Source organism: Notamacropus eugenii, chromosome 5 (genome assembly GCF_028372415.1).
Source record: "Notamacropus eugenii isolate mMacEug1 chromosome 5, mMacEug1.pri_v2, whole genome shotgun sequence".
In the NCBI taxonomy this organism is placed as follows: Eukaryota; Metazoa; Chordata; class Mammalia; order Diprotodontia; family Macropodidae; genus Notamacropus; species Notamacropus eugenii.
In genome coordinates, this window is record NC_092876.1 from 78,125,052 (window position 1) to 78,333,361 (window position 208,310).

Consider the following 208,310-nt stretch of genomic DNA (forward strand, 5'->3'; position numbering starts at 1 on the left):
TTTAATGTTGACTACGCAGCGGGTCTGCCCTTGGAGGACTGGAGGATCGCAGTGTCTGAGCTGACAGAGACCTTGGAGGTCATCCAATCCATCCTCTCATTTTGTAGGTGAAGAAACTGTGCCCCAAAGAAAGGAAGTTGTTTGCTGAAAGTTACCCAAATAACAATGACAGAGAAGGGGGTTGAACTCTGACACGCTTTACCACACTAGCCAGCTCTGAGCCGATCTAATTGTGTCTGACCACCACTGGCCTGAGCTTAGCCTATCTCTCACACACACGTACAATGCACATACACACCCACTGTTCATACATACATACATATGTACACACCCACTGATATACCCACATGCACATCCACTGTCCAAACACACATACACACTCACTGTCTAGACCTCTGCTTAATGTCTCCCTCTGACCTTTAAAACATCCCATCCTCCTCTTACCCCCACCTAACCCTCAGACAAACTCTCATTTCCTCATCGGACTCAAATCCCACCTGCTCACTGGCAGACTGGCCAAGACTTGCACACAACACAGGCAAATTAAAATAAATCTGGATAAAAATAATACCCTGTCTCCCCCCAGGAGATGCCTTGGCCTCAGGTCAGATTCCCTGTGACTCGCCTGGAGCAGGCAGGCCTGAGATAAGGCAGTGGGACCCTGCTCAGTGATAACAGGCACAAGTGCCCCAATGCCCCTTACCTCCACTCACTTCTCTGTATATGAGCTTCAGCAGATGAACCCAGAGTTCAACATGAGGTCAGTGGCAGGACAGTGGAGAAGTTCTTCTCTCTGGGCCTTTGATCACATATGCCAGCTACAGCATAGGAAAGGCTTTGGGAGACAAGAGTCCTGGGGGATGGAGGGGCCCCATGGTGACCATCAGTGTGCTGTGTGGTAGGCCTCACTTGGACTTTGCCCCTGGAGAGGCACTGAAAGGGCCTAGTTCTCCCCCACCTCCCTTTGGTCCTAAAGGACCTAGAATCACAAACTGAAAATGTACATTCATACACAATACACACCTTTCCCGAGGGGTATGATGGCAGCTCTGAAAGCCTCCAGATGGAATTGTCAGGTTACAGGACTTTGGCCCCAGGGACCAAAAAGAGGTAAATTGTGAGTGTGGACACCCCCCAGTATGGGGAGGAGCCAGCTCTTCTTCCCAAGGCTTCATTAACTTGCCCTCCAAGGACTTACTGGTGCCCTCGATACTCCCTCCCAACATTATTTCTCTCTCCTCAAACAGCTTCTCCCTCCCCCTTGTAGAGAAGAAAATGAAGAGCCCAGCTTTGCCCCCATGATTCTCCACCCACGCTCCCCTTCTCCCTCGCTGACAAACAGCCACCACAGCTGCCAGCAGAGGCCCCTGGGGACGCTGGGAACACGAAGTGGCTCTCCCAGGGGAAGGACAAGAGTGTCCTCGGGGAGCATTTCCTCCTGCAAAGTTTAAAGGGAGATTGCACGCAGTAGCAATGGTTTCTGGGCCTCCAGAGAAAAGGGGAGCTAATAATAACAGCAATAAGTATCATTTTGGGGAGTGTTTTAACATTTGCAAAACACTTTGTATAGCTATTAGCTCATTTTACCCTCTTGACAACCCCAGGGTGGGGGGAGGGGGAGGTACCGTTATTATCTCCATTTTTTACAGATGAGGAGACTGAGGCAGACAAAAGTGCAGTCACTTGCCCAGGGCTGACTTTGAACTTGGAATTTCCCATGTCTGAGGCCAGTACTTATCTGCTGCACCCCAATTATCCAGCTGCCTCCCTCCCTGGCTCAGGCTCTGTCATGCCTCTTAGATCCATTGCACCGACCTTGGGCTGGCAGTGAGCTGGGGTCATCCCCTAAGCCCAGCTGAGCCCAGGAATGGGGCAGCCGAGGCTGCAGAAGCAAAGGGGGTTTAAACCTCTGACCGAAACTTGGCATTAGTACACTTGACTCCCACCCTTCAATCACTTTTTTTTTGTAATTCTGCCTTCTGTATTCTCCAATAATGATGTATGTATATATGAGGGCAGGGCTTTTTAACCCATCTTGTGTCATGGCCACCTCTGGCAATCTGATGAGACCTTTGGACCCCTTCTCAGAATAATGTCTTAAATGTATAAAACAGAATGGTCAAGGAAACCAACTCTAGTGAAATGCAGTTATTAAATTATTTTTAAAATCGAGTTGCTTGGACCCCAAGTGAAGGACCCCTGTTCTAGGATTTTAAACTGTATGGTGGAAATAAAAGCAAAGGGAGGGGGGTGTCATGGTGAGCTTGGGATGATCTCTGTGATTTTAGAGCTGATATTCCTATCAACTCTCCCTTCTGGGTATCATAGGATACTAGGGTCTGTAAAGAACCTTAGAGATCATAGAATCTTTAGGATTTATAGTTGGAAGGGAACTTGGAGGCCGTTTAGCCTAACCTCCTTACTTTCCAGATAAAGAAACTGAGGCCTTGGAGATTAGTCCCATATAGGAGCACACTACTAGGAACAGTAGTGGCCTTTCTGACTCGAAGTTTTACATTCCATCTACTATACCAGAGTGCTTAACCCACACTTCATTTAACTTTTTCCCCCTTCATCAGGAAGAGTTTGCTAGTTATTAGGTAGTACCATGAGGAGAACATCTTAAAACAAGGCTTCCTGTATAGCTAAGAATGAGCCTGGGATTGGGGAACAAGCTAATGAGTTTGGGTCATGTTCAGTGGACAAATTCCAAATTATGTTCCTTTGGGGTCTCATGGGGAACTCTGAGGAGACAAATGTCACGTCATAGGATTTCTTGGTTGAGACACGATGCTGGGCCAAGCTGGGTCTAAGGAACTTGGGTTTGCTGGACAAAGGCTGTCTACATAAGGATATACACCAGCTAGCTTCGAATGGAGTGGTTTTCTTTTATGTGTATTTCTAATAACCTTCCTGCTATTCATGTACTTTCTCTTTTCCTTTGAAAATAAACCCTAGAAAAGAGCTCTTTTGGTCTGGACCATGTGGGGATAGGGAGGAAAATAGGGAGAAGAAACAAATACCAGACATGGGCACCATAGAGTTAGAGTTGAGAGGGACCCTGGGGCTCACCTAGTCCAATCCTCTCATTTGACAGAATGGGAGAAAACAGGACCAGGGAAGAGATAGGCCCAAGATCACAAAGGTTCTGGCTTTGGCTTCAGATCCAGAGCCCTTGCATTATACTGCAGTGGTGGCAATAGCAGGAAGATTAGTCACAGGAGGCTGAAGGAACCCTGGAAGCCAAGGGGGTTCATGGGCAAGGATCGTCAGAAGACTGAGTGCCTTGAATTAGGGACTGCTGATAAAAGACTCCCATTTTTACAGTAATTTAAGGCTTGCAAAGTTCTTTCCTCACAGCAGCTCTAGGAAGTAAAGTATTATCTCCATTTTACAGATGAGGAAAGGTTAAGTTACCCATGATCACAACAGTGATAAGTATCAGAGCCAGAATTTGAATTGAGATCTTCTGACTTCAAGTCCAATACTCTTTCTCCCGTAGGAAAACTTTAGAAAGTAGTGTAAAGGTTATAGAAGTCCCGGGGCAACAGGCAAAGGCCACTGAATTTATTCTAAGAAGGAGTTGTGGTCAGGGAGGCGTAAGGTACTACCAGGGTCACATCTTTTCCATGAAGCCTTAGGTCAGTGAGGACGGTATGCTTAACCTTGGAAAGGTCTCTATTAAAGTCTTTGCTAATGGACCTTGGTTTCCTTAAAGGACCACCTTGATCATGGATAATCTTAGGCTTTTGTATATGGCACATTCACTATAGGTAGAAAGATACCTTGAGACGGTCTACTTGGACCAGGCCTCATCCTCCAGAGAGAAAGGAATACATATCTATATCTATCTATATCTGCATGTATATGTACATATATACACATGCTCTATCCAATATGTGTACACATATCAACATAGGCCCATATACACATTACCCACACCTATACATGTATATGTGTGTATATATGTATATGTTATGTAAATATGTATATATATTATTTTTATTATTATTTTATTTGTTTTCAGCCTTCTACAATCACTTCCATATAACTTAGACTTTTTCCCCCTCCCTCCCCTTTTTCCCCCCTCCCTTCCCCCTCCCTCCCCAAGTCGTCATAGAATTTTACATAGGTCCTACACATACATTCCTACTGAATACATTTTCACCTTAGTTATGTTGCATAGAAGAATTAAAATGAATGGGAGAAATAAAACAAACCAAAACATAATACAAAAGAAAATGATCTGCTACATTCTGCGATCGAATTCCGTAGTTCTTTCTCTGGATGTGGAAGGTGTTTTGCCTTAAGAGACCTTTGGGAACATTTTAAGTCCTTGCATTGCAATGAAGTTCTAAATCTACCAGAAAAAATTCTCACACACTGTGGTTGTTGCTGTGTATAAAGTTCTCCTGGTTCTGCTTCTTTCGCTCAGCATCAGTTCATATAAGTCTTTCCAGGCCTCTCTGAAGTCTTCCTGTTCATCATTTCTTACAGCATGATAGTATTCCTTTACATTCATATGCCACAATTTATTCCGCCATTCCCAATTGATGGGCATCCCCTTGATTTCCAGTTTTTGGCCACCACAAAGACTGCTGCTATATTTTTGTACATATGGCACCTTTTCCCATTTTTATGATCTCTTGGGGATACAGTCGTAGAGGCAATATCTCTGGTTCAAAGATAGGCACATTTTTGTAGCCCTTTGGTCATAGTTCCAAATTGCTCTCCAGAATGGCTGGATCAGCTCACAGCTCCACCAACAATGAATTAGTGTTCCAACTCTCCCACATCTTCAACATTTATCATCTTCCTGTTTTGTCATGTTAGCCAATCTGATAGGTGTGATGTGGTACCTCAGAGTTGTTTTGATTTGCATCTCTCTAATCAATAGTGATTTAGAGCATTTTTTCATATGACTATAGATAGCTTTAATTTCTTCCTCTGAAAACTGCCTGTTCATATCCTTTGACCATTTATCAACTGGGGAATGTCTTATATTCTTGTACATTTGACTCAGTTCTCCATATATTTTAGAAATGAGGCCTTTATTACAGACACTAGTTGTAAAAATTCTTTCCCAGTTCTCTGCTTCCCTCCTGATCTTGGTTGCATTGGGTTTGTTGTGTGTATATAATATTATACACACATCTGGAATGACTGATGAATCCATGAATGCAGCTTCAAGGAAATAACCCAAACCTCTGGATTTAGTCTCATCTGAACCATGCACAACTGGCATGTACACAGGTACTCCCATCCAAGATGAGCGCATCCAAGAGGTTCAACTTCCTTTGAATCCCTTGGTACAAAACCACACAGCTCCTAACAGTCTCAGGGCTCACTGACCCAGGATATAATCTAGATAGAGCAGATTGTCTGAGTTGCAATTGTGTGTGTGGCTTTATTTCTCAGAACCAGATCAAGATGAGGACCCAGGGATGGCCATGAGGAGGAAATACACACATCTCACTGTGTCATTATTGAGTGTTCCACTAGTGGCTTGTATGCTGTTGATAAGCCCTGGGGGTTACAAGTGACAAGTGGCTGTGTTTGTGGTCATTGAGGTCCAGAATTAGACCAACAACCTTTAGGTCCATCTCCATCTCCTCCCCATTGTACACACACACACACACACACACACACACACACACACACACACACACACACACACACACACACACCCTTCACAGAGCTGGCAAAGGATGATTTAAGGGAGGAACTGAAGGAGGGCTGTTGCTCTAGACTGTAGATGTAGAAGGGGATAGAGAAAGAATGGATTACAAAATTGTGGATTCAAATGATGGATCCAGCATCAAGGAACAGAAGAGGCACGGAGCAGAATCATGGCACACAACAGGCACCGGAGAATCCTTTGGCTTTAGAGGCTCTGCCTGTGAAATCTTTTCACAGTTTTCCTTTCACCAGTCTTGTCATTACTAGAGAGCCAGAAGTGGAGGTGGATAGATCTCTCTATCTTCTATCTCCCCCTACCAAATACACTGGTGTCCACACACGGACGCTGGGGCCAAAGCAATGCTCAGAGCATTCTTTCCACTCTCTAAGTTCCAGTTTTTCCATGTGGAAAATGAGGGTGATATTTGTCATTTGTTATTGTCATCTTTTGTTTTTCCATCACTTTTATTTCTGAATATATCCCTTCTCTTCCTCCCTACTGAGTGAACCATCTCTTGTAACAAAAGGTGAGAGTGAGACTGAGAGAGAAAGGGAAAGAGAGAGAAAGAAAGAGAGGGAGAGAGAGAGAGGGAGAGGGAGCGAGAGAGAGGGGGGAGGGAGAGGGGGAGGGAGAGGGGGAGGGAGAGGGGGAGGGAGAGAGGGAGAGTGGGAGAGGGAGAGAGGGAGAGAGGGAGAGGGAGAGAGGGAGAGAGGGAGAGGGAGAGAGGGAGAGAGGGAGAGGGGGAGAGGGAGAGAGGGAGAGAGGGAGAGGGAGAGAGGGAGAGAGGGAGAGGGGGAGAGGGGGAGAGGGGGAGAGGGGGAGAGGGGGAGAGGGGGAGGGGGGGAGGGGGGGAGGGAATGAGGGGGAGAGGGAGAGAGGGAGAGGGAGGGAGGGAGAGAGGGAGAGGGAGAGAGGGAGAGAGGGAGAGGGGGAGAGGGGGAGAGGGGGAGAGGGGGAGGGGGGGAGAGGGGGAGGGGGGGAGGGAGAGGGAGGGGGAGAGGGAGAGGGAGAGGGAGAGGGAGAGTTATAGCAAAACCAATGGACGCATCAACTCAGTCTGAGAGCTTATGCAATATCCAACACCCATAGCCCCAGCCTCAGTGAAGAAGGGAAGGATGCATATTTTCTCCACTTTTCTCCAGGGCCAAGCTTCTTGGTCATAATTATGCTGTATTCAATGTCATTTCTTTGTTCTTTCCATTTACATTGTTGCAGTTGTTTTGTATGCTGTTTTCCTGGTTCTGTTTACTTGACTCTGCAAAGAAATTTTCCCACGCTTCTCTGAATTCTTCCTGACCATTTCTTATACCACACTGATATTCTGTTCCTGAACCCCATCTTGATCAACCATGCTCCAATGAATGGACATCTACTTTGTTTTGATTTCTTTGCAACTACCAAGAGTACTGCTATGGGTACTGTGCTTTATATAGAACCATCCTCTTTGTATTTAATCTCTTTGGAAGCCTATGCTTGTAGGAGGATCTCTGAATCAAACAGGAGATAATAAACATAGCACTGTCTGTCTCACATGTTTGTGGTGAGGAAATCACTTTGTAAATAGTAAAGGGCTAAAGAAATGGAAATGTGACCATTATTTCCACATCTGTAAAATTAAGAAGAACTTAGATGATGGAAGGAGGAACTTCCCAGCAATTGGAGCTGCCCAAGGCTGCCTTGGGAGAGTGTAAGCTCCATAGCACTGTAACAGTTCACTTGGCCTAAGAGATCAACAGTGCAAGTCACAAGTCATTCACATCTTCTCATCCTCTATGGCTCTCCTCCATGTCCTTGAAGTCCTCCAAAGGGGAGTTCAGCTAACATTCTGGGGGCCTTCTACTTTTCTTGACCTTATCAAGAAACCATTGAAGTGCGTGACTTGTCCATCAGTCATTGTTTGTTCTCACAGAATGTAACATTCCATTTCACACACAGGCCCACCCCAGGAGAAGATATGAACTAGCACATTAACCCCTCAATGACAGAGTTTGGGCTTTCTTTTCTTTCTTTTTTTTTTTTTTTTTTTGATATAATAGTAAAAAAAAGCACTGGTTTTGGATTCACAAAACCTCTTTTCAATTCTTATGAAAGAAAGGAAGAGAGGAAGAGAGAAAGGAAGAAAGGAAAAAGGTAAAGAAAAAAGAAGGGAGGGAAAGAGGAAGGAAGGAAAGATCAATTTCCTACCTGCTTTCTGTGTTATTCAATTGTTCAGTCACTTCCAACTCTCCATGACCCTGGGGACTTTTTGTCCATAGGATTTTCTTGGCAAAGATATTGGAGTGGTTTGCCATTTCCTTCTCTAGTATATCCCCATTTTATAGATGCAGAATTGAGGCAAAATCTTCAATGGATTGAGCAAACAGAGCTTAAATGTATTGCCCAGGGCCACACAGTAAGGGCTGTTTTTGAACTCAGATCTTCCTGACTCCAGGCCTGCTACTCCCTACCACAACCCTGGTCATGTCACTGAGGCCCTCTGACCCCGAGTTTCCAAGGTCTATAAAATGAATTGATCTCAAAATCCTTCCCAACTCTATGTACTATGGTTTTGTGAGCTGTTTCATGAAGAAATATCAGCCAGTTCTAGAAGGATTTAGTTAAATTCCTGATGACAGACCAGTAAGAGGCCATTAAAGGATTTTGGTTGCTTGGGAACATCCCTGAACCATGAGGCTGGGCCATCTCCAGTCATCCTGATGAATATCTGGTCACTGGACCCAGATGGCTCAGGAGAAGAAAGTGAGGTTGGTGACCTTGCACAGCCCTCCCTCACTCAAAACAAAGTCGAGTGCAAGTCATGTCATCATTTCTCTGATGTCATGGTCTTCTTCAAAAACAAAGGATGAGCACAGACTGTGAATAGATCAAGCTTCCTGAGTGGGGACCCAGCTGTCTGGGTAACCCAGTTCATCCTCTCCCTTCTGTCTTTCTCTGCCTTTCTTTTGGGGCTTTGCAGTTTACTGGCTAGATATCCTTCCTTCCAACCTTTCCTCCTTGCTTCTCATTCCCCAAACCTTAAATCCAGTGCACTCTGAAGCCCATGGATTGGACAACAATAGGTCCCTGACCAAGCTCCACTTAATGGCTGGCTTAGAGTGATTATCACTAGTAACGATTTCTGTTGATTTAGTTATTTTTTTCTTTTATCCATTAATAGGGCCATTCCCTGACTACTTCTTAAAGAGGCCTATTGACTCAATGGGCATTACCTCCCTCTAAGTGAGTATCAGGAAAGGCCAGCCTAAAAAGGCCAAGGTCTCCCATTGTATCCTGGGCCATCTCCAGTCATCCTGATGAATATCTGGTCACTAGACCCAGATGGCTCAGGAGGAGAAAATGAGGTTGGTGACCTTGCACATCTCTCCCTCACTCAAAATAAAGTCAAGTGCAAGTCATGCCATCATCTCTCTGATGTCATGGCCTTCTTTGAAAACAAAGAACGAGCACAGACTTTGTTCTCACATGATCAGCCCACACTCCTTGGTTTGTATATCCCTCTCATGACATTCTTCATGCCACTTCTTCCCTGCAACTTTTCATCACTGACATGCTGTAGCTTATTCAAACCCTTTAACTGCCTTTCTGTTACCCTTTTGGTGACCTAAAAAAAAATTTTTTTTTTCCAGAAATGGTAGTATTCCGTGACTTGCATCCAGATAGTATCTCTGGAAGAATATTGTTCTTTGGCCCATGGAGAAGCTATCACTCCTTAACAGTACCACACTACTTCCTAGAGGTTATATTTCTCAGCCTGTTTTCTTTCTATGTAACTCTGAACCCAGCTAGATGTCTAAGCATAGTGTCTGCCCAAAATATATGCACTGATAGAAGAGCTCTATGGGTCATCCATGCAATTTCCCATCAAAATCTAAACAACAGGCATTCTTCATCAACTTGATTTGTCTTTTGTGAATAATTAGACTGAACTTTAAAAAATTAAGCAACAAATGGGATTTGATTATGTGCAAGTCACTGATATTGAGGAGGACACAAAAGAAGAAAATAAACATAATCTCCTTCCTCAGAATACTTACAATCTAGGTGGAATGAAAAGACAAACACAAAAGAAAAGACAAACATATTAAAAGTGAGAGAAAACATGAATAGAAGAACAGGGTAAGACTGTAACATAAAAACTATGGCTGTATATGATAGGTACAGAAGCAGTGATAAAGTCAGTAAGTGCTGTGGTAAGCTGTGCTCTTTTTAGTGACTATGATTCTCATTTAGGAGACTCTACAATAATCCAAGGTTAGAGGCAATCATTACAATGTCACCCACAGCCAGGAGTACCTACCTGGAGGATCTCACCTTCTATATTGAATCCTTCTTCAATCTGGATTGTGCACAAAGGAGTTACTGTGACAGTGACAGACACAATTTTGAGGGAATCAATTTTCAAGGAAACTCAAAGAGAGGAGGGCATTAAAGGCTTAGGAAAAGATTCCAGACCTTATTTTTACCTCCCCAAAGACAAGTGAGAATATATCAATAATTACCAACCCATATGCTCATTTTCCCACATCTACAAAATTTTTATGAGAATAATCTGCACACACACCAAGGGTATCCTTAGGTAAAGATATGGGAAAAGGATAGAGAGGCTTTTGCAAATGATATTCTATAGCAGAGTACATTTTTAGTCACACAATTGGCTAAAAGGCAGTAAAGAGTACAAGGTTAAACTCTTTTGGAAGCTGACAATTTTTTTTAAAAAAAGCATTTGATTTATAGCAAAATCTTGCCTTAAAAGTTCTCCTCCAACAAGGTAACTCCCAGATGCGTATTAAAATAATGAAATATTGTTTAAAAAGTTTAACCACAGAGATGACTTTGTGTGATGACTCTGAGATCACAGATCCAGAACTAGAATGGATCTCAAAGGACAGGTCTCTCATTTTAGAGACAAGGAGGAAACTGAGGTCCAGGAAAGTCAAGGACTTGTCCAAAGTCACACAAGTACTAAATGTCTCAGGTCCTCTGCGGGGCTCTTTCCACTAAACCATTCTCCCTTTGAGTCGTTAATATCAAGTAAAGTATGAATTAGGAGATATGTACTTGTAGCAGTAAGCAACCCATCATGGACAGGAGGACCTGCTGCACAGGTTCTTAGATCTGCTTTTCTAAAAGAAAAATAACTTTTGAGAGGTCAGCAATCTTCTTTAATCACATTCACCAACAGAAAAAATACAAGCAGAGAAATAAGGATCAACAGACAGATCCAACTGGCTGACCATCACATATATACATAGCTACCAGAGAGAGAAGCACCAACATCTGGGTTTTCAAAACCAGGGAGGGGGTTGCTTAATGGCTACCCAGGGTCTCATCAGGCACATGATCCTTCTTCCAAAGAGTAAGAGGCCAAGCAAAACCTCACCTCAGAGTATTTATACACTCTTCAGAGCTGGAAGGCACAACTCAGCTGACTCAGCGCTTCATTAGAAACAAAAGGTGTGAGCCTTCCTACAAAACAAGTCTCCCCTAATCAAGCTTCCCTTAAGGGGCTTCACCTGAGGCCTATTAATGGGTGGGAAGGTCTTTAACTCTTTCCCCCACCCACCATTAGCCTTGCACATTACAGTGCTCCCCACCAAACACCAAAGATAATTTACCACCATCTTAATCACTGGATGACTTCAAATGGAGGCTACATGACTCTTATCCAACATGTTATGGAAGGATTACTTCACAGGAAGGAGTTTGCCTTCTGGGAACCCTTTCAATTCTTTTTTTAAAATATCATTTATTTATTTTTAACATTCTTAAAAAAAATTTTTTTTCAGTTCCGAACTCTCTCCCTCCCAACCTCCCACCCTTCTTGCATCAACTGAGAAGGCAAGCAATATGATATTAATTATACATGTGAAATAATGCAAAACATATTTCCATATTAATCATATCATAAAAAAGCAAGAAAAATAAAAAAGTGAGAATATACTTCAATTTGTGAGTTCATCATTTCTCTTCTCTCTCTGTAGGTGGATAGCATTTTTTTTATCATCAGTCCTTTGGATCATTACAATGATCCAAGACAGTTCAGTTGCTGTCTCTTGGCTCTGCTCACTTCACTTTTTATCAATTCACATAGTTTTTGCCATGTTTTTCTGAAACCACCCCTCGTCATTAGTTATAGTTCAATCGTTATAGCTCAATCAATAGCTCAATCATAATCATATGCTACAACGTGTTCAGCCATTCTCCAGTTTCTGAGGATCTCCCCAATTTCCAATTCTTTGCCACCACAAAAAGAGCTGCCATGCAGCTATTCCTTCTTCGTCACATCTTTCCCCATTGTTTCAATATATTGTGGGTTGGCATAAGAAAGCAAATGGGAATTTTTGCGGGGCAGAGTTTTGCCCAACTCACAGATGACCTGCAAAAGCCAGCAGACAATATAGAAAAGTTTAGAAACTCAGACATGTACAAAATATGTGTATAGTGTTGCATAATATCAACCCAAATTTTGCAATAAGGTACCATAATGCCTCCTCAAAAGAAAAAAATCAGACTTCTTTTCTGGTATGAAGTAGGAGGAGACAAAAAAATTTTATACAGATTTTCTAGGGATATCTGTACCTATATTTGTACATATAGGTCCTTTCGCATTTATTTTGATCTCTTTGAGTTGCTGAGTTAAAGGCTATACAAAATTTTATAGCCTTTTGGGCATCGTTCCAAGTCCTTCTTCTTAATGGTTGGACCAATTCACAACCCCACCAACAATACATTAGTGTCCCAATTTTTCCACATCCCCTCCAACATTTCTCATTTTCCCTTTTTGTCATGTTAGCCAACCTAATCGTTGGTACCTCAGAGTTCTTTGAATTTAAATTTCTCTAATTTATAGTTATTTAGAATTTTTTTCATATGGCATTAGATAGCTTTGATTTCTTCTGAAAACTGCATGAACATATCCTTTGGCCATTTATCTAATTGGGAAATGGCTCTTATATTTGTAAATTTGACTCAGTTCCCAATATATTTGAGAAATGAGGTCTTTGTCAGAGAAACTTGCTATAATTTTTTTATATTACTTCATTGTCTATGTCACCTTTTAGCAAAATGTGGTTTCCCTGATTTTCTCTTTTAATTTAATCTATTTTCCCTGTTGCTTTGTCTGAGATCATGATTGCTACCCCTGCCTTTTTTTTTTACTTCAGCAAAAGCTTAATAGATTTTGCTCCAACCGCTTATTTTAACTTTTTATGTATCTTTCTGTTTCAAGTATGTCTCTTGTAAACAACATATTATTGGATTCTGCTTTCTAATCCATTCTGCTATCTGCTTCCATTTTATGGATGAGCTCATCCCATTCACATTCACAGTGATGATTACCAACTATGTATTTACCTCCATCCCATTTTCTTTTGTTTATCTTTCTCTCTGTTTACCCTGTCCCTCCTCAAAATCTGTTTTGTTTCTGACCATTGGTTCTCTTAATCTGTCCTCCCTTTTATCACTTCCCCACACTTTCTCTTATCCCTTTTGTCTCCTATTTCTCTATTGGGTAAGACAGATTTCTCTACTCAACCAAGTAAGTATATACATATATATATACATATATATACATATATATATATATATGTATATATATGTATATATATAATATATATACACATACATGTGTATATATACATTATGTATACATTATGTGTATATATGTATATATTCTTCCCTCTTTGAACTAATTCAAAGAGTGAGATTCAAACACTGTGCACCACTTTCCCCATTTTCCCTTCTACTGTAAAAGCTCTTCCTTAGACACCTCTTTTCTGTGAGAAAATTTCCCCCATTCTATCTCCCTTTCCCCATTTTTCCCAGTGCATTCCTCTCTCACACCCTTTTAATCTTTTCTTTTTTTGATATTATCCCAACATAATCAACTTGCATTCATACCCTCTTTCTATATATACTCCCTAACTGGGCTAATAATGATAACATTCTTAGGAGTTACATATATCACCTTCCCATATAGGAATGTAAACAATTTAATTGTATTGAATTTCTTATGATTTCTTTTTCATTTCTCTTCCATATGATTACCTTTTGATTCTTCCCTTGAGTCTTGTGTTTAAATGTCAAATTTTCTATTACTTTGATCTTTTCATCAGGAATGCTTGAAAATTCTCTATTTCATTCAATGTCTATTTTTTCCCCCTGAAGGATTATACTCAGTTTTGCTGGATAGGTTGTAGTCCTAGTTTCTTTACCTCCTGGAATATCATATTCCAAGTCCTCTACTCCTTTTACATGGAAAATGCTAAATCTTGTGTATTCTTGACTGTGACTCCACAATATTTGAGTTGTTTCTTTCTGACTGCTTGAAATATCTTCTGCTTGACCTGGGAGCTCTGGCATTTGGTTCTAATATTTCTGGGAATTTTCATTTTGGTATTTCTTTCAGAAGATGATCAGTGGATTCTTTCAATTTCTATTTTACCCTCTGGATCTAAGATATCAGGGCTGTTTTCCTTTATATTTTATTGAAATATGATATGTAGGCTCTTTTTCAATCATGATTTTCAGTAAGTCCAATAATTCTTAAATTATTTCTTCTTGATCTATAATCTTGGTTAGTTGTTTTTCTGATGAGCTATTTCACATTTTCTTTTATTTTTTCATTCTTTTGACTTTGTTTTATTGTATCTTGATGTCTCATAGAATCACTAGCTTTCAGTAGCCCAATTATAATTGTTAAGAAATTATTTTCTTCAGTGAGTTTTTGCACCTCTTTTTTGGGGGGGGGGGAGCAATTGAGGTTAATTGACTTGCTCAGGGTCACAGAGCTAGTAAATATCTGAGGTCAAATTTGAACTCACATCCTCTTGACTCCAGGGCTGATTGCTCTATCCACTGCACCATCTAGCTGCCCCTGTATCTCTTTTTCCATTTGGCCAGTTTTGCTTCTTAAGGAGTTTTTTTCTTCAGTGAATTTTTGTGCCTCTTTTACCATTAGGTCAATTCTGTTTCTAGGGTATCATTTTCTTCAGTATCTTTTTGTGCCTCTCTTTACCAAGCTTCTAATTATCTTTTTACAATTTTCTTGTATCACTCTCATTTCTTTCCCCAAATATTCCTCTACCACTCTTAGCTATTTCTTTAACTCTTCCAGGAATTTTTGTTGGGGTTTTGTTCAAATGGAATTTTTCTTTGAGGCTTTCGTTATAGATGTTTCCACATTGTTGTCTTCTGAGTATGTTTTGGTCTTCATTACCACTGTAGTAGCTTACCATGGTCAAGTTCTTTTTGGTTTGTTTGCTAATTTTCCAGCCTATTTTTTTACTTTTAACTTTATGTGAAAATTGTGCTCTGCTCCTGGGTGAGGCAGTAATGATAGGTTTTTTTGTGTTGTTATTTTCAGAGATACTTGGGGGGGGGGGGCTGTCTGTAAGTTTTCAGTGCTTCCAAGGTGGTATGATCTAAGAAGAGGTGTAGTGACTGCTCTCTTGGTCTGCACTCTGATTTTTACCCAGGAAAGGCCCTTACACCCCTGTAGCTTCAAACTCCTCTTGGCCCTGGAACTGTGACCAGGTATCTGGTCTCCTGTGGCCACTAGTGCTAGTGCTCTTCTCTGCCTTGGAACTGCAACCCAGCCCCAGATCCCTGGTTTCTGAGTGATCTCTTTCAATTCTGAGCCATTCTGTCATTCTGTCTTATCTAAGGTCTTTTCCCATTCTGAGGTTCTCTAGTTCTATGCAATATTAGGTAATTTGAAGAGGATGTTATTGTTTATCATGTGAGTCCTTGAAGAAGGTAGAATGGGGACAGACAGACTGACTGACTGCTCTCATCAATTATGCTGCTAATTCAATCCTTGACTGACACCTCCTTCAGCCCCCTCTCCCCTCTGATTGGAGACCTGGAGGGTGGTTTACAGAACTCTTCCTTCATAGAGGACAGAAACTGGGCTTTGGGGCTCACTCCACTCCATGTCTGCTGCTCTGCCTGGTTTCAAAGCCACAGAACAAGGTGTCCCTGGGCAGATGCCCCCTGGTCTCCACCTCCCACCTCACTCTCCACTTTCCTGTGTCCTTTTATGTGTTATCTATTCCCCACTAGATTGTGAGCTCCTTGAGGACAGGAGTTATCTTTCTTTTTTATTCATTGTATCCCTGACACTTAGCCTGGCATATAGTCAGTGCTTAATAAATGTTTATTGGATTGGATTGGATTGGATTGGATTGTCCCTTCATTCTCATTCTGGCTCCTTTCTCACTTCATTCTCTGGGTGGTACTGAGCCAAGCTGGGTCTGGCAGCTATCCAGGGTGCTGACACAGTCACAGTATCAGACTCAGCCTTTGCCCTACCCTAAGGTAATACATACATATGGGAGACTGAAGCTTGGAGATTCATAATTTGTACCAATCAGTATCTCCTCTATGTCTGTAACTCTGGCAGGATCAGCTGGTAACAGAACCCTTGACCATCTTTACACAAAAATCAGAAGCAAGTATTTGACACTAAAAATAATCTTTTCAATTGTTGTGGAACCCAATTCCTGACCTTGGATCTGATGAGGATATGGTGGAAAGAGCCCTAGAGTCAGACTCCAGCCAGTAGACACATGGCCTTAGCCCCAGCAGCTCCTTAGCATATGCTTGCCTTCGTATCCCCTCCGGCTCCAAGCTGTGGACATGGGAATTGTATCTGAGCCCTGCCCTCGATTCTGGTTCTCCTCTGTCTGGATCTCTGACTTGTGTTGGGCAAGCACCAGGCTTATGAATCCTCCCCCAACCCTCCCAAAAGTTGTGTTTTTAAATTGTGAGTTTATTTTAAATTAACTTGGGATTTATTTAACAGGCAGAACTCAGTGGGACAGCACATTCCAAGCATGTGATAGAGAGTGAAAGTCAGTCAACTAGTATTTATTAAGTACCTGCTATGTGTCAGGCACACTCCTAAGCAATGGGAAGACAAAGAAAGGTAAATAAGAGACCTTGTTCTCAAGAGACTTACAGTCTAATGGGAGATGGTGGACAACATGATGTGTGTGTACATACATACATACATACGTACATACATACGTACATACATACATACATACGTACATACATACGTACATACATTATATATATATAGTTAGTTAGAGATAATCAACAGAGCCCTTGCAGAAGACAGGACTTTAGCTGAGACTTAAAGGAAAGTGAGGAAATTAGGAGGAGAAGAGGAGGGAGAGCATTCTTGGTGTGGGGGACAGCCAGTGAAACTGTTCAGAATCAGAAAATGGAACATCATCTGTGAGGAACAGTAAGAAACTAGTATCCCTGGATTGCAGAGTATGTGGAGGAAGGTAATAAGATGCAAGAAGATTAGAAAGGTAGGAATAGGCCAGTTTGTGTAGGTCTTTAAAAGCCAAACAGAGGATTTCCTATTTGAATCTGGAGGTGATAGGAAATCACTGCATTGGATTGAATTGAATAAGGGTGATAAGGCTTGTAATAAGCATGATCAGACTTGTGTTTTAGGAAGAACAATTTGACAATTTAGTGGACTATGCACTGGGGTGGGGGGAGACTTGAGGCAAGGGGCCCAACCAACAGGTTATTTTGATAGTCCAGGTGTAAGAGCATGAGGTGGTGGAACTATCAGAGGATAGAAGGGGGAGTATATGAGAGAAGTTCCCAAGGTAGAAATGACAGGACTGATATGAGAAATGAGAAACAGTGAGGATAACACCTAGGTTGTGAGTCTAGGGGACTTGGAACTTTGGGAGAAATCCCAAGTTAATGAGTGTACTCTGGATGAAGATTCAATAAAGGAAACAGAGAAGGAGTAGTCAGATAGGTATGCAGAGAACCAGGAGAGACCAGTGCCATGTAAATCTAGAGGTAAGAGACTGTCAAGGAGAACTGTGTAATTGACAACATTAAAGGCTGCAAAGAGGCCAAGAAGGATGATGATGGAGGAAAAGGCATTAGATTTGGTGATTAATATAGGCGTCAGAGCTGTGATTTCTCTGTTATAGGGTACTCCCTGGTGAAGATTAGTTGGTAGGTTGGTAACTTCTCTGCATCTTAGAGTCTTTAAGAATTGCCTAGAGTGCTGAGTTTGATGAGACTTGAAAAACAACTGAAAGAGGTGAATTAACTTTTCCCAGATCCCACAGACAGTGTGTATTGTAATCAAGATTTGAACACAGATATTCTTAGCTTTAAGACTCTCCATCAACCACTTGGTACTGGCTAAGAAACAGACGGGTAGACCAGTGGAATAGGTTAGGTACTCAAGACACAGTAGTCAATGAATACAGCAATCTACTGTTTGATACTCAAGGACCTCAGCTTCTGGGATAAGAACTCACTGTTCAACAAAAATTGCTGAGAAAACTGGATAACAGTGTGGCAGAAACTGGGCATAGACAAATGCCTGACACCTTACACAGGAGTAAACTTCAAATAGATACATGATCTAGGTATAAAGATTGATATGATCAACAAATTAGTGGAGCAAGGAATAGTGTATTTATCAGATTTATGGAGAATGGAGAAATTTTTGACTAAACAAGAGATATGAAGTGCAAAATGGGTAATTCTGATTACATTAAATTGAGAAGATTTTGCACAAACAAACCCAATGCAACCAAGATTAGGAAGGAAGCAGAAAACTGGGAAAACATGTTTGCAGCTAGTGTCTGTAATAAAGGCCTCATTTCTAAAATATATAGAGAACTGAGTCAAATGTACAAGAAAACAAGTCATTCCTCAATTGATAAATGGTCAAAGGATATGAACAGGCAGTTTTCAGAGGAAGAAATTAAAGCTATCTATAGTCATATGAAAAAATGCTCTAAATCACTATTGATTAGAGAGATGCAAATCAAAACAACTCTGAGGTACCACTTCACACCTATCAGATTGGCTAACATGACAAAACAGGAAGATGATAAATGTTGGAGAAGATTTGGGAGAGTTGGAACACTAATTCCTTGTTGGTGGAGCTGTGAGCTGATCTAACCATTCTGGAGAGCAATTTGGAACTATGACCAAAGGGCTACAAAAATGTGCATACCCCTTGACCCAGAGATATTGCTTCTAGGACTGAATCCCCAAGAGATAATAAAAATGGGGAAAGGTCCCATATGTACAAAAATATAGCAGCAGTCTTTGTGGTGGCCAAAAACTGGAAATCAAGGGGATGCCCATCAATTGGAGAATGGCTGAATAAATTGTGGTATATGAAGGTAATGGAATACTATTGTACTGTAAGAAATGATGAACAGGAAGACTTCAAAGAGGCCTGGAAAGACTTACATGAACTGATGCTGAGTGAAAGGAGCAGGAGAATATTGTACACAGCAACAACCACAGTGTGAGAGGAATTTTTCTGGTAGACTTAGTAATTCATTGCAATTCAAGGACTTAAAGAATTCTCATTGGACTCTTGAGGCAAAATGCCTTCCACATCCAGAAAAAGAACTATGGAACTGGAAAGCAGAATGAAGCAGAGCATTTTCTTTTGTATTATGTTTTGTTTTGTTTTATTATTTCTCCCATTCATTTTAATTCTTCTGTGCAACATGACTAAGGTGAAAATGAAAAAAAAAAACTATCTACTACTCCATGATGCCTCATCATGTGATCAAGAACATAGGGCTTATTATTCTGTACTCTTTACTGTAGGGTAAAGAGATTAATTCAATTTGTCTGGAAAGCAGAGTGCTTGAAGATGAAAATTATAATATTTTGTTGTTTGTAGTTTAGTCATCTCTAACCCTCCTCTGTTTGTGACCCCATTTGAGGGTTTCTTGGCAGAGATACTGGAGTGGTTTGCCATTTCCTTCTCAAGCTCATTTTACAGATGAGGAAACTGAGGTAAATAGTGTTAAGTGACTGGCCCAGGGTCACACTGCTAATAAGTGTCTGAGGCCAAATTTGAATTCAAAAAGATGAATTTTCCTGACTGTTGACCCTTCATTCTATCCACTGTACCACCTAGCTGCCTCTTGACAAATTGCTTACCTGCCCCCTCTAAACCTCAGTTTCTTCAACTATAGAAACAAGAGGATCAAACTTAGCCTCTAAGGTCCTGTCTGTCTCTGAATCTATGATCCTACAAGCCTAGGGACCTCCATGTGGGGTAGTTTGTGATCTTACCTACAATGACCTTCTCTTTTCCCTGCTTCCATCTTCTCTGGATTTTATCAGTCATACATAGCTACAAAACTTAGCTTGCTTTTAGCTTAGGGGGCAAACCCTCAGGACCACGCGGTTCCTTTATCTGCTAGTTTATGGTGTTTATATCAGATGAAAAGTTATTAATACAATCACAATAGCTCAGAGATCCTCTCAGCACTGAAATGCCACTCTTCAAAGGTCCAATCCAGCTTACTCCTGTCACCATTTCCCATCCAACCTCTTCTCCTCTTTTCATCTCCTTTTTTCCATCTTTAGAGATGGAGCCAAGTATAAGCACAGGGCCAATGGTTCACCAGATGAGGGCATGGATAGAAACCCAGCTGCATTTTGGCTTAGTTTTCTCTGCCAAGAGGAATAACCTTTGGACTGGAAAATGTGACTAATAGGAAATGGATGTCTGATATAAGTGAGAGAGCACCTAGCTGCCTTTAAGGAGTTCAAGTCTCCAGACCCAGATGAACCATGTCCTTAAGTCCTAAAAGAATTAGCAAATGAGTTTGTTGAACCATTGGCAGTCATGGCTGAAAGCTATTAGAGAACAGGAGACATATCACAAGTGAGAAAAAAACAATTATATCTTTGTTTTTCTTTCTTTCTTTCTTTCCTTCCTTTCTTCCTTCCTTCCTTCCTTCCTTCCTCCCTTCATTTCCTTCCTTTTAGAAGTCAATCAGGGTTAAGTGACTTGCCCAGGGTCACGCAGCTGTAAGCGTCTAAAGCAGCCCTACACAACATATGGCTTAGGGGCTGCTTGCAGTCTGCCAAAGTGGTTTGTATGTTGTGCAAGTCTATATTTATGTCCTCTACATTTTTTGTAGACAACTCAAAATCCTTGGATGGACTGCAAGTGGTGAGCCAGCAAGCCATTTGTTGTGTAAGCCTGGCCTAAGGTGAGATTTGAACTCAGGTCCTGACTCCAGGGCTGGTGCTCTATCCACTGGGCTAACTTGCTGCCTCGTACTTTTGCTTTTCAAGAAAAAGAGAATGAATCCTACAGATTCGAGCTCCGGGAACTTGACTTTGATTCCTAGCAAAATTCTGGATTGTCTTATTTGGCTGATTTTTTAATGGAAGCCTTTTGTTTTTGCAACATACGTTTTTGGTTTTGTTTTTTTTTTTGAGACAGGATGTGCCTGGCACACAGTAGGCACATAATCCTAATAATAGACACAATAAATATTTGTTGCCTTCTCCCTTCTTTATCTTGCCTAGGCTGGAAATGCAGTGGCCACTCACAGGCCTGACCTCCATATTCATCTACATAGAATCTTCGACTCAGTCTGTTTCTGACCTGGTCTGGTTCCCTCCTCCCTTGGCAGCCTGGTGGCCCTCTCCTCCCCAGGGGCTCACTATATTGGTGTCAGACTTAGTACGGGGACACGTGATCAGCCTTAGCTCTACTGCACTTCAAAGCTCATGAGCTCAAACCATCCACTGGCTTCAGCCTCCCCCAGCAGCCAGAATCACTGGTGTATGCCAGCCACTAAGCCCAGACGCACTAATTTCTGAATGAATATACATTGTCTCCCTTTCTTACCCAGTCAGCCTTCCCTGGTGGTGATTAAAAACGAAATAGAAAAAAGCATTTTAGCAAAACCAACAAACATATCAATCAAGACTATGTGATGGGCACCATCCATTGTCTCCCGACTTCTGTAATGAAGGAGAGTGATTTATTTTTTCAACTCCTCTCTGGATTGATGCTTGGTCATCATAATTATGCAGAGTTTTGTTTCATTTTCTTGTTTTGTCTTTTTTATATTGTTACAGTCATTATGTATAGTGATTTTCTGGCTTTCCTCTCCATTGATTTAAGACTTCCTACATTTCTCTGAATTCTTTACATTCATTGATTACTCCTTTACATTCCTAGTACTATGTTTTGCTCAGCTGTTCCTCAAGCAATGGGCACCTGTTTTCGAGTTTTCAGTTAGTGGCTACCACAAAGTGTGCTGTTATAAATATTTTGGCATTTCTGTTTTTGACTTCTTTGGAGTATATGTCTGGTAGTGAGAGATCTGGCTCAAAGGATATGCAAAAGCACTGGATGTACAGTAGTTTGCCTACACTTTAAGAAAGCATTTGACAAAATCTCATTCTGTTTGACAAAATGTAGAGATTTGGGCCAGATAACAGTACAGTACGGTAGATTCAGAAGTGGTCAAATGATCTGAACCAAAAACTAGCATTCATGGTTCAATATCAGCTTGGAAGTATGTCTCAGGAATCTTCACTTGGCCCTGTGCCATTTAATATTTTTAATTATGACTCTGATAGAGGCAGAGATGGCTTGCCTAGTAAATTCGCAGTTGATACAATACTTGGAAGTGTCACTAACACACTGAATGGATAAGAGTCAGGATCGGAAAAGCTCTTGATAGGTTTGGACAGGGGGCTAAATCAAATAAGAGGAAATTTAATAGCAATAAATATAGTCTTACTCTTGGGTTCAAAAAGCCAACATGAGAAGTGAAGATAGGGGAGTGTGGCTACACTGCAGTTTGCCTGAAAATAGACCTGGAGAATTATAGGACTGTAAACTCAAGTCAGCTGTGTGATACAGCAGCCGAAAACAAGTTAAAGTGATTTTTGGCTGCATTAAGAGAGGCACAGCTAGGCACAGTTCTCAGGGCAGCTAGTGCATACAGGTCTGGGCTTGGAGTCAAGAAGACTCATCTTCGTGAGTTCAAATCCAGCAAGACCTCTAAGCAGTGTAAATGGAAGGCATAATCAACAGTGGGGGAAGGGAGGGAATGGGACTAAGAAAACCTTAGGAGACTCAGTGGGAATGTGATAGTTGTCTTCCAGTACTGAAGAATAGTCAGTCAACACCCATTTATTTAGCACCTATTATATATGCCAGGCACTGTTTTAAGCACTGTATGTGACCTAGGAGCTTACATTTTAAGGGAGGGAGATAACACCTAAGAGGTGAGTTGTAAAAGGAGTTGGGGTAGTGGAGAGCTTGGGCTTGGAATCAGGGAGACATCCTCCTGAGTTCGAATCCAGTCTCAGACATTTACTTGCTGTGTGATGCTGGGCAAGTCATTTCACCCTGTTTGCCTCAGTTTCTTCATCTGTAAAATGAGCTGGAGAAGGAAATGATGAACCACTCTAGTATCTCTGCCAAGAAAACCCCCATATGGGGTGACAAAGAGTTGGACATGGCTGAAATGACTGGAAGACAACAACAAGGTGGGTGGGATGGGCTACCCCAGAGGTAGGGGGAAACCATTCCCCAGATAGGGGTATGGATAGAAACCCAGTTGCATTTTGGCTTAGTTTTCTCTGCCAAGGGGAATAACCTCTGGAATGGAAAATGTAGCTAATAGTAAATGGGTATCCTCTGGAGCTCCTCAGACATTGGTTGGGTGGTCACTACCCAGGTATGTCATCAAGAGGATTCTAGTTCAGGTGTGGGTGGGAGCAGGTAGCTCTATAACAAGGGTTTGTAGTGGGTATGTAGGCCCTCTTGCTTGTGGGGCTGATAGGCCCTCATTGGGAAAGAAACTCCATCAGGTGGAAAACCCCAAGCTCAGCAAAGCTTGTGGGTGGGCTCAGGCTCTGGAGATTCTGGGGCGGGGATGGAGAAAGGCCAGGGATTCATCAGGAGGCATCCCCATTTCCTCCCCTGACTCTCCCCCCTCTTCTTCTGCCAGCCGTACAGCCCCTAGGGAGAAGCTGGGTCAAGGCTGCTGTATCTCTGGCAGACACATTAAAACTCAATTGGGGCTTAATTCGCATCTATTAGATGCTGATTAAAAGAAAATTAAGTGTTGTTGTATGGGCATGGAGGGCCAGGCAATTCCCCTTTCTCTACCCCCCCCCTTCCCTCAGTTCCTGAGTGTTCTCTATCCTTCCCTGCAAACCCCCCCCCCCCCCATTCCTCTCTGCAACCTTCTCCCTCCTGGCTCATTGGGATCATAGCAAATGCCTGTTGAGCTCAGGAGGCCTCCCTCCCCCAGGCTCAATTCCTATCTTCTGCCCCTGCCCCAATTCCCCTTCATGAATCCCCCAATCCCCTCATGGTCACCTCATGCTCCCCACATCTGACCCCGAATTATATTTAGAGACAGAAAGCCCCTGAGGTCACATGTTCCAACCTCCCTGTTTGATGGGCAGCTGGTGAAGTGGATAGAGCACCTGACTTGGAATCAGGAAGACTTCTCTTCCTGAATGCAAATCTGACTCGGACACTTACTAGCTGTGTGACCCTGGGCAAGTCACTTCACCCTGTTTGCCTCAGTTTCCTCATCTGTAAAATGAATTGGAGGAGGAAATGGCAAACCACTCCAGTATCTCTGCCAAGAAACCCTAAATGGAGTCATGAAGAATCATCAGATATGACTGAAACACATGAACAACAACTCGTTTTACAGTTGAGGAAACACTCCCAGAAAAATTAAGTTATTTGTCCAAGATCAGAATTTGAATTCAGGTCCTTTGATTCTCAACTCCCCTATGAGTCTTCCTGATTCCAAGCCCAGTGCTCTATCCACTATGCCATCTAGATGCCCCATAATTCCCCCTATATTGCCCCAGGTCCTCCTTTTCTTATTCTCCTTACATTTCCCTATAGTTCCCCAAGATCTTCCTCAGGTTCCATCTCCCAGTGTCCTCTCCTGACCCCCAACTTCCCACCCTCACACACACACACACACACACACATCCTTTGCTGAAGACCTGTCTCCTGCTCCATCCTGGCCCTGGTCCTTCCTCTTTCCCTCCCTCATTAATTCAGAACTTCTCATGAATTGCTAATGATATGGACAAACCCCCCGAGTACAACCTATACCAAGATTTCCAAGACCTGAAGAGGGCTGCTTCCTGGCCCCAGGAACTCATACACTTTCAAAGATTCTAATTCCAGGTGAAAGTGCTGGGACTATATCCTGAAGGGCAATCAATAAGCATTTACTAAAAGCATACTCTGTACCACAAGTGTTGGGGATGCAGCGCGCAAGCCCAGGTAGCCCTTGACCATAAAGAGTTTACATTCTAAGAGGGGAGATGACATAAAGATCAAAACATACAAGAGGAGTACAGAGCAGGGGTGAGTGACCTCAAAGGGGATGGCGTCAGTGCTGGGGGTGAATGGAGGGGAGAACAAGGAAAGGCTTCTGGGAAGAGATGGCTCCTGAGATCCCATAGGAGTCCGCTGAGCTGATTCCTAAAGGACGTAGAGGTTGGAAGGAAGATGATACCAGCAATGGGGTACAATCAATGCAAAGCATGAAGGCAGGAGATGGAGTGTGTGGGCAAGTAGCAGTAAGTATGTCAGCACGGCTAGCTCTTAAGGTGCATGGAGGAGTGTAGAATGTAAGAAGATTGGAAAGGTAGGAAGAGACTGGTTGGTGACAAGCAGGAAGATGATGTCATCAGACTTATACTTAAGGGAAATCACTTTGGCAGGTGAGTGGAGGCTGGGTTGGACTGGAGAGAGTTGAGGCAGGGAGACTGGTCAGAAGGTTAATGCAATAGTCCAGGTAAGAGGTAATGAGGGCCTGAATGAGGCAATGGCTATGGGAAAAAAGAGAATCTAAATATGGTAGACATGTTGTAGGAAAAGAAATGACAAAATGCAGTAATAGATCAGAAATGTGGGGGAGTAAGAGAGGAGTCACGGAGAACACTGAGGTTGAGAAGCCGGGTGCCTGGCTCAAATGAAACAGGGAAGTTCACAGGAGGGGAGGATTTGAGAGTGGAAAAGACAATTGGTTCTATTTTGGATATGTTGAATTTGAGATTCCTATAAGACATCCAGTTAAAAAGTCCAACCAGCAGTTGGGTGACATGAGACTGGAACTCAGGAAAGATACCAGGCCTGGACAAACAGGTCTGAGAATTATCTGTGTAGAGATAATTGAGCAGTGTTGCTATTGATGCTGTTTAGTTGTTTTTTCAGTCCTGTTTGACTTTCCATGACCCTATGGGGTTTTCTTGGTGAAGATTCTGGAGTGGTTTTCCATTGCCTTCTTCAGCTTATTTTACAGATGAGGAAACTGAAGCAGATAGAGTTAGGTGACTTGCCCAGAGTCACATAGTCTAGTAAGTGTCTAAGGTCACATTTGAACTCAGGTCTTCCTGACTCTAGGTCCATCATTCTATCCACTGTGCCACCTAGCTTCCCATTTAAGTCAGTGGGAGTGAAACAAATCACCAAGTAAGTGTAGAGAAATAAAAGAAAAAGAACCCGGACAGAAACTTGGGGAATACCCATCATTAGTGAGCATGACATGGAGGAGATTGAGAAGGAGTGAAAGGAGAAGCAAGAGCGAGCAGAGTATGAAAACAGAGAGTTAAGGATCTTGAAAGCATTTGGGTGGTTGGCAGTAACAAATGTTGCAGAAAGGTCAGGAAGATGAAGATTGAGAAGGGGCCATTAGATTTGATGATGAGGAGATCATTGGCAATTTTGAAGAGGGCAGTTTCAGCTGAATGATGAGGTCATGATGAATGACAAGAAGGCGGACTGCAAAGTTCAGAAGAGAGTGAGGGAAGAGAAAGCGGAAGGACACGTTGCGATGGGAGACTCCATTGTAGGTGACATTTTAAGGAGTTTGGCTGAGAAACAGAAAAGATGTAGGACAATGACTAGCAGGGTTGAGCAGACCAAGAAAATGGTTTAAGGTTGGAGAAGGCATGGGTGTGTTTTTAGGCAGCCAGGAAGAGATAGGGATCAATTGAGGATTTGGGAGAGAGTTGGAGATGGATTGTGGTGGCAATGGGAAGTCATTGAAGGTTTCTGAGAAGGGGAGTGACTCGGTCAGATCCAGACTTTAGGGTTAACAACAGTAACAACTATAATAATTGCTCACATTTTTAGATCTACTTTGCAGCTTAAAAAGTACTTTTCTTCCAGTAGTCTTGGGAGGTAGATGGTAAGTACCTCATATACCTCTAAGTTTCTGAGTTGGTAGTTGTCTTTCCCTCTTGAAATAATGTCTTTGTCTTCATAAATATTGTATTTCCCCAATGGGCAGCTAGGTGGTGCAGTGGATAGAGTATCAGTGCAGGAGTCAGGAGGACCTGAGTTCAAATCTCACCCCAGACAACACTCACTAGCTGTGTGACCTTGGGCAAGTCATTTAACCCCAATTGTCTCATCCTGGGTCATCTCCAGTCATCCTGATGAATATCTGGTCATTGGATTCAGATGACTCTGGAGGAGAAGTGAGGCCGCACAGACCTCTCTCACTCAAAACAAAGTCAAGTGCAAGTCATGTCATTATTTCTCTGATGGCACGGTCTTCTTCAGCAACGAATGACAAACACACACATATTGCCCCAACAGAATTAAGTTCCTTGAGGTCAGCGGTGGCTGTTGTGAATACTTTGTCTTTGAAATCCTAGCACTTGGCACTGTGTTTGGCACATAGAAAGTGCTTAATAATGGAATGTTTGTGGAACTGAACTGTGTGGAGAATGGATTAGAAGAGGAGACACTGGAGACAAGGAGCCCACTTGGACAGCTCTTCTACTAGTCCAGGTGAGGGATGATGAGGGCCCGGCCCACGAAGGAAGGAACTGGAGTGGAGAAGATGCTAAGGAAGTCAAATGAACAGGAACTGGTGACCAACACGGGGTAGGGCTAAAGGAAGGGGAAAGCTTGAGAGTTCTACAGTTCTGAGCCTGGGTGACAGGGAGGTGGGGTGATATCCTCCATAGAAATAGGAAAACTAGGAGACAGAGAGCAGGGGGGAAGATGATAGGTCCCATTTTGGTCATGTTCAATTAAAGGACGTCCAAGTGAAGATGAATAAGTGCATGAAAAAACATTTATTAAGCTCTTACTATATGCCAAGTGCTAGGGTTACAAATTGAAATAAAAGAGAATCTCTGCTCTAAAGATCATACTCTAATTAGTTTCAGTCGCAAGGAAGCTGGCAGGGCCTTGGATTCCTCAGAGTACATTAGAGCATCTGCCTTACCAGAAACCTGAAAGGGATTGGCTACCACCATTAGAAGTAGGGAGTGGGTTAAGGGCCCCTTAGTTACCTGTCAGGATGAGAAAGAGAAATATGGCCCTGGCAGGAAGGCTAGGAAGGAGGCTTCCAGCATTTATAGAACCAGTCTGAAATTTACAAAGCATGGAACATATCTCATCTCTTTGGTTCCTCATAACAATCCTATGGAGAGAGGCACTACTGTCATCTCCATTTTGTAGATGGAGGAACTGAGGCTGAGAGATGTTAAATACAGTATCACACAGTATCTGAATTAGATTTGAACTCAGGTCTTTCTGACTCCAAGCCCAGCACTCTGTCTATTACACTGTCACCTCCAGTTCTGAGAGACTGATTCCATAAGCCTAGAGTGATAAGGAGGAGACAGGAAGGGAACAGTTCCAGAGACCAGCAGTGCTGAGGGAGACTCATGCCCTCTTCTGGCCTCTGTACTCCTTACTCAGGTCAAGGGTCCTAGTCCTGCTCTAGGAATAGGGAAGGAACAGCCCTTAGATAGGGGACGAGGTTTAGTCTGATGTTTAGAGGCTAAAGCTCTAAGGTTTAGAGCCTTGGCAAAGATGTCTTTGGGAGTCAGGCCCTGATTCTCACCCCAGCCCAAGTCTCAACTCTTCCCTTCAGTGGACGAGGAGATAGCTGCTCCTTGAGAGAATTGTTGAACATCACAGTTGAAAAAACCTTAGGAAGCACCTAGTTCTCTCTTCTCTGACATTTTACAGATCAGGGAACAGAATCCAGAGAGGCAAAACAATTTGCCTAGAGTCCCACAGTAGGTTAATATCGAGGCCTGGGCTCCACTCCAGGTCTCTTGCCTTCTAGGCCAAGGAACATTCCTGCAGATACCCCATCACCTCCCTTGAAGGTCTGTCAGTCTGAATGGGCAAGCCACATCTCCCCTTATTCCCCCTCCCTTCCAGTTCCCCCCTGCCCAGTCACACAGACATCCATCATCCATCACAGGCAGTCCCCAGATGCAAAAAATAAGTCAATATTTCATTTGGGCAGCTGGAAAGTGCATCGATTTCCCCCTGCCCAGCTGAGGAGGCTGGGTTCATAGAGGGCCCTGAGGCTTCACCTCAGGAGGAGCCAGGGCTCTAAAGAAAGAATGGTTTGGTTACCAGCCACCATCCCCTTCTTGTAACACCAACTGAAGCAGGTGGACAGACTCTGACTTGCCTTTCTGAGTACTACCTGCTGAGACCAAGACCCATCATCATCCTCCACCCCCAGGTCAAGATACAAAAAAATGGAAGCAAACCAAGAGTCAGAGAGAGAGGCAAAAACCAAGAAACTGAAACAAGGTCATAAAAATCATAGCTCACAAATCACATGATTCATGGTTCATAAAATGCCTTCCCCATAAAGGCTCTATATGACACAGAGGGCTTTATTATCTCCATTTTACAGAAGGGAACACTGAGACTCACAGAGGCAAAATGACTCATCTGTGGTTTCCTATCTCGCAAATAATAATGGTCAGGATTTGAATCTGGGTTTTCCAAAGCCAAGTCCCTAAATCTAATTTAATCTGTTATATAGAGCTACTTCTCAGAGGAGCAGGATGGAGAGGATGGAGCTAAAATGAGATAAGAACACAGGAGAAAGAATCAGAGACAATGAGGCAAGTACAGAGACCAACTTACCAGCTGGGTGATTCTGGCTAAGCCCCTTATAAAGACCTTTCCAAAGTCTTGACATTCTATGGTTAGAGACAATAGAGCTGTTAAAATATAGGAAACACAGCAGCAGAGGCACCCAGAAATTCATATGTGACAAAATCCAAGAAAGGAGCCAATGATAAAAAATCTGTGGTCTCAGATATCTGCACACAGATATGCCAAACATGAGTAACAAGCAAGGTGAACAAGAGAGCTTAAATAAAGGAAGAAAATTTGGTCTTGTGGGTTTCACTAAGACTTGTTGAGCAGGAACCCACACCTGGAATTTGGATCTGGATGAAAATACCTTATTAAAAAGAAACATGTTAAATTTTAAAAGAGAGAGAAGGGGAATAGCATGATATATTAAAAAGATATGTTCACATGAGGAAATGCAGGAACCAGAGATGGAAGAGCATTTGGGTGACAATCCACAGTGGTAGAGAAAGATGCATTGTTGTTGATAGAGTACACAACAGACCGCCTGGACAGAGAGGGACAAGAGATGATGAGTTCAGGAAACAGATCAATTTCATGCCAGCCTCTGAGAGGCAGGATATTGTTAGTTTCATAGACTCACAGAATTTAAACTCTAGAAAGGACCTCAATGTCCATCTAGGACATTATCCTTTCTTCAAAAAGGATTCTCTGTACAACATACTTAAAAGATTATACAGTTTTTGCCCCACACCTCCAGTGAGAGTGAACCTACTTCCTCATGAGACAACTCATTCTACTTTGGGACGGTTTTAAATAGACATCAAATCCAAATTTGCCTCTTGTCAACTTCACCTATTCCTCCTAGTTCTACCCTTTTGGACCCAGCAAAACAGGTCTGATCATTCTTTTACATGACAACCCTCATGATCTCTCATCCCCTTTCTCCATTAAGTCTTCCATGTTCCATGTCAAGCTTTCCAGTTTCCTTTAAATGATTCACATATGTTGGCAAGAACTTAAAACCATTCCACAATTGGCCATCCTGGTTAATCTCCCTTGGTTTATCAGTTTACTCATGTCTTTCCTAAAGCAGTAAAGCTGTGTCTGTAGCAAGAATGTTAAATAAAAATCTGTGATTTTGTTGCTGGGAGGAAAGTACAATAAAGAAAGAAATATGGAATGAAAGATCCAGCAGGGCTGATAGCCTTGAGGACTTCACCTGGCCCTTTTGTTCTTGTTCCCAGGTTAATTTGCACAATGGGAGAGCATTATGGGAGTTGGGAGAAGCTGCAATGCCTTAATACCCCAGTTGCCCCCAGCTGCTATTCAGCTTTGTTGGGTGGAAACTCTAAAATGGTTTGAGGAAAACTAGTCTGATAGTCAGGAATTTGACAAGCGTTAAAAGTAATTTTCTAACCTTAAGTCGAACAGCTGGCTGGAGCCAAGAACTTCATAGGACCATAGATCCTATGACTGGAAGAAAATAAGAACAGCAGAGGGTCAAAAGAATAGATGTATCTAACCTAATTAACTTTCCTAGCTATCTGGGTAGAAGCAGTTGTCATGGCCTTTAGATCTATAACATGAAAAAGCTTTTGCTCTACTTTGCAAGGGAGGGACCTCATTAGCTACTAAAACTCCAGCAAATGGTAACAAGGAGCAGCAATGGCTCCCTTCAGAGGTCAAACCACTGAAGACCACAGGATGATAGTAGAAAACAGCTCAAAGAAGGCCAAAACTAAAGACCAGCAGAGAATTCCAGCAGGGATAATGCAATGCCCAGCAGGACATGGAGATACGGTACCCAGCAATGAGCAGCAGCAGCTTTGCAATATTGTGATTCCTTTGGCCACAAGTGTGTGCTTCACATGTGCATGTCCACTCTGTAAGTGGTCCCTGAGTGTGTACTACACGTGTATTCCCTAAATGTGCCCCCACATACATGTTTCTTAACAATATCATTTCCCACCTAGCAGCAATCCTGAATTTCACAGTCTCTAGAAATTCATCATTCTGCAGGAGGAAATCACTTCTGAAACTCACTCCTTCTCAGCATCTCCCAGTCTTGGGGCTCCTCCCTCCCTGTGTTGGAGAAGGCAGATGACAGACATTGGAAAGCTCTTCTCTGATCCTGCCCCATAAAAGAAGGACTCTCTAGGAGTATACATTACTACTTCTCACTCACCTTTCCTAGACTTCATGATTTTCAGAAACTCATCATTCTGAAGATAAAATCAATTCTGAAATTCCCACCTCCTCAGAATGTCTCCTGGGGAGGAGAACTTCATCTTGTCCCCTGTGCCAGGGAATCTCTCCTCCCTTCCCCTCCCCTCCTGCATGTTTTCTCCTCCATTAGACTATGAGCTTCTTGAGAGTAGGGACTGTCCTTAAGCCTTTCTTTGAATCCCCATTATTTGGCACAGTGCCTGTGCACATAATGGGCACTTAACAAATGCTTGACTGTGATACATATTCTCTATGTGTGTATTCATCTGCAAGATGAATATATCAACATATCATCTGCAAGAAAATATACTCCAATTGTAGGGGAGGGAAGGGATAGGAAATCTTTTCTTGTCAATTAATTTGTCATGCAGTTTGATTAAATGTCTTTTGTTTTGGACTAATATGTTCTTTTTGGTTGGTTTAGTAAAAAACAAACCCATTGTTTGGGACTTTATGAGCTATGATTTGGGTGGATGCTGACTCACCAAGTATCTCCAACGTGGCATAGCTTTGGGGCAGGGTAGGGTCCATGTGTAAGGGAGCCCCAGGTGCTTCACTAACGTTTTTCTCCTAGGACTGGATGTGATATTCCAGGAGTGGTCTGACTAGGATGGAGAACAGCAGAATGAACTCTTCATTCCTGAGGACTGTTCCTCTCTTATGCAGCTGAATATTGAATTAGTTTTCTTGGCTCTATATCATAGTGATGGGGGACTTCAATTATCCAGACATCTGCTCTCGTTCTCTTTCTCTGCCAAAAGTAGGGCAGTTAATAATTTCTTGGCTTGCCTTGATGATAATTGCATTCTTCAAAAGGTGGAAGAACTGATGAGAGGAAAGGCTATGCTAGACCAGATTCTCAGCAGAAGGAACTGAAGGAGAAATGATGCGAAGGAAGTGACCACTCCATATTTGAATGTGTGGTAGGGAAGGAGAGGAAAATGGAACCTAATCTGACAGGCAGCTTAGGTTCTGAGAGAACCAATTTTAAAAGATTCAGAAAAGGGAGAGGTAAGATCCCATGGGCTAAAAATTCTATAGGAGGAGGACAGTTTTCAAGAATGAAGTTTGGAAGACAGAGAAACAATCCCAGGGGAGAAGGAAAGGCGGAGAGTTGCCTAAAGAGACTGATGTGGATTCACAGGGGACTCATCATCCAACTTGGATTTTTAAGAGGCATGTACAGTATTGAAGATGGAAACAAGGGAAGATAATAGAGAAAGAATAGAAAAGTGTGGTTTGGCCTCTTAATAATTGTGTCAGGAGTGATAAATTTTGGCATGCATTAAAGCTAGTGAGAAAAGCTAAGAAAGAAACAAAATATTTTAAAAACTATATTGGGAGAAAGAGAATCCTAGAAGGGCCAGATAGATGCTCAGGATGGATAGGAGGGTGATAATGGATGACAAGGGGAAGGAAGAATTACTCAACTCTTATTTTGCTTCTCTTTTCTCTGCCAAAGAGAAGGATCTCTGAACTAGAAAGGACAGAACAAATATAGATAATGGGAAGCTGATACCCAAGAGCAGACAAGAAGGCTCCTGCTAGACCCCTTGATGAATTCAAGTCGGCTCTCCCAGATGGACTACATCCTTACGGCAGTGACAAAAGCTGGCAGATGTGATTGTTGAACCATTGTCTAAACTCTCTGAGAGATGGATGGGGTAGTAAAAGCCTGGAGAAGGGAAAAATGTCTCAAGTTTTTGAAGTGGGGAGAGGGGAAGATTCTGTAAACTATAGGCCAGCAAGTTTGACTTTAATTCCTTGCCAAATTCTAGAATGTATGTTTTTGTGTGTGTGGCTTAGAATATTTTATTTTATTTTTTATTTTTTTTGAATATTTTAATTAATTTATTTAACTTTTAACATTCATTTTCACAAAATTTTGGGTTCCAAATTTTCTCCTCATTTGTCCCCTCCCCCCACCCCCAGAACACCGAGCATTCTAATTGCCCCTATCACCAATCTGCCCTCTCTTCTATCATCCCTCCCTTCCCTTGTCCCCATCTTCTCTTTTGTCTTGTTGGGCCAGGTAACTTTCTATACCCCATTGCCTGTATTTCTTATTTCCTAGTTGTATGCAAGAACAATACTCAACAGTTGTTTCTAAAACTTTGAGTTCCAACTTCTCTTCATTCCTCCCTCCCCACCCATTCCATTTGGAAGGCAAGCAATTCAATATAGGCCATATCTGTGTAGTTTTGCAAATGACTTCCATAATAGTCATGTTCTGTAAGACTAACTATATTTACCTCCATCCTATCCTGCCCCCCATTGCTTCTATTCTCTCTTTGGATCCTGTCCCTCCTCCCATTGCCCTCCCTTCCATCATCCCCCCCACCCTGCTTGATCCCTTCTCCCCCACTTTCCTGTATTGTAAGATAGGTTTTCGTACCAAAATGAGTGTGCATTTTATTCCTTCCTTTAGTCAAATGTGATGAGAGTAAACTTCATGTTTTTCTCTCACCTCCCCTCTTTTTCCCTCCACTAAAAAGTCTTATGCTTGCTTCTTTTATGAGAGATAATTTGCCCCATTCCATTTCTCCCTTTCTCCTCCCATATATTTCTCTCTCACTGCTTGATTTCATTTTTTTAAGATACGATCCCATCCTATTCAATTCACTCTGTGCTCTCTGTCCCTGTGTGTGTGTGTGTGTGTGTGTGTGTGTGTGTGTGTGTAATCCCACCCACTACCCAGATACTGAAAAGTTTCAAGAGTTACAAATATTGTCTTTCCATGTAGGAATGTAAACAGTTCAACTTTAGTAAGTCCCTTATGACTTCTCTTTGCTGTTTACCTTTTCATGCTTCTCTTCATTCTTGTGTTTGAAAGTCAAATTTTCTTTTCAGCTCTGGTCTTTTCATCAAGAATGCTTGAAAGTCCTCTATTTCATTGAAAGACCATTTTTCCCCCTGAAGTATTATACTCAGCTTTGCTGAGTAGGTGATTCTTGGTTTTAGTCCTAGTTCCTTTGACTTTTGGAATATCGTATTCCATGCCCTTCGATCCCTTAATGTAGAAGCTGCTAGATCTTGTGTTATCCTGATTGTATTTCCACGATACTTGAATTGTTTCTTTCTAGCTGCTTGCAATATTTTCTCCTTGACTTGGGAACTCTGGAATTTGGCCACAATGTTCCTAGGAGTTTCTCTTTTTGGATCTCTTTCAGGAGGTGATTGGTGGATTCCTTGAATACTTATTTTGCCCTCTGGTTCTAGAATCTCAGGGCAGTTTTCCTTGATAATTTCATGAAAGATGATGTCTAGGCTCTTTTTTTGATCATGGCTTTCAGGTAGTCCCATAATTTTTAAATTGTCTCTCCTGGATCTATTTTCCAGGTCAGTTATTTTTCCAATGAGATATTTCACATTATCTTCTATTTTTTCATTCTTTTGGTTTTGTTTTGTGATTTCTTGGTTTCTCATAAAGTCATTAGCCTCCATCGGTTCCATTCTAATTTTAAAAGAACTATTTTCTTCAGTGAGCTTTTGAACCTCCTTTTCCATTTGGCTAATTTTGCTTTTTAAAGCATTCTTCTCCTCATTGGCTTTTTGAACCTCTTTTGCCAATTGAGTTAGCCTGTTTTTCAAGGTGTTATTTTCTTCAGCATTTTTTTGGGTCTCTAGAATGTATTTTTTAAAATTTGTTTTATTTTTAATTTATGGAAGAAAAGCATTTCCATAACATAGTACAATAAAAAAGATGAGTGCACATGAAACTGCAAATCTATTGTATACATAGAATGTATTATCAAAGAGAAGGTTAATGGATAGATAGAAAAGGAAACATGAGTTCTTTTTGAAGTGGCAAAGAATTGGAAATTGAGGGGAATGCCCATCCATTGGGGAATGGATGAACAAGTTGTGGTATATCAAGTTAATGCGATGCTATTGTGCTATGAGAAATATGAGCAGGCAGATTTCAGAAAAACTTGGAAACACTTACATGAACTGATGCTAAGTGAAGTGAGCGGAACTGGGAGAACATTGCAGACAGTAACAGCAACATTGTGTGATGATCGGCTTTGATAGGTTTAGATTTTCTCAGCAAAGCAGCACAGGAGTAGGGAACCTGCAGCCTTGAGACCACATGTGGTCCTCTAGGTCCTCAAGTGTGACCCTTTGAATCCAAACTGCACAGAACAAATACCCTTAATAGCAGAATTTGTTCTATAAAACTTGGACTCAGTCAAAAGGCAGTACCTAAGGACCTAGAAGGCCACATGCAACCTTGAGCCTGAGGCAATTGCAAAAGACTCATGATGGAAAACTATATCCATATCCAGAGAAAGAACTATGGAGTCTGAATGTAGATCAAAGCAAATTATTTTCTCTTTTTTTCTTTCTTTCTTGTGGTTTTCCCCTTTTGTTCTGATTCTTCTTTCACAGCATGACTAATGTGGAAATATGTTTAATATGATCGTATGTGTATAGTTTATATCCGATTGCATGCTGTCTTGTGGAAGGGGAGGGAAGGGGGGGATAAAAATTTGGAACTCAAAACCTTATAAAAGAGAAAGTTGAAAATTAAAAATAAGTAAAGGAAAAGAAAAGAAAAGGAAGCAGGGATCTCCAAGAGATAGCTTGACCTTGTTGAGAATGGGTCATGCTAGACTGAGGTCATTTACCTTTCCAACAGGATTGCTGGAGTAATAGGAGGCAATCTCCACATGGAAGAGTTTGAGAGGGCCTGCTTCCCCAGAAGTATGATGACACATCATAGAAGTGCCCTGCTGCCCAATTTAAAGCATGCACAGACATTCTGAAACTGGTTCTGGTTAACCATGTGATGAAAAAATGAACTGTTGCTAAGCTCTGTAGCTTGAACTGAGGTACACTCAAAAGCAAAGCAGGGGGTGGGAGAGGCCTCATTCCTGGGTATGTTGAAGTTAGAAGACAAAGCCCTTGGTAGGAGAAAGTCATTATAGCCCAGGAGCACCTTTATTTTGTCTATTCTTGTTCTGAGGGAGATTGGAGGTGCCCATGACCTTGGGAGCTTGCAAAGGTCTGGTGAGCAAGCTGCCAGAAGTCCAGAGACAGAGTCTATGCTATGCCAGAAGCCAGTCAGAAAAGAGCAAAGTCCCAGGTAACCTTCCTGGCACAGTCCAACAGTAGCAGAGATGGGGATTCATTCATCCATGACACATTTGGAAGTGAATTTGGTGAGGTGAATGGGGTGAAAATATATTAAGTCCGAGTTCACTTTCCTAGGGCCTGAGGTGTCACAGGAAAGAGTGTATGCCTACGTATTGGGGGAAATGTTTGTAACTTTTATTCTTGCTAAATCTTTATGGTAATGATTCTTTTATAAAAGTGAATTGGTGTTAATTGAAACTGGGGCACTAATTGCTGGTTATTAACAGCAGAAGAAACACACCAGAATGGGGACATTAGAGAAGAGACATTCAAAGCCTTCTGAGGGGAACGTATAGTTGGCCTGGTTCTAGAAGAGCGAGTTCAGAGTCTTACTTTATTAGCTTGGTAGATTAGATGAATGCTGTTGGTCCAGCTACCTCAGTTTTAACAAAGCATTTGGCAGGCTCTCATGCAATTTTGTGAGAAAAGATGGAGAAGTGTGGTCTAAATGGGTAGTCTACAAAGTGGGCCCCATTGCCCCTACGAGCTGTGATGTGACCACCAAAGGGCATGAGATCAACCAACTCCCATTTAATACAATTACATCACCTCCTTAAACACTCCCCTCCTACGTTCTTTCTACCTCTAGCCTTCTGGAGTAGCATGAGGTGAGGGCTACCTCCTCCCAGGCATTCACAGACAAGATTGCTAGTGGTCCCCCCCAACCCTGTGTCCCCATGCCTGTCCTCTATCACCTTGTGCCTACAGTAGGCACCCCTCAGTGGTAGGCTCTGCAGTCTGGGCAATGGCTGATGAGTAAACTATTCCCTCAACCACACACACACATTTAATTTTTCAATGGGAAATTGCAGCTAGCCAAGTATGAACAGGCAGGAATGGGCTGTGACTACATCAACTTTCCCTTCAAACCATCTCTTTTCTAAATTTCTCTCTTTCTATTGAAGGACACCACCATCCTTCCAGTCACCCAGATTCCCAATCTTGGCATCACCCATTTTCATACATTTCATGTATCCAGTTCTCCAGCCTCTTCATTTGTCTTCCCATCTCTCCACTCCCACAGATACCACTGTGACTCGGTCTATTATTACTTCTTGTCCATACCATTACAATAGTTATCTTCCCGCTGGTCTGTGAGCTCTGGGAGACTCCACAGAGACTATTTTATCTAAAGTCTGTAACTTTCCTAGCATTGAGTTCAGTGTTCAGTACCAGGAAGGAACTTAATAAATGTTTAGTTAATTAATAAGTACTTAATAAATGCTTGTTTGCAAAATGCTCTTTGCTGTCTCCCATCTACACAGCTAACTTTGCTCCCACTGTCTAAGAACTAGCTTAGAGAACACTGACCGATCCAGTCGCTTTTATTATCTCCCTGTAAGCAGCCTCAATGTGGAAGAGAAACTGATACCTTCTCAGGGGTATTGGAGGCAGCTGCTGCTTTCTTGTGCTCACAGCTCAGCAGGCCTGACTCTGACTCTAAAAAACTAAGGACACAAATGTGTTGGATTTGCAAGGGGTGAGGAAGACAGGAGAGAATTTGATGGGGTGTGCTAGAGCCTGCTCATACCAGAAAGCTGATTATTAAAATTTCAGTCTGAGCATTTATACCTTGGAAATCAGCAAACGTTACAAATCAGGGCTTGATTTATTGTTTTGTTAATTGTCTGTACTTAAGAAAGTGAGGGAGAAAATGGTAATAATGCAGATTAAACTTAAAAGTGTGTCTAGTCTACATTTTTTCCCCCAGAGAGCTACTTATTAAACATTTACCAACATACCCCTGGAGAGAAGTCCCTTCTCCCTCCCACACCCTGATAGGCTAAAAAGAAAAGAAAAGAAAAGAAAGAAAAGAAAAGAAGAGGGCATATATTGCAGGACCACTGAACACAGCTTGGCATCTTTTCTTAACTGATGATGAAGGCAGGAAACAAATGAATTACTCACACCCAGCCCAGGTCCAACTAGTGGCAGCTGCCCACATATATAAGAATGAGGAATGCCGTGAGGGTATAACTTTGCAAGTTTGTGTAAATCCATACACATGTGGTAGCCTATGTGTGCACATGTGCTCAAAGAAGGGAGGTGGCACCATCAAATCAACAAGAATTTATTAAGTGCTTACTGTGTACCACACACTATGGGAATGCAGATATAAGCAAAAAAAAAAAAAAAGACAGTCCCTGCCTTCTAATGAAGACAACACATAAAAAGGAAGTTTGGAAAGGGGGACATGATGGAGAAATCCAAAGAAGTACAGTCTACTGGGAAATGAAGAGATGGCTGGCCTAGTGCCCTCTTTATTTATTTATTGTTTCCCCCCACTTTTAATATACCTTATTTATTTAACATTGGTTTAAAAATTTTTTTAATTCTAAGTTCTTTCCCTCCCTCTCGCTCCTCCCCCACCCACTGAGAAGCAAGAAATATGATGTCAGGTATATAGATGAAGTCCTGCATACTATACTGTCTAAGGACCCTCTTTCAATGGAGGTTCTGGGAGGACCCTTCCACCCTCTAGTGGGAGGGAAGGGCAGGGAAGTGGCTTGAGTGTGTGAGCTGCAGAGCTGAAATGATCTTCCAGGACAAAGAGCTCTAGATTGGGGGTTAGGGGAGTCCCAGGGATGCCATTGATTTGCTGTGTGACCCTCATCTCCTGTTCTGTAAAACAAGGGGGTTGGCCTAGAAGGCCACTAATGGTCCTTTAGCTTATGCACCTGTACTGGGTGGGTACCTGCCTCTGGGCTGGAGGAGAACTTCCCCTCTCCTTTCCCATAGGAGGGATCAAGGCCTGGGACAACCCTGAGCTGGCCCCAGGCCATCTCTAGAACCCAGCTATGATGCCTCTCCAGACTCCACAGTAAGCAGGCAGAATGAAAGGATAGGAGGGATTCTTTGTTCTCCTCATCCCCTCTCCATGCAGGCAATTCCCAAATTTTCCACTAGATGGAGATGCAATCTTGGGAGCCCCCAGCCCACCCTCCTGAGGCCCACCCCAACTCTGCAGCTTCCCTGTTCCTGTAGAAAAGGGGATAGAAGATTGGAAAAGTGACCTGCAAAGTGGAATGCTTGGATCCCCTCCTGGCCCTACCCCTGGGAGTTTTGGGGAGAAGGGGGATAAGAGGTCTTTATAGCACCTCCCTCCCATCCCAAACCTGCCCTTTGGAATGAACTCTCTCTGTGGCTCCCTCATTCATCCAGCCACTGACCTGTGAGTGAAGGAATGAGTGTGTCGACTTTGACTTGGAACCTTTGAAATCTTATCTTCCAGAACTTGGAATGGCTTGAGGGTAGGGATGGGGTCACTGCCACCCTGAAAGAGAATTTGAGTGTGGGCAGGCTCCACCTGGCCCTTCTCTCAGGGGCATCTTGCTTCTGTATGCCAGACTACCCTCCCTGTACCAGCATGCCATGTCTCCATGCCCTCTTCATGCTAAGTGAGCTCCTTTGTGCCAGTGTTCCCTGGGCCACATCACCTGTGCTTATCCTGAGGCCAGGAAACACCGAACAGAAAAGAGCTGTGCTTAGAGGCAGCTAATGAAGATGCAAATGACCAGCATAACAGTATTCTCAGATTGGTCAGTTCCCAAATGAGGGCCCCAGCTACTGCTTGGGGTCAGTCTACCCAGATTTGGGGGGGATGAGGGGAGTGGCCGGGCCAAGAGTCTCTGCAGAGAGGTCAGGGGAATCACTCATTTATTTCTTTCATTGACAGGATCATAGACTTATAGCTGGAATGGATCTTAAGGCCCAATGAATCCACCCTCTTCATTTTACAAATGAGAAAACTGAAGCTCGGAGACATTGAATGACTTGCCCAAGGTCACAGAGTTAAGTGTCTGAGGAAGGATTTGAACTCATCTTATTGACTCAAAGGCCCTACTCTGGTACCTCACACCTCATCCATCCATCCATCCATCCATCCACCCTTCAATCCATCCATCCACCCATCTGTCCATTCTCGTTCCCACAGTCATTCATACAGTCATCAGCACACTCACAGTCACACTGACAAATACACACTTTCTCTTGGACACGTCACATAGACTCAGTCACACACACTTGATCAGCTCAGTCGTTAGCACTCCTTTCCCCACACATTCAGTCACTCACATACTACCTCACTCATTTACTCACTTGATCACATTCACACACCTACATGAACTCATTCACACACCCTCACATAGACTCCTTCACACACAAACACACATCCTCACACACTCACCAAGAATCATCTATACATTCCCTCACTCCCATCTATACATGACCTCACACTCAGTCATTCATACATTGTGATAAAACCAAACATAGTCATTCATACTCATAACTCATCCATACACTCATCCAAATACACACATACTATTCACACACACACACAGTCACCTGCTCACTCAGTAATTCAGTTATTCACATGCTTGTCCATTTGCTCACTCAGAGACTCACTGTTACAATCAATCACTCTTTCATCTACTGAGTCAGTCACACAAATCATTTGGTCCTTCCCTCTCTTGGGGCACGCTCATTGACAGGAGGCCCCTCCTCCTGTCAAGGAAGGGTCTCTGGAAAGATCTCTAGACATTCCTGGAGCAGGGAAGTCATGAGGTCACTGAGGCAAGAGCCTGTGTCATGGATGCATAGATGGAGTCTGTTCCATTGGGTTGATAGAGGTGTGACCAAGAATATGCCTCCACCTCTGCATCTTCCAATCCTAGCACATGGTTAGCCTCAACATCAGATTTTGGGGAGGCCAAGCAGGGTTGGCCCAGGATAGCTGAGAGAAGCCTAGTCACTGGCACCCAAGAGGGTAGAAAGACCTTTGATTCATCACCTTGACATCACTTCCCCCTCCAGAAGGCTCTTACCTTTCCCTGACTAGAGCTGGTCACTGCTTTTTTCCCAATGTCTCCCAAGATCACTTTGTCCCTCCTTGTACCCCAATAATGAGATCACAGGACACAGACAGACATATCAGGGAATGGTGAGACAGACATTATGTTCTGGGTATCTCTCTGTGTGTTGGGCTTAAATGGGAGTGTATAGGGTGCAGGACTGACCCATGGCACAACTAAGTAAGTAGTGGGGTCCTGGCAGGTTGTGGGGGAGGGAGAAAAAGCATCAGATGCCTCCTTTACATCTATCAGTCCAACTCCAGTGCCAAGTGGGTAGGGGCTACCCCTACTCCAGAGGCTGGAGGAGACATTCAGAGTGACTGCCTGAGTTTAGGCTTCTGTGAATCTCAGTCTGACCCCTTGAGTGGTCCCTAGGTTGAAATCAATCAATCAATAGACCTTTATTAAGCACCTACTGTGTGCCAGCTACTGTGCCAGGAAAAAGGAATACAAAGAAAGAGTAAAAACTGTACCTTCTGCAAATGATGAACAAGCTACAGACAGGATTAATTGGAGATAATCTCAGAGGGAAGATATGAGCATTAAGGAAAATCCAGGAGGGCTTCTTATAGAAAGGGGGATTTTAGCTGGGACTTAGAGGCAGCCAGAGGAGGCAGCAGAGTATTCTGGGCATGGGGGACAACAATCAGAGGATATTTCCTGAACTGAGACTTGTTCCAGGAACAGTCAGGGGGTCAGCATCATTGGATCACAGCGTATGTGTCAAAGAGCAAGGTTTAAGAAGACTGCAGTGGTAAGAGAGGGCTAAGTTAAGAATGGCTGTGAACACCAAACAAGACATTTTGTGCTTAATTCTGGAGGCAAAAGGAAACCACTGGAGTTTATTGAGGGGTGGAAAGGAGGAGGTTGACATGATGACCTTCTCTTTAGAAAAAGCCCTTTGGTGGCTGAATGGAGAATGGATTGAAGTGGGGAGAGACTTGAGGCAAGCTGACCCACCAGTAGGTTATTGCAATAATACAAATGTGAGAGGATGAGGACCTATACTAGAATGCTGGCAGTGTCAGAGGCCAAAAGGGAGCATATCTGAGAGATAGGGGCATATGAGAGATGTTGCAAAGGTGAAATAGACAAGCCTTGGCAACAGATCATATATGGGTAGGATTACCCAACCCCTAGGTTGGGAGCCTGAGGGACTGGGAGAATGGTGGTCAGGATCATGAAAATCTCCATGGAGAAGGTGGTCCTTCAACTGGTCTTGAAGGAAGGAGTTTTGTAAGTTAGCAGTAAGGAGGGAAAGCATTGTAGGCACGTGGGACAGTTAGTGCAAAGAGAAATGGAGTGCAGTCTACGAGGTGCAGAGAGAAGGCTGATCTGGCTGGATCCTAGAGTATGGGAGGGGAAAGAGTGCATCGGAAAAAACACTGTCCTGCTGGCTTTGGACACAAGAATACAACTTTGGACAAGTCCTTTCTCTCTCCCTCTGAGTCTCAGTTTCCTCTTCTGTAAACAGGGCTGTTATGAGGAAAAGCTTTGTAAACCTTCCTTGTGCTCTGAAAATGGATCATTAGCATTCTTATTCAGGGCCCCAGATGGGTGAGCCCTGTCCCAGAGCCTTGTGATTTCTCCATCATGACTGTGATTAGCCACCTCCCTCCTGTTCTAGTCATGGGATGGGTCCTGTAAGGGGGTGGGGGTAGAGTAGAAGACACATGATATGCCCACCCCACCCTTCCCTTTGGGCCCAAGTTGTGATGAAGGGGGCAATGGAAGGGAACCAGGTCCATAAGTGAGTAGTACTTACTGTCCGATGAGGAATTCACACCCTGAGTGCTCTGGCCACTGTAGCATGAGAAGGGTATTCCTAACCCTTTCCTGATCCCAGCCCATTTTTCCTCCCAGATTCCCCTCATCTCACTGGCTCCCAAAGGCACCCCCACCCATCTGCCTTTTCCTATTCCCAGCCGCATGGGGGCCAGATGGGCAGCACTGGCCCCAGCTCAGCGGGATGCTCCATCCGTAGAGCTGTTGTTATGTGTTAGCTGTCCATGGCCTGGCTCTGCTTCACAGAGTACTCTTCTCCCAAGGGAATGCTTGGGGCAGATCCCTCCCTGCCCTGGCTATGGACCTCTGTCCCTTGGAACGTAGAGATGTCTGCCCAGAGCCATGGGGATGGGGGGAGGTGTCAGCTCCTCTATTCTGCTATCCATAATTCTTCCCATGTCTTTCACCCTTCATTCCCATCTTCTCATTCTACCAAACCTCATTCCCCTAAGCCCCTTCCCTCATTCCTCTATCCCTGAAGCCCCATCTCCCTATTCCCCATAGGATAGGGCTCCTAGCCCCTAAGCACTGGATTTGGGGTTGAAGAACCAGGATCAAATCCAAAGCCTGACACTTCCCATGGGCATTCACTTACCCTGCTTTCTATCTCTGGGCCTATTACCTCTTTCTTCTGTAGGGAAGCGATTATACTGTATGGTCTCTAAGATCCACTCTACTTTTTAGTTCTTCCCCAACCCAACTCTAAAGGTTCCCCCCTCTTCCACATCCCAATTTCTTTCACCATATTCATCACCAGGCCATCTATCCTGGGGTGGGGGGTGGGGCTGGAGAAACATCCAGGAAATAAAAGTGTTGTGTTTGGTAGGGTGGACTTGTCATAGAGGAACCTTAAATGAAGGTGGGGGCCAGATCTGGCAGTCCCTGACCTTTTCCTCGACCAGGAAGAATCAGGCCTTATCCCTCTAATCTCCTCCAGGGCCAGAAGCAAGGCTAAAAATAGATGTGAGCTGTTTTATGAATTAGGGAGATGTCTACAGGCCAGAACTCGGGGGGTAAGGAGGGGAATGTGGAAATGGAGTACCCCCTGCCCTGGGGCAGACCTTCTCTCCCCACTGAGAGATGAGGGCTTTAGTCCTCCTTTGTAATCCTAGCCTGAAAAAGTGAGAAGGTTCCCCTCCCTTGGCTTGGAGCTGCCGGCGTGTGGGGGGAGGCAGGCACAGACAGGGGTGGCCGCCGGAGAGAATGAGGAGTTTCCATCTCCAGATTTATTTGGTTGTTTTTGTGCGTCTGACAGGAGCAGGGAGGCCTGTGGGACAAAAACACCAGCACCTGCCCCAATAATCTTGTCCCCCCCCCCACTCCCCTACCCCAACAGCCTCTCCCCATCCCTGTAGGCTGGCGGCTGAGCCTGGGTTCAGGCACAATCGATCCCTTGTTAGACGCTGGCCTAGCCTATCATGTCTGTGCCCAGTAAGTAGCCCCAGACTCCACCCTGGCCTGATCTGGCCAAGCTGGCTCCTCTCCTTCCAGCAGTGGGAGGCTGGCTTTCCACAGACTTACTCTCAGAGTGGGAAGGAAGACTTCAGAGGACACAAAATCCAACCTATACATGAAGAGGAATCTACAGTGTGGATCCATCCAGCCTTTGCCTGATACTGCCTGATGCCAGTTGAGTGACCCAGGCATCTATAAAAAGAAGGGGTTGGACTAGATGGTCTCTAAGATCCTTTCCAGGCAGCAAGGTGGAACAGTGGGTGGAGTGCCAAGCCTGGAGTCAGGAAGATTTGAGTTCAAATCGGGCCTCAGACACTTACTAGCTGTGTGACCCTGGGCAAGTCACTCAACTGTTTGCCTCAGGTTCTTCAACTGTGAAATGAACTGGAGAAGTAAATTGCAAACCGCTGCAGTATCATTGCCAAGAAAACCCCCCAAAGGGGTCATGAGGAGTCGTACAACTGAACAATAAAAAGATCCTTTCCAATTTTAAAGCTCTGATCTCATGAATACCTCCACAGATGAGGAACTCACTCTTACCAAGGGGGCCCATCCCATTATTATACAACTGTCTTTATTAGTAAGTTTTTCTTTACATTGAACTGTTTTCCTGTGACTATGGGCTCAGTTCTGCCCTTTAGACTAAGAACAAATCTGACCCCTCCTTTTCCTGACATCCAATCAATCCATCCATCAATCAACAAGCATTTACTGAATACCTTCCATGGCCTAGGCAGCTCGGTGGTACAGTGGCTATAGTACCAGGCCTCTAGTCAGAAAGACCTGAGTTCAAATCCAGCCTTAGACACTCACTAGCTACGTGACCTTGGGCAAGTCACTTAACCTCAATTTTCTCATCTGTAAAATGGAGATAATAAAATGACCTACCCAACAGGATTGTTATGAAGATCAAATGAGGTGACAATTGTAAAACTATGTACATATATGTATTAAACAAAATAGATACAAATTATCAGAGAGGAAAACATTAGCACCTGGGGGGAATCAGGACAGGTTTTGTGCAGAAGGTATGTGCAGGAGGTAGATAGCATTTAGAGCTAACTCTTAAAGGAAACAAGGTGAGGGGGGTGGCAGTGTTCGAGGCATAGGGGATAATTAGAGACAGAAAACTGAGACAGACACTTACTAGCTGTCTGACCTGAGACAAGTCACTTACCTTTGTCAGCCTCAGTTTCCTCTTCTGTAAAATGGGGATAAAAGTAGCACCTACCTCCCAGAGTTGTTGTAAGTATTGAATTAAATAATATTTGTAAAGCCTTTTAGAACACCTTAAAAGCCAGCTATTATCATCCATATGCCCACACGTGAAGTCAATATGAAATAGCTGAAGAGGGCCGCTAGCTATAGAGAGCACTAGGAAAGGCATCAAGTGAACTGGAAGGCCTGAGTTGAGCTTTACAGGAAATAAGGAATTGTAAGAGGCGAAGGGGAGGAGAAAGCGCATGGGGGGACTGTCCATGCAAAGAGGAATGGAGATGGGAATAGAACTCAGGAGACAGACTAGATATGAAAATCATCGGTGTAGAGACACTCATTGAAAGGATGAGGTTACCAAGTAAGAGGAGGGAGAGAGAGAGAGACAGAGACAGAGAGAGACAGAGACAGAGAGAGAGAGAGAGAGAGAGAGAGAGAGAGAGAGAGAGAGAGAGAGAGAGAGAGAGAGAGAGAGAGAGAAGGAAAGAGAACTCAGGACAGAGCCTTGGGGTACACCCACAGTTAGTAAGCCATGATATGGATAATAACCCAGCAAAAGGATTGACGAGAGATCAGATAAATGGAGGAGAACCAAGAGATCCAGAGGGAGAGAAAATCTAGAAGAAAGTGGCTTCAGGGAGGTCAAGAAGGCTGGGGAGTGAAAAGAAAAGGCCGTCAGATTAAGCAGATGAAGAGAACATTGGTAAGTGAAGAGGGACCTTTCCGTTCAGTGATGGAGTTGGAAAGAAGCCAGGTTGCAAGGAGTTGAGGGAAGAAGAATTAGAAATAAGTGTCAATGCATCTTCTGAGGGTTTGGCTGGGGAAGAGAGGAGAGACCCACGACAGCAGCTGGAGGGACTAGGGTTGAGGGAGGGTTTTTAAGGATGTTTTTAAGGTTGTGCTCTGTATGTGTATGTATGCGTGTGTGTGTATGTGTGTGTGCGTGTGTGTGTGTGAGTGTGTGTATAGAAAGTGGAGAAAGGTAATAGAGAGGGAGAGATTGAAGATTGGGGGGGATGATTATGGGGACAATCTCGGGAGAAGATGGGAGGAGGTGGGACCAAGGGTGTGAATCCTAATTTAAAGCATTCCAAGATAGGGTCAAGGGAGGCTTAAAACAGCAATTAGAGGACTTCCAGCAAAGATGCCTTTTCAAGAGATTCAAGAACAGGGTCAGAAGCTGAACCACATGGCCTCCAGGGTCCTTTTCAACTCTGAGGATCTTATGATCCTAAGTTTTCTAGATTCTAAAGGTTCCAAAGCTCTATCATTCTGGATGGTCGAAGCTTCCAAGTTCTGAAATGTTCTCAGGTTTCTAGGTTCTAAGGTTCAGCAAAGACTTCTGGACTTGTATGCAAGAAATGAGCTTTAGCATTTCGCTGCAGACTTTTCACTTACCGAGTTACTATGGACTGTGATGAGTCCCATAGCCTCTAAGAGCCTCTCTTTTCTCATCTGTAAAGCAGGCATATAAAAAAATATCTGCACTAACTTCCCTAAAGGATTTTTACAAGGAACTTTGCAATCTTTAAAGAATTCTATGAATGTGAGTTCTCAGTGTTCTAAGAAATGTTCTAATATTTTAAATAACTAAGGTTCTGAGATTCTAAGTTTCTGTAATTCTAAGAAGGAACAAAGAAAGTCCTTAGTCCTGATAAGCATCTCTGAGTCATTCAGGCTCTCCCAAACCACTGCAGCTCTACAAATCACCTTTGGAGCAGATCCCAGACCTAGACCTCTCTGGGTCACAGGGATTTGTCTTCCCAGGCACTGGGCTGGAAAGTTTTTTTCCTGTTTCATTTCTTAAGGTCGGGGGAAGGAGATATAGATAAGTCTAACCAGGAACACGCAAGCACCGAATAACCAAACATTCTAAATAAGGGGCAAGAGGTAAGAGGGATCCATTAACACAGCAGGAACCCATGGAGTACTTGTTGATCAATTGAACAGATGGGGAAACAAAGTCTGAGAGGGGTCAAGTGACTGGCCAAATGACACACAACACAAGGGGAAATTAGATTTGCGTTCCTCCTGAAAGATCCTCAGAAAGTGAGATGACCAGTCAAAGAGATTTTCCAGGTTAGGACATACAAATTCAATTCAATTCATAATCATAGATAGCATTCATATATTGCCTACCATATATATAATATGTAAATATATTTATATAGTGCCCAAGCACAGTGCCAAGAACTTAATAAATATTATCTCATTTGCTCCTCACAACAATCCTGGGAGGTAGGTGCTATTTTTTATTAATATATTATTATTATTATCCCCATTTGACAGATGAGGAAACTGAGGTTAAGTGACTTGCTCAAGGTCACAAAGCTATTAAGTGTCTCAGGTTTCCAGATTCTAAGGTTCAGCAAAGAGTGCTAGGCTTGGAGTCAAGAGATGAGGGTTAGAATCCCACTGGATTTGAGGCTGGATTTGAACTCAGGTCTTACCTGACTCTAGGTCCACAACTCTGTCCATTATGCCATCTAACTGCCTCATTCAATTTGATAATCCATTCAACAAGCCTTTATTAAGGGTCTACTATGTGCTAAGACCTGAGAGAGATGCTGGGGATACAAAGATAATTTCTGAACTTCATGAATTTATGTTTTACTGGGCAAATGATTCAAGAGAGGAGGTTTTAGTCACTTACTGAGTGACCATTAATGACCATGGGTCAGCAAATCACCTGGTCTCTAAGAACCTTTCTTTCCTCATCTGTAAAGTGGGCATAAAAATACCTGCACTACCTTTCCTTCTCCAATAGTGGTGAGAACAGACTGGGGGGAACGGTTAGATTTGGGGGAGGTTCCAGAATTTACTAATCCCAGTTCCAGATGCCCCTGAGGAAAGGTGAAAAGGACTATGTGGCAAACTACTGAGGGCTTGATTGGGAGTCAGGGAACCTGGGTTCGAATATCAGCTTTGATCCTTGTTTACCGTCTTCTCTGTAAAATGACAGGGTTGGACCAGTTGATCTCCAAGGTCACTTTTAGTGCCAATCTTCTTCCTCCAGACCTCACAATTCTGTTCATCTACTTGTCCTGGAACACCCCCCTCCCAAATAAACTCTTACCCCAACAACCTTGATTTCTGAGCCTAACACCCAAGGGTCTGCCAAGAGGAAGAAACCCCCAATGGGCAGGATTGGCACTTCCCCATGACTGAGTCTGAGTCTTGGAGAATTTAGGGTACATGGCTATACATATGTATGTATATACACACATATACATCTGTACATACATGCATATACACATATGTATGCATACATGTGTGTATACACACACACTGCCTCCATTCTCTGACATTGTGAACCTGGGCAAATGATTTGACCTCTCTAGACCTCAGTTCCTCAACTATAAAATGAGGCTAATGATATTTGCTTACTTCCCATACAGGGTTTATTTGGAGGAAAGTGCTTTGTAAAACCTTAAAGTACAGCATGATTCTGAATTATTTTTGTCAGTGTCACTAGGACTCTGTATCTCCATGTCACAGTGCCCATGTGTCAGAGTACACATGTGTGTACACATACACACATTATATGTGTGTGTGTACATACACACATGTGTATACGTATATATGTATATACAATTATCCCTTCCACATCATGGTTTCAATATATCATGGGTCAGCATAAGAAATAAAATGAGAATTTGGGGGAAGTTTTGCAGATGCTTCAGATAACAGTCAAAGGTTAGTAGATGACACAGAAAAAGTTAAGAAACTCAGAAATGCATAAGACATATGCATGTTATTGTAAAATAGCAACCTTTTTATCCTTTAATACCATAATAATTCAGACTTCTTCTCTGGTATGAAAGAAGGACCAAAAAAATTTTACGCTGATTTCCAGGTGCTGGGGGTGGTGCTCCTCTAACGCCTGTGATGTGGAAGGGTAACTATACATATATGCACGTGTGTGTGTGTGTGTCCTTTAGGATCCAGAGTTCTATTTGCAACCACTCCACTCTTCCACCCCTAACTCTCCAAGGGGCCCTAACACAGCCTGGGTGCAGATGACCCAGGTACTCTGTTCTCTTTTTACCTGCCTAAAAGTCTCTCTGCCTCCCCCTCCTTTCCCCAATGTCCTCCACGCATAAGATACAGGGAAGAGAGGGGAATCTCGGGGATGTACTGGCCTAGGAATCCTGACATTTTGGCATCACTCTTCCCCCAGCCCCAGGGGACCTTGGAAGCCCCAGCTGTGGGCATTCTTGGGGCAGCTGGTGGTGATTAGCAGCTCTGATCACCTCATGGAGATGCCATCTGGGGTAAGGGCACAGAGCCCAGTGCCAGGAAAAGTTAAGCCTGCAGCTGGCCCCCATCCTGACTGATTCTCCCAGGGATTCCCCAGGGGTACTAGAAACAAGAGACAAGAGGGTAGGGTTGAGACTGGATTGGGGTAGGATGTGGGGGGTCTATGTGTGTATGTGTTTGTGTGGAAAGGGGGAGGGTGCTTGTACATCTAGAAGTCAATGAGAGTAATGGAAGATTATGTGTTCAAAAATAATAGCAGATACACTCTTCTCAGGCCATATAGGGCTCAGCCAAGGTTCTAGAGGTCCCTGTTCTCTTGGCCATCCTTGTACTGGGCAAAACCCCAAGAACTCTGACAAAGGAAAAGATCCTCCCCAAAATGTCCTGAATTCAGACTCCCAAAGGATCCAGTGAGACTGACTCTAGAACAACCTCTCCTGAAGGGAAAGAATATGAAAAAAATTCTAAAACTAAAATTCTAAAGCAAAGCCCCACCCAGAGTCAAGGAACACAGGGATAAATACGATTTGTCTCCAGAGGATCAGTGTCTCTCATAGGACATCCTATCCAACTCATACTTAACCAAGAATTCCCTCTACCACATCCCCAGAAAGTGCTCGTGCAGACTCTAACAAAGACTTCTGGTCTGGCCCCAAGACAGCTTAATCTACTTCTGGGTGGCTCTAATTTGTTTTGGGAGTAATTCCTGATTTTAAAGCAAAATTTCCCTCTCTATCTCTTCAGTTAAATTTTAAGTATTTAAGTGCCCACTATGTGCCAAGTAATCTGTTAGACACTGGGGATACAAAACCAGAAAAAAAGAGAAGAGTTCCTACCCTCAGGAAACCACCTTGCCCATGGTATATCTTCATACTTGAAGATAGCTGTCGTGTCCCCAATAACGACAGTTCATTTAGCAGGTGCTTCCAAATATTATCCTTACTGGGTTATTACCCCCATTTTACAGACTGGAAAAATGAGGTAGATGAAGGTTAAATGACTCACCCCGACAACTAATACACATCTCAGGTAAGATTTGAACTCTGATCTTTATGACTCCAGGGCCAGCACTTTATCCATTTTACCACCAAACTGCCTCTCTTCCAGGTTAAGGCTTTCTATTGCAGGACAAATGTGCAGATCTTTCAACCTGTCTCTGTATGACCTGACTCCCAGGCTCATTTCCTAAAATGGGGCAGAACTGCATTTGGTGTGATCAGGGCAGAGGGTAGTAAAATGACCATTAAAGATGCTTGGCTTCCATCCCTTTAGTTCAGGCAGCCCTTGAATCCTGGATCTAGATGCCTTGCTGTGGACTGGCCAACTGTCTTCCATCTGCACAGGGAATCTGCTGCCTTGTGGTCAGTCTCCTTAGGTGAGAAGACCTCAGATTATAGATGAGCTAGCTCCCTGAGCCTTCCATCTCGTGTCCCCTGAAGAAAGACTGCCAGAGGCTGGGCCAGGGTTCTTCCATCTTCCCCAAGTCAACCACTTCCATCTGTACCTGCACAAGGCATTTTCTACCTTCTGCTGCTAGCCCTATCTCCCAAGTGGGATGCAAAAAGTAACCCTCCCTTTGACTAAAAGGTTCCTATCTCCTGCTGTTCCTATCCTTTAAGGGTATGGGAGTAACTTACTCCATTCTATGATGAACATTTTCATACCCAGTCATCTCTGTGACCCTGAACTCCAGAAAATCATCATCTGAACCCCTGTCCATATCCCCTACCACCTGATTCCTCATTCCTATCCCTCTCAGCCCTCCCACCCCAAAGTTTCATCTAATCCTAATTCCATTCAGCCCTTCCATTGTGCCCTCTGGAATGCTTAGTCCATTAGCAGCAAATTTCCCCTCATCCTAAATCTATTCCTCTCCTACCCCTTCTGTGTACTAGATATTACTGAAACTTGGCTTTCCTCTGATGGCACAGCCTCGCTGGGCACCCTTTTCTGTACTGGCTGCACCTTTACTTACTCTCTTTGGTTCATTAGGTGAAGTAGAGGAGTTGTCATACTCGTTTGCCACTTCCAGGTTCTCCATATTCCTCCATCACTCAATAGCCTCTCTTCCTTTGAGGTTCATGCTATTTAAATCTATTGCCCAATCAAGATTCTGGTAACTGTTTTCTGTAGACCCTCAGATCACTCCCCTTTATTCTTCAATGAGTTCCATGCCTGGCTTGAAATTTTTTTCTCCTCCCCAACCTCTGCCCTCATGTTAGGGTACTTCAATATATACATTGATTCTCCCTCAAATACTCTAACCACTCAGTTCCTTAACCTACTCATGTCCCATGAGCTGATCCTCCAGAGACCCCACTTCAACTACACACAAAGATGGTCATACCTTTGATCTTCCTATCACCCACAAATGTACCACTTCCATGTTCAAGAATTCTGAAATCTGTGAAATCTCCCTGAAATCACCTCCACTCCCTTGACCCTTCAATTCTCTCCCAGGCAATCCCTGCACTATCCATTCTCTGTTCTTCTCTCTATCTTTACCCCTTGGGGAACCAATTAAACCCTGTTCTCCTCTCTTGAATCCCTAGCCCTCTTCTCATGTCACCAGTTATATCCAGCCTAGCTTCTACCCTGGATCACTCCCATCATTTTTCATCTTCGCTCCTACATCTGTACTGTTGTATGAAGGTGGAGAAAAATCATGCAATCCTTCTGACTGGGTCTAATTCAAATTCAAATGGGCCCTCACTGCTGCTAGGCAATCCTACCATACCTTTCCTATCAGCTCACTCTACAGTGGCTCTTCCAAAACTTATCATCCCTCCTCAACCCCTCCATGGATGATTCTGTCCTTATTCTCTTACCTAAGAAACTTGCCTTATATTTTACAGAAAAACAACTGGGCCATTCACCATGAACTCCTTCTTCTCTCTTTCTCATCCCCTATCACACAGGTGCCTTCTTCCACTCTCTCCTCCTTCACCCTTGTCTCTCATGATGAAGTGGCCTTACTCCTTACCAAGGCTAAGCTCTCTACTTCTTCAGGTAATCCCATTCTATCCTGTCTCTTCCAACAGATGTTCTGTCTGTCATCCTCACTCTTCCCCTTATTTTCAGTCTCTCTCTCTCTCTCTCTCTCTCTCTCTCTCTCTCTCTCTCTCTCTCTCTCTCTCTCTCTCTCTCTCTCTCTCTCTTCCTCTGTACTGGCTCATTTTCTACTATCTACAGAATGCCCATGTCTCCCCATCCTGAAAAAAACTTTCACTTACTCCTTCCATCCCCATGAACTATTATCCTATTTCTCATCTGCCCTTTGTAGCTAAACTCAAAAAGTCAGGCTACAATAGGTGCCTCTACTTTCTCTCCTCTCACTCTCTTCTTAACCCTTTTCAATCCAGCTTCTGACCTTATCATTCCCCTAACACTGCTTTCTCCAAAGCTACTAATGATCTCTTAGCTGCCAAATCTTTGTTCACCTAGTCCTTTCTTCAGCCTTGGACACTGCTGATCACTTTTTCCTCCTTGATATTATCATCTCTCTAAGTTTTCAGGACATAACTCTCTCCTGGTTTTCTTTCTACCTATCTGACTTCTCCTTCTCTGTCTTCTTTGCTGAATCCTCCTCCAGATCATGTTCTCTAACTGGCAGCATCTCTCAGAGTACTGTCCTGGGCCTTCTTCATGGTCTTCTGTCCTCTTCAGGTACCAGTGGGTATATCCACATCCTCTGTAGGAAGAGGTATAGACAAGCAAAGGTTACAAAGGCTTGTAAAACTGATCAGGGAATAACTCTATCTATCCTCATCTGTCAAAATTCCCCAGTGAAGCCCAAACCAGATTAAAATGAAATTGAGACATATTGAACAAAATAAATAAAAATACAATAAAACATAGATAAATGTTATATTTTAAAACTAAGTCAATATGCAGCCTGCAGGGATCTTTGTATAAGGGCTAGTGGCCCCCATTTCTATTTGAGTTTGGCACTACCAGCCTGGGGAAGAAAGACTTGGAGTCATGTGGTCCAACTTCCTCATTTTGTAGATGAAGCTAAGGTCCCAACTTATGATTCCATAGGCCCCATCTCACATAGGAACTAAGTAGTAGAACAGAAATTTCAAAGGGGTGCTTTGATTCTAAATCCAGGGAGGTCATGTTGGCACTTCTCTATCATTACAAAAACCCATACGAGGAAAGCAGGCAAGAATGATCATTCCTGATTGACAGATGAGGTTGCATAGGGTTATTCTTTGATTAGTTTGGTGAGCCTTTATAAACTTTGTCTATATCTCTCCCTATGGAGGGTGTAGACATGTTTACTGGCACCTTAAGGAGACAAAAAATAATGCCCAGTCAAGTTTCAATGACTGGGACTGTCCCAAGAGGAATTGGTCAGATAAGAGCTGGCTCTTAGCATTCCCAAGAGGTGGGTTTCAGTGACTGGGTAGCCATAGAAGTGATTTGGAAGCTTCATAATGCAGTGGAGCATTGGATCTAGAGTCAGAGAACCTGGGTTCAAATTCCACTCCTGACATTTAAAGAGTGTACCTATGTAACCTTGGGCTAGTCACTTATCCTTCCCAGGCCTCAGCTTTCTCATGTGTAAAATGAGGGGTTTGGACCAGATGGCCTCTGAGGCCTTATGAGTCTAACCTTATGATTCTATGACTTGGGAGAAAAGACTCTGTCAAGAAGCAGCCACCCTTGGGCCTAATGTATAAGATGGCAGACCTTCTCAGCCCTTTTGGGCTTTATTTTACTTCATTTTGGAGCATAATAAGGGGTATATGTGTGGGGAGAGGGGTGGAGGACAGTAAGGGACTATAGACACAAGATGGGGATGCAGAAGTCCAGTGTATAACCAGACCTAATCAGATTATGTAGGTAATATAGCAAGGGGGTTGCCTCTCCAATATAATGTATTTGCTTCACAAGGGGTGTGCAAACCATAGAGTAGTACTGGGTCAGAAGGATTTTAGGACTCTGGTGAAAAAGTAGGACCCAAAAGAAAGGGAGAAAAACTCTCTTGATTATTTGTGGGCTATTTTAACTCCTTTTCTGAGTTTTCTACATTTATTTGTGAGCTTCTATGATTCATTTATGTCCTCTACTCTTTCTGTGAAGCTGTCCTTTGCCTGATATGCATTTGTTATCTTGAGTGCTTGTTTACAAACTAGAGACACATGGTCCACATCTGGGGAAACAATTCTAAACTAAACTCTTGATGAGTCAAATTCATAAATTCTTAGTGGGGACAAATGAGCCAAAAAAGATATTGATCTCAGGGACTCTGGAAAATTCTAAGCTTATAAAGGAACTGAGGTCTAGAAAGATTAAATTGACTAGAAAGCGTTAAGACCTCAATCCAGATCTCCTGAAGGGTACTAGGAGTCAGCAGCCCTAGTTCCAAGTCTTAGCTCTTCCACTAACTTGCTGTGTGACCTTCAAGTTAATCTTCACTCTGGGGCCTTGGGCCTTGGTTTTCCTACATACAAAATGAATGGGATGGATTAGAGAGTCTCTAAGGACCATCCAAGCTCTAACAATCTATTAATTTATGACTTCCAATCTGTACTTCCACTAGTCCACTCCATTTTTTATTCTGCCCATAGCTTCATGCCAAGGGGTAGGTCAAAACTGAATAGGCCCATTTCACAATACTCCAGCAATCAGTTTCCTGACCATGAGAGTCTCCATCTTGTTTTACTCCATCATTCTGTCCTCCCCCCAAGTACCTGAGGCTATGGAATTGGGGAAATAGACATCTGGGTTCCAGCACTCACTGCTCTTCCTCTCATAGTATCATCCCCTCCTTCTTCCCTCCCCCTTCCTGGCTGGATGTCTCTGCTGAGCTCAGCACTTTCCCTATAACTGTGGCTGGGAACTAGTTCCTGAGGGCTGCCCCGAGGAACACCGTGGTTGGGTTTCCACTGACTCAGCTTCCTTTAAGCCACTGTTTCGGGATCTTCATCACCCAAAGCTACTTCTTTCTTCTTCCCCGATGGGCTCAGCCAGAGCCTCAACCACACCGTATAGCCTCAGGGTTCTAGGTTACATCTCCCTTGCTAGAATCAGTGAGGGTGGGAGATGGTCAGGAGGTGTTCCCTTCCTCTTGCATGCAAATTCAGATGGATTGGTGTGTTGAGAACTGTTCAGTGGTGGATGGATCCTCTATGGTGGACCTGAGATTCCACAATATGAACCCTCCCAGGGCATAGGGCTCCTGAATCCAAATTTAGGTTTGAGTCCTAGCTTAGTCACATCTTAGCTATAGGCAATTTTCTTTATTTTTCTGAGTTTCAAGTTTCTCACCTGCAAAATGGGGATAAAAACACAGCTCCCTACCCTAGGGGGTTATTATGGAGACAGGGCTTTGTACACCTTAAAGTAATACAGAAACAAAAGCAATTTACTATTATTACACCCATCCCCTTCCCAGCATTCACATGGCTAACTCCCTACTTCAGGCCCTTGTTACCTCTAACACAAACTATTGCCATGGTCTCCTGATTGGTTTCTCATCATTCCACTCCATCTTCCACACAGCTGCTGAAATGATTTTCCTTAAATACAGACCTAACCATGTCATTCTCCTTCTCAGAAAATTCCAGTGCTTTTCTATTGCCTCTACAATCATACATAAACTCCTTTGTTTGACTAGAAAGCACTAAACAATCGAGCCCCAGACAACCTTTGTTATTCAGTTGTTTCAGGTATGTCCAACTCTTCATGTCCCCATTTGAGATTTTCTTGGCAAAGATACTGGAGTGGTTTGCCATTTCCTTCTTCAGATCATTTTACAGATGAGGAAACTGAGGCAAACAGGGTGAAGTGACTTGGCCAGAGTCCCACAGCTAGTAAGTATCTGAGGTTGGATTTGAATTCAGAAAGATAATTCCCTGACTCCAGGTCTGGTGATCTACCCACTGCACCGTTAGCTGCCCCGGGGACAACCATTATAATTTTGTCATTTTTTGCTTCCTTTCTTGAACTCTTCAGTCCAGCCAAATGGGCTCCCTACATTCCATTTCCCATGTCCATGCCTTTGTTCTGGCTTCCTCCAGGCATGGAATGCACTCCTGTCTTATCTCTGCCTCATAGAATCCCCCACTTCCTTTCAGACTCAGCTCTTGTCATGTAGAATCCTTAGACTTTCTCTATGAAGGTCTCACCCGAACTTCTGGTGGGCTCCCTCCCTGACTACCTTGTCTTTATTTGTATTTATTTGGTATCTGTGGATCCTATATATAGTCTGGGAGACTAGAAACTGCTTCATTTTGAATCCAAACACTTATTGATTTCTTCGGTGCTTTGGGCAAGATCTTTTCTCTTTCTGGGACTCGTTTGAAAAAGAAGGTATTTGGACTAGGGGGTCTTGAAGGTTCCTCTCAGCTATGATCCTGTGACTTCTTTTCTCCCTAAATGCACTTGGGGGTGTAGCAGACAGATAGACTGGGAACTGACTTGGGAGCCTTCGGGGAAAGAGTTTGTGGTTGGGATGCTGAGGTTGGAAAAACGCAGACCATGGAGGCCAATGGCCACGTCATGGTGGGGGTGGGGGGGAACCATAGAGCTTGCAGTGGGGGCGGGGATTGGGGGGGGGGTCTCCTCTGGAAACTGTCTTCTCAGGCCCTGGCCAGAGCAAGGGGGCAATCCTAGGAGCCAACAGGAAGGAGGTGGAGAAAGAAAAGAGGGGGACTGGGGATGACTTTCCAAGTTTTCTTCCCAAGTTCTTAAAAAACCAGCACTCCTGCCTCCCTTGCAGGGGGGCCCTTCCTGTGACGCTGTCTCCATACAATGTGAGACACGCCTAGAACTGAGGCCTGGGGATTCACCTGGCAGGGAAAGGGGAAGATTGAGGGGTGGGGTGGGCAGGAGGAAAGGCAGCTTGGTCCAGCCCCTTCGAACCCCCGGTTTAGCTTAGCTGGCCTCGGAGCCCCTTTCCTCGGCGGGCGGCCCCGCCACAGCTGGCTTCCATTAGCTGAAGGCCTGGCGGGGGGCCAGCCTCCACCCGCCTAGTCTCCCCCTCTCAGCCGCGGGCCCGGCAAGCCCGCCAGTCTTAGGCTCGCTCTAGAAGGGGACACAGCAAGAGCAGCACAAGCAGTTCGGGAACTCCAGGTGCCAGAAGAGCTTGTGGGGGGGACCCCCTGCCCACTCCCTCCTGGTCCCCAAGGCCCAGGCAGCCAGACTTTTGGCCCCACTCCCAGCCTCCTCCCCACACCGGCCCTGGGGGCGGGTGCCCAGGCATCCGTCAGGCCTCAGGCAGGTAAGTGGGGGACCCCTGGTCCCCAAGCCCCTCTCCCTCCCAGCCCAGGCAGCCAGATTCTCAGCTCTTTCTCAACTTTCTTTCCAGGCTTACTCTTGGGCTGGGCGTCCAGGCAGGAATGAGCCAGTGAGTAAAGGGGGAAGGTCCTTTCTTCCCTGGCTCCCCATGGCCATTCTCCCAAAACTCTTTGGGGACCTTCCCCTTATGTGGCATCAGCATCCATCCCCCATCTACCACCAAACTAGGTTTAGGGCCAGGGAAGGACTGCAGGAATTTGAGGAAGGCTATGAAATAGAAAAGAGGAAGGAGCTTGGAGGAGAAGGGATTAGAAGAGAGGAGACAGGGTTGCAGGGTCACACAGGTACATACATGTCCGTGTTGCTGCCCTACTCCACATGCCTCCCAGTGTCATGGCATCTTTCCATCGGCCAGTTGTAGGCTAATTCCCAGAAGGCAGTGAGAGGGGGCCTGGTGGTGAGAACCAGAGACAGAGAGAAACCCATTGATCCAGACTACCTTAGGAAGAAAAAGCTGAAGGGAAGAGGAAGAGGATGGAGAATAATGGTTTCCAATTCCATGGAGGACAGGATGTTCCACTGCTCTCTGTCTCCTCCAGAGCTGAACCAGTAGAGTTAACATGGTGCCATAGAAAGCACACCAGTCCTTGGAGTCTAGAGATCTGGATTCAAATCCTGACACTAAATGTACAACCCTGGAGAAGTTTCTTTCCCTCTCTGAGCCTCAGTTTCCCTACCTGTAAAAATGCAGGGGGAGGGAACATTTGGAGCAGATGCTATCCAAGGTCTCCTCCAGCTTTGTGATCATTCTATGACTCTGTGAAGTGACTACAGCAGTAGTGAGTGAGGTCAGACATTGAGCCCAAGGAGAGGGCTACCCCAGCATTAGAAGGGTTGGGATATCTCCTTTTCTCCAACTAACCCCTTCTTCCTATGCTGGTCAAGAGACAGGGGGCCGGACTTAAAGACCCTTGCTGGACCCATGCAGGTAAGGGAGGGAAAGGGATTGAGATACTGGGTTGTTTTATGGGTCTGTCCTGTTTAAAGGGTGAGCTCAGGCTGATGTATTTCCTCACATCAGTCTTGGTTTAATCAAATTAAAAGGGCCTAATCTATTATGGGACATTGACAGGTGGCCCACACTGCGCCCCCTGGTGGCCTTTGTGGCCTGGCCTGCCTCTCCCAGGTCCCTCACCTTGCCAACAGCTGGTGCTTCCATTTAGGCCTGATCCCAGCCTGATGGGCTCTTTCCACTTGGGTGGTCACTGAGGGCTGTCCACATCCAGGTGAATGGAAGCAGGCATGGCAGCCCAGTACCAGCTGCTATATCTGGCTCAGTACAAAGCACTGTCACAGGAGCAGGAGGCACATCTCTTGTTAGGGTTTTTGGGGCCACTCAGAGCCCAGTGGTTTCCTTTTGTGAATGTGAGAGGTCAACTCTCATCTCCCTTCTCCTCTCTCTCATGTAGGCTTGTCTCCCTCCAAGGTGACGTTTGGAGTCTAGGATGTTGGTGGCTTGGGCTCCAGGACTGTGGCTGATCAGCCTCTGGGTCACCTGTGGCAGTCAAGGATCAGAGACTGGTAAGGATTGAGGTGTACCCATCCCTAATCCTCCACTCCCCCACTCCAATTTCAGGAGCAGAGTCCCAGGAGGTGACTAAAAGGGGAGAGGCCCACATTGAACTTATTTTCTCTAAGGGTGACTAATGTGTCCTGCATCCTTGACCTTGGTATTTGATTCTATGTCTGAGAGTATCCACGTTGTATATCTCTATAATGTGTGTGTGTGTGTGTGTGTGTGTGTGTGTGCGTGTATAAGTAAGTGCCTATATCTGTGACTGTGGGACTATATCTGTGCTGGAGAGGCAGCCTGGCAAAGCAGCCAAGAAGGCTGGCCGTGCATTTGAAAAGAACTGAGTTTGAATTCTACGCTGAATTCTGACACTCACTAGCTGGGTGACTACTGTCTCTGAGCCTTAGCCACCTTATGTATAGAAAAGCAATAATACTTCCCTCCTAGATTTCTTATGAGGCCTTACGTGAGCTCCTGTGTGTGAGGTGCTCTGTGAACTTGAAGGCACAATGTGCGTCAGCTCTTACTAGGATCTGAGTAGCTCTAGGTCCCTATATGAGGGACCTAGAGTGTGTGTGTATCTGTATGTGTGTATGTGTGTATGTGTGGTATGTGTGTGTGTCTATGTGTTGTGTGTATTGTGTATATCTGTGTGTGTTGTGTATGTGTTCGTCTGTGTGTATCTGTATGTATGTGTGTATGTGTCTGTCTGTGTCTGTGTATGTTATGTGTGTCTGTGTGTGTTGTGTCTGTGTGTGTCTGTATGTGTGTGTATTGTGTGTGTTGTGTATGTTTGCGTGCGTCTAGGACTCCTGCATGGAAGGGAGGGAGGGAGTAAGCCAACCCTCCTTGCCCCAGAGCATGCCATGGGCTGCATGTGAGTGTGTCTGTGGGGAAGTGGACTTCCGCCAGCCCCAGCCCAGCTTCCCTGCAGCCCCAGATGCCTCTAGTTTCAGTGGTCCATCTGAGCTGCAAGAGAAGCCTCATTGCAGAGGGGATCCAAGTCCTCCCACTCCCACTTTGGCTCACTGAGGAATATCATGTGGGAGCCTCCTGGGGAGGGCCTCTTGCCTCAGCATGGCTGGAGTTGGGGGAGGTGGGTACAAAGGGGCCCAGACCCAGGACCAGACAGAAGGCTGGACTATTTCCAGGGTCAGTGCCAGAGGAAATAACTCTGGCATCATTCCTTTTGGGTGCCCGCCCAAGGGCCAGGAGAGAAGCTGTTCAGCTAGGGGATCCCTGAGTTTGCCAAAGGCCCCAGATCTCCTTCTGGGGTCTCTGTGCCTCCTTCCCTCTGGGCCCAAGGTGCCCCGTGGGGCCAACAGCAGACAGGTCGGGGACTGGGTTGGGTCCATGAGATTGTGATCTCATGCCAAGCTTCACTGTCCCTGTGACTTCTGGATTCATGTGGCTACATGTGCACACGTGTAGATGTGTGTTTCACCCACTCCCCTCTCCATGAATCTCCTTGGGGGCGGGGGCAGCAGATTTCAACATCTCTGAGGAATCCAGGCACCACGCCAGACAATGAGTCACGCAGGCTGCCGCTGATGGAGATGGCCCCTCCGGCTGCATGTGTATGTGAGGGGAGGAGAATGCCAAGGCTTCTGGACCCCAAACCTAGGGGTCTGCTCTTATTAGCCGAAAATCCTACTGAGTCCATCCTGCATTCAGGATGCACTCAGACCATCTGGAAGCCCAGACGAGCCTATACATGGTTCTCCCACCTAAAGAGGCCACATGTCCTTTCTGGTATCCAACGTCAATCCTTCTGTCTTGTGAGGTCATCACACGTGGTAGTTCCCCAACCCTATCCCTTCATGCACTCATTATGATGAAACTGCTTCCTGTGCCACCTTGTCCCACATCTCTCCTTCTACCAACTTCATGCGGCCTCAATGTTCTTATCTGTCAAATGGGGATAGTAACACTCAAACTGCTTACAGTGCCTCCTCTCCCTTTTGTTCTGCCTCCCCTCATCTCTGTGCCTGACTGAGGAAGGTCCTGTCTGGTTCTCCTGGGGTTAGCAGGGCAGGAGGAAGGTGGGGCAGTGCCAAGGCTGGACCCGTATGTGCCTACAGTGGATAGGGCCAACACTATCAAACCTGTGTCTTCTGGGAACAATAAGTGTCCCAGTGCCCTAAGCCTGAGCACATGCAGAGTTCATGACCTCTTTCTTGCAGGGGAACAATGCCCTACCCTGCAACAAGAGGGACTGAGGCTAGAGGCCAGTGGTGACTCCCCAAACAACATGACAGGTGAGTCCCGGCTCTTCTCCAGCTCCCCCTCTGCTCCATCCCTGCGCTTCCAAGGCACCCTCTCCCCCACTCCTCAGCTGAGCTACCTGAACACCTCTTCCCTCCCCAGGTTTCAATCTCATTAAGAGGTTTGCCCTCATGAAGGCCTCAGCCATCAAGAGGATCCGGAACCCTAAAGGGCCCTTCATTCTGCGGCTGGGGAATACTCAGCTGGCTCTCCCCACGGCGTGAGTGCCCCTGGGTGCCTGGGGAGGGTACCTCTGGAGGTCTTTTCACCATTCCCTTGCCTGTGAGTCTAGTTTGCCACTGTCCCAGCCCCATGCTGATCGGCATATACTTCAGTAGCCAGGAGCAGGATGAGTTTTATGAGAGCAGATCCACATGCTGCCCAATAAGGGCAATCCTATATATTTATCCCCAGAACATGGGCCAGGGCCTGGGCAAGCAGGAATTGGGGTAGAATTAGGGGGGAAAAAGGAGCCTGGATACTATACTAGCAACAGGAAGGAGCTCATGCTTGACTGGCAGTGGAGGAATCAGCCCTAGGTTGACACTAAGGAATGTGGGCATCTTCCTGGCACTTTGCTGAGTTGGCATTATCCCGATACCAAAGGAAAGAGTAGGTATCTGGACAGCAATAGAGTAAGTGAAAATAGTAGGGGTAAGAGGTGGTGTTGTGTGGACTCTGGGAGGAAGCTGAGACCAGCAGACTGGGCTTCTGAAGATGGCGGGACTCAACTGTCCTTTCTTCCTCCTCCTTCCAGCCAGGTGTTCCCCAGGGGTCTCCCTGACCAGTTTGCAATAGTACTGACCATTCTGCTGAAGAAACAGACAAGCAAAGATACCTGGTATTTACTGCAAGTGACTGATAAGGATGGGTACCCACAGGTGAGCCTCAGCTTCCTGCTTCCCTCCTAAGCCTGCCTCCACTTCCCCTGACCTCCTCCCCTTTTCTCCCCACCTCTTTGGTCCTTCTACTCACTTATCTTTCCCTCCAGCCTCTTTTTCTCCCACTAAGATGATTCTGCCCTAATCCATCTTCTCCCCACCCCTTCCTACATCCTTCCACTCCCCTGCCCCTATCCTCATTTTGTCTTCTGCCCCTCTCCCCACCCTGGGTCCTCCTCACCCCCCACTAGTCTTCCTACCTGCTACCCCTGGTCTCCTGTCCTAAGCCCTGATGGATCATCCTTTGATCCATCTACCTTCACCCCTCAGTCTCCTCTCCACCCAGCCCTGGGAAGATCCTTGGGATGCAAAGTCTGAGAACTCAATTTTTAATCCCAGAACTGCTACTTACTCTATGGGCAACTTAAGACAAGTCACTGCTCCTCTGGGGACCTCAGTTTCCCCATGAATAGACTACTAAAAGGAAGGCTCCCGATTTTCTTTGTGTCATGGAAATCCCTTTGGTAATCTGGGGAAGTGTATGGATACATTCTCAGAATAATGTTTTTAAATGCATAAGATTACAAGAGAAACCAATTCTATCACAATCATTACCAAAACATTAAAAATTCAAGTTTGTGACCCCCAGGTGAAGAGTCCTCCCAGAATCATGATTTCTGAGGTCCCTCCATCTCTAAAACTGTGATTTTAGGTAGATTTTCCATCTCCTTCTCCCTCTCTTTATCATCCCTGCACTGCCCTGGGGCATCATTTTCAGTTTATGTCCATACACAACCCAAGACCTTGCCTTCCCTTGCCCTGTCCACCTGTCTACCCTGCTCCCCACCTCACTATTTAACTACCTTCTCCTCCTTGCCTCTTTTCCACTCCTCTCAGAAGTTTTCCAACCCTCATCCTTTCTCATTACCCTGTCCTGGCCACTCAGAGCCCTGGGAGGGGAACCTCAGAATAACCCTGACCAACAGGGCAACCAGCTCCCTTCTTATGGGCCATCATGGACCCCCCTACTGGAATGTAGAGCCTGGGGGGAAGGAGGTGCAATGTGCAGAAAAATCTTTCCCCTAGGCTGATTTCTGACACCCAGTGATACCCACTCCTCTGAGAAGACCCAAGGGGCATTCACCCCTACGACTTTCATGTTTCATTCTTTTTTTATACTTTCCACCCCAACCCAGGCCCTGAGCCATCTGACCTTCCCATCCTCTAAATCTTTCTGGCTCCTAGGGCTCAGAGGCCAATAGGATTTTGATCAATAATCATCTCCCCGATTCTACAAGTCACTGTAACAAACAGACCCAGTTGGATCTCTGCTTCACCTATAACCCTCCTCCCCATAAGGACTGAAATTGTTAAAGCTAGATGGAAACCTTAGGGACCACCAGGTCTAATCCTCTCATTGACACAGGGGAAGGGAAAGGACTTGGCCAGGGTCACACAGAGGTTTAGTGGCAGATCTCCCTTCACTGACCTGTTAGCGCAGCCCTCCTGTGACAGAGGAGGCAGCTGATCTCTCCACCCATTGCCGGCCTTCTGTGTGCCTCTCCTTATGAGGTTTATTTGCAAGGACAAAGAGAACATACAAATGCAGAAATGGGGCACCAGGGGAAGGAAGGCCATCAGTGGTATAAATAACAAAAAACTCCCCAGTCCCAGGCTGGTAAAGATGGCACTTAACTCCCTAACCAACCCAGAGCCCTCCCTTCTCTCACAGTCCCCAAAGCGTCCTCCACTCGAAACAGCCTCTGATTGGCTGCCAGGTCCCACCAGTCCACGCTCATTGGTTGAGTCTACAGGGCTGGGCCAACCAGGAAACTTCATTATAGTTGGGTAGGAATGTGAGTGATGTGTCATCACTGGCGGTGGGTAGTGAAAAGGGGGAAGGAAATAGGACAAACAGACCGGAGAATCGTCTGAGAGAGCCCCCACTTTACGGCAGAACCCAGGCCTAGAGAGGGGAAAGGACTTGATACAGCGTTACTAAGTAGCAGGGTTCCAATCAGAATGTGGCTACAAATCTAATACTGTTTTTTGGTATAACAAACCGCCTCCTAGAAGTCAAGAGATGGGAGGCAGCGTGGCATAAAGATTGAGAGAGTGGCTTCAGGAAGACCTGGGCTCAGATCCTGCCTCTGACATTTACCTGCTGGGTGACTCTAGGAGCAGTGCCCCAGGCAATTTTCTAAAATTATAATTGTAGGGTGGCTGTTGAGCTGCATCAGTAATTTATGAAGTCCCAAATCCAGCCCCCAGCCCCACACCCATCTCTACCTCCACACCCCACAGGAAAAACGATTCAACAGAACCAACTTTGAGGCTTGATACTTCACAGCTGTGTGACCTTGGTCAAGTCACTCAACTTCTTTTTTGCCTCAGTTTTTTCAGCTACTTGTAAAATGGGGGTAATGGCAGCACCTATTTCCCTCTGTTGTTGTGAAGATCAAATGAGATATTTGTAAAGCTCTTAGTGCAGTGCCTGGCACACAGTAAGAGTTTAGTAAAGCTTGTTTCCTTTTTTCTGTAGAAATGGGAATTTTTATTATTAATTATTGTTAATCATTCTTATTGTCATTGGCTAGAATTACATATTTCTCCCCTCTCTGTCCAAAGAGGCAGGTAGGACAAAGAATAATTGTACACGGGCTTTTCATCACTTGGAAAAACAGGGTATTTGACTTGCATTCACATGCAGGTCAGGTTATCCTCAAAGATGGTAGGGAGACTGGAGACCATTCCTTCCTTATGAACACTCTTCTCATAGGATTAAGAATGTGAGGCCAAGGGAAGAAAAGATTGGGAGCAAGGGAGGAGGGAGGCTGGGAACGTGCTAACAGCCTTCAATTATGCAAAGGGCTGCCATGTGAAAGATGGAATAAACTTCCCCAGAACTGGAGAAAATGGGGAGAAATCACAGAGAAATAGATCTAGATGGGATGTCTGGAAAGACTTCCTAATAATGAGCGCTGTCCTAAAGTAGAAGGGGCTGCTCAGGGAGATAATGAGCGCCCCATCACTTGAGATCTTAAGCGTTCGTTGGATATGTCAGTCTTAGTTGGGCTAGGTCCCTTCTAAGATCCCTCTTCACTCTGAGAGTCTGCGATGCTATGAATTTCCATTCCTTCTCAGAGCCTCACTTTCCTCGTGGAGCATTAGGATCTGTGGGGTCCCCTCTAGCTCCCAGTCCCGTGATTCTATCATCTTGCCTCCTCAGATCTCCTTGGAGGTCAACGCTCATGACAAGAACATGGAGTTCCGGGCCCGTGGCTTAGACGGCGATTTTGTGTCCTGCATCTTCCCCGTGGCCCAGATCTTTGACCTGCACTGGCACAAGTTGGTGCTGAGTGTGACTGGGCGTGTGGTCTCAGTCCACGTGGACTGCGCCTCTGTCTCCTCCCAACCCTTGGGTCCCCGGCATGCCGTGCTTCCTGAGGGCCACGTCCTCCTGGGTGTGGATGCTGAGCAAGCCAAGCCAGTCTTTGTAAGTGTCCTGGGGCAGGGGCCCTGGAGAAGTAGCTGGCACTGCCCACCAGCATGGTGTCTTGTTCCTGGAGGTTTCCCCTGGGGTGGTTCCACTTTGTTTCCTATGCCCTTCTTATCTTTATCTTCCCCTCCGCAGTTTGATTTACAGCAGGCCCACCTCTACTGTGATCCTGCCCTGGTGATGGAGGAAGGGTGCTGTGAGGTCTCTCCAGCTGGAGTGAGCATGGGAACCTGGGGGGCACAGGGTGGTTCACTGAAATGAGTGCCAGTCCCCTTCAGCATTTGGGGCAGCCACAGCATAGACAGGGCAGGAAAGCTAGTGCCAGATGGGTGGGAGGAGAGGCAGGGAAAGAGAAGAGATCAGGTGTCTTGAGTGCCCGTTTCTTCTTCTTAACTTGCCAAGCAGTGCCCTCAAGAGGCCTCCAAGACCCGACGGGACACCCAGAACAACGAGCTCATAGAGATCAGTCCACAGGCTGAAGGCAAGGTTTACACTCGATGCTTCTGTCTGGAGGAGCCACAGGGCAGCAAGGTGAACTTCTAGCCCCATCCCTGACTTCTCTTTATGTTCCATTTCTGCCAGAGGCAACCCCCAAAAATGAGTAGGATTGAGCTGGTAGGTATGCTTGAGTTGTGAATCTGAGATGAGGGACCCCAAACAGGAGAGAGAGGTGAAGCCGTAGGGCCAGTGGGGTAGGGGACCCCATGGGCACGAGAGTTGGTTTCTCCTCTGAGAGTGGGTTATCAGGAGCTGTGCTCATTTTTCATCTAGCCAGCCAGCCATCTATCCATTCATCTATCCTTCTGTCCATCCATCCATCCATCTATCTGTTCATCTATCCATCCATCCATCCATTCTAATGTTCCATAAGCATCTCCTATCTAAGAAGCCCTGTTCTCAGCATTAGACTTTCTATCTTTGGATTCCTGATATCTTAGCAAGATGCAAAATTCACCTAAGACACAATGCCTTCTATCATGGAACTCATGCTCTAGTACAGGTAAGACACTAACAGAGAGTATACGCAGTGTCATACAATCAGTACATTAGAAACATGCAAAGTGCTGGAGGGAGGAGGGAGGGGAGGGAAACCTAACCTAATTACAAGGTGGGGAGAGCAGCCCTTTACCAGCTTTTTGGGGAGACTTCTTGGAGGAGGAAGCATTTGAGAAGAGCTTAAAGAGTAGGTAAGAATTTGCCAAGCAAAAAGGAAGGAGGACATTTCACATATTGTGAACAAGGTGAACCAAGGAGTAGAGGTGGGACGCTGCTAGGGTGAGTTCTGAAAGCAAAGATGAGTTCTGCTTGGTTCCAATCCTCAGGGTCTCTGTGGCCATAACATCTCCAACTCCAACCCCCTCCTCGATGTGAGTGATCTGGCGTGGGCTGGGGGATGGATGGGGCTTGCCTCCAAAATAGGAAGAAGGGGGGACTGCAACAAGTTGATCTATGCACCCCCTCCCTTGGGAAGGCAGACAGCTAGGGACTACACTCACCTGATTTGCCTCTGCACCCTCCTTTTCCTCTCCCTTTCCCCAGCAAGCCTTTTCCTATGCCTCCAATAACTTAGGATCTTGTCAGTTCTTGCAGCCCCATGGGGAGCAGGGTGGTGGTAAGCTGTACCCCCTGGGTTTGCCAAGCTGCTTGAACCCCATGAGTCCTTGCCTGTAGGCAAAGAAAGGGACTGCCCATCTGTCTCAGTGACTTCACAAATACCCTGCTGATACCTCCCAGAGCCCAGCTGGGGATGCGTGTGTGTGTATATGTGTGTGTGTAAGGTGGTGGGGTCCTATCTCTAACAAACACTCATTCATGAAGTATCAGGAGGACCCATTTCTTCCCAAAGCCCCCAATTATGAGCCCTAGTGGACTTGCTTGTCTAACCTAGGAAAAACATCAGGTTGACCTCCACATGGTCACTGATTTGGGGTCTGCAGAACTCGTGTTGAATCCCAGAACCAGCACTTACAGCCTGTAGAACCACTGGCAAGTCCCTTCCCCTTTCCGTGTGTGCCCCCCCCCCCCCAAGCTCCTAGAGGTTTGGGTTTGATTTTCCTGGTATATTCCATCTATGACATGCTATGTTCTATGCTCCCCTCCAGGTCTCATGTTGTGTTCTCCTGCTCTGAGACTGTTCTAAGCTCTTCCTCAGCTCTGACATTTGATGTGCTTAAGTCCTTACCCTGCTCTGACAGTCTATGTTCCTTTGATTTCCTGCCCAAGTAATGCTAGGACATGTGTGTCCCCATCCCATGGGTGGGACCTGGGGGGGAGTGGTACTTGGGAATTGAAGCAGGAAGTGCCTCCCCTTATGCTCTGTCCTGGGCCTCATCAAACTCCAAGCCTCCTCCACCCCAACAGCATTGATCAGAACGATCCAGGGACCAAAGAGGTTGGGGGAAGGCCCATGCCCCCCTCACCCACCTTGGGCAGACAGCCCAGGCTCTGGCTCTGGAGAACACATGGCTCCATTCATTAGCTGGCTCAGTTTTTCCAGCATCCTAGGGGCAAAGGGAGGGATTTGGGGAGGGAGAGGAAAGAGTGGGGGGAATAGAGGAAGGTGAATTAGGAATGCAAAAACGGGAGAGGGGCCACAGGGAGTGCAATTGGGAAGGAGAGGCAAAAGGGGGAGAGGGCCAGGTTATTCATATGGCCTGAGAGTGGGGGATAGGGAAAGGAGAAAGAGCCGTTCTTTAGGGATAGAGGCTCTGAGTGGGAGCAGGAACACCCAGCAGCAGTCATAATTCTGCCTCCTGATAAACTGCCCCCTCCCACATTCCTGGCACCTCTCTGAGGGGCTCACTTCAGTGTTAAAGTCCTCCACTTCTAGGGGAAAGCTAAGACAGCCCTAGTAGATCTAATCAAGTCTCAGAGGGACATGAGCCTCCAGGGCCCAACCATGTGTCATCATGAAGAAGAGCCCTCCCTGAGATGGGAACCAGAGGGATGGCTCTGCCAGTAATTACCTGTGTGACTTTGGAAAAGACCCTTCCCCTCTCCAAACCTCAGTTTCCCAATCTGTCAAATGACAAGACGGACTACTCCAGGGGTGGGGAACCTGCAGCCTCGAAGCCACATGTGGCCTTTAGGTCTTTGGGTGTGGCCTTTTGACTGGGTCTGAGTTTTACAGAACATATCTGGGGGCCTCGAGGCCTCAGGTCCCCCACCCCTGGACTAGGCCTTCTCTTCCTATGGTCCTCTAGCCTCTTCCCTGAGCCCACTTGTCTCTCTGTCTAGGTGAATGCTCAGCTCTCAGGAAATGCTGGACCAAAGAAAGAGAAAGGAGACAAGGTAGGAGCTGAGCAGGTGAGGTAGGGCCCTTCAACCCACCCCCAGGCTTTTCCTCTGTACCCAGGACACCCCTTCCTTGCCTTCTCCCTGTCCCAATCCCCATAACCCCCCAGAGGTAACCCATCTTCTTATAGAGGGTGGGAGTAGTGTAGTGGCAAGAGTGAGATGTGGAGTTGAGATCTAAGGTTACCATTTACTAGCCATATGACTTTTAGCAAGTGCCTTCCTCTCTACAGGCCTCAGTTTCCTTATTTGTAAGATAAGGATGTTGGACTAGCTTGGCTCTGATATCTCATCCAGTTTGTCTCCTAAAAAAGCTCCAGGTTTCATGGGAGGAGGTGCCAGGTCTACAAAGGCAACACAGGGATGCCCACTGAGGTCCTTGTTATCACCAATGGTCCAAATAACTAAAACTGTGATGACCACACTGGCCTAGTTTGTGATGTTGGGGTCCCCTGAACCCCAAGTTTTAGTTAAGCTAGATCACCGTGGGGCTGGAGATTTCCTATTTTCTGTTCCTCCACCTCCCTTTCCCCTCCATCTTCACTTCCATTTTCCTCTCCTTCCCTCTAGGACTCCTCCTGGTTAGAGAAGACCATGCCAGGGGATGAGGTAAGGCTGCCTGGGGAGGACAAAGAGAGGCCTATTGTGAAAGCAAACTGAACCAGCCCCTGAAATAAGCCTTTAAGGATGCTTGAGGGAAGTGAAAGGGGAGTGGGGGCAGCCGGATGCCTGCCCGTCTCCCTGCATTCCTGGAGAGACCCTGGGCACTCTGCCCTATTGCACAGGGATTATTGGCTTAGCCTGGGGCCTGTGGAGAAGTTACCACCTTAGCTCTGAGATGGCCACTGTGGGAATAGCACAGAGTTCAGCTTCCGTAAGTTGGTCTGATAGACCTTTGTGAGCCTGCATGTGCAATGCCCACCCCAAGAGGAGAAATCCCAGCTTGGGGCTATTAGGGCCAAGGAGGATAGGTCATAAGTTCCCTTCCTTGGCGGTGCCAAGGCAGAAAGAGTACTAAGTTAGGAGTCTGGAGATCTGGGTTCAAATCCTGCCTCCACTATGTACTAGCTAAGTGACCTTGGGAAAATCATGTAATTGCTCTATGCCTCACTTTCCCCATATGTAAAATGAGTGAATTGGCATATGATATGCAGAGATTCTTTTAGCTCTAAATTCTATGATCCTATAATCTTGGGCAAGTCCTTTCTCCTACCTGGGCCTCAGTTTCCTCATCTAGAAAATGAGGAGGTTGGACTAGACAGTTTCTGAGATCCGTCCATCTTTACACCCTATGCCCTACCCTGGAGCAAGGCATATTGTAGATGCTAACTGAGCAATGCATGTGTGTATGCTTAGGGCTTCTAGGGATCCCTTGCCTCCCAGCATGCTACATGAGCTTAGGATTTTCTATAATAAAGGAATTCACATAGGTGGGAGAGGCCAGCTTCTCAGCCCAGCTTAGGAGTGCCAAGACAGTTGCTCCCAAGAAGCTGTTGAATGCTCAGGACATTGCGAGTTGTGGGGCTGGGGGAGGGTAGTCATGTGGGATCCCGAAGACTGACTTGACTGCTGATTAGGCTTTCTTCCTCTAGTGCCCACCGTGTGCCAGCCATGCCATGGAGAACAACGTGAGTGATCCCACAGAGGTCAGGGTACTGAGTGGGAGGGAAGGGTCCCAAAAGTATGTAGGGGAGAGAATAGAAGGATGGGAGGAACCCAGGGCCACCTCTGTGGGCTCTTTCTGGATGTGGGTCAACTGATAGGCTCCCTATTTGGGCAGGGCATCCTCCCTAGTCTTCATTCCCCTCACCTGTAGAATAGGGGGGATTAGATGGGCCTCTGAGCTCCCTTTCTAGTCCTTGGTCACTATTGGGACTCCTACTTCTTGGCTGAGAATGGGGCTGTCCATAGTTCGCTCTTCCTCCTTTGCTCCCTGGGGCTTAAATGCCCCAAACTTTGCTGTGTCCACCCCAGCCACAGCCAGATGGATACTCTTTTGTTAGATGTCATGTCTGGGGATCTTTTAGGGAGAGGAGCACCTGGGATGACTTCTTTGGTGCCCTTAACATTCCTCCTTAGAGAATAGGGCCAGAAATCAATGATGGGGGCTTGAATCTTGCTTCTGTGTCTGGCTTGCTGGGTAGCCAGGAAACCTGGAGAATTTATTCCCCAATCTGGTCTTCATCCTCATATGGAAAACAAGGGGCTTCAATCCTTGAAGTCTATTCTAGTTTTACATATTATGGACCTTGGCTAAAGATTAGTCCTCTTTCCAAATCACAGCTCTGAGCCGAGCCTGGGCAGTCACAGGTCCCTCTTGCTCTTAAGGGTCTGTTCTGGCCTTGGAGGGACAGGACCCAATGTGAAGGTCAGGGATCTTAGCCTCCCCTCCCCCAGTTAGTCCCTTGGGGTTTGAGGGGTATACAGCTGGTGTCCAACTGTGACCCTACCATGCCTACATGTGGTTGGGTACCCCCCATGCCACCAGCCTGACTCATCCTTCTCCCACGGTTCTGATGCACTCAGTTGGCCTGCCCAGAATGTCTCCCTGCTCTGCCTTGGCTAAAGGAGCCCACAGGCGGGAGGGCTGGACAGACCATCCCCATACCCACCCCAGCTAACCTCTCAGTGAGTATTCCCTTCTAGGCCTCCTCAGTCAAAATCTGGGCCATTCTTCTGCTCTGAATATTCCCTTTCCCCGCAGCTGTAGAGGGAGTTGGCTGGTCGAGTTGCCTGGGTTCCTATTTACCCCCAGACTCCTTCTGGAGCTCAGGGAGACTTGGCGTGGCTTCTAGCAGGATGTCAGAGGCGGGGAAGAACATTGAGAACAGTGTAGGCTAGGGTTTAGGGTTGGGAGACACGAGGAATGCCCCAGCTCCCCCTCCACCTATTTCCAACTTTCCATGACTCTCTGGCCCCCATGACTGCATTGTTCTATCCCTCCCCTGTTCGATCATCTTTCCCTACTGGATTCTCAATACCTTTCCCAGCCAAACCAGCCTGTAACATCTGGCAGGCCTATGGCTTCCAGATGTATGTAAAGTTGCTATGGAAACAGCAGGATTACCGTGGCAAATGAGCAGCTTGGGAAGGAAGGAAGAGATAAATTGGGGGGACAAAGACTAGGCCCATTCTCTACCTGGTGAAATAGCGTTCGGAACGGGGAAGAGGGCATCCAGAACCAGGTTGGTGGGGAGACCAATGGAAGGGGGAGGATGTCAGGGGTCAGTTTGTTTCCTTGTCTTACTGGGATGCCTTGGCAAAGTTGCTTGCCCTCTCTGAGCCTCAGAATTTCCCTCTGAATGTTTCCTTCCTTCCTTTGTCTCCCTGATAATCCAACTCTGTGTCTCCTCAGGTCACACTGGGTCCTCCCGGGCTCAAGGTGAGTCCTAAGTCCCAATGGACAGAGTCTTCCAGTGTTTTTCCTCCTGCCTTCCCCACCCCCCAAGCTGCTGTCCTCAGTCCTGCCTGATGATGGTTCTGTGTATGACCCTTTGTGTAACCATGCAGCTATGGATCCATGGAAATATGTGCATGTTCTCTGATGGGACACACACACACTCTGTGCATGATGGCATGTGTGTGCATCCAAGGGCATGTTCCCATGGGGGAACGTGACCATGACATGCGCACTGTGTCTATATGTGTGCACTGTGCAGTTTTGTGCATGCCTATATATGTGTATTTGCATGATGCCTAAACATGTATGTGTGTGGGATTGCAGGGAGACAGTCTACCTGTGACTTTATCATATTTGTCCCATATATGTCTCTTTATGCCCATCTGTCCCCCTCATGTCTGTGTGCTTAGAGGTATGGGGAGGGACCAGGGCAGGAAATAATTTCCCTGAGGTTGAATATGGCTGCCTAGAATTCCTAGGCATAAGTACCTATGGGTACCATGGGAATCAAGGTGGGAAAGGCTATGCCTGTGGGCCCCTTTGCATCCAGGTGAGAAGGGTTAGCCACCTCTCCTGGTTAGTTCTGGGCTAAGAGACTGAGTTCCACTCTGCTCTTTACCCACAGGGCGGGAAAGGTGAAAGAGGTCTACCTGGCTCTGAAGGACCCAAGGGAGAGAAAGGAGCTCGGGTAAGTAACCATCTTGTGCCTACTGTTTGTTCCCTTGACCCATGCCTACTGCTGGGGGAGGGGCTGACACCCCAAGGCTGTGCTCGCAATTGGATATGTGAGTGCTCCCCAAGGCAGTGGCGAGGAGGGGCCTCCTCCTATGTCCAAGGCAGCTGTCACTCCAGAAGCAGACATAGGCACATGGAAGCCTGGAGCTGCCAGTCCCAGGCTCCCTGCTCTGAGAAAGGGTATCCTCTAGATTCCCAGAATATATAGAACATCCCCCCATCTTCCAGGAAATAGAGTCCTTTTTCCCCAGCAATTCCCATTAAGTAGAATGGAGTAGGTAGGTGGCATCATGGCTAGAGTGCCAGGTCTGGAGTTAGGAAAACTCATTTTCCTGAGTTCAAATCTGGCCTCAGTCTTACTTAAATGTGTGACCCTGGGCAAGTCACTTCACCTTAGTTTCCTCATCTGGAAAATGAGCTAGAAAAGGAAATGGCCAACCCCGCCAGTATCTTTGCCAAGAAAACCCCAAATGGGGTCACGAAGAGTCAGACACAACTGAAAATGAATGAATAACTGAACCAGGAAGATGTCTAAGTTCCTACAAACTCCATTCCCACCTGTGGTTCCTTTTCTCCCAGATCTTAGTCTCTATTCCCCTCCGCCACGATTCTGGCCCCTGCCATCTTCTCCTGACCTCCCTCTTGCCCACAGGGTTCTGACTGTGTCCGTACCTCCCCGGATGCCCCTCTCAAGGTAAGGCTCAGTGGAATTGGAAGGCATTGGGGAGAGTCTTCAGCCATGCAGAGGAGGCCATCCAGGCTGGCCTAAGTAAGGTATATGTTTCCATGCCCCCTCCTCACCCATTCTCTCTCTCCCCCTACCTATCAGTGTGCTGAAGGTCCCAAAGGTGAAAAGGGAGATCGAGGAGACTCGGTGAGTAGGGCAGCCCCTTGGGCACAGTCAGGGAGGAAAGGAGGAGAAGGAGTCGGGGTGTGATAGCTGGAACTGGCATCACAGGCATAAGGGCTCACCTCTGGGACCTCACCTTCTTTCCTCCTCTTCTTCTTCTTCCAGGGTCCCACTGGAATTACTGGATCAACTGGGCAGAAAGTAAGCTTTCTTTACCTTCTCTATGGAATAGAAGACTTGAAATGAAGTCAGAGGAGCCCTAGGCAAGAGACCTCCAGTCTGGTCCTGGCTCTGACACTCTAACCTTGAACAAATTCCATCCCTTCTCTGGTCCTCGGTTTCCCTATCTGTAAAATGAGGGGACTGGACTTAATGATCTCTCTGATCCCAGGGATGACAGCCAGTTGCAGGGGGGCCTGAGTCCCAGAAGTCTCAAGCTGTCAGGGCCCCCAGGAGGTTTGGTCACCTATGTCCCTACTTCCCTGATGGTCCTTACCCCTGATCCTTCTGTTATAGTAAAAACTTCCATTAATGTACCATTTGGAGGTCTGCAAAATCTTTTTTTTTAAGAAATATTCTCACTTTTTACATATATTATCTTCAAGGCAAGGACTGGACTCGCAATTTAATCAATATATAGAATTCCCAGATGAGGAAGGTTCCACTACCAATGCTCTTTAGTCTCAGAGAGTTGCTTAGAGTTCTTAGAGGTTAAGTGACTTACCCAAGGTCACTTGAGCCAGTTTGTGTCACAGGTAGAACTGGAACCCAGGCCTTCCTAGCTCTAAGGCTGGTTCTCTGTCCATGATGATAGAGAACGCATCTTCTTTTAATCTTTGTGATGCAAGCTCTGAGTTCTAGGTCTACATCATGTGATGATGTTATATCTTCCTTTCTAGGGCCAGAAAGGAGAGAGAGGAGACACAGGCTTCAAGGGCTCAGTAGGGAAGCCTGGCCGAGATGTAAGGCACACAGGAAGTGGGGTGGGGGAGGGCACCTCTGCTGCTGGGGCTGCCTCTGGCATCAGGGCCCACGACTCAGGCTGGAGCCAGCCTCCCACTCCTGTCTCCCATGTTCTATAGGGCCGGCCTGGGGAGATCTGTGTCATTGGGCCCAAAGGCCAGAAGGTAAGGGGTCTGTGGGCTAGGGGCATGATGGGAAGGGTCCTCCTGCTGCCCATGTCTAGTAGAACAGAGGCAACTTGAAGGCAGGACACGTCTCACTTTTGTGCCTTACTTTTGTCCCCAGCAACCAGTGTAGGGCCTGGCATAATGTAGGCATTTAATAAATGCTTATTGATTGATTGTGTTTGTCCCAGGGTGACCCCGGCTTCATTGGACCGGAGGGACTGGCTGGAGAGCCAGGGCCCCCAGGACTCCCAGGCCCCCCTGGGATCGGACTGCCAGGAACACCTGTGAGTGCCCTCAAACCCTTCCCTCCACACATGGGGCAGTCCATGGCAAGGGTGCCTCATTGAACCCCATAAATGTGGTCTGTTCCCATGGCCCTATCCAGAGAGACCCCAAGAGTAAAGGACTGGGCCAGACAGGGAAGAGAAGGAGACATAACCTCAGGGACCCCCAATCTGAGGGGTAGACATAACCCTGATCTCAGGGGTCTTCAATTTGAGGAGACACCCCTTTGCCCCAGGGAGACCCCCAGTCTGAAGGGTAGACATGACTCTGCCCTCAGAGAATCCCAGTTCTGAGTGGGAGACACAGCTCTACCCTCAGGGCCTCCCATTCTGAGGGGTGGACATGACTGACCTCAGAGATTCCAATTCTGAGGGGGAGACACAGTTCTGCACTTAGGAGGCCTCCTGCCTGGGGGAGATACTGCAGCCCCCGCAGGAGGAGAGGTCCAAAGGTGAAGGGAGAAGGAGCTTTTGAAGAGAGGTTGCTGAGCTTGATTTCTGCCTCTACTTGCAGGGGGACCCTGGTGGCCCAGCTGGTCCAAAAGGAGACAAGGTAAACTTGCGGAGCTTTGGGCTAAGCCTGCCACAGTTGGATACAGGAGGGAAAGGGTTGAAGAGGTTTTATGGGAACCCCAGACAGGCTCTCAGCCACTGCCCCCAGCCCCTGTCTCCCTCTCAGGAAACAGGCCAAGCCTCAGCCAGACTCCAACTCAGGAGTCTGAAGATTAATCTGTAATAAGCTAGAGAAAATTGATTTTCCCCCCTTTCTTCTCCTCCCAGCTCCCGGTGTCTTTCAGCTACCCCAAGCCCCTGGCATCCTTCACAGTCACAAAGCTTTGCCCAGTACACATGGCACCGGGAGGGGGGCATGGCCCAGGGCCCAATATGGGTCAGGTTAGCCCAAACCAGCTCATTCTGGGCCCTGGCCCCAAGTTGCTTCTTGCGAGAATGAAGGCTCCCCCTTCTAGGTCTTTCCATCCAATTCGAGAGGGTGTCTGACCCTGTGACAAGTGGCTACCTATGGAGCTCCCCCAGAGCCTCTGATCCTGTTCCAAGAAGCACGGATAAGAGGGGAATTTGAGTTAGAGAGATGATGAGAGGTGTTGTTAGGATTAATAAGAACTGCCTTTCAGACAGACTGCTTTACCAACATTGTCTCATGTAAACATCACACAGTCTGACAGTGGGGCAGAGATTATTCTTCCCATTTTACAGATGTGGAAACTGAGGTCCAGGGAATGGAAGTGACCTTCTTACACACATCTCGTATGTGTCAGAGACTTCAGACCCATTGCTCTTTCAACTCTGACACAGGGATGGGGAGACCATGAGTCACGTCAATCAATCAATCAACGATCAGCATGAATTTACCAAATGCCAGACCCAGAGCTAAGCACTGGGGCCACAAAAGCAAAAATAGCTGACATTCGAATGTGTAAATGGGAACATACAGTAGAGAGAAGGTGACTCAGAGGGGATGAAACTAGTAGCTGGGAAAGGCTGGCCCTGGGAAGGAGGTAGCCAAGTCAGGGGCCCTGGAATCGAGTCCTGCCCTCCTATTCCCTAGCAGGGGATGAGAGTGCCCCACTTAAGAGGCAGGAAAACCTAACCTCACATCTTGCCTCAGTTAGCTGTGTGACCCTGGGCAAGTCACCTCTCCTCTGTGTTTGTTTCTTCTTCTGTAAAATGAGGAAATGGAACTCGATGGCCACTGAGGTCCATTCTGGCTCTACATCTATGATTCTCTGAACTATGTGATCCTAAGACTTTCCTTCACCAAGCCTTACTTTCCTTACCTGTAAAACAGGTGCAGTGCTGAATTACACTCTGAACCCCCCTGGGTTGTTGTGAGAAAAGAGTTGGGTTCATTTTAAAGGAGTAGAGAAATGAGACCTGTTGTTCACATTTTTGGTGGTCAGTGGTTTCAGTTGTGTCTGACTCGCCATGCTCCCATTTGGGGTTTTCTTAGCAAAGACTCTGGAGAGGTTTGCCATTTCCTTTTTCAGTTCATTTTACAGATGAGGAAACTGAGGCAAGCAGGGTTAAGTGAGTTACCCAGGGTCACACAGTTAGTAAATGTCTGAGGTTGAATTTGAACTCTAGCTGTCCTTGTTCATAAGAAGATATGTGTATGTGCATATATATGTATGTGTGTGCATGCATGTATGTATACATAATGTCCCTTGCCATAAATATTATATAATATCCCTCAGGCTGCAGCGGGGATTGAGGGGAGAGCTCCTAAGGGAGGGATGTTTGGTAAGGGAGCAGGGAGGAAGGGGCTGAGGAAGTGAACTCCCCTTGGTGCCATTGCGTCCAGGAGGACTTCCTGGAACAGGAGGTTCAGGTCCCTGGCAACTATATGGTACTGTGGAAAGAAACCTGGACTAGGAATCAGGAGGCCTGGATTTGGGGACTGGTTCTGCCCTTCCCTAGCCATGTATCCTTCAGTAAACCATTCACCCTCTCTGGACTTCAGTTTTCCCGTCTATGTATTGGGGAGGGTTAGACGTGATGATCAGTGGCTTTCCTTTCATATCCTTCTTGCACCATTAACCCTTTGCCTCTGGCTGTCCTTCTCTGCAGGGAAGTTCTGGATCTCCAGGGAAGGAAGGTCCAGGGGGAAAGCCTGTAAGTATTACCCAGAAGGGCTTGGAGGGTGAAGGGAGGCCAGCTCAACCTGGAGGTGTAGATCTACTTTTGTGGGCTTCTTTTCCAACCATATCCACCTCCCTCCCTATGGTCTGACGCTCATTGATGTTTCTTCTTCCAACAGGGGAAACCAGGGATACCAGGCCTGAAAGGAGAAAAGGTGAGGTCCAGATGGAAGGTCTCAGGGCTGAGGGTCTCCTTCGGTGCTGTCTGTCCACCCAGGGGCCAGGACTCCTGGGTTCTTACATGTCCCTTGGGGGAGTTGCCGAGCCTGGGCTTGATGGAGAAGAAGGCTGGGCAGGGTTGGTGACTACAGGCATTAAATAGGGCAGGTCTAGGGCTGGCCTGGGTCCAGATTCTCTTCACAGTTTCTTTCCTCCCACAGGGTGACCCCTGTGAAGTGTGTCCCACCCTACCCGAGGGACTCCAGAACTTCGTGGGACTTCCGGGAAAACCAGGCTCCAAGGGGGAGCCAGGAGAACCTGGCCTGCCCCAGGTGGGTTGGCAGTTTGGAGGCAGAGGAGAGAGCACACAGATATTCTTTGGTGTGACTATTTACAGAGTGGCCTTCGAAAGACAGCAGTTTTGCGTTTGGGTCAGAATGGATTTGGAGTAAGGTTTATCTAGGTATGGCCACTAGGGGGAGGAGATGACCCTCAGGATACTACGAGGGATTGAATTTGCTGAATGGTGAGGAAACAGCCCCTCCCCAGCCCCAATCCCTATCTTGTCCCTGGCCAGGACATGGTCATTGCTGCTATGGGGATGGGCAGAGGAAGAAGGGTACCCCAGAAGAGTAAATGAGAACAGTCTAAATTTCGCACCCTGGGACAAAGCTCTTGATGGCCTTTCCTGGTTACAGCTCTGGGTGGCTTAAAACGGTCACACACCTCCATTAGTCCCCAAGTCTATGACAATAGATTATGGTATAAACAAGTGGAAGCTCTGCTTCCATATTATTCCCCACGGATATGTCCACTGATCTCCATGCTCTCGTACTGTCTGTGGCTATAACCATAGATTAAAGTGGGCTAGTGGGACCACGTACTCTATTTATTCCATATGGGTACCCCTACTGATGTATGTATTAGGGTCTAGAAAGGCTATGTTCTCTCATTCTCCAAGACCAGTGATCTGGGGGTGCCACAACCTCTCCCTGAACAAAACCATAATGTGGGCAGTACAGCCCAGATGTCTCTTTATTCCTGGTGGGTAGCACCTCTATGAGGGATGATCTATGAAGGATGATCTCGCACTGTCCAAGGGAAAAATCATAGAATATCACGGAGCCATACACACTGGTTATTCCCCGTGGGCACCCCCACTAACTAGTGTATTAGGATGTGGTCTAGAAAGGCCATCTTCTCTGACTCTTCAAGACTTCCTACGTGCGGGAGGTGGGCTCAGAGGGTCCCTGTACTCCCCATTCGCAATGGCAGAGCTATAGACAAGATATGGGCTGTTAGGCACCTTTATTCCAAATGGGCAAGACCACTGCTGTGGAGGGGTGGGGTTTGAAAGGCCGCCTCTCATCATTCCCCATGGGCACAACCACAGATTATGAAGTAGGGCAAGACCAACGGTGGCTTTCCTAGGAGTTCCAACCACCTCCTCACCCCCTCCAGGGGCAGAACCATAGAGTACGGAGCAGGCTAGAGGGGCCAGATGTTCCTATTCCCCAGGGGGCGGGACCATAGAGTTGGCCCCCATCCTCCTGGAGTCTCCATAGCAACGACCCCGCCCTCCAGTGTCTCCGTGGCAACGGCCCCGGTACCAGGGAGGCGGAGGCTGCAGCCGTGCGGGCAAGATGCCTTTCGGGGGTGCCGGGGTGGAGCCGGCTCTCATCGTGAGCCGGGCAGACGGGCAGGGCGAGGCTGGCAAGGAGGGAGGGAGGGAGGAAAGGAGGCCGGGGTGATGGGAGGCCGTGAGGCCGCCCCCGCCTCACCCTAGCCCGGCCTCTCTTTCAGGACTACCTGGGCAGCGCTATGGGGCGGAAGGGCGAACGGGTAGGTATTGGGGGGCCCGGGGCAGGCAAGGCAGGACTCCGGCTTCTGTCCGTGTGGGAGCCTAGACCTGGGTTCAGATCCTACCTTGCCACTGTAACTGAGGGATTCAGGGAAGATCACTTTCGCCCCCCTTAACTCAGGCGTCAGTTTCCTCTTATAAGGGTGTTGAGCCAGCTGACCTCAAAGACCCAGTCTATGCTTTGAATAGCCCCAAATGGAGCTATTCTCTCTCCCTCCCACCGCAGTGCCAAGGGGGAGGTGTTGACAGAGACCCCCCTTTCTCCCACCTTGGCTAGGTTCTGGGGGTTCTGAACCTTGCCCCGTTCCCCAACCAAAGCCTCCTCTTGTCTCTGGGCAGGGAGAACCCGGCATCAGTGGAATGAAAGGTGAAAAGGTAAGTGGGACCTCCCACTCTTTTAATTCAGCACAGTGAAACAAGTGATCTCAGCACCTCCCATCTAAGTATCTGCAGATTTGAAAGTGCCCGCTATAAAGCCGGTCCCCTTCTGGCTCCAACCTCTTCAGTCCTCACTCCCCCTACTACAACAGCCACCCTTGCCTCCATGCTGTGCCCAGTCCATCTCCATGCCCATGCCTGCCATCCCATCTGTCTTAGAGAATCCCTAACTCCTCTAAAGGTTCAGCTCAGGTGCCCTGTTCTCCAGGAGACTTCCTGACCCCCATCCTCCCCTCCTTGTTGGTACTCTGCCCAACCCCACCCCCAGTTTCTCTGCATTTCCTTCCTTGTATGTTTTATTGACTACGTACACATTATCCTCCCCTTTCATATCCCTAGCATATCTTAGATTGTGTAGGAAGCTGGCCTCAAAGCCAGGAACACCTGTGTTCAGGTCTGGCCTCTGACACTGACCGACTGTGTGACCCTGGGCAAATTGCCCAGCCACTCTGTGCTTCCAACAACTTTCTCAGACTCTTAATTGCAAAAAAGGGGCTGAAGTCCTTATACCAGTAGAATCACAAGGCCAGCCTCTATCCTTGGCACTGTGACCGACATCTAGTAGGTGCTTTACTAAAGTGTTTGTTGGATGCCAGACCAAGGCAGCTGGTACTGTAGATACAGAGTTCTAGACTTAGGAAGACCTAAGTTCAAATTCTGCCTGTGTGCAGGTGACCTTGAGTAAGTCATTAAATAATCCTGAGCGTCTGACAACTAATTGCAAGGGCTTCTCTATGAAGGCTTAGGTTATATCATTGGGGTAGGGGGGGATTTGCACGTTGAGATTAATGAAATCACAGATAGTAGGAGCTTTGCCATTAGAAAGATAGATATGATATAGTTTCTGCACTGAAGATGCTTATGATAAAGTGTTACAAATAACTATGATACCAGGGAACAAGAGGTAGAGGCAGAGGAACTCTGGTAAGGGCAAAGGACTCTGGGAACTTTCTGGAGGGAGAAATCACTTTTTCTTGTGGGGTGGGGTCAAAAAAGAAAGTTGGGCAAGGCTCTATGGAGGAGTTGGCATCTGAATTGGACTATGAAGAAAGGAGGGAGCATCGACAGACTAAGATGGGGAAAGTTCAATTTAGCTGCATAGTCACAGAGCCAGGAGAGATGGGACATACATGAAAGTGGTTTGGTAAGGCTGGACCAGAGAGTATGGATGTGATACTGAGAAGTCTGGATGGGAGTGTTGTGAGCAGGGCATTAGGAAGTTCACCCAAGTCACTAGTGCAGAATGCATTAGAGATGTTGGCAGAAAGGCCAGCTGGGAGGCTACCACAGCTATCCAGGTGGGAAGGAATAAAGGCCACCAGAGGCCTTGTAAGTGGCAAGAAGACAACAGCCGGGAGGAATGTGGTGGCAGAATCAAGAGGCCTTGGCAACTGATTGACTGGGGGACAGTGGTGGAATGAGGAAGAAGGAAGAATCAGAGATGATGGACAGGGTCCTAAGTCCGGCTTATTGGAAGGATAGTGGTGCCATGTGCATAAAACAGGACAGCTAGGTGGTACAATTGATAGAGCCTGCAGTCAGAAAGACTCGTCTTTCTTAGTTCAAATCTGGCCTCAATGCTTACTGGCTGTGCAACCCTGGGCAAGTCACTTGTCTCTGTTTGCCTCAGTTTCCTCATCTGTAAAATGAGCTGGAGGAGAAGAAAATGGCAAACCACCCCAGGACCTCTGCCAAGAAAACCCCAACTGGGGTCACAGAGAGTCAGAAATGACTGAAAAGGTCTGAGTAATAATAACAAAGTGCGTAAATAAGGAAGCTGGGGATAGGAGGGAAGGTGACATGCTCTGTTATAGATTTGTTGAGTTTAGGATGCTGGTATGACATCAAGGAGGAGCTATCTTGTAGGCGTTTAGAGATGGGAAATTAGAGCTGGAGCCAGAGACAGAGAAATCAGGAGGCATTCCGCATGGAACTCATTGAAGCAATGGGAGTGGAGAAGACTGGTGGGGTGGTGGGGAGAGAGAAGAGAGATCAGAGCCTTGAGGAAAGGCAATGCAGGAGAGCCATGATCAATGTCGTGGAAGCCAAAGAGGGAAAGAGTATCAAAAAGGAAGGAATAATTCATAATATCAGCTGCTTCAGAAAGGTCAAAGAGAACCAAGATTGAGAAAAAGGTTAGTAGATGGGGTTAGTAGGTCATTGATGAGCTTAGAAAGAAGAGGATTAGTGGGGGCACAGGAGGATGAAGAAGTAGAAGTCGTGAACCTAGATAATATTTGGAAAGTCTGGAAATGAAGGAGGAATGGTCTCTATTGGAGTACCCCGTGGAAATAATAACTGTAAAGCGCTTAGCACGCAGTAAGCGCTTAATAAATGCTCATTTCCATCCCCTCCTCCCCTTTAGTCCTGTTTTGCTTAACATTTTTTAGTGATGTAGATCAGGGCATAGATGCCACACAGACCATGTTCACAGGTGACCAAATACTGGTAGGATCAACTAAGATGGTGGATGGCAATTCAGAGTCTAGAAGGATCCAGATGAGCCAGGACAATAAGCCAAATCTAATAATACGAAATTTTATCAGGATAAATGTAAAGTTCTACACTTGGGTTAAAAAATCAGTTCACTGATACTGGATAGGGAAGGCCTAGCTAGACAACAGTTCACATGCAAAAGGTCCAGACTGTCCTGAACAAACACCAGGCAAGTTGGGAATGAGACAAAGCAGCCGAAACAATGTTAACACAATCTTAGGTTAAATGAGAGGCTGATGGGAAGGACGTTGTCAAGTTGCAGCTCACCCTCCGACTGGCAGCCTGGCTTGGGGAGTGAAGTGGGCAATGCATCCCATGCCCTATACAAATCAACTGGAGAAACTGAGCATGTTTCTTCTAGAGAAGGACCTTATAGCTGTCTTCAGGTATCTGAAGACTACTGGAAAGAGGAGGGAATAGATTTATTAAACTTAGTTCCAGAGGACAGAACTGGGAGCTGGGGGTAGAAATGACAGAGGCAGATTTAGGTTTGGTGTAAGAAAGATCTTCCTACCAATCAGAGCAGTCCAAGAAGAGGAAGAAACTGCCCCCTGAGGCCAAGAGATGTCCATCATTGGAGTCTTTAAGGGAAGGTTGGATGACCTTTTAGTGGAGACATTGTAGTATGGATTCCTGCTCAGGCACCCATTAGCCTGGGTTCACCCTGGTATTCCCATCAGCTCTAAAATTCTGTAATTCTTCACAAGGATGATAGTTTAAGGAAGAGGCAGGGTCAAGGGAAGGACCCTGGGGAGGGTGGGGTGACTCTCTGTTTCCCTTGGGTTTTTTTTCCCAGGGGGAGCCATGTCTATCCTGCAGCCCAGGAGTAGATGGTCAGATGTTGGGGATCAAGAGAGACATGATCTTCCCAGGACTGCCTGGTCCCCCGGTGAGTGACCCTACCACCTCAGAGCCTGTGGAATTTCCCATTAATCCCAAAGTCTCGGGCTTGGTATCTGGGCAACCCTGGAATCCCATGATCTTAGACTCCTTCCCTCAGGCCCCCACTATGAGACTGTTTGGTCTTCATCCCAGCAGTACATCTGACTTAATATATGACTCTGGCTGAGTCAACCCAATCTTGGGCCCCAGTTTTCTCATCTGGCACATGAACATATATTCCCTTCAAGGAGTTGGGGTGACTGCCATTCCTCACTCCAAGGCCTGGGATGTTTCTAATGAGGGTGAGGAGCTTCCTAATTTCTTTCTTTGGCATATTTTCAGGGGAAAGCTGGGGCACCAGGCCCAATAGGAATTAAGGGAGAGAAGGTAAGTGCTCAGGAGAGTTTGGGGAGAGGCTGAAAGTATAATTTGGTATGGAGGGAGAGCTGAAGATGGCAGGTCATATATGATTAAACTAGGGAACTCAGAACCCTTGCCTCAGTCCCATTTTAACTCTGCTTTCCTTCTCAGGGTAATTTTGGTGACATGGGGCCAGTTGGCCAACCGGTGAGTGGGTCTCAACAGGCCGGGGAGGGATAGGCAGTGTTCTGGAGTCCAAAACCAGCTGCCTTCTCCTGGGGTGGAAGAGGGAAGATGGAGGAGGGAGAAGGTAAGGGCCAGAGGGAGAGAGAGAAGGAGGGAAAGAGAGCAGGAGGGCCTTGATACCCAATGGTACACTAGAGGGCCTGGTGTTTGGGGTCTGGGATGCCTGTTGGTACCTCTGTTGGTCTCTCACATTCTTAACTCTCATAGGGGACTCCTGGGACCATGGGACCAGCTGGCCTTAAAGGAGAGAAGGTGAGACTGGAAGTTACTGATGAGGGGGAGGGAGCCCAGGACAGTTCACACAGGAGCATCTGTGTATGGGACAAATGGTTATCTCTGTAACTTTGGGCAAGCCCCTTAGCCTTTCTGGGCCTCATTTTCCTCATCTGTAAAATTAGGGGGTTGGTCTCTAAGGTCCTTTCCAGTTCTATGTCCTATGACACCCCCCCACCCACCCAGGATCTTTCTCAGTAATCAGTTAATGTGACACAGTCTGGTGCTGGGCCTGCCATGCTGCCTTGGAGTCAGAAAGACTCAGGTCCTGATGCTGATTCGAATGCTTGGTAGGTATGGGACCTTGGACAATTTACCTACCCTCTCTTGACTCCCTTTTCTCCCTGTAAAATGGGGATAATAATAACTGTAGGCCCTACTTCACACACAGGCTTGTTGTGAGGCTCAGATGGGGTTTTAAATATATGACACATTATATATACATGTGTATGTGTGTGTATATATATATATATACATATATGGCTTTGCATATTTTAAAGTTTTATATACATTATGTATTATTATTATAGCCTTCCAAGTTCCAGATTCCAAACCCTAGGGTAAAGAGTTTGTCCTGTCTTATCCAGAGCATCTGTCCAGCCCATGCCAAGCTTGGGATGAAGAGTGACCTCTGGGAAGTGGGATTGGGCTGGAGTGGGCTTTGGGGGGGACTTAACTCTGTGCCTGTGCTGCCAGGGGGAGCCATGTGAGCAATGCCTTTCTGTGTCAGAGACATATCATGGGGCCCTTCCTGGCCCCCGCGGTGAGAGAGGGGAGCCAGGACAACCTGGCAGTGGCCAACCTGGGAAGCCGGTGAGTCTGTCCCCTCTGTCCCTGGGAGGGAGAGAGCTGGGCCACAGATGGGACCCCCCCCATCAGTGTTTCAGAGGACTTTGGAGCTTAGAGGTGCCAGGGAATAGTGACCCAGCAGGACACTCTGTGCCATTGGGGGACTAGCAGGGAGGACTAATGTCAGGCTCGCTCCTTTTCTTCTTTAGGGTAAAGCAGGGGAACCTGGATTGAAGGGGCAGAAGGTGAGAAGGGGGGCTTTGTGGGGGTGTTGGTTGCAGGGAGGGGCAGGGGAGAGTTTCTAGTGGGAGAGAGTTGGTGGAAGAAATGGTACTGGATTGGGAGTCAGAGGACATGGGTTCAAATCCTGGTTCTGATACTTATTACCACCACGCTTGGGGGGAAGCTCCTGCCCCAATCTGGGCTTTAGTTTCCTTATCTGTAAAATGAAGAATGCTCTTTCATTCATTCACTCACTCATTCATTTATTTATTTATGCATGCATTCATTCATTCTAAGGTCACTTCTAGCTCTAAATCCAATTATGCTAGGAAGTTGGGTTCCTACACACACACACACACACACACACACACAGCTTAGCACAGGAATCCACCTGTTTTTCACCTTCTCTGCCCTCCTCTGTCTCCCTGTTTCTGGCCCTTGAAGGTGCAAAGTTCAGCCCTACTCTCACCCCTGGAGGGGGACCTGCTCCCCCCACCAGGGAATGCTCTCAAGGCCACATGACTGCCTTCCCCTCCCTACTCCTCTCCACCCCAATCTTACACAGGGTGATGCAGGGAGCCCAGGAGACCCTGGGAAGCCAGGCATCGAGGGACAGCCAGGGCTATCAGGACAACCCGGGATCAGGGGTCGCCCAGGGCCCAAAGGAGAAAAAGTAAGTGCTGGACATCAATACCTTTGCCTCTCAGTGGCCCAACAGATGGGGAGGACTGGTCCTATCACCCGGGGCCTCTGTGGTGTGCCAGTTGCCTTCCTGGAGTGCATGCTTTGGGTCCAAGTGCCAGTCTCCCTCAGTAATGCCAATTATTCTATAACCAGGGGCTCTAAGAGAGTTCAGAGTCTAAGCAAAATCAAGAAGTAAATGAAATGAGACAGAGGGTCAGAATAGAAAGGCTGCTGGGCCTTGGGTTTTGCTCTCAGTGAGCTGCCAGAAACAGGAGTGGGAGGTAGGCACCACGGAGCCAGGAGGCCTGGGTAGGTAGGAGTCTCTGATGACTCCCCACTAGGCCAGTGTGTGGCTGGCCCCCAGCTTCAGCTTCCTTCTCTGCAAATCAATGGTGATGCTTAGACAGCCTGCTTCTCAGGGTGGGTGTGGGGAGAAGCCTGGGAAGCCACCAAGCACTGGAGGCCTGGGGATCATGCCTAGGAGTGACAGTATTGGGTACTGGTGAGAAGGGGAACAATTAATACAGGAGGGGAGCACTCACTGACTTTGGGGTGAGAGGATCTTGGCTCACACCTGGGTGGTGACCGTGGATCATCACCCAACATTCCTGAACCTGGGTTTCCTTATCTACAAAACCATGGAACTAGATGACAAAGGTGCTACTGTCCTCTTGAATGTGGGGAGGATCATCATAACTCTCCCAGGCCTGCTGGTACTACTATCACTGGGTGTGGGGTAGAGGGGCAGATGAGGCCCTCTGAGTCTGGACAGTGCCCCTTCTTGGATACCCAGCCACCTCTCTCTGACTTCCCACCTGTCCCTTCTCTGTCCAGGGCGATGCTTGTGATGCCTGCCCCACACTGCAGGGAGAGTTTGCAGATGTTGTTGGAATTCCTGGGAAACCTGGTGCCAAGGGAGACCAGGGACCTGAAGGTGTGGGCCGGCCTGGCAAACCGGTGAGTCGTTGTCTTCCGTTTGTCCCCTTCCTCGTGGTATGGTCACCTGGTGTGGCTTCTGTCTCTGGTCCTGATCCAGTCACCACTTTTATCAGTTGCTCATCTGAAAACATGTAGTACATCTATCCACCTGGATACTCTACAGATCTGGGAGGAAAAGCTAACACAACAGATGATGATGAAAGCCATATTTGGAAAGATCTGTATCTGCTGGGATTATGATCTGTGGCTAATAGGATGGAATATAATAAGGCTAAGTGTAAAGTCCTATTCTTGGGTTCAAAAAAATCAGTTTCACAAATAGTGAATGGGGAAGGCATGGCTAGACAGCAGTTCTTCTGAAAAAGATCTGGGAGTTTTAGTGGACCACAATTGCAGTCAGAACTCACATGACAAGGCAGGTTGCATTAATCAAAGCCTATGTCCAGAGCCGGGGAGGTGATGGTGCCACACAGGTGGAGCATCGATTTCTGTTCCCGGCCCCCATTTAGGGAGGATGTTGACAATCTGAGTGTCTGTCCAGCACATGAACCTACATCAGGAGGAGACCCAAGAAGATGACTGGTTGATGCAACTAAGCATATTTAGCTGGGAGGGGAGAGACTTGGAGGGAGAAGGAAGAACAGTTGGAGCAGAGCAGGTCTTCAGAAGGCAGAACCAAGAGTGTGGGTGGGGGTGGCAGACACTTAGCATTGTCCCCAAATGGAGTGGGCTCCTTCCTAAATGAGGATGGTATCACTTATTCTATCTCCTGGGTTCAGAAGAGAGTATTTTGTGCATGTGTTTCATTATTCATTATTACTTATGAATAATAATGAGTGAGGCCCCATGGCCCAGTGGATAGAGGACTGACCTTGGACTCTGCTCCTGGCACATTGAGCTGTGTGGCCCCGGGGAAATCACTCACTCCTGAGGTCTTCGATCCAGGACTGGGAGGTTACTTATTGGGCGTGTTGTATTGGCGGGGAAGGGGAGGAGGCCTGTTCTTGTATGGTCTATGCTAGCTGGAACATAGACCAGCTCCGTGATGATCCCTCAAAACATGTGTCTTTCAGGGCCAGCCAGGCCTGCCTGGTGTGCAAGGCCCCCCCGGGCCGAAAGGTTTACAGGTAATAGGGAGGGGAGGGGGACAGATGGGGCAAAGAGAGGGGGAGAATGAGTAAGGATGAAAAAAGGCCCAGGATGAAATGAGGGGGGCCAAGGAGAGCAGCAAGGGAAGAGGCCAGGGGAAATGATTCAGGGAAAATGACAAGAAGGAACATGGAGGGATGAGAGAGTTGGAGAAGGAGGAAGAAAAGAGGGGGAGAAGTGTGGAAGGGAGGAGAGGAGGGGCATCGGAGAGCAGAATTTCTTGTCCTCCACTTTAGGGTGAGCCAGGGCCTCCAGGGCTGTCAGTCCAAGGTCCTCCGGTGAGTTCCTTCTCCCCTGCCCCCAGCCCACTTCCTGCCAACCCCTGGCCCTTTGTCCCCTGCCAGAGTCCCAGACAAAGGCCTGACCACCATGGCTTCTCAGGGACAAAGCCCTGGGACGGTTGGAGCTGGAGCCCTGAGTTCCAGTCTTGACTCTGCATTACTGGGTGTCTTTGCGTAAGTCCTCATCCCTGTCTGGGCCTTTGGAAATTCTGTTGAATTAAGGTTAGGGGAGGTAATAACCTCAAGTAGCAGCTTTAGTGCTATAGAAAAATTGCCTGGATTTAGGATCCAAAGAGCTGGGTTCAAATCCCATTTGTACCACTTAGTACCAAAGTGAGTTGGGCAAGTCACCAAACCTTTTTTCATCTGTAAAATGAAGGTCCCTCCCAGCTCTAAAGCTTGATCCTGGCTGAGATGTTGGCCAGTCAGCAATTCACATGTTGTGTTGGACTGGGGCCTTCTCATGTAGTAATCCATGGTCTTTGGTCCACAGGGAGAGACCGGCAATCAGGGTTCGCCTGGCACCATGGTACGTCTGTCCCCTGGGCTGTAGAGTGATGGGGAGAGGAGGTACCCCTTTTAGAAGTATTGTGTGACACTCTTTCTTTCTCCAGGGACCTCCAGGACCTCGGGGACCACCCGGCTTTGCTGGTGAGAAAGGTGCCAAGGTGAGCCAGTGAACCATGCTCTGAGAGTTACTGGCTGGGACGCTTTGGACTAGGCATTTCCCTTTGCCTGCCTCAGTTTCTTCATCTATAGAATGAAGAGGGGGACTAAGCTGTCATTAAGATCCCTCCTGTTCTAACAGAACCTGTGCTCTGAGAGCCCCTTGTTAGATGTGATTTGGGGCAAGTCACTTAACTGGGATAATAATGCTTGAACTTGCTAACTCACTATATTGTTTGAGGAGAACATCTAAATGTGGTTTTAATATTATTGGTAGTTGAAAAGACAGCATGGCACAGTGGACGATGGGCTGTCCTTGGATTCAAGAAGACAGGGGTTCAAGCCTCCCTCCTGGCACTCATTTGCCATATGTCCCCAGGCAAATTGCTTAACCTCTCGGTGCCCCCAGACAACTCTCTGAGATGCTGAGCTACAGATGAATTGGTGCTCTGGTTTCCACACTAGAAATACCCTGCAGGGATGTGGTCACAGGAGGTTTGGACTAATAATAATTATACCTCGCTAAAAAAGAATAATTAAAGGTTATTGTTATTAATGATTAGTTGTTAATAACAATAACAATTCCCTCTATGGAGGTAACCTTGGATCTGGAGGATTGATTACATCAGTAGAGCACAGGCTCTCTGGCCAACCCTCCCACTTCAGAAAGCTGCCTTCACTCCACAGTTCCATGACAGGTCTTCCATGTCTGTAGTCCAAGGACCAGAGAGACTCTTCACCAGCTTAGGTTCAGGGGACTGAGCAGAGGTGGTGGAGTTGGGATGGGTGGAGGGAGCTGCCTGCCAGAACAAATCCATAGATCCTCAACTGATTGAAGCCAAGACAGTCTGTGAGCTTTGTCCCTGGTAGAAAATTCTCCTGGGGGCAGTCACTGGTTCACAGGCTCTGACAGTGGCAACCAGGCCAGATGGCATGGGAGCACACTGGCTCCCAGGAGAGGGGCAGACGCCTGGGGGGATAGCATCCAGGATTACATGCCTGATTGGATATTACTTACTTATGTCGCTTCAGTGGTGTGGGAACAGATTGCGGTTTGGCTCTCCCTGCCAAAGAAGGGAAGGAAGGGAGAGAGGAAGGGAAGGAAGGAAGGAAGGAAGGAAGGAAGGAAGGAAGGAAGGAAGGAAGGAAGGAAGGAAGGAAGGAAGGAAGGAAGGAAGGAAGCTAGCTCATTCCAGGCTGGGCCTTCAAAGGAAGTCATGAGCCGCTCCCTATCTGGGTTCAAGTTGCAGTCTCAGATTCAGGCTCACAGCCCCCAATCTGAGGAGGCACTGCTGGCATAGCCTGACTGATGGAGGGGCTATACCCATGGTCCATGGCTAAGGCTCCCAATTTGAATCCTGCCTCAGGCAGTTGATGGTCTGGTACCTTACCTTAAATAAGTCTCTTGGTCTCTGCAAGTCTCCCTTTCCTTGCCCCCTTCTCTGCAGTTTGGGCTCCTAGTTTCCCCAGAGTGCTGAGAGGCTCATTTGTTCAGATTCCTGCAACCAGGGTATGTCAGGGGTAGGATCTGAACCCAGAGCTCTTGGGCCACTCTTCTCTCTCCTGTGCTGCCTCTGCTGTGGTCACAGAAGTTGTTATCAGGAGGCATCAGAGGAGGACTTAAGTGGCCGCACTTGGAAACTGCAGGGCTGTTGGTCTCATTCTTGAGACCTGAACTTTAACCTTTTTTTTCCTTTCCTCTAGGGCTCTGCTGGAATGAAAGGCACCATTGGACCCCCAGGACCCTCCGGCCTCAGTGTCACTGGACCCCCGGTAAGGGCACAGCCCTTGTTCCCTGAGCAGGTGCTGGGCTATCCTGCTGCTAGGGAGAAGAGGGACAAAGCTGGGCTGAGGACAGGATGCTTATGGGGCTGGCCAAGGCCTGTCTGGTGGACCTGGGAAAGGGGCCAGTGCCTGACACTTGTAGCAGCCCAGTGGCCCCCCCACCCCCACCTCAGATCCCCCACCTCTCCATCCCTCTTCCACACAGCTGTCAAAGTGATTTTCTTTAAGCACAAATGTGACCCTAAGCTCCAGAGGCTCCCTGTGACTTCTGGGGTACAAAGCCCTTCCCAGCCTGATTCCAGCCAGCCTCTGTACATTATTCCCCTTCACATACTCTAGAGTCTAGCCAGTATAGCGAAAGACTACCGATGATGGAGTCAGGAGACGTAAGTTCAAATCCTGCCTTTGCCTCCTAACCTGAGTGGCCTTGGGCAAGTCAGTGAGTCAGACAACAGTCACTTAGTCATCAAGGATTCATTAAATGCTTACTTTATCCCAGGTACTGTGCTAAGCTCTGGGGTTACAAAGAAAGGCAAAAGCACCAGTCCCTGCCCTCAATAAAGTCCCATAATGATGACAGAGACATGTGTATAACTGGGTTCAAGCAGTCTTTATCTAGAGGGCACTGAAGGGATTCTCAGTGAAGACTGCATTGGTGGCTGGAGGGCTTGGGCTACACTTTCTGCAAGAAAGCAGGAAATGGAGTGGAATCCTAAAGGAAGCTAGCCAGCATCCCAGGGAGGGGGGACAGTCAGGGCAAAGGTGCAGGGGTGAGAGATGGAAGACTGTGTTCAGGGAATAGCAAAAAGACCAGGGGCTGGCTCAGAGAGCTCAGGGAGGGCAGCAAGGGCTAAGAAGCCTGGAAAGGTCATAGAGAGGGGCAGGAATCTGTAGAATGGAGACACTGGGGGGCTGATGCTTTAGCAAAATCACCTTGGCAGCTGAGTGGAGGATGGGTCAGGGTGGAGAAGGTCTTGGCAATAGTCCAGGTGGGACGTGAAGAGGACTTGGACCCTCAGAATGGTGTCTGTGTGAGCTGGGACGGAGACAGATGGGAGAGTGAAGGGGAGGGGGCACCAACAAGATTTGGGAATAAGTCACTTGATCTCCCTGGGCCTCGGTTTCCTCATCTGTAAAAAAGGAAAGAGTTGGGCTAGATGGCCTCTGAGATCTCTTCTGGCCCTTGTGATGTCATCGGTCCTCTCTGTGAAGGATGCTTCTGTGGTTCTACGACCCTCCCCCTGCTTCCTCCATGCCTCTGCCCAGGCTAGGCGCCTCATAGAGTTGCTGGTCTCCCTCAGTGCTCACTTCGATTTCCCTTGCTCCGTAAGGTCTTTCCTGATCTCCCAGCTGCTGGTGCCTCCCACTGTCCCCTGCTATCACCTTGTCTTTTAGATATACTTGTTTGTGTGCAGGTTGTAGAATGGAAGTCCCATGAGGGCAGGCACTGTTTAACTTTGGTCCATATGTCCCCAGAGCTTGGCACAGAGTAGGTGTCCCTAAAGCTTGGCACATAGTAGGTGCTTAATAAGTACTTGTAGGATCATAGATTTGAGTTAGAAGGGACTTTGGAGGCCATTCAGTCTAACCCTCTCATTTTACAAAAGAAGAAAAATGAGACAGCTAAGTGACTTGTCCAGGGTCGTATTAATAGTAAACATCTGAAACCGGATTTGATCCAGCTCTCTATCCACTACACTGAATTGTGTTTGATTGAATCCTATGAGATTATTCAATTGAGTGAAATGCCTTGGGTCTAAAGGGCCAGAAGAGGTTGGAGGGAAAGCTTCCTGGGAGGAGTTGAGGAGGAGATGGGGCTGGCGTGGAGATTTAGGTTCAGAGTCTGGCCCTGGCCCTGCCTAGCTGCGGCCCTCAGCACAGGTACATTAGAGCCTCAGTTTTCTCATTTGTAAGATGACAGAGACACATCCCTTCCACCTCCAACATGTTCCAGTTCTGGAAGTCCTCTGGATGGCCCCCTTGAACCCTGGATCTCTCTCCTCGGGTATCAAAGATGCCCAGTTGCTGATGGTGCCATGCCCTTTCTTTCTCCTTTCCTCACATGAGGAGAGAGGTGCCTGGACCAGTCTCACCCACCTTTTCCTCTCCTCCTCATCCAGGGCCGAGATGGGCCTCCAGGGCAGCCAGGGCTGCCGGGAGCCAGCGGGATGTCGGTGAGTAGCTTGGCCAGGGTCACAGCTGGGATTTGGCTGCCTCCTCCATCTGGGCTCTTACCATGCTCTATTTGTTTCCCCAGGGGGAAAAGGGAGCCCGTGGTGAAAAGGTGAGTGTTCATGGGCTCTGCAAAAGCCCAAAGAGTTCCTGATCTTCTTTTGGTGGACAAATCTCTTCCCCACTCAGAGCCTCAGTTTCCTCATCTGTAAAATGGGGATAATAATACTTGTAACTGCCAGCCTTACCTTATAAACCTTAAAAGACCTGATACATTCAAGCTGTTATTAAAATTAACAATGGCAGCAATGAGCGTGATAATGGATGGGATACCCCAAGGTTTTCCTGTCCTCTGTTTGGTTGGATCCCTCACCTGGGTTCCTTCCAACATGTGGAGGTGGGCAGGCCTGACCCAGCCAGTTTGATAACAGGTATGGGGACCCCTCACAGTGGAGACACAGCTTCATGCTCATCCTGCAGACCGGAGTATAGACATCTCATGATACTGAAATGGAGTGCCTACCTGCTTTATTGGGATGAGTGAGGGTAGGGGAGCTAAGTGGTCCAGGATCACAGGGAGGAGAGATGCTGGGAAAGTGGAGGTGATACTGGAAAACAGGAAGAAAGACTGGTGGGGCCCAGCTGAGTGGAAACAACAAAGGAAGGGGGCTTGGGACCAGCAGCTGTTGTGTGCAGAGGCTCACAGGACCTTAGAGGTCATCTAGTCCGAAGCCTCCCTAAAGTTCCAGAGGACGCCCCTCTTCCTTTTCCCCTACTTCCTGTAACCTTTCTTCTCTTTTCAGGGAGATCCAGGGGAGTGCTCTTGCCCCCCCGGTTCCCGAGAACCCATCTTCTCTGGCATGCCGGTAAGTGCTGCCCCCCTAGCCCCGGGGGAGCAGCCCGGCTGCCCGCCTCACCCCTGCTGTGCCCGCTGTGCCAAGGGGTCAGTGGGGCTTTGCGCTCAATCCAGCAGCCTCCCTTCGCACTCCCTTCACCCAGCCTCCTGCTTGGTGTGTAGATGTCTCCTATAACCTCTCCCCTTCTTTTGCAATCCCCTCCCCCAACCAGGGTGCTCCAGGACTTTGGATCGGCAGCTCTTGGCAGCCGGGCCCTCAGGTGTGTGCCGCTTCTCTGCCTCTTGTCCCGCCATGCCCTTAGCTTCCTCCCCCTGTTCAGCCCCTACCAAGACAGTGTGGGACCTTGCCTAGTGTCTGAGTCTTCCTCCTTTCTTTTAGGGTCCCCCAGGAGTCCCTGGACCTCCAGGACCCCCTGGAATGCCTGGACGGCAGGTAAGGAGAGAAAATAAGGGTGACGGGGGTAGGGGTTACACAGGAAGGCTGGCCCACGAGGCTCCTGGTTTCCGGGCCCCACTGCCTCCTTCTTGCCCCTTGACCAAACTCATCTGGGTCCTAGTTTCTCTGTTACCTGCAGGGCTTAGGGCATCTCTAGGGACAAAATAACTCCCTGTGACTATTACTTCCAAGGACATGCCCTCTGGGCAAGAGAAGAGATCGAAAATGGTGCCCTCTGAGGTGCCCCACGAATTGTGCTGGTCAGATATAAGAAAGCCTACACCTAGCTCAGACCACTTTTCAGAGCATCAGATATGTGAGGATTAGAACCCAGCTGGCAGTGGTGTTTTCCTCTCAGGCTCTCTGTGAGGAAGACCATACAAATATTACTTGCACACCATTTTACAGATGAGGAAGCTGAGGTTCAGAGAGGTTACACAGTCTGCTGAGAACCAGACATTCCTTTTCCTTCACCACACAGTTTGCTGACCCTGAAAGTGCCAGGGGTCCTGTCCTGAGTCCCACTGTACAAGGCAGACTGTGCAGAAAGTAGGAGTCCAGCTCCTCCTCCTCCTGCAGTGGGCAAGCAGGAGGCCTCAGTTTCCTTTATCTGAATTAAAGAAGTTGGCCTTGATCTCAAAGGATTCATCTGGCTCTGAACTCAGTTGACGCCATAATCCCTAGCGCTTCCATCCCCTGTAAATCCCATCAGCAGCCTGGCCCTCTGGCTCCTGGCCTCAGGACCATCCAGTGACTCAGACTACTCAGGGTCTGCTCCTCTCCCCTTCGGATTTCTTCCTCAAGCCGCACATGCTCTGTCACAGGTGAGAACCCCACTCTGGAAACCATAGTCTAGACCCTGTTTTAGCTCTGCTCCTGCTGGGGCCACAGGTAGGACCCTCTGTCCATCCAACAAACTTAGATAGTGCTTTAACTAAGTGCTCCTCCCAGTAATCCTGGGAGATACATGGTGGATCTGGCATTAGCCTCATTTTACACATGAGGAAACTGAGTCTGAGGAGTGGAATGACATATCTCCCAGGGTCACATAGCTAGAAAATGCTGAAAAAATGCTGAACCTGTGACTCTCCCCCCGAGGTCACCTGATGCCATGCCCCGTTAGTGCTCTTTGCACTGTATGTAAACCTTGATGCTTGAGGCCCTTTCCTTCACTTGATCCAGTGGGGGAAATGAGACACACAATGACATGCTTGAGATAGTGCAGGAATAATCATCAGCCAGGAGGGAGTCCATACAAGTGTGTATGGCAGTGGTCTTAAAGCTCCTATCTCTATAGTACTGCAAAGTTTACAGGGTAATCATGAGGTACAAAAGTCACCATTTTACAGATAAGGAAACTGAGGACCAGAGAGGGTGAATGACTTAGCCATGGTCACACAGATAGTCAGTGGAAGAACCAGCCCAGGCCCTTGGACTGAGGAGAGCAGAAAGGTGGCACCGCATGTGTGAGGAGGACAAGTAAAATGGCCCATCTGACTGAACTGTATTGGACACAAAGGGAACATGGTGTGGGATGAGGCCAAAAAGGGAAGGACTGGCCAGGTCGTAAAGGGCATTAATGCCAGAGGAGTCATCATTTGTTGCTGCAGATAAATAGGGAGCCAGGGGAATTTATTGAATAGGAAAGCTGCTAAGAAAAAAAACTTTGGGGGCTATACGGAGAGTGGATTGGAGAAGGGAAAGGCTTGAGGCAAAGAGACCATATAGGAGGCTGCTTGGAATAATCTGGATGAGAGGTGAGATGGACATTCATCTGAGTGGAGAGAATTGGACAGTCAGTCAGTGAACATTTATTGAGGACCTTATATTTTCCAGGCACTGTACTAAGTACTGGGCATGCAAAGAAGGGCAAAAGACAGTCCCTGCTCTCAAGGAGCTCAGTCTAATGAGGGAAGCAACACACAAACAACCTTGTACAGACGTACAGACAAAGGAAAACAGGATCATCCACAGAGAATGAAAGGGGATTTTGTTGTGGTGGTTTGTCCTTCGTTCTTAAAGAAGACCATGACATCAGGGAGATAATGCTATGATCTGGATTTAAGTGAGGGAGGGTTGTGCAGGGTCACCAGCCTCACTTTCTCCTGCAGAGCCATCTGGGTCCAGTGACCACACATAGATCATGATGACTGGCGATGGCCCAGGATTTTAGCTAGAACTTGACAGAAGCCAGGAAAACCTAGAGGCAGAGATGAGGAGGGAAATTATTGCAGATATGGGGAGAAATAACCAGAATCTAAAGATGGAGTGCTCTGTTTGAAGAACAGCCAGGAGACTGGTGTCACTGGACTACCAAGTATGACAGGGAGAGGGGGGAAGAAAGGTAAGAGGGGGTCATGAAGGGCTTTGGACATCAAGCAGGGGATTTTTCATTTGATCCTGGAGGTAATAGGGAGCCCCTGGAGTTTATTGAGTTGGTGAGGGGGGTGACATGATCAGACCTGTGCTTTGGAATGATCACTTTGACAGCTTAATGGAGGATAGACTGGAATAGGGAGGGAGCTATGATAGGGAGACCAACCAGCAGGCTCTCAAAATAGTCTAGGTGTGAGGACAGAAATGTTGTGGGAGCACACATGACAGGATCTGGCATCTGATTGGTTATGTGTGGTAGAGAGAGAGAGAGAGATTGAGGGTGACATCAAGGTTGACCCTGGGCAGCTGGGAAAATGGTGGTGCCATTGACAGGGATAGGGACATTTGAGATCAGTGGGTTTGGAGAGAAAGGATAATGGGACAGAGACTGGGACTGGACATTTAAAATCAAGAGTTATCTAGCATAGATGTGATCACAAAACCAATGGGAGATGATGAGGAGTCCCCAAGAGAAAGTGTGTGCAGAGAGGAGAGGGCCTGGAGCCTGGAGGTATGCCTACAACAAGGGACCATGATAGAAAGGATGAGCCATCCAACAAGGCTGAGAAGGCATGGACAGATAGGAGGAGAATGAGGGAGAGTAACAGCATGAAGGAAAAAGGACCCAGCAGGAGAAGGTTTATCAACAATGTCCATGGGATGGAGAAGTGAAGGAGGAGGACTGAGAAAAGGCTGCTGGGTCTGGCCATCGGTAACTTTGGAGAAAGCTGCTTCAGCTTGGTGTTCTTGTCTGATGCCAGAGTGCAGTGCTGAGAAGAAACTGAAAGGAAAGAATGTGGAGCCAGTGGAGGCAAGGGGGAGACAGCATTTCAAGGCATTTGACTAAAAAAGGGAGGAGAGAGAGGGTGAGAACTCGAGGGGATGGTGGGTCTAGTAATGTTTTTTTTTAAAGGATGGAGGAGACATGGGTGTATTTGTAGGCAGTAGAAAAGGAACCATCAGATGGGGAGACACTGAAAATAAGGAGAGAGAAGATGATTGTGGGGACAATTGACTAGAAATGATGGTAGATTTGGGATTGAAGGTGTATGCATTCAAGTCACCTAACCTTCCAGAACCTCAGCTTTCTCAGCTGTTAATTGGGCATAATAACAGCAGTTATCTCACAGACTTGTGAGAAGCAAATGTGATAGTGTGCATAGAATGCTTTATAAGCCTTGAAAGCTATATAAATGCGAACTACTATTATTGTCAGAGAGACTGGAAGGACCAGTATCTCCAAGGGAAAGAGAATAGAGAGATAAGAGGAAAGGGTCAAAGACTGAAGCTTGGGGAATGTGGACTGGAGGAGGGGTAGCCCTCCAAGGGCTGGTCTGAGAGGTAGAAAGGAGAAAAGCAGGCCAGCACAGCCTCAGGAATCCAAGGGAAGAGTTGTTGAAAGGAAGTGGGGGATCAGACGATCAAGAATGTCAAACACTGTGAGAAGCCAAGGAAAATGAGGCCTGAATGCTTCCTTTGTATGTCACTGAATGTTCCAGTGCACAGAAGGCGGCCTGTCCATCCTTCTCCGGTCCTTGCTGGGCTTCTGGTCCCTGCAGTAATGTGGGTGGAGGCACTGGATGGTCCCAAGACCTGAGTCTGGATCCTGGTTTTGACATCCCTTCCAGTGTGACCTTTGGCTATTTCTTACCTCTCCAGACCTCAGTTTCCTCCTTTGTAAAAAGTCAAGAATCTCTGACAGATCTAAATTTCTCTGAGATCAGAGAGGCAACAGTAAGACATGTAGCCCCAGAACTGGGGAGTTCAGGATCTCTGCCCTTCTGCCTCTCATGGGCTGAAAAACCATGAGTGAGCCATTTCAGTTCTTGGTGCCTCAGTTCCCTCACCTGTTAAATGAGGAGAATACTTACACTCACAGGGCTGTGCTATCAAGAAAGCACTTAAGTTTGGAATTAATTTTTTTTCTACTAGATTGTGAATTTCTCAAGGGCAAAGACTCTGTCTTTTCAAAACAGGCATATTTCCTCTGGGCCTCACGGTGTCCACACATAATCAGAACTTAACAAATGTTTGTTGAATGAATGAACGGATGAATGAATAAGTAAGAGAGTGAATGAAGTGGTCTTGCCTGGAAAAACTCCAAGCTCAGCTCTGCCTCTGTCTGTCTTGGCCACCACATGTCCACCTGCCAAGTATTTGGAGATTTTCAGGAGCTAGGCCCATGCCAAGATCATGTGAGCAGCCCTTCCCATGGTCCCCAAGGTTGGACTGGGCTGTTATAAAGAAAATGAAAATTCCCCTGGGCTCTGCCTAGGAATAAAAATAATGAGGGGAAGGGAAGAGGAAACAGAGACAGAGAGGAGGCTGGGCAGGGAGGGAAGGGAGAGAAGGAAGGAGAGAGAAGAAGAGAAGAGGGAAAGAGGGAGGAAGGAAAGAAGGAGGAAAGGAAGGTAAGGAAGGAGGGAAGGGAAAGAAGGAGGGAAGGAAGGAAGGGAAAAAGGAAGGAGGGAAGGGAAAAAGAAGAAGGAAAGAGGGAGGGAGCTGGAGGGTAACCAGAGCACTGGAAAAGAAGCATGTACTATTTAAATTACATCCAATTCCCAGTTCTATTGCACTTAAAGATTTACAAAATGTATTCAGCACAAAAGACCTGCGAAGGAGGTAATTATCCCCATTTTACAGATGGGGAAACTGAAGCTCAAAGAGGGGAACTGACTTGTCCAAGGTCACACAACTAATAGTTGATAAAACCCAGGTCCTCTAACTTCAACTCGAGGGCTCAATGTCCCCCTTTTATCCTTGGCTCTAGGGAATACCTGGACATAATGGCTTGCCGGGACTTCCTGGGCCAGCGGGTGACTTGGTAGGTATAAGACTCATGCTCCTTGCTCCAGATCCATCTCTCTTCCCACCCCAGAGCTGAGCCGTTGGATCTGTTCTGTCTTTGCTTGTTTCTTTTTTTTGTCTCTCGATGTGGGGCTGTGTCTGATTTTTAATTCCCCCCAATCCCATCTGGATCAAACGCTCAGGAAGAAGACTCTGAGAGCTGAGTACCACTTTCTGCTTCCAGTATTTCTCCTCTCAGTCCCTCCCTCCTGCTCCTCACCCTCTCCCTCCCACCGGCCTGGCCCTGAGCCCCTGTGTCTGTGTCTTCCCTTCAGGGACCCCTGTCTGCAGAGGCTGAAAGACATATTCTGAAGGTAAGAGCTTGGAGGGGGTGGAAGGAAGGGATGGGGCTGTGAGGGCAAGGTTGGTCCCAGCGTGCTCTCCACCTTCCCTGAGATCAGCTCTTTAGTGGATACCTAACGGTGTGACAGAATGCAGATAGAGAGCCTTGGGGGAGCTTGTGACCTCAACCCCCCTAAAAAAAAAACCACGAGGGCTTGTGTGCAAGACACAGAGATAGCAGAGTAGATACAGCTCCGTCCAGATGTCACATACGTGTTGGCATCATGGGCAGAATCACACTGAGGGACTTCATGCTTCAAGTACAGTACTAGATGAGCCCCTGAGGCCTCTTCCAGCTTGAAGCATCTCTAAACTAAAGATTCACTGGATAACTGTTAATGCAGCCCAAGGTCTAAGCTGAGGGGATGGCATCAGATGAGTTCTCAGCCTCCTCCCAGCTCCTGAATTCTGCATTCTCTGTTCTAATCGCTTCTCATCTCTGACAGTTCCTGCTCATGTGCTAAGGTCCCTTCCCATTCTGAAATTCCCTGTTCTGGGTTCTGAGGTGAAGGAGGGGGAGGGGCTTCAACATCATGCTGTGGGCATATCCACTGAAGGAACTAGGGATGCTTTACTGGGATAGAAGACCCAGGAGCTGTCATTTGAAAGAGGAGGTCTAGACTAGTCCTGCTTGGCTCCAGAGGACACAACCCAATTTCCGATGAATGGCAATTGCAAAGGTCTCCCAGGTTTCATGTTGGGAACCATTAGAGTGATCCCAGAGTGGCCTGGGCGGCCCAGGTGGGAGAGGCTGAATGACCCCTTGGCCAGGAGGTTGGAAGGGAGAGATGTCTTCCAGTGGGGTGAGGGTCCTTCTGTGGTGGCTCTAGCCTTCTCCAGCCGGTGTCCTTGGAGTCCTTCCACCTCAGACGTTCTGTGATTTATGAGGCTTCATTAGGCCTTGGAGCTAATCCTCACTCTTTTGGCTCATATTAAGTTTATGGTCAACTTACCTCCCAATGAATTGCTCTATCCTCACCCCCCTCCCCTTCCTGTATTTATGCAATGAGGTGTGTTGTTTTTTTTTTAAACTAAATGCAAAGTTTACATTCATCTTATTGACTTCTTAATGGACCCTTCTGAGCAGGTTCAGATGAACAAGGTTAAATGAATGGATGCCTCTCTAGGGAAGAGAAGCGATATGGTTGTTCTTAACAGAGGCTGCAGATCATGGTCCTCAGGTGCCAGCAAAGGATAGTGCTTAGGGATCAACAGTGCTGGCTGAGGTCAGATGCATGAAGGAATGTCCCAACAGTGACCCACCACCACCACCAGTAGCACGACTTGGGATGGTCATTGTATGGCCAGCACTCTTGGAGAAGCTGAATGAGCAGCCCCACAGGAGAGCTCCCAATGAGCTCTGATGTTTCTAGGCCATTGCCCTGTGGGTGGTAGTCAAAGGGCTTTCCTCCCAGCATCCATCAGCCTTATGGTGCTGGGCTGTGGAGGGATCCTTTCAGACTTAGCATGTCTACCTCCACAGGAGCAAGGAAGTAATCGGTGGCACCTGGGATCTGGCCGTAGCCCTAGGCCTTGTCTTACTGACCACTTCCCTTCCTGGCAAAGGAATTGGGGTTCTGGGTTGCTAGACCTTCCTTTCCTCCCCATTCCCACATCTCCAACCCCACCAAAGCCCCTCGGGCTGAGAGGATCCGTGCCTGGATCCATGCCATAGCAGAACCTGGGCATGGTGGGTGTGGGTGTGTCTGACTTTCTGTCTGTCCTTGCATGTCCTTGGGGCAAGGGTTGGAGGCTGTGCCAGGCAGAGGATACCTTGGACGTTGACTTGGAGGAAGGTATCCCTGTGGTGTCAGCTGCTGATGGCCCCATTGCCTTCCTCTCCTTTCCCTGGCCTAGAACATCTGTGGGGACTGTGCACAGGCTCAGACTGGCCTTCCAACCCCAAGCCTGCTGAAAGGAGAGAAAGGTGACCAGGGCACCCCCGGTGTTCCAGGCCTCGACAACTGTGCCCGGGTAAGAGACTGTGCATTGGACTGATGCTCTAGTTAGAAAGCCATCTGCCCCCTGCTCCCCAAACTAATGCCTCAGATTTCCCTCCCCAGTGCTTCCTAGAGCGGGATCGCCCCCGAGCCGAGGAGGCTCCAGTGAGTAAAACCTTCATTTCCCCCTTCCCTGGGCAGCCCCCTGGACACAACTCCTCCTCATCCTTCCTGGGTGCTCACTGGTGACCATAGGACCTTTCTAGCCTCTGTATCTCTGTTCTCTCCCCAGGGAAACGGAGAGGGGGACCTAGGATGTGCCGGGAGCCCAGGCCAGCCTGGCCCTCCAGGACTGCCAGGACAGAGAGGAGAAGAGGTAACCACAGCGATAATGATGAGAATGATATAGTCCAGGATGGTCACTGTAATTTCTGTAGCATATGGAAGCTTACAAAGCCCATTCCTCATAACGACATTCTGAATAGGTGAGGCAAGTGTTCTCATCCCTATTTTGTAGGAAAAGGAGGTAAAGCTCAGAGAGGGTAGTAACCTGCCCCCTGCCACACAGCACCGGCATTCAAACCTAGGACTTGAGCCCTAATTCTTCTGTCCACCTGGTGCTGCTGCTTTTCTTGACCTTGTGATCATGCAGTGTTAATATTGGTAGGAGCCTCCAAGAGAATTCAGGCTCAGCCACCTTGGTTTCTTAGAAGAGGAAACTGAGACCCATAGAAATAACTTGCCCAGGGTCATACAACTAGAAACTCTCAAGAGTCTGGATTCGAACACAGGCTTCCTGTCTCCAAGTCCAGCATTCTTCCCCCACCACAGATCAGGGACTAGAGACTTCCCATCTGCTGTGACATCCAACTTCAATGCTCCAACGAGAGGGGGTGGGCAGGTCCTTCCTCTATTACCATCAAAGCCACTTAGAATCAGCTCTTCAATTATAGGCAGGCAGATTATCCTTGGCCAATCTTCCTTTCAAGTCCTTAATGACATTAGAGTCCATTGGGCTTAGCAAAATCTTGTGTTGACATCGGTACTATCTCTGTTTACTTTCCCTGGGAGAGTCAGATAGTGTGGGAGCTCAGTCTTCTGACCCTGCCTTCTAAAAATTTTTGCCTTCTTTTTGCAGGGTCCACCTGGTATGAGAGGCTCCCCTGGGCTCCCAGGGCCCATTGTAAGTTTCTCCAGTCATCTTCGTGGGGGCGCCTAACCTTGAGTACTAAGAGTGCTTCTGAGAATGGGGGAATGGACAGCCCAAATTCATGTACCACTCACTGTCTTTGGCTTCCTCAAAATGGCCCCAGGAAGACACATTCATCTTCTTGGGTTTGTGTGTCAGCTTTGCTTCCTTGGGGTCCAGCTGGGCTGGGAGCTGGGCCCTCTTAGCATTGGGACTTTCAAAAGCGTGCCTCCCCACTCCCACACAGTATGAGAGTCGCCCCTGCAGGAATGAATGAGAGTGTGGGCTCTTTGACTGGCTGTCTTGATGACAGGCATCAGAGTGATCCAGAGTGTCTCCTTCCTCCTCTGGATCATAGGGGCTAAAGCTGGCAGGGTCCTTGGAGATCATCAAGTTCAACAGAGGATTGAGGACTAGAGAGGTGAAACCCCTGGCCCAGAGTCCCATCTGTACTGAGCAGTAGACCTGGTGTCCAAACCCAGGTCATCTGCCTCCAAATTCAAGGCCCTTTCCATTCTCCGAGGCCTTGATTAGAAGGCTGGACAAGAGGCCTGACAAGCCAAGGGAGGGCCCTTATCTTGGATGAGAAGGCTGGTGGGAGGCCAAGCAGCTTTTAAGAAGACTGAAGGGGGCAGACAGCTAATCCTGGTGTCCACCATGGACAGGGCACAGGGAACAGGCTCAAGCTGCAAGGAGAGCAGCATAGGCACTTTAGGAAGGACATGTGGGCCATGGTGATTCTCCCTTGTCTTGGCTGAAGACGAGGGGAAGAACACAGTAATCTCTAAAGTTCCTGCTTAGTCCCAGAATCCTCAGGGTGTCTGTTGTCCAGCTGTCCCAGAACGTGGCTCTCCCAGGCTTGGGCCTTGTCTCCCCTCTCGCTCCTCAGGTTACTGTGCTCTGTGACATGTGACACGCCTGTTTCTCCCCTCAGGGCCCCCCAGGTTTTCCTGGAGCTGTTGGTTCCCCCGGATTGCCTGTAAGAACCTAGAGCTGCACGCATTCCCCTCCCCACCCCAGGTCTCTGTGGTTCTTGTTGGCCTCCCCCCTGCCACTCCTCAGCTTACCCCCTACCCTGTGTTTCTTGTTCCACTCCAGGCATAGTAGCTAACGACAGTGGGTGCTAGCCTCTGATGGGGAGGCTCTCTGGCCTTGCAGGGATGTTCCCAGCTCCATAGTCTCTTCTTGACATGGGTTCCCTATCTCTTTTTCACCACCCTCTTCATCTCACCTCACCTCCTTCCCCCATCCAGTCCCCAGAATTCTCACCTTCTGACCCATCCATCAACCCACTCCATGAAAGCAGCATTTCTCTACCCACTCTCTCTCCCCACTTTGTCTTTTTTTCTTCTTCCTTTGGTCTGGATGTCTTTGTTCCAGGTGGTTCTTAGGGGCTTCCAGAAGTCTGGCAGAGATGCCAAAGCTCTCAGGTTTCTTGTTGTAAGTTGGCATTGACTCAGTGCTGTGCTGGATGATTGGGCTGCCCAGCGGCCGCCAGCAACACCAACTTTCTCTGTGATCCTGAGGAGATAGAATGGGTATCCTCACTGTCTTCTCTGCACCTGGTACTCCTCCCCACATTCTTCCTTACCCCTTATCCTGGCGTGAAATCAGACTTGGATTTCTGGAAAATTGCCAGGACATGCCCTCCCCACCTGGCATACCTGCCAGGTGTCGTTAATTGCTCTGCCTCCATCAGCCCTGGTGTGTTTGAGCTCCTCCCTGCCTGTCAGTCACAGACGCTAACCTAACTTACGCTTGTCTGATTCCACATGGCTCCATTGCATTACTGGGTGGCAGCCACCTCTTTCCTCTTTCCTCACCCTATCCCCCAGGGAGCTGGGATGGGGAGTCCCAGAGTGGGGCGCCTCCCCCTTGTTGTGGTTCCATCTGCCCTTGTGTCTTCGTCCCTGGTGAGAAGTCCCCTTGCTTCCACCTTGTGTCTTTCTGCTTGCTTGGGTGAAGGTCCATCTATTTGTCCACCCATCCATCCATCCATCCGTGTTGTGTCGTCGTCCTGTGTGGGCACCTTGGGATGCAGGTGGGAGAGGGGAGGGCACAGGAAAAGGGCAGAATGGGAAAAGAAGCAGTGTTGGAACTCTTTGCCTTCGGTGATCCTAGACCATGCCACACTGGCAGATCTGGGCTTGGGAAGAGACCCAGACTTTGGTTGTCTACTTCCCCTTGAAAAGTGTCAGGTGCTGCTCCTGAAGGAGCACTCCTGTCCCCTTTCCTCCACCCTGAAAATGGAGGTGCCCAGGGTATTGTGGGATGGGACTGGTAAGTACTAGGCTTTGGGAGTGTGTTGCAAACAGTCACTTATCTGGGATCTGGGTGGGGGAGGTGAGTTGCTTGTACCCATTTAGCTGGAGAAGGAATGCTCTTCAGGTCACTAGGTCATCTGGAGGGAGAGGGTATAACCACTAATGGTCACTTCCTTAAGGGGAGGCCCTTGATGAGAACTAGCCTTCTAGAGGAGAACACTTCTAACTGTCCCTTCTTTGTGGAGAGGGTATCTTGCTTGAGTCATTTTTATTTTATTGGCCCTGCCTACCCATGAACAATTACTATTTCTCCAATTATTTAAACCTCTTAAGGTAGAGCACTAACGACAATCAAGGGGGCTATGCCATTATATTCCATTTCTCTGGGCATATATTGTTGAGGTTCACTGCTCCCAACAGACTATCATCCCTTTGGACAGAACATGTAAAAGTCAATCTCTTATGGAGAAAAGTATTCCCCCTAATGATGACCTCTCTTGGGTGTATCTCTTTTGGGGGAGGGGTCAGGTGTTGGGGAATGGGAAAGAGGTACCTGTTGAGTATATCTCTAGACAAATCAAGGCTAATGCTTCAACCTAGAGTAAGTCTTCAGCCCCTCATCTCTGCTCCTCACATTTCAGCTTTTCATTATCTCCTTCCTCCCATCCCCAAGGGCATTAGGAAGAGTAGGGCAAGCTTACATAGGCGCAACAACCTTAAGATTGAATTGAACAAGTTAAAGGGGACTTTGGACTGATCTTCCATGTGTTTCAATTGCTTCAGTTCGTCTGATCCCACCATTGATGACAGCTTCTGTTTCTATGATACTTCATAGTTCATAAACAACCCTGTGAGGGAGGAAGTGTGTGATTCTCCCTACTTTATAGCTGTGAAGATAGAGACCCATTGAGTTGAAATGACTTGCCCAGAGTCACATAGTCAATCAATGACAAAGCTTGGCCCTGGCCCCCACCCTCCTGAGTCTAAGCCCAGTGCTCTTTGTGCCCCGGACTCTCCCACCTCTCCCATTATCCCAGGGTCTGGACCTGAGCCACCCATATTAAGCACAGACAGGGTTGACAGCCTGTGGAGTATAATTGTAGGAGACAGATATATCAGGAACCAACAGATGTTTGGCCTTGCAGTCCCCAACAATTTCCATTAGGTAGATGAAAAACTAAGTCACCCCTTCCTGACCAGAAAACACTGTACAGAACCTAGCTTACCAGATTCAGCCTCTGGGTGTGGTAATGGGAAGACAGGCTCAGATCTCAGAGGGGATCCACAAACAATATGTGGATGTGGGTGGGTTAGGCCCCAGGCACACATCAGCATCAGCCATGGGCATAGGAATGGGGGATAGAAGGTGATGTTGCGGGGGATGGGAGGGAGGGAGAGACCCTCCCCAGTAGTTTCTGTTCTTTTCTAAGGGTCTCCAGGGAGAACGTGGTCTCACAGGACTGACAGGAGACAAGGGGGAGCCGGTAAGTTAAGAGGGACTCAGTGTCCTGCATGGTACTGGGAACACCAGACAGGTGGCCAAAATAGAGAAGGAAACGTTTGGCCATGATGGCTCATCAGTGTGACTCAGTAAAATAGAACTAAGATGGCATGTGTATCAACTTGGGGGATGACTCCAAGCTGAGAGGGGAAACTAGCACACTGGATGACATCAGTGGGGACCAAAATGGTCCTGGCAGACTGAAAGGATGGGTTAAGTCGGAGAACATAGAATTTAATAGGAGGAAGAGGCAAGTTCTGTCCTTGGGGTCACAAAAGCAGCTTCATAAGCTCAGGCTGGCTGGGGAAGTGTGGCAAGGTAGCAGTTTGTGGGGAAAGGACTTGGAAGTCTTAGCAAATGAATTATTAACTGCTTCCTGTGTGTCAGGCACCACACTAGGAGCTAGGGCGGCAAATACAAAAGAGAGCTTCCATTCTAATGGACAGCTGACCCATGGCGGGGTGGGTGATGTGCTCAGTGAAGCCCCAGTGAGGCTAATGGAGCTAGAGGGGAGCTGGCTGACACAGTCTTTCTTGACCCAATGGTAGGGCTGATTCAAAGAAGGGGGAGGAGAAGGTGGGGAAGGAGAGAGTAAGGGAACGTGAAGGGGTAAAGCCTGGTTACTGGCTAAAGGCAAGGGCCTATAGAGTTTGTGCTCACTCCTTGGCCTGTCAGGACAGTGTATCCTCCCTCTCTGTGGCTATCTGACTCCTTCTCCAGGGCACAGTCTCTGGGGGTCCAGTGTGGAGGAGTCTGGTATGAAGGCCACAACAGTGGCAGGCTGGCATGGAGGGGAGATGGGGCAAAGCAGGCACACAAAGTCAGTATAAGACACTTCTGAAGTGGCAGCCAAAAAAAGTGGCCTGTGCTGCCTCAGGCTGCATTAATAGACCAGTAGTGTCCGGAGCCTTGATCAGAGCACATCTGGAGGAGAGAATGTCTGGCTGGAGATACATCACTTTAGGAGCCAGGGTGATCTGGGAGCCAGGCCTTAGGAGCCTCAGTTTAAACCAGGTGTGTTTAGCCTGGAGAGGAAAGGAGGGAGGGGAACATAATCACCACTTTCAGATGGTTAAAGGGCTGCCATGTGGCAGAATTATCAGACTTGTTTTGCTTGGCCCCAAAGGGCAGAACTAAAGCAACTGGTGAAAGTTGCAACATGGCAAATTTTAGCTTGATGCCAGGAAAGACTCCCTCCCAATGAGCTCCTTCGAAGTGAAATGGGCTGCTGCTTTCCCCTTCATCACAGGCTGGATGACCCATTTGTCAGGGATGCAGAGGGGATTTCTTTCAGTTAGATGGCCTCTGGGGTCCCCTCCAACTCAGATTCTGGGCCCCCAACTTCAAAGGGTATAGCTCCCCACCATTACAGGTCTAGGCACAAGGCCCCCAATTCCAAGAAACAAAGTCCCCACTGGAACCAAACCATGGCAGCCTCCCTTTCCACTTCACACCATGTGAGTGTATAAGGGCAGTGGGACAGACTGTCCTGTAGCACATAAAGACACACAAGGAAGTCATCATTGGGGTCAATGGGCTAGGGTGAGTGGAGAGGAGGAGTGGGAGCAGGGAGGGCTTGAAGAGATTGGGAGGTAGTGAGAACAGATCAGCCCAACAAGGGAAGAAGGGATCTGATGGAGGATAGACTCAGGCATGGTGTGAGTGACTGACTAACTGCCTGTGAGATGGCTCCTGACAGGAGCCAGTAGGGCTTGGCAGGAGCAGAGGCAAACAGACAGTCATGGGGTTGGGGCTTCCAGCCACATCCCTCCATCCTGGCTCCTTCAGGGGTGGCTTTTCACATTGCTTCTAGATTGGAAGGGCAGGTTCCTTGGTCTCCCAACCTTCCCTCCACATATTTTAGGGACTCTACCTTCCTCATGCCCTTGTCTTCCACCCTAGAATTCTCCTTTCCACCTCCCCCTCCACTCAGAGCTGTCTCCAGCCTAGTTCCCAAGGATAGAGCCAGTCTGGAACTTGCTAGAGTCATGTTAATTAAGTCCTGCTGCCAGGCAGCCTGGCGGGGTGGGCATGGGCAGAGACAGAAGAGTGGTATGTCCAAGAGGACAAGGAAGGAGGCAGAAATACCAAGCTCAAGGCGTGGGGGGTGGGGGAGCCGGGCCAATGTTTTGGTGTTCTAGTGCCAACAGGCTTCAAAAGCCTTAGGTTTTGGCACTGCCTTTGGCAGCCAGGAATTCAGAGCTGAGCCTGGATTTGGGAAGAAGTTGCTGCATCATCTCTACTTTCCTTTGCAGGGCCCACCAGGACAACCAGGCTACCCAGGTGCCATGGGACCTCCGGGACTGCCTGTGAGTAAGAGCTGCAGAGGGTAGTCGCTTCACATGGTCATGGGGTGCCTGCAAGACTGGCAGGGGGATGGTGAATGAGAATAGGCTCTCACTAGGCCAAGTGCCATGGACAGGCTGGGCATCAGAGAGGCTTTGGAGGTCCCTGCCCTGAATCAGCTGATTGCCTCATATCCTCCCTCCTTCCTCCCTACCCTGGCCTCCAACTGGTTTCTCTCCTGCCCTTCTGCCTGCAGCTGTCCATCTGCAGACTAGATTTCATGGTTTAATTGATGCTGGGGCAGCTGTGACTTAGAGGAGCTTTCTGTCCAGCTGTTGGGCCCCACTTGACATCCCAGAGGGCCCTTCTGAAGGTAGCTCCAGGGATCCTGGGCATTGCTGGAACCATCTCATCATCTCACGACAGTGATCTGACAGGATTGTCAGTCTGGGCAAGCATTCAACATACATATAAATATATACATACGTATATATATCTGTTCATTCAGCAAACATATACTTATCCTACGCAGTGCAGGGATGCTTCTGTGCTGGGAGAATTGCAAAGTTTAGATAAGACACAATCCCTGCCCTCCTGGAGCTAATCAACAGTAATAAGGGTGTTAGATAGAATGCATTCATAATGTTCTTTGAGGCCCAAGGGGAAAGATCATTACTGATAGTTTGTAGAGCAGAGTGGTGGGCATTTGAATTAGGTTTTAAGAGGATGAGTAGCAGTTCATTAGGGGGGAAATGACATCGCCAGTGTTAGGAACAGCATAGCAGGAAAGTTCCGGGAATGTTGAGGGATATGCCTTGTGAAGAGCCTTGAATGCCAGGCAATAGGGATCCCTGAGAGGAGAAGTCACAGAGATGGGGTTGACAGTGACCTGGTAATTGATTGACTGTGAGGGAGGAGAAAGAAGCAAAAGTCACCCCCTGGCAGTGTCTGCCATTTCAGGATAGCTTTGTGAGAGGGGAGCCAGTGCTCATACAGGCGTGGCCCCCCGCTTCCTCACCCACACCAGCAGCCTTCCTCAGCACCATCTGCTTCAGTACCAGCTGCTTTTCCCACCCGTCCTATGACAGCTAGGATGTGCTATGGGGCTGATCTTGGGCTTTCCACCTATTTGTCAAGGGCATCAAGGGAGAACGTGGCTACATGGGTCCTGCTGGAGAGAAGGGAGAGTCGGTAAGTTTCAGCCTTGGAGGGCATTTGCTGATTCCCCCCACCCAATACAGTAGAAGATGATTCTGGCAGTTGGAGAAGAGGAAACGGTGCTGCCCCCTACCCACTTCCTGCCACCTTCTCAGCCTCCCCAACTGTGTCACAGAGGGATCAGCCTGTGGGGGAGGAGGGGTTCTAGAACTGAGACACAAGCAGCAGTAGAGGGTAGAAAAAGCCTTCTGGCCTGGAGCTCAGAGGCCCTCAGTCTGCATCCTGACTCTGTCACTTACAGTCTGTCCAGTTGCCTGCCAAGTGTCTGATCCTCACCTGTAACTCAGGGGGTTGACCTTAGAGATCTGTCAGCTCCCTACCCAGGGAAATGAAGCCACACAGCTCGGGCCCCACAGGTCACTACCCAGAGCCAGGGTGGAAATTCAGGTCTTCAGCCTCCTTATGCGGAGGTGCCCCTTCCCCCTTTCCTCTTCCCCTCTACTGCCCCCAAGAGCAGAGTTGGCTAGAAGGAAGGGCTGGTATGAAGAGGCCCAGGCTGGGAACTGCTGCTTCTGGTCCTGACTGTTTTCAGCCTCTATGTCCCCCTATGTAAAAGAGATGTGGGGAGCCAGCCCTGACCTTGGATCAGGAGCCTAGTCGAGCCTCTTTGGGCCTCAAGTTCCCTGCCTGTCAACAGGGCCTTGGATCATTCCAGCTCTGATGCTCAGTGATTGATCCTATAATCCCACCTCACAGGGAAGTCTCTCCTTCACTCTGGGCTTTTTCAAGACTGTGTGTGCATCTTCTTCCTCCACTGGCTTGCATAGAATTCAACCATGCTACCGCAGTGCAGGAGATAATTTTTGCCGGGCCTCCTTAAAGCTCTAAATCTGGGAGACTACACTGTTTCCCCAAGTCTCCCACCAATCAATTAGGATTTGTCCCACTCTGCTCTTCTGGGCCTACCTGGACAACCTATAAATGGCTTCTCAGCCCCTTGGCCCGGCCCTGCAGCCCTGCAGGGGTTTTGAGTTGCTCCCTTTAGGCATGCAGGGTCTCTGGTCATGTTTTCCCTTCTCATTCAAGTAGAATTCCTACGAGTTCTCTTTCTGCCTGAGAGGGTTATGGTCCCTGGTCATCAGTCACCTCAGTCAGGTCAGGGAGGGTCACTGTGTCCTCCCTGCCTCCCCCAGTCCTTCAAGTTCTGCACAGTCACAACTCAATCCCACAGAAACACTTCTCCATACCTGCTCATGGGTTTTCTCTCTGCTTCTAGGGTCCGCCAGGAGCCGAGGGTCTTCCAGGCCCCATGGGCCCTGCAGTGAGTGTGGGAGCGGTCTCAGGACGGGGCTGATGGGAAACTGCTGACTTGTCAACAGAGTCCTCTCAGGGCTGGAGGGACTGAGAGAAGAGGGTGAGGTCAAGGTGCCAATTTTCTTTGTTTTCTGTGGGTAACAGGGTCCCCGAGGAGAAAGAGGAGCCCAAGGTGGTGCTGGTGAGAAGGGAGACCAGGTGAGTGGTAAGGGAAGGAAAGTAAGAGAGTATGTAGGAGTGGGGTGGGGATGGGGGTGTGTATGCACTTGGGCAGATCTGTATTTATAAGACCGGCAGGGGAAGAAGGGAAATCAATCAACATTTATTAAACTTCTTTGTGCCAGGCACTGTACTAAGTACTGGGATATAGACCAAAAAGACAAAGGCCCTGCCCTCAGGAACCTTCTGTTTTATCATGTGAAGGATGTGCCTGTGTGGGCTAGGTGGGGGTAACACAAATAAAGACGGCCTGAGTCTGATTATCTCTGATAGATCAGGGAGATGGCACTGAGTTTGGTGCCCATGAGTGATGGGAGCCTTGATTCCCTTTTCTGGATGGGTGTCCCCTTTGGTCCCACTGGCTTCCTTTGTCACCTCTACCCCATGTTGGAAGCACACTGAGGAAATAGTTAGTGTCTGGGGCAGAGGATTATCTGTTTTCAGAAGACAATGCTAGAGAAATACAAAATGGATGACTATGTAGGACATGACCACAGGGGCCCCATATCTCACTAATCCTCTCCCTCCCACCCAGAGCATCCCTGACAAAAGGATATTAGTCTCTACTTGAAGAGCTTTGGTTATGGGGTACTCACTGCCCCCAGAAGCAATCTGTTCCACTTAGGAACATCTCTAATTATCAGGAAGTTTTCATTTCCACTGAGCTGAGGGGTTCCTGCCCTCCATTGCTCTGGTTCTTTCCACTGGGGACTTACAGAACAAAGTGAATCCATCTTCCACATAGCTAAAGGTCCCTGCCCTTCCAGAGCTCACCGTTGTTTGTTTTGTCCTGCAGGGATTTCAGGGACAGCCGGGATTCCCAGGTCCACCGGTGAGTAAAGGATCTACCAGAAGAGAATCATGAAGAGATGCTCGATGTTGCAGAAGGGCATTTGTCCTGATAGAAAGAATGACCAGGAAAAGAGGAGGTGCAGAAGCAAGGGAGGGGGGTGAGGAAGATACAGGGAGGACTGGAGGCAAGTGCTTCGTGGCTGGGGCAGAGGGTTCCTGCTTCCAGAAGATAGAAGCAGATTGTCTAAGAAGTGAGCAGTAGCTGTGCCATCCACAGCTAAGCCACAGGGAGAGATCATACTCTGAAGTCAGTCCCTTCTTTTCTCATAGGGGCCCCCAGGATTCCCAGGCAAAGCAGGACCAGCTGGCCCCCCTGGCCCCGCAGCTGAGAAGGTGAGCAGGGAGAACTGGAAGAGGGAGGCGAGTGAGGAGCTAAGCCTTTCTTCAGTGCCCCCAGGAGTCTGGCTTGTTTCCTCTATCAGCCAGTTCAAGTTGCATAAACAGATACCAAGACACTTCCCCGTGGTATGCAAGGGAAGACGAGGGAAGGAGGAGCCAAGAAGGGCCCTGGCGGATGGAAGAAACAGATTCTGGGGTGGGTGGAGAAGGAGAAATGATGGGGAGGGGGCGGGTTAGGGGCCTTGCCTCTGTGTGGCTTCCAGGTTGAGGAGTGGAAGAACAGACATTCTAAGTGAAAATTCCTCCTACATAGGGAAGTAAGTGGGATGGAAAAGTGAAGCCAATCCCTTGGAGGTCCTTTGGCTTGAGCCTCGGTCCCTCCTCTCAGCTGACTGCTATGCCCCCTTCAGCTGGCTTCTCACAGGGTCTGCCTTTCTGCCCTAAAAGAGAAAAATAGAGAGGAAAGGGGAGAGGAAGGGAAGGGGACTAGGCAGAGACCTGCTTTTTTCCTTTACATCCCAGAGGGCAACGGAGCTTGCTCCGTGAGGCAGGGGATAGCAGGGGTGCAAACCTCTAGACCTTCTGTCCTCTGGTCTGGCCTTTTTGGGGGTGGAAGGCTCAATTCAACACTGATTAGATACCTCCTGTGTACAGAATCCCATGTGGGGCTCTAGGGGAGATAGGAAGTTTAGATAGGACCTGTCCTCCCAGCACTTACAGTCAAGGAGGGAGAGATGACACAGTACCAACTCACATTTATATGGGGCTTCAGGGTTTACAAAGTGCTTCTGTGAGATGGGCAGATCATGAGTAGTCCCATCCCCATTTGAGAGAGAAGGCAAACCAAGGCTTAGAAAGGTGAAGTGGTTTGCTCTGGGTCACACAATAAGTGCCTGAGTCAGGATAAGAATATGATCCTTTCCCAACTCCAAGTGTCCTGCCAAAATACCATGCTGACTTCTGGCACGCAGAATTTCATCAGTGCCTTCAAGAGGAGCAAAACATGAATTTAGGGTTAGATGAGGTTCAAGGCAGAAAGTCATTACCAACTCTGAGGTCAGGAAGGACTTACTGGATGAAAAAGCATCTCTGTTGGGTTTTATGTGATGGGTGGGAAACAGGGCATTCTAGGCATGAGAAACAGTGTGACCAAAACAAATTAGAAGCACCATGCCACTGGGGGTGGTGGTGGTGGAGGAGGGGGTCAAGTTTAGCCAGAAAGTAGAAGGTCTGGGAAGGCACACAAGATACAGCTAGAAGGAAGGATGATGTGGGTTGCAGAGGGCCTTCAATGCCAGGCAAAGGAGCCTTTACTTGGGAGAGGGGAAGGAATTACCTAATGGTTTTGAGAAAAGATTGGCCTCATCAGACCTGTGCACAAGGAAGACTCTTCCAGGAAGGGTAACCTAGATGGGGGGAGAATGGACCTAGGAAGACAATTAGGGAGCTAGTGAGGGCTGGAGTCCTGCTGGTAACAACAAGGACCTGCATGGGAGAGGTCATAGGAGTGCAGAGTTGGGGGCTCTGTGATGGAGCTGGTGCCATATCCCTACCACGGAGCTAAGGGAAGAAGGAAGGTGACCAGGGCAAGCTCCTGAGTCAGGGCCCTGAGCCAGCTGGGAAAGAGGCAGAGCTGGGTGGTGTTCGGAGTGGGGAAAAAGAAAGAGAGAGGAGGGAGGGAAAGAAACAGATCTAGGGAGAGGCAAAGAAAGACTGAGGGGAGAGGGGAAGGGAGAAAGGGAGGGAGAGAAGAGAGACAGACAGAGACAGACTGAGAAGAGAGACGAGAGAGGGAGAGAGAGAAGGAGGGAGAGAAAAAGAGAGGGAGAGAGAGAGGGAGAGAGAGGAGAGAGAGAGAATAAGAAACAAGAGACTGGCTAAAACTGATGATGAGTGCAGGGAAGGGATGCTTTTCTCTCTTCTGTCCCAATTGTCCCTCCCAGTCTGTCAGCACAGAACCCTGACCCACCCAGAGCATAAATAAAGCTTTAGAAGCAGCCAAGCGGCTGGCTGCCTGGTCTTTCTCTCATGAGCTCCCCCTTCCTAGCAAAGAAGAGCGTTTCCATCTTCTCCTCCTCCAGCAGCACATTCTGCCCTGGGGGTCCCTCCTCCTCCCTTCTCCCCCTTCTAGACCTTGCCCTGGCTAGGAGGAGGAGACACACGTTCAGACATGTAGAGCAGAGCCTGTCTGTAACAGGGAATAAGCTGGGCTGGTGTCTCCTTTTGCATCCCTGGGTCCCTACTGTAATCAGGCTAGTTCCACTGAGAAACCCAAGCAGCTGCTCTCTGCCCCCGGGTAGGCTTGGGTTTGGGAGAGCAAGCGTTGTTATTTGTAAAGTTCTACTGCCCCCTCTCAGCTAGTGTGAGCATTGCCATGCCTGCCAGTACAGGCACAAAGGGAGGGCACTAGATGCACACTTAAGGGACCTTGGAATGTAAAACACAGAATTTCAGAGCTGGAAAGCACCTTAAAATAGAGAACATTGTCAGAGCTGGAAAGGACCTTGGAGAGCATCCAGATTTGAAAGTGAGCTCAGAGGCCAATTAATCCAGCCTACACCTGACAAAGAACCTCCTCTCTATCATTTACCACTTCCAGTCCAGGGAGAGACAGCCCTTCTGTGCCAACACTGCCAATTCTGCTCAAAGACCTCTCTGAATGTTAGGAAAGTGGTCCCGACCTTGAGCCCAAACCTAGACCTTGTACCTACTATGCCCACTCCTGTTCTCTGGGCCTAAGAAGAGGCCTCATCCCTGCCCAGCCTGACTGTTCCTCCAATACTTGAAACCAGCCATGTCCCACAGGCCTTCTCTTCAGGCTCCACATCCCTCATTCCTTGAGCTGACCCTTGGGTGCCATGTACATCAGCCCCCTTTACTTCTTGGCTGCCCTCCTCTGGACTCACATCAGTGACTTGGTGTTCTTCTTGGATCGTAGCACAGAACTGAATATGGTAGTTCAGGGTGAGGCCTTAACATGCCAGAGTCTAGCAGAGCAATTGCCACCTCCATTTCTAGGCACTAGGCCTCTTGGTAAGGCCTGGGATTGCATTCGTTGTTCCAACTGCATGTGAGTCTATTGACAATTCATAAACACCCCCTCATATTTTTTAGATGAACTGCTATCTAGCCACACCTCCTCTTATCCTGCACTTCTGCAGGTAATTGTTTTTTAATCCAAGTATAAGACTTTCATTAACCTTTATCAAATTTTATCTTGTTAGATTTAGCACAGTGTTATTCTAGCCTGATGAGATTTTTTTTTTAGATCTTGACTCTTCCTATCCAGTACATTAGCTCTATGTCATTGGCAAAGTTGATAAGCTTCCCACCTCCTCTTTCATCTTATTATGTTTAATAGCACAGGACCAAGGACAGATCCCTGGAGTGCTGTTAGAAGCCTCCCCCTGATTTGACATTGGCTTGTTAATTGATACTCTTTGTGTCTAGTCACAGTCATTCAACTGGTTCCAACTCACCTAGCTAAACTGTCATCTAGTCCATCCCCCTTTTCCTTATCTACAAGGCAATCGGGTGGTGCAGTGCAGGAGTCAGGAGGACCTGAATTCAAATCTCACCTCAGACACTTGTCACTCACTAGCTGCGTGACCTTGGGCAAGTCACAACCCCAATTGCCTCATCCTGGATCATCTCCAGTCATCCTGATGAATATCTGGTCACTGGATCCAGATGGCCCAGGAGGGGAAGTGAGGCTGGTGACCTGCACAGCCCTCCCTCACTCAAAACAAAGCCAAGTGCAAGTCATGTCATCATTTCTCTAATGGCATGGTCTTCTTCAGCAACGAAGGACAAACACACAAGGCTATCGTGAAAGACTGTCAAATGCCTTGCTGAAATGTTGGTGTACAATGTGTATATAGCATTCCCCTTATCTTCAAATCTAGAAATCCCATCAGAAAAAGGAACAAGGTTCACCTGCAACGATGTCCTTCTGTCCTCCCTGAAGCCATGCTGGCCTGTGGTGATCACCACTGTCCTTTCCAGATGCTCATGAACCATCCCTTTAATAATAAGTTCTAGAATTCTGACAGAAATCCAAGTCAAGCTAACATATACTTCTCATACTCTAGCCCTCTCCCCTTTTTTGAAAATCAAAATAGCATTTACCCTTCTCCAGACTCATAGCACATCTCCCATTATCAGTCGTCTTTCAGAGATTACTAACGATGATTAAGCAATTCTATCTGCTAACTCGGTGCTGTAGGGAATGCTTTTTCTGGGCCTAATGACTCCATCTTATTGAAGGTAACTGTCATTTTCTCATTTATCTTGGGTCTCAACTCTCTTTAAACTATGTTTTATCTATTCTCATTACAATGATCATTTTGTCAACAGAGAAACTAGAAGCAAAGTAAGAGTTGAGTATTTCTTCCCTCTCTCTGCCATTATTATTGTCCCATCCATCCCTAGAAATGATGCTGTCCTCTCTGGGAGTTTTCTCCTTCCCCCAACATAGGTTGAAAAAAATAGAGAGAGAGCTCATTCTGTTGTCCTTAGGATTCATCACTAACTTCAGCTCATTCCAGACTTCAGTATTCTGGATACCAGTTCAACAAGACTATAACATTTGATGTTGTTATCAGTTACTTGGCCTTGTTTCCATTTTCTATTATCTAAAATAGCTGAGTTGGTTAATGAATACCCTTTGCATACATGTCATTTCCACTTGTACTTCAGAATTTCATTCTTGAGAACTTTCTGTGCCTCTTGGGTCAACTTCTGTTGCTTTTTTTAGGCTTCCAGACACTTCTGATTCTTTCTTTGAACCATTACAATCTGCTTTTCCTAAATCTAGGGTATGAGTCCTAGGGTATGCTCTATTTTCTTCTATCACCAGTTCCCAAATGATTGCCCCCATCCCTACTTCAACAACCAGTTAGTTCCCCACAATTGGTCAGAATCAGGTTCAAAACAGTTCTCTTCATTCCTCCCCCGACCTTTTGAAGAATGTTACCGTTAATCCACGCTCCTAATTTTACAGATGATGAATTGAGGCTCCGAGAAGGAAGATGACTTGTCCAAGGTCACAGATGGCCTTGGGAGCTGTTTGCACATGCTCCGTGAGGAGCTAGCATGGTGAGGGAGGGACGTCCCAGGGGAAGGCAAGGGATAGGGGAAAGGGTCCAAGTCATAGCAAATGCTCATATAACAGACAGGGCAGAGTAGTGGAAGGACAGTTGGATCTGCAATCAGTCCCAGCTCTGGAGTCCCAGCTGTCTCACACCACTAGCTATATGAACTTGGGTAAATCTCTGGTCCTGTTTCCTTGTCTGTAAAACGGGGATAATAATATTTATCATACCTTCTCACAGGGTTGTGTTGAGAAAAGATAACACTGTTAACTATAAAATACTGTAGAAACATGAGTAGTTATTACCCATTATCTAGAACAGGAGTGGAGAACCCTAGTTTCCAGTAGCCAGAGACCACACACGCTGCTTCTGGGCCAGCCCCTCCCTATTCTCATTCCCCAAGGATAAGTAGGCTCTATTGACTCTGGGGGGGTTTTTCAGGGAAGTGAAGGAATTCGAGGACCATCAGGCATGCCAGGCCCTCCAGGACCTCCCGGACCCCCTGGCATACAGGTAAGGGTCTCGCTTGCTCCAGGATACATGGGGGAAGGGAAAAGAAGGGCCAGATAAACTTCATTTCCCGTGGCCCTGATCCAGTCACTGTCCTAGGCATATGAAATACTGTTCATTTCTCTCTACCTTTCAGGGTCCTGCCGGCCTTGAGGGTCTAGACGGGAAGGATGGGAAGCCTGGTGTGAGGGTAAGATGGTGGGATCAAGGTAGCCAGGGAGGTTTTCTGGTTAGACTTCCTCCCCCACCCAAAATCCCACAAAGAAAGCCTTAGAACACCCCTCTGCCACCGATCTTGGGGTTTGATCAAGTTGAGAATCCCTTGCTTTTGTCAAAGCCATAGGCTTTAGAGCCCCTGTCTCTTTATCAATCTTCTCCCGGGTGAGAGATTTGGATATCCTTAGGCACCTGGAACATTCTGTTCCTCTGAGGCTTGTTGGCAATCACAGAAACCAGGACAAGAAGCAAAATGAACAACTGCTCAAGTTCCCAAAGAAACTGGGCATGAGGTTGGATGAGCTCAGACTGGGGGCTTCAAAGGCCTGGAACAAGCCCCATCTCCTTGTGTCTCATTTTACTGGGCTCCCATCAGAAAAGCAGGAAGTGGGATGGAATCCTAAACCATTAAACTTCGAGGGACCTCAACGTTCATCTAGTCCAGCTGCCTCCTTTACAGATGGGGAAACTGGGGCCCTGCCAGAAGAGATTGGGCCAGAGTGTGGGGGTGGTGAAGCCAGTCCTCTGATTCTTTGTCTAGGCTCAAGCCACTCTCCATGAATCTCTTATCCAACCATTCATGTTCCCTTTATCCAGGAGTATTGTTGGGGAGGGGTGACCTCGACCCCAGTGAACATAGCCAAGAATTAACTGGACCAGTCCTCTGTCCTAATGCTCTTTTCCTCTTTCATTAGGGGGACCCTGGCCCTCCTGGACCCCCAGGACTCATGGGACTCCCAGTAAGTTGAACTTCAAGTTCAAATCAGGCCGCTTAGATAGAATGAGCCAATCCTGCAGAAGGAGGCTCACGGCTGAAGACCTCTATCCAAAGACTTTGTAAGGATGGGGCCTGTTCTTAGGGCTCAGACTTTTCTATGCCTTGTTGCATTCAGAGCCACAAGACATGATTCTGGAATGAAAGACTAGACATAACAGTGTCTTCATCTTACTTGAAAATGACTTCTATCTCTTTCTGCCAGGGCTTCAAGGGGAAAACAGGACATCCAGGCCTCCCTGGGCCCAAGGTGAGTAGCAGGGTCTCTCCCTGTCAGGGTCTTTTTTGCTCTTCCTGGAAACTCAGCACTGTCCAGAGATGGTGACCTGACCCTGGATAGCAGAGGTGCTGACCACCCCAAGGATGCCTGCCCATTGTCACACTCTAAGCATTCTAGAAGATCTCTCTGTCCCCCTTCTCCTCACCAAGTGCAGCTTTAAGACTTGGTCTACTTCCAGCTGCTCTCCTCACTGGCCTGAGCCAACAGGAGTCCTCTTCTGGAGCATCACAGGTGGTCATCTGACTCTGGTGGGGGTTGACCATTGCCAGCAACATGTGGCTTCTGAGGGGAGTCCATGACAAATAGGCCTGGGGCCTCAGCTACTCTTTCCTCTTCCAGGGTGACTGTGGTAAACCAGGGCCTCCTGGCAGCAGTGGACGACCAGGAGCTGAGGTAAGGTCTGACTCCCTTGTGGTTACTTGTTGAACCCTCCAAGGTGGCAGCTACCCAGACCTGGAGACCTGTGTTTCCAGGCTCCAGTAACCTTGGGGCTCTGCTGCTGTCAGGCTCAGCAACTTTCCGAGTCTCCTCCATAGGCATCAGGGGCAAAGCTCTCTTTCTCTCTGCTCCCCCTCTATATATTAGCACAAGGCAGTGGAAAGAATGTTGCATGGGAAGTCAGAAGACATGAGTTCCTGTTCTGCCTCCACCACCAATTTTCTCTCAGACCTTGGCAAAATCCCTCTCTTTCTCTGGGTCTTAGTTTCTTATCTGTAAAATGAGGAGCTTATACTTCTAAAATCCTATCATTTGAAATCCCCTCACAGATCACAAGGAACAGCTTGTGATTTGTGGTGCTCTAGAACACCCTCAATTCCTTCCCTGTCTACCTGGGAGGAGACTCTGTGGGGCCATTGAAATATGTACACCGATTCTAGGGTATTAACCCTCCACCATGACTTTTTTCCATGGGGGAAGACAGTAGCCTGGTGTGATATGGCCATGTATGCTAATCTAGCTGCACAGAGATGGCCAAGCTGCTTTAAAGCACTATTCCATCTTGCCTGATCTGACTTCTTTTGTGGTATCATCTGGCCCATCCCTGGTTTAGAAGTTGGACTCATCATTTGCTTGGGCTCCTGCACCCATCACCCTGTTAAACAGTCTAGTAGAAGAAATAAATGGCTGTGGGTACAAATCAGCTTTTCTGTTTCTTCTTTTTCCCATGTCCTATAGGGTGATCCTGGCCCCATGGGACCCCAGGGAAGACCTGGCCCACCCGGCCATGTGGTAAGTTGAAATTTGATTGCTGCTTCTATGAGAGAGAAGCCCATTCAAAGAAGGGGAGAGAGAGTCAGTACCCTAGAGCAGAGACAGAGTAAGATGGTGGCCAAATGGATGGTTGTTTCAGGGCCCCCAGATCTGATGGGTCCAAGGCAGTCACTGGTCATTAAAAGAACTTCATCTCTTCCTCATCCTCCCCAGAGCTAGACAAGTGCCTGGTTATCCTCTAGGCCCAGCAGCAGAGAAGGGAAGGGACCCTTTGCAATGGTACCCACAAGATAGGCACTCAGGAAGTTTGTGTTAGTGTGGAAGAGGGCACAGTGCTCCAAGTTCCATGCAAAGGCATTTATTGACTTCTGCTACTATTTTGCGTGGAACAGGTGAGCAATACCCAGATGAATAATATTTAGTTCCTACTCTCCAGAAGCTCACAGTTGAGTATGAGAGATGAAGCAAAGATATGCAGTTGGACACCAATAAACATTCCAAAAAGTCCAAATCTTCCAGCCAATGGATGGGAAGGACTGCGGGAGACTGAGGCCCCTCTTGTCCCCCCAGAACTCCTTCTCAGGGGTTTGACTCTCTCACTTGAACCTCATAATTCAAACTCAAGTGGTCAAGGCCCCATAGGTCATGACCAAGACCCTCAACCAACCTTGACAGATTTCCTGTTCAGTCAAGTCAGAGGACGTTTATTGAGCATTTACTATGTGCCAGGCACAAAAAAACAGACAATCTGTGTCATTAAGAAACTTTCCACTGATAGAGAGAGACAACACATAAAAGCAAGAAAGAGAGAAGTAAGCATATGAATGTCCTATGGACAGGAGTCTGCAGTGGTGCAGCCTGGAAGGGGGTAAAGTGTGTGTGGTTAGCCTGGGGCCAGCACCTCTTTAAATTGGAGCTTTTGGGAGGAACCAGCTAATCAGAGGGAGAGGCAAAGGGGGCTGAAGGTGCTTCCAGTGTGGGAAGTCATTCAACACTGGAATGAGACGGCAGCAGAGGGGCCTAGAAGAGGGCCCGAGCCCAATTCTGACCCAGCATGCTTCCCAAGGAGATGGTAAGGATGAAGTCCCAGATGATAAGGAATGGGAAGGAAGACATTTTTTGTTAAGCTTTAGGTATATTAGGTATCATTTTCATTATTGTCCATGCCCTCCTCTCCATTGCTGGGCCATGCAGAGTTCCCATGAGCCTTCCCAGCTGTTCTTTCTTTCTCTTTCTCGCCCTAGGGTCCCCCTGGATCTCCCGGCCAGCCTGGGCCTGCTGGGATCAGTGGAATTGTAAGTACCAATTACTCTTGTCCATGTCCCTTCCCAGTAGGCCTACCTAGCTCAGCTGTGAATGAAAGGAAGGAGAAACCTTTTGTCCCCATTCCATACCATCTGGTGTCAGCCCCTACTGCACCTCTGCTCCCCAACACACACACACACACACACACACACACACACACTCAATCACATTCACACATGCACATGTGCACATGCACACACACACACACACACACACACACACACTTTCTGTCTCTCTCTGTCTCTCTATCTCTGTCTCTGTCTCTGTCTGTCTCTGTCTCTGTCTCTGTCTCTGTCTCTCTCTCCTTCTCTCTCTCTTTCATATGTACATACATACACTGCTTGAGAGAAAAATGCAGAAGAATGATGCGGAGCCCTGCACCATCTCACTGTAGTGAGAAGATACCAGTGGGAGGAGCAGAGGTAGGTCTTGTAGCCAAACTAAATGAATGATGGGCCTTCTCTCTCCCTTCTTCTCCTTGTCACTCTCTTCTGCCTCTTTCCCTTCTGTTCTTCAGGGACTAAAAGGAGATCGGGGAGCCCCAGGAGAAAGGGGTCTTGCAGGTCTTCCAGGTGAACCTGGTGCACCTGGGCACCCTGGACCCACAGTAAGTTCCTGGCTGGGAAAGGGCCATGTGACTGCTTAGAAGTAAGGGTCCTGTCCATTTCTCACTCAACCCCCAGAATGTTTTGCATGGAGTCCTGCCAACAGCTATTACAAGAATGAGGGAAACTGGACAGGTCCCTTGCTGTCAGTAAAAATACAAAGTTAGAGGAAGAATGGAGGTGGAGAGGGGCAGTAAAACTGTTCCACTCAGGTGAAGATTCCAGGGCCACCATATCCTAACCATGTGAGAGCAGCAAGTCATTCCTCTGAGCCTCAGTTTCCAAGTTTTTGCTCCTTCTTTCTAGGTTTGTTGTTAGGAAAGGCCTTGACAAATTAAAACCTGGAAGTAACTAGAGTTGCCCCTGGGACCTAAAGGAACCTGTGTTCCTCACTGGTGTGTCTGGAGGGCTGGTCCCTTAGGACAGGAAAGGCATTTTTCCTTTGTTCCTGGACAGCTCCCATCCTAAGGGAGAGAACATTCACTTAATGTGTCCAGCTGTTTCTAACTGTGGAAAACCTTTAAGGACACAGTAAACCATGACTCAACACTACACATGGGAGTGTCACAACAGCTCCCTAGGCTACGTGATAATCATTTTTTCCTGGCCTCAAGGCCATTGGGCTCTCTCAGTGCTTTCAATCATGCTCTTAGCCTTCAGAAAGTTAGTAGTGGGTCTATGAACCTTTGGAATTAGGAAGCTAGGACACAGTGCCCCAGAAAGTCATGGGGTCTGTGCTGGACTCTCTGGATGGCAGCCTGGCAGTATGTGAAGGAGCCACCAAACCATCAGTCACTCTGTCAACAAGCATTTATTAAATGTCTCCTCAGTGCCTGGCACTGTGCTAAGTGGTGGGAATACATAGATAGGCAGAAAACCCAGTCCCTGCCCTCAAGGAGCTCACGTGCTAAGTTAGGAGACATGTAAATGGCTGTACATACAAAACACACACGTCATAAATAGGAGATCATTTTAGAAGGAAGGCTCTCACAATTGGAGGTGAGGTAGAGGGACCAGGAAAGGACACTTGCAGAAGGCGGAATTTGCGATGAGTCTTGAAGGAGACCAGGAGGCTGAGGTGAGAAAGGAGACCATTCCAGGCATGGAATAGGTCTTTCCACAGGGGCAGGAGCTGGGCAGGGCACAGGTCTCCTGCTCCCTCTCATTGCCCTTCAGACCCAATGGCCACCACTGTCAATGAATGGACCCACACATCCTGCAATCCCACATCTCACTAGGACCACAACAATGGGTATGGGGGGCTGATGGGACAATGGCCTTGGGTGTAACCACGAGGGCTGGGATTCCTACATTGGCAAATGAGTCGTAGACTCACAAACTGAGCAGTAAACCCCTCCCTAAACAGGTGACCATCCAAACTTTGTTTCAGTTCATCACCCTGTGGCATAACGTCCTGTCTCCTAAGGCAGCCAACTCCATTTCTGAAAAGCTATAATGGTTAGGAATGTTTTATCTTCCATTAAGCTGAAATGTCTCTCTAAAATCTTTCTCCCTTGCTCTAATTTTGACTTTCTGAAGCCAAACAGCACAAATGATTTCTTGAGATATTTGCAAGCTGATCAGTGGCAGAGTCACTAGTCCCTTTGCCCCTACCCTTTGTCACCCTCCTCTGAACAGATTTGTCATTGTCCTTTCTAAAATGTGGCACCGAGAACCAAACACAGTTATTCAGCTGAGTTCTAACCAGGGCACAGGAAGATATTCTCCCTTGTTTGGGACAATAGATAAACATTTAACAAGAGCTTACTATGTGCTGATCATCATAGTCGGTGTTGAGAATACAAGACAAAAGTTATAGAGTCTCTGCCATGGAGGAATTTATACCTTCTCTGGGGAGAGGTATAGACAAGTAGGGATGCCCACAATCTATGCAGAGATGGACAGAAACCTGAAGGGGGAAGGCTTTGGCATCGAGAGGGGCTGGGAAGGCCTTCTTTTGGAGCGGGATGTTTGAGCTGAGGTTTGAAGGAAGCCAGGGAGTCTCAGAGGCAGAGGGAAGGATAAGGAGGTCTCCAGGCACAGGATAGCAGCAGAGACCGTGGTTTGGGGGAGGGAGTGATGCATAAGGAACAGAGATGGGGGGGCCACTAAAGCTGGATTGGAGGAGAAACAGAGAGACAGGAACATGGGAGAAGACTGGACAGATAGGAAAGGGGAAAGAGCAGATGGGATAGAGAGCTGGTCTGTAAGGCAGGCAGGAAGGAAAGTTACCTGGGTTCAGGTGCACCCCTGACACATACTGACCAGTGACCCTGGGCAAGTCACTTAACCACTTAACAAGCTAGGCTACTCTCTAAACCTGTACACTTCATAGAAGGTGTTAGCCCACATAGGTAGCAGGCATTTCCTCATCCAAAAAGGAGTGCACTGTACCAAGGAAATCTCAGATCCAGTCTCCATCCCTATCCCTAAGAAAAACCATAGAAATTGAATTGTGGTAGTGGTTATTATTTGTCGGGACCCACAATTGCATTGAACGCCCCAGGAGGAAATGCCTTTGACTACTGCAAGGCAGTCATTGCTATAGCTCATAGATAGCCTTGGAGAATTGCCCAGGATGCTGAGAAGTTAAATGACCTTCCCAGAGTCATATGACCATTTGGTGTCAGAGATGGGATTTGGACCCAAGTTTTCCTGACTCAAACACCACTGTACCATGCTATCTCTCTGGGAAAAAATGATGAGAGATTGTTTATTTTAACATAATGATTAATGTGATTTGCCTTTAATCGTTGACAATAAACTGAGCAGAGGAGAACCAGTCAGGTGGTCATTCTTTCCTCTGAGGGTGCAGAGTGGGCCTCTGCCCCTCCTCAGCAGAACTCAGGGTTTTGACTTAATTGAGCCATCCTGGGTGGCCAAAAGCCAGAGATCTTGTTGACAGGGTCTTTCTCTCAGGCTTATGAAGCATGAGGAGCCCTGAGTTCTTCCTCAGGGTTGTGGGCAGGTGAAAGGGCAAGGAGTGGCTGGGGCTGCCGCAGAGCCAGGTCAACTCATAATGGTTCCACACCATGGCTCCTGACTCTCTGTTTCCTCTTGTCATGCTCAGGGTGAGCCTGGCACCGATGGAGCAACTGGCAAAGAGGTAGCGTACAATGAAGGTTCCTCCTCGTTTCCTTTGGCCGACATCTGTGCGTCTTGCTTGCCCTCTGTCTCCTCCTCTTGTCTTTTGTTCAACCTCCCCCTACTGCACCATGTACCACCAGCACTCTGCCAATATACTCAAACTCCTGTTCTGTGGCCATTTCTTGGAGTCCAAACTCGGCTTTCATTTTCTCATAAAGACCTTCAAACTCTGAGCTGAGAAGAAAGAGCTCTCTTTTCTCCACAGACCTAGAGTGTGGTTTGCAATGGCCTCAAGCCATGAGCTTTTTAGAACCCTCTGCATCCCTGCAGTGCCTCTCCCCACAATGGTCAATTTTGTCTCCCGTGATGGCAATTCCTGACTTTTGCTTTCTTCTAGGGACCTCCTGGAAAACCAGGACCTTATGGCCTTGTTGGTCCAAAGGTAAGATCAAACCCTTTCTGGACTCTGTTCTGAAGGAAGGAGCAATCCCTAGGCACCCATAGTCTGGGCAACATATTTGGACTAGGAGGAGAGCTAAGGTGTCAGAGCCCCTGCAGACAGACCTGAGCACAGTTCATTGCCATTACTGGCAGACATAAAGCAGCCAGAGGAAGACCATGAAACAAGAGAGAAAGGCCTGAGAAAAACCACAGACCAAGTCCTGTTCAACTGAGTTCCACTTGGAGGATATATACTGGCCTGGGCTTGGAAGGGGAACAGGAATTCCTCAACTTTAGTATTGACAAATAACTTTCTCTCCTCTTAGGGTGACCCTGGATCTGCAGGGCAGAAGGGTGAGCCTGGAGAGAAGGGGAGAGCTGGCATGCCGGGAGGACCTGGCAAGAGTGGCTCCATGGGTCCTATCGGGCCACCAGGGCCTTCTGGTGAGAGAGGCCACCCAGGTTCTCCAGGGCCTGCTGGGTCCCCAGGGATGCCAGGACTGCCTGGAACAATGGTAAGAAGGAGGGAAGGCTGACACATGGAGGATGGGTCACTCAGAAAAATGGGGAGTACAGGATCCCCAAAGAAATGCGGTTCTTCTCTGGAAGGCAGCTACTCAGATGAAAAACATTTTATTTAGAAAGAGGCCTGAAGTGAGCTCTCTCTCTCTCTCTCTCTCTCACAGGCAGACTCAGTGAATTATGATGAAATCAAGAGATTCATCAGACAGGAGATCATCAAAATGTTTGATGGTAAGTGGTCATTTATGGTGGGTCATGGTTGCTTCTGTCTTTCACCTTTCCCCAGGTCAACCTACTGTGGCTTAGAGCAGCAGTCCCATCCCATCCGCAAAAGGGGGAGGCCTAGTCTGAAGGCCTTGTTCAGCTCCTTCTCCTTGGGAGGGGTGATTGCACCATAGATCCCAGCCAGTTCATGCCTGTTCATCCTGTGGGACTTCACTCAATGTGCTGGGGGCCTTCCTTGATGTCCCATCTCATTATCTGTCTCTTGCCCTCATCAGGCAACCAGACTAATCTCTTTGTTCAATCGGTCTCTCTCCCCTCCAGCTCTCCTTCAGAGTTCTCCACTCTATATCATAGCCAGTTTACACCCACCATGCACACTCTGCTTCTCTGTTGCCCTAGGTGCCACTGACACTCCCAGGTCTTCAGGCACTGTTGTGCTCTATGTCTTACCACCATATACTTGCAAATGAGGAGCCCCCTCCTGTGTTGTTAATAACCCCATTTCTACAGTACCCAAGGGTCCCCAAAGGGCTCTCCTCCCCATAATTCCACAAGGCACATAGTCTAAGCATTATTCCCATTTTGTTATTGGGCAAAGGGGCTCAGAAAGGTCAAGAGGACTGTTCAGAGTTACAGAGTCAGGAGGCCTCAAACAGGGACCAGAAGCCAGGTCCTTCTGACTCTTAAGCCTCTTGTTTCCCCCGGCTTCTTCACCTAAAAGTTTCTTGAAGACACAAGGAGTGCAAGGATTTGTCAGCAGGATGACCAGTGTGGCAAGCAGGCCCTGGCTTCTCCTCTCCTATCCTTGACCCTCACCAGGGAAGGAAAGAGAAGCATCACAACCTCTGCTAATGTTGAGATCGCTTCCCTTGTGCTCTTAGCATCTAAACAAAAGTCTGCCTTTACTTTCCTTATTCTGTTGTCTGGGGCATTGGAGGAGGAGTGAGGCTAAAGTGTTCTCCCAGAGATCTCTAGAACACAGAGTGTCCCAGCTGGGAGGGACCCTAGTGAGCATCTGGTTTTCCAGAAGAGGAAAGTGAATAACACTGAACCAATTCCCATATTTGATTCCCTCTCCTTCTCCCTCCCTCTTTAAAGATGTTTACCTTGATCCCCAGTTCCCAGCTGTCTGCAGTGCACCTGCCAGGTTCACAACCACAGATGACAAAGGGCTCCCCAGGGCAGCTTGGGTGGTGACTGCCAGTACTGAGCCTTTGCCTTTTCTTGCAGAGAGGATGGCTTACTACACATCCAGGATGCAGTTCCCTGTGGAGATGGCAGCAGCCCCAGGGAGGCCAGGACCCCCAGGAAAGGATGGCTCTCCTGGCCGTCCAGGCTCTCCAGGCTCACCTGGACTCCCAGGACAGATCGGCAGAGAAGGCCGCCAGGGCTTGCCAGGGATGAGAGGTAGCTTTGCCTGCAACACTGAACAGGCTATCTGAGATGCTTATGGCTGGTCCCCGATTCCTGAACCCTTTTGGCAAAACTTGGTAGCACTTTGCAGATTTTATTTGGTCATACTTTCTCCTCCTGCTCTCTGCTAGATCTCTCTAGACACCTCTATCTTTGCAGTTCACTGACTGCAGTGTTGCTACAGAGAGTCCCCTTGGGTGCATTCTTTATACTTGTCCATGACTCTGTGAGCACATGTATGAGAGCATATGAGTAAGTGTGTGATGGAGAATGTGGGTAGGTCTGAGGAGTAAATATGAGTCAGGTGTATGTGCATGTGTGTTTGTGTGCATGAGTGCATGTGTGTGCATGCGTACATGTGTATATTTGTGTGTGTGACTGTTCCAGCACAGCCAGCCTGCTGTAACACTTTCCTGACCAAATATGTCTGTTTACCTTCACTTCCCTTGTTTCAGGTTTGCCTGGTACCAAAGGTGAAAAAGGAGACATTGGCATTGGCATTGCTGGAGAAAATGGGCTCCCTGGCCCTCCAGGTAAGAAGAGTCATGGCAGCTGACAGAGGAGCTGGCAGATGGGCAATGACCCTGGGAGAACTGAGAGCCCATCTCCTCTCCCGCCACATGGCTTCTTCAGAATTACACACAATCACTCCTCAATCCATCGACTTGCACTCCTCAAGCACCCACAGTGCTCCTGTCCTGTTGGGTAGCCATTTACCTAACTCATGTGGATAATGAAACTATATTTTACCTCATTTTTATTCAGTTACTAGTTGAGTTGATTCAATTTAATATCTACTAAGGGTAAGACATGCACTAAGGAGGATAAAAAAATGGCCAATTTCTGCCCTCAGTGGAGGAAATGAATAAATATACAAAGATGAGGGTGAAGGTAGAAAGTACCACAGCCATGCAGAGACAGGGGAGGAGGACAGTGACACTAACAGAAGCAGCTTCCCTTTCTATAGGAATACGCTTACAAATGCTCTCCTCTCCACAGCCCAGGGGAATAGGAATGCAAGTGACATCACCCTGATCTTACAGATGGGGAAACAGAGGCTCAGGGAGAAGGGATTTACCCATCCTTATACATAAGAGGCATCAGGGCCAGAGTTTGAACCACATCTTCTGACATCAAGTCCATAGCTCTTTGCCCTTGAGTTCAGATTTTCTACAGGGAATCAGGTAGGGGAGGCACTTGTACTGAGCAAGAAGCAATGAGTTTCCTAATCTTCTCTTTATCTTCCCATTCTAGGTCCCCAAGGACCCCCAGGCTATGGAAAGCTGGGCCCCACTGGGCCCATGGGTCAGCAGGGGATTCCTGGCATCCCTGGTCCCCCTGGCCCGACAGGACAGCCTGGAAAGGCCGGCCACTGTAACCCTTCTGACTGCTTCAGTGCCATGCCCATGGAACAGCAATATCCACCAGTGAAAAGCATGAAGGGGCCATTTGGTTGAAACACTGCGATGACCGTTGGCATTAAGGACTCTATTGGGACAGCCAAAGCTCTGTGGTCCTTCTGACTGGTTGTGAATGATTTTTAAAATTGCTGTTGATATTTTTTTAAAGAAAATACCACCTCCACACACACATACATACACACACACACACACACACATACACACATGCACACATGCACATACCCCAATCCCTGTTGGATCTTACCTTTCCAAATCCCATGTCTGTTCTTGTTCTCTGTCTGCCTCTATCGGCCTGTTCCAGGTTCAGAAAAGATATTACCCCTTGTCACACATGCTCAAGCCAGAAATGATCTATAATGAGGCTACTCTAGATGGTCCCTGACTTTAGATTTCCTTTTTTCCTGTGTCTTATTCCATCAAGACAAAACATCTGAGCCCTTCGCACTCTTTTCCTCCTCCGAATGTTTCTCACAAGGCCTGGAGAAGCAACTTAGCTCAGCCTCTGGATGGCAAGAGAATGGAAGGGAGGTTCCCAAATGCCACTCTAACTCCTAGAGGGCTCTCCTCATTGCCTTGCCTGAAAACAGTCTCGCCCTGATGTTCATCTCCATGTGTAGACTATGAGCAGAATCCTGCCTGGTTTAGCTTTCCCTGCCCCTTGGAGAATGCCTGAGTTTACACTCAGCTGCCTGGCAGGGCCTTCAGGCATGTTATCCCTCCTCATCGCTTCAGTAACTCACTGATGATTGAGGGCCTATGCAAAAGGGAGAAAGATAAGTGTATGTCCTTGGCAGAGACAGCTAGGGAATGCTAGGGGGGAAATGAGGCAGAACCTCCTGCCTGCAATAATCTCTAGCCTTGTCTTCTGACAACCCCTTCTCCAAACTACAAATTGTATCAGCTGGGATTCTAACTTACTGCCTTACAAGGCAACCTGAGTGTCTGGTTTGGAAATCAGCTTGCAGTGGGCATACTGAGGTCCCTGTCCATGTGGGAACTTCCTGTTTTATTTCTAAATCTCTCATGTGCTAAATCCAATGGGGTTTGGTGAGATGCCTTTTGTCTGCCTTTGTACCATGACCAGGTCAAAAAAACACAGCGCAGAAACATTCCTGCCTCAGCTTCACCCTCATTCATATTTCCAAATGCTTGTTCCTTCTGGCCCAGTGGGCTGGTTGCCCTGTGCAAAAATAACTGGTATCCGAAAGGGTTTCCAAAGAAAGCCACTCAGTTGGATCCAGCCTTGGCTTTCTGAAAGGTTTATTAGTGATGGAGCAACTTCAAAGGGACCATAGAAGCAGTAAGTTCAGATACTTATCTCTATCCCTTGGGGCTCACAAACAGGCTGATAAATTGTTCCCATGAGATTTCTGAAACTCCACTTTTCTAGATATGCCTGAAATAACCGGGAGAATTGACCATCTGGTAGTAAGGAGCAAAGGTGACCTGATAAGGAAAGGAATGAGACCCATCGCAGTCCCTCCCAAGTCCATAGTGCTTCCACTGGTGCTCTGAGGAGAGACACAGATGGCTCTTGGTTCATCCCCCTGGGATGCTTCGTTTACATGAATTGCAGCATGCTCTATTAAAAAACAAACACAGTCTTTTCAAAGCATTGGCCATGTTCTTGGATACAGGAAGAGACAGAGACAAATGTCAGAACTCCTATTGGAAACCTTATTTCCATTTGCCTGCATAGGCTAGGGTATGTTAACTGAAGACAAACCACTGTGAGAGATATATTCAAGGGAAAGGGAGAGAAAAACTGGGTACCAGTTTTATTGGATGCATAGAAGGTTGGGCTGGAGAAACTCTACTAGGAAGCTTGGAATCCATTTTCTTTGAGGGTTAATAGAGAATTCCTTTCATAGCAGGAAGCCTCACTTGAATGAGTCAAGTTATCACGAGTCTGCGATAATTATCCTATAGTCTAAATTTGAAGTTTTTTTGACAGTCCATCTCACTGGTGTTTGAAATTGCTGCATCATCATGGGTCACATAGGACCTTGGGAAAAATTTGGGTTTACCTTCTTTTGTTAATGTGGTCAGTGGGAAATCAGTTTAAAACCATTCTCAAAATTGCTCATCGGTTATTCTGGTTTTGGGCAGATGGCATAGGAGTTGAACCCCAAGAAAGGAGATGGTCTCTCTGGAAGCCTCACTTCCCTCCTGGGGCATTCTCTTCTGTTTTGTGTCTACCTTGAGGGGTTCTTTCATCCCATCCAAAACTGCAAGGAAGCCACACATGTTTGTCCATGTTGTAAGGTCTCCAGAGGTGGTAGGATCCTTAAGTGAGGAAACTGGAACATGAACCAGCTGCTCTGTAAAATGGAGAAATGGCAGCCAACTGCATAAAGAGAAAGGGACTAAATTTGGGGTCCTGTAAAATTCAAATCCTCTACTAACAATTTCCTCCATCATTGAAAACTAGCCTTAAAACCGGACTTTCGTTTATTGTCTGTTGACTCCTTGCATGTCTGTGAGATTTACTTGTTTTGGTTGTTCATTAATGGTTTCTGGGGAGGAAGAAATAGTTTATAAATTTACTTTCCATGCCCTCCCATAATGGAAGGGAAATGTTGCAAAACTGCCAAGGTGTGGTATTCTTTTGTCTATTGGCTCTTTGTTCCACCCTCCTTTCCACAGCCTCCAAGTAGCAGTTAAAAGTCTTGATCTGGTTCAAGTCAGAATGAATCAATTCCCTGATATCTTTGTGGGTAACAGGATTCCTTCTTGGTAAGTAATCCTGGAACCAGAAGCTGAGCCAGAGAGTTTTATTAGGAGAGGGAGGCGGTGGGACCAGTCTGTCTCCAAGAGTAGTAATATTTTCCAGAGGGTGAACCTCCCATTACCAAGTTATGCTTTAACTTTAGAGTTAGAGGGGTCAACTCTGGAACTTTTATTAGGCCAGTAAAGCATTCCAAAGAGCCCTCTGCTCAAGCCCTTCCCTTTAGCTACCACCCACATCTCACCATCCCTCCCTGGTTGAGTCTTCACAAAGGATTAGATAGTTTCTCCTTCTGTAAGAAATTCTTTGGTCCTCCTGTTTCAGCCCTCTCAAAAATAAACAACTGAAGCAGAACAAAGAGTCCTCCATGCTCCAAGAATCATTGAACAGCTGTGTGGGGGCCTGGGCTCTGACCTTCTGCCTGAAAGATGTCTCAGGTCCCTCCCTACTCACCCCCCCCCCCAGTCTAAGTCTTTGAGTCAAGACAGTCCTCCAACAGGGAACCCACAGGACTATAAACTGGAAGAGATCAGAGAGAAATATCTGCTCCAACACCCTACATCTTATAGAGGTGGAAATTGTCAGCTGGGTGTAGCCCACCACTTAGTTCTCTATTTTGTGAGAATATCCCAGAGATTAATAGGCTTATTTTCTACATGTTAAGAAAGGAAGAAACTTGCCCCAGGATCATATAGCAAGTAAATTTGAAGAGTGAGGCCTAGAACCTGAGGTTACTGGCTTCCACCTAGTTAAAAAGAAGTAGTCAAGAAGCTGTACCTCATCTCCACGGGTGCCTACCCTGAACCCCCGGTATTGTCCAGTTGAAGAAATAGACCCAGAAAGGGGAGTTATTTAGGAACAAAAGCAGGGCCACAATTCAGGATTCGGGACTCTTTGATAAGTTAAAATTGGAAGGGACCTTACAGATCATTCCATTCCATTCAACAGATACTCATTATGCACCCTGCAAAGCTCTTCGAGGGCTAAGACAGGGTCCCTGTCCCCCTGAAGATCAGACTAGGAGTGAGATATGGCAAATAACTCTATTATACAATAAGTGGATTAGAGAGATGTGGACAAAGGGCTGTGTTCAAAAAGGGGACTGAGACACTATGAAGGAGCGGCAGCATCTGTGTTGGGCTTTAAAGGATGGGTAGGAATTCAACAGAAGAAATGGAAGGAATTTGGGGAATGTCCATTGTTTCCTATAAATAACATGAGTACCAGAGCTAGTGGAGCTGGGGAGAGGTGTGAGCTGCCTTAGCTCAGGATGGAGTTCAGGAGGCCAAGAGAGCAGTCCAGTCTGGCTGGAGCATGCAAGGCCCCGAGGGGGATCATGTGAGATAATGCTGGAAGATCATCTCCTGTAACCCGCTCAAGTTTCCAGAAGAGGAAACTGAGCTCCCAACGGGACAATTGACATAGAAGTCCTAGACAAGCCCTCTCACTGCTCAAGAGCCAGAGCCCTTGGGAAGGAAAAGAACAGGAGAAGAATGGAAAGTGACTGGCCTCTCAGCAGCCTTGTGAGCTTCCCCTCTTTTACATCTGTAAAGTGAGGGGACCAAACTTGAGTCCTTCCAACTAACAGTTCACAAATATAAGTCCAGGCAAAGAGAATCTAGCTAGGCAAATTGACCTGAGTCAGAGACTCAGCCCTGGACTTGGAATCAGAGGACCAGGAACAGATTCCTGGCTCTGTGGTTTACTGCTGCATGATCCTGAGCAAGTCACTTAATATCTGCCTCAGTTTCCCCACTTGTAAAATAAGGATTATAATAACACCTACCTCTCAGGATTAATGTGAGGATCAAATGAGATATTTGTAAAGAACCTAGATCAGTTCCTGGCACATTTTTGTTATTGTTGTTACTGCACTTTTCTTGAATAGATGCTGGAATGGTTTGCCATTTCCTTCTTCAATGTGCCCCCATTTTATAGATGACAACTGAGGCAAATAGGGTTTAAGAGACTTACACAGAGTTATATAACTAGCAAGTGTCTGAGGCTGGATTTGAACTCGGATCTTCCTGACTCCAGCCTGGTGCTCTATCCACTGAACCATCTAGCTGACCTTCCTGGCACATAGTAAATGTTTAATAAATGATTGTCCCCTTCCCATTCCACTGCCTAAATAGGCAATGACTTATGCTACTTGAACCCCATGGGCTTCAGTTTCCTTATGTGGAGTCACCAACTTCAATCCTTTGGGTAAGATAGTAGACCACAGAAATTTAGCGCCCACCCTACTGCTACCACTCCTCAAGACTCTTGGGCATTACCATGCACCATTGCTGCACCCTAAGGAACTGTCTCCTTTCCAACTACCCTGGGGTGGAAATCTTCTGAAAATGTTTTTTTCCATTCATTCTTATGAGTACACACAAGGTAAATACAAGTTAACGAGACTGGGGGCATAAGAGGAGGGTTTCATGGAGAAGGTGGTGTTTGAGCTGAGAAACAAGGGATTCTAAGGAGCAGAGGTGAAGAGGAAGTAAGTCTATCCCATGCATGAGGGATGGCCTGGGCAATAGTATGGAGGTGGGAAAGTAGTGTCTTGTGTGAGGAAGAGCAAGGTGGCTGGGGCCCTGAGAGCAGGGAAGTGAGTAAATAACTCATAATAAGGCTGGACAGGCAGGTCAGGGCCAGTTTCTCCAGGGCTTTAAATGCCAAACAAAGACGTGGATATCTGACCCCAAAGTCCATAGGAAACCACTGGCATTTACTGCACAAGGGAGTGAAACACGTTAGCAGCCCAGGATTAGACTGCTGGGACTTGAGGCAGGAAGGTGAACTAGGGGCTACTAGCAGGCCAGGTGAGAGAGGTGGGGCAGCGGACTCATCTTCATGAGTTCAAATCCCGTCTCAGACACTTGTTAGCTGCAGGACCCTGAGCAAGTGGCTAACTCTGCCTCAGTTTCCTTATCTGTAAAATGAGCTAGAGATGGAAATGGCAAAGTTGGATACAACTGAACCACAAAAGGTGAAAGATGAGGAGGGTCTGAACGATGAGTGGCCGCGGGAGGAAAAAGGAGACAATGCGAACTGGGAAGTGTGAAGTCAGGGAATTACCGGGTTTTTATTTGGTATATGAATGAATGAATGAACAAGTGAGTGAATGAACGAGTGAGTGAATGAATGAGTGAGTGAAAGAATGAGTGAATGAATGAGTGAGTGAATGAATGAATGAGTGAATGAGTGAGTGAACGAGTGAGTGAATGAACAAGTGAGTGAACGAATGAGTGAATGAATGAGTGAGTGAACGAGTGAGTGAATGAACGAGTGAGTGAACGAGTGAGTGAATGAACGAATGAGTGAACGAGTGAGTGAATGAACGAGTGAGTGAACGAGTGAGTGAGTGAACGAGTGAGTGAATGAACGAGTGAGTGAACGAGTGAGTGAATGACTGAGTGAATGAACGAGTGAGTGAGTGAATGAACGAGTGAGCATCCGTGCCATCAGCCTCAGAACGTCATCCCCAGCTTTGCTCGCCAGGCTTCCCTGGCGCCTACACCCCCGTCCTGCAGGGGGCGCTGCCACCCAGACAACCCGAGCCCCGCCCCTCCGAGAACGGCTCGCCAGGATGTGACGTTAAAGGAGCACTGCAAGTCAGGCCCCGCTACTCCATCGGCCTGGTCCAATATGGCCGCCGCGGCCTCTGTTCGCTGGTGAAGCAAGGCATCTCCGGAGAGCCCGAGGTGCGTCTTTGAAGTGGAGGAGAAAAGAGCCCGAGGGCCTGCAGGCCGGGCTGCCGCCACAGCAGCCGAACGTAGGCCAAAGGGGCACTTCCACCTGGAGCCAGCCGGGGCTGGTGGTAAGCGAGCCTCGCCTCATTACGTCACATCCGCCCAAGGCTCCCACGGATCCCCTCCAATCAGCAGCCGGGCTCGCCTCCGCCTCGCTCTCGTGAGAACGTGCAGGCCGCGCCTCCTCGCGCCGCAACGTCACAGACGCCATGTCTAGCTACCCGTACGGGCAGGTGAGTGACTAAGGGAGCGCTGAACCGATCCGGGCCGGCCCGGGAGGGGTCGGGCCTGGGGGTTGGGCTCCTCCCCGGCTGGGAGGTCTGTCCGGGGCCTCCGCCAGCCAGGGGCAGAGGCCGGGAAGCGGCGGCGGCGGCGGCCGTGCCCCCCTGGCACCTCGGCTGAGGGCGGCTCCCGCCCGAGCCTCCCACGCCCCCCGGGCCACCGTCCTGGGGTGTCCGAGGCCCCGGGTCCCGCCGATGGCCTGTGTTCTAAGGGCCTTTCCAGCTCTGACGCTCTGCGTTCTAGGTGCCTTCCGCCTCTGACAGGTCCTGTCCTAAGGCAGGGATGGGGAACCTTCAGCCTGAAGACCGCGTGTGGCCTGCTAGGTCCTCGGGTGCGGCCGTTTTACAGGACAGATCCACTTATCGAGGGGATCCGTTCTGTGGAGTGCGGGTGCGGTCAGAGGGCCGCCCTTGAGGACCTGGGGACCGTGGGTTAGTAGCAGAACCAAGAGGAGAACCTCTGATGACCGCCCGGGCCAGGGCCGGGCTCTCTCAGCTGCCGGTCGTCATTCCTGTTGGTGTGGAATTGTGTTTCCTCACAGTAGTCCTGTGGGGTGGGTGGTGAGGAGGAGGAGGGTGGAATAGCAAAGGTAGTGGTAATGCCTGACCCTCCTAAAGCTCTCTCGGTCTTCACAATAGCTTTGTCTTTTATTATTGTTCAATATCCTGCGTGTTTTATTTTATGCATTTAAAAACAGCAGGAGGCTCGCTTTGTCTGCCACGACATAGAAAAGATTAAGAATCAATAAGAGAACTGAGACCCCCCAAAGGGAAGCACCCTCAGTCACAGAGCTGTCAAGTAGTGAAGCTGAGCTTCAGATCCAGCATTCCCTGTCCTCTTCTGACTCCCCGTTTTATCTGGTAAGAGTGGCTCCTGCCCATGAGGAGCTTCAGTCTAGGGAAGGCAGGATGTGAACTCAAGAAACAGCAGAGAACAGGACCGTGTGAACATAGTACTTCCCTGGCCACAGACGCAATGCACTGTCATGCATCCTCTCAGCCAGCCCTTCAAACTTCCCTGTTTCTCTGGAGGCCCCGCTGCCCTGCCCAGGTCCATAACTTCAGTCTCCCTTTCTCTTTCTCCATCCTAGTCCTCAGAGCTGACCGTGGTCAAGTCATGTTAATTAGGCCTCCACCCCTCCCACATCCATTGCCTTTCCCGTCACATCTGCTGCCCTAGTTCAGGTCCTTGTGGCCTCTCATCTGGACCGTTCTAATATCTTTCAGGCCAAAATTGATCTCCAAGCTCCTGGTCTCTTGTCCAATCCATTCTTCATACCACTACTGACATCAAGATAATTTTCCTTTTCACCATATCATTCCTTACTCATATACCTTCAGTAGGTCCCCATTACCTCCAGAATTAAATACGGCTCCATTGCTTTCCATCATTATCTCCTGCTGTTCCCTACCACAGATGGGTCCTAGCAAGGTTGGATCTGTTCCAGAGCTCATTCTCCTGTCTCTGTGCATTTAAGCATGATGTGCCGTTGCTGGAATGCCCTCCTCCCTTTGGCCATTAAGGCTCTACTCTGGTGTCGCCTCTTCCATGCATCTTTACCTGCTTCCCCCAGTTAGTCACATTTTCTCTTGCCTTAATTTTCCTTCTGATGGTTGGTTTTTATATAGCGCTTTAAAGTTTGCAAAGCACTTTACACATATGCTTTCCCTTATTCCTCACAACAACCCTGTGAGGTCGATGCTGTTGTGATCCCCATTTTATAGTTAGGGAAACTGAGACAAGCAGAGGTGAAATGACTGGACTGAGGTCACACAGCTGGTATGTGTTCAAGGCCTCCAGACCCATCCGCTCTTCAGCTGTCTTATATAGAGTGTATGTGTGTGGTTGGGGTGCTTCCTCCCCTTCTTTACACACACCCCACACACACACTGCAGGGATGGTATCCTAAATATGTGTTGAATTGCCCAGAGTGGGAAGTTGAAAGAGTTTTCTTATTCTTTTCATTCAACAAAGGGTAAGTGCCTAACATTAAGTACTTGCTGTGTGCTGTAGCCCGAATCATGAGCAAAACCAAGGATAAGTCCTATTTTCAAAGGGGCTTCCTTTTCACTGGGGGAGACATGTCTGGAAATTGGTCCATCCAAGGCAAAAGGTAACCAGAAAAGGAGAAGCAGCTGAGTCTGGAGACAAGCCCAGGACTCTGCCCATGAGGCCCTCAGGACCAGTTGGGATAGAGGTGTAGACGCAGGATGTGGACAAGGGGGTGGCTCCAGGCAAGACAGATGACAAACAAGGGCTAAGGCCAAACTCAGTTCACCTTTTATTCAGGAGTTTATATTCTCTGTGCCCAGACCATGGCCTCATGGCAGGTTCCATACTCCAGGCCTAACCTCTGTTATTGGGGCAGACTGTCACAGTGGAAATAACAGGGGGTTTAGGCTCAGAATCCCAGGGTTGGAGAGGACCTTCAAGGCCATCTAGTCTACCTGACCAGACAAGGATCCCACACACAATAAACGTAGTGGTGAGCAGGGCTCCCTGTGAGGATTGGCTGATGGAGACTTCTGCTGCCTCCTTAGAGCTGAATTAGAAGCCAAAGATGGGAGCTTCAAGGATGCAGATTTGGGTCTCACCCATTTCTATCCATCATTCCTCATTCAGTTTTCTGGGACCTAGTAAACCAGGCAGATGTCCTTTCCACATGAGGCAGAATGGTGTAATGGAAAGTACTAGACTTAGTATGGGGAGCCCTGAGTTTGAGACTCCTGCTTCAGACAGATGTAACACAAACATCAGTTAACATGTCTGAGCTTCAGTTTTCTCACCTCTAAAAATGGCAGTAATGATATTACTTGCTTTGCATGGTGGTTTTGAGAAATGTACTTTGTAAACCCTGTTTTTGTTGTTGTTGTTGTTCAGGATTGGCCAAATCATTGGCACCTTGGTCAGAGGATGCTTCAGTCTTCTCTTTACTCTTAAACCCCATCACAGCAGAACTTAAGTTCTTAGGCTGTCTAAAACGGGGCATGTTTGATTTTGTCAGATTTGAGTTCACCGTTTTCTTCCCCTTCTCTCCATCTGCCCATATCCACCATCCTTAGGTATTTCCAGTCTTTCTTGTTCCATAATCCCTAATAATTAGCCCCCGTATATGGAGTCAAGAGACCAGAACTAGCTATGTGACCAGAAGTAAGAAACTTTACCTCTCTGAGTATCAGTTTCCTCATCTGTAAAATTGGCATCATAAGTACTACTTTCCACACCACCTCTCATTGTAACATGGGGCATACCACTGCCCCATGGAATTTCAGTTCTCCTCTCTGTAAAAGGAACTGTAAGAAGTATCCGCCCTGCCAGCCTTACGCAGGCATATGGGGCAGAGGGAAGGGGGGGGGGCATTATTGGAAATTCCCTGAATTACCCTCAGAACTCAAAACACATATAGTCTGTACCCTCATTATGGCATTGGATTATATTTAATTTAGGACTTGATTATTTATCAGCCTCTATTGTTGTCTGGGTGTATCCTCCATTTGCCTGTGGTCTCTGGCCATGGTCCAGCCTCCATAGGGCAGAGCATGCTTGGAGGCCTTGTGTGGCTTGGTAAAGGTCACTTTATGAATAGTTATTTAATTGAATTACTGCAAATTACCTATGACCCCAGTCACACAGCGTGACTGTTCATTGTGGGTAACCATGCTGGAGGGAGTTTCTGCACAAGATGCATTATCTGAAAGCATCAGGAGAGTAGTGATATATTGACAATAGTGGTGCAGCCCAAGGGACAGAAGAAATTATTTTCCCCTGCTTCTCCCTTCCCTGAGTCCTTTTTTTCTAAACCTCCTAGGCAGCCATACTCATATGTTGTTTCACACCTCACTAAGTTGTTCCTGCCCTCCCTAGCCCTGCCTCCCAAGCAGAACACAGTGGGACTCTGGAGAATTCCAGCCTGTTCCTGCATACTCCTGGTAACTTTCCACTGACCTGGTGCTATGGACCTGAAAATCGGTGCAGGTGTTGGAACTCCAGTAGTAGGGGAGTCCTTTCTGACTTGGGAGGTAGAGAGAGGTGTATGATATGGGGATCCTACTTTGGGTGGGAAAAGTTCAGAGACACAGGAAGGTTCTGTAGTCCACACCCCTTCGTTTGAGGGCCCTACCACCATTGTACTTCAATTATAGTAATAGCCTCCATTTCTATAATGAATGAAGTCTTAAAAGTTTTAATTATCTCCATTTTACAGAGCAGTAAACTGAGGCTCAGGGATGTAAAGTGACTTGTGCTCAATGCCATACAGTCAGTTTCAAGGGTGGCATTTGACGCCAAGTGTCCTGATCCCAAAGCCAACATGCTGTCTTATCTAGAGTAGAACAAGTGCTTCCTGGGCCCCTGCCTCAGCAAGGGAGGACCCCAGGTTACAGGTGTAGAGCAGCCATAGTCATTTAATGGTTGCTGGTTTCTGGATTCGCAGCCTGAAGTTTTTAGGAGAAGTCTGAGGCTGATAAGATTTAGGGAACCCCACCTTTTCCTTCGCCCATTTAGTTGTACAGTTGGCCATAAAGTGATAGTTGACATCAATATGGTGCTTTAAGCTTTTCAGACCACTTCACATATACCATATCATCCCCATTTTACAGGTGATGAAACTTTGGTTGAGAGAGGTTAAGTGACTTGCTGGGGTTAATGCAACTAAAAAGTCTGAAGTAGCATTCAAACCCAGGTGGTCCTGACTCTTGCTACATGAGGCAAGATTGGAACACATATCTCCTGGCTCTTATGTGCAGTACTCTATCCAGTAATGTCATACTTTCTCCTTGAGGAGTATTATGTCTGTTTTACAGGTAAATTGAGGCTCAGAGAGACTAATTGATTTTCCCATAACCAGGAGCACAACCCAGTTGCAGTCTGATTCCAGTTTTTTGGAAATTGGAAAGTAGAAAATTTTTCCTACTCTGCCCTGTTGCCTCCTTATGTAAAATTGGTCTCTTCCTTAGTTCCTAGAAGGGGATACTGTACACAGAAGGTGCTTAATAGATGTTTGAATTAAATACACTAAGTGCAAAAGTACAATCCAAGTGCTATGAGAGATTTAATTCAATTCAGCAACCATTTGTTAGTGGTTTACTATGAGATGACAGTCCCACTCTCAAGGAAATTTTATAAGGAGGGGAGGAATCACTTCCTGCCTAGAGCCTTTGTGTATGAGGTATATAGTCCATTAAACCACTTTATAGCCAAGGACAGGCTCTTCTCAGCTAGTTTAACATATTAGCATTTGTGTGTTTTAGATACAGCAAAGTAAGAATTTAGTTGTTGTGCCCTGAGTGTGGAACTTAGCTAAACTTAAAGGTGTATGCCCCAATTTCAGGGAGCTGGCACTGGGCCCTGACTCTTTATAACCTTTGTTCCTTGACTTTCTTTTCATTTGAATACTTCCTGATTCAGTTCCTGGCCCTGGGCCTTTGTTGCACATTGAACTGTTTGTGGTTGGACTCAGCCCCCAGAGAGCGGAAGAAGGCAGGTGTATGTCCACCCCTACTTATACTAGCTTTGACATCCCCAGTGGGGAGGATCCATTCATTGCATTCATTCAACCAACATCTCAAGTTACTACTCTGTGCAGGGCCCACTTCTCAGTGTTTTCAGTGAGTTTATAATCTAGAAGGGAAGTAAGTATAAAGGAGAGATCTGGGATCTGGGGAAAGAGCCACAAAGAACTTGACAAGAACAAGATGAGTTCCATTTGGTGGAGTCAGGAAAGGCTTCCTGGAAGAGCTGGTACCTGAGTCAGGCGCTAGAGGAGACCTGCCTTTGATCGCTGGCTGTGCCTCGGTGGTCACGGGCAAGTCACGCAATCTCCCAAACCTCAGCTTCATCCTTTCTAAAATGAGAATAATACCGCACTACATCTTTCACAGGGTGATAGTAAGGAAAGTGCTCTGAAGGCCTTGAGCTCAATACAAATGGAATTTGCCCCTCTTCTTCAAGATGATTCGGCTGGCAAGTGGTTCAGTCACACAACACAAGCCTTCCCCTTTGTAGGGCAGTGTTTTTTTCATGGCCCCACACTGAGTGTTTCCTCAAGAAAAACACAATCCTGGAATCTCAGGCTTGGAAGGTATTTCAGGGACCACCTGCTCTGATGTCTTTCTACCTAGAATCCTTTCTACATGTCCCCAAAGTGGCATCCAGCCTTCCCTCAAAAATGTCAGGTGATAAAGAGCCTCCCTCTTGGCAGGCGGGAGTGGCAGGCCTTCTTAACCTTCTTGGTGAACTAGATACCATTGTCAAAACCTGTGGACTCCTTTTGCAAAGAATAGTTTAAATGCATAAAAGGAAATACATAGGATTACAAAGAAAGTTAATTGTATTGAAATAGTTATAAAAAAATTTTCTTAAGCCAAGTTCATGGACCTAGGTCAAGATCTGTTACTTTGGAGACAGTCTCTTATTTCACTTAGGGGTCGCCCTAATTGTTAAGAAGTTTTCCTCACATCCAGCCACTTCTACACGTTGCTTTTGTTCTGTCCTTGGGGCCAAGGAGAACAAATCGTGTCCCCCATCCATATGGCAGTTACTGTGTCTTCCCTGAACCTTCTCTTTCCCAAGTTGAATATCACCAGTTTCCTCAACAGAACCTCATGTTTCATATTCTTCAGTATGCTTACCAATCTGGTGCCTGCACTTCTGGGTATTCTGTAGCTTGTCAGTGCCCTTCCTAAAATGCGGCACCCAACCATTTATTTACTCATCAACCTCAAACTGAGTAAATGACAAAAGAGATCACTGCCTCCTCCAGGTATCACTGATCACTGAGCTCCCGAGAGAAACCTAGAAAGAGCCCTGGCCTCAGTGATCCCTCTAGGATCACTCCAGTCCTTGTCCTGCCTTCTGTAAAGATCAGGAGTTGCTGGGAAGACCCTTGAACAGGTGTAAGGGAGCTTCTTCCCAAGTTTGTGTCACTGTTCTTACTCTTGGTATCTTTCTTCCTTTCCACAGGGCTACCCAGGAGCTGCTGGACAAGCCCCAGGAGCCCCCCCAGGCAGTTATTACCCAGGACATCCCCAGTATGGAGGGGGGCTACCCCCTGGTGGGGGTTATGGAGGTCCAGCTCCTGGAGGGCCCTACAGACCACCATCTGGTGGTGGAGCCTATGGACATCCCAGCCCTGGGGGGCACCCCTCATCAGCTCCTGGAGGACCCTATGGAGGCTCTGCCCCAGGAGGTCCCTATGGTCAGCCTGCTACAAATCCCTATAACACCCCTCAAGCAGGACCTTATGGGCAAGGCCCATCAGCAGGTGAGTGGAGAAAGCTAACTTCTGCTCTGTTCATCTCTCCCTCTCCCTCGCTCTTCCTGAACATCTGCATTGTCCACTGTAACTTTCAGTCCATTACCCCTGCTTTGGCCTCATTTTCTTTGCTTCACAGTCTTTACTCTTTAAGTTAGTTCACCTGTATCTTCTCCTGCCCTGAATCCCTGGTCCTATTCTCCTGTTCTTACTCACACTTTACCAAACCTCAGCCCTGGATTACCTCACCACTCATCTCTGCTCCTGCTCATGTGCTGCAGAATGCCACTGGAGGAAGTGACTCAGCTGTGCCCCCTGGGGTCACTGCCCATTTAGGGGATCTGTTTTTAACTGGACCATCACTGCTGTGTGGCAGTCTTTTTCTTTTCCCTGATTGACTGTCATACTTCCAGGCTTTTCCTTCTTTCCTCAAACTCTCTATACCCTCTTCTGTTCCTCAGAACCTCTTTACATTCTCCATTCTCTCCTCCTTTGCTGCATTTCTGACACAAAAATAGTCCTTTATCACGTGCTCCCACCTTCAGTCTCCTTTTATACACTGGCTTCTTCCTTACTGCTTTCTGGTCTTACCGATATTCCCAGGTCTCCCCCATTCTAACAAACCAACACCACCTTGCTTGTTCCAACATTTCCTTAAGCTGCCCTTCAGCTCACTTTGTACAATCAGCCTCCTGAGAAAAGTTGTGTATGTTCATTGGCTGCTTCTTCATGCCTAGCACCTAGAAGGGGCTTAATTAATGCTTGTTACTTGATCTGCCATTCATTTGCTATCAGGAATCTCAGAAGTGCAAAAGCCTCACCCTACTTGACCTTTCTACGGTTTTTGACACTGTTAACTACCACTGCCCCTTGTCTTAGATGCTGTCCTGCCTTGGCTTCTGTGACATCGTTCCCTTTGGTTCTCCTCCTAACATTATTTTGAGGAGTTCTGTCTTTCTGTCGTTTGCTGAAAAACAGAATATAATGTCTCCAACCATAGCCTCCCTTCTAAATGTATGTGTGACCCCCGAGGTCCCATCCTTGTCCCTATTTTCTTGCAAGGTGATTTCATCTTGGCAGGGGGTGGGAGTGGGTGAATTCGGTTATCTCTATGCAGGTAGATGATTTCTGTATCCATATGTCCAGCCTTATTATTCTCTTTTAAACTCCAGTCCTGCATTATCAACCTGCTGGCCATCTTCCCCAGTGTACTGTCAGTATCTCAAGTTCAACACATCCAAAATAGAATCAATTATTATCATCCTCTAGAAACCTTCTCTCCTCTAAATTCTCCTTGTTCTGTTGAGGCTCCTACTTTGTCCCAGTCCTCCGGGTTCCCAGCCTTAGAGCCATATTAACTGAATTTGGATGCCTGTTAGTGTCGCTTCCATTGACATCACTGTGACCATATTTATTGTGCTCCTGGTCCTGCTTTTTTTCCTCTGCATCAGTTCATGTAAGTCTTCTGTGTTTCTCTGAGTTCTTCATACTCATCATTTTTTAACATGCAGTAATAGACCATTATATCCTTATATCACACTTTGTTCACCATTTTCCAGTTAATTTATTTCTAGGTTTTTGTGCTTTTATAAGTATTTTGGATATCTAGCATGATTTTCTTTTGATTGGCTCTCTTTTCAGGATCTTCCCAGTGGTGAGATTGCTGGGCACAGGGGTGTAAATAGTTTAGTCACATTACTCACTTAATTCCAAATTGTCTTCTAGAACACTTGGTCCAGTACACTCACAGCTCTACCATCCCAGTGTATCAATCTGCCTGTTTTCCTAGAGCCCCTCATAAACTGTTTCCACCTTTTTTCATCTTTTTGATGGAAATTGAGAAAGAAAGAAAGAAAGTGTTTTCATTTACACTTTTTACATTGTTAGTGATTTGGAGCATTTTTAATGTTTGTTAATGGTTGGTGTTTCTTCTTTTGAAAACTTTATGGACTCAGCAGACCCAGATGCTTTGTTCTTGGCCTGGCCACCATGGATACAGCAGTGGATGCTGCTCACTTGAATTCACTTGAGAGGCTGGGATAAGTGAGAAGAAAGATATTCTAAAGAATGCTCCCTGATTTGATTCCAGGCCCCAAGCATCATTCCCAGTTTGCTTCTGTGAATACTGACCTTGCATTTTTGAGCTCGGTTGTTGATAGGCTTTTATGATTCCCTTGAAGCTGCTGGCTTGAGAAAGCATCTCTTCAGTGCTCCTGGATAGAACAGCTGATTCCGTGACCATTCACATGACCCTCTCCTTTTACAGAAAGTCAGCAGAAAGTCTCATTCAGCTCTATTCAAGGAGTGTTCACCTATGAGACTATCTTTGATGAAGGCCTCTGCAGAGTTGCATGGATCTCATCTTGAAGGTGGCCGCCCTCCTGGGCAATACAGGTTGTGAATAGATTCAAGGCAGTTCTGGGCTGCATGGAAAAACAGAATCTAATGTCTCCAACCAACCTTTTAATCTCTTCATTTACTGTTGATTGGCGCAGAAAGGACAGGTATTGCCAACTATAGGCAGATGACCTGATCTGTGCACTCATCAGAATTGACTTTAAGCCCTGGCTTGCAGAGTTAAGCCAACAGATTAAGATGCTTCATTCTTTTCCCTGGCTAGCAACAAGCCAAACTGCCCTGATCCAGTGTATGGATGGAATATTAGTGGTTCTATCAGTGGCTAGAGAGATTGTGGTATTTAGCCATTATGAATGATGTAAGGCAAAGGTGTCAAAAACTACAGGCTATGGACCTGCAATAGTCTGGAGTATTGCCTGAACCAAAGTAAAATGGATTTGGGAAATATTTAACCAGTGAGAATACAGTAAAACATAGATAATATCACATTTTAAAACTAAGTCAATATGCAGCCTGCAGGGATCTCTACTTACAGATTAGTGGCCGCTTTCTCTTTGAGTTTGACCCTGCTGATATAAGGAATTCTGTGAGTTCCATGTTCCCATTTAGAAGGGCAGTCCGCCACAGTGCAGCAGCAGCTAAGCTAAGCCCGTGGAATTATGCAAACTTGGGAAGTAGCAACAAATTACTGGCCAAAGAGTTTTCTTTGATGTTCTCACTTTCAAATACCTGAGGGGCTTAGCAGGGCAGCCGTCCTGATCACCTTGTTAGATCCACAGAGGGGGCCAGGAGCAGGAGGTGTGCTTGGAGAGGTCACCAAAATCCTGCAGACATTGGAATCACAAGTTACTAGTGGCTCATTGCTTACTCTTTGACCTCTTATGTATTAGGAAATGCCTCTTAGTGTTGTACGTTTGTATCAGTTCTATATGTGTTATATATCTTGGATATCAAACTTTTATCAGAGATTTTTGGTGCCAGGATTTTTTACCTAATCAACACCTTTTTGGTTGTAATGATTTTGTACAAAAACTTTTTAATATTATAGTATTGAACTTCTCAGTTTTGCCTTTTATGATTTGTCACTCATTTCATTCTGTAGTTGTGAAAGGCACCTGCTTCCGGTTGCCTCTATGTTTTTTTATCATGTGGCCTTTTATGGATAGGTCATATTCCCTGGGAGCTGATTATGGTGTGTAATATTAAGATGCTGATCTGATTGGGTTTTCTGCCAGCCCGCTTCCAGCCATCACAGCAATTCTTGTCACATAAAGAGGGCTCCCCTCTTGATTCATTGAACATTAGGCTACTTTCTTTATGTTTATTTCCTTCTAAGCCTTCTTGCCTATTTTGTTTCACTTTTCAGCTTTTCAGTCAGTACCAAATAATTTGATGGTTGCTGTTTTCTGATGTAGTTTGCAGTTCAGTAATGTAGACTCCTTTTGTTCTCATCCTCTTTTCATTATTTTCCTTGAAATTCTTGATCTCCACATTCCTCCAAGTGAATTTTGCCATTGTCTTATCCAGTTCTGTAAAGTAACCCCTCCTTAGTTGGGATCACATGTTGATTAACATGTGAGCAGCTTGCTCCCTGACCCTTAGTCTGAATCTTAGTTCTTACGTCCCCCCATGGGGAGAATCAGCCCTACCTGTTCTTGTTTCCTAGGGCTGTGTCATGGGAGCAAAGGGCACAATTGAAAATGGGCTAATAGAGAGCAAGGCTAGCCTTTAACTGTGCTGGGGTAGTTTGGAGACCCTTAAAGCCAAGAGAGCAGTGAAGGAAGAGAGCAGGGGTGGGAGGGGGACTGGAGGTGCTGTAAAAGGAGAAGGAAACTGGGTACATCCATCTGGAGAGTGCCCTTGTGCCTCCCTTCTGCTCGATGGCCTCAACACTGCCATGGCCTGCTTGAACTATGGACTCCAATCTACGAGGTTAGTACCTTCTTGAAGGTCCCCACAGGAGTGGTGTTGTTGGAAAAGAAAAAGTAAATCTTTTGAGCCCCTCTGTGCTCATAGGCTACTTTCAGGAGAGACTCAGGCCCCCAGCAGCCCTGGGCTGGCTGGGACAGCAGCTTTATCTTACTGAAGCCCCCAACCCCCCATCTGTTTGCTCTTATCCAGCATCAGACTGGATTTTATTTTTCCCCTTTCCTTCTCACCCTAAGCCTAAACAAAGTCTCCAGTGTAATCAGGGCCACTCATTCATCCCCAGTATGCGCCTACCTGGGAATTTTGGCCTCAGTTTCTTTCTCTGTAAAGTGAGTGGGCAGTATCATATCATCTCTAAGGTTTCTTCCAGACCTGACATTGTAGATTACAAAGCCCCTACAAGCACTGACCCTCAGAGTTCTGAGGACATCTTCAGCTCTGATGCTGTTCTGAGATTCTTTCCATTCCTGCTATTCAAATAATCTGATTCTTCAGGAGTGGCTTCAGTTATGTGGACCATGCACAGAATAGCAGGTCTCTCCCCTCCTTTTGTTGTTCACTCTGCCTGTCTCCTCACCATTCCAGTTTTCCTTCCCCCTGCTTTTCCACTCTCCCCCTCCAGAATCTTCCCCCCTCCCATAGTTGGTATATTAAGACTTTAGCTGAATTTTTCTTGGATCTCCTAGAACTCCGTCTGATAGCCTGATGTTTCCTTAGTTGAGCATGAATAGGCAGACCTCCTTCCCTCAATACCCCATCTCTCCTACAATTCTTAATTTGTGATAATTCAGATCTTCCCCTCCCTAGCCCCAAATGACATTCTCCTTCAGCATCTCATCATTATATGGTGGTAACCTTGGCCTTTTGGAGACCAGTAGAGTGTTAGCTTTAACAGAGCCCACCATACTGGAAAGCCCCCCAGTGTGGGCCCAAGGATGAAATCTATGTCCTCTGAGGCCCAGCCTAGCTGAGACTCTTCCCCAGGGAGTAGTTTATAAGTAAGGATGTTTTTTTTTTCTTTTTTTTTTTAATAGTTTTATTTATTTATTTTTAGATTTCAACATTCATTTCCACAAAATTTTGAGTTCTAATTTTTCTCCCCATCTCTCCTCTTCCCCCACCCCATAACACCTTGCATTCTGATTACCCCTTCCCTCAATGTACCCTTCCTTCTATCACACCCCACCCTTCCCTTATCCCCATCTTCTCTCTTTTCTTGTAGGGCAAGATAAATTTCTATACCCCATTCCCTGTGTTTCTTATTTCCCAGTTATATGCAATAACAATTCTCAACATTCGTTTCTAATACTTTGAATTCCAACTTCTCTCCCTCCCTCTCTCCCCATCCATCCCCACTGAGAAGGCATCCCAAGAAGGCAATTCAATACAGGCTATATATGTGTTCTTTTGCAAAAGTCTTCCATAATAGTCATGTTATGTAAGACTGACTATACTTGTACTCCCTTTTTTTCTATTCTCTCATTTGACCTTGTCCCTTCCCAAAAGTGTTTACTTCTAGTTACTCCCTTCTGTCATCCCTTCACCCCACTTGTCACCTTCTCCCCTACTTTCCTGTAGTGTAAGATAGATTTTCCTACCAAATTGAGTGAGCATGTTATTCCCTCCTTAGGCCATATGTGAAGAGAGTAAGCTTCACTTTTCCCCTCTCACCTCCTCCCTTTTCTCCTCCATTGAATAAGATTTTTCTTATCTCTTATGAGTGATAGTCTGCCCCATTTCATTTCTCCCTTTCTCCTCCCAATATTTTCCTCTCTTACCCCTTAATTTTATTTTATTTTTTATGGATATCATCTCTTCTGATTCAACTCAACCTGTACTGTGTGTGTGTGTGTGTGTGTGTGTGTGTGTGTGTGTGTGTGTGTGTATGTGTATGTATAATGCCTCCACCTACCCAAATACTAAGAAAAGTTTCAAGAGTTACAAATTATTATCTTTCCATGTAGGAATGTAAACAGTTCAGGTTTAGAAAGTTCTTTATGATTTCTCTTTCCTGTTTACCTTTTCATGCTTCTTTGGATTCTTGTGTTTGACAGTCAAATTTTCTATTCGGTTCTGGTCTTTTCATCATGAATGCTTGAAAGTCCTCTATATCATTGAATGACCATTTTTTCCCTTGAAGTATTATACTCAGTTTTGCTGGGTAGGTGATTCTTGGTTTTAATCCCAGTTCCTTTGACTTCTGGAATATTCTATTCCAAGCCCTTTGATCTCTTAATGTAGAAGCTGCCAGATCCTGTGTTATCCTGATTATATTTCCACAATACTCGAATTGTTTCTTTCTAGCTGCTTGCAGTATTTTCTCCTTGACCTGGGAACTCTGAAATTTGGCCACAATATTCCTACGAGTTTCTCTCTTTGAGGAGGTGATCGGTGGATTCTTTCAATATTTATTTTGCCCTCTGGTTCTAGAATATCAGGGCAGTTTTCCTTGATAATTTCATGAAAGATAATGTCTAGGCTCTTTTTTTGATCATGGCTTTCAGGTAGTCCCATAATTTTTAAATAGTCTCTCCTGGATCTACCAGGTCACTTGTTTTTCCAATGAAATGTTTCACATTATCTTCAATTTTTTCAGTCTTTTGGTTTTGTTTTGTAACTTCTTGGTTTATTGTATAGTCATTTAGCTTCCCTGAACTCCACTCTCATTTTTAAAGAACTATTTTGTTCAGTGAGTTTTTGAACCTCCTTTTTCATTTGGCTGATTCTACTTTTTAAAGCCACCTTCTCCTCAGTGGCTTTTTGGACCTCTTTTTCTAACTGAGTTAGCCTATTTTTAAAGGTGTTATTTTCCTCAGCATTTTTTTGGTTCTCCTTTAGCAAGCTGCTGACACATTTTTCAAGCTCTTCTATGGCCTGAGCCCATTTCATATTCATTTTGGAGGTACTGGAGGCAGAAGCCTTGACTTCCTCTGACAGCATGCATTGTTCTTCCTCATCTGAAAGGATGGAAGGAGACACCTGTTCACCAAGAAAGTAACCTTCTATGGTCTTATTTTTTTCCCTTTTTTGGGCATTTTTCCAGCCAGTTACTTGACTTCTGAATCCTTTGTCAAGAGGTGGGTCCTCTTGCTCCTCCCATCAGGACCCTGCTCAGAGCTGAGATTCAGATCAGCTGCTCAATTTCCCTTTAGGGGCTTTAGGCGGGGGCGGGGCTGCCACTGAGGGCTGAGGTTCAGACCCCTCAGCCCTCAATTCCCCTAGAGGTTTTAAGCTGAGCCGCTGGGACAATGGACCCAGGCTGCTTCTGTGGCCACCATAGCGGCCCCGCTTGTTGCTACTACTACTACTGCTGCCTCTGCTACCACCTGTGGCCAGTGCTGGGGAGACCCTGCTCCCCTCTCACCCGGCTGGGAAAGTCCTCCCACACTGACCTTTGAAACTTTCTTTGTCACTTGTGGGTTGAGGGATCTGGGCCCCTCCCTGCTGGGGATTCTGCCCCAGAGGCCTGTTCTGGTCCTGTTCCTCCCCATGCTGTGCAGCCAGGGCTGGGTTCCGCTCTGCTCAACGTCCTGTCCCGTGGTACAGACCTTTCCTGTTGGCCTTCCAGGTTACCTTTGGCTGGAAATCTCTTTCACTCTGTCGTTCTGTGGCTTTTGCTGCTGTAGAATTTGTTGAGAGTCATTTTTTCTGGTATTTTGTGGGCTGTGAGGGAAGCGCTAAGGTATATGCATCTTTCTACTCCGCCGTCTTGGCTCCACCCCCCAGTGAGGAAGTTTTTCAGCTACAGCAATTAATGAAATTCCCTCCTAGGGCATAAGAAGTGTTTGGGACTGTATATGTAGAAGGGCGTACCCACTCCAGTGGGACCATTGTTCTGCAGGTGAGAATTCATACACAGATTGATCTGTAGTGAATAAAAAGTTCAGAATAAATGGTATCATTGACCTTTTAATTTTTCTGTATTGTGTAATGTTGACCTATCGCTATATTTTTATTAACTTATTCTTACAAACCTATAAGCCCCACTTCTCCCTAAAACAAGACAGACTTATATTTTTACCCTGTTCTTTTTAAGATGTGAGCCTTCCTCCCTAACCCTCCTCTTCCTCACTCCTTCATTAAAAGGCCACTCAGGTTGCAGGAAGTTTAGTGACCTTCCCAGGAGGTCAGACCTTGCTCCACATCTAATCCTGTTTTAACTATACCACATCTTAGTTGATCAGTACACATGTATCAAGCTTCTACTCTGTGCCAGTTCTTGTGCTTAGTACTAGAGAGATAAAAAGTGAAACAGTCCCTGCTCTCAAGGAGCTTCCGCTCTGTTGGTATGTGGTTTTTCTCCTACAAAGCAGGGGGGAGATACATTATCCTTTAAAACTCAGGCTCGAATTGCCTTGCTCTAGAGATTGGAGTCAGAGGCTTGACCCAGGTTCTACATTCTGCTTGCTCTCCCAGGCAGCATTCCTCCTGGTGTAGACCCCGAAGCTTATTCCTGGTTCCAGACAGTGGATTCAGATCACAGTGGCTACATCTCTGTGAAGGAGCTCAAGCAGGCCTTGGTCAACTCCAATTGGTCTGCATTCAACGATGAAACCTGCCTCATGATGATAAGTGAGTCCCACCCCTTTGCCCCATTCTACCCTTTCTCTTTCTACTCACTGAAGAGCAAACTGATGAGATCTCCCACATCCAGGGATCCTGAGGCAGGAAGGAAGTTGGAAGGAAGGCAGCCTGAAAAATTAGCTAGTCTCTTGTCCAACTCCCTAGAGGTGGCTGGCTCCCTGGGAAATGGTTGCATCTGGTGGATTGGAGCCAGAAAGGAGTATAGGGTTGGAGTGGTCCCAGTGTGGCTCTCCTGGCTGACTCCTGTGTAGAATGTGGGACCTCCTCATTCCAGGCACTGGGTTGAGTAGAAGGGGCATTCAGATAAGAGACCTTAGTTTGAATTCCAGATCAGAGGGGACCCACGACCTTTTTTGTGGCCCTAGGAAAGTCATTTCTCGTTTTTGAGGTTTTGCTTTTATGTTCCTCTCTGCAAGAGAGATGACTTAGGTAAAGTGATACAGACAGATCAACTCCAACAAGTCAGTGGTAGAAACAGAGGCCCCTGGGAAACCTCCCAGAGAACCTAGGCCATCTTGTAGGCCTGCCTCCATCTGTGCCCTTTCTTATGTTGAGAGTCATCTTCCCTGCAATAGAGATGTGGAAAGTTCCCACAGCTCAGCAGGCCAGGTTCCTGGAGCCCTTGATTTTCAGTGGTCATAGCATCTTTGGCCCCAATCCCTCCCTTTTAGACATGTTTGACAAGACCAAGACAGGCCGGATCGACCTCTTTGGCTTTTCTGCCTTGTGGACCTTCATCCAGCAGTGGAAGAACCTCTTCCAGCAATATGACCGGGACCACTCAGGCTCCATCAGCTACAATGAGCTGCAGCAAGGTGAGCTGGCCCCTAGGGCCTGTCCACATGACCCCTGGGGACCTGCTGTGTTCTCAGATTGCCAGCGACAATATTCAGGGTGCAGGCCTAGCATTTTGAATGATGCCAAGGGCTGGGCTAGGAGAAAACAGTACCAGCTCATCTGCAGCCACACTGGGAGGTTTGGACCCAGACTCCATCCAGCTCCCCTGGCCTTTGCTGGATAGTTTAGCCTGAAACCCAGGGGTCTTAGGGAACAGGCCCAGTCAAAGTGGGGGGCCAGGTGTCTTGTGATGCTGTGACCACTGCCCCATCAAGAAGGAAGATTGGGGGAGACATTGGCCTTCACTGCTCCTCCCACCCCAGTTCTTCCCACAGACACATGATCACGGGGGGACAAAGGCAACAGACTCACCTCATGATGTTAATGCAGCTAAGAGGGAAATGATCTTGTGGTAATTCACTGCATTAATGTAAGAACTAGACAGCAAGCTCTTGGTTACCTGTGAAGGGAATCCCAGCTAATGAATACTGCACTACCACCTTATGGCCACTGATTTCAGCCCCTGATAAGTAGCCTGATCAGCCAGCTTGAGTTTCTTTTCTCTCTACCCATTGGTGAGGAAAACCATTTGGAACCTAAATAACTGATAAATTGGAGTGTTTGTTATCTGCAAGCCCTTGAATAACCAGTTATGTACCTCTCTGGTGTCACATGGTTCAGGGCTAAGCTCCCAGAACCTGGGACTGCTTCCCAGAACAGTTGTGACCTGCAGGGCTTAGTGTCTCCCACAGCTTCCCCCTTTACTGGGTAAGGAAGAAGTCTGAATTCAGTTCAGTTCAGGGCAAGAGCTTGGGCTCCGTGTGCCCAGCTCTGTATGCCAGATAATGTGAGATGTTAAAAAAGGACTGCAGATTTGGGTGGGACCCTAGAGACTGTCTGACCTTCCTCACTTCACAGATGAGGAAACTGAGACCCAGAGAAATGACTTGCTCATGGTCGCATAGTAAATTATTGCCAGAGGTCAGACTCCAGCCCCAAATTGATTCCAAATCTAGTGTTCTTGCTGTGGTGCCACAATGCTCCTCGTGAAAGAAGAGGTCCTTAACAGCAGAGAGCTTACAGTCTTGTTGGGCATCTCATTTCCTCCTCTGAGCCTCAGTTTCCCCCTGTTTAAATTGAGAAATTGGGCTCGCTGCTCTTTATGTCTGTCTGGTGAGCCTATCAGTAACAGCCCAGCTCCTGCTCAGGGGGCTTGTGCCATCATGCCTGCCCTCATCAGTTGTCCTGGGATTTAGGGAAGCAGGTGGGCATCTTGAAGGAGATGGAATGTGAGCAGCCTTCGGGTAAAGGGTGGAATGGAAAGTGGAGGTAGTGGAGATGACACTTGGCTTGGAGTCCCAGTTCCCTGCCACTTAGTACCTTGGTGACTAGGCAACACTTTCCCCGTCTGCCTCGTTTACCCCTTCTGTGAAATGAGATGGTTGAACTTAGTGATCTGTTTGGTTTCTTCCTGCGAAAGAGCTCTGATCCTGTCATTGGCAGGACAGAACCCCTGTTCTGATTGGATTGGACAAGTTCTGGGGCCTCCCCTGCTGTTGTGTCCTGCCCATGAGTGAGTGCTTGCTGGTCTCCGTGGACCCCAGTGGAGTCAAGTTTCTATGCAGTAAGGTGCTTCCGTGTTCAGCCTACGTGTTTGTCCTTCTTTCCAGCTCTGTCTCAGATGGGTTACAACCTGAGCCCTCAGTTCACTCAGCTCCTGCTTTCCCGATACTGCCCACGTTCTGCCAACCCTGCCATGCAGCTGGACCGCTTCATCCAGGTGTGCACCCAGTTGCAGGTGCTGACCGAGGCTTTCCGAGAGAAGGACACCAGCATGCAGGGCAGTGTCCGGCTCAGCTTTGAGGAGTTCCTCATCATGACAGCCTCACGGATGTTGTGACCTCAACACAGTGCATGAGTTCTCCTTAGGGGCAGAGCCAGAGGGGATGCCTAGCCTCGGAGATCCAGGGACCTTGAAGAACCTTCCCCTGCCCCCCTAAACTGTAAACAGTGAAAGGGGTTTCTTCCTTGTCCTCTCCCTTCTTTCACCACTGCTCCCAAAAGAAAGTAGAGCTCTCTTTCCTTGAGTGGTAATGTTCCTAGAAAGGAGTCTTACAACCTGTTCATGACTGCCATGCTATGGACATAGGAGGAATGACCACCCCTGTAGGCCCTGGGGCCTAGACCCAGAGCAGGATGGGGACCTGATCCCTCAGGCAATACAGCTGTGGGTATCCTCACCAGTGGGCAGCCTAGCTCACCTCCAGGCCTGGAAGATAGGAGGCTTGGCCCTTTTGGCTCAAGATTTCAAGTGACTTGGTCAGCTCAGGCCTTTGTATCCAGGCAAGTCGTGTGGCCTTTCCTGATGGCCTGTGTCAGCGCTAGCTCAACTCTTACCCCATATGTATTCTCCTTGCTTCTTTTGTGTTATTTTATATTAGACTTGGGTTTTCTGAAGATGAAATGGAGACCGTGGCAGGGCATTTCCCACTGAAGCCCCTGCTGCCCGGTCCTCTTTGCGTCTTGGGTATCTGGGGGCAGGTGCTCTCCAGCCCTCCCCATGTTGCCTGCTGTTGCCAATGCATCTCTGTTGTTTTCCGTCTGTAGGGGCCAAAAGTCCAGCACATCCATAAGCTTCAATAAAGGGGTGCTTCCTCACAAGTGTGTCCTCTCTCTTGTCCTCATTTTGTTACACCCCCAATAGGAGCTAATAGACATGGGCTCTGAAGGGAGAGCAACAGGCCATCGGACTCAGGACTCCACTGTGGGACTTCCCCCCATAAGTGGTCTATCCCTCCAATCTGATCCCGGTGCCTTGCACAGAGTTGGGGCTTCAGACAGTTATGTTTGCTGGATTGACTCCCTCCCACTGGGCAGCTCTTTGTCAGGGTGTTTTTCCTAACATTGAACTTGATTAAACTCTTTGGAATTATCAAACATCACATGAGCATCTGTGCTTTGTTATCAGAGGAACCCCTCTGTTACCATCTTACCTTATATTGAGCTGAAATCTGCTTCCCTGTGACAACTTCCTCCCCTCCCCCTTGTACTGATTCTGCTGTCTGGTGCCAGACCCAACAGGCCTAATCCCTCTTCCATGTGATGGCCCCTCACATACTTGGACATCAGTCGTGTCCCTGAAACCATTTTCCAGACCCAGCAGCACAGCTGGATCCAGCCCCACTGGTGAAGCCAAGCACATGGGCTTGCCCCCGTACGGCTTTGTTCCCTTCCCTTACCCGGCCAAGTTCACAGCTTCTGCCCTGTGTCCCCAGTACTGGATAGCCTAGGGCTGGCCTTCCTTACACTGGGGACAGCTCCAAACAGACCCTGGCAATTGAGGGCATCCCCAGACATAGACAGTGACCAGTCTTGTGATAGGACCAATTTGGACCGTTTCCCACTGTTTGGGATTTGTACTGCAGTCATGCTGGGAGTCTTTCTCCCCTGGAAGAAGGGTTGTTATGGGAAAAAAAGCAGCGTCAGAATTGTTCTACTCTACTCGAGAACAAGACTAGCACTGGGTGATGGGGACTATTACCGAGACATTTCAACTTAAATGTGATGGAAATTTTTCTAAGTACCATCCAGAAGTATAATGGGTTGTCTTGCCCATTAGCTCTGGCTGATGGCCAGTGGAGAGAGTACTGGACCTGGAGTTGGGAAGACCCAGGTTCAGATCCAGCCTCAGACTCTAGTTGTGTGACTGGAGAAGTCACTTAACCTCTGACTGCCTTGGTTTCCTCAACTGGAAAAAAAAAAGAAAAAAAAAAGGATAACAACCCCTCTCTCCCAGGGTTGTGAGGATCAAATGAGATCCTATTTGTAAAGTACTCAGCACGGCACCTGGTACGCTTGTTTTCTGGCTTGGGCTCCATGTCACTGGACCTATTGGAGAAGAGCCTCTGTAACCAGTTGTAGGAACTGTGACAGCAAGTCCATGGTCCCTCCTGACTGCTCCTGTGCCTGGGTGAGCTGGGCAGCACCTTAGGTATGAGCAGTGAAGCCTCAGCAGTGAATCTGACTGTCCTCATCAAAGCGTCTGCAACTGAGCAGAAACACGGAGCTCAGAGGGAACTGCTGCAGTCCCATTAATAAAGTTGAGCAGACGCAGTGGTCAGGGCTAGAGTGTCTTATTCAGCTAGATTCCCAGCATTCCCATTGGCAGAGCTTTGCTCCAGAGAGGGCAGCTCCTTGCATCTGTAAGGGAATGCGCTAGACTACTTTCTTATAACCCACTCAGGAGACATGAGTCTGGCTGGGTCCAGCCCATGGATGGGTGGGTCCGAGCCTGCCAGGGACAAGGCTGCATAGCCAGTGAACACAGACAGGTACGTGGTCACTAGAGGTGCCAGCCAGGTCACTTTGCTGGAGTCTGTTATTTCCACAGCTCATAGACACAGTAGCTAACCGTATGGCTTGGCTGTCAGAGCTGGCAGGTGGATGCTGCAGCTTGGTTAAGACAAGACTGGCCAGTTTGGCTGCCAGGCTGGCAGGAGTTAGGCCCGAGCCAAAGCCCCTAACCCCCCTGTCCCCTGCTGACTCACCTTGCTGCAGCCATCCCTACCTAGAGCCTGAGCTGTTCAGATCTCAAGCAGCTTAGACAGGGCAAAGGGAATGTTCTGTGCCATCTGTGTATTGTATTGGCTACCACCGGCTTTTAATTAAAATAGTACGCTTGGGGGCCAATGCTTCAGACAGCAGGGAGGCAGCATAGGCTTTAACTCTTGGGTGACTGATCTTATCCCAAGTTAGGAATGGGAGTCAGCGTGGAGTGGAACAGGAACACAGGGGAAAGACACCTCAAAGGACGTCCAACATCCAGAGGAGCGTTTCCACCCATAATCTCTCACTCACCTATTAGGGTAGCCCAGTCACTGGGGACAGGCTGCCTAGCCTGGAGCCCAGAAATTCCGCTGTGGTAGCGCCCCCTGCAGGGAGCTGTAGACTGTCAGCCGTAACCAGTCAACAGACATTTCTTAAGAGCCTCTACCATTCCCGGTAGAGGGAATTCCATGTATACAGGCGAATAGATGCAGAGCAAACACAAGGTGATGTTGGGGAAGGTGCGGGCTGGGTACCACAGTAGATAGAGCACTGGGCCTAGAGTCAGGAAGACCCAAGTTCAAATCCAGCCTCAAATACTTGGTAGCTGTGTGACCCCAGGCAATGTGCCTCAATTTCTTCCTTTGTAAATGGGTATAATTATAGCCCCTCTCCCACAGAGGGTCAAATGAGGTAATATATGTAAAGTATTTAGCACATTAGCCTGCCATGTAGTAGGCACAATAAAAATGTTAGCTTTTGTTATAGCACTGGGGGATCAGGAAAGGTCCTTTGGAGGAGAGAGAGTGTGGACAGAGCTTTACAGGAGACTAGGGATAGGGTTAGGGGAGGCTGCAATAATCCAGTGTCTAGTCTGTAGCCAGAGCCCTGGAGGAGCCAGTGTGAATGAATGGAATGACCAGCAGAGCTCCAGGAGGCCAATAGAGACGCTCCAGCACTGACCTTGAGGAAGGGAGACCAGGTCCCTTCCAAGTAAAGTGGTGATGATGCCAGTGACCCCCATGTGCTTGGATCCTGGACTTGGGCAGCATCTTCTTAAGGCTGGGAAGACATGCCGTTCCCTGAACTGGCTGGGCCTTGTGTTCTGTGGGGAGCTGCCAGGACCCAAGGCCGAGAAGTAGGAAGAGAAAGCAGCCTCCATTGTTCTCAGAACTTGCCCTTAGACAAAACATACACCCCCAGATGGGCACAAACATCAATGGAGTTAACACAATGGAAAAAACCTGTAACCCCAGGGTACCTTGCTGCAAATGGGGTTGGGGAGAGGAAAGCTTGTGGAAGCCAACTTGGGGTGAAGTCCCAGCACTGGAGCAGGAGACAGCACCCCAGAGCTCCCTCCCACCACAACTTTCTTTGTGGACAGTCATCCAATGCAACAAGCGCCTGTGTGCCCAGTATTGTCATAGGCCCTGAGAGTACAAAGATAAAATTAAAAGCAGGTTCTGCCTTCGGAGAGTTTACATTCTACCAGAGGAAAACGAAATACAGAATTAACCTGGAGAAATGGCTGGGGGGGGGGGGGGGTGCAATAAAATTGCACCTACTCTGGGAATTGAACCTCAGTTTGGCTTTGTATGCCAGACACCAGGCTAGACTCTGGGGACTCACAGACAAGACGCTGCCCGGGCTTGACACTCTGTGAAGGCATTATGTCATTTAAGCACTGGCAGAGAAATCAGGAAAGGTGGCCCCAGCCACAAATTCTCCCCATTCCCAAAGTCTTCACCCCTTTCATAGGGTCATTAATTGTAGTCTGGGACCCCTAAGGAGAGATCACCTACTTTTTGTACTCCAAGTCTAAACAGGTGTTTAAGTCCCCCAGACCTAGGAAGACCTTGGTGACCATTGCCCTGGCGGCATTCCTAGGGGGATTCTGATTCATACTCTGAGCTGATGGCCACCCTGATGTGATGTCCATCAGAGAAAAGGTGGCAGCCTCAGAAGACATGCCCGCTTGGGAGGAGGTACACAGCCTCATTTCAGATGAAGGGTAGGGTGTTCTTGCCTAGCAAATTTGGGCAAATTTCCTCTATGACCGCCTGCAAACCCCCCAAGGCCACCCAGCTACACCATGCTCATGAGGGTGGTAGATGGTGAACCTACAGTTCTGGGCAATGAAAGTGATCTTGGACTGATGGGCCATCTGCCCAGCAGGCCTTTTCTCAATTATCCCTACCAGTGTCGAATAGAGTAAGAGCTCAGAAAATCCAGAATTAGCTAATTCTGTCTGGCACAGAATCCTAGGAGCTTGTGATAATCCCAGCATAGATAATCCTCTAAAACGGATAATTGAAAATACCAGATAATCTAAAAATCCTTTCTCTGCAGCTCTGGGCAGCATTATGTGATTCCCTTAATAGAGCTGCCCCTTCTTGCTTCAGTGGGGTGGAGGGAACCCAGGATAATGGGACAGAAAGGAGAGGAAGAGACTTGGAAGCATCTGGGAGCCAGGAAGACGCCAGACCAGGCCAGACTTGCTGCTGCCCACGTGCAAGTACCTTGCTAGAGTTTGAATCCAAGAGATCAGGCTATGAACCAGAGACTACAGAGAAGAGTCAGAGCTCAGACTCTGCCTTGGAGGAGTCTGCATAGAAGGGGTGGAGGGGTCAAGCCAGACCCCCAACAATTGATGGGAAAAGTGGTCACATTGCTAGGAACTGGAGTCAGTGACAGTCCCCAAAGGAGACTAGGCATCCCGCCCTACCCCCGGCCTTGACATTATTGCCCTCCTCCCCATGCTTGGGTCATCTCACTGGACCCCAGCCCAGGCCAAGCTGAGAGCGTGGGAAGAGGGTAAGTCTGCTAGAGTTGACTCTGCTTAGTTCAGCTCCCAGACAAATCCTCCCCCTGGGACCGGAATAGAGTCCTGGGGACGTGTGTGATTGGAGCTGGGTCTCGATCCATGTGTGTGTGTGCAAACGTGCATGGAAGTTTCTGTTTGTTTCTATATGTGTTTTATTGTATATAGGCATGTGCATGCAGGTCCCCAGTGGGACTGTTTCCATGTGTACATACTTAGCAGTCTACAAACATTATCAAGTGTTTGTTAATGCCCTAGTACTAGGATACAGCAAAGACCACAGTAAAACAAACAAGCCCTGCTCCCTCCCCTCCCCCCATTAACTCACATTCTACCAAGGGAGTCAGCCTGCGTGATGTATTTATACACTGGTACACAGTATGTACAAAACTAATACAAGTTAGTTGGGTGGGGCATGGCACTAGCAGCCAGGGGATCAGGGGAAGGCTTCAGGTAGAAAGAAGGTGGCATTTGAACTGAGTTTTGAAGGAAGCTAAGGATTCCAACAGGTAGAGGGAAGGAGGGAGTGAGTTCTGGATTGTGTCTGTATCTATGTATGTAAGTATATATATGTGTATGCACGTGTCTGTGCTGTGCCTCTACATCTGTGTGTATGGGTCTGTACACAGGACTGCCCCATGTGGGCACAATCACATGTGTGACTGTGCCCCTGTGTGCCAGTCTTCTGCCCTTTGTGACTGAACTTGAAAAGGCCAGAAGTGACTATTTCTCTCCTCTCATTCTCTTCTTAACCCCTTACAAGCCAGTTTCCAAATTCCATCATTCCTGCTCTCTCCGAAGTTACTCATGACCTTTTTCAGTCCTTATTTCTACTTCTCTTCAGCCTTGGACACTGTCGATCACTCTCTCCTCCCTTCTCTGTGATACACTCTTCTCTCTAGGTTTTCACTGTCTCTGAGTTCTGTCTCCTTTTCTGGATCCTCCTCTAACCACAGGTATCCCTCAGGCCCTCTCTTTTCCCTCTGTAACTATTTAACTTGGTGATTTCCTCAGCACCCATGGATCTAATTACCATCTCTATGCTGATGACCCTTAAATCTGCCTATTCTGCCCTAAATTGCTCATTAATTTATATAATTATTAATTACAACTAAGAAAATGGGACCACAAGGGTGTCCTTCTGGGTCCAGTGAGGGGCAGGGACACCTAGTTCCTGGATACTCATCTGGAAAGACCAGGATGGCAGCAAGTGGGGAGTAATACTCCAATCACACTTCAGTAAAGCCCAGCGGTTACAAAGGCAAGCAGCACAGAAAGTAGAGAAATGAATGTCGCAAAGGGTACAGGGACAGATGGCGGGAGGCCAGGACCAAAGTGGGAGAGGCAGGCAGTCAGCCTGGGCAGGAGAATGGGGAAGGGGAATTACGTAAAGAGTCGGAACATCCGATTGAAGTTAGGAGCCCTCAGGCAGCATGGACTGGAAGCAGATGGAGGATTCTGGAGAGGGAAGAGGAGTTGGTGGTCACCTTTTTTTAGGGTTTTGGTTGGGGACGAGCTAACTCTTATCCTGCCACCTTAGCACTAACACATCCACGTCATTTCAGTTACCAGCAACACCATACGATTAGTTCATTAGTATAACTTTTGCCAGCATTCTCCTGGTCTAGTTGGGCATGTCTGGAGTTTATCTGAGGTTTACAACTATGGGTGGTTAGCAGGACAGAGGGCCCCATATGGTGATGCCTCACTGGCTTCTCCTGATTTAGCACATAGTCTTAGGGTGTGATTTTAGTTCATTTGTGAATCAGTTTCCAGTGGCTCCTGTGCTCCCTCAATGTATAAATGACTTCTAGGTTCCCTTTGCAATATTACTTCCTACCATTGTTTCTTTATACTAGCTATTTATAAATTTACTTACTATACTAACTGGAAGAGGAGAGGGACCAGAACAAGATAGAATTTTAACATATGATCCCCAATCCTGCATCTCCCACTGCCTTTCAGACATCTTCAACTGGATGTCCAATAGACAAAATGGACTTATCTTTCCTCCTAAACCTTCTCCCACTCCTACCTTTCCAGTCATGGTAGAGGACATAATCCTCCTCCCAATCCCCCAGGCTCACAAATCTAGGAGTCATCCTGGATTACTCCCTATCTCTTATTCCTCATAGCCACTCCTCTCGATTTTGCCTTTGCAATATCTCATCAAGTACACCCTCTCCTCTTCTCTGACCCTGCCACCATGCTGGTCCAGTCCCTCATCCCCTCACACCTGGGTTATTGCACTAGCTGTTGGTGGGTCTGCCTGTCTTTTCTCTCCTCACTCCAATTCATCTTCCATTCAGCCACCAAAGTGATTTTCCTAAAGCATATGTCCAACCATGTCACCCCCTCCTACTCAATAAACTCCAGTAGCTCCCTGTCCCCATCAGGATCAAACACAAAACCTTCTATTTGGCATTCAAAGCCTTTCATCACCCAGTCCCCTATCCTTAACTTTCTAATTTTCTTGTACTTTACACCCCCACACACATATCCTGCCATCCAGTGACACTGGTGCCCATGCTGACCCACAAACAGGACACTCCATCTCTCGGCTCTAGGCATTTTCTCTGGCTGTCTCCCATATTTAGAATGCTCTCCCTCCTCATCTCTATGTACTACCTTCCCTGTCTTCCTCTAAGTCCCAACTAAAACCCCATCTTTTCTAGGAGGCCTTTCCCAACCCATCAGTTCTGGTGCCTTCTTTCTCTTATTTACTTCTACTTGTCCTGTATATTGCTTACTTGTACATGTCTGTTTGCTTGTTTCATACTCCATTATATTCATCTACCACCCTTGGTTTAACCACTTCCTGATCAATGAACATTTTATTTCCAGCATAGATTTTTAAAAAGATGTACATGGCGGGAAGAAATTGTCTTTTGTGTCTTTCATGTGGCACAGAGCCCATCGTATCACATAGTAGGAGCTTAATAAATGCTTATTGACTGAATGGCTGTGTGCTTCTGTTTCATATTGAAAACCTCTTGATGTGACTGTCGCTGTGTGTACACGAATACATGGACAGATTTTTTTTTGTATATCCATGTCTCATCTATTTCTATGATATGCATATACATGTGTTTTACATGTCTGCTTATCTCTTTATATATCTCCTTATCTCTACATACATATGTTTGTATGTATGTATTTGTATACAGGTACCCTATAAGAAGTAACTTGGTGTAGCATAAAGACAAACAAACAAAAATACATTGAATTTGGAATCGAAAGATGTGAGTTCAAATGTGTGCCATTTCTCCTTTTTGTGCGACCTTCGCACAAAATCCTAGTTCTACCAGTGACTGGCTGTATGATGCTGGTCGAGTTCATTCCTCTTTCTGGCCCTTAGTTCCCTCAGCTGTAAAAATAAATAGGTTGAAGTGGAGGATTTCTAAAATTCATTCTAGTTCTAAAGCCTCTGTCTAGCTGTGCACGTTGTGTGTGTGTGTGTGTGTGTGTGTGTGTGTGTGTGTGTGTGCTGTGTACTGAAGACAGAATTGAGGAGCGGGGGAGATAGGGGAAGGGGAGGCTAAGCATCACTTGCTGCTGAAGTCCCTATCACCCACTCCCCTAGGTCCGTCCTCTCTGTCCCCATCCCTGTACTGTTCCCCCTCCTCTGCCTGTACATAGTCAAGGCTTCCCTGTTCTCTGCTCATCTGCTTCCTGACTGTCTCAACCCCTCCTGTCTCACTGAGGAGAAAGGTTATTCATCTCTCTGTACTCCTGCTCAGTTCCTTTTCCCTTGCTTACTTCCCCAGTGCACATCTTTTTAAAAGCTATGGTGGAAAGTAAAATGTTCATCGATCAGGAAATGGCTAAACCAGCTGTGGTACATGAAAGTAATGAGGTATTACTGAGCCATAAAAAATGATGGCTACGAACAAGGCAGCAGCCGGCCGCTGGCTGTGGTGGCTGAAGACGAGGCCTTGGGACCAGAAAGGCCTGATTTCAAGGCCTGCTTCTGGCCAAGTCCCTTAACTTCTCAGTGCCCCAGGTGACTCTCCAAGACTCCTGAACTGCAGGTCAGACGTCAACCTGCATTGCTAGAGGGAGTCTTCTGTAATCCCTCCTTTCTTCCTGCAGGGGTCTCATTTCATGACTGCTTCCAGCCTAGATCACCTCCCACTCTTAGGCTGTTGGCTGGCTTTCTGATATATGCCCAAAGGGATCTGTTCTTTCAGATGGTCACTGAATGTTTCTGTGGGTCACTTGCCTTTCTCCAGTGACTAAGGCCCATTAATCCTCTCAAGGTGATTAAAGAACTCCTTTATACCATGTCAAAAGCTTACAGAGAGCTTCTTAAACACTCTCTTTATGGCCTTCTAACTGTTATTAGGGGGTTAAATCTCCTTTACAAATGGAAACTGAATTCAGGAAATAAAGAGAACTGAGTTGAGTTATATGGGAGCAGAGAGGGCAGAGAGGATTTAGAAAGACTGGCTTAGAACCCTTAGCTAGCACTCAGGAGGCCTGACTTGTTCCTGCTTGACTATTTGTGCTGTGGTCTTGATTAAATGACTTCCCCTCCCTGGGCCAAAGGAGGAGGAGAAAGAGCAGGAAGGGGGAAGAGGGAGAGAAAAATTCAACCTAGATCAAGCGGAGAGCTGGGTCAGGCCCTGGGCGAGCAGGGTAAGGCTGGGTGGGTGTGGAGGGGAGGTGTGTGGAGGGGGAGGTGTGTGGAGGAGAGGTGTGTGTCTGGGTCCCTGGTGGAGTCCTCCATCTCCTTCCCTCCTTGTGCAGGCAGGGCAGACCCAGCCCAGGTTATTTTGAATTTAGGCTGAACCCAGGGCCCCTCCCTCCTCTCTGTTTCCCTCTTCTTTCCTCCACTTCCCCCCCCCTACTGTATCTTGCCTCCCTCTGGGATGTGCATTTTGGGGTCGAGGCAAAACATGAAATGTGCCAACTGAGTCGCCAGGTGTCGCTGGTGCCCTGCTAACCTCTTCTCCTCCTCCCTCCCCATGAAGGAGCGCTCCCTTAGAGTCAGGCCACCCCAAGCATTCCGTGACCCTTGGGTAGAGGCTGGGGGAGTGGTAAGGGATGCCCCTATGCAGCCCCGTCCAGACCTCCATGCAGAGGGAGGACGAAGCAGACCTCATGGTGCAAACAGCGTTAGATCTGGATTCAAATCCTGCCTGCTACTTAGTGCTAGTTTGACCTTGGGCTGGTTATGTATCTAGCCCTTATGGGCTCTGAACCTACCGTTCCAACCCACACAGGCCCCTGCAGGTCGGGTGGCTAAACTTCATCTTTAGGGAGAATGAAAGGAGCAGGTTAGTGACTTGTCCTTGGACTGCTTTATCTGAACTCCATCAGAAAAGATGAGGATGAGGATGAGGATGAGGATGATAGCTAGCATTTCTGTGTTATCTGCTCTGTGCCAGACACTACGTTAAGCACTTCACAAATATCATCATTATTAATAATCACCAAAACTGATACGTATCTAGCTCTTTAAAATTTGCTAAGTATTTGATTTCCTTTGATCCTAAGAAATTGATACTGCTGTTCTCCTCTTTTTGCATGTGGAGAAACTGAGGTCAAGAGAAATTAAGTGACTTGAGTGGGATCACATAGCTGCATTCCAAGCCAGATCTTCCCGACTTAAAATGTGACACAAAGATACACACCCCGATCAAAACACGAAGAGAAAGGGAAGAAATCCTCACAAAGAAACCCACCCCACCCCGGAAAGGCAGCAGAGATTGGACAAGTGAGTAAACAAGAAAATCTCACAAGTAAGGAAGAAGTGCTACAGGGTAAAAGCATGACCTGGGTTTCGAAACAGCCTGTGTTACGTCCTCTGCAATTTCCTGAATCTCTGAAGGCTTGAGAGAAGTAAAAATGCGGAGCCCGAGTCTTTTATCATAAGTGCATTAGGGAAAGGTCATATAATGCTGTACTGTGGCAGACCATTTAAAACAAAGAGGAGACTTTTTATAGCAGGCATGCCAGGCATACCAGAGAGACACAGCATGGACAACGAGCCTGTTTCTTGGGATAGGGTATGTGTGTGGGGTGGCTCTTTCTGCTCTTCTGGGCATCCGTGGATTAGAGATGGAAGCTTTTGAACCTCTGATAAGCCTTAAGGATGGCAGGCACCCCGAGAGGAGCCTGGTAAGAGAACACAGAGATGACTCACAGGCAATGTGCTAAGCAGAGATTGGGGCAGGGGAGCATACCAGGCAGCCCCCATGAGAAGACCAATACAGTTCCCGACCTTGGTGCTGATGCCTGCCTATTGAAGCATCAAGATCCTTGACCTTGGAGTCACAGAACCTGTGGTCAAATCCTAGTTCTATCACTTACAACCTCTATGACCTTGGGCAAGTTATTTAAACCTCTGAGCCTCCGTTTTCTTCTTTGTAAAATGAGGGAGGAGGCTGGATGACTTCTAAAGTCCCTTTAAGCTCTTCCTATGATTCCTTTCCTTTCTTTCAAAGACTGAAAATTGGAAAGTGTTCCCATAAAAACATTCATTCAGGTGCACTGAAGACTCAGAGGGGAGAAGCTGAGATTTCAGACCTTTGTTAGAACAGTAGATGGCCAGCTGCTCAGGCATTTTGATGTCGTATTTTTTATTTCCGTCTCTGTTCAGTAAATGTACTATAACCTCTAATAAGAGCGTATGTTCCTTTGGGTCACATGAAGTTGGCAAAGAGATAAGGCTATTAATAGGATGGGGGAGAAAACATTTTGATAAAGTTATGAAATACAGTATGCTAATGTGTACATTTTAAACCCTGAGCTAAACAAGGCAAGATAGAACCAGGGCAGGTATTAAGAGATTGGAGATTGGGTTGCAAGTCCCTGAGATTCAGAGAGGGTCCCTGCACAGAGACCCAGGCAGGCAGTCCACCTTCATTCATTTTCAAAGCAGGGAATAAAGGGAAGCTGAAGCTCAGAGTCCCACCTGATGACATGTAATAAGTAAGCCAACTACAGTTATTGCTTGTTATGTTCCAGGCACTTGGCTAAGTGCTGGGTATTCAAATAAGAAAAACAAATCACTGATTTCAAGGAGTTTACATTCTAATAGGGCAGGAAACTTATACATAAATAAGGCACACAGGAGATACATATAGAACAGATACAAAGTAGGGTTAGAGAGGAAGGCACTAGGTCTGGGAAGGGCTAGTCTCTGTCTTTTTAGGGATGGAAGAGTCGGGCTATATTTGTGGGTAGCTTCAAAGGAGCAGTAGACAGGGAGAGATTGAAAATTAGAATGAGAAAAGATAATATCTAATGGGGAAGAGCAGCGGTGTGGAATGCAAACACTGAAGAAGACAAGAGAGGATGGGATCAAAGTATACATGGAGATTAGTTGGCCTTAATACCTCTTCATCAGAGTCTGTGCTCTCAGAGATTTTACTTTGAGTTCTATTCTAGCCTATTCTTGCAGGTACTTCTGTATAAAAAAGAGGGGGAAGGAAGTACCTGATCCCTTGGAAGGAAGGAAGGAAGAGAGGGAGAGGGGAGAGAGGGAGGAAGGAAGGGAGGGAGGGAGAGAGGGAGGAAGGAAGGAAGGGACTCCCTCAGTAAATGGAATAACTCTGCAGTAACTCCAATCAAGAAGGCAGCTCGGTGGCTCAGTGGATGAAACGCTGGGTCTGGAATCAGGAAGACTGGGGTTTAAATTTGACTTCAGACACTAGCCGTGTGACCCCAGGCAAGTCACTTAACTTCTGTTTGCCTTAATCCACTAGAGAAGGAAATGGCAAACAACTCTGCATCTCTGCCAAGAAAGCCTCATGGACATTATTGATGTGCTGTGGTCCACAAAGTCACAAAGAACTGACACAAAAGAACAACTATAGCCAAAAAGAGCCCCAGAAACAAGTTGAGAACAACTGCAAAGTGGCAAAGAATGATTCTGAAGCTAAATAAAGGAACTAAAGGATGATTCCAGAAACAAAAATAGAGCCCTTAAGGATTTCCAAGAGAATCAGTGACTTAGAACAATATATGGAAGAGTAACTTAAAAGGGAGCAGACATTCTGAAGAAGAGAATGTCAGTGACAGAACATAAAGATGCCATGCATCAGGGAATGTTAGAGCAAAGTTGAAAGACAACACAAGCTGAAACCCATTTACAAACTCTACACATCTCTCTTTAGCTCCAACTTTGTCCCTGCTTGCAACCCTACACCTTTTTCAGGCTGTCTCTCTCCCATCTCTGTCTCTCTCCCATCTCTGTCTCTGTTTCTCTCTCTGTCCCTGTCCTTATCTCTGTCCCTGTCTCTTACTCCTCTTGCCCAGTCCATGTCTATTTGCCTCTATCCCTACATCTCCATTCCTGTCTCTTTCATTGTCTCTGTCTCCATCTGTGTCCTCCCTATCTGTCCCTATCACAGTCCTTGTCTTTCTTACCCAGGAGACCTTTTGATGCCAGTGGCCCATATCAGATAGTGTGTATGGCTCAGGCCCTGACTATTCCCAGTGCCAAGGATACATTTCCCAAGACAGGTTTTGCTCACTTTAAAAGACCCTACCTCACTTTACTGGACATTCCCTTAAATAGTTGTCCTTTGGCTGGTACAGAGATCCGTGGCGCCATGTGCTTGTGGTATGGAGCCCTTATGGGCTTTTGGGGGCATAGTGGCATGGGAAGGTGAAGACTTTTACCTTGTCCCACACTTTGGAACTCTGATCTGTGCTTTGTAGCACTCAGTAAAGCAGGGTTAAAAGGTACAAGGAAGGGACCAATCTCAATGTTTTCCATCTTGTTCAGACCCCATCTGGAATACTGTGACAAAGTATGGGGGCCATGTTTTATACTGAAGCTGAAACACATCCAGAGGACAGTGACCAAGGTGGTAAGAGTACTGGAGACTGAATTATAGAGGATCTGGAGAATGAGTTACAGAGGATATGTTGAGGAAACTGGGGTATTTAACCTGAGGAAGACTCAGAGATGACATGGTAGCCCTTAAGGAATGTCTTGGGAAAGAGGCATCAGATTTATGTCTCTTGGCCCCAGGGGGCAGAATCAAGAGAAGAAGGAGGAAGGTGCAGGGAGACATATTTCAGCTTGATATTAAGAACTTCATAACTCAATCAGGTTATGGAATGGACTGCCTCTGTAGGTAGTGAGCTCTCTGTCGATGGGAGTATCCAAGCAGCATCTGGATGTTCATGGCCATGATGTGGGAGAGGGCATTCCTATTCAAGTAGGGGCCAGACTAGGTATCCTCTGAAGTCCCTTCCAGTTTCTGTGATTTTACAGTATTGAATTAACAAATGTTGACAAGAGGTACATAGTGTTCCTCAGTGATGACAGTGCTGCTATGCATGCAAGCATGTCTCCCCAGAGAGGGGAGGGCACCCAGAGGACCGGCTAACGAAGACCCACCCTCCTTCCTGTGGCTTGGGTCCCCCGCCCTCCCTAGCCCAGGGAGGACCTTGGCTCCTGCCCGCTCCGGGAGTTTTCCAGGCTCAGGACGTCCCCGAAAACAGGAAATCAGACAATGGCTGCCCCTTATCGGCCCCACATTCCTTTCAGGTGATGCCCAAGGGGGAGGGGCAGGTATATGTCCCTGCCTGGATCCCCCAACCATGACCAGGACCTGGGGGCGGGGCCTCCTTGGCTGGATTACACAGGGCCCCTCAGCAGTCACACAGGCCATCCTCTTGACCTTGTAAGGAGAGGACCTCCCTAGCTTCCCGAGTTGGAAAAACCCCAGTCACCTTCCACCCCTGTCAGGGGTGTCTTCCTGTTGTCTGTCATTGATTCCTCTGGCCGTCTTTTCCTTCTTGACTTGCCTGGGACAGGGAAGGGGAAGCGGGATTTATAGAATATCAGCTGACTGTGACATTAGAGGCAGCAGCAGAACCACTCACCTATATAATAGTGTGTTAAGGTTGGCAAAGTACTTTACAGAAAAAAATCTAATTTTATCCTAACGCAACTTTGAGATTTGTTTTTATACCCATTTTAGAGATGAGGAAACTAAGGCTCAGAGAGGCTTAAATCACTTTCCTAGGATCATACAGCCAAACCCTGGTCTCCCACACCCTAGACTCATTACTTCCTCAACTACACCAGTGTTAGAACTCTTTTTTTTAAGGAGGAACCTTAAAAAAAAAACAACAGAATGTTAGATCCTAGAACATCAGGGCAGGAAGGGACCTTAGAATTCAAGGAATTCAAACCTCCCATTGTATGGATGAAGAAACTGAGGCTAGGTGCTGAGCTAATGACAAAACTGGCTTGAGGAGATTTGGAAAGGTTTTGAGACCCAAAGATCCTCTCTCAAACAGGCAGCTGGTGGTACAGTCCAAAGAGCAAGGGTCCTGGAGTCAGGAAGACTTGGGTTCAGATTGGACCTCAGACAAATTTTTTTGACATTTACTAGATGTGTGACCCAGGACTAGTCACTTAACCTGTTTGTTTCCATTAAATGAAGATGATAACAACAGCTACCTCCTAGGACTGTTGTGAAAGAGCTATTTGTAAAGCAAATGTACAAAGTAGGTGCCTAATAAGTATTTATTCCCTTCCCCCTTTCTTCCCTTCCCCAGTGTCCAGCACCGACCAGGCTCCTCACCCCGCTGAGCCTGCACTGACTAATACTGGGTAGATGAGAATTCAGAGCCGTCCCTAAGGCAGGGACCAGCCAGGAGGGAGGGGGCAGAGCAGTGAGGGACAGAATGCCTGGGAAAGCTGGCAATTGCCCCCTTTTCCTCCCTGTCCAGGAGGCCAGGGAGACATCTCTCAGCTCATCAGTCCTGAGGTTGATCCGTGGGGACAGCAGCTCAGACCTCTCTCCTCTCCACTCCTCCCCATGAACATTTGTGACAGCACAGTGGATTCCTGGGGGAGAGCAGGAGGGGAACAAAGGTGAGGATCCCACCCATTCTGGCTCCCTGCTGATCTCCCAGTCCCAGTTCCACATCTAGCCCCTTCCTACTTCTAGATCTAATCCAGAGTCCTGGCCTTTCTCCTCAGTCATTTCAGCATGGGGTAGTAGAAAGAATTCTAGGCTAAGTGTGGGGACACCTGAGTTCATGTCATGAGCCACTGACTCAGTGGCAAATCACATCATGTCTCTGGGCATTGGTTTCTCCATCTGTAAAATGGGTACATTGCGTTAGAGCAAAGGTTCTTAACCTAGACTCATGAATTTTTAAAAATTTGGTTACTGTATTTCAATATAATTAGTTTTCTTTCTTTTTATCTTACACATTTGAAAACACAATTCAGACCAGGGGATCATAGGGTTCACCAGTCTGATTGCCAAAGGGTCTGTGACTCAAAGAAGGTTGATTGGCCCTGGATTAGAGATCTCTGAGGTAACCATGGGATTCTAGAAGGTCAATGGCCTGGGAGCGCCGGGGGGGGGGGGGTGCTAAGCAACCCAGCAGAGAGGCAGAGCATCAAAGTGGACAGACCATCAGACTTGGGATCAGAAAGACCCAAACTCACAAAACCCCAGAAGGTCAAGGCTTGGAAAAGACTTTGGAGGTCATCTTGTCCCGAAGCCTCAGCAGGCCCCAAGCAGCCCACAACATTCCTGTATGCAGCCTGAACTGGATTAAATCCAGATCCTCTACATCTCTGGGCCTCCATTTTTTCCATCTGTAAAATGGGTGCATTAGACTAGCTCAAGGGTTCTTAACCTGGAGTTGTGAACTTGTTGCTTGTTTGTTTTAATATTTTAATATCTGTAATTGGGAAACAAGTCGATATAACTGGGAAAAACGTGACAAAATGAAAATGCAATAGAATATAGATAATATTAATTTGTGGGTTTTTAAGTCAAGATGGCTCAGTGGATAGATCAGGGAACCTGAAGTTGGGAAGACTCATCTTCTTGAGTTCAAATCTGGCCTAGACACTTGCTGACTGGGTGACCCTGGGCAAGTCACTTCATCCTGTCTGCCTTGGTTTCCTCATCTATAAAATGAGCTAGAGAAGGAAATAACAAACCACTCCAGGATCTCTGCCAAGAAAACCCCAAATGGGTTCATGAAGAGTCAGATGCAACTGAAAAAATGACTGAATGAAGCAAAAGTCAATGTGGGGCCTGCGGAGATCCTTCTGTCCACTTTAATGGGCCCCATTTCTATTTGAGTTTTAAGCCACTGCTCTAGTCCTATCCCTCCCTTCTTTTTGTAGATGAGGAAACGAAAGCCCAGAGAAAGTGAGAGACACACTCAAGGGCACACGGTGAGTTAATATCAGTGCTAGAACCTCCCACTGTTTCCCTAAGTTCTGGTTCTGATTCTTGCAAGTTGTGACCCTGAGCAGGTCATGGGCTGGAAGGAACTAGACACACCCTCTAGTAACAGAGTCATGAATCCAGACCTGGAAAGCACCTCAAAAGCCATCGAGTCCAAATCCTTGTTTTATAGAAGCACAGAGAGGTGAGAGACTTGACCAAGGTTATACAGGTAGTAAAGAGCAGTGTTGGATTTAGGCTTGGTTCTTAGAACTCTGAGTTCAGTGAAATTGCCCCTGCAACCCATTCAATAAATTAATTAATATTCATTAATTGATTCTATTAATTATTCTATTATGAATATTAATATTATTCTGTTGATTTTTATTCATTCTAATTTTCTTCAGAGAAAGGGAGAAAAGACCTGTTGTTCCTGATCCCAAAAAGGTCCTGGAACCTCAGTATCAAGATCAACAGAACGCTCTAGAAACCTTCATCAGTAACTACAAGTGAATAGTCAAAGACACCCCCAAAGTGAATCCAACACCCTTAATTTACAGATAAAGAAACAGAGGCACAACCATTCTGGAAAACACTTTGGAACTATGCCTCTCCCCCAAAAACTATTAAATTGTGAAGAGTGCGTTGAGTTAGTTCTGACCTTACTCTCCCAGATCAATACTTGCTATATCTTCCTTTTAAGGTTTTAGAGTTATCCTGGGGGAGAGGGCGTCCCTTCTCTAATGCCACTGAGACAAAACCAGCTGTGTTTTCCCCACTGTTAGTTGCCCGTAAGTAGCCAGTTCTATTTAATTATTTAATATCAAGTAACCAAAAAAAAGATGGGAGGAGGGAATGGATATTTATTTCAAAGATATATCAAGAATATTTCCCCCCAAGACTTTGTGAACATACTCTCCCCTATTTCACCTTGTTTTCCAGAAAGAGTGGGCTCAAACTTAGGTCAGTTTCTTCATGGCATTAGTCCCACCAAATTCCCATCCAGATGCAGCACGATAGTGAGATGAGCCTGTCTCAGCTACCGCTGGGCAGGGTCCCAAAGGTAAATCTCAATGGTCACTTCCTGCTCCTTGAGGCATTGATGCTGGACTGGCAGCAATACCCAGATTCTGGAATAATGTTGTCCTGAGCTTTCAAAATGCACAAGAGCTACAGACTATTCCCCTCTGCTCTCTCCATAAACTTGGCTCATGCTCTCCTACAAATATCCACAGTGTCAGTAGGAAACACGGGCACACGTATAAAACCTACTGGTAGAAAGGCACACACACTCATTGTGAATGCACATGTCCAAGGCAACTCACAACTCCAGAATTTCAGGATCCCTGGGTCTTTTCACTTTGGGTGGTATCTTCTCTCCTGCTGGACTCTCTGGGCTCGCTCCCCGGGTATGCTGGGTATGGTATCTCCTTTTGGAGAAACTGCATCATCCCAGGATGCTATTACCAGCGGAGGGGGGAATGAAGAGAAAGACTTCCCTTCCTCTCATGCATTCTGGGAGATTTATCAAGGAAGAGGCAAAGAACAATTCCCTCCCAAGACTTGGGTTCTGTCTCCACCTCTAGGTCTCTCCTTGACTGCCTGAATGACTCCATCTGAGTCTGGTCATACTTTTTCAGACCACCAGGGATGTGGTTGATCCTTGGACCAGCCAATGACTACTCTCCAATAATAGTAGCTAGTGAGTGCTAGTGAGTTTAAGGGTTACAAAGCACTGTGCAAATATTTCATTCTCACAACAACAATAGGAAGGGTCTTTTTTATCCTCATTTTACTGTGGAGGTCACTGAGGCAGACGACGGTTTGGTGATTTGCCGGGGGCACACAGCTAAGAAATGTCTGAGGTTGAATTAGAACTCAGGACTTCCGACCTCCAGCACTCTATACGCTGCACCACCTGTCAATTAGGGAATGACTAAAGCAAACTAAAGAAATGTTATACTTCCTTTACACCAACCCTTCAAAGTCTGAAAGGGGTTGAAACCAACGGGACTCTCCTAACTTCACACCCTCTTTGGTCGGAGAAGAAACGGTTGTTCAGGGTGTGAGCCAATGAAGGGCTTTTATAGGAAAAGCAACTCGTCAGACTCTGAGACAAAACCATAATGCTTCCTTGTGTTTGTTAGCTGCCCTTCACACACACACAGACACACACACGCACACACACAGACACGCACACACACAGACACACATGCGCACACAGACACACACATGCACACACAGATATGTACACACAGACACACGCACACAGAGACACACACATGCATGCACACACACAGAGAGACACACAGACACACATGCACACAGATACATGCACATACAGACACACGTGCACACACAGACACACATGCGCACACAGACATGTACACATGCATGCACGCACACAGACACATGCACACACAGACACACACGCACGCACACAGACACACACAGACACGTACACATGCACACAGACACATGCACACATGCACATACTTACACAAACTCACATTCACACGCCTCTCCCCCATACCCCTTCCTAACCCCACGTCCAGTGAACACCTCTCCTTGTACCTCTCCATGACTCTCTGGGTGATGCTCATTGTGAACCATCTAACAGGAGGGAAGGAAGGAAGTGGGCGCAAAAGTTGGTTGTGATTTTGTTAGTTGCTTTTTGTTTCTTTGTTATCCGTAAGGTCCTGAGATTTTCCCTGCACTTTTGATATCTCCCCTAGTATAGGAATCCTTTTCTGATTCCTTTTAATACTACTAGTACCTTCTCTCTGTTAATTATCTCTAATTTATCCTGAGTATCGTGTTCATCCTTCGTTGCCAAAGAAGACCATGCCAACAGAAAAATGATGACATGACTTGCACTTGACTTTGTTTTGAATGAGGGAGGGCTGTGCAGGTCACCAGCCTCACTTGTCCTCCAGAGCCATCTGAATCCAGTGACCTGATACTCCTCAGGATGACTGGAGATGGCCCAGCATGCACTGGGAGACCTTGGGCCCTTTAGGCCAAGGTCTTTGCAGGTACTCATTTAGGGTGAGGCAACGCCCATTCATTGAATAGGCCTATCCTGGGTATGACTTACATGTGGTCTCCCTCATTGGACTGTAAGGTCCTTGAGGACCGGGATTGTCTTTTATCCTTCTTGTATCCCCAGTCTTAGCACATAGTGTTTACTAAAGTACTAACAGGTACTTTGTGAACCTCTGCCTCAGACCCTCCCCATTGGGTTGCCTCTTGCTCTATGTGCAGTGGTCTAATTCAGGTGCCATCTTCCTCTTAGTACCATTCCTACCCATTTGGCACTGTAATGTTGGATGCTGGCTGCGCTGATTTCATCATCCTTGATGGTGGCTAAAAAAAAAGAAAGGCTTGTATTGAGATTTTGCAGATCCTTTCCATTAACACCTGTTGTCTTCCTTGGTTAATCCCTAGTTGCCTTCAGGATGACTTAGCATATTTGGGTCTGTTACCAAAGATTCCTTAAACTGGCCTTAACCATCTCCCTCACCTCTGATTTATGTGGTTTCCCTCATGACTTTTCATCACTATTGTACCTCCCTCAACAGCCCACTCTCCCACTCTCCTCAGCAGCTCTCCCAAACCTTTTCAGAACTTTTTCCAACCTTCCATGTCTCCTCCCCCTCCCACTCTCTCAGCAGAGAATCTTGCCTCACGTTTTACAGCAAACATTAAGGCTGTTCACCATGAACTTCCTTTTTTTTCTCTTTTCCTCATCTCCTGTCACTCAGATGCCTCCTGCCACTCTCTTCTCCTTCACTCCAGGCTCACATGGTAAAGTGGTCTTACTCCTCATCAAGGCTAAGCCCATGTGATTCCATTGCATCCCGTCTCCTCCAACAGACTACCCCCTCCGTCATCCCCACTCTTTCATTATTTTTAATATCTCCCTGTCCACTGGCTCATTTCCTCCTGCCTACGAACATGTCTGTGTCTCCCCATCCTGAAAAAAGCCCTGACTTGATCCTTCTATCCCTGCCATCATCCCATATCTCTTTTGCTCTTCATAGCTAAACTCCTTAAAAAGTCCATCTATGATAGGTGCCTTCATTTTCTTTCTTGACCTCTTCATGAATACCTTTGGAGAGAATAGTTTTGGTGGAATGATAAGGAGCCAGATTGTAAGGGGTTAAGAAACTTTGTATTTGTGTCTTCTCTCCCCTAATAGATGGTAAGCAACTAGAGGGCAGGGACAGTCTTTCATCTCTTTTTGTATCCTTGAGGCTTAGCACAGTGCCTGGCACATAGTAGATACTTCACAAACATCTATCACTGAACAGCCTTATCTGTAAGATTTTACAAGTGAGTTTATATTGTAAGCCACTGTTGGCCTTGGCTACCATGTCTCTTCCATTGACAAATAAATCAATTGTTTGTTGGATGCTTTGGGGATTTAACTTTTAAATTAAATTTACTTTAAATTAAACTTAGATTTACTTAACTTTCCTTTTTTTGGACAATTGACTTAAATAAGTTAAACTTCTATATAAAATTACTCTCAGAGGTGCCTGTGTCCTTTATTCCATCTAGATTCCATTCCCATCATTAATTACCTGTTTAAATGGGTCAGGTTGGAGCTGTTTTAAATATATGTCATAGATTTTTCTCATTTTAATTTTCTTCTAGCTTTATACTAATTTGGACATTTGCTCTAACCAGTTGGTAGTGTGACTATATAAAGAAACAAGTAAATGAGAAAGGCCTTTCACATCAGCAAACAATAATTTCCTGTCTTTTAAAGTCTAATCAGTTTCACTTTCTGTGATATGTATGATTTGTTGCTCTGTCATATGACTCTTTTCTGGAGGTGTAAGCGTGAACCTTTGGTGTAGACTACAAGTCTATCACACGCCTACTTCTTGGTCCATATTTTCTATTATCTTATACCCTGTTCACCTTTTCCTATTTTTGCGTTGGAGTCTCTGAGTGCCAAAATCTTTGTGAGAGGAGAGAGGGTCCAAAGCCCTGATTTCACTGATCTAGAGATCCTCTTTAAGGGTGGGGAACCTGTGGCATGTGACCCTCTAGGTCCTCAAGTGTGGGCCCTTTGACTTCAAGGACCTAGACTTCAGGACCTAAAAGGTCACATGTGGCCTCAAGCCCACAAGTGACCCACCCCTGCACCTAGATGAAGAAATTCCCTCTACCAATGCAGGCCATTCACTTCTTGAAACTGAATCTGGAATCAGGAAGCCCTGAATTCAAATGTGACCTCAACCATTTACTGGCTATGTGACTGTGGTCAAGTCACTTCACTTCTGTTGGCCTCAATTTCCACAACCGTCAAATGGGGGTAATAACAGCACTGATCTCCCAGAGTGCTTGTGAGGATCAAACAGGATAAGGTTTGTAAAGCACTTGGCATAGTGCCTGGCACATAGTAGATGCTTAATAAAGACTTGCTTCCTTCCTTCTTTACAATTTATAAATAGGTGCCTGTGGGGGCACTGAGAAGTCACTGGCCCAGAATGCCACATATTCAGCGTCGGTCAGAGGCCAGACTTTCACACCCAGGTCTTCCTGGTTCCCAAATGACTCTATCCATTATCCGTGCTGCCTCTCATATCAATGTATATTATTTCAGTCAAAGAACTTTTCAGAGCTCTTTGTAAAATTTCTCTACCTCTTCCTCTCTTTTGTTAGCCTTTGGAAAGCAGACTCAGTCAGTCCATTGTTGAGACCATGCTCAAAGTCTTTTCATCATGGAGAGTGCACTCTCCACTTGCATGTCCTTGGAATAATTGTAATTGCTAGCATTTCCCTACATATGTTACCTCATTTCAGCCTCACAACAACCCTAGAAGTGCTATTATGATCCCTGTTTTACAGATGAGGGAACTGAGGTTGAGACAGGAGAGCCCAAAATCACACAACCAGGCAGAGTTGAATTCGGTCCTCCAAACTCAGCTGTGCCACCTACGATCATCTTCACACCAAGATAGGGGAGGCATCTGTAGGACTTTGTGGAGGGTGCTAAGATCATCTGAGGGGAAGGGAACCTTTGGAGTCTTAGAACATCGGACTTAGACTGTGGCCGCCAGTTAGTTATCTTTGCTCCTTCTGCACTAGGGGCTGTATCTGAGTCTCCAAACACAGGTTCAATCAATGAATCGATCAAACGAGAGTTTATTAAGCTCCAGGTAAGTACTGTGCTAGGTACTAGGAATACAATCACAACGTGTAAAACAGTCCCTACCCTCAAGGGGCTCACACTCTATAGGAAGAAAAACGTTCAGATATGAGTAGATACAAGATACACTCCAAGTAAATATAATTTGGAGGGAGGCGCTGACAGTTGAGGGGCCTCACATAGGAAATGTATTTGAACTACAGCCCAAACCAGGTTAAAATATAATTGGGAAATTAAAAAAAATAAATAAAAATGCAATCAAACATGGATAATACTCGTTTGTGGTGTTCTAAGTCAGTATATGGCCCATAGAGATCCTTCTCTAAGGTTTAGTGGCTTCGGTTTCTGAGTTTAACATGACTATGTTAAAGAGAATTCGGAACTTGAGGAGAGATGGACGTGAGAGGAAGGGCAGTCCAGGTGTGGGGGACGATTTGCTCAAAAGCATGGAGGTAAGAGGTGGAATGTTGTGCATGAGACACAAGATCACCAGTTCAGTTGGGTCACAGAGTGAGTTGTGGGGAGGGTGGGTGTGGTAATAAAACATAATAAGCCTAGGAAGGCAGGTTGGGATGAGGTTATGAAGGGACTTAAATGTCAAAGGAATTTTTTTTTTATTTTGTAATGTTTAACAATCACTGCCATACAATTGCGATTTTATCCCTCCCCACCTACTCCCCACTACCCCCCTCCCTCCCCACGACTGCATACAATTCTGTATAGATTCTACATATACTTTCCTATTGAGTATATTTTCACTATAGTCATGCTATGTAGTCAGACTAAGATAAATGAAAGAAATCGTATAACAAATCAGAACATGATACACAAACACATACACATACACAAACATGATCTGCTACAATATGTGAGTGACTTCCATATTTCTCTCTCCGAGTGTGGCAGGCATTTTGCCTTGAGATCCTCCATTGGGATTTTTTTTTTTTTTTGGTACAAAGGAATTTTTATTTGATCCTAGAAATAACACGCATGAGCTGCTAGGTGGCGCTATAGTGCACAGAGCGCCTGGCCTGGAGTCAGCAAGCTTCATCCTCTGAGTTCAAATCTGAACTCAGATACTCACTAGCTGAGTGACCCTCGGTAAGTCACTTCACTTTGCCTCAGTTTCCTCATCTGTAAAATGAGTTGGAGAAGGAAATGGCAAACCCCTCCTGTATCTCTGCCAAGAAAACCCCAGATGGAGTCATGAAGAGGGAGACATGACTGAAATGACTCAACAACCAAGAAGTAATCGGGAGGCAATACCACTATCAGACATGTATTTTATAAATATCCATTTGGCAGCTGATTGGAAGATGATGTAAAGAGGGGAGAAACTTGAAACCAATTAGAGGTGATAACAGTAGTCGAGGTGAAAAAAAATGAGGTTCTGAACTGAGGGGGTGAGAGAGAGAGAGGTTGAGGCAGAACTCACAAGATTTGGCAGCTGTTTGGATGGGGGTAGGGAGAAAGTGAAACTGAAAAACGCAAGACTTTCTAGGCTGTGACCCCAAGTGACTAGAAGGATGATGGTACTCTCAGCAGAACCAGGGAAGCTTGGAAGAGGAGTGGGTTTGGGGGATGTTTCATAGGTTCATAGATCTAGAGCTGAGGGGCCGCAAAAGCCATCTGGTCCAGTTGCCTTGTTTTACAGATGAGGAAACTGAGGCCTCAGGCAGTTACAGGATTTACAGTTACACAGTAACCATGGAGTAGGAATCAGAGGCAGGTTCTGAACCTAGATCCTTAGATTGATGACTTGGAGAATAAATTCTGTTTTGTATGTGAGCTTGGAATGCCAATGGGACATCCAGATCAAAAAGTCCAATAGGTAGCTGTAGCTTGAGAGAGAGCTTAGGGTTGGGACTGTAGATCTGGGAGCCATGGGTGTAGAGATAAAAAACTGAAGCCATGGGAGCTGATGGAGAGAGAGATGGAGACAGAGATGAAGGGACAGAGATGAAGAGTCAGAGAGAGAAACATACACAGAGAGATGGGGGAGGAAGAAAGAAAACAGGGACAGAGACAGAGAGGGGGGAGAGACAGAGAAATGAAGAGAGACAAAGATTCAGAGAGACAGAGAGAGATGGAGAGATACAGAGGAGACAGAGAGAGAGGGAGAGGGGGGAAGGGAGGGAGGGAGAGTCAGAGAGGGTGGACCTGGGCCGAGGAGTTAACAGAAACTTCTGGAAAGCAGGACAGCCAAGTGACTGAGCCAGGATGGTGAGTGGGAGCCCAGGAAAGAATGGAGCTAAGGGGCAGGTCCTTCCCACCAGAGAGCTTCAAGCATATGGTCAGGGAAGTCTCTGTCTGGGTCCCTATTGGACTGAATGGCCTTTTCTGAGATCCTTTGACCCTTGGGGACATCCAAAGGAGGAGACCATGCATGGCATTGTGTTCCTTCTCTCCTCCCTCAAGCTTGGGGAGGTCTTCCTCTGCGCATATGAGTCACTTATATTTACTGAATAGAATTGAATTTCAGTCTGACCCATCCCCTGTAAGGTGGTTGGGTTTTGTGAGAGTCCCCCCACTTCCTATCCTCAGCACCCTCATACACACATCCCGGTCAGACAACTCAAAGCCCAAGGACCTGCAGACAGCAGTCTGCAAGGGCCAGGTGGGTGCTGCCTAGCACAGGAGGCAGCTCAATGTGTGTGAATCAGGTTTATTTACAGTCAGTGATAAGCAAAATAAATATTCTCAAAGATTGAAAGTACAGGAAAGAAAAAAAGAGAAAGTGGTATCAGCCTCAGCAGTGGGGTGGGGAGGTATCACAGGCCTGAACCCAGGCTCCTGTACTGCTGGGTGGAGACCAGCATGATGTCCATCGGTGCTCAGGGGGACCCTAGATGCACCTCGTTGGGCTTTTCCTGGTTCAGCAGGCTCCCCAAGCCATCGAGAATTGAGAGGGGAGATAGGCTGGTGGCAGGGGTGAGGGGACCTGAGAGAAGAGACTAGGAGACTGGGTGTCTGCAGCCTCCTCTATATATTCCTGGGAAAGAGGAAATAAGAGGGGAGTCCCGGGGGCTCTGAGAACCCCTTCTATCCCCCTCTGACTTCCTTGCCCCATGCTCCCATTCTCCTGGGACTGCAACATCAGCAGGCAGGGATTAGGGGCAGCTCACGCTTCGCTGAGGTTGAAAGGCAGGATTTGGGGAGGAGGGCAGGGGGTAGAGGGCCCCCAAGGGGACTGCTGTTTCAGCAGATTGGATCCCCCTCCCTTTGGCCAGGGAAGGGGCAGGGATCGGGAGCTCTGCTGGCTGTGGGATCTGAACCCCAACCCAAGCAAACTTCTTAGCACCACTAGGCTGGGGCTCCAGATCTGGGCAGCAGGGGGTGGGTGGTGGGCATTTCTTGGAGGATGCCCAAATCCTCATCCAGGAGAAGGCCCAAAGGGCTTTGGGTAGGCAAAAGCTGGGAGCTCAGTGGTGTGGGCTCATGTCTTCCATGCTGACCCTGCCCCACACACCCACTACAAAGCTCTCAATGTCACACTCATTGGCCCCTCTGACGATTCGGAAATAGCCATTCTCTCCCCAGGTTGGGCCCCACGAGTTGGCGGCAGTCTGTCAGAGAAAAAAGCAGGGGAGAGAGATCCCTGGTCACAACCAGGACTTAAATTCCTGTCTTCTGCATTCAGATCAGCAACAACCTAAGTGCAGAGGTCACGTCCACCCCTCCGGCTAGGGGCTCCCTCTCCCTCTCCCACACAGGGGCTCTAAGAACAGGAGCTTTGGAGCTCTGAGGGTGCCTGACCTCCCTCTTCCCAGTACTTGTTGGGACTTACCCAGTATTTCAGTTTCTGTCCATCAGGCTGAATTTCCTCTCCCCACCTTTAGGACAGGGGAGGGGAGTTAGAACCAAGTTCAAAGTATGTCAGAGCTGGAAAGAGCCCAGACATCATCTAAAGGAGAAAACTGAGGTCCAGAAATGGGCAGAGACTCGGCCAGGGTCATATAGCAATGCCTTCCTAGGCCTTAGAACCCAGGTCTCATGGCTCCCAGGCCAGGGGCCCTGAGGTACTCCACTCACTACCCTGACCTTCTCAGTGGAAACTGGACTCCTCCCCCACCCTCCGAGGTCCTCAGCTGGGCCTCCCTAGGGCCACTCCCCCTTCCCTTCCTCAATCCCCAATTGCCATGGTGACTGGGGTTGTTGACTATCAGTGTGGCTTTACTCCTGGAATGTTTACTGCCCAGGGGTCACCCTTTCCCCCTTCTCTTTATGCCCTGAAAACTACCAGGAAGGGGGAAGGGGAACAAATCATTCCTTCCTAGTGCCAAGTGGAAGGGGGCTGAGCTCAAGAACCCTGGATTTGGAGTCAGAGGACCTGGGTTAGAACCTCAGCTTTGCAAGACCCTGGTTTGTGAGTCTCAGTTTCCTTCCATGTCCACTGAGTGGGTAAATTAAGACTAGTTACTTCTAACTTGCAATTTAATCCTCTCTGTGCCCTCCAGGTGTGGACAACGCAGGATCTGGCAGGAGGAGGTGGGCAGGGTGGATATCGTCTGTCCCTTGGTGCCCAGGACAGCTACTCCTTCCCAGCTCTACTGCTCTCAAAGCAGCCAGGGACATCTCTAAAGCACAATGAACAGAAACTCAAAGAATTCCAGGAGCTCTCAGATATGGCCTGATCCATTTTATAGATGGGAAGACTGAGCCTCAGAAAAGGGAAGGGTCTTGGCCAAGGCCCAGACAGTCAATAACTGAGCTGGCTTTTGAATCCAGGTCTCCAGATTCCAAATGTGGTGCTTATCCCACTTCACTTGGATGCCCCTTTGGACCCCCCAGACCAGGCCCTGCCGATGCTGACCCTGGCATCTTTCCCAGAAGGCACTTCTCACCCCGTGATCTTGACAGAGTGAGTCCCATGCTGGCGGTAACGTTCAGGTTTCTCCAGACTAGTCGGCGTGTGCTTATAAATGCCACTCTTGTATAAGAAGAAATCTTCATGCACCTCCATGAGTGCTGTGGGTACAGGAGTGTCTTATGGGCACCTGCTCAGGATATCCCTTCCATACCCATACACCAAGGCAGGGGGAGGCTGAAATCTGTCAATGCCCTCTCCCCCCTCTCCACTGAGTACTGTCTCCCTGTCAGGGCCAGAGGTGGGTATGGGGTTCTGCCCTAGGCTGGGATGGATGGGTTGGTGGGCTCAGGATGTCCACACTACTTCATTTGTGCCAGCCAGGGGTGGGCATGGCCTGGGCCTCTGTTTAGGGTTAAAGGGAAATAGGGTCTCTTGGGGGGGTGTCTGTTGTGACCTCTGCCTGACAGGCCTGGGGCACAAAGCCTTTCACAACAGGTGGGGATGAGGGGGGAGGGTTGTTCTCAGGACAAGGTGGAATTTCCAAGGTCTCTGCCAATTTCTGAGTGTGGGAACCAGGGTCAGGGAGGGAGAGAGAGGAGGAAAAGGAAGAAAGTGACAGAGAGCAGAGGGAGGAGAATGGTGGGGTACAGAGGGGGAAAGGCCTTTACCTTGAACAGGCCCATTCTCCATCAGCTCCTTCATGATGTCTTTCTCCTACAGACAGGGATGAGGCTGACCTGAGAGGTTCTAGAGGCCAGGCCCTTATCTCCCTATTTCAGGTCACCCTACCCTGTGGTATCTGCCACCTCCCCTCTCCCCATTATCTCCAGAGCTCCCTCACTCCTTCCCCTCTCTCTGCCCCCCAAGCCTTGGCTCTCACATGGGAGGAGAGGCGATAGGGAGGTGTGGCCTGGTAGATGTGGTTAGCATGGGCCCGGCTGTTGGGGCAGTGGGCGGTGGCCTGGCGTTTGCCCCGGCCCATGTGGCGACTGTGCATCATACATGGGGCCGCAGGGGCTGCCCCATTCTGATCTCCTGCAGAGAATGGGTAGCAGTTGTTGGACACCAGCCTGTGAGGAGACATAGGGAGTAGGGAGAAAAGAAGGTGAAGTGACCTCTGCTGGTGCCTTCTGCCCCTCTTACCCACCTCCTCAGTGTCCCCTTGGCCAGCATCCTCTCTTTGGGTCCTCTTATCCCCCAATCTCAGTATCTATCCCCACAGACTCCCCCGTGGTCCCTTTATGCAGCACCCAGGGGCTCCCTCTGGGCCCAAGTCTGCTCACCCACGGCGACGCAGGAACCACCAGGCCCCATCAAGCCGCCCACCCCGGCAACCCTGCTGGTTGTGAGTGTCACAGGACAGCAGATTCTGAGGGGATAAGGCTGGGGTCATATGACCCATGGAGTGAATGGAGATGCGGTCAGAGGCCACAGCTAGAGAGAGAAATAGGGCAGGTAGAGGCAGTGATGAGAGACACAACCCAGGCTCTCCCCTCACCTGTGCTGGTACCAAGCCCACCCTAGTCCAAACCCCTCAGTCTTTGTCCAGCTTCCAGCCTGGCCTCACCCCCAGCCCCTACCTGCTGTGGAGAATGCCCAAGAACCTGCACAGTTTCCCTGGTCCAAGGGCTCATGGATCAGGCCAGGCCATTTATCTGAGGCATTGAAGGCTGAGGGAAGAGTTTCCTCTGGTAACATGACCATCTACAAGGTATAAAGAAACCATTGCCCCCTGAGCTCCCCCAGAAGTCCTAGGCCTCAGGCTAATTTGAAGATCTCATAGTCTAGGGATGAGGCCTAAGAACTGGGGCCAGGCGGATGGAAGAAAGATGGGCCCCACCCAGGATAGGTTCTGTCTGTGTAATGGGCATTTGAAGTAGATAATCTAAGCCCTAATCAGCTCTAAATGATCGGATCTGTGGCCCAGCCATCTGTGATTTTTTTTTTTTTTGCCCACTTTGATTTGTTCAAGGGGGAAGGAAAACAACCCTGGGAGGTAAGTGTTTGGATTGGCCTCATTTTTACAATTGAAGAAACTGAGGCTTGAGTGACTTGGCCAGAGTCCTACAGACAGCAAGTGTCTGAGATGCGCTGCCCTCCTCCCTGGTCTTCCTGACTCCAGGTCCAGCATGGGAGGCACAGAGCAAGAAACTAAGGCCCAGAAAGGGCCGATTCATCTGCTCGGCTCCAACACCTACAGCTGGAAGTCCCCTAGTCCAATCTCAGAATTTTACAGATGAGGAAACCGAGGCCTAGGGAGGGGGAGCCAGGGCGTCCCTCCCCTGCACCAATCTTTCCTGGGGTCTTCCGTGGGCCCCTCACCCCTGTCTGCCCTCTTTCTCTGCCCCTTCCTTGCACATCCTCCTTCCCAGACAAAAAAGTTGTCCAAGGCCACAGGACCCTTTAGCTGGGAGGGAGGGAGTGGAGCTGAGGGGGCCCCATGACCTGGCCAGCTACCAAGTGAAAACAAAGGAGGCAGAAAATAGCCAGGGGCGGGAAGCACAGGAGACAGGGGTCACTGGAGTAGGGGCCATGCCTTTGGCCCCAGGGATCTTCCTACGGCCATCTCCACCAAGTTCTGCATTCCTACAGAGCCCATGAGACATGAGATTTTCCATGCATAACCTTCTCCCAACCCTTGGGAGAGAGAAGTTGAGGGGAGCGAAGGAGGGAGCAGGGGTTCATAGCCTCCAACTCCAACCCCAAGGTCCCTGTCTCTGGGAGCTGCTAAGAACCCAAAGCAACTGTGAGGTTTACCAGGACTGTCCAGCTTGGGTGGAGGAGGGGGAAGGGTAGAGTTGGGCCTCAGTTTCTCCATCTGCAAACATGGGTAGTATTGATCTAAGTATCTAAGATTCCTTCCAGCTCAAAGTCTATGAATGGCCCCCTGGAGATATGCAAATGAAGGTATTAACGATGCTAAAGCGTCGTTGAAGAACGGGATCCAGATCAGCATGGAATCATGTATCCAGAACACTTGAATCTGAAACCTGATTCAGACAGTTTGTTGCTGCATGACCCAGGGCAAGTCACTCAACACCCCTCTCCGCTCAGTTTTCTCATCTGTAAAACTGTGATAATAATAGTATCTATCTTGAAGGGGTGTTATGAGGATCAAATGAGACAATATATATGAAGAAGTTTGAAAACGGAAAGTGCTACAGAAATGGGAGCTATTGTTATCAGCATACAGATATAAGAGGGAGCTTAGAACATGGAATGTCAGAGCTTAGAACATAGATTATAGGGTAGGGGTTGGTCATGTTAGAAGACAAAATGTCAGAACTAGCAGGGAACTTGGAATCTATGAATATAGAATGTCAGAAGTGGAAAAGACTCTTGAGACCATTCCAAGGCTTTACAGATGAGGACTTTACAGAGGATATGCAAGTAAGGCCAGACAGCAAGTCTAGAAGACCTAATTTCTGATTCAAATTCGAAGCTATGCTGGGCAAAACTACCTGGTCTTGGGGTCCCAAGCTCCCTTTTCTGATGTGTGGAGCATCTTGGGCAGTAGCTGTGGAGTTAAAGGGGAGGCGGCTGCAGAACCTCATTGTATAAAGCACCCTCCACAGTGCTCGCTACACGCTGGGACCCCTAGCCATCAAACTCACTTGCATCTCATTCATGTTCATCACAGAGGAAGTGGGTCGGACCGTGCCCAGACGGTACCGGATCCCTTCATCAAGAGTCATCCCCCAGAAGGCACTGTGGTTCCCAGCTGTCCACCTAAGGGTATAGGAGGTGCAGGAGTCATAGGGGTTCTGGGAGAGGACAGGAGACACCCATCACAATCCCTGTGTAATCATGCCTGGAGCCCCTGAGGCTCTTCTTACCCATAGTTGCCAAGGTTGATGGCATTGATCAGGTCCGGGTTCACCAGGCAGGCCTCCTGGTCACACTCCCATGTCCCATCCTCTTTGCAGGTGCTGGTAAAGAGGGGAGGATGGGGTTAATGCAAAACCTGAAGGGGGGACACAGCCACACCCCCAGGAGCTCCTGTCCCCTCCTCCCCTGCTCCAGCCTGCTTCTAGCAATCCCTGGAGGGGGAGGCAGCAGGAAGGAAACCCTCATGTCATGTCATGTCAGGAAGTTGGGGGGGAAGTTATCACTGCTCTGGGAAGCTAGTTTGTGCATGGGGCCTTCCCAGGAATGTGCCCCCAGTGGCCCTGATTCCTGGAAAGGGTTGGGGAACAATGGGGGAGGGGAAGGAACTCGGACCCTGCTGTGGAGAAGGGAGACTCCACATTTGGAGGCTGATTTTGAGGACTCTACATTCAGTGCCCACTTCCCATAAGCAGGGCCTTGGCAGAGACCCTGGGGAGGGGGTGAGGGTGGGAGAGCAATAGTTCCTTGGGACATTGGGAAGGACAGATACTTTGAGCTTATGGAAAGAGGGAGAGAATGAAGGACAACATGAAAGGACTGTACTCTGCCTCCCCGGGAAAGATTCTCTGGGCACTGAAGGGTTAATGTCCAGCCCTCCAGCCTCTCCTCCCAACCTTCGTCTGGAATTTAGGACCTGCTCATACACACAGTTGGCCAGGTCCCATTCCATTTCTCTCCTGTTCAGACTTGCTCTAGGAGCCCAGGATTGGGGGCGGGGGGCCTAACAGCCCCCAACTCAAAAAAGGCCATCTTAGTCTCAGTCCATGTGTCTCCAGCGTCCTGCTTCCTCCCCAACTTCTCTAGCACAACCCCTCCCTCAGAATGTCTCTCCACCCCACCCCTCCCCACCCCCAGCCTCCAGCTGGCTCAGCCTCAGCCAAAACTGGGCCTGAGCTTCCATTAGGCTCCTTAAAAGGTATCGATTGAGGCTCATTGGAGCCCTGGAGGGGTGTGGAGACAAACACAGTGGGAGAAAGAGACTTGGAGAAAGAGAGAGACATAGACGGCTGAGGGACAAGAGAAAATCAGGGAGATGCAGAGCAAGGGTAGGGACAGATGGGAGAAAGATATGCATGGGGGGAAAGGGCCCCCCAAGATCCCCTGGCTGCCCAGCTGGAGCCTCTGAAGATGTCGCGCTGGGGGTCCTGTCCCCCACTGTGCCCTTCCACTCCAGGGGCCCCCAGCCCTCCCCCCATCCCCAAAGGCCTCAATCACTCACCATCGGTTACAATTGTCTTGGTAGGTCCCAAGGGTTGGGTATACTCGTCCCTGATACATACACCCTGGGGATGGGGGAGGGGTCAGGGACTGGGGTCAAGAGAACCAGGCTGGGCCCCTCCCCCAAAACAGCCATAGCAGAGACCCCCCCTCCCCCAAAATAATCCCACACATCCTCTTGCCTCTGCACAAATTTCTGAAAATCCCTCCCAGAGTTCAACTTCCTTCCCTTTTACTGTAAAGATTTCCAGGGCCCTTGGTGGCTTGAACTATTCTGGAGATTGGTATGAGAGGAGAGATAGAGGCCAAGAGAGGGCAAGTCACTCCCCCAGGGCCACAGAGCTACTAGAAGTAAAACCCAGGAGTCCCAGCATTAGGGGAGGAAGCCAGCTGGGCTTATGATAAATCAGAATAACCTGATGAGAGGCAGGAACATGTAAATGAGCTGTCAGTATCCCCACCCTCGGGATCCTCAAGGTGGGAGAGAATTAGAGATACCAAGTAGTGACCCCCTCTGGCCATCCTTGATAGAGACTAGGCACCATGCTCCTTACAAAATGGGCAGTAGGCCACCCCCCAGTCCAGCAGCGGGTCCTCAGAAACTAGCTAAGCATCCCTCCTAAATAAGTCAGGGCATCCCTAAGAAAGCAGGTAGATGCCCCGCCCTTCCAAAAAACCTGGAGACCAGGCAGTGAACTCTAGCTCTGGCCCAGAGATACTGTGTACTATTTCCCTCTTCCCAGATCTAGGCCTCTGTGGAGCTGGACCCTCCTGCCGGTAGGTGAGTCAGGGGTTGGGGCTGGGTGGAGCCACTGGGCCAGGGGTAAGGTAGGAAGAAAGGACATGAGGAGGCCAGTGCCCAGCTCTGGGTCTGAGAACAGGCATTAGGAGAGCATGGGAGCCTGGACTTGGGCCTGGCCTCGGGCCCCTTCGCAACCTGGAAAGTCCAGATTAGATAGAATGGTTTTCTCATGGGGAGGGATTGGGGATGAACCTGGGCAAGGGATTGAAGGACTCCTTTAAGGACCATCTTCCTCTTTCTCCTCCTCCCTGATCCCAGTTGGAGAAGGCATAATCATAGAATGTTAGAGCCAGAAGATCTAAGGAACTTGAGTGGCAAATATATATATATGTGCATCTTTATTTTCATTAACCTCTAATTAAAATTTAGCATTTCCTTCAGTTTTTTTGTGAACTTAAAAAGACCCACATTATTCTGAGAACAAGCTTCACCAGACTGCCAAAAGGGTCTGTGACCCCTCAAAAAGACTTAAGAACCCCTGCTCTAGTCTGATCTCTTCATTTTACAGTTGGGGAAACTGAGGCCTAGAGAAGAGACTTGCCCAAGGTCACACAGCTAGATTAGCCCCCAAGCTTAGATTCAAAACTGGAGACAAGTCCAGGGGGGCATTGGGGGCAGGAGGCAAGCAGGTCCCTACATACCTTGGATAAGAGGGAAGGGGGGTGGGATGCCCAGGCAGAAGTCCCAAAAGTCAGGGCAACAGTCAGAGACTGTGCGATTACAGAAGAGGTCACAGTAGCAGAGGGTGCCCAGGTAGGGCATGGTGCAGTCATCCTCCCGGCCTACACAGCAGAGATCTCGTGCCTGGCAGTAGGAGCCACCTGCATCCCGGATGCCCCTGGAGTGTAAACCTGGTGCCAACTCTCGGCGACTTCGGCCACTCCGAGCACAGAAGGTTCCTGGGCCTGCCAGAAGCAGGGCAGCCAAGAGGGAGTTCAGCCACATAGTATCTGGAGCCCACCGTATGTGGGTGGAGGAAGAGAGGAAGGTTCCTTGTTAAAAGGAGACCTAGATCCCTGCTCTCTCTTCCCATCCCCCTGGGTCTCTTCCTATTCTTGACTCCCAAAGCAAACAAGGGGAGCCTAGAGCCCTGACTATTAGCCTGTGAAAGTGATATGGTCTGGGTAGGGGTTGAGGTAAGGCTTGGGAGGTGGGATTAACAGCCCCTGGACTAGGAAACTAGGACTGATCCTGGGCTATAAACCCAGCCACAGATCTGGGGAGACTGGGGAAAAGACGGCCCTAGGTGTTGGGGAGCCCCAGACCAGAGGAAGCCCACTGTCTCTTGCTCCTGCCTAGGTATCAGGGTTAGGCATATGGAGGGGAGGGGTGAAGGAAGAATGTCCTGACCCATACTCCCACAACCCTCTCCTTTTTGCCAACAAGTCCACTGAGCATCCCAGAAATAGCTTTTCTTAAGGATTCAGGCTGGAAGAACCCAAGATCTTTCCCTCTGCTAGTACTTCCCCTTCAGTCCCAGACTCTCCCATCTCTAAATCTCCACCTCAAACCAGCAAGTTTCCCTCCCTCCCTCTTTCTTGCATCTGTCCCCAGTTCTACCATCTCAGTTTCTGTTGTCTTTCCATCTCAATCATCTCCCCCTCATCTGTTCCATTAGCCCCTCTGTTCCTATCTCACCCCCTTCCTTCTTTTTCCCCCCTATACTGTACCTCAGCCCTCCTTCCCAACCCATGTCTGTCTCTATCTTGTCTCCCTCTGTCTTCTATGAGTCCGCCAGTACTGTCCCCTCTGCCCTCTCCTTTTTGTCTATTCCATTCCTGACTTGTGGTCTTTCTCTCCAACCCTCTGTCATTCTATCAAGTCCTTTCTCTTCCCCTCCATCAGATCACCAGTCCTTCTTTCCCTAATCCATCTGTCCCCCATTGCTGTCCCTCTGTCCTGTTCTCTCAGAAGCAGAGCTAAAGAGGACCTAAATGGTCATTTCACTTAGTAGTGCCTGAGCAAGTCTCTCTCACTCACCTGTTCCCCCACCTCTCTTGGTCTGCTCCTATGTCTTGGGTCATCTCTGCCCATTTCTCTCTAGATCACCCCTCGACATCCCTTCTCTGCCCCACACCCCTCGTCCCCAAACAAGCTCATTTGGACCAGCATGGGCTTCGGTGTGGAGACTACCATCTATCTGCTTGTCTGCCTATCAAGCTCCCGCCCAGATCCGGCTGGGGAGGGGCCCTACCTGGGTGAGGGCTGTTGGCTCCTGCTCAAGACTGGCACCAGACCTGAAGTTCCTTCTCTTCTTCTTCCTCTTCCTTCTCCTCTCCCTCCCCTCCTTCCTCCTCCTCCTTTCCCCCACTGCCCCAGGCAGCCTTCCGAACGCCTTCCTCCCTCTCTCCCCAGCAGCGTCCCTGGGCTGGGGCTGGGCAGCACAGTGTGGAAGGGAGGGTGGACCCTGGCTTTAGTAGTGGCCCCGCCCAGCCCTGCCCCTAAAGGGAGGAACCCAGGGAGGGGAAAGGCGGGGAGGTGAGCCCCTACCTGGATTGGCTCTTTCCTCCTAGCCCAGCCAAGTGAGGGGAGGCAAGCAGGGAACTGAGAAGGAGGAATCGTGGAGAGGCAGAGGAAAGGGAGTCAAGGCAAGGGTCACTTCATTCGTTCAATTCCAGCTCCCAGAAGGGGAGACTGCCATCATTCTTCATGTTCCCAGACCAACACCAGCAAATGAACCTTGGCCACAGCAGAAGGGATTTGGGCTATGACACCAGAAGGGACTTCTATCTGGGTTTCCCCAGTTCCAAGTCATGAGCCAGAAAATGGAGTGGGGGTCCAGGGACTGGGATCCAAAGGTGGGGGACTGCTTCTAAGCATCATTCTGAGACAACAGGAGCATATTGGATCCGGATGGGTAGGTGAAGGAGAGGTACTTGAGGATACCTGTCTGTCAACCAGGAATCACCGGCTTTCCTAACTTTCCAACTGGAAGGGTTCTTTAAAAGTCACCTAGTCCAATCGTATTTTGGCCTCTAATGCCTTCTTCTCCCACCTGCTGCTTGAAGGAGATCAGCCACATCCATGGCTGCCATGGTCCTCTCTGAGACTACGCCTGTGTCTATGGCTCTGACCTGGCTGCCAGCATGAAAGCTAGAATGGACCTTTGAGATCATTAGGTCTGAGCCTCTCATTTTACAGATGGAAAAACCGAGACCCCAAGAGGGACAGCCACTTGCTCATGGGGCAGATTAGGACGCCAGTTCTCCGAGTTCAGATCCAGGGTTCAGCACAGGCTACGGGCTGGATTGGGTCAGGGGAGGGGGTGGGGCTGAAGCAGCCTCAGCTTCTGGGAATGTTTGGAATCTGAAGGAAGGGGGGGAGGTTCAGGACTCAGACTTAGGATCCTGGGGATACCTTTCAAGGGAGGATCCTGCCCCAGACCTGGGATCCAAGGACAAGGAAGCAATATGGAACTTGAGTATCTGGAAGGGAGGTCTAGGGGATATTACCTGGAGTTCAGGTCAGGTCTAACGCTGGTAAAATCCCAGGTAAATTGCTCTGTTCTCTGAACTAGGTGTACTAGCTGCCCTCTCCCCTCAGGGCATCCACAGGGATGGGAGTAGGCTTTTCTCTAGGCACCCTCTCTTTGGCCCCAACCCTTGAGGGGCCAAGCTGAGACAGACAGACATTTGCTGGCTGGGTTTCTATAAGGAGAGACTGAGGGTGGGCACCTGAAGTGCCTAGGGCATTGGCATTGTGCCTGGGTAGTGCCCGCCCACCAGCTCCATGCTATTTTCCAGATCCGACTGGTATCCTCCCCCCAACCTCTTGTCAGGGAGCTGGCAAAGTCGAGGACTCCTGGGTCCTCCCGAAGCCTTGGCTTCTTGCCTGAGGTCACAGGGCCCTCACACCTGGCCACCACGTGCCAGCTTTCTCCCTCCTTTTCCTGCTTTCAGCTCAAGCTCTTCCTGTGCCCGGGTGCATGGTGGGGGCAGGAGACAATGGGTGCTCTGTACCCCCGCCCCTGCCTGCTCCAAGCCCTATGTTCCAGGGAGGACGGGCAGCAAGCCAGGCAGAAGGTTGGCAGCCAGACAGCAAGGTTAGGCTTAAGTCTCGGCCAGTTCCCTTCGGCCTGGCCAAGAGGACAGAAGTCAGGAGGACCGAGATTCAAAACCCCACTAGCTTGTCTGAGTACACACTTTGCCACTTCACAATTATTGAAATGTTGTCTCCCCCAATAGAATGGAAGCTCTTTGAGATGAGGAACAATATTTTTGTTTGTATCCCCAAGCTTAGTGTAGCACCTGACCTACAGTAAGTAGTAAATGTCACCCTGGCCAGGTCACTTATGCTCTCACTGCCTCAGTTTCTTCATTTGTAAAATGAGTATAATGATAACCCCTACCTCTCAAGGTTGCTGTGAGATTCAAATAAGACAATGTCTGTGAAATGCTTCACATACATTACGGTTCTGTACACGGTATATTTTAGCCGTCACTGCGTTCCGTGTTACAAAGTCCCTCACAGCTCCGACTTTCCATGTTCCAAGGTCTCTCCCAGTTCTGACATTCATCATAGTCTGAAGGCCCTGGGATCTCCCTCGTCAGTGTGCAGGGGCCTCTTGACCCTCCCTCAAGGCTCTGACAATGGGGTGTCTGTCTGGAGGATTGTTACCCCCCAGGGCTGGGAATTGTGAGTCACGGATCCTCTGAGGGGATGGAGGAAAGGGGAACCCTGCTCCAACTCAGGACCCTGAACTTGGACTCCAAAGATCCACTGACTGGCTTGCTGACCCGGGCAAGGCCTGTCCCCTCCCTGAGCTGAAGTTTTCTTCTCTGGCAAATGATGATTTCAGAGGTCCCTTTCTGGCTCTGACATTCTATGACACTGAGATTGAATCAGGTTTAATAACTGGCAAAGTCAGAACCCAGGTCTTTCACCAAAGTTCTTCCCACTACATCATTCTGTCCCTCAAATAGAGACCAAACGATCATGGCAAGGTTTCTGGAATTCTCATCTTTTGACTCAGCCCCATCACACATGTACATACTTTAAAAAAATTTTAAATTATGAATTAGAAAATCATCAGCTAACACAAATATTTCCCATGCAAAGATGGTCAGAAAATTGGGATTATACATAACTGTGAAGCTGTTACATACCACTTGTTTTATAGATATATACTTCAGTGTAGGAGTAACAACAGGCAGCTAGGTGACACCATAGTGCACAGAGCACTGGGACCCAGAATCAGAAAGACTCCTCTCCCTGAGCTCAAATTTGACCTCAGATGCGTACTAGCTGTGCAAGTCACTTCACCCTGTTTGCCTCAGTTTCCTCATCTGTAAAATTAACTGGAGAAGGAAATGGCAAAACACTTTATCTCTGCCAAGAAAAGCCCAAAAGGGTCCGGACACAATTGAAAAATGACTGAACGTAACAACATTGCTACGCTTGTTGGCACACATACACTTGTGACCTTCTGGAGTCAATCTACCCATGTCCTCCCTAGACTCCTCCCATCCCAAACAGCTGATAGGCCTGTGTGCCTGCCTGCCTGTGTGCCTATCTGTCTGCTTGTCTGCCTGTCTTTCTGCCTGCCTCTCTCCCTGCCTGTCTGTCTGCCTGCCTGCCTGCCTCTCGCCCTGACTGTCTGTCTGCCTGCCTGCCTGCTTGTCTGTCTGCCTGTCTTCCTGCTTGTCTGTTTGCCTGTCTGCCTGCCTGCTTGTCTGCCTGTCTTTCTGCCTGCCTGTCTGCATGTCTGCCTGCCTGCCTGCTTGTCTGTCTTCCTGCCTGCCTGCCTTCCTGCCTGTCTGTCTGCATGTCTGTCTGCCTGTCTGCCTGTCTGCCTGCCTCTCTCCCTGCCTGCCTCTCTGTCTGTTTGCCTGCCTATCTGCCTGCCTGTCTGCTTGTCTGCCTGTCTGCATGTCTGTCTGTCTGTCTACCTGCCTGCTTGTCTGTCTGCCAGACTGACTGAATACCTGTCTGCCTACTTGTCTGCCTCTCTGCCTGCCTGTCTGCCTGTCTGTCTGCCTGTCTGCATGTCTGCCTGCCTTTCTGCCTGTCTGTCTGCCTGTCTGCATGTCTGCCTGCCTTCCTGCCTGTCTGTCTGCCTGTCTGCATGTCTGCCTGCCTTCCTGCCTGTCTGTCTGCCTGTCTGCCTGCCTGTCTGCATGTCTGCCTGCCTGCTTGTCTGCCTGACTACCTGTCTGTCTGCCTGTCTGCCTGCCTGTCTGCTTGTCTGCCTCTCTGCCTATCTTTCTGCCTGCCTCTCTGTCTGTTTGCCTGTCTGTCTGTCTGCCTGTCTGCATGTCTGTTTGTCTGTCTGCCTACCTGCTTGTCTGTCTGCCAGACTGACTGAATACCTGTCTACCTACTTGTCTGCCTCTCTGCCTGCCTCTCTGCCTGTATGTCTACTTGTCTGCCTCTCTGCCTGCCTGCCTGTCTGTCTGCCTGCCTACCTGTCTGTCTGTCTTCCTGTCTGCCTGCCAGACTGTCTAAATACCTGTCTGTCTGTCTGTCTGTCTGTCTGTCGGCCTGTCTACCTATCTGTCTTCTCCTCATTGGTGTAGGCCCAGATGATCAATGATGTCTCAGCTGACAAAGAGTTCAGCCTCAAACTGGCCCCATTGGAATCTGTGATGACTCATGTGTTACTCAGGCACTGGAGAAAAGGGAGGGGAAGACCGGAAGACCTCTCCCCCCTAAACACACACATTTCCTTCTTTCACGTGACCCCTTCCCTGCTCTAAGGGCAGAGTGACTCATATTATGATCTCCATCCCACCTAACAGCCCCCCACCCCCATACCTGGCAGGACCCAGTCAGATAGCATTCTCCCAGCACCCCACCCTGACCTCTCTCCCAGTCAGTTACCCAACCCAAGGAGGTACTGGCATAGAAGGAGATGGAAAAGAGAGAGTACAATGGGGATGTCTGGGACCCTTTGAAGATGATGAAAAAAATGGCTGAGAACCCTGGGCACTGCCCCTTTGCTTCCTGCCTTTGTATCCTGAGCAGGGGCATGATTAACCCTTCCTGCCCCACCCTGAGGGCCCTTGATCCTAGACCCTCTCTCTGTAGAAGACATGGAACAAGGCCAAGGCAGAAGCACCCAAGGCCCAATCTAAGCCATCAGGAAAAAGCACCAAGAACTAGGAAGACCTGGGTCCTTGCTCTTGCTCAGACTTTCACTGTCTTACTGTATGACCTTGGGCAAGTCACTTCTCAGTTTCCTTATCTGTAAAGTGAGAGGGTTGGACTAGTCACAATATAATTTGACTCATTCTTGCCTAAGCAGTCTCTGTGTATACAGCACTATGGCAGCCACTGAGGAAGATATAGATTCCTGGGGCTCCCAATCTAGCAGGAATAAAACAACTCTCCAGATAATATTGGCGATATTACATAGTCTGGGCATCAGACATGCAGAAACTGCATGAGATCTGAGGGGGCAAGGCAGCTACTGAGCCCAGGTGATCAAGGATAACTTCATGGAACACGAAGGAGCTTCCATATGAGCCCAGCTTTTAAAAAACTAGCAGGAAAAATGAGAGTAGAGAAGGAGGACATGCCTGGCATATGGAGCCCAGAGAAGGGAGAGGAAAGCCAGGGCATGCATAGAGGACAGGAGTGTAGAGTGTTCTTGAAAGGAAATGATACAAAATGAGGCTGGAAAGGAAAGACAGCACCAAACTGGGGGAGGCCTTTTTACTGGGTAGGTGATAGGTAATCACTTAAGATTTGGGACAGGGGAGGGACACAAATGGGCAGCTAGATGACTCAGTGGATAGAGCACCAGACCTGGAGTGACCTGAGTTCAAATCCAGTCTCAGACACTTACTAGCTGTGTGACCCTGAACAAGTCACTTACCCCTGTTCGCCTCAGTTTCCTCATCTGTAAGATGAGCTGGAGAAGAAAATGGCAAAACCCCAAAAGGGGTCAGGAAGAGTCAGATACTACTGAGTCAACTGAACCGCAACAGAGACACAAGTAGATGGTTCTCTATCTGAGAAAGATCATACTGGCAACTTGGGGCGGGGGGGAGTAGAGGTGGGGAGGGTCAAAAGAGGGCTCTTCTTAGGATCAGGAGGATTTGAGCATGTTTGCAGGCGGATGGGAAGGAGTCGCTAGCAAGGGAGAGATTGGACTCACCTGAGAGAAGGGATGGTTCTTGGAGGAAGCGGGAGTTATTGGGACCAGCGAAATCGCATTTTCTGAGTCCAACACTGATACAGGATAGAGACCATAGAAACCAAAGGTGTCAAGCACAGACCCACCATTCTCCCAAGGGAAATCCAAACTAGATTAAAATATAAATGGGAAATAACAATTAACATTTATATATAGCACTTACTATGTGCCAGATACTGTGCTAATCATGATCTCATTCAATCTTTACAACAACCCTGGGAGGTAGAGACTACTATTATCCCCATTTTACAGATGAGGAAACTGAGGCAAGCTTCTAAGGTTAAGTGACTTTGCCAGGGTCACACAGCAAGTAAGTGCCTGAGGCCAGATTTGAACTTAGATCTTCTTCCTAACCCCAGGCCCAGGGCTCTCTCTACTGCTCCTCTTACATGGATAAATATTGAACAAAATAAATAAAAATCCAATAGAACACAGATAATGTTAATGTGTGGTTTTCTAAGTCTTTATATGTGGTTTAGTGTCCCAGTATGACATCACTGATCCAGACTAGCCACATAGGTCATCAAGCCAGGACTTGAACCTGGGACCTTCTGCTTTTCAATTCATTGAACAGGACTTGTACCCAAGTCCTGATTCTGATGCCAACTCACCATGTGATCAAGTTGGTCCCCTCTCTGGGCAACCATGTCCTTGACTGTAGAACGTACTCTCCTCCCTTATAGCACTCCTATGAGGAAAGTGCTTTGTAAACCTTAAAGTTCTATAGGCGACCATGGTAATGCTTGGAGACTTGACTTGACATGGGAGTTGCTGTCATTGGGACTATCCTTCCCGTGATACTATCTTCCACCTTACAAAGCATTCTCCTTCTCAAAGCTCCTTCTTTCCCATTCTCTCATTCATGAGTGGCAGGTTGGGGCAAGGAGTATCTTGTCTGTCTTAGAGAAGGTGAAACCAAGAGCTAAAGAAGGGAAATGACTCACCCAAAGTCACCCAGAAAATCAGTGACTGAGGCAGGCCTGCCTCTCAGTCACAGGGTGCTTCCAGGGGCCTCACTGTACCATGTACACAAACTCAGCCAGGAAATCTCCATCCTCTCCCTTCACCCAGGTCACAGCTGCTAGGGGACATCAAAATAGACCATTCTCTTCTTAAGCCCAGAGGGGACCCTTGGGGAGACAAAGGCCCCTTTGTGCCCAGGCCCTGGGTGGGAGACCAGAGCTGGACCAACTGGGACTCCCTCCTGGGGTGGGGGAAATTGGGGGAGGAGGAGGGCAGGGAGAAGGTCTCCAGGAAACAGTCCCTAAGCTCTCTCTCTCTCTCTCTCTCTGACAGTTTGCTCTGGGCTTCGTGGTCCCTTCCCCCCGCCTCTTCCCCCGCCCAGCTACCAAGGGTCCATGATGCAGAAAATGTTAAGAACTCCTTGGACTATGTTTCTAAGGTTCATTTCACTGCTAAATCTTATAAGTCCCTGAGACTTATCCTGTTCAGTAAATTCACCAAGGTCTGGTGGGATCCCACTTCTTAAGAGAGCAGGCATGGGTGTAGAGCATACAAGTTACACCATGCTATCTCTGTTCACTGGCCTCTCTCCCTGTCACTTCCCAGGGGTCACCTGGGCTCCCCATGATCATCATCAGTGACTTCCCTCCCTCCAACAGGGGAAGACGCCCAAAGCTGGTGGACCACTGCCTGTCTAGCAACCACAGGGGAGGCTAGATCTAGCAAGGGGACTGGGGGACAGCCACTCAGCCTCAGCCGGGGCATGGACACTGAATGCCAGGTCCCCAGGTCACCCTCCTAGCAGGATCTGTGTTCCCTGACCCTAGCTAGGCGGCCCCTATCCTCAGCTAGGATGTGCCGAGCACACAGCGCCCCCAGATGACCGTGGACCTGAGGCTATGGCTCCCAAGACTGGTCTCTGCTGCCCTCCAGCGTTGCACAAGAATTAGACACCTGGCACAACCTTGAAGACCAGTCTTCACATCCCAGCCACCACTCCGCCTCCCAAACTGGATACAGCAAGAGGGCCTTAGAGGCTATCTAGCTCCAACCTCACTCCTTTACTGTAAAGATGGGGAAACTGAAGCCAAGAGAAGCAAATGCTCTCTCTTTTTTAAATAAGGGAGGCCATATGAAAAGAGCACTGGATATGAAGTAAAACCTGGGTTTGAGAGCCTACTGGCTCTTTCTGGAATGATAGTACACTTTTCTACAGTGCTGCAAGGTTTGCAAAGCGGTTTCTAAACAATAACTCAGGGGAACAAATGTGATTATAACTCGCCATGTCTAGCTGGCTCTAGGCCCTAGAGCAGACCATCTGCTCATGGTCTTCATATCTCATCCATTCCTCACATCTTACCATCTACCCTGCAGTAAGTGCCAGTAAGAACAGTGCCACCTCCTGCTCTAGGCACAATGATCAAATGAAAGCCATATGAAAGCCATAGGGAGAGGAGGAGGGGGAGGAGAGGGAAGGGGAGGGGAGGGGAGGAAGGGAAGGATGAAGAGCCAGGCTGAGTAAAGAAGGCCTGGGTTCAAATCTTACCTCTGACAGAATCATAGAATCTGACAGTTAAAAAAGACCTCGGAGCCATCTCATCCACCCCATGCCTATCCAAGAAGCTCCCCTGTAACATATAGTATTTGACAAGTGGTCTTCCAGTCTTTGCCCAAAGGCCTCTAATGAGGCAACACTTTGGGACTGATGTAATGGTTGGGGGTGGGGTAGTCTTTCCTGACACTGACCCTGAATCTTCCTCTTCTCAACTTCCACCCATTAACTTCTATTCTGTCCTTTGGAGCCAAGCAGAACTTGAAGACATCCAACCCAACTCACTCCAGGACACCCCTTCCCCCTGCCTCACCCCTACAGGTGCAGGTGATAAACATTATATAATAGCAACCTCCTGCAGCATGGTGCAGGGGATAGAAGGGCAGCCTCGGAGTTGGGGGCACCTTGACTTAAGTCCGTCTTTCATGTGATAACTCTTGAAATATTAGAAGATAGTGATCATGTCTCCTCAAGTCTTCTCTCTTCCTCTTCCTTCCCCTCTGCTCCCCTCCCTTTTCCTCTCCCCTCCTCCCCTCGCCTCTCCACTCTTTTCCCCTTCTCTCCTATTCACCCATCTCCTCCATTTCTCTCTCCTCTTCTCCCTTCTCCTCCTCTCCCCTCCCTTTTGGACTAAGGGTTCCCTCATTCATCTCAAAGATTAATGCCTTCACAAAAAGCATCAAGATAGAGCACTGAGTCAAATGTACAAGAATGCAAGTCATTCCCCAATTGATAAATGGTCAAAGGACATGAACAGGCAGTTTTCAGAGGAAGAAACTAAAGCTGTCTATAGTCACATGAAAAAATGCCCTAAATCACTACTGATTAGAGAGATGCAAATCAAAACAACTCTGAGGTACCACATCACACCTATAAGATTGGCTAACATGACAGAACAGCAAGATGATAAATATTGGAGAAGATGTGGGAGAGGTGGAACACTAATTCATTGTTGGTGGAGCTGTGAGCTGATCCAACCATTATGGAGAGCAATTTGGAACTGTGCCCAAAGGGCTATAAAAATGTGCATACCCTTTGACCCAGCAATATCGCTTCTAGGACTGTATCTCCAAGAGAGCATAGAAATGGGAAAGGGTCCCACATGTACAAAAATATTTATAGCAGCTCTCTTTGTGGTGGTCAAGAACTGGAAATCAAGGAGATGCCCATCAACTGGGGAATGGTTGAATAAATTGTGGTATATGAATGTAATGGAATACTATTGTGCTATAAGAAGTGATGAACAGGAAGACTTCAGAGAGGCCTGGAAAGACTTATATGATCTGATGCTGAGTGAAAGGAGCAGAACCAGGAGAACTTTGTGCACAGCAATGACCACAGTGTGCAAGAGTTTTTTCTGGTAGACTTAGTACTTCATGGCAATGCAAGGACTTAAATAATTCCCAGTGGTCTCTTAAGGTAAAATGCCTTCCACATCCAGGGAAAGAACCATGGAATTCAATCACAGAATGAAGCAGATCATTTTCTTTTGTATTATGTTTTGACTTGTTTTATGATTTCTCCCACTCATTTTAATTCTTCTATGCAACATGACTAAGGTGAAAATATATTTAATAGGAATGTATGTGTAGAACCTAATAAAACTGTAGACCGTCTCAGGGAGGGAGTGGGAGGTAGGGAGAAGGGGGGGAGGGAGGAGAAAAATCTAAGACATATGGAAGTGATTGTAGAACACTGAAAACAAATAAAATTTTTTAAATGTAAAAAAAAAACAAAAACAAAGAACATCAAGGCTGGAAGGACCCTCAGAAGGCTTGAGGACTGAAAGTTAAGCAGCAACCCCTTCAAAACCAGTGTCCCTGATGTCCCCTGCAACCTGAGCAGGGCTGGGTGGGTGGGCAGGACAGCCAGGAAGCTGGGGCACTTTACTGTGGAGCTGGAGGTAGGAGAGCCCTTGGACAGGGATGGTAAGAGATGCTGGAGGTGTAAGATGGGCCCATAACTGGGTGAGCACCAACATGTTTCCAGGGTTTCACTGGGGAGGGAGGACGTCCCCACTGCTCTGAATGGCAGACATCAGCACACTTTGCAGCAGGAAGCCTCCCAGGACAGCAGGACAAGGGGTCATCTCCAGCCCAGGGTAAGCTCCTCTAGGGTCATGCTTGGGCGGTTCATTCGCACCCCTACAGGGACTGCAGGGGGCTGCCCTGGCCAGGTGAATGAATGGGCACTGTGGGTAGCTTTGGAGCTGGGAGCAACACTCACACGGGAAAACAAGCCTTTGAGCCTCAGGCTGATTCCCACTCGACAGTAATTTTGTGAGCACCTCCTGTATACTGTATGTGAGTCAGGAGAGCGTTGGAGGCTGCATGACACCTGTGCACTAGATCAGCAAGTAACACAAACCAGGGCTGGACAGTTGTTCACCATTTATCATCACACTCATGATGTGATGATTGAGAGGGATGAGAAACAGACAGAAAAAGGTTATGTCAGCCAAGATGGTGGAGTAGAAAGATGCACATACGCTACCTCTGAACCCACTGCCCATAAAATATCTGTAAAAAAAGAACCACTGGCGAATTTTGGAGCAGTAGAAGCCACAGAACAACGGAGCAGAGGAGATTTCTGCTCCAGAGAGCCTGAAAACCTCTCGCAAAAGGTCCCTCGCACCCCGGACCCGGAGCAGAGCCCAACCCTGCCTCGGTGGCACGGCGCGGAAAGGAGCGGATCCGAGCAGGCTTCAGGGACAGAATCTCCAGCGGCCACGTGGGTCCCCCACCCACAGGTGACAAGGGTCGGTGAGAGGGTCTCTTTGGCGGGTCGAGAGGGGTGTGGGGTGCCCCCATAACTCAGGCCCCCTCAGGAAGCAGCAGCAGAGGCGGGAGCAGACCTGGGCTCCCCAAGCAGGCAGGAGGCCGGATCCATTGTTGAAGGTCTCTGCATAAACCCCCTGAGGGAACTGAGCCCCGTGAGGCGGCCCTGCCCTGACCTGAGCACCTGAACTTAATCTCACACTGACTAGCAGCCCTGCCCCCGCCCAAAGCCCTGAGGCTGGGGAGCAGCATTTGAATCTCAGACCCCAAGTGCTGGCTGGGCAGATCTGGAGGCGAGGTGGGGGTGGAGAGGACACTCAGAAGTCAAGTCACTGGCTGGGAAAATGCCCAGGAAAGGGGAAAAAAATAAGACCATAGAAGGTTACTTTCTTGGTGAACAGGCATTTCCTCCCTTCCTTTCTGATGAGGAAGAACAATGCTTACCATCAGGGAAAGACACAGAAGTCAAGGCTTCTGTATCCCAGCCCACTCAATAGGCTCAGGCCATGGAAGAGCTCAAAAAGGATTTTGAAAATCAAGTTAGAGAGGTGAAGGAAAAACTGGGAAGAGAAATGAGTGACATGCAAGCAAAGCATGAAAAACAAGTAAACACCCTGCTAAAGGAGACCCAAAAAAATGCTGAAGAAAATAACACCTTGAAAAATAGGCTAACTCAACTGGCAAAAGAGGTTCAAAAAGCCAATGAGGAGAAGAATGCTTTCAAAAGCAGAATTAGCCAAATGGAAAAGGAGATTCAAAAGCTCACTGAAGAAAATAGTTCTTTCAAAATTAGAATGGAACAGATGGAGGCTAATGACTTTATGAGAAACCAAGAAATCACAAAACAAAACCAAAAGAAAGAAAAAATGGAAGATAATGTGAAATATCTCATTGGAAAAACAACTGACCTGGAGAATAGATCCAGGAGAGACAATTTAAAAATTATGGGACTACCTGAAAGCTATGATCAAAAAAAGAGCCTAGACATCATCTTTCATGAAATTATCAAGGAAAACTGCCCTGAGATTCTAGAACCAGAGGGCAAAATAAATATTCAAGGAATCCACAGAACACCACCTGAAAGAGATCCAAAAAGAGAAACTCCTAGGAACATTGTGGCCAAATTCCAGAGTTCCCAGGTCAAGGAGAAAATATTGCAAGCAGCTAGAAAGAAACAATTCAAGTATTGTGGAAATACAATCAGGATAACACAAGATCTAGCAGCTTCTACATTAAGGGATCGAAGGGCATGGAATAGGATATTCCAGAAGTCAAAGGAACTAGGACTAAAACCAAGAATCACCTACCCAGCAAAACTGAGTATAATACTTCAGGGGAAAAATTGGTCTTTCAATGAAATAGAGGACTTTCAAGCATTCTTGATGAAAAGACCAGAGCTGAAAAGAAAATTTGACTTTCAAACACAAGAATCAAGAGAAGCATGAAAAGGTAAACAGCAAAGAGAAGTCATAAGGGACTTTACTAAAGTTAAACTGTTTACATTCCTACATGGAAAGACAATATTTGTAACTCTTGAAACTATTCAGTATTTGGGTACTGGGTGCGATTACACACACACATGCACACACACACACACACACACACACATAGAGACAGAGTACATAGAGTGAATTGAAGAGGATAGGATCATATCTTAAAAAAATGAAATCAAGCAGTGAGAGAGAAATATATTGGGAGGAGAAAGGGAGAAATGGAAAGGGGCAAATTATCTCTCATAAAAGAGGCAAGCAAAGGACTTATTAGTGGAAGGATAAAGAGGGGAGGTGAGAGAAAAACATGAAGCTTACTCTCATCACATTCCACTAAAGGAAGGAATAAAATGCACACTCATTTTGGTATGAAAACCTATCTTACCATACAGGAAAGTGGGGGATAAGGGGATAAGCAGGGTGGGGGAGATGATGGAAGGGAGGGCACGGGGAGGAGGGAGCAATTTGAGGTCAACACTCATGGGGAGGGACAGGATCAAAAGAGAGAACAGAAGTAATGGGAGACAGGATAGAATGGAGGGAAATATAATTAGTTCTTACACAACACTACTATTATGGAAGTCATTTGCAAAACTACACAAATTTGGCCTGTACTGAATTGCTTGCCTTCCAAAGGGAAGGGGTGGGGAGGGAGGGAGGAAAAGAAGTTGGAACTCAAAGTTTTAGGAACAACTGTCGATTACTGTTCTTGCCACTAGGAAATAAGAAATACAGGTAAAGGGGTATAGGATGGAGACAAGGGCAGAGAAGGATGATAGAAGAGAGGGCAGATTGGCAGACAGGGGCAATTAGAACGCTCGGTGTTTTGGGGTGGGGGGAGGGGACATAAGGGGAGAAAATTTGGAACCCAAAATTTTGTGAAAATGAATGTTAAAAGTTAAATAAAGAAAGAAAGAAAGAAGAAAAGAAAAAAAAAAAGAGGTTATGTCCAAGAGAGGTAAGGATAGAGGGAAGGTGGGCTCTTCTTAAACTCATAGATCAAGGCTGGAGGGCCCTTAGAATCCAGAATGTCAGAGCTGGGAGGGACCTTAGAACACAGAATGTCAGAGCTGGGAGGGAGCTTAGAACAGAGGATGTCAGAGCTGGGAGGGCCCTTAGAACACAGGATGTCAGAGCTGGGAAGGCCCTGAGAACACAGGATGTCAGACCTGGGAGGGCCCTTAGAACACAGGATGTCAGAGCTGGGAGGGGCCTGAGGACACAGGATGAAAAATCTAGAAGGGGACCCAAGGCTCACTTTTGCTATGGAATAAAATATCATCTCCTCAGTCTTGATTTTCCAGTATTTCCCATCACAAAGTCTTTATTCCAAGCCCATCACAATAAGATTATTTCTTGACACTCCCTCTCCTGCCTATACCTTTGAACAAGTATCCCCAAAAAGTTCCTGTACTACACTCTAGCCTTACCCATCTCTGCCTTTCAGCAGCCTTCCCTTTATTCAAGGCACACCTTGGGCACCACCTCCTCCATGAAGTCTCCCCAGATCCTTCCTCCAAAGTGGCTACATTTTCTCTCTCCTTAGATTTCCCAGAGCACCTGGTCTGAATCTCCTCTTGAGTACACACATCTTGCCCCAGCCCCTATTTGGGATGAGTGGGGATGCTCCTTGGTGGCACAGAACTCATCTTCCTGAGTTCAAATCTAACCTTAGACACTCTGGCTCTGGGCAAGTCATTTAACCCTGTTTGCCTCAG

General features: G+C 47.5%; 3 protein-coding genes and 3 long non-coding RNA genes across 14 annotated transcripts; 2 read left to right on the forward strand and 4 right to left on the reverse strand.

The window, feature by feature from the left end:
- Nucleotides 1-50,844: 50,844 nt before the first annotated feature.
- Nucleotides 50,845-60,056, reverse strand: LOC140504652 (uncharacterized). Its single transcript, XR_011967183.1, has 3 exons — nucleotides 59,748-60,056; nucleotides 58,905-59,003; nucleotides 50,845-53,996 (listed from the first exon to the last, which is right to left on the reverse strand). It is a non-coding gene; the product is annotated as an uncharacterized lncRNA (long non-coding RNA).
- On the forward strand, nucleotides 60,027-134,133 carry COL16A1 (collagen type XVI alpha 1 chain). Of its 4 annotated transcripts, XM_072609888.1 has the most exons (71): nucleotides 60,027-60,133; nucleotides 62,309-62,383; nucleotides 62,493-62,610; nucleotides 63,148-63,271; nucleotides 66,501-66,767; nucleotides 66,906-66,986; nucleotides 67,176-67,301; nucleotides 70,008-70,061; nucleotides 70,635-70,673; nucleotides 71,657-71,692; nucleotides 73,420-73,446; nucleotides 74,090-74,152; nucleotides 74,852-74,893; nucleotides 75,029-75,073; nucleotides 75,215-75,250; nucleotides 75,949-76,011; nucleotides 76,132-76,176; nucleotides 76,368-76,463; nucleotides 76,978-77,016; nucleotides 79,050-79,094; nucleotides 79,240-79,275; nucleotides 79,501-79,611; nucleotides 81,083-81,121; nucleotides 81,480-81,515; nucleotides 84,871-84,963; nucleotides 85,299-85,343; nucleotides 85,488-85,523; nucleotides 85,770-85,814; nucleotides 86,532-86,648; nucleotides 86,834-86,869; nucleotides 87,412-87,519; nucleotides 88,365-88,487; nucleotides 89,543-89,596; nucleotides 89,855-89,896; nucleotides 90,393-90,428; nucleotides 90,514-90,567; nucleotides 92,270-92,338; nucleotides 94,471-94,524; nucleotides 94,608-94,634; nucleotides 95,326-95,388; nucleotides 95,591-95,638; nucleotides 95,758-95,811; nucleotides 100,961-101,014; nucleotides 101,313-101,351; nucleotides 103,237-103,353; nucleotides 103,443-103,484; nucleotides 103,612-103,695; nucleotides 104,458-104,502; nucleotides 105,443-105,487; nucleotides 108,203-108,256; nucleotides 110,529-110,582; nucleotides 111,697-111,750; nucleotides 112,994-113,038; nucleotides 113,176-113,229; nucleotides 114,047-114,082; nucleotides 114,373-114,435; nucleotides 119,976-120,047; nucleotides 120,181-120,234; nucleotides 120,956-121,000; nucleotides 121,241-121,285; nucleotides 121,655-121,708; nucleotides 122,492-122,545; nucleotides 123,772-123,822; nucleotides 124,350-124,439; nucleotides 127,508-127,543; nucleotides 127,922-127,966; nucleotides 128,292-128,480; nucleotides 128,652-128,718; nucleotides 129,943-130,119; nucleotides 130,581-130,658; nucleotides 131,380-134,133. In XM_072609888.1, exons 1-71 carry the CDS (start codon nucleotides 60,058-60,060, stop codon nucleotides 131,580-131,582), a joined length of 4,869 nt encoding a protein of 1,622 aa, XP_072465989.1. In that variant the 5' UTR covers nucleotides 60,027-60,057; the 3' UTR covers nucleotides 131,583-134,133. The 4 variants fall into 4 exon arrangements, with proteins under 4 accessions (XP_072465989.1, XP_072465990.1, XP_072465992.1 ...); XM_072609889.1 differs by lacking the exon at nucleotides 105,443-105,487; XM_072609891.1 differs by lacking the exon at nucleotides 95,591-95,638.
- Nucleotides 62,729-68,507, reverse strand: LOC140504650 (uncharacterized). 2 transcript variants are annotated; one of them, XR_011967180.1, is made up of 4 exons: nucleotides 68,267-68,507; nucleotides 64,761-64,835; nucleotides 63,684-63,800; nucleotides 62,729-63,199 (listed from the first exon to the last, which is right to left on the reverse strand). It is a non-coding gene; the product is annotated as an uncharacterized lncRNA (long non-coding RNA). The 2 variants fall into 2 exon arrangements; XR_011967179.1 differs by having other exon boundaries at nucleotides 62,729-63,202.
- On the reverse strand, nucleotides 103,724-119,980 carry LOC140504651 (uncharacterized). 2 transcript variants are annotated; one of them, XR_011967182.1, is made up of 3 exons: nucleotides 114,025-119,980; nucleotides 106,265-113,118; nucleotides 103,724-106,029 (listed from the first exon to the last, which is right to left on the reverse strand). It is a non-coding gene; the product is annotated as an uncharacterized lncRNA (long non-coding RNA). The 2 variants fall into 2 exon arrangements; XR_011967181.1 differs by having other exon boundaries at nucleotides 103,724-113,118.
- Nucleotides 134,134-137,350: 3,217 nt separating the features above from the next.
- Nucleotides 137,351-157,920, forward strand: PEF1 (penta-EF-hand domain containing 1). 2 transcript variants are annotated; one of them, XM_072609894.1, is made up of 5 exons: nucleotides 137,351-138,250; nucleotides 145,260-145,560; nucleotides 154,255-154,410; nucleotides 155,094-155,237; nucleotides 156,763-157,920. In XM_072609894.1, exons 1-5 carry the CDS (start codon nucleotides 138,227-138,229, stop codon nucleotides 156,834-156,836), a joined length of 699 nt encoding a protein of 232 aa, XP_072465995.1. In that variant the 5' UTR covers nucleotides 137,351-138,226; the 3' UTR covers nucleotides 156,837-157,920. The 2 variants fall into 2 exon arrangements, with proteins under 2 accessions (XP_072465995.1, XP_072465994.1); XM_072609893.1 differs by having other exon boundaries at nucleotides 156,930-157,920.
- A 25,684-nt stretch (nucleotides 157,921-183,604) lies between these two features.
- On the reverse strand, nucleotides 183,605-193,965 carry TINAGL1 (tubulointerstitial nephritis antigen like 1). 3 transcript variants are annotated; one of them, XM_072609895.1, is made up of 12 exons: nucleotides 193,868-193,965; nucleotides 192,315-192,623; nucleotides 190,873-190,936; nucleotides 189,602-189,694; nucleotides 189,380-189,494; nucleotides 187,346-187,469; nucleotides 187,049-187,199; nucleotides 186,646-186,835; nucleotides 186,434-186,479; nucleotides 185,800-185,923; nucleotides 184,743-184,788; nucleotides 183,605-184,521 (listed from the first exon to the last, which is right to left on the reverse strand). In XM_072609895.1, exons 2-12 carry the CDS (start codon nucleotides 192,616-192,618, stop codon nucleotides 184,378-184,380), a joined length of 1,401 nt encoding a protein of 466 aa, XP_072465996.1. In that variant the 5' UTR covers nucleotides 192,619-192,623; nucleotides 193,868-193,965; the 3' UTR covers nucleotides 183,605-184,377. The 3 variants fall into 3 exon arrangements, with proteins under 3 accessions (XP_072465996.1, XP_072465997.1, XP_072465998.1); XM_072609896.1 differs by lacking the exon at nucleotides 193,868-193,965 and adding an exon at nucleotides 193,654-193,779; XM_072609897.1 differs by lacking the exon at nucleotides 184,743-184,788.
- Between the last annotated feature and the right edge of the window lie 14,345 nt (nucleotides 193,966-208,310).

Excerpts from the sequence above, each read along its gene's own strand:
- COL16A1 (XM_072609888.1), top strand. The coding sequence starts at position 60,058 with ATGTTGGTGGCTTGGGCTCCAGGACTGTGGCTGATCAGCCTCTGGGTC. Across the intron at positions 84,964-85,298 it reads CAGGACTGCCTGGTCCCCCG|GGGAAAGCTGGGGCACCAGG; the intron begins GTGAGTGACCCT and ends GCATATTTTCAG. Across the intron at positions 94,635-95,325 it reads AGGGAGCCCGTGGTGAAAAG|GGAGATCCAGGGGAGTGCTC; the intron begins GTGAGTGTTCAT and ends TTCTCTTTTCAG.
- PEF1 (XM_072609893.1), top strand. The coding sequence starts at position 138,227 with ATGTCTAGCTACCCGTACGGGCAG. Across the intron at positions 138,251-145,259 it reads CTAGCTACCCGTACGGGCAG|GGCTACCCAGGAGCTGCTGG; the intron begins GTGAGTGACTAA and ends TCCTTTCCACAG. Across the intron at positions 155,238-156,929 it reads CTACAATGAGCTGCAGCAAG|CTCTGTCTCAGATGGGTTAC; the intron begins GTGAGCTGGCCC and ends CCTTCTTTCCAG.
- TINAGL1 (XM_072609895.1), bottom strand. The coding sequence starts at position 192,618 with ATGTGGCTGAACTCCCTCTTGGCTGCCCTGCTTCTGGCAGGCCCAGGA. Across the intron at positions 186,480-186,645 it reads CCTATCGCCTCTCCTCCCAT|GAGAAAGACATCATGAAGGA; the intron begins GTGAGAGCCAAG and ends CCCTGTCTGTAG. Across the intron at positions 184,789-185,799 it reads CACTCTGTCAAGATCACGGG|GTGGGGAGAGGAAATTCAGC; the intron begins GTGAGAAGTGCC and ends CCTGTCCTAAAG.